General features: G+C 44.2%; 3 protein-coding genes, 1 long non-coding RNA gene and 1 other non-coding gene across 34 annotated transcripts; 2 read left to right on the forward strand and 3 right to left on the reverse strand.

The window, feature by feature from the left end:
• Nucleotides 1-16,132: 16,132 nt before the first annotated feature.
• TMEM200B (transmembrane protein 200B) lies at nucleotides 16,133-21,416 on the forward strand. Of its 2 annotated transcripts, none has more exons than XM_069578820.1 (2): nucleotides 16,133-16,481; nucleotides 19,066-21,416. In XM_069578820.1, the coding sequence occupies exon 2, from the start codon at nucleotides 19,086-19,088 to the stop codon at nucleotides 20,007-20,009; it is 924 nt and encodes a 307-aa protein (XP_069434921.1). In that variant the 5' UTR covers nucleotides 16,133-16,481; nucleotides 19,066-19,085; the 3' UTR covers nucleotides 20,010-21,416. The 2 variants fall into 2 exon arrangements, with proteins under 2 accessions (XP_069434921.1, XP_069434920.1); XM_069578819.1 differs by lacking the exon at nucleotides 16,133-16,481 and adding an exon at nucleotides 16,951-17,067.
• On the reverse strand, nucleotides 20,823-205,412 carry EPB41 (erythrocyte membrane protein band 4.1). 29 transcript variants are annotated; one of them, XM_069578793.1, is made up of 20 exons: nucleotides 205,252-205,412; nucleotides 124,523-124,983; nucleotides 121,160-121,372; nucleotides 117,225-117,329; nucleotides 114,611-114,653; nucleotides 103,860-103,935; nucleotides 102,144-102,362; nucleotides 94,381-94,468; nucleotides 91,126-91,278; nucleotides 89,072-89,169; nucleotides 81,878-82,050; nucleotides 69,034-69,227; nucleotides 64,287-64,349; nucleotides 59,498-59,674; nucleotides 37,390-37,839; nucleotides 36,133-36,261; nucleotides 28,621-28,722; nucleotides 27,404-27,484; nucleotides 24,491-24,595; nucleotides 20,823-23,851 (listed from the first exon to the last, which is right to left on the reverse strand). In XM_069578793.1, the coding sequence occupies exons 3-19, from the start codon at nucleotides 121,211-121,213 to the stop codon at nucleotides 24,497-24,499; spliced, it is 2,304 nt and encodes a 767-aa protein (XP_069434894.1). In that variant the 5' UTR covers nucleotides 121,214-121,372; nucleotides 124,523-124,983; nucleotides 205,252-205,412; the 3' UTR covers nucleotides 20,823-23,851; nucleotides 24,491-24,496. The 29 variants fall into 29 exon arrangements, with proteins under 29 accessions (XP_069434894.1, XP_069434913.1, XP_069434903.1 ...); XM_069578812.1 differs by lacking the exon at nucleotides 37,390-37,839 and adding an exon at nucleotides 57,689-57,739; XM_069578802.1 differs by having other exon boundaries at nucleotides 205,203-205,294.
• Nucleotides 205,413-207,499: 2,087 nt separating this feature from the next.
• On the forward strand, nucleotides 207,500-214,108 carry LOC138434323 (uncharacterized). Its single transcript, XR_011254739.1, has 2 exons — nucleotides 207,500-207,639; nucleotides 213,730-214,108. It is a non-coding gene; the product is annotated as an uncharacterized lncRNA (long non-coding RNA).
• Nucleotides 214,109-224,350: 10,242 nt separating this feature from the next.
• Nucleotides 224,351-264,111, reverse strand: OPRD1 (opioid receptor delta 1). The gene is made up of 3 exons (XM_069579496.1): nucleotides 263,437-264,111; nucleotides 228,333-228,682; nucleotides 224,351-225,512 (listed from the first exon to the last, which is right to left on the reverse strand). The coding sequence occupies exons 1-3, from the start codon at nucleotides 263,661-263,663 to the stop codon at nucleotides 224,971-224,973; spliced, it is 1,119 nt and encodes a 372-aa protein (XP_069435597.1). The 5' UTR covers nucleotides 263,664-264,111; the 3' UTR covers nucleotides 224,351-224,970.
• Nucleotides 264,112-286,354: 22,243 nt separating this feature from the next.
• On the reverse strand, nucleotides 286,355-286,427 carry TRNAE-UUC (transfer RNA glutamic acid (anticodon UUC)). The gene has a single exon. It is a non-coding gene; the product is annotated as a tRNA-Glu (tRNA).
• Between the last annotated feature and the right edge of the window lie 1,931 nt (nucleotides 286,428-288,358).

The raw sequence follows: 288,358 nt of genomic DNA on the forward strand, positions 1-288,358 counted from the left end.
AAACTTCTCTGTGAAGGGAACTGCTAAGGGAAAATATTTGCAAACACATATCCAACACAGGACTTGAATCCAAAACATATACGGATTTTTTTTAAATTGAAGTATAGTTGATTTATGACGTGCCAATCTCTGTCAGTGTCGGCAAAGTGACTCAGCTATACATATATATATTCTATTTTATATTTTTTTCTGTTATGATTTTTCACAAGATATTGTAGTTTCCCGTGCTATACAGTAGGACCTTGTTTATCCACTGCACACATAATCGTTTGCAACTACCAACCCCAGACTCCCAGCCCGTTCCTGTCCCTTTCCCCTCCCCCTTGTCAACCGCAAACCTCCTCTCAATGTCTATTGGTCAGTTTCTATTTTGTAGAGAACTTCCTTCGCCATGTGTGAGATTCCACATACGCGTGATGTCATACGGGGTTTGTCTTTCTCTGACTTCCTTCTCTTAGGATGATAGTCTCTGGTCACATTTTTGTTGCTGCAAATGGCATTATTTTGCTCTTTTGAGGGGCTTTCCTGGTGGCTCAGATGGTAAAGGATCTGCCTGCAATGCGGGAGACCCAGGTTCGATCCCTGGGTTGGGAAGATCCTCTGGAGAAGGGAATGGCAACCCACTCCAGTACTCTTGCCTGGAGAATTCTACAGACAGAAGAGCCTGGCAAGATGCATGCAGTCCACGGGATCACAGAGAGTCGGACATGACTGAGTCACTGACACACACACACGGCTAAGTAATATTCCAGTGTATATGTGTACCACATCTCCATCCATTCATCTCTCAATGGGCGTTCAGGTCTCCATGTTTTGGGTACTGTGAATGGTGCTGCAATGAGCATACAGGTACGTATATCTTTTTAAATTCTAGTTTTGTACAGGTCCTTCCCTGGCGGCTCAGAGGTTAAAGCATCTGCCTGCAATGCGGGAGACTCGGGTTCGATCCCTGGGTTGGGAAGATCCCCTGGAGAAGGAAACGGCAACGCATTCCAGTATTCTTGCCTGGAGAATCCCATGGAGAGAAGAGTCTGGTAGGCTACAGTCCACGGGGTCGCAAAGAGTTGGACACGACTGAGCAACTTCACTTTCACTTTCACAGGTATATTCCCAGAAGTGGGATTGCTGGGTCATAGGCTAAAAACGCAACATTCAAAAACCTCAGATGATGGCATCTGGTCTCATCACTTCATGGCAAATAGATGGGGGAAAATGGAAACAATGACAGACTTTATTTCCTTGGGCTCCAAAATCACTGTGGGACAGTGACTGCTTCCATGAAATTAAAAGACACTTGCTCCTTGAAAGAAAAGCTATGACAAATCTAGACAGCATATTAAATTGCAGATATATTACTTTGCCAACAAAGGTCTATCTAGTCAAACCTATGGTTTTTCCACTAATCATGTAGGAATGTGAGAGTTGGACCATAAAGAGGGCTGAGCGCCAAAGAATTGATGCTTCCATGCTCTGGTGTTGGAGAAGACTCTTGAGAATCACTTAGACTGTAAGGAAATCAAAGCAATCAATTCAAAAGGAAACCAACCCTGAATATTCATTCGAAGGACTGATGCTAAAACTGAAGCTCTAATTCTTTGGCCACATGATGCCAAAAGTCAACTCACAGAAAAGACCCTGATGCTGGGAGAGACTGAGGGCAGGAGGAGAAGGGTGTGACAGAGGATGAGTTGGTTGGATGGCGTCACCAACTCAATGGACATGAGTCTGAGCAGGCTCCAGGAGATGGTGAAGGACAGGGCGACCCGGCATGCTGCAGTCCGTGGGGTCGCAAAGAGTCAGAGACAACTGATGTAGGAGGGTTCCTTTTTCTCCACACCCTCTCCAGCAGTTATTGTTTGTAGACTTTTTAATGATAGCCATTCTGACCAGTGTGAAGTGATACCTCATTGTAGTTTTGATTCACATTTCCCTAATAACTAGTGATGTTGAGCATCTTTTCATGTGCCTACTGGCAATCTAATGTCTTTTTTGGAGAAAAATCTATTAAGGTCTTCTGCCATTTTTCAATTGGGTTATTTTGTTGTTGTTGTTGTTGAGTTGTAAAAGTTGTTTGTATACAAAATATACAAGAAACTTTTCAACCTCAACAATAAGAAAAATAAGCCAATGTATTCATTTACTCTTTGGCCACACTGTGCAGCATTTGGGATCTTAATTCCCAAACCAAGGATAGAACCAGTACCCCCTGTATCAGAACTTACCCCTGGACCACCAGGGAAGTCCCCATTTAAGCTGATTTTTTTAAGGAAGTTTCTGCAGGCCACCTGTTATGAAACTACAGAGCAATCATAATGTTCTTAGTGCATTAAGACTTCAGCAGAAACTTGGGAACCCTACTGGATGCTGAGTGAGCATCCAGGTAATTCAGGACAACCAGCAGCAAGTTCCAACCGGCTGGTAGAGGGGGATCGAGTTTCCACAGATTTGGCAAAGGGGCGTGGCACTGCCTCCCCAAGACGCTCTATAATGGGGATGGCTCCCCCAAAGTAGAAGGAGGAGGCTGGGAGGAGGGCGGTCAAACACCCACAAAGTTCTGCTGCTGCTAAGTCGCTTCAGTCGCGTCCGACTCTGTGCGACCCCATAGACGGCAGCCCACCAGGCTCCCCCGTCCCTGGGATTCTCCAGGCAAGAACACTGGAGTGGGTTGCCATTTCCTTCTCCAGTGCACGAAAGTGAAAAGTCAAAGTGAGGTCATTCAGTCGTGTCCGACCCTCAGCGACCTCATGGACTGCAGCCCACCAGGCTTCTCCATCCATGGGATGTTCCAGGCAAGAGTACTGGAGTGGGGTGCCATTGCCTGCTCCACAAAGTTCTGCTACCTATTCTCAAAATCTGGTGTCATGTCCTGAGGAGGATTCAAAGATGAAGCAGAGATGAACCAGGTGTGGGACTCATCTTCAAGAAGCCTCACAACCTGAGTGTCCATTAACAGATGAGTGAATAAGGAAGAGGAATGGCACACTGCAGCGGAACACTGCTCAGCCGTGAAAAGAGTGACGTCTTGCCGTTTGCTGCAACATGGATGGGCTTAGAGAGGGTTATGCTAAGTGTAATGAATCAGACAAAGACAAATACTGTCTGACATCACACAGCGAATACTGCACGATCCCACTCATATGTGCAATCTGAAAAACACAGCTAGTGAATACAGCCACAAAAAAAGGAGATTCACAGACACAGAGAATAAACTAGTGGTCACCAGTGGGCACGGGGTGGGGGGGTAAAATGAGGTAGAGAACTCAGAGGTACAAACTATTATGTATAAAATAAGCTACAGCCAATGTTTAATAATAATTATAAATGAAGTATAACCTTTAAAAATTGTGAACCAAGCATTCCCTGGTGGTCCAGTGGTTAGGACTCCACCCTTTCGCTGTCAAGAGTGTAGGTTCAATCCCTCCCCAGGGAACTAAGATCCCACAAACTATGGCAGTGAGGCCAATAACATAATAAATAATAAAAAAAATTTTAATAAAATTGTGAATCACTATATTGTATACCTGTAACTTATATAATGTTATACATCAACTATAGTTCAGGACTTCCCAGGAGGTAAAGTGCTTAAAAGTCTGCTTCCTAATGCAAGGGACACAGGTTTGATCCCTGATTCTGGAAGATTCCACATGCCTTGGAGCAACTAAGCCCGTGCGCCAAACTACTGAGCCGATGAGCTCTAGAGCCTGAGCTGCAACAAATGAGCCCACTCCGCACAACTACTGAAGTCCATGCACTCTAGAGCCCAGCACAGTCAAAACCACATAAACAAATAATTTAAAATATTGTTCAACACAAATTTCCTAAATGAGACTCAAGAGTTCAGAAAGCCTCATTTTTAATGCTAAAATCCAAATTTAAATTAATCCACGCTTGGTGCAGGAGTGCTAGCTGGATGAGGCAAAAATGCCAGGACTTGAAATGTAGAATGTTTCGTTTCAGCTAACACCCTAGGTAAATCAAAGAAAAGCAACGTCACACAAGAAAAAAAGAGAGAGAAGAAAAAATAAAAGCAAAGCCAGCACCTGCACCTTTGGTGCAGACCTGCCAGCAGTAGGCAGGTACAGGACTGTCCTTAGCAGCTTTAAAGTAAGGGCTGGAAACTAGAAACAGCCCCAAAGTCTTTTCAGTAGGAAAGTAGACAAGCCATGGTGTGTTTCTGTAACAGAGGCCCTCGTGAATGAATACGAACGCAGAGGAATTTTACAAACTAGAAAGGCCAGACACACAGGTGAACATGACCTTAACCCAATGTCCATAATACTCTTGCCTGGAGAACCCAATGGACGGAGGAGCCCAGCGAGCTGTAGTCCATGGGGTCTCAAAGAGTTGGACACGACTGAAGTGACTAAGAGCACACATACACACTTCTACAACAGCCCCAACTACACTGTAGCTGTTTGAAAAAATAAGAGAAAACTAAACTGTAACATTAGAAGTCAGAACAGTGAGTACTTTGGGGCGGAGGGAAGAGGAGGTGGTTGGAAACGGCCTCCTGGGGTGTGTCTGGTGGGAGTTAGGTGGGAATTTGATTCAGGAAAGTTTATGGACCCTCAGGTTTTATGTGCATTCCTGGATGTGTGTTATATTCACAATGAAAGAGTTTTACCAAAAGGCAAGAGGAGATTGAATCAGGTCCATGGGAATTGAAATTCCTTTTTTCCTAGATAGGATCCTTATCCTTATTTCACACTTTGCAGGAGATCCTGGTGTTTCTTAGAGAGTCTGTTAAGAACCTGAAGATAACCCTAAGAAAAGCAAATTCGAACAACCATTGGTAGTGTGTTTGCCTGTATCCACTATGAATCCCGGCTGTGATTCCAAGTGGGCACTGGGAGGGAAGCAGGAGGAAAAGCGCTGGGACCCCTGATCCCAGGCTTTCATCCTAAGGCGACAACTCAAAGAAAAGAGCTCCAAGTATTATACAAAGGGATTTATACTGGTGCCATTTATAAGAAGAAGATGCGTGAGAACCATCCACGTGGGACCACAAGGCACTCCCCACAGCCTATGTCCTAAGTCCCCTCCCAGGCCATTTCATAGCCCCCCACCCTTGGAAGGAAAGTTATGACCAACCTAGATAGCATATTCAAAAGCAGAGATATTACTTTGCCGACTAAGGTCCGTCTAGTCAACACTATGGTTTTTCCAGTAGTCATGTATGGATGTGAGAGTTGGACTGTGAAGAAGGCTGAGTGCCGAAGAATTGATGCTTTTGAACTGTGGTGTTGGAGAAGACTCTTGAGAGTCCCTTGGACTGCAAGGAGATCCAACCAGTCCATTCTGAAGGAGATCAGTCCTGGGATTTCTTTGGAAGGAATGATGCTAAAGCTGAAACTCTAGTACTTTGGCCACCTCATGTGAAGAGATGACTCATTGGAAAAGACTTTGAAGCTGGGAGAGATTGGGGGCAGGGGGAGAAGGGGACAACAGAGGATGAGATGGCTGGATGGCATCACTGACTCAATGGACGCGAGTCTGAGTGAACTCCAGGAGTTGGTGATGGACAGAGAGGCCTGGTGTGCTGCGATTCATGGGGTCAGAAAGAATCGGACACGACTGAGCTACTGAACTGAACTGAACTGAACACCCCAAATCAATGTGCAATTCCCTCCCTCAGTCCTGAGTTTATGTCTGTGAAAAATCTTACAAAGGCTTAAGAATCAAATATCATTCAGTGAATCACCTTTATTGGGAAGGCTTGAATTACTTGAAATGGACAATTCATGACCACACACATCACTGGCTCTGATATATGCTATCTTTGTTATTTAGCCACCATTCGTGTTGACTGTGGGGTCTTTCAATGACTTTTTGGCCATTTTAAAAGGTTTTCCCTCAAGCACCTCTTGGCAAGAAATCTGAGCAGTCTCTTGGAGCATCAGCAGTGGTTCTTCCAAACCAAAAACTTGTGCCAGAGCCAGCAATGTCACAGGCGAACAGCGAGTACCCCAGACAGTGGCATCTTAGCTTGATGGCCGGAGGCACCAGTGTGCCAGTAAAGAAGCTCTGCCGGGACTCGCGACTGTCTGAGGACATCGTCTCCTCCTCCTCTTGGCTATCTCTTCTTACTGGAATACGATCTGGGACATAAGGCTCCCGGGAAATAACAGTAGGGGACCAAGTGAATGCTCTAATGCCACCTGTGTGCCAGGCGCAGTGAAGGGTTAGGGGGGGAGGTTGGTTACCAGTCAAGTCACCAGCTCTGTAAGGTCGGCGTGCTGTCCAAATTCTACAAATGAGGACATGAGAGATGCTAGGAAGGTGGGGACTCTCATTACTTTCTTGCTCTGTGAGCTTGGACAAGCCACTTAAACTCTCTGGGCCATAGTGTCCTCCTCTGGGAAACACGAATAATAATTCATATCCCCTATCTCCCAACTCAGTGTGGAAAAGACTCTGAAGTCAGACAGACTTGGCCCAGAGCTCTGATCCTGCACCATACACTGTGTTACTTAGAGGATCAAAGGTCATTTCACCCGCAGAACCTGGAAACCAGAAATAATCCAGTCCCTGCTACACTGCAAGGGAATGAGGTCAGTGGCCTCCTGCAGGCCGGGTGTAGAGTGCTCAGTGAGTGAGAGGTTTCCTCCAGCCCCAGGTGCCTTTCCTGAACCTTGAGAGTTCGCCTCACATCAGCTCCTCCATGGGGGCTGCCTCCTCCGGTCCCCACCTCTCGGCTTGGAGCTTCGAGGTTGGGGGCGGGGAGGTGCGGGCATCGGGGAGGGCTCTGCAGGCCCCCACGTCCGTCCTCTTCGAATCATCTGTAAAATGGGCAGCAAAGCTACAAGGATGCGGGTGCCCCTGGGGCGAGCTGCTCTCCGCACCTCCCGAATCGGAAGTGAAGGCTGCCGGGGCAGGAGGCCTCGGATATCCCCTCTGCGATGGGAAAACGGTCACTATAAATGTCAAAGGACGTGCGGCCTGATTTTTAAAAAGCCAGGATCTGCAGGCCAGAGCTGCACGGCCGAGCCAGGGACCCGGCCAGGGACGAGAGTGGAGGTGGGCAGGGGCGCAGGCGAGCCTGGGGCAAGTAACCCAGGGCTGGAGTCTGGGCTGAGAGCAGACAGTCCTGGGGCGCCCACCCAGCCCTGTCGGTACCTTTTCGTGTCTCCGAGCCGATCGCAGGGCTGGGCTGGGCCAGTGCTGCCCTCCCTGGGCCGTTAGGACATCGCAGGGGCTCCCATTCCAGGCGAGTATGACTCCAGCCTCCATCCACCCCCACGGCCACCCCTGGCTTTGTCCCCTGCGACCCGGCCCCGTTTCCCCCGACGTCCCCGGGGGGCAATCCTTTCTGTCGTCGGCAACCTGCAGTTTGCTCCGAATTCATCCGCGAGAGCCCAAGGCCGGCTACCCCGGGTTCGCAATGACCGCCAAAGACCGACACGTGCGCGCCCAGGATCCCCGCGTGGGGAGTCTGTGGAGAGACGGGATTGGGCCGCCGCTTTTCTATTCCGAGTGTGGGGGCGCGGCGACCCCTGGCGGGCCTCGGCGGGCTGGGTGCAGTGCCAGGAACTGTCCGCCAGGCGGCGCCCGCACGGGCCCGCCGCGTCCAGGCTTCCCCGGGCAGCTGGTCCACAGGCTCCTTGGCTCCACGGCTGTCTGTGACGCGTTTCTCGCCCCCGGCCCTGCCTCCGGCCTGGGTACCAAGGTTTCTGCATGGCCCGGAGGCAGGGGACTGCTGCCTGGAACTGGAGCCCTGCCTCACTGTGATAGGAGAGGGTGAACTGGGATGACTTGACTCTTCATCTTTCAGTGTCCTGTCTGTTTGCCTTTTCATGCTGTTCATGGGGTTCTCAAGGCAAGAATACTGAAGTGGTTTGCCATTCCCTTCTCCAGTGGACCACGTTTTGTCAGAACTCTCCACCATGACCCACCCATCTTGGGTGGCCCTACACAGCTTGGCTCATAGTTTCGTTGAGCTAGACAAGGCTGTGGTCCATGTGATCCATTTGGTTAGTTTTCTGTGATTGTGGTTTTCATTCTGTCTGCCCTCTGATGGGGAAGGATAGAGGCTTGTGGAAACTTCCTGATGGGAGAGACTGACTGAGGGGGAAACTGGGTCTTGTTCTGATGGGCGGAGCCATGCTCAGTTAAATCTTTAATCCAATTTTCTGCTGATGGGTGGAGCTGTGTTCCCTCCCTAGAAAACGAAGATCATGGCATCTGGTCCCATCACTTCATGACAAATAGATGGGGAAACAGTGGCTGACTTTATTTTGGGGGGGCTCCAGAATCACTGCAGATGGTGACTGCAGCCATGAGATTAAAAGACACTTGCTCCTTGGAAGAAAAGTTATGACCAACCTAGGTAGCATATTAAAAAGCAGAGACATTACTTTGCTAACAAAGGTCTGTCTAGTCAAGGCTATGCTTTTTCCAGTGGTCATGTATGGATGTGAGAGTTGGACCATAAAGAAAATTGAGCACCAAAGAATTGATGCTTTTGAACTGTGGTGTTGGAAGACTCTTGAGAGTCCCTTGGACTGCAAGGAGACCCAATCAGTCCATCCTAAAGGAGATCAATCCTGAATATTCATTGAAGGACTGATGCTGAAGCTGAAACTCCAATACTTTAGCCACCTGATGTGAAGAACTGACTCATTTGAAAAGACCCTGATGCTGGGAAAGATTGAGGGCAGGAGGAGAAAGAGACGACAGAGGATAAGATAGTTGGATGGCATCACCAACTTGATGGACATGAGTTTGAGTAAACTCTGGGAGTTGGTGATGGACAGGGAAGCCTGGCATGCTGCAGCCCATGGGATCTCAAAAGAGTCAAACGCGATTGAACAACTGAACTGAACTGACTCTTCACTGGGCTGTGTGACCTTGGACATGTCACTCACCCTCTCTTGGCCTGTTACTTTATCTTTACAGTACAGAAAGCAGTTCATTCAAGATCTCTGGATTCTGGCACTTGACCCCATGTTGTAGACAGAACTGGCACCAGTTCAGGGTTGCAGTGTGGGGGTCGGAGAAACTGGACTGTATGATCTGAGAGTCTGAGAGCCGCTCTCTGCGGGATCAGGGTGACTGATAGGTAGATGGACAGATAGAGAGTCCCCACTGGTCCCTGGCTCTTTTGGCACAAAGGATGGGAGGATGCCTGGCTGGGCATGCTGCCAACACCAGGGCTCCCCTGACCAAGGGGCCTTGCCCACAGGATTCTCACCTTAAGAATCCCAGACTCCAGAGGGGCCAGCGCTACCCCCATCCCCAGTGCCGTGGCACTCCCTGGCTCATCTGCAGTGTGACTTGTCACCCAATGGAGGTGCCACACCCCTGCTGTTTCGGTGGCAAGGACTCCTAGCCGTCTCCCGGCATCCATTTCCCAGCCTCCCTTGGAGCTGAGTGTGGCCATATTCCTAGTTCTGACCAGTGGGAAAGAAGCATTCCATTCTCCCTGGTTGGTTTGCAGACTCAGGACAGGGGATATTGAGCATCTTCAACTATGAAGATAGGGAGGGTGCTGTACCCTAATGATGATAGAGCAAAAAGATGGACGGAGCCTGGGTCTCTAACTCTGCTGGTGGGGGGGGGGGGTCTCCTTATTGATGCTGCACAGCTAGTGCCCCAGCTGTAAAGAGAAATACATGTTTGACTTGCTTAAAATCTTTGTTCTTAACTTCTGCTCTAGCAACATCAGCAGCTTCCTTGTTCGGTCATTGAAATAAGACAATCATATGACTGCTGCTACTGCTGCTAAGTCGCTTCAGTCGTGTCCGACTCTGTGCGACCCCATAGACGGCAGCCTACCAGGCTCCCCCGTCCCTGGGATTCTCCAGGCAAGAACACTGGAATGGGTTGCCATTTCCTTCTCCAATGCATGAAAGTGAAAAGTGAAAGTGAAGTTGCTCAGTCGTGTCCAACTCTTCGCAACCCCATGGACTGCAGCCCACCAGGCTCCTCCGTCCATGGGATTTTCCAGGCAAGAGTACTGGAGTGGGGTGCCATTGCCTAGCTACTATTTAACAAATGCTTACTGCACCAGGTGTATTAGTCAGCTTTCACTAGGTTACGCTGCAGTAACAAATTAGTGGAATCCCAGTGATGTACAACAAACACACGCTTCCTGATAGTGTTACATGTTGGCGGTGTGAGTTGTCTGCAGCCCTGCTCCACTCGAAGACATGCCTCCCTGAACAGTGCTGCTGTTCCTAACTTCCAAGGGAGGAGGGAGAACATGTAGGCGTGATTTTCTTGGGTGAGGTTTCTTGCTCTGAGTTTCCTACTGTGACCTGTCTGCTGTGAGCCCTCCAGAGGGAACAGAGGGAAAAAAGATCTTCGCTGGGAACCTCCTTTGCTGAGCACACGTCATGGCTGAGGCCATGGGTGGCAAATAGGTGCCCAAGGTCACATTTCTGGCCAGCAGGAAATCTTGCTAGGAGATCACTCAACTCCCAAGGCCCCATCTCTCTCCCCTAGCCTGGCAGTCAGGACCTAGCAGCCTCCCCCAGGCTTCAGAGAGAATCTACATTTCTAGCCCCTATTCAATCCAACCTCCTGACCAGTTTCCCATTTCTAGTCCTTAGCTCATTGGACCAAAGAGACTCCTGATCCAAGCTGAGCCAATCTGAATATTCAAGAAATTGAAAAGGGACACAGAAGATGAGATAGAATATTGGAACTAAATTAATAGCAATAGAAATAGTAACAGTGAAAATAATGGCAGCTAAGGTGTATCAGGCGCTTCTGGGTAGGATCTGTGAGTGCTTGACAAGTATGAAATCCTGGTAACTGGCGGTAGTCAGATGAAGTGATCTGAGTCTCAGAGAGGGGAAAGGACTGCCCTGAGGTTATCTGGGCACGCATACCTCTGTCTCCCCTGGGATTAACTTCTTGAACAGGGCATTCCAGGATCTTCAAGACCTGGTACCAGATCCCCTTCTACCCCAACCCCCCCCCCCTTCCCCCAGCTTTCTCCAAATGACTCACAATTCCTTTCCTTCCCACCTCCACGCCTCTGCCCTTGCAGTGACTTCTGCCTGATCTTCTCCAAATACCTCCTCTTCCAGAAAGGCTCTATCATCTCTCTCCTCCACTGCAGATGCCCTGGGCCCCCAGCGCTGGACACAACCCAGAGACCACAAGCGGCGCCCCCTCTGTGTGTCCATCTGCCCTGCAGATTGGCCTCCTTAAGGGCAGGGCCCGCTTCAGGTGGGTACCGGGAGCTGAGCCCTCTTGTGCCTGTCCCACTTCATTCTCTGGGAGCGGGGGATTATGTTTATATCACAACACCACTTTACAGAGAGTGAAAGGGAAGGCTCGGGAGCACAGAGTGGCCTCCCCTGGGTCACACAGCCTGGTAAGTGGCCGAGCCACAGTTCCAGCCTCAGTCTCAGATGCCTAGGTCTGGGCCCTGATCTAAATCACTTCCTTCTCTAACTTCCTTCACTCCTGCCTCTGAAAAAGGAGGCGAGGAGGGTCCCAGGGCAGGGGTGAAGCAAGGGAACTGGGAGGGGTCTGGGTGGGCGGAGGCCAAAGCAGTTGGCTTCTAAAACAGAACCATAGGGCCTGGGAGATGGGGACTGCTGCTTCCAGACACTTTTCCCCGGGCTTCCTGGGGCCTCATCTCCTTCCGCAGGTGGTAAGTTTCCCCACCTGCTCCTGGGTCAGCCCCAGCTCCGTATCATGCCACTGCTCTTGGAGAAACAATTCAGGTTCCACACCGACAGTCTGTAAAGTCCTCTCCCAGGTACACAGGGATCCAGCCTCTCCTCTGTTTTCAGACCTCCAAGGGCTCGCAGTGCCAGGGGCTGAGCCCCAGATTTTGAGTCTCCTGTTTGAGGTGCTCTGTAGTCTGGCACTGACCCCGTTTCATGCCATGCTCTGCTCCCCTCTAGCACGTGACTCCCACCCATGCCTCCAGATTGCCTGCCTGCTCGCCTGGAATGTCTCCCCGTTCTGCAGCCAGAAAAATACTCTGACCCTGAGATCCAGCGGGAGAACTCCTCCTCCATGAAGTCCTCCCTGCTGCGTGCCCCCAACATGGGGTCAGCTGCTGCTTCCTCAACTTTTGGTGGCTGGTCTTTTTACCACCCCCACAAGAAACATCTGGATCGGGCCCAGGGTTGATGTCTCTCTGGTCCCCAACAGCCAGCCCAGAGGAGGAGGCTAAGGAGACACAATCGCTAGCCTCAGCTTCACATTTTATTGGTGTAAGAACCGCTAAAGGCCAGAAAAACTAGCATGGGGCTCCATCCTCATCGTAGCCCTTTGGGGTCATTCCAGCCATTGTCCCCACTTTGCAGAGGAGGGAAGAGAGGCAGAAAGCAAGGAGCCGATTGGGCCACAGTCACGGGACTAGTGGGAAGTTATATAACATCGTGGTTAAATCCGGTCCCCAGCTGTGCCACCAACCGCCGTGTGACCACAGGCAAGCCTGGATCTCACTGTCCCTGTCTCTGTACGTGTTGGCAAGGGGTGATGACAATGCCTCACTCTCACAGCTGCCTGGCACACTTAGGGAGGTAATGGGTATGAAGGGCCCGGCAGCAGGGAGCTCTGCGCGATGGTGGTGTTCCTGCTGTTGTCTCTCTGTCTAGGGGCTCAGGTAGGAGGCTGGCTTCATCCTGTCCTCCCAGGGAGGGGGTCTCAGCTCCCTGCCCTTCCGGTGTCACCCCTGCCCCTCTCTGGACTGCGGAGGGCAGCAGAGATGGGGAGCTGGTTCTGCCTGTGGCCCCGAGACACCTGGTGAGAAGCCCAGCTTGCCCAGCTCAGAGCTTCCCTGGGTGGGAGGAAACGGCTTTGGGGTCAATATCCCAGAGCCCTCTAAGGCCTTGAGCCCCAGTGGGACCTGTGACTCTGGGGCCTTGAAACCCAGCTCGCTATTTACCAGCCGGGTCACCCTGGTCAAGGCCCCGCCCCTCTGGGGCTGTTGGTGTCCATTCTTATAACAGGGGGCCTCGGGACTGGGCTTCTGGACTCTACTTACCCATCAGTTCTCACTGAACGGGCAGCGCAGCCCTTTCCTCCCTGGGAAGGTCATGCGACACAGGCAGGGGCTGTGACCTGGCTGAGGGCACCCAGCAAATGACTGAGCAGCGTAATCAAACCTGGGCTCAGAGCCAGGCTTCCACTCTGAACCGGGGTTCTGGATTCTTAGTTGAGGCTGTGGTTCCGGTGAGGGTTGTGGGGAGGGGGAGCCCACTGGCACAGGGCTGTGAAGGTTTTAGACACCTCTGGGGCTCGGGCAAGAAATCCAGGGCAGACTAGCCCCAGGCAGATGCACTGTTCTAGAAATGATACTGAGAGAAGATGGATTCCCAGGTCCTGCCAATGTGTGGCCCCAGGGTGGGGCTGGGACACGCAGGTGTCACAGGTCGCTTCCTCCCCATGGTGGCTTCTGGAAAGCACCTGGAGCCTCAGTTAGGCAGGGACCTCAGGGTCAACCGTGTCTGTTTCTCGGCCTTCACGAGGGTCAGTGTAGCCCGCTGAGCACTGTGGTCCCTAGGGGACAGCTCACCCAGGCCCCTCCTGGTTCAGAAGTGGAGGGGTCCAGGTGACGCAAGGCCAGGGTACAATTTGAGATCAGTGTCCCAATATTGAGACACTGGCTGTCTACACACCTGCACACCAGGGCTAAGCCATCAATGGACTTCCCTCTGTGGAGGGTCGGGGGGCACCAGTGTGACTGCGTGTCTGTGGGCATGTCTCTTTGCTCCTCTGAACCTCATCTGCAAAGTGGGCATAATATTGACCTCCCTGAGCCTTCAAGAGAATTGAAAGGGGTTGTGTCCAAGAAGAGGGGCCCTTTTCTCCCCAGCCACCCCAAATGACCAGAGAAAGTTTCTCTGACCCACAAACATTGTCTTTGGGGTCTGACGCCCACGGGCAAAGGGGGAGCAGCTATTCAGTGGATGACCGCTTTGTGCCAGGGGCTGAGGACGTGGACTCTAACCTTCAAAACAACACTGGGAGTATTACTCCCCACTTTTTTACAGATGGGGAAACAGAGTTTTATTTTGTTTTGTTTTGCTTTTTACCTCCTGTTGCCTGAAATGGGCCCCAGGGGTAGAAATTAGGAGGGGCCCAGTGGTGGGGGAGATGGGCCAGTTGAGGGCCAGTTGAGGTCCAGTGGTGGGCAGGCACTGAGCTGGGCACAGGGATGAGCAAGACAAGCCGAGTCCTGCCCCTTAGAGCTCACGGCCACAGAGGACACAGACAGGAAATAGACTCAGTTCCCAAACACTGATTCCAATTCATCCATGTGGAGTGCTGCTGCAGGGAGTCTTCTGTGTGTGTGTAGGTGGTGGGGGTGGGGAGAGGGAACAGAAGGGTAGAGCTTGGTCTGGGCTGGGCTAGGGCCCAGGGGAAGCCCAGCGAAGGTCTGAAGGATGAGTAGCAGGCAAGGGGACAACCAGGGGCGTGGGAGCTCCCAACAGAGGGCAAGGCACGTGCCAAACTCCGAAAGCCAGAACGCAGAGGATCTGGGGATGGAAACAAGCTCAGCTACCCAGGAGGCAGGCGTGAGAGGGGCAGGGCTGGTTTGTGGAAGGAAGAGGGATCTAAACTCAACTCCCGTATTCTTGCCTGGAAAATCCCATGGACAGAGTAGCCTGGCGGGCTACAGTCCATAGGGTTGCAAAGAGTCGGACACAACCGAAGCGACTCAGCACGCAGCACACAAACTACACTTGGAAAAAAACTGGGGAGCCCCCTGAGGGCTTGAAGCAGGGAGTGAGTGAGGAGTTCAGATTCACCCACCTCTGAGACCTGGATTCATCTCATCCTGAGTAGAAAGGTGCTTGGTGCCCACCTGCGGAGGAGCAAGGCCTGGCCTGCAGCAGGACAGGGGCACTGGGGCACTAATTCAAGATCCCTGGACCAGGGTCCACAGGGGCTTGATGGATTAGACAGAACTGGGAGAGGAAGGCGCCCCAGTTGACCCCTGAAGTATCTGCCCTTAGGCTGGGTGATGGGTCCATTCACAAAGTGAGAAGACGGGAAAGAGCAGGAACCGACTGCTCCCCGCGTTCCAGGCAGATGGCTGGCTGCTGGAAGCGGGGTTCCTCCTGGGGCTTAGGATGGAAGAAGCCCCAGCACTGAGGAGGGCAGAGTCCTGAGGAGGGCAGAAGGCGGGAGGAACAGGTGGTAAACGGCGGGGCAGGCGGGGCAGGCGGGGCAGCGGGACGAGGCCCTGGAGACCCCGGGTTGGCCTCCGAAGTTGGTGACCCAATGAGCCAAGAGGGGCGACGGGGTCGGATGGGCCTTGGGGAAACGCTGAGAGGGCGGAGGTGGGGTCCGTGTGTGAGGAGCGGACCGAGGGCGAGACGAAAGGTCCTCCTGCGGAGCAAGAAGCGGGAGGAGGCAAGAAGAAGGCTGCGGCCCCGGCGGAGCGCCGGCCACAGCCCAGACGCGAGCTCTGGCCGCAGCAGCCTCGCGGCCCAAGCGGGCGGCAGGAAGGCGGTCTCGGACCCGCAGGGATGTGGCTCCGGGAAGCCTCGCCCCCTTGCGGCCTCCTCGGGACCCAGGCCTCGGCGCGGTCGGCCCACCGGGGGAGGCCCCGCCCCCGGCAGTGGCCTCGGACTCTCCCGAGGATGCTCGGTCGCCGGTGGCGGGGCGAGGCGGCTTCCGGGGCGCCTACGCCACCCCTGGTCTCCTCGGCCGAGCTAGAGGACGGGAGCCTGGGTTCGAGGCCCAGTTGTGCAGTGTGGCTCCGGGACCCCGTCAACTTGGGGGCCCCGAGTTCCCCCGCCTGGCCCCCCGGCGCACAGCCGGGTCTCATTACTGCCCATCCCCCTTCACGAGCGCCCCGCGGGCCGGGGGGTCTCGGCGACCCGGGGGAGGGGCGGGTTATAATCAATCCCAGGCCGGAAATTCCTCCCGAGGGGCCCTAGCTGGGCTGCGGGAGTGGGGTTGGGGGGCGGCCGGCGCGGAGGCTGGCAATTTGCCCGTACCTCCCCGCCCCCTCCTCCTCCGCCCCCCGCATCATGGAAACTGGGCCGCCGGCCGACCCCCTGGCTCCGCGCCACATTCTTGCCTCTGGGGGCGGGCGGGACACGAAGGCCGGGCAGCCCCCTGTGGGCCGGTCCGCGCGGGGCGCCGCGGATTTCCGAACCCGCCTCCTGATTTGAGACGAGCACCGTCTCCCCACTCCCGCTAGGCAGCATCTTCTTCGGGAAGGCTAGGGAGGCCGGCGACGCTGCATCCGATTCCCTCGGCTCTGAGAATCCGGTTCTTCTCTATTTACCCTCCCCGCCAACGTGATTGGAGCAGGGCATGGCCACCGACTCCAGTATCCTGCCTGGAGAATCTCAAGGATAGAGAAGCCTGGCGGGCTAGAGTCCATGGGGGTCCCAAAGAGTCAGACACGACTTAGCAACTAAACAGCAAAGTGATTCCTCTTCCGAGCGCTCGGAGGCGTACCCCGGGCTGTGCCCCTCTAGTGTGCCCCGCCCTTGACGCCGGATTTTCGCCCCTCGGCATCTTGTGAAGCAGAGACCATCACACCCATTTTACAGGTGAAGACTGTGAGGTTCAGATGCAGGAAGGTTCAGATAGTACGGTCGGGCGGAGCGGGAACTCTGGCCGCCTCCTCGGGAAGCGCCTCGAACGGCGCTTGGCACCTGTGGGCTCTCAGTTGCCCGAGGGTCCTCTCCGGGGCGCCTGGAAGGGACGGATTGTGCGAGGCGGGGGAGGGCGTGCGGCTTCAATCCTGGGTCTGCTCGCTCCGGCTGCGGGGCGAGGCAGGGGTTTCAGTCTTCCCACGTGGGGAGGGCACCCTCCCAGGCCTTCTGAAAGACGTCAGCCGGGGACTTGGGGCCCTCGGATCCTCCGAGTCACCGAGCGCGCACACAGCTCTTACCTTCGAGCCTCAGCCTTGAGACTCGCTGCCTCCTTCCAGCCTTGGGGCCGGGCAGGACACTGGCTGGACACCGGCCGAACTGGCCCGGGGGCTCCCGGTGGGCGGGGCGGGGGCGGGGCCGGACCGGGGCGGGACCGGGCCAGGGGGCGGGACCGGGCGCCAAGAGTCCACGGAGACCGCGGCAGGGCTGCAGCCCAGGCGTGCGGACTCGGACCCGGACCCACTCCGGCGCTGAGCGCCAGGTGAGCGAAACTAGGGGCCTGGTGGGGCTCACCTCTCCACTTTCCCCAACTTTTTGTTTGGTCGCTCCCTCCAGAAAGGCCCTGGGGATGGGGAGGAGCCGGAGCGGGGTTCCCTTTTTTCCCGCGGCAGGAGTGTGGACGCGCGCAGAGGCGGGACCCCGGGCGTGTTAGGAATCCGGCCCCCAGCAACTTCCTGCGACCAGGGATCCTCGGACTGTGGCTCCAAGTTGCTGCCTCTCCCGGGGTCCCCAGCGTCGACTCACACCCTCCAAAATCTCAGTGTCTGAGCTTGTCCCCATCCCTCTCTCGGCAGGCCTCCGTTTCCTTCCCTACCCGCCAGGACCCGCGGGTGGCTCGAGAGTTGGGACGGGGGCGCCAGCTCTGGGCTGGGGCGGGGGTGGTCATTTCTCCAGTTTGGGGCTGGGGAAAGAGCTCCATACTCAGAGACCAGGCAGGGAACGGGCCTCCCCTCCTCCCAGGACGCTCCCAGGGCTGTGCCGAGAAGTGCCCGGGGTTAGGTCTTGTGTGGACCCCGCGTCCTGCGTGGCGTGCGCTGCGTGACCCCAGCAGACCCAGCCACCTCTCCGGGCCGTAGTTTCCCTCTGTGAACCCCAGGCCTTGGACGCGGAAGACGCCGGGCTCCATGCTAGGGCCTGGGCCTTCAGCGCTCCTGTCGGAGGCAGGGATGGGATGTCCTGCTTTGAGCTTTGGGGTGCGGATGGGGAGAGAGAAGGGTAACAAGCCCTCCTTCCTGGCGCCTCGGCTACGGGTTCCAGAGATGCAGCTGTTGGGAAACCAGACTGGGGCAGTCAGGACGCACCACTGGACAGCAAGGTCCTAACCCTCCTCTCCTGCGGGACCCGGAGCGCCTGGGCTGGGGCACCGTTTCCTCCCACACCCAGCCTTTCGTGGGGGCTACATCACACGTATCCCGGCTACTCCCGCCTGGCCCGGATTCAGTCCCTCAGGCCGCAGGCCGGGCCGCACCAGCAGCTGGGAAGGGCTTACACCGGGCGGCCCAGACCCTGGGGTGCAAGGGCGGTGCTGCTCTGGCCGGGACGCGGCCACTAAGGCCTCGGGCTGAGGAGGCCGGAAAGGAGGCCAGGCGGCGGGAAAGAGGGATGATTCATCCGGAGGAGCCCGAATTGGAAACGCTGCAGCCTGGGGAACAGTGTTGCCTGGGCCTACAGGAGAGCCAGGAGAGGAGCTCACCGGCAAGGCCCGGAGCCTGGCACCCACGGCCCCCTGCCTCCTGCCCGGACCGTGGATGGGCGGCTGGAGGAGGGGAAGGGGGCTCTTCGCGGAGTTTCAAAAAATCCTGTGCAAAGTCTGCCGCTGGTTTTGGTCTGAGCGGTCTTCTCGGAGTCTAGCTCAAGTCTGTCTTGCTGCAGCTTCAGTGCTGACTGAGGAGGTCTGGAAGAGGGGGCGGGCAGGAAGAGGCTGGAGTCCGTGACAACCCCCCCCCCCCACTTCCTCCGCTGCGGTACGTGTAGCGCAGTAGGGGGAAGGGGATCCGCCAGCGACCCCGGCGGACCCGGGCGGCCAAGTGCCCCCTCCCTCCTTTACTATATGGTGCAGCCACGTGCGGGGGTGAGCTCGATCGCGGGCGGGACTTACCCTGCAGACGCCGCTGCCGGGGTCCCCACGCCTCCCCGAGCCCGGGACCCGCAAGCTGGCCAAGAGGGCGCCGGCGGCCGGAGCCCCGCAGCCGAGGATGCGTCAAGGAGCTGCCCGCGACCCCCTCCCTCGTCTCCGCCCGCGGGCCCGGCCAACTCCGGCTTCTGCCGCGCGTCCCTGGCTCGGAGCTCCGCTGCGGAAAACCCGAGCGGGGGCGGCTCCCCGCCTCGCAGCCCGGGAAAATCCGTGGGTGGCCGCCAGGGATCTCCAAGCGTCCTGGGCGAGGCGGCCCCATCTTCCCTCCCGGATTGGGGCCCCCGACCTGGCGATCCGACCGTAGGCCCGTCGGTTCAGTCCCTGCCTCCCCACTTCTCTCCGCAGAGCGCCCAGACGGCGGCGAGATGACGGCCGGGAGCCCTGGAGACCGCGGGGAGGTGCGGAGGAGCCCCGAGGGCCGCGTCTCGCGCCTGGGCCGCCGCCTGGGCCGCCGCCGGCGCGCGCGCTCCCCTCCTGAACCCCTGCGGGTGCGGGCGCGGCTGCGGCTGCGCTCGCCGTCGGGGGCGTTCGCGGCGCTGGGGGCGCTCGTGGTCCTGGTGGGCATGGGCATCGCGGTGGCCGGCTACTGGCCCCACCGCGCCGGAGTCCCGGGACCCCGGGCTGCGAACGCCAGCGCGCCTCCCCTGAGCGAGCTGCGGCGCGAGGGTCGCGGCGCCGGCCGAGCTCACGGCCCGCACGAGCGGCTGAGACTCCTTGGGCCGGTGGTCATGGGCGTCGGCCTGTTCGTGTTCATCTGCGCCAACACGCTGCTCTACGAGAACCGCGACCTGGAGACGCGACGGCTTCGCCAGGGGGTGCTGCGGGCTCAGGCGCTGCGGCCCCCGGACGGCCCAGGGTGGGACTGCGCGCTCCTCCCCAGCCCCGGCCCCAGGACTCCCCGAGCCGCAGGCTGCGTGGAACCGGAAAGCTGGGACCTGTCCCCGCGTCGGGGTACCTCACCCGTCCCGTCAGTGCGGAGTCTGCGTTCAGAGCCAGCTAATCCTCGCTTGGGGTTACCTGCCCTGCTTAACAGCTACCCGCTGAAGGGCTCAGGGCTGCATCCACCTTGGGGTCCGCGGCCCCAGGCCGGTCATGTGATCATCACCGTGCAGCCCTCCGGCTCCTGCATCGAACATTCCAAGTCTTTGGATCTGGGCCTCGGAGAGCTCCTGCTGGGGGCCCCAGCGGCTCGGGACTGCGCTCACCGAAGCTGGCCACGGCTGGACCGCCTCAGTCTGGGGGGTTATGCCAAGTTGGGAGCAGGTGGGGACTTGGGGGCCCGGGTCTGAGGAGGAGGGGCACAGCCTGCTGTGAGGCTGCAGCGTGGACCGTGGCACAGCCCTAGGAGTCCTGATGTCTAGCAGAGGTTTCAGTCACATCCCAGCGCGGGGGATGGATGCTCCAGCCCCAACAGCTGCCAAGGCCTCCTGACTTGCATGTCGGCAAAGAAATGCCAACTGCACAAGGGCTCAAAAAGCTAGAGAGGATGTGTTTTAATGTGGACTCTGGAGACCATCATGACTCAGCCTCAGGAATTCCTTCAGCCTCCAAAAGTGGCCTTAGCCCTGGACAGATACCTGATAGGGCTGGAGGTCCAGGGATGCATCTGGTGGGTGTCTTGGCAGACCCCAAGTGGTGGGTGAGGATCCTCAGACCTGGAAGGTAGGTTGTGGTGTTACAGGCTGGGACAGGCTCCCTCCAAGGTGGCACTGGTGCTGGGGTTTGGGCCTCTGGGAAGATGGGCAACGCTGCAGAGTTGAGACCTTCCACTGCCATCTGGGACTGAGCCTTTAACTCCCACCACCTAAACCTCTTTCTCCCTCAGCCGTGCTGGGTACTACTGCCAATGCTTCTGTACTAGGGTCTGGCCCCTCCCCAAACAGGTCTGAGAAGCCCCCTTCCCTCCTTTGTCCTGTGGCCCATGCTGTGAAATCTTCCTCCAGGTGGCAAAAAGCATTTGCCAGTTCTCAGAAATCCTTTTATATGCTGAAGCACCCTTTTGGTCAGTGTGGACAGCCTTAGAAAATGGCTTGGATTTGGGTTTCCCTGACCCATGTAGGGGAAGAGAACTTTAAAAGTTGATCAATCTTCACAGAGTCAGGTTTTTTTTTTTTTTTCAGTTTATTGAAAAATGCAATACAAGAAGCAAGACCAAACAGTATCTAAACACTACTACCACTTCTCTTACTACAACAGGCCAAGATGGCAGACCTAAATATTGCCTATTTAATCTAAAGTTGTTGTCAATTTGATTCGGCTGCCATAGCTTCCTATTTTGTCGAGAAATGAAAACAGCTACTTGATATGATTCATAATTTTTTTTTTTTAATTTACAAAGCTCCTTCATTTTTGTCACCAAAATAAAACATTTGAGATTTGTAAAATCAGCCAGCCCGGGGACTGAGATACTGGGCAGGTATTTCCCATGAGCATTCCTTGGTGTTGGTCAGGCCGTAGCTCTGGCTCCATTTCCAAAGGTGGATTGCTGCCTCGCCACCCTTAGCTGCCCTGAAGAACACACGGCGGGGGCTGGAGGTGGGCAAAGACTCCCTGACAGGTCCCTGCAGCCAGGCTCTGTGGGCCCTCCGCTGATAAATTCAGGTCCTGCTTTGCGGGTGGGTGGGTGACAGAGACCTCACGTGGCTTGGAGGAAATCTTTATTACTCAAGTGGAATAAAAATCAAATTGCAGCGAGAGTTGGTACTGTGGTGTGTCTGAGTCACTTTAGGAAAATGGCCGCCAAGTTGTTGACCCTGGAAATGAACTCTTCTCCCCTCTTCACCGTTTCCACCTGGACAGTCTGTTTTTCTTCTCACGCACGCACGCACACAATTGCAAGAAGGAAAATAAAAAATTCAAACAACTGTCAAACCCCAAGTTCGGTAACCAGAGAGGGAGGAAGGTGAAAGAGGCTCAGAAGGACACCCCTCACGCTGGCTTGTCCATATCATGGCTTCGCAGTGCCGGCAGGGCATTGGAGATCTTCTGGTCCAGTTTATAGTCAGGGAAGCAGGGAGAAGTGGAGTGAGCTGGTAACAGACCGAGGGGAAGTTCAGGCCCCCGATGAGTGGCCCAGGACTGAGAAAGCAGCCACTCTGAGCGGGTATCATGGGATATAGGGGCATCAGATTCCTGACACACGTGCCCTGGCCTCTTCCTTTGCCCATCTCCATTCCACAGGTGTCAGCTCTGGGCTCCTGCAGCTCTTCCAAGCAGCAGAGCTGGCCACCGGCAAGCAAGCTCATCTGGCACACCTGCTTGATATGGGCTGGGTTTCCAACCTCGCCACCACTCCGGGCCACAAAGCCCTTGGCTTGGGCACTGCCCGGAAAGCCCCGTCGCTCCAGACCTATGCTCCCAGGCTGGAAGTCTGTTCCTGAGACAGGGCGCTCTCCTTCCCTCACGGCCAGTGACACATCCTACCTGAGCTCCTCCCTGTCCCTGCCCAGAGAGAGAACTACCTATGGGTTAGTAACAGTCTCAAGGAAGGACTCAGAGAAAAACGCACACATGTGAGATCAGTTCAAACCAACCGCGTCTGTCGAGACAAAGTTCAGCCAGTGCACTCCAGGCATGTGCTGCTGGGTCCCACTGTGGGGAGCCGAGGCTTGTTGCCGCCTCTGCTCCCCGCCCTGGAGCCCCCAGTGACAGGTGGGTGTGACCCACTGTCCACCTCAGGGAGCTGACCTTCTGTCCTAGACTTAGGATTCTAAGACCATGTAGGCAGATCTGTCTGTGGGAATCGAGCTGGAAGATTAGAGAAGGCCTACTGAATAAAAATGACCCCCCCCAAATCTTTACCAGGAATAGTGGAACTGGGGACATCAGTTCCTTATTTTCAAAAACAAACAAAAAGAAACCTTAAACCCACCACAAAAATCAAGTCACAAAACCGGACAGACCTCAGATGGCAGGTGGGAATGAGCAGAGCTGGTGTTTGTGCCCCTTTGTCAAGGGGGGTTTTGTGGGGAGGAAGGCCCGTGAAAGCCATTCCCCTGCTCCAGAAAGGATAATCTGAAAGCAGGTGCCGTTGGTGAGGAGTAAGGTCATGGACCACAATCGCCTGCTGGGTTACACTCCTTGTCACCCAAGGATTAGAGAGAGAGGCCCAGGGATGGTCTCCTGGAAATACGTCCGAGCAGATCCGGCTGAGGCAAACCCCACCATGCCCCCATGTCAAGTGCACGTTCCCAGAACTAGAAAACCTTGAAAAAAAAAATCTCATCAGCTTGCTTTGTCCACATCACCAGTAAAAATGTGCCGTCAGTGCTTCTGGCCCAAAGTGCCTATTTTTCCGTGAGTTCTGGTCTCCTGAGATGGGAGGTGGCAGGGGAGCGCTTAGCTGAGCCACTGCTTCTGATGAGGTAAGAGGGGAGGGAGGGTGGGAAGGTGAAGGCCACGGATATGGTCAAACATTCACAGCATCAGATATGTCTGAAGCAACGTCTTATGTCTTTGATCTAAAGAGGCTCCAAAGAGAAAGAGCAGGGGAGAGGAAGGGAAACAGCGCTGCATTCTGAGCAGAGTCTCCGCCTCAGCAAAGGGACGGGGGGGGGGGGGGGGGGGGGGGGGGCGGACACTCGCTTAGGGCCTGCGCCTTAGGGCAGCTGCCCTGCCTGACATTCTGGTAAGGGGACATCACTGGCTCTGAGGAAGGGCTGGTTCATGAAGCTTCTGCAGTCGTTTACAGACTATAGACTAGGGGAGGATCGGGGAGGCCCCAGTAAGCTGGCTCTGTCCCCCCAACAGCTGACAGTGTCACTGGAGGATTTCCAGAGTGCTATGGACCTGTCAGTCTAAGTGGGGAGAGGCTGGTCTGAAGGGGTTCCAAACCACCCCATTTAAAAAAAAAAAAAGCTCTTTAAAAACAGTCCATAGAGTGAAAAGTTGCACAATTTCTTGTATCACAATATAGAAAAAGGTATTCAAAAGGATCAGTGATGTCTAGAAGACTTTCTTGGTATAAACTCCAGATAGAAAAAGAAATTGATTTTCTGGTGGTTTAGAATCAATCATCTTAAAAGTGAAGTCTAACTATTGCTGGTTAGCTTCTTTATCATTCCGCTGGTTTTTCTCTGGGATGGCAGACGGGCAGGGGGTGGGGGGTTGAGGGGAGAGGGTGGGAGAATTCCTAGAGGAAAGAAAGAAGCAAAGTTTAAAAATCTTGCAAAGGAGACTTCCTCATCCCCCTGCCAAGTTCTTGAGGCCACAGGTGACAATCAAGGCCTGAGTGGGTTTTACAGGGCCCTGTCCTACCTGGTGGCTTCTTCAAATTATTTGTAAACTACTTTTAGGCATGGATTTATCTGGAACCCTGGCTCCCCAAAAGTCAGCTACCCTGCTTCCAACTCTCTAGTCTGGCCCCAGGGCTTCAGCCATCTCTCTCCTACCCCCGAAAAAGCCTCATTTCAGGACAACTAGTCCTGCTTTTCTTGGTTTTGTTCTCTTCCTCTGACCTCCCAGGACTAGACTCAGAGAGCCCTGTGACAGCAGAGAACACAGTAGCAGGGAGAAAGGGAGGTGGGGAAGCAAGAGGGTGAGGGATGATTCAAGAGGTGGGTGGGGTTTACATCCACGCATGGAGAATCTCTTCCAACCCATCACTGACGGGACTGCTGGGGCAGGAGGACACCTAGCAGCTTTAGTTGGGCGCCAGGGACTTAACAACCTCCCACACCCTCCTCCTCGGCCTTCCTCCGCCTTCAGTTGATCAAGTGCCGGTGTGGACCCCTCTGGAGGGATAGGTCTGCCCCCCAAGAACAGCCCCTACCTGAGATCACTCCTCAGAGATTTCGGTTTCCTGATGGACGACCACCTTGGTCACTGACATGTCTGGGTGCTGCTCCTTTGCCTCCTTGATGGCCTGTACCAGGACCTGAGGAAGACAGAAACGATGCCCATCAGACAGAAAGCAGCCTGGCTAGTGACGAAGGAAAGGGTCACGGGACCCCACTTCTCTGGCAAGTTCAACCTTGCTGTCTGTGGAACCAGGGCTGCGGGTAGGCTGAGCCACACTGACGATGGCTGAACCAATCCCGTGCTGCTTAGGGAGGGTGCTGGACTAAAACACCGACATGGGGAAAGCTAAGAGCTGTCTTCAGGAAGTCAGGGAGGACTTCAGAGGTGACAGCCTGGGTGGGTCTGGGAGGATTCACTCAAGACAGGGCGTCTAAAGAACAAAGCAGAAGCTGTGCTCAGCGCAGGGTGACCGGGAAGCTCAGGACAGGAGAAGATAATGAAGCAGGACACAAGAAGGAAGAGATGTCTCTGGCTGAAGTAGAGAAAGGAAAGGAAGCAAGAGTGGGAGGGTGTGCGACATGCCATTACTTACTATTATTTCTTGACCTTCACAACAACTCGATGAATCAAGGTAGTATCCTTAATTCCATTTGATAGAACCAAGGTTCAATGGTTAAAATGCTTAATGTTTCAGAGCTAGTAAGTAATATAAAGGGGATTTTCACTGAAGTCTATCAGACTTTCCCCTTTACCAGACTGTTTTTCAGCTTCAGCAGGAGGTGGAAGGGCATGATGACCCTATTTTAGTCTCTGGAGGAGTTTTGATCATTTTAGGAAATCAAAAGGAGCAGATGAAAAGTTAAAGAAGAGTAATGACACCACTGGGCTTCCCTGGAGGCTCAGCGGTAAAGAATCCACCTGTGATGCAGAAGACACAAGAGACCCAGGCTCAGTCCCTAAGTCAGGAAGATCCCCTGGAGGAGGGCATGGCAACCCATTCCAGTATTCTGGCCTGGAGAATCCCATGAACAGAGGAGCCTGGGCTACAGTCCACAGAGTCGCAGAGAGTCAGACACGACAGAAGTGACCAAGCATGCACGCACGCACAACGACACCGCTACTCCCCTTGGGCTGCAAGTCTCTGAGCCTCAAGCTCAGAGCACCCCAAGGTGGAAGAGCCCACTACACCCTTTGGGGGACGGCGGCATGGGATTCTCAGAGACAGCCTGTGCCCCACCCTACCGCCCACCAGAGAGGGCTCGAGCTAGATTTGACTGGCTGATTGTTGAATCTGGCTCTTAAGACTACCCGTAGGAGGGATGGGAAGAAGGGAAAGCCCTCTTTTGGTCTCCTGACTCCATGAAAGCCATTCCTGGAACTGCTACCCCTACAGAGCCCTGCTCATCCCCACTCATCCTGTTTGCTCAACCAAGGCCCCGCCCACGCCCTCTCTCTGGTTCCTCTGGTCTGCACCTGCTCTCTCTGACAGCCTGCATCTTCTTCAAGAGCCCCCTCCCCATCCAGAGCCCGCCATGTCTTATTCCTGCCACGTGTCCCCGTGTCTCAGGGACTGGAGGACAACCAAGCACCGCTCTGAGCTAGCAAGTTGCACGTGTTCCTTTGTCACAATAACCTGAAAGAAACCTACGATTATTTTTGTTTTACAGATGGCAAACTACAGAAGAGAAGTCAAAGAACTCGCTCAAAGACATATAACCAGCAAGTTACAGAGTCAGGATTCAAGCCGGGTCTGTCTCACAGCAAAGCCAAAGCTCCTTCCCAGGCCGTCTAGCACAGACTAAGTAGGTGGCAGGGGCTCAGAACACATCGGGCCGCGTGGGTGGATGCAGGCTGGTAGTGCGGCAGGATCCCCTGAGCTGGGGCAAACCGGCTGCCAGGGCTCCCACCTGGGCTTCTGCAGCCTCGCTGCTGGGACCCTCAGTCCAGTGTTCTTAGCTGTAAGTCTCAACCCTGCTACCAAGGGAACGGCCAGCACTGCAGCTCAGTGTTGTTTTTTTTTGAGGCACTCAGCATATCAGCATAAAGGCCACAGAACTATGGCTCCAGCGCTCCTGTCAATGATTCCAGAAGCATTTGCATGCAGTCTCTTCCACCCCCTCTTCTCTGCAGCTTTACTGTTCTAACTTCAGCTCCCAGAGAATTGGGAACATTAATCCTGACCTTATTACTTGCTAATTGCTTCAAGCACACAATTAGCACCTAATTAACATAAAAGCATAGAATTTTAGCACTCACAAGGGCCCAGAAATGATCTAGATCAACCTACTCTCTTTTAGGAGAAGAAACAACCAACCAAAAAAAAAAAAAAATCAGAGGGAAAGTGATTTGCCCAAGGTCACACAACAAGTTCGTGATAGGCCTGGGAAGAAAGCAGGTTCCAAGTCTCCTGAGTCCCAGCCTCTCACATGGTGTCCCTGCTCGCCGGCCCCTCCCAGTGCAGAGACCACAGGCTGGTCTGATCACCTCTACTGCCTCCAGCACAGGTTACAGGATCCCCCCTGAACAGCAGCAGTGTTTCCATTTGCTTGGAGTCCACCGCTTGCCACACGATGTACATGTGTATCTCACTCGATTCTCACAACATCCTTGAAGGAAGATCTAGCTTATAGATGAGGAAACAGAGGCTGACGGAATTAGAGCTAAAATCTGGTAAGAACTAGGATCCGAGCTCAAGTCTTTTTGAGTCTACAGCCCATGTTCCTTTCATCCCACTTTGCTGCTTCCTCAATCTGCGGCACCCCCTCCCCACCCCCCACAGGTCTCCTGATCTGATTCCCTTTGTCCTCCTTCTTAATTGAGGGCTGGAGAAGCTGAGGGGGCTCTCTGAAGATAAAGCTGTTGTCTTGTGCAAGCCAACTCTGGTATCCATCGGTCAACCCACTGGGAAACCTTCCCACATTCAGAATCTCCTTGGCATTCCCACCTGATCGTGGTCAATATCCGCATCTCCTGTGATCACAATTCTCTTTTCAATCCGGGTCTCTGAAATCCCACCTTTTACAGTCTGAAACCAAAGAGAAAAGTTATCATGTAAGAAAGAAATAAAGGAAGGAAGGGAGGAAAGAAGGAAAGGAGGAAGGAAGGAAGAAAAGAAAAATCCAAACAGCAAAACAAATAACAGCAAGCAATCAGTCTGAAAACTATACTCCAAATTTTAATCTGCTGTGGGGTACTGCATAGAATCGCATTCTCACACACTTGTTCACAATTCGGACTGGATCTGCTAAAATGAGCACACCTCTGTTCCTCTGTATTGCTAAAAATTCTTAATAAGCTAAACATAATTCTCTGTGTAAACAAAACAGGTGTTTCTTTTTGCTCTTTTCCTGTATATTTTGATTATTTTCAAGAGGAAAAAAAAATCAGAAGATTATAAACAAAAATGTCATGCAGCTTGAAACTAAGCTCTTTGTTTTAAAACAGTTTCCTATGACTAACGTCAAACGATCCTCAAATAATGCCCCCTATTTGACATCTGAGGAAACCAAGGTCTAGATACACGAAGTAACTGGCTTCCATTCATCTGTGTGTTGATAAAAGAGTTTGGTCAGGAATCTAGATTTCTTACTTACAAGAACATGCTTTCTCCTCTAGTGCCACTGCAAACATGGATCATCTCTGATTTTCTGGGAGCAGTTCCAATTTTAGATACTTTATCCCTCCTGCCCCCATAAACAATATTCTAATGATTCCAATATTTCAGCATCTGAACTATAGTTCCCATGGCCTCGATCCCCTACATGGCATAAAAATTCTTTGTGAGACCTTCTTTGTGAGACCCCAAGTTCTGATTTTTGGCTTAGAAAATACAGTTGCTTAATAATTCTAACAAAACTTGCCTTTAAACTGACCTCCCCAGCCAGACAGAGGACGCACTGACCAGGAAGACAGAGGAATGTGTAAAGAGAAAACCATGTGACTCTGAGACCTCTAAGGAGGTAGGGATGCTCAGGGTCTCCCTGGCTTTATTACTGGGGAAAAAGCAGCAGGGCCTTTCCACCTGAACATGGGGAATGGGGAATAACTTGCCTCAGTAAGGATAAAGCTGAAAATCCTTGTTTATGGACTGGGGTTCTTGCAGAGAGGCAGCAAGCCTGGCATGCCACTCGATTTCATAAGGAATTTCTAGCTGTCTGTTACCTTGGTAATTTGAGTTGTGGTGGTACTGCTGGTGGTCTCGGATGTGATGGTCTGAGCTGTCAGCAAAACTCCTGGGTCCAAGTCGCCGTTGCTGTCATCCGTCTGCAGAAGGAGACACAACGCGTCAGCATGCCTCTCAGGAAGCCTTGGGGGCAGATGCTGGAGATGCAGCTTTGCTCCGCAGCTGTACATCCTAAAGCAAACCCCCAATTCCCTTCCAGTGATCTCTTACTTAATAAATAAAAATAATCTCCTGGGAACAAAGCTCCTCCCAAAACAGCTGGACGAGTCCAGCTTCCTCAGCATTGGGTCAGGGATAGGAGTGGATCAGAGACTGGAGGAGGCTGTGTAACCACAGATTCAAAACCAGTGACAATAACTATGCATAAGTATAGAGCATGTGACAGCTCACAAATGACTTTCAAAATGACTTCAGCTTGTTTTGATGCTTACATGAGTCCTATCAATATGAGTAGAAAAGGCAGAAACTTATTAGCACTCCCAGGTGAGACGTGTGTGTGCGCACTTCAGTTGTGTCCAACTCTTTGCAACCCTATGGACTGGAGCCCGCCAGTCTCCTCTGTCCCTGGGATTCTCTAGGCAAGATCTGGGGTGGGTTGCCATGCCCTCCTCCAGGGGATCTTCCCGATCCAGTGATCTAACCCGCATCTCTTACATCTCCTGCACTGGCAGGTGGGTTTTTTGTTTGTTTGTTTGTTTGTTTACCACTAGAAGTAAGACTCAGGCTCAGAGAAAGTTGAATGGTTTGCCCAAGGATTCAAAACCAATCCTCTCTACAAATCTAGAGCTCTTTACACACCACCCAAGGTAAGAAGGAAAGGTATAAACTCTTGGTTGCTAAAGCAAGGCTAGATTCTGAGTCATATGCCAGAACTTTCCAGAAAGAACCAGGAAAGTTCCCTGCTGGGGTATAAGGAATCTTGGGCTATCTTCTTTGAAGATCAATATGGAAGACTGGAGCACGTGAGGTATGTTCTTTCAAGGCTAAGTCGGGGGAAATACAGAGAATATCTCAATGACAATTATTGAGACCAAAACTATCATTGAAATGATAAACCCCTCATTACAGGAGGGGTTTAAAAGTATTTCAAATGCTGGGCTACACAACTAATCTACATAGAGAACAAGGGCTCGGGCTACTTCTTGTTTCTCTGGAGCTCACTCTGCTAGGACCAAGATAAATATATAATGATCAGGCTGAGAAATGACATTAGCAAAAAAGGAAGAGAAATGTTTGGCAGGAGCCAGACTCGGCCTGATGAACAGTTATCAGCAAGCATTTGGGCCAGTAGCAGACTCAGAGCTGCTGACAATCCCTGACCAAGATGAAAAGAAACGAGGGGAGGAGGATGGAGGCTACCTGCAGCTACAAGCTTTTCAGACAGGCGTGGCCGGAACTGCCTGACACTGGCATCTTACACTGACTCAGCGGGGGATTTAGAGAACTGAACTGTTTTCATAAAGTATCCTGCAGCAAGCAATGTGTTGGTTACTCTCTTTCCCTGCCTCTTTACAGAAGTCATTTGTATTACAAGCAGAGGCCTCCAACCCTTTTGGGTAAGGACCACATTTCATTGAGCCAAAAATCTGAGGCACTGGGGGGAGGGCAGGAAGAGGAGAAGAGCATTAGGGAAGAGGCCCTGGCTGGGTTCCCTTCCAGGTAGGAATCTGGACAAAACAGAGGGAAGCTGATGGTGTCACCTAAGTCTTTCACTCATGCCAGCCACCCTCATGCCAGGCATATTACTGACTAGTTCACTAACACCTTCTTCAGCCCAGACCCACTGATCTACCTTAGATTCAGACTCAACTGATATTTATTGCACTCATGCTATATGATACATATAGCATATAATACAAGCATATAATACAACTGTTACCTCAATCACACCTATCGATATCTGAAGTAGGTTCTATTATTACACTACATAGAAAGTTAACTTTCTATAACTTAACTATATAGAAAGTTAAGAAAACTGAGGTCCAGAGAAGTTAAATAAACTGTCAAGGTTCTATGCTAGTAAGCGTTTCAATTAGGACTGAGGGCAAAGACATCTTGTCTGAAGATTGGGTTTCAGGTCCCAGCTCAGACAGTGGCTGGCTATGGGATCTTAGCAAGTCATTCTGACTTTTCTGAGTTTTAGTTTTTCTCACTTTTACAACAGGAAATCTTGTGTTCTGCTTCCACTGTAGCTGTGAAGATCAAAAGAGATTTGAAAAATAAAAGTATGTTGTAAGTTGTTAAGAATTTGTGTCCCAATATACACACAATGGACTATTACTCAACCATAAGAAAGAATGAAATAATTTTGCCATTTGCAGCCACACGGATCAACCTAGAGATGATCATACTAAGTGAAGTCAGAAGAAGACAAACATTACATGATATCGCTTATATGCGGAATCTTAAAAGAAGATACAAATGAACTTATTTGTATAACAGAAAAAAATAACAGACACAGCAAAAGCAAGCTTATGATTACCAAAGAGGAAAGGGTGTGTAGCAGGGAGGGGTACATTAGGAGTCTGGGATTAAAATACAAGCTATTATATATAGAATAGATAACCAACAAGGACTTACTGTTGGTTATCTATAACCAACAGGGAACTATATTCAATATTTTATAATAACCAATAATGGAACAGAATCTAAAGAATGTATGTGTGTGTGTATATATACACACACACACACACACACATATATATATATAACTGAATCACTTTGCTGTGTACCTGAAACACAACACTGTAAATCAACTATATTTCAATATTTTAAAATTTAATTTTAAATTTATTTATTTCAATTAATTTATTTTTTAATTGAAAGCCACTTGCTTTACAGAATTGTGTTGGTTTCTGCCAAACATCAACATGAATCAGCCATAGGTCAATAACATTTTTAATTAAAAAAAAAAAAAGAAAAGAATTTGCGTGCCAGGAGGGCTAAATCTTCTTGAAGAGCTCCTCCTCTACTAAACCTGAGAATCTGTTATCATCTACCTCCACCCACCCCCTTATTCCTCCTTTTCTGTCTTGAGAAGGTAGAAGAGGGAGGAGACACTGTTATGATTCCTGACTTACACTCTTCCCACATGGGGCCTCTTTTCTTGCCAGTGTTTCCTAAAAAGGGTACTGTGGCTTTCACAGTTGCTTATAAAGTTAACCATTCCCTTATCCTATGACACAGCAGTTCCACTCTTAGGTGTTTACCCAAGATAAGTGAAAACATGTGTCCACAGAAAGACTTGCACGTGAATGTTTAAAGCAGCTTTATTTATATTTCCCCCAAACTGGAATCAACTCAACTGTCCACCAAGAAATGAGAGGATAAACAAATTGCGGTATATTTGTACAACGGAATACTACTCAACGATACAAAACAGTGGACTATGGATTCATATAACATGGATGACCCTGAAAAACATCTTTAGACAGAAAAGGGTATGACTGTATACTTCCATTTATATGAAGTTCAAGAATAGGCAAAGACTGGAAAAGGCTATGAAGAAGTTTTCAGGGGTCATGGAAATGTTCTGTGTCCCCAAAATGTCTTGGTTACACAGATAGACACATCTATCAAAACCAATCAAACCGAACTCTTATCACCTGTGCATATCACTGTATGTAAATATTACCTCAAGTATGCATACATACGTATACATGCAAAAAGTAAAAAACCCTTCCCCGCCTCCTCTCACCATATCCCAAAGGGTAGGAATTATGGACCAACTGAAATAAGGTTCCCAGGTTTACTTGTCTGGCAAGATAATAAAAACAGGAGCAGAAATAACTATAGTAAATAGTAACAACAGCAAAAATTATCTGGTGCTTATCATGTGCCAGTCACTTTTTTATATATATTACTTATACCATACTGTACTGTGCTTTTTCATTTACCAATTTATCATGTAGATATTCCCATTAGAAGCTTTAAAAAAAGTAACCGTAAAGAATTACCATAATTGGATGTACTATATATAATTTATTTAACCCATTCCCTATTGAGGGGTATTTGGGTTGTTTCTATGTAGTGACAACTTAATCTGAAAGGCACATTTTATGTACATTAACTTATTCATTCCTTGCAACAACCCTATGAGGCAGAACTATTATTAGCCCCATTTTACAAATGAGGAAACTGAGGCACAAAGTGATTTAGTAACTTGACTGGATACTAGTAAGTGATGGAACAGATTCAAATCCAGTAAATCCAATTTCAAAGTCAACACTTCCCCACCATACTTCACTGTCTAGTCAGTAAGAAGTAAGACAAATTACAAATTTTTCTTAAGCCTGATTAAAGTGAAATAAAGGTAGATGTATGCAAGTGAAATTCACTCAGTTGTATCCGTCTCTTTGCCACCCTATGAACTAAAGCCTGCCAGGTTCCTCTGGCAACGGAATTCTCCAGGCAAGAATACTGGAGTGGGTAGCCTATCACTCCTCCAGGGGATCTTCCCAACCCACGAATCAAACCAGGGTCTCCTACACTGTAGGCAGATTCTTTACCAGCTGAGCTACTAGATAGCTGGTAGCTGGTTAAAGTGTCTTCAGCCTGGTTAAAATGAAATAAAGGTAGATGCATAACAATATAACAATAGCTACCATTTTGGAATAGCCACTATGCACCAGGAAAATACTATCTTTATCTCAATAACCTTATAAAGGTATTTCTCAGAAGAGAAAGCTAAGGCTTGGAGATTAAGTGACTTGCTAAAGGTCACAAAGTTACCAGGTGTTGGAATTAAGATCTAGGTTTCTTGAGGACTTCCCTGGTGGTCCAGTGGCTAAGACTCTGTACTCCCAGCACAGGGAGCCTGGGTTGCATCCCTGGTCAGGGAACTAGATCCCGCATGCTGCAACTAAAAGCTTGCATGCCACAGCTAAAGATCTCCCATGCCAAAATGAAGACCCAGTGCAGCTAAATAAATAAGTGACTATATATATATATAAATATTTAAAGAAGATCCAGGTTTCTCTAACCCCAGGGCCCACAGGCTTTACCTTGTACATCATGGGGCCTCTGTATTTCTCTTACATGCTAGCATATTTTACAATGAATTTTTGTATGGGCTACACTCAAACCATACATGGGCTTCTGTGGGCAGAATGGCGCTAACAGTTTTTTAAGTAATTTATTTTGAACCATTAAAATTTTTTTGATATGCACATGTTACAAAATTTAAAATATTGAAAATGGAGATGAAATGTCAGTGTCCCTCCCACTCCTGACCACAGACTGAAGTCCTGGGCCTCTTCATCCCAGGCCACCCAGTGGTGGGTTTTTGTTTTTGCGTTTTTGAGTACCCACTCAAGAGATAGTATATTCACATATAAGCCTTTGTATACATACCTGTACATACAACCCTTTTCCCTCACATGAACAGCATATTATTTATAGCATATTGTACTGCATTTTCTTCATTTACCAATTTATCACATAGATTATTCCCATCAGAAGTTTTTTTTAATGGTTACACATAATTACCTTAATTGGATGTACTATAAATTACAAACCTGTTCTCTATTGACAGACGGGTTGTTTCCATGGTAGTGACAGCTTAAAAGAGTTCCCTCCCATATGCAAGTGCTTCTTTTCAAAACACTCCTGGCTCACTGTGTGCACAATCTTAAAGAAACGTCCTCTGCCTTCCTCTGCAGTCCCCTCCACTGCCAAGTCCTGTTCATTCATCTCTGTCTCTCCTGACATAGCTCTTTCTTCTCGTTTCCTCAGGCTACACTTCAGTTCTTCGCGAGCATCCCCCTAAACCTGCCAGAAGCCGTATCCCTGTCTCCAGGCAGCCCCGCCTTTAATAGATTCAGCACACAGCTTTAGGAACCATCTTCCAAAACCGCTTAAATGAGGCGACTTTATCACCACTGCCAGAAAAGCTGAAGCCATGGAGCAAACCATTATTTATCAAACTCAAATTCCACAGTTTAGACCACAAGAGGGAGAAGGCGGAAGTACACAACGTTAACCGAATGTCTAGGAACACACCAAGCACTGTCCAGACATCATTTCACTTCATCCCTCCCCAAAACTTGCAGTCGTAGGTAGTACTAGCCCCATTTTACAGGCAGGAAAGAGAGGCTTAGAGATTAGTGATTTGTTTAAAGTTATCCAGCTAGTACATGGTTTAGCTAGGATATAAATTCCACTTGTCTAATTGCAAAGAATGTGCTTTTAATCGGCAAGTGACAGTGCTTCCCAAAGGTGGATGTCATCACCCAATTTATGGTGATGTGAGGATTAACCGAAAGGATTTGTGTGAAACCAGCCAGCCAGAGCTCCACACGGCCACCTCCTTCCCGTCATGCGGGCTTCAGCTAAAATGTCACCTTTTCAGAGAGGATTTCCTTGACTATTCCAGGCCCAGAATAGCAACTCTTCATGTTATCGTATATTGTCTGACTCTTGATCCTATTTTAGTTTCTTTAAAGCTCTTATCACTGTCTGAAATGTGTACATCTGTGTTTTATTGCCTGTCTCTCCAGACTAGAATGTCAGTTCCAGAGAGAAGGGCCTGTGTCCACCCTGTACATTGCTTTGGCTTAATACATAAATGCTCAAACAAATACTTGCTGCAGTAATGAATAAACAGTTCAGTTTATAGACGGGAAAGTTTTTTGCACTTTTGGCTTCTGTGAATGAAAAAGGAAATGACTCAACCTAAGCAAGACGAGTTCATTCAAATTATTAACAAGGAAGGAGAAATTTTACTAAAAGTTGGAAGTAAATAAAATTTTAAGCACTAAATTCTTATATGATTTTAATTGTAGTAAATTCATTATAATTATTTTAGCTCTTACTTACTTACTGAGACTTCCATGGTGGCTCAGACGGTAAAGCGTCTGCCTACAATGTGGGAGACTTGGGTTCAATCCCTGGATCGGGAAATCTCCTGGAGCAGGAAATGGCAATCCACTCCAGTATTCTTGCCTGGAAAATCCCATGGATGGAGGAGCCTGGTAGGCTACAGTCCATGGGATAGCAAAGAGTCGGACACGACTGAGCAACTTCACTTTCTTTCTTTTACTTACTTACACTTTCAGGTGTGGTGTTCAAGTACCGTCTTACACAAGTTTCACGACAGAATCATGAGGTAGATGCTAAAACGGTGCAGGCGGGCGTGGGGGGTGGAGCGGGGCATCAGGGTTCCCAGATGCTCATCCGCTTGTTTAAGTTAATATATGGAGAAGCTGGGATCTGAGCTCACGTTTGTTTGACCCAAAGCCCATGTTTTCAACCATCACACTGGATTGTCTTCCCTAACTGAACTGGGTGAATATAAGCCATCAGATCCAAGATAATTTTGCTTTTAATAAAGTATCTGGGGACATCTTGAGATGAGTGATCTCTTCTGAAAAGGACTGCCCCAGAAAAGCCTAGCATTATTTGCAGCAAGTGATGAGAAACCCTGTGTAGAGAGGTGATATATCATGCTTACTGGATAGTCTCTGGTTCTGAAACACTGAACCATGTCCCACCTGGGCAGCCTCGTATGTGATGGTCTTGGTCTCCGTGTGGACGATAGGGACGTCTTTGGTTGGAATTTCACTTTTCACAGCATTGGCAGTGTCTGAGATGGTGACAGTCTGAGTCTTCACCAGGGGAGGCTGTGAGGCAGTAAAGAAAGAGAGTTACCGGAGTCCTCTGAAGGCTGTGGCTAGCTAATCTGACATTGATCTGATCAAAGTGATTGCTCTGATCAAGCAAAGGGCTAGCTCAACCTCTGCCCAGGACTTGGACACTACTCCAGTGTAGCCCTGCCAAGGTGTCGAATCACCAAGGACATTAAAGGCCGGCGCTACGGTTCACTTTCGCAGGCTCAATGGAAAGCAGTAGCGTCAGACAGCTACGCGTGGTGATACAAAACACTTCAGATGGACCTTCAGAATTTGAGTATAAAACTATCTGCCAAAGAGCAGTCGCTTCTGCTTGTCCTTGTGACTGTACCATTAAAATTAAGGAAATCAGCCACATTTCCTCCCCTTAGTACAAATGGTACATGACATAGCACTGGCCTTGGAACACATTACCCTGGAATTCATTAACTTCTTTCAAATCAATGTCAGACATTCACTTTGGAGTTATTGAAAAGAAAACAGTATTGGGAAAAGTGGAGAGAAGAGAATCAGTTTTACCACCACCTGGTGATTAATCTCAGAATTTCCGAAGAATGAACTTAGGCGAAATATCATCAAAGGTTTCCTGTCCATCAGCTCGCCTTCCCCGAGACTATAAATCACCCTGAAACTAGCATATGATTGTGGTAGAGTTAAGTGGCCATCCACCTTAGCATAGGAGATTAGCGCCTACGATCACGGAAGCTCCCGTGAGCGCGGTCCGTGGGAGTGGTGGGCTGCACTGTGTGGCTGCAATACATAAGCCATTATTTGGGGCCTGACTCCTCATTTAAAAAGTCAATTACCCCTTTTAATTAATTAATTGCGTTTTGGGGGCAGGGTCTCAGAACACGGAAGGCCCCTCATCACAGAAGTCTCAGAAATTTGCCTCTTTACGAAGCCCGTTCTCAATCAAGGAAAAGAGTTTTGGGGGTAGTGTTAATGACTCTGAATACATTTCTTTGTAGTAATCAAGAACTGCGATTTTATTCTGTGATTTTGGAAAAGAGCCAAGAGGCAACTATCCTCACCACTGCCACCACCAGCTCCTCCGCAGAGTAGATCCCGGCCCTCTCCCAGAGTGAGTCGTTAGACCTGCATCACTGAATCAGTTACTACCTGGAAACTTCGAATGACGGTGGGGAATTGGTTACCCACACGAGAGTCAAGCAATGATCCGTTTTGCTTTCCCAGTGGCTCTCCTGGTGCAACACGTTGCTCACTACTCTCTGCCTTTTTGTCCCCAAGTTGCAGCTGGGAGGAAGCTGGTGAGACTGAGGCCTGTAAGGCACTGGCCTGTTCCTCCACTCCTATACACTCCCCACCGGGGCCGCTCAGCTCTTCCTTGATATCAAGAGAGCCAGCTGCCTCCAGCTCCTTCTCCTCTGTCTCCTTGCTGCTTACGGAGAGGGAGCCAAAGTCAAAGTGTTTTGGAGACTCCGGTGAAGCGGTCATTTGGCTCTTACTAGGAATTACTGAACGCTTGGGGCCCGCCCCTTCAGAGTCAGGGTTGGTAGATGGCCCCGGGGCCACGGCAGCCACCTCCTCGGTGCGAATGCCATTTATGTTCTACAAATGAATGAACACACACAAGAGCGAGAAGATTAGGAGCAGGTGGGGAACACAGCGAACTCTGAGAATCAACAATGATTTCTAAGAGGTCTCAAAAATATTAATACTAATATAAACCAGGAATCTTAGCTCCTGAAGGTGGTCAAAAGGAAGAATTACTTGCTGTTTGCTAAACACGTCAGCAGCTTAAACAATTCCAGCCTCATTTTGGTCACAGGTCTACAACATGGTTAATCTGAGAAATGATTTCGATGGGCCTCACAGAGGAACAAACAGTTTGTGTCACTATGCCCTTCTCTGTTAAAACATCCTTTTCATACTCAGAGGGGGCACTGTTCCTAAATACCTAACTCATTGCTATGCACAGGACACGGTGCAATTCATGAGTCGATAAAACATAGCTGGATGAGTCTGCTCTGATCGAAAAATGTTCCATACATCTCCAAGCCATATGTATCATCATGCTGGCCCATGATGGAGAAGCTGAAATCTAGACTTTGGTTGGCAGAGATACGGGAGGTGAGTACACCCAGCACAGACAATCCAATCATGGTCAAAGAATTAACTATCGTATCAGAAATAGTGAGACAATGCTTCTAAACAGAATAAACGTGACTTATCGGCAGTTGAGAAGTATTTCTCCACAGATGAATGACAATGTCAGCAACTCCTGAGAAAAATAAATCCTGGAAACACAGAGTTCCCTCCTGGGCTAAATGCCTCACATCAAAGGATAAACAGATCTAAAATAAGAACTTTCAAGAGAACGTGGAAGAGAGGATAACATCACAGTACGTGGACCTATTCCTAATGTTTAAAGGAAAGTGCTGTGGTTGGAAGAAGAGTAGGAGCTCACACTAGCAGGAAAAGAACATGGACCATTTGAGAAATGAAAATCTATAGAAGCCAAAGGTTAGGAAAACTGGCATGTGCTCACCAGAGAGCTATAAAGAAGCCACGCAGGCCTGAAATTTTGGTAAAATCAATTTACCATATTACATGCCATATAGGAAATTAACAGAAAAGCACTCTTTTAAAAAGGTGTTCCTGGAATAAACAACTTATGCTTGGACCAGCCTACACGTTTTAGTACTGAAATCACACTATATGTATTATATATATATATATTTTTAAATCATTAAATTGTAAACCAGTCTACACTGTGAAGAATATAAACCAGCAGTCTAGTAAGAGAAGAAAAGATCCACTGCACTTAAGAACTCCAGGCCAACTTTACTTCTAAGAACAGTCTAACTTAAGAGCATCTCAAAGCGGTACAAGTTGAACTGACATCAGGTAGGTCTTTCACTGACTGATCATGAATATTACTTAGGACATGAAAAATGGAATTGAAAGATGACAAGAGAAACTGTCTTTGTCTGAAGATGTATCAGAGATATATAAACTATTCATGCTAAGCATATATGAATTTCCTCATATTTAAAATGAGAGTAATACTTCGCTTGACTTACAGGGTTCTGAAAGATCAAATACAATAGTATATGAAAGCACTCTGTAAATTCTCAATTACCATGTAGATTCATTTAATTCAATCAACATTATCTGAGCACCAATAATAGGCTAGGGCCTGGGGGACACCAGAATGAGTTTGTTGTTATGTTACTAACACTCTGTACTACTTTCTAAGGCACTTATCTCACCATTTCTTTCGAGTCAGACAAGCTGTTATGGAGCTGCCCAAAATAGACTCGCTGGTAATAAACAGATAGGCTTTCTCAAATTGCTGTATGCTAGCTCTAATGCTGTGAACAGCAAATCCAAACCCACTCACATGGAGAGGCTTCTCCAAATAATTGTCACAACTGAGATGGTTGATTAATAACCAGGAAAATGCCTAAAATAATCAAGGGAGAGCCAATTTTATACCAGTCCGACCAACTGATAGGTAGTGGTCTGTCATCAAGAAGCCATTTGTGAATCAAACATTGCTGAGGCCAGCACCACCTGGCCCAAAGTTGCTTACTGCTGAGAAAAAATTAGATAGGTCGATCATTTTTTTTTCAAAGCAGGAATAGAGGAGACCAAGGGTAAAAGCTGTGACCACAGTAATATCAATTCAACAAATATTTACTGATCACTGAATACATATTAGTCATTGGAAATAAAAGGAAAACTGATAACAGTTGGGTTGGATTACTACTTAGAGCACTCTCACATATGGTCGAATCAGCCGCTCCAGTTGGCTCTGCTGTCGAGATCTCAGGGACAACGCAGCCAACTACTTACTGGACACTCTCCCAGGCATATGGGATACAATATGCCCCAAACTAAACTCATCAAGTCCGCTTTAGTATGTCCCTTATCTGCTCTTCTCTATTCCCACACTTCACGTCTTCATTCAGGCTTTTATAATGCCTCACCCCGCTTACTACTAATGCCCTAAACAAATTTTCTTTTCCTTCTTCCTTTCTCATCTCAATCCTTTCCTGAACACATCCTTGATTCTGCTGTGAAAGTGTTTATTTCTAAAAATGAAACATTGAAAATTCCATTTTTCAGTTTAAAGTCCTTCAGTGACTCTTCACTGACTTTTGGGTAAAGTTCCCAGGTCCTTTTCTAAGACACAGAAAATACTTTAAAATATGACTCTTATCTCTCTCTCCAGCTTCACCCTGCTATACCTCCACACACACCCTTCTCCTTACTAACTCAGGACAATTTGCAATTCTTAGAACAGAGCATGCTTCCTTAGCCTCTGTTCCTTTGTCAATATTGTATTGTTCCTTCTGCCTGCAAGTCCATACTCAACTCATGTTAGTTCTTCTGGAAGTTTTCTCCTGGATGCCTAAAGTGTGTTTAGATATCATGACTCTTTCATTCCAATTGACCCTGTCATTATTGATTTAGTCATCTGTCTTTTCCATTAGACTGAGCTCCTTGGGGGATAAGGCCTTCTATAGTTCTTAGCTCTATATCTCTCTTGCACAGTTTTTGGCACATAATAGATGTTCATTAAAAACTTGCAGAAATTATACTAGATAAATTCAGGAGCCCTGAGAACTGTTTTGCCTCGAGCTATTTAAAAACTGAAAAGGCTTGTTTAGAAAGAACACAAAAAGTGGCTCACTTGCCCAGACCAGCATTCAATGTTCTACATCAGTAAAATAAGAGGAAAACTAACATTACCGCATATTCACCATGTGACAGTTACTCTAACAAGTTTTCTCTTTTCATTTTTCACAACCTCATTACGAGGTAGTCACTATTTCTATTTTATAGATGAAAAAATGGAGACGGTAAGCAGGTGAGAGCTAGGAACTAATGGAACTAGAGTTTAACCTAACCCTAAGGTCAGGGTCTGATTCTAAAGGCCATTTCTTCCCACGGCAACGGAAAGTATTTCTGGTAGGCCCAAAGGACACGTCGTATTACATTCAAAAGAATATAAAATAAACCTGACTTTTCTTTTGGGAAGTACAAAAATTGCCCAAAGTCCTCTTAGCAGAGTCTGATTGTAGTGGCTGACACCATACTTTGAAACATAAGCAGATGGCTGGAAAGCCAGAAGAAGAGACTGGGGCAAAAAGAAGATATAAAATCCTTATGACATAAGACACCCACAATTTGGCATCTAACATGAGTAAAGAATTTTAACTGACAGTGCTGTGCCTTTGGCTATGACCATCAGCATGGACCATTGGATTATATAAGATTCTGCACAGCTCCATATACCAAACTGGCCTGGAAACTTTAAACAGATCTTCTGAAGGATAAGTCACAAGGTTGTCTAGTTGGTTTCAAGAATATGAGAAGGAAAAATGTTAGACCAGTATTTAAGTGAGCAGGAACATTGTTTGACTGAAAACTCTGTTTTACTTAAGAAGTCAATAGTTCCTGCTAAGTATGATAAATCAGTATTTTCTTTGGGGGAGAAAAAACTCTTGATTTTTTTTTGAAAAAATTTTTTCCCCTAAAGGGCTTTCTCTTGAAAATGACTTACTCAAACAGATTATGTCACAGGATCATCAAGCCCTGAGCATGTATGTGCCTTTATGAGTTATAAATAACCTCTCTCTTGACTTAGGGATTACAGCTATTATTAAAAGTGGGGTATGGGTGTTTTATATGTATTTTTCTGTTATTTCATTAAATGCAATCCAGAGTCTTCCTTTTTAGGTTATTTTTGAAGGAAGGGATTTATATATTTTATTGAATAAATACAGTTATGCTGACAAGACCCTCTTATCCTATAAGCATCACAATGAAGATAAATCCTGAAATCTTTCTAAAATTTTGCTGCATAAGCAAGAGCCATATACTCTTTTTCTTTTTTTTTTTTCCTGGAGGGTCTGTGTAGTAATTCTCTCCATTTTGTCACTTGTTCTTTGCTTAGTAAAGTCCAATTTTACCTTTAGATGGCAATGGGAAAATAGTTCCTGTCTCTGTTTAAAAAAAAAAAAAAAGAACCTGCTATTGTCTCACTTTATCTTCATATATATTAAAATCCTGGGTAGGCAGTTAAGGACCAAGTGAAGAACAGCAACTTTTTCACTGTCAACCTTGTTACACGATTCCGGGGATATACTTTGATTTCAGGACCATGATTACATTGTTGGAATGAGGGAAGAAGGCAAAAATGCGAACTTCAAAGACTAAATCTTCCTCTTGATAATATACTATGTTTTATTTCTTATCCATTTAAGAATTATACTTTCTAATATGTGTAATTATACACATGAAAAAGACCTCAAGGTATACTAAAATATCAATAGAGGTAGGACTGCAAGTAATTTAATTTCTTTCTTTATGTTTTTCTGTATTTCACAAGCTTTTTAAAATGAATATGCATTACCTTTATAATAAAAATGCTATTAAATGATTTTTCTTATGCAAGCTTTTACACTGGTTTCGTAATGAAATGATCTGTAAAACCTGAGGAGTCTGGTAAACTATATATGAAGGAAGTGATAATAAATTCTTAATATCCTCCAAGCCTTTGAAAACAGTTAAAAATAAACCTTAATGGTTTCCTAAATGAAAAAGCAGTTAATGGAAATAATAATAAGAAATGTCAGCAACTGGTAATAGTATACAAATTCTTTTATATGGAGAATATAATATACAACACTAGTAATTTAGTGTTTTGAGTGGGGTTTGAAAGTCAAAGTCAATGGTGATGGACTTAATCTATTTGAGTGGAAAATATAGCTCAAATTTAAAGTGTAGCTTCATCACATTTTGTTAGAGATGGCAGTGATATTCTCAGGCATATGAATAAAAATATGGCTGTATCTGTGAGTTGTCACAGATTTTCTGTGACTGTCTTGTTAGACATCTGAAGACACATGGAAAATGATCATTCACTTGCCAAAGTCACAAAAGCCACTGGGAATACAAAATATTAAAGTATCCCAAGACCTGATCTGAACATTAACTCTAGATTAGTGATATTGACTATGGATAAACATGTACTTCACATCAGAATGCTTTATATTTCTTTTGTGTGTGTGGGTTTTGTTTGTTTTGGCTGAGTACTCTATACCTCAGGTTGAAATCTTCTCTTACTAAAATTAAGTACAAGACATCAGAATGAACTGACCAAATTCAGTAAATAGCTGTTTAATTGTCACCTCAGAAGAGAATCCTCCTCTTTTAGGTGATTTTGAGATAAATAAAAGAAGGAAGTCATCCAATTTCCAGGGTACTTAGATTTAGCTGAATGAAGATATTAACAATGATATATACAGACAGCAGTTAAGTATGTCTGCATAATAAACTCGGAGCTATGTGGTGGTTGGGGCAATGATGGAAGCTTGGGGAGAAGGCAAACTTTTATCAGACTGGTGAGTAAGCTTAATTACAGTGTCTTGTGCGTGTGTGTGTGTGTGTGCATTTTCAGGTATTATAACATGACACTAAGCACTGAAATAAGCCAGTCAACAATGTTATTGAGTCCACCATTAGCAGAATTAGAGAGCTAACAGAACAATGTTAAAAGAAGGAAGAAAATAGAGTCACATCAATTACAAAGCTAACTTCTAAAGAGAGCCTTGGAATCAAAGGTATGTTTAAGTTTTCAGAAAAATGCTTCTCCTTCGTATTCTACTCAGTGTTTTCCAAGATCTATTTTTAGAATACCAATGAAAATTTTATCATCAAATATACACATGCATGTGCAAACAGACATTATAGACAAATTAAGAAATATTACACTTGCTGAAATTATACAGGACAAATTTTAAGAGAGGGGCAATTAACAGGATAAGGTGACATTTTATTTTATTAAATTGATTAAATTGAGAAGCAGGAAACACAAATGATGACTGCGAAAGAATTTTCTTAGTCTGGCCAGACCAAAACACAAATTCTGTCACTAAATGCATAACTATCCTGTCTTAACCCCCACTTTACCAGCGTCATCTTAAAGAGTCTCTAACACTCTCTTCCGAATCAACAAGAGTTTCACTTTTACATAAGTATACTTAGAGGCTTAAGCACAAAAAAACAGAAATACTCTTTGATGAAGAACAAATAATCATTACAGTTATAAAATGAATGTCTTTTGGTTTGATGACAACGTGTTTCTAGTTTGTTTCCTTTTGGACCCCAATCTGATTTTCCTCAGAACTGGTACTTGAAATCTGATTTAATTACTGGGAATTTGAACTACTAATCTATCTGTTAATAATATTTCCAATAAATGTGTAAATGAAACAACTATTTTCTTCCAAACAAACTATTTTCTTCTGAATGATTTCAAAACCAAGAACCAGATTACCCCCAAGGCCAAAAAGAAGCCCTGAGAGACTGTGTCTCAACAATAGGCAAGGCTGCTTTTCTTTTTTCCTTCTGTATTTTGGCCGCATCATGGCATGCATGATCTTAATTCCCCAACCACGGACCAAACCCACGCCCTCTGCAATGGAAGTGCAACGTCTTAACTGCTGGACCACCAGGGAAGTCCCAAGGCCTCATTTCTTATGCACTTCTGCTGGTTCCTACTGACTGAAAGATCCTGTTTCAGGTTCTGAGACATTCTATGAAACAACTTGAGGGATTTAAGGCAAGTTAAGGGCAGTCCAGGGTTAATAAATCAACTCATTAGTGGTTGGGGATCTTAAAGCACCATTTTTAATACAGTTTTATAAATCACTAGAGTCTCACAAATTCCAGCCTTCTTAATTTACTTTCTGCAACTTTCATCACATTTTCACTTGGGGACTAAGTGACTTAGGATATAGCTGTGGCGTAACAGAATACCATTGAACTGAAACATCAAAGACCTGCATTGCAGCTCTAGTTCTCTCACTTAAAAACTGCCTATTCTTGAGCAGTCCTTGAACTGCCCTGAGACTCAGTTTTATCATATAAAGCCAGAACACCACTATATACCTGATATGGGTATCGTGAAGGATAACTGTGTCCTGTGTTCAAAATGAAGTGCTGAGCAAACACTAGATATTATTTGTCATTGTACTGTATTTCTCAAAATACTCCTTTTTGCAAAGAAACACGAACCGGAACTAGTCCCTGTATGAGTGTTTCTTAAGTATCCAAATTAGCCAACCCTATGGATTTAACTAATAGTAAAAGAAAGCAACCCTGAATATTCACTGGAAGGACTGATGCTGAAGCTGAAGCTCCAATACTTTGGCCACCTGATGTGAAGAGCCAAGTCACTGGAAAAGACCCTGATGCTGGGAAAGACTGGAGGCAGAAGAAGAGGGTGACAGAGGATGAGACGGATGGATGGCATCACTGACTCAACGGACATGAATTTGAGAAAACTCCAGGAGATAGTGAAGGACAGGGAAGCCTGGGGTGCTGCAGTCCATGGGGTCGCAAAGAGTTGGACACTACTTACTGACTGAACAACACCACCATTGATTTAACTAGGCCGGTCTTCCTTGCAGCTTAGCACGTTCTGAGTCAGGTTCTAGTTATATATTAGAGGATATCACCGGGTAGAACTTAGAAGAAATTGTGACAGAAGATACTAACTAAAACTGATACACTCTGAAGATATTTAAGTATTTCTGAGCCAAGATTCTCATGAAGAACACTGGATAGGCTGTTTTAATAGTTTTGAGAACATTTCTGATCAGTTACAAAAATTACTACTTTAGATGCTTCATAGATTTATTGCTGTTTCTAAGCCTAAAGTATATCTTTTTGTGTTACTACCCACAGATTCTGCTTCCAGAAATTACTGAATTTTCTGTAAAGAGGGGTTCAGAGTCAGCATACTGTCTCTATAATCACTTCACCCAAAGGAACCCTAAATCTCCTACGTCTATTCAACTATCATTGGGTTTCCCATCTTCTTCCTTCTATTCTGCCATTCAATCAAGTAAAACCGAGAGTCAGAACTGACCTTGGAAATCATGCTTAATGATACGATCAAATCTGTAATGTCACCATCATCTTTGCAATGACTCTGTGGCCTGTTGAAATGCAAATATCTCAGGGAAAGTTAACACATTAAATGTTTATCAGCATTTCTGCATGTCAGAAAAAAAGGGGGTTGGGGGATTCGTTAGACTTACTTATACAATTTCAAAAAACAAGTTTTGATAAGGCAAAGGGAATGAGCAGAAGGTGGCAGTGGGATTGAGGGGGAGGGGTGTGCACAGACACACATACACCCACATAGCACATTACCCTTGCTTTGCAAACCCAGTAAGAAATGCTTTGCACTGCAAATGCCCACAGAACCAGCAGGAATCGAGGTTATCTTGCTAAAGCACAGAAGGAAGATACCCAGCAGAAGAGTCCAGCTCCTGGTTCTGAACTAAAGTAAACAATAAATATTACAGTCACTTAAATGATCAAAATGTATTTAAATAACACCCCCAAAAGGTCTACAACATGCAAACTAAAAAATGTAGACTCCAATCCTGATAAAATCAGTTAATTGCGAGTGCTTTCTTTCCACATACTTCTAACAAAATATGGCAAGTTTATGTCTTAGCAAAGAATGGCTTTAAGTGCCTTGGGAAAAAGCTCTAAAAAACAAAACATATATCTTTATACATTTACTGTATTATTAATATTTATAATCTTATCCCTATTTTGAAAAATTAATAATATCAGTATTTCCCCTGGTTGTATAACAATGCTAACCTGGTGATTTTTTTTTTTTAATTTGTTAAGTTAAAACAAATGCTTTTAAAGGGGCACTTGCAATAAGAGATAAATCAGATGTGGTAATGGCTTCTTTTGTAAAAGCCATGTGTAAACAGCACATAAAGATGACAGGTCAAGCAGCAGTAGCCCATTCTTCAGCCAAAAAAGGAAACCAATGAAGAAAGGAGAGCCAAAATCACCCAAAAGAAAAACACCCTCTGGCCCCTCCACTCCCAAAAGCTTCATAAATAATAGTTTTGATACACTTTTGGTGGAAAACTCAGATCAACTGGCAGTTTAGAAAAGGATATTAGGATCACAAGCACTCAAGATGGGGATAAACTAACAACAGAGTGGACAAGCAGCTAGCAAAAGATAGTTTTAAAATCCCATCTTTCCTCTCTAGTGGTTTGTTTGTTTTTTTTGCCACACTATACAGCGAAGAGGGATGGAACCCGGACCCCTGACAGTGAAGCACAGGGTCGTCGTAATCACTGGATTGTCAGGGATTTCCCATCTATGGTGTCATTCCTAATCATACAATATGTTTATCTTCATCCTACATTTTCTTTCTTGTCTATGTCCTCTCCTACTTTTTTTTTTTTTTTTAATAAAGCTAGTGTGCTACTGGTGGTCCTTGGCTAGAAATACATCCTTGGGGTGCTCGCTAGCTTCTCCACAAAATTTGAGTCATTTTCATGGTTCACTATTATTCTCTGTCGTATAAAAACTACATCTGGACAAAGGAGCTTATTTAGGAAGACACTGGCCTTTATTAAATTACAGTTGGTAGAACTGCCTACTGCAGGAAAATCACTCTAACGCAGGCTTTCATGAATGCCAGCAAATGGAATTTGCCAATGACAATTATCCTTCAAAAATAGTTTTTATCATTTCCTAAATAGTGCTGTTATTAGATTATCCCCAGAATAGGTGAATGCAAAAGCAAATTGCTGTAAAATATCAGTGCCTGATGCAAAATTTTAACTATTACATAATAGAAAATTTTGCCTTAACACTGCACTCACCAGCAAGGACTCCACAGATCAAATGAGGGCTCTCAAACCTAAATAGAGCTATAGAAATCAAAGTGATTGAGCATATATTAAAGGTTATACTAAACACATCTAGGAGACCAGAAGCCTTTGGTCAGCCAATTTTATTTCATTATACTAAGAAGGTTTGAGTTGAAGAGAAGAGATGGAGAGTAAGAATCTATAATCAGCAATAACAACTCTGATCACTTAGTATGGAACACAAACATATTTGGCAGGATTTCTCAGAAGTCCCAATTCCAAAAATGATTAAAGCCATAATAAGCACTTAAGAAAAACATGATACCCCGATCTGATATCTAGAAAATAGCATCTTGGTTCCACAGAACTACATACAACAGAAAACAAGGATCAGATATTAATTAGCTGTGTCTTCTTTTCCTGAAAAATCCTATAATAATGAAAATGGCTTTCCCTGTTAACATTTTCAATCAATTCCCAAAAGGAATATAGAGAAACACTACAAAATTTTGTATTACTCAGACATGGCCACAAGGTACATGCTTTGTGCTAGTAAATAGACCACTTCAAAATGTGTAATGTTGGTTTTAAGTAACCACCTGGGTAATACGATAGAACCTAGGACTGTGAGAGTAAGATAAGAGGTAAGGTTTGCCCATGGTTAAATAAGAGATTGAGCAGTGAGCCTTCTGTTAATTATAAAAGCAAGCTCTCTTCACACCCATATGTCCATACCTGTCCATCTGCTGTAGTAAAAAGAGAGAAAAGGAAAAAAAATATCTCTTTTTCCTGTAACATATCTTCATTTCTCAGTATGATCAGAGAGGTATTAATAACTACTAATTTGTAGAGTGCTTTCTTAAAAAAAAGACAAATTTAGCATATTAAAAATGCTTCTAACAGATGTGATAATTACATGTGTTGTAGTGACTGATTATGTGGGGTAGAAAAAAGTTATTTTTAAAACTTGGTATAAATAAGTCAAATCATTCCAAAGCAAATTTAAAACATTAATATTCTCAGAACTGAATGCATGTCAATAAATTATGTCTGTTTTAGGACTGAGCATAAGACAATTACTGGGCCACAGAAAAGAGTGAAAATATGGGGAAAACAAGAGAATTGTTCTAGAAAGACTGGCTGACAGTATCTCTTGCTGATTTGCTGAAGCAGAGGTTCCTCCTCACCCCGCTTTTGGGTAGTGGGTCTATGTATGTGCAGGATTGCTGACTCCTGTTTCTTTAATGATTAGTATCAACCAGAATCAGACTTGCAATAAGATTTATTCATGATCAATTTACATAATAACAGAGCAAGTAATGTGAAAAAACATCAAAGAAAATATCCCCCAAAGAGAAGTATATCTTGCTCAACTCTAATGGATAAACAATTTATTTCACTGAGTGTAGTAGCTGAAGGATCCTGGACCAGGGGACTCAAAGGAACATAGTTTTAGGAATGTATTACAGAGCACCTCCCAAAGCTAGTTATAGGTATGAAGAAATCCTTTAGAACACAACCATGTTGACTAGGGCACAAAGATGCCTCCAAAAGGACATAACTTTATTTTAACTTATTGATAAATACTGCCCAAGTAGGCCCTGAATTAGGGAATTCCTCTCAGAGAAATCTATTTTGAAAGGAGACCCTTTCAAATGTCTCCTTTAGTCCCCCAACCTTAAACTTACACACTATGGTGTACCAAAAGTTCAGAGTGAAAATCATGTCAACTTCTTACCATGTTCACTAGACATCTTTAAAACCTGGCCAAAGAGAAGGTGAATTTGGGAACCTTAAAAATCCAACAGAACAGAGGGGTTAACCGAATTTGTCACTGAATATGTTAAGAGCACAGCTAATAGAGAACAGTCTAGAAACTGACAGAGGCAGGGGTGCTGCGGTAGTGTGATATTTTAGCTTATAGTTCACATGTATCCTGACTGCCAGATAAACAGGAATGAGTGCCTCGTCTTTTGTTTTCCATTTCTAATCATAAACAAGACCAAAAATACTTCAACACTGAATGAAGATGCTAAGTGACTACAGCTCTTTGAAACAATACAAAGGCATAAAGTCTAACTAATCAGTTTTGTTTCTCTAGACCTATGTTGGGGGGTCAGCAGACTACAGCTTACACCCAAAGCCAGCCCTTTCCTTGCTTCTGTACGGCTATGAGCCAAGAATGGTTTTACGTTTTTAAATGGCTAGGAAAAACACAGAAAAAATATTTAGTGACACAAATGATAAGAAATTCAGATTTCAGTTTGATTGGGACACATTCATGTTTCTTGGTTTATTATTGTCAATGCTGTTTTTACTCTACAACAGCAACGTTGAGTAGTTTTGACAGAGACGCTATGGCCTGCAAAGCCTAAAATGTTATCTGGTCCTTTACAGAAAAAGTTTGTGATCCCCTGGCCTATCTGATACACAAAAACTCTTGACAGCTCAAGTGTTTGATACATTTGGTGTTTTTATATCATGTAAAACACAAGACAAATGTACCAAACTGCTTTTGGAAATGTATTTTAGAAAAACAAAATGTCAAACAACAGGTACTCTAAATGATATCATACCCCGGGATGAATTTACACACATAAACAAGTACCCTGGTCTCGATAATATTGACAGTCTGTAATGAAAATAGTTGATTATTACCGTGATAAATGGACAAGAGCATTTAACTGAATCAAATTATAAGACATTAACAAGAGAGACTGACAACATCATAGAAGTGTATGTAGAGTCTTTGAATAAACCAAGGACTGTACTACAGGATTAACAGGAGGGAGAGAGGCGTCTGGGCTGAACAGGGATTGTTTGGGTTACCTGCGTGGGCCTGCGGGGATCACTTGGTACAAATTTGTGCCCCAGTACAAGAGATTCTAAGTGAAAAGTTAGACTTTATCCATTATTGTAGAACTATTTAATTCAAATATTAATTATTTGTTATATATCTGAGATACAGAAGTATCTTTGGCAAAGAGATAAAACAAGGTTTCACACCTCTGAGAACCTCATGGCTTTGAGGAGACAGGTAAAACTAAAAGAGAGAGATTAACATTTCAAAATTTTAGTATCACTTTCTCTGGTGGGGCTCTACATCATCATCAGAATGTTACACAAAAAGTAAGTTTCCGTAACTATATCATATCAAAGTGGAATAAATCAAAGCACGTGGGGGTATTACAGGATGCAAATCAGAGAAGGCAAGCAAACTTAGAATGCACACTCTGGGGATATGCTTCATGAGGGTACACTAATAACATCGATACAATCTTGTCAACAGGTTCTGGGCTACAGAAAGCTTCCAAAGCCACAAATACAATCCCACACCAGCCCCAAGTCCTTCATCTAACAAACAAACAAACACCCCCTTGTGCCTTGTGATCTATGGTGAAGTTGAGATCTCCAGGAACTTCACAATGTTCTTTTAGAGAGGGAGAGTCAATGGCTAGGGACATAAAACTGAATAAACCACTGGGAATTAACCAAAGGACAATGGAGCCAGAAAGAAACAGAGCTGATTAAACAAGAAAAGCTAGAGGAAGAAAGCAGAAGGATAACCTGCTAGGGGGAAAACTGGGACAGACCTGGATATCAGATGGTAAGTTATCTGAGGGCAAGAACTGTGACTCATTCCAGGACTTACTTTTAACTCTGTGAAGAGCTGATAACGTGGGAGATGGAAGATTCTTCAGAATGCCTCCATTTAGGACCCAGACTTTTGAAAGCTACAGGGAAACAGACTTTGACTGAATACATCAGTGATTAATACCCAAAGATCTGGGATGTCCAAAGACATAAGGTGTTATATCCTGGGAGATAATTAATCACAGGCTGGGAGACCACTTGGTCTCTGAATCTCTAAATGATACAGCACAGAAGAATTGAGCACTGGAAGGGAGAGGAGTTGGACTGGGGACCTATCCCATCCTAAAATTCTGATAATGCTGCCTCTTTGCTTCCCATCCCTGCAATACACTGCCTAGAGGGCAGTGATTGAAGAATGGATATCAGTAAACAGTGCTTTGCCTTTAATTCTAATCCCCTGTGCTGCATTGAGACAGGATTCTGTATATATGGAAACTCTTCTTAAAAGAGACAGTAGAGGTGAAAATGAGGGATTTAACTGTATCCGTTATTGATTTGGGGTCCCTGAAAAGAGAGTTGGGACTCTATGCCTCTCCACCTCCTTTAATCTTTAAGAGTAGATTTAATCCTGTTATTTACCCCAAATGGGATTTTGACTATCAAAAACCGGAGAGCCCCTTCTAGGATATCAATCACACAAGATTAGAAAAGCATTCTCAGTGCAGATGTTTCCTTGGCAATTTGTCATCTGTATGTTTGGTTAGACTATTACTAAAGTTATTTAGCTTTCAACCTTTATTTCTGATCTGTGGGAGTAAAAAACCACTCTATTTTCTCTTCTTTTTATCTTTCAAGTTCTAGTATGGCAGGAATTTCATTTACAAAATGAAATACTCCATGAATTTTTAATTGCTGATCATAGCTACCCCTCTTCCTCTTCCAACCTGACTTCCTCACTTTAACAACAACTTCTTAACCATTTCAGGCATCCATTCCTAAGGTCCACATCAACTTGTTTCTTTTTGCATCACGTTCTGACGCAGTAAAAAGAAGATCCCAAGGCATGAGGGGTAAAAGCAGCAGAAATGAACCAGACTTATGGATACTCTTCCCTACGGTGTAGAGGAGGCAGATGGAGTCATCCCACAGATGAAGAGTTGTTTCTGCTTCTACTACGAAAACTACCAACAACAGGGCTCATCTGAGTGCAGTGTAAAAAAGCAGAATTTCCATATATAATAGAATCAACATAACAATAATCTCTCTCAGTGTGACAGAGAATGCTGCAAAGAACTTTGGGATTTTACAATTTCTATGAAGAAGAACAAAAGTGAAGAAAACTTGGTAGAAAAATTCTATATAGCTTTACTCTGCTCAATACTCTAGGCAAGAAAAAAAGCAACTTCCTAGTGTTTCATACTATTTTTGAATTTTCTGTCTTCCTTTCGTAATTATGTGGTCACTGGTAAAGTCTAAATATAAATTTTGATTGGTTATGCCTTCAAAAAATAACCAAACCTCTGATGCAAAAAATGTCTTATATTCTTTTCTGTAGGAAATATTACAATAGTGACTTAGGAATGTAGGAAAAGGTGAATTGTCTTACATCCACAGGAATTTAAGTAACATTTAATAGGAAGTACAGTAATATTTAATAGGAAGAAATGTACTAGGATCTGAGATGACAACAAAATCTAGTCCACAGATAATCCCTAGTCTCATGTTAGTCAACAGAGTCAGTATCTTTTCCCTTCAAAACGTTTGCTAAAGATACAAAGAAGTAATAGAACTGACCCATGAAAACTGAAGCTCCTTCATAATCCACATGTCTAATAATCCATATGTCTAGCATAAGAAGATGGCTAAAAGACAGGTCCAAAATACAGATGCTGGATTTATTTTCAAGAATGGTCCACTCTAAGTATACCACAGAGGTAAGATGAATTGCTTAAGTAAGAATTCTTAACTTTAGTTGTTTAAGTGTTTGCTCAAATATCAATAAGGAGTAGATGGAAATAAATACAGCTATTTAATTGCTTACTTTTATTTTAAAAATATCCAGGAAGCAAATGTGTCTTCGCTTTTTTTTTTTTTAAATTTCTAGTCCCCAAAAGACCAAGCATTCCATGCCCACCAGAGCTTCTGGTTCCTGGAACATTCTCAAGAGGTAGGTTTGTCTCTATATTATTAGGTGGAACTCTGGGCACCAAGGAGTTAAGTCAGCTTCTCAGAGTCACCCTAGGAATAAACCAGTAGCAAAACCAAGGCAAAAACCCAAGACTTTTTACTTAGCCCCAGCTGCTTTTTATTCATCAACCTGCTGTTAAGAAGGTTGAAGAAAAAAAAAAAAAAGGAGATTGAATCAAGCTAAAACCAACACACAGCTATTTGGATCTGTCTCTGGTATCAAGAATGAAATGAGATGTGAGAGGAAAACCAAGACTATTTACAGCTGTATGTTATACCTATGGACAGCAGTGTAAAATATTTTCCCTAAGATAACCGGACTGGCCCTTCTCTTCTCAACCATTCTTATTCTATTAACAGAAGAAAAGGCCTCTCCTTTGACCATCTGAGAACTCCTGCTGCTCTTCAGAAAACCAAAAAGTATTACTGGCTTACACTAGAATTTTAATAGACTTGAAATCAACTCCAGTACAAAGGGAAACACAACTCAAGGTGATGCTTTTACAATAATAACGAGTAAAAAGCTATGTACAAGGATGCAAACTGGAAATATAATCTGAAACAGTTTAAAAAGTATCAATAAAATCCTAAGATTATTTCCTTGTTTCTCGAAAAAAATTTAAAAGAATCTAACTGATAACTATAGCTTTGTTATTTCATAAGGAAAGTTCCCATATGTCTATTTCAGATAAAGGGGAGTATTATGATGCTCACTTTCTGTCTTACAGAACAGCTCTGCAGTATCAGATTGATTTGAGGTTTCTCTTTCCTTGTTATGAGTATAAACAAATATGCTTAATTACAAAATATTTCTTATAAACAGACATAGCCTGTGACATGAAAGATATACACTTATACCAGACTTTAAATTTTAACTTGCTTTTCACTTCTTTCCCATCTTTTTGGAGAGCCTATAATAACCTAGTCACAGTTTTCAGGAAATGCCATAGTATTATTTCTACATGTCTCCAGAAAGAATAACAGTGGTGGGTATTAAAGGACAAAAGAGTCTTGGCTCTACTGTTCTCTGTCTCTTTTTTTAAACTCTAAGAAGCTACCACCTTAAAAAGTCTTGTTTAGAAGTTTCATCAGCTGGAAAGTGTTGAGAAGTAAAGTGCAATAATCTCAGTTTGACAACTCTATGAACTCAGATTTCAAAACAAATATTTGAGACAACATTAACCAAATCATCCACATTGGTACATTCAAGTGCCATAAAAAGCAGGCTACATGCAAGATTTCATTAATACTGAGGGGAGAAAAACAGGTTAGGCATCCGAGTTGGGTTGTGAAGAGAGAGCACACGCATATTTACCACAGGGAAGCCTTAAAATCAGCATGCAAACGGAAGACACGTACTTGTCACAACAGAGCCTTAGCTCACAAGACCATGGATTAAAGACAATTAATTTCAATGCACATGTAAGAATAAACAGGTCTGAAATCTATCAGAAAAACAAAATATATCAATATATACTTTAACCTTATCATAATGGCTAAATATTGCTTTTAGCAATATAATTACTTAATTCAATAAAGAAGTAACACAGTATTCTGATTCAGAGAAGGGTATGCGTATGTCCAGATCTTCAAGAAATTTGTTATTCCAGGACTTTTGAAGATGGGCAGAGTAGTCTGGAAAATTCAGCCCTGGCTGGAGGTTAAAGGGCACCAGCACCATTTTCCTTACACCATCAACATTACATTTGTGGAAAATGCATTTAACTTTTGCAGACCTCTTCTGTACATTGGGCAGGATAAAAGTTGTTTGTCCCTGTACACCTCAGAAACATACATAAGAAGGCCACGGAAGTCAAAAGCCCCTTTCAGGAAAAGGGTTTTGTATGCACTGGCTTGATATCTCAAGAAAAGGAGTGGTTATGGATTCATAGATTAAAATGTACCATTTTAAGGCTTTGGAAAGGTTAGCAAGTTGAATTTTTTTTTTTTTTTAACTACAAAGCCCATGCCACACAAGTAACTATCATCAAACGTGTCTACAGGATACCCTGCTTTGTAAGAAGCACTGGAGAGGAGTACTGAGCAACAGTATACAATTAAGAACATGCAGGATAAAAGAATTAAAGCTTCTGGGGAAAGTACCAACCTGCTGCATGCTTAAATCCAATTTGCCTAAACTTGTTAAACTTCGGTGAGGAAAACTGGCTTTGGCAATCCATGGCTACTCCTTTGTACCCCATGATATATTGTCTACAAAGAGTAACATTGTATTGACAGAACATGATCACAAGCGCTTCCCTGGGACAGGAACTATCAAGGTCAGAAGGTAACACACAGGAGGTAACACAGTAGAAGCGAGTGACAAAGTTCAATGGTTTTAGTCTTGGCATTTCAGACGAGCCCCCTGTTTTCCGATCACAGAAAGACCAACCACCAGACAGCCAGTGCAAGAATCACGAGAAAAGACATCACGAAAGGAACACGAGGAGATGAAAAAGTACTAGAGTAGAGGTGGCACTTTTTGAGAAACTTGTGATCCTCAGGGATTGGAATAGAAACCTTGGGAAGAGTTTCTTCATTTTCTTGCTGGGGCAAGGCTCTTTCAGTAGATCTCTCTTGCCTTTTAATTTTCTCTTCGTCCTGCACTAACAGAGCACGTTCCTGTGTCTGCTTTCACGGTAGAAGATCAAGAAAGACAGAGAAAGATGAACAAAATGACAGATGGAAAATGCTCAAAAATGATACTTGGGGATGTGCAAAGGATTTGGGAAGATCTTTTGGACTCTGTATTTTACTTTGCTTTGGTAATTATCCTAGCAAAGTTTCTATAACACAGTAGGGTACTCAATAGGTAATTTTTTGAGTGAATGAATGAAGATCAGAAATCCTCAAAGTTCAAGGAATCACTGGACTTCATTAGTTACAGTATTTATTCCTCTTTTAAGGATATTCACACCAATTTTCAGTCATTTTTCATTGCTTTGGTGCTGCCAATTTTTCTTAGCTCAATTGGGCAAAGCCAATAATGAAACATTCTTCTTGCCATCAGAAAAGTTACTTTTATTACAAATAGAATGGCAGAATATAAAATGTTATCCTCGTATCTCTTCATATAGGCCTAAAAAAACTGCAATAGTTCATTCAGTATGGCAATTAGCTTTTGCTCAAGGGAATAAAAATCTTAATCCTATACATTTTAAAGATTGCAAAAAAAACACAGAAGTATAAAAGTTTATATGAGCCTCCAAGATCTACCAGAAAAAAATAAACCCTAACCCAAACCCTCACAAATCTCAATAGTTACAAACTCCCTCCCCACCCACTCAGAATCATGATTTTAAATAATAATAAGGACCATCGCAAAGGTTTATACATCACATTAAGCAAACGTTTTTGATACTTTAAGGAAAATTATTTTTTCCCAATTGAGAAATTTTTCTCCCCCAGCAATTCCTGTACTCTGCCATCCAGTCAAGACAGATGTTTTCTATGAAAGGAAAAACTTGGCTCTAAGTTCTCTCAGTTGAGCCAGCCTTCTCTGATCTGTTCGGAAGTTCGACACTGGTTCTTTGCACACCCCTAAGTGATATGTATCAGGGAGAAAATAGCTGGGGGACTGGTCAGCAAAAAAAGGAAAAAAGGAAAATAAAGGATGCAAAATTAAAATGATTTTTAAAAGAACATAAGAGGGAGAAGAAAGACAACATAAAAAGAATAGGGTACAATTAAATTCGTTTTTCTCTCTGAATACATATTTACATCTTCATGCAGCTTTTCAACCAGCCATGCGCGGAAATAAGCAAATTGAAAGCTGCAAAATGCAGCAGTGAAAATGTTATATGTGTTAGGTCCAAAGGCGGTGGATATGAATTTACTAGTATAGCCAAAAGAAAAAAAAAATCACTGAGCAGCTGCTGTTCAGTTTTGGGGGGACTATCTGCTTAGTGCCATAACAAGAGCAAATTCTGATTGAGAAGCACAAGTCATAACAGCAGCTTTACCTCTGGCCCACCAACCTTTCTTTCCGAGGGAAGGACAGAGGTTTTCTTCACCTGGTCACACACAAATTATATAAAATTCAGTTGCCTTGCAATGCAACAACAATGCTGTCAAAGGTGGAAGAGGTATCCCCAGAGAACAGAAATACTGCCCTAATTATCAAAGAAAAAGTAAGATATGCCAGAAAGTGGAATTAACCTACATAAAAGGTTATCACAGTATAGTTCTTATTTATTACATTATTCATTTAGAGGGGTAATACCATAACCCTAGAGCTAAAGTACTCCATATTGATCTAATTTAATTTGTAAAAGTCATTTCTTCAAAATCCACAGAATGAAACAGATATTCCCTAAATCAGCCCTGAGATGGTTTCTGAAGGGTTTCTATTAAGACACAAGATTATTTTCTGGAAATGGAGACTGGTTTGAATTTGCCAAACCTCATCCAAGAGGGTACTAAGTTACTTTTTCAAAGTATTTGAGCATCTTTTATTACCTGCAATGAGTCAAAAAGAAAACATATTTAGAAAATATGCAGTTATGGGTTGCAGGGTTAGCCAGGTGAGGTAGCAACAAGTGCTTTCTCATGAGGTCATGGGCTTATAGAAGGTCATGGGCACGTGCAGATTTGGGATACGGAACTAAGGACCAGGGAGTGGAGGCTGAGAGGACAGAGAATAGGAAAAATTGCATCCTATCATCCCTGGTAACTTTTTCACTGCCCACCATTCAGGAATTCTCCAGCTTCTTGGTGAAGTGGGTTCAACTCTATTTGGAGAGCTATTAGCCAATTTTAATCACAGTTTGAAAAATATAAAATGTATCCTTTGTGAACAAACTTACTATCTTCTCCAGTTCCAGAAACTAAACAGTAAGTTGGAATAGTTTACCATGAACTCTGAATATAAAAACTAAATTTTGAAAAATTATTAAGATATCACTCTACCTTTCTTAAATAGAACTGCTATTGTTTTCAGGGAAAATCAGCACATAATTTTAAAATCATTACACTGTGACTATGACTATATATATACATACACACACATACATACTTAACCTGTACAGGGTAAGATTAAGTAAAGGATTTTTTGAATATGTGCTCAAAGTAACTTTCAATATGTTCTCATTACACAGATTCATTTATTCAGGTGTCGTATTTCTAAAATGGGGAATGACAACAACAATAGAAAAAGGACAGCCTCTAAAAGGTATCACCACTTCTAACTGTGACTATCTTAAAAAAAGCAGTATATTAAATTTGATGTTACTCATAAAATAAATCATCAATAGTTCTTCTAAAACTGAAATACAATCATTAAGACTTGGTATTCCCCATTTTCTGGCTTAGAGGCCGCCTCAGTTTATTATATAATTGTGGTCAACCATTCCAGACATTTCTAAGTTGTGCAAGTGTTCAAACAAAGTTTTTAAAAAATGCTTATCCCTTTCCAATTTTGATCTTACTAAATTTAGTAAACTCTCTGGCCCTTGAAGGCACAGTTGGGACATAAAGTTCTACTGGCTTATGGTCAATTTGTAAACATACACTAGGCAGAAGCATGCAGCTGCAGAGACAGATCTCAGGGCCTAATCATCAACCAGTTGCTCTAAATGGCTCCCATGACTGGACTGGGTGGTTCACGTGACTTAAAAAGTTAAGTGTCTGATCACGAATGCTTTAAAGTAGGAATGAACTGATGAGACACCAAAGCTAGATTTCAGCTCTGAACTTTCAGATACAGATTATCAATATACAAAAGCATTTATTTCACTCATTCTCACAATTCATCACACAGACAAAGTACTCACTCCTTCTCCTGTAGGGATCTGCCCATTGATGTTAAGTGTTCGAAAGGGAGAGTGAGTGGATAAGCGTTTATCCCATTCACTAGGTCGTGGTTCTGGTACGGATTCCATGAAGTTCTTTTTCAGCTCACTGATGCTGGCATGATGTTTTTTGATCTCTTCTTGACTTTTGTCTAAATCCTATAGTTGAAAGGACAAAGATGCAAAACAATGAATACTCAGGGAAAAGCCCACATCAATGGAAGCCCACAGAATACTATGGGCACGGGTAGAAAATAACTCCACATCCAGGATAGATGTTATTAATCCATAAATTGCATTCAAATTGTAAATATACAATATGGTATATTTTCTTGTCTTTTTTTTTTTCAACATGGTGCTTTTCTTGGAAGCAGTAAAGCATCATCACCCTATATCTCTTAGCAGTTATAGAACCCATAAAAAGCTCACTCCTTAATGTTACAACTCTTCTTCCCATCATGTCACAGCACTGGATCTCCAACTCCTCATCCCAAGCAGGTAATCCTACAGCCCAATCAGCCTCAGCTTGATAGGAACTGATTAAGGCTCAGCTCAGGCAGGATGGAGATAGCGATAGATAAGGAGAAACTGTTAAACGAAGGACGTGGTGAAAGATTTGACCCCCACCACTGGCTGCCTTGCCTTAATGAACTGCAACTAACTGCACAGTATCCCTCTATCTCTACCTGGAGAGAATTTTGCTTCCTTATTACCTGGTGGCTGTTGTTGGGTTTTGGTAAATAGGAATAACCCCTTCTTAATACAAAAATGTATTATTGAAATTCCTGGCTCAAGCCTCCGGAGCAGATTGTTACTATCTCTGAGTAATTACTCGGGGATATACAGTATAATGGAATTTTTTTCTTTGTCAGTACTATCCACACCCACTAAAAGCCTTATGTTTTCTACCTTCTCACAGCTTTACTTCATCCCTTAGTACCATTCAAAATAGGAACTGTCTTCTAGTTACTGTCAATGGATGGGGAGCAATTTAATAAGAACTTGTCAAATACCTTATTATGTCTCACTGACAACTTAAAATAACTATTGGAGCAGATGCGACTACTGGACAACTAGGGAAAAACTCTCATGGGGGATATTCCAAGGAGAAATGATCAAAACTGGACAAATAAAGCTAGAAATGATATAATAAATAACATTCAAGTTTATGCAACAGGAGGCAGAAACCAACTTTCAAAAGAGAGACTAGGCCAGAAATAATCTGGGAAATACAATGTGAAGACAAAAACTCAAATGTTCTTTGTCCAACATATTTCTTCAAAAAAACTCAAAAGATCTGTGCTTGAAATCAAAACATGTGGGGGCCTGTCACTTGATGACTGCTAAAAATTCTGTGTTTATTATATATCAAGGCAGTTCTGTATCCAAGAAAAGCACAATACTAAATATATCTCTTAATATGCTCTGTGACTTTTGGGGATTAGTCTTTTTTTTTTTTCCTTTGGCTCCATGGGAAACAGCCTCATTTGGGGGGGGTGGGGGGGTGGGGAGGGTGAGGGGGGAAGGAACTTGTTTAAACAAAAATTTGCTTAAAAAGTTCCTCCTGGGGCAATAGAGGCTTCAATTAAGTAAATTTTCTTCAAAAGCAATGTCAAAGAGAATACAGTATAAGAAAAAGAATCAGTGAAGCATATGACACAATTTTGATTCAGGAGATATTCATTCAGAAAATGCATTTAGTAGCCTATTCCTTTTATTTTTGCAAGACTGAAAGAGGTTTACGTGATCTGAGATCAAAGAGAAAACTAATGCCAAAAGGGCAATCCTGTAGCTCCCCCATTGCCTGCTGGGGTGACATGTGAGTATAGCTCATGAAAATGGGCGTCACCATGGGGAAACCACAGTTTGCACTTTTGTTCCAGCTGAAAGCAAGAAAACCATGTTTACTAGCTAAAGAAAAGCAGGAACAAGCCCTGTCAACGACTCCGTAGTTGGCTGAACAACCGAGACCCACCAGACATGTATGGCTCTTGACCTAGCTTCTGACAAAAACCAAATCTGCTCGGGCCAAGAACAACTAAACAGATTTGGGAGGGTTAAAGGTGAGAATGGAGCAAAACAAAAATGATCAAGAGATGCTACGATAAAACCATAACTCTCTCGGTTATTAGCCTCTTACTTATGAGAAACTGGTGATTTGTTACTTAGCCTGCTTAGCTTTTGTTTGGCTTGGAATCTGAGAAAATAAATGTTTCAATAAAATCAGTAGCTTCTGAGGAAGCTTCCTCCAACCTTTTTAGCTGGCTCTGTTGGAAACCTGTGGGGGCACAGAGGAAAATTCAGATTTCAAAGGGACCTGTTCCAAATAGAAATTGCCATAGACGCTTGCTACAGGTTCTCTTTGGGAGATGGAGGAGGCGGCGGCAGATCTAAAAATGAACTCGACCTTATTTGTGCCAGAACAAAGCATTAGTGGGGGTGGGGTAGGAGTAGGGGGAGGAAAGAATACTTAAAAAAACCTGCTAGTATGACAGACAACTTGAGAGAACTTCCTTAAGTGGGGCTGGGGGTGTGCAGGGGAACTTTTACAATATAGAGAATGATGGTGAGCCAAACCATTTTGGCTGTCTTCAGGTGAGACACCTATCATCCTACAAGTTTAGCAGCAATCAAAGCAAACACGTCATTAAACAGAAAATATTCTGGAAAGGTGGTTAGTAGCTTTAATTTTCAAACACACACTTGTTTAGAAATCCCCTCTCATGGCTGCCAATGAAATGCTGGGAAAAACACACCACACACAGGGACTCTGTGAGTCTCAGAAGCCATAACACACCTCGTGGAACAAAGGACAAATATATGATTGGCACTGCAGGTTCCAGTTAAGAGGAGGAATCAACGGCGGGCAAGCCAGGAAACAGGCACGTTTGGAACTGGGAGACGTTACACTGCATGAGAATAAGGAGATCAGCTGACATCTGTTATTCTTCCTAATCTCAGGAGTGGAACCATTCAGGTCTAGTTTCAGTTACGTGCTAAAGCAGAGAGATCTAGTTACCAAGTTTAAAATGCCCTAGGATCCAGCCTAAGAAAACTCCATGTTACATGAGGTAAATATATATAAAGCACTTGGTATTGTGCCCATTGTGCAGGACATGGTTAATGAAAACTGGCCATAGTTTATTTTTATCAAAGTGTACTATACCTAGCAGGCACTCAAAATATATGTACTGATAAAGAATAAGATGAGGTTAACTAATTCCTGGAGGATAAGTTCCATCTAAAAAAATTTCTTCGAACTTCCACTTTAATAATACTTACTGGTACATATGTTCACCTTTCAGGTCTCAGCGAAGTGTTACCTCATCAGAGACAACTTCCCTGTCCACCTTATTTGGAGCAGATCCTTTTTATTAGCATGCCATACTATCTCCATAGCTTTTATAATAACTTATAATCATTTTATCAGTTTACTGGTTCACTGTTTCTCTCTTCCACTTGTCCCTACACTATATGCTTCCTGAAGGCAAGAACCACTTATCATCTTCCTACACAGTTACATTTCCTTTGTACTTGAGTTAAATCCATGATGTCAGAATTTATATTTGTTTATATTTATATAAACATATATATAAATTTTTATTTATATTTGTGGTTCTGTCTTGAGTGGAGTCATAATTAGGTCATCAGAGAAGAGTTCCTGATGTGTAAACATGACCTGTTTTTTCACAGAATAACTCCAATTTCCTTCATTTTTCCTCATAGAGTTCCCCTAATCTTCTAGTTAGTTTTACGTTTCCTTATCCAATGTGGAGTCTGAAACTAGATAAAGTATACTAATATAAGTTTGGTGAAAATCTGATCAATATTGACTATAATGACCTTACAATTCCTATAACAGATAGTTATGTTGCTATTTCTGAATAGGAGAAAAGTGTAGTTTAATAATTATATGGATCCTAACACAAATCCGAGCTTTACCGATTTACTAGTCTATAACTGCAAAGAAATTACTTAATTTCTCTAAACCTCAATTTTCTCTTTAAAATAAAAATTCCATACCCATAGACTTGTTTTGGGCTTCCCTTGTGGCTCAACTGGTAAAGAATCCGCCTACAATGCAGGAGACCTGGGTTCAGTCCCTGGGTTGGGAAGATGCCCTGGAGAAGGGAAAGGCTATCCACTCCAATATTCTGGCCTAGAGAATTCCATGGACTATACAGTCCATAGGGTCACAAAGAGTTGGACACGACTGAGCGACTTTCACATTCAGACTTGTTTTATAATTAAACTATCTTATATATATTATATGAACTATTCATTAAATGCCAGCCTCCCTTCCTTCCTTCCTGTATTTTACTTTTTTCCCCGACTACTCTTTCGTCATTTTCACAAGCCCATTTTGAATTGTGATCATACTTTTCCACACTCTCTAGGTTCAGAAGATTAAAGAACCATACAATTTTGATGCTTGAGACATATAGGAACTTATACTCTTGGACAATTCAATAAACTTTTAAACAGTGATACAGTTCTTTCTAAAAGTGGGTAAAACAATGGAACCATGGGATGCAGAGAGGTAGTCCCAATCATATATTTTTGGATAAGTATGAGAAATGGAAACCAGAGATTCACAAGTAGAGATGGTTGCATATCTTCATGTTTACCAGCATGCAAAAGCATCTTAAACCTAAAGTTCTCTCATGCAATGGCATGCAAAACCAAACGCAGCACAGAAAGAAGAAAGAGGATCAGCGAAGAATGCAGGTTACAGGCAACCAACTGAAATAAGCTTCAAGTTCATACAAACCTCCAACATTAAATTGCTATGTCTGATATAAATGTTTTCACCATCTAGTCTCTCTCTCTTTTTCTGTGAAAATGAAAGAGGGAAAAACAGAAAAGCATAAAAAATTAAAATGTTGTTCTTGCGGGAAAAAACTGCAAATTGGCAAACCAAAAAAATATTCAAAATTAAATGTCGACAGCGAAGCATATGCCAACATGAAATGGTCACAGAACCACAAGGACACACAGAGAACATGATTACCAGCAGAGAATGGATGGCCTTGTTCATGAATGATGCGAGAATGCGATGATGTTATTTAAACAGACAGTGCTCCTGGCTTCATTGGCTTCTTACATAACAAGCTGTTTTATGTTCCTTTTTGAAGCTAAGCTGTTTGAGGGTTATCTTAAAACACATGACTTTAAGAAGTCTTGAATCTCTGTGTTCATGGAGTAGGGAAATGCTTTAAAACATTATTTAGCTTTTTGACATTGTTTCATATTTAGTAATACCGCAGTACATACATCTCTAATACCTTCCATAAGAAAGATCTAAGGACATTTTATACAGAGTCAGTCAATATTCTATTCAGTAAAAACATTCATCCCATTCCCTGGCTAAGAAGAGTGAGACACAGAACAGCCAAACCCATAATTATTAGCAATGCTGGGAGCTGCTGCTATGACGGTTTCCATGATGCTGTTGTTTAGTTGCTAAGTCGTGTCTGACTCTTTATGATCCCATAGACAGAAGCACGCCAGGCTTCCCCGTCATTCACGGACCCCCAGAGTTTACTCAAACTCAAGTCCATTGAGGATAAATACTGGATGCATATTGTTGATTCCAAGCATATGGTGCCACTGTGAAATAATTCTTATATAGTTTAAAGGATAGATTTGGCCTTCACTTATGTCATTGTATTTAAGAAGGTGTTTTCACACTGAAAAAGTTCATTTTAATGACATTTTTCAATATATAGTACAGGATTATAATTTCTTTAGTATACATATGTGTGTATATATATATGCATATATATACATTTGTGTGCATATATGTGTGTGTGTGTGTGTATACATCTGCTACTTGAAAGTATTCCCAGCTTAAGAGAAATCAATGAAAAGAATGGATCACTGTCTTTTTAATGCAATATGAAAGTCAGCAGGGATGATGGTAATATGATTTTGTGAAAGTGAAAAATAGCTAACCTTCCTCATTCTTATCAGATCTTCAGGTTTTTCTGCAAGCTTCTGTTTTGCCATTATTAAAAAAAAAGAAAGAAAAATGATAACATATTGGCTCACTGAAGTTTGTTTGAACTTTCATTATATATATATATATAATTTTTTTTTTTTTTTAAGGAGCAGGGAAGACGGGAGAAGAAAAAATTGGGGAGGGAGGGAAAAAGCAACAAGTGGCCCGCTGGCACAAACCTGCGTTTGGTCACCGTTTGGGGTGGGTACTGTGACCTCGATGTGGGTTTTTTCCACCTACATTTAAGAAATAAAGTGGTAAAAACATTTCAGGTTAGTAGGTTTCTATGAATGGCAATATTTCCAAAACAGCCACATCCTTATGTGGTTGTGAAATAAACTGATATGATGCAATCGTACAGGGGGTGTTACAGGGAAGGACGCTGTTCTCAATCATAATCTGTCAGTTCACCAACACATTCTCAAGGCTGAAGAGGTAATATGGACAGCCAAAGGATCAAAAAAAAACTAAGGTAATTATTCTATTAATGAAGAAAACATGTTTCTACTTGTTTCGTAAAAAGTATTTACTAAAAATAATAATTTAGGCTTTAAAAAGTCATGTTTTCCTTTTTAAAAAATGATGTAGAAGTATTTTCAATGACGGTTAAAAAGAAATTTACAAAGATATCCATGTGTGACATACGTGACAGAAACAAAAAGAAAATCTTTACACTTAAAGCACACATAAAATAAACCACATATGACACCAAACAGGTAAATACAAAAAAATTCTGTTAGTTGATCAATCTACTTAAGGAAGCAGTTTAACCGTTGAGTTTATTAGACAGCAACACATCAAAATAAACTCAATGCAAATGTTACTGATGCATGCAGTTACTTTCAAGGCTGATTTATAAATAAGCACACACAGGGCTCAGCTGCAACATTCAACACACTGTACTCCCCTCTCCAGGGAGTGGGAGCCCATGTGTTCGGTGGATATGAAAGATTCATCCTTAGTAGTAGGAAGATAGTAACTAAGGCCTCCTGCTTAGCTTTGAAATACCTTTAGTAGCAGTCATTGTGTATGCCCCAAGTGGAGTAAGCATAAATTTAAAAAACAAGACTGTTAAGAGAAAGCATAATAGTAAGCAATGCCTAAAGCACTGGATATATCAAAATGAGAAAAATGTTTTTATTAAGGGTCAAATCAATCACTTTGTATCTTTACATTCTTCACAGCACTTCATTAATTTGTGATTTTGACATATTCTTTGTTTTTGGCTTCCAAGTGGCTTGCTGGATCCTAGTTCCCCAAGCAGGGGTGGAAACCTGGGCCCTCAGCAGTAAAAGTGCAGTCTTAACTGCTGGACTGTCAGGGAATTTCCTTGACATCTTCTTCTTGATCACATTTGGCAGCCTTACCTCAGAATATAATGTCATTGTGCTGTTTCCTCTGGGACTGAATATAAGGAACATAAGATGACAGCAAACTTTGTGACACTGTCAAATCATAAGCACATCTGGCTACAGCCCTTTTAACTGCTGGGGTAAGTAACAATTTGGGTTACTTCTGCTCTGAATCCCGGGAGACTTGCTGTGTGGCTGTTCACAAGTTATTTCACCTCTCTGAGTTTCAAGGTTTTTATTGATAGAATGGAGACAATATCTTCATAGAGTTGTAAGTGCTTAGCAAATGTAAGTTTTGAATTATTTGGTAAAGCTTAAATTACTTGTTTAAATGAATAATGACTTCTTGCTTGGGTCCTTAGCAATCCAACAGCAAGAAGTTGAGAGTCTCTATTTCAGTTTAAGAATGGAGACCAAGTAGTTCTGCGTATGCTCCTATAGAGAATATTAACTGAGATAAATCTGCACATGAGGAAAGGTACTGTCTCCACACCTGCAAAATAGGTCTTGTCAAATGATTCAAGATGCCAAAAAGCTCTCTCTATCTGGCACCAAATTAGTGTTAGGTAATAAGATTTCCACAATTACAGGGCTACTTTATTACTACTGCTGCTTTATATAGTAAATACAGCTTCAGGCAAATGCCATAATTAGTTTCTAGCTGCTACAAATAAAATTAACTCAAGTCTTTGTTAGCTCTGTCACTATTAGTACAGTAATAGAAGGTGATCAGAAGTGGCTTTCAGTCTGATCTCAATACAAGTATCTGAAAATGTATTTATATAGAATTAACCAGCAAGAAGGCCCCCTCCTGGCACCTAAGTGGTGAGCATATAACAGGAAGTGATCACCCCACTCTGCTGAGGTCCCAAGAGCAAAGGGAACCTATTCATGAAGATACTTTTATCTGCCAGATAGGTGAAAGAACAAGGAGGTTAGCACAAAGCCAAAGGAATCTCGGCCACCAGAAAGACTCCCTTGCCACTTCCACTAATTCAACATTTTCAGTTAGCAATATAAATGGAAAGATAGTCAAAGTGCCAGGTGAGCTACCCTAACATTAAAAACTGAAGTAGTCTAGCATCAAAAAGGCACTGTTGCTAGTGAACCTCGTGGCCAATGTCAAGCACATTTGGCTAGATACAAAAATGCACACACTTAAACCATTCACTGAAGTGTCCCCTACCTCTGGACTCAAGTTGGTCTCAAAGGACAGGGAGAACTATGTCACACTGAATACTTTTTTAATACAATCAAAGCCGAGCCAGACTGGCCACGCTTTATAGATAAACTAGAAATTGAACTGGCTCCAAAAGAACAGAAATAATCAACCTATCTGCCAAGGTGAGGGCACTTACTAAGGTCTTACCCCATTTTACATTTCTTAACAGACATATAAAAATGTAGCTTTTCTTATAAAGAGTGTTTCTATTAATTTCTGTTGTCAACAGTGAGACTTGTATTTACTTTAATAAATCTGAACTGACACCTCAACTCCATCGCTGCTTTAAATGTATTTTTTAAAGCTCATCAACATATAAAAGACTAGTTCAGGTACAGTTACTCCTGGGAAATCAACTAATGAAACTTTAGTGATTTTTCAACAAAGTTCAGTGACTGTGGTACAATCAACTCAGAACTATAAACAATTCAGTAGCATAACTTTCCTTACGGAATGGATCTTCTTTTTATAAAGTTAGTTAAGATTTGAACAACCACATATATGTGCTTCATATAATATCTGGATATTCCTTGGGCACGTTACACATATATCCATTTTAGGAAATCAAATTATATTTTAATCATACTAGCTGAGCTTACTCTTAGAAAGGAATGTGGAGATTCCTTCTGGATGAGTAAAAATTATTTTTAAAAGCAGATGATCACAGTGCTGGTGAGTTTTACAGGCTCAGTTTTTAAAATTTAAGTTGGGTAAAGCTGTGTGTCACCTGAAAACATCTGGGAGAGCTTACAGTCTTCATGACATAATTCTTTGAAAATATTTTACAGGTCTACAGGGAGTTACCTTGTTTCAGAAAGAGTGAGGAAGAAATAACTTCGTTAGGATTCAACAAAAACCAGTGCTTTGAGAACCCTCCTGGTCAAGGAGTCAACACCTCTGAACCAAAACGTGAGCAAGCTGGACCTCTGGGCTTACGATATACCTTCCACGCTTCCGTGGGCTCTGGCTCTGCTTCCTCAGGCGGCGCCTCTTCCGGCTTCACTTCCAGCTGCACTGCTTCCGTCTGCGCTTTCTGGACAGGCGCACCTGGGGCACCGCCTTCTGCGGCTTGACTCGGAGCAATGGCGGGGGCAGAGGTGGGCCGAGGACTTCGGTCTGCTGACTCAACGGCCGCTGCTGCATGAAAGAAAGTGAAAGGGAAGTGAAGGCAAGAGTCACTGTACCACCTTCACAGCCACCGGGCGAAAGAACTGTGGCTTCAGGACACATATGAGGGTTACAGTGTCCAATGGCTAACATACAGAAGCTAAAAAAATGAATTATTAGTGTTCTGGCAGGAGACCAACGGCTTTAATGGACACAAAAGTTAGAAGAACCCTGACAGAAAAGCTAAAAACTCCTGATGATGATCATATTCTATCAAGGGTGGGATCGGAGGCAGGACAGGGGGTGAATGTGAAAAGCAAAATATGAAAAAAAAAAAAATGAAAAGCTCATTTTATTAAAAAGTTGGCAAGATTGTTTAACCTTGTAATCTATTAGCTTCAAGAACTTGCAAGGTAGTCTATGAAGGAGAAAAAGGGTTAATTAAGTCTGATTTCTTTCAGGAAGACTTTTTGAAATAAAGATGCATTTATTTATAGGTGATTTCAGTAACCTAAAAATATATTCTAGAAAAGAGGATTAAGTCTGATGTTTCTGTTAAGCCTCCTTGGAATGATTACAAAATAACTTGGAATGATTACAAAATAACTTGGGATAAAGGAATCTTCTTATAAGACATGTACAATTTTTGATGGTTATTTAAGAACAAATCTTTGAACCAGACACTTTCCTTTTTAACTTTTTCATTAAAAAGTAAAATTCAATCCATTCAGCTAGTTTATGTCTTCTGGCTGTGGCATTTAATCCATTTGTGGAATACTCTCTGACATAAATTGCAGCAAGATATTTTTTGATCCACTTCCAAGAATAATGAAAATAAAAACAAAAATAAACCAACGGAACCTAATTAAACTTAAAGCTTTTGTGCAGCAAAGAAAACTATAAACAAAACAAAAAGATGATCCACAGAATGGGAGAGAATATTTGCAAACAAAGTGACCGACGAGGGATTAATTTCCAAAATACACAAACAGCTTATGCAGCTCGATATCAAAAAAACAAACAACCCAATCAAAAAAACGGGTGGAAGATCTAAATAGGCATTTCTCCAAAGAAGATAGGCAGATGACCAAGAGGCGCATGAAAAAATGCTCAACATCACTAATTATTAGAGAAATGCAATTCAAAACTACAATGAGGTATCACATCAGTCAGAAGAGCCATCATCAAAAAAGTCTACAAACAATAAATGCTACAGAGAGTGTGGAGAAAGGGAGCCCTTCTACACTGCTGGTGGGAATGTAAATTGGTATAGCCACTATGGAGAACAGTATGCATGTCCCTTAAAACACTAAAAACGGAGCTACCATATGATCCAGCCATTCCAACCCTGGGCATATATCTGGAGAAAATCATAACTCAAAAAGTTACATGCACCCTAATATTCACTGCAGCATCATTTACAACAGCCAGGGCATGGAGGCGACCTAAATGCCCATCAGTGGATGAATGAATGAATGAAGAAGATGTGGTACGTATATACAATGGAATATTACTCATCCATAGAAAAGAACAAGACAATGCCACTTGCAAGGACACAGATGGACCTAGAGACTGTCATACTGTGTGAATTAAGTCAGACAGAAAAGACCAATATCATGTGTTACCACTCATATGTGGAATATTAAGAAAAACAGTGTTATTGTGTTGGCTAAAAAGTTTGTTGAGGTTTTTCCTCAACACATGAAAAGATGTTTTTTGGCCAACCCAACACAAATGAGCTTATTTACAAAACAGAAATAGACTGACAGATGTAGAAAACAAACTTACGGCTACCAAAGGGGAAAGGGGTGGAGAGGAATAAATTGGGAGACTGGACTGACATATACATACTACTACATACAAAATAGATAACTAATAAGAACCTGCTGTATAGCACAGGGAATTCTACTCAATAGGCTGTAATGACCTATTGGGAAAGCAATCTAGAAAGAATGGAGATAGATATATATTTTATATATATATATATATATATATATATCTCAAGTATATATATGCACTTGATTCACTGTGCTGTACAGCAGAAACTAACACGTTGTAAATCAACTACACTCCAATAAAAGTTAATTTAAAAAATAAAATAAATTCAAAACCTTTGGTCTTTAGTCCTTAAAATAATCAAAACAACACTTTGAGTTCTACCCTACTCTCTTCCAGAGTCTTATCAACCTGCATCATCACTCCCACTCTCTAATATATTTAGAGCAGCAGTTCTCAATCAGGGGTGATTTTGTCCCCCAGTCCATGAACATTTGGCAATATCTGGAGACATTTTTGGTTGTCACAACTGAGGAGAGAAGTAGGAAGGTGTACTGGCTCTAGTGTGTACAGAATAAGCTTGCTGGTTCAGTTCAGTTCAGTTCAGTCCAGTCACTTAGTCGTGTCCGACTCTTTGTGACCCCATGAACCGCAGCACACCAGGCCTCCCAACTCCCGGAGTCCACCCAAACCCATTTGCATTGTGTTCGTGATGCCATCCAACCATCTCATCCTCTGTTGTACCCTTCTCCTCCTGCCTTCAATCTTTCCCAACATCAGGGTCTTTTCCAATGAGTCAGCTCTTCACATCAGGTGGCCAAAGTATTGGGACTTCAGCTTCAACATCAGTCTTCCAAAAAACACTCAGGACTGATTTCCCTTAGGAAGGACTGGTTGGATCTCCTTGCAGTAAAAGGGACTCTCAAGAGTCTTCTCCAACACCACAGTTCGAAAGCATCAATTCTTCTGTGCTCAGCTTTCTTTATAGTCCAACTCTAACATCCATACATGACCACTGGAAAAACCATAGCCCTGACTAGATGGACCTTTGTTGACAAAGTAATGTCTCTGCTTTTTAATACGCTGTGTTATTGGTCATAACTTTCCTTCCAAGGAGTAAGTGTCTTTTAATTTCATGGCTGCAATCACCAACTGCAGTGCTTTTGGAGCCCAGAAGAATAAAGTCAGCCATTGGTTCCACTGTTTCCCCATCTATTTCCCATGAAGTGATGGGACCAGATGCCATGATCTTTGTTTTCTGAATGTTGAGCTTTAAGCCGACTTTTTCACTCTCCTCTTTCACTTTCATCAAGAGGCTCTTTAGTTCTTCTTCACTTTCTGCCATAAGGGTGGTGTCATCTGCGTATCTGAGGTTATTGATATTTCTGCCGCCAGTCTTGATTCCAGCTTGTGCTTCATCCAGACCAGCATTTCTCATGATGTCTTCTGCATATAAGTTAAATAAGCAGGGTGACAATATACAGCCTTGACATACTCCTTTTCCTATTTGGAACCAGTCTGTTGTTCCATGTCCAGTTCTAACTGTTGCTTCCTTACCTGCATACAAGCTTCTCAAGAGGCAGGTCAGGTGGTCTAGTATTCCCATCTCTTTCAGAATTTTCCACAGTTGATTGTGATCCACACAGTCAAAGGCTTTGGCATAGTCAATAAAGCAGAAATAGATGTTTTTCTGGAACTCTCTTGCTTTTTTGATGGTCCAGTGGACATTGGCAATTTGATCTCTGGCTCCTCTGCCTTTTCTAAAACCAGCTTGAACATCTGGAAGTTCACGGTTCACATATTGCTGAAGCCTGGCTTGGAGAATTTTGAGCATTACTTTACCAGTGTGTGAGATGAGTACAATTGTGCGGTAGTTTGAGCATTCTATGGCCTTTCTTTGGGATTGGAATGAAAACGGACCTTTTCCAGTCCTGTGGCCACTGCTGACTTTTCCAAATTTGCTGGCATATTGAGTGCAGCACTTTCACAGCATCATCTTTCAGGATTTGAAACAGCTCAACTGGAATTCCATCACCTCCACTAGCTTTGTTCATAGTGATGCTTCCTAAGGCCCACTTGACTTCACATTCCAGGATGTCTGGCTCTAGGTGGGTGATCACACCATCATGATTATCTGGGTCCTGAAGATCTTTTCTGTACAATTCTTCTGTGTATTCTTGCCACCTCTTCTTAATATCTTCTGCTTCTGTTAGGTCCATGACATTTCTGTCCTTTATCGAGCCCATCTTTGCATGAAATGTTCCCTTGGTATCTCTAACTTTCTTGAAGAGAGCTCTAGGCTTTCCTATTGTTTTCCTCTATTTCTTTGCATTGATCGCTAGGTTAATTAACCCTAATTTAGGGCAAAGACTATATATAGATTGCTTTACAGGGAATATACAATACATGCTTATGACAAAAGCTTGATCTTCTCACAGAGTTAAGAGCTGTTTTGGTTTGGATTACTGGGCACCTAAGTTTCACATCACTCACTTAAAAACAATCACTCATACTCTTTTTATGATTTTTATCTTCATTCTTTTAGGAACTAAAAGAGGACATACACACACTTTGTAGTAAGAGCTCACTGGCAATGTTTAGAAATGCAGTGTGTTTCCATATGATTTCATAGTTCTGATCATTAACCTTCATGTGCTGAGACTTAAAATCTTAATTAAATTACATGGAAATCTGTATAATTTTTATTACATACTTTCCAGCATTCTTAAATTGAGTATACCAAATTTAACTTTTCCTAATAAATCTAGACTCATAAGCAATAAAAATTAGGTAAAATAAAAGGAATTCCATGAATCAGGACAGATTAAAAAATTGAAATTCACAAGTATGTCATACACACAACACCAAAAAAGAAATGCTTGATGTACTGTAATGAGCTCTAGAGAAAGAAATCACTCTTCAGGGGATACACAGGAAAAAAAACAACAGAAATCCAAGGATCTAATTTATCTTTCAGTAAAAACTCTGTAGCCTCTTGCAAGTCCCTGCTCCTCATGGGTGCTCTAAGCCCATCAATGCAAGAATGGCAGATGGCAGACCAAATCTAACAACACAGGGGAATGTGACAAAATATTTTGCTCACAGTTGTGTTAAAGTATCATTATACATGTGTATTCACACCTCCTCTCAAAGAATTAATTCGACTCTGTCTGGCATCAGAGAAGCATAGCCCATTCTTTCACCATGTGTTATTTTGCCACTTGCATTTGGTTTCAATCCAACACTAATATTGCAGAGCCAAATGATTTAAGTTTTCAGTATTCCTAGCCCTGGCAATCTGTGCTGTATGTGGAAAAGTAGGTATAAGTGTGGTAACTGGCAGTTAGAAACAGAGGCGGAAAGTTGTATCATTTGCAAAATACGGAAGATATTAACTCTATGGGAAGTTCAGCTCAGCTGCTCAGTCGTGTCTGACTCTGCGACCCCATGGACGGCAGCATGCCAGGCTTCCCTGTCCATCACCAACTTCTAGAGCTTGCTCAAACTCATGTCTATTGAGTTGGTGATGCCATCCAACTATTTCATCCTCTGTCCTCCCCTTCTCCTCCCACCTTCAATCGTTCTCAGCATCAGCATCTTTTCCAATGAGTCAGTTCTTCGCATACAGGTGGCTAAAGTATTGGAGTTTCAGTCCTTTCTATGAATATTCAGGATTGATTTCCTTTAGGATTGACTGGTTGGATCTCCTTGCAGTCCAAGGGACTCTCAAGAGTCTTCTCCAACATCACAGTTCAAAAGCATCAGTAGTTTGGTGCTCAGCTTTCTTTATGGTCCAACTCTCACATACATACAAGACTACTGGAAAAACCATAGCTTTGACTAGATGGAGCTTTGTTGGGAAAGTAACGTCTCTGCTTTTTAATATGCTATCTATGTTGGTCATAATTTTTCTTCCAAGGAGCAAGCATCTTTTAACTTCATGGCTGCAGTCACCAGCTGCAGTGATTTTGGAGCCCAAGAAAATAAAGTCTCTCACTGTTTCTATTGTTTCCCCATCTATTTCCCCAACTCTATGGGAAAGCTGGATATAAAAATACATTAGAAATCCTAAATATTAGTAACTTTAAAGTCATACCTAGATCTTTGTATTTTTTTCTTACAGGTTAATATTATCTCAAGAGTTGGTGCTATTGCTGCTAAGTCGCTTCAGTCGTGTCAGACTCTGTGTGACCCCATAGACGGCAGCCCACCGGGCTCCCCCGTCCCTGGGATTCTCCAGGCAAGAACACTGGAGTGGGTTGCCATTTCCTTCTCCAGTGCATGAAAGTGAAAAGTGAAAGTGAAGTCGCTCAGTCGTGTCCAACCCTCAGCGACCCCATGGACTGCAGCCTTCCAGGCTCCTCTGTCCATGGGATTTTCCAGGCAAGAGTACTGGAGTGGGGTGCCATTGCCTTCTCCGATTTCAAGAGTATGTTGAGCAAAAACTTAACTATGTACACACTGATATGCAATTCAAGCGTAAAATATCACCTGGGACCTCTGGAGAGAAGTAAACTCCTTTTCTCCATAAAAAGGCTATAAAAAGTATGGATCACAACAGAGAATCACAGTAGTGACTGTGGTTCTTGTCTTTTTATCGTTTTATTTTTCTTGTATTTTTAAGCAACTTGAGATATAAGTCACATACTATAAAATTCACCCACTTACTTAAACTGTGTAATTCAATGCTTTTTCATATATTCAGTGTTGGAGGTAGTGATTACTTTTTAAGATATTCTGGCTTTTCAGTTTTATGAGTTCACTTGTTAGCTATTAAAAGATTTTGGTGCATATATAGAGAACACTTAACTTTAAAAATTGAACTATCTCCCATTTCTGAAGCTCTAGACAAAGAAGAGTCCTGGTTGTGATCAGTGTGTGGGCCCATTAACTCCAGTATTATATTGCTCTTATCTGACAACAATAGAATCGAATTATTTATTAGAGCAGTGAAGAGTAAAACTCAAAACGATCATCCTGAGTAAACGGAGTCTTACATTCTAGTTCTAGCTCTGTTACTAGCCCAATTTCTGCTAGGATGGCACAGGTACAATGGGTATGCAATGGGTCAGTGGTTCCAGTATCAGAGGAGCGCGATTCATCTTTGGATCTTGAAGAGATGAACAAAAAAACCCAGCTGACGCTCATCTCCACCACAGACAGATGTGGTATCTAAGAGTGAAGCTTGGGCATTTGTTTTGTTTTAAAGCTCCAAAGATGACATGGATGTATTTATTCCCCTGGCAAGAATCACTGCCACCACTACTCACAGGATGGACACGGGTTGGTGTGTGAACCTAGGAAGTTATATGACTGTCTTGTGCCCCAGTTTCCTCAATAGTAAAACAAGAATTCCTAAACGTTTTTTGTCCACTGGATTGTTGGCACTAAATAGGAATATATAGAAATGGTTTAAAAAAAAAAAAAAAAAGCAACAAAAATATAAGCTGAAAAATCCTTGTCATCATTATTAAGCATATTCCTGTGACCTCCTACTCTATCATATAAATTGTGATCTGGATCAGTTTTAGTTATTTAGCTGGTGAAGCAGATGCTCTGAGCACCAGATATAACAAAACAGAAAGGGAATGTTCATTAAAATGAGGTCTCTGATAAAGTAATACTTATTAAAGTTTCCCTAATACACCATCTTGAGCTTAGAGGCTTATATTAATTTTTTTTTTTAAAAAGGAAGGCCTAATAGGGGAAAGTCTCTCTATTAAGAAGAATGGAAAAGGATCCGGGAAAAGGAGGAAAAATAGTTTTTATAGACACGTTTTCAAATTCTTATACTGAGCAGACAGTACATAGAGAAACAGAAGACATTTGAAAACAGAACTACAAAAAGTGTCCTACTCAGTTTACATGCAATTTAGATGTTTAAAAGATAATATATATAAAACATTTAGAACAGTACCTAGAGCGTACTAAGTGCTCAATGAACTGCCTAATGAAACCTCGTATCCTTCCTCTCCTACAGAAAAGAAGTTATCCTGGTGAAGGATGAAAAACATGGCTCTGGCAGAACAGGTTTAGATATTCTTAACTCCGTCACTGACCATGTGACGTTAGGCAAGGCACTTCAATTTAAGGTTTAGAATTTAATGATGATGAAAGAATAAACATCGGTGGATATTCTCTTAAGGAATTAGAAAAAGAACAGTTCAAACAAAGTAAAAAGAAAATAATAAAAATACTAGCTGGCAAAAACTAAATTAAAAATATATGACAGGAAGAAAACAAAACCCACAACTGGTTCTTTGGAAAGATGAATAAAATTAACAGATCAGTTGCAAGCTTGTTTTAAAAAAAAATAGGGATAGGTGTATAACGCCAATATGAGGAACACAAAAGGGGACACTGCTGTAGATCTTACAAATATTAAAAAGATACAACTTGAAAATTTAGATGGATTGGGCGTTTCCTAGAAAAAGCACAATTACCAATTACCAAAACTGAAACAAGAAGTAGAACATCTTCACAGTCCTTTCTAATAAAGACAATGAATCTGGGAGCAAAGACCCTGCCACAGAGGGATCTTTAGAACCAGCTGGCTAGAATTTATAGGTGCATTCTTCCCAAACATTAAGGAAGAGATAATACCAATCTTACCCAAACGCTTCCAGGGAGCAGAAAGAGGGGATACTTCTCAATTTACTTTGAGGCCAGCATGAACTTGATACTAAAACCTGACAACATTTATAAGAAAGGAAAATTACAGGTCTATCTCTCTCATGAATATCATTGCAGAAAGCCTTAAATGACATAAGAAGAACATATTATGATCAAATTGAGTTTACTTCAAGAATGCCAAGAAGGCTTAACAATGGCAAGTCAATCAGTGTAAGCCATCATGTAACATAAAGAAGGAGAAAAACCCTATTACTATATCAACTAATGAAGTGAAAAGCATTTGATAAAAGTCACCATTCATTCATGATAAAAACTCTCAGAAGTTTCCTTCTCTGATAAGAGGTAGCTACGTAAAACCCAGAGCAAACATCACACTTAATGATGAAATACTGATGCTTTCTCCCTGAGATTGAGACTAAGACAAGAGTATATAACAAATATCCACATATTAATAAGACAGGTAGCCCAATAAAAATACAAGCAAAAGATCTGAACAGGTGCTTCAAAAATAATGATATGCAAGTAGCTATAAATTATGAAAAGGTACTTAAGTTCATTAGTCATCAGGATATGAGTGAAAACTTCTTTATGGTCAAAAAAGTTCATTTGGGTTTTTCTATAATATCTTACAGATGTTCCCCCTAAGAACACAGTGTATAACTTAATAAGAACTAGCCAATATTAGTCAATAGACAGAGATATCAAGGTTTTTTAAAATCTTGAACTATGAGGTTTCTACAGCCAGAAAAACAGTCAACATGTGATTTCTACAAGTAATTGAAGAGTCTTTCTAAGTAAAACTTTCTAAATTGGTCAAAGTACCAAAGCTCAATAACCCTTGAACTGTTGGTTATTTTGCTATTAGAGAGAAAAGATACATCAGGCATAATATCTATATAACAATGAAATTTCATTAAGTGGAAAATGCCATGGAATATGGTATTGGATAGACATGGGTTTCTGTTTAAGCTATCTGTGAGATCTTGAACAAGCTGCTTAAATTTTCCAATTACAGTTTTCTCACTGAAAAATGGGGATAAAATAATGGGAATGATAGCTCTCCAAAACTAAAGTAAACTGGAAGTAGGGTGATTTATTGGACAAGAAGGCGATGCCTGATATTGTTATAAGACTATGGCAGGACTTCCCTTGTTAAGGGAAGAATCTGGTTGAGAATCCAAGTGCAATGCAGGGGACATGGGTTTCATCCCTGGTTCAGAAAGATTCCACATGCCACGGGGCAACTAAGCCATGTGCCACAATTACTGAGCCTGCATGCTACAACTACTGAAGCGTTTGAAACTAGAGCCTATGCTCAGCAACAAGAGAAGCTACTGCAATGAAAAGGCCGTGCACTGCAATGAACAGTAACCCCCACTAAACACAACCAGAGAAAGCCCGTGCAGAGCAACGAAGACCAAGCGCAACCAAAAATTAAATAAATTCAATTTTTAAAATTAAATAAATTCTTATTTTTAAATAAGAATATGGCAGACATGAGGACTGAGTCTTCATAACTTAGACTTAACATGTCCAACTCTGCTCCTCTCTCAGACTTTCCCACTGTACTAAATGATCAAGCCTAGGGAAAATCTTGATTTTCTTTTCCTTACCATCTCCAACACTTGATTTACCAGTAATCCTGTCAGGCCTGGCTTTTGAATTATATCCCTGATCAGTTTTCACTCTCTTTAATGCCAATACTCAAGTCCTAGCTGCTGCCATCTCTCAGGCAAATCCAGCAACAGACTTCACCATTATTCTGCTTTTCTACCCCTGGAGTGGAGTAGATCTTTGCACTAGCCACATGTGTCTATTTAAATTTAGTTTAAAATTATTTTCTCAGTTTCATAGCCACATTTCAGGTTCATAATGGCCACAGGTGGCTACTGGCTATCAAACTGGATGTCACAAAATAGAAGAATTTCATCAGCACAGAAAGTTCTATGGGACGGCACTGATCTAGACACCTGCCAAGCTCACTCCAACCTCCAGGGCTTCATACTCACTACTCTCTCTTCAAGAATGTTCTTCCCCCAGATTTATTTATTTAACCTCATAATTCAGGTTTCAGTTCAGATGAAGCTCCTCAGAGAAACCTTCTGAATTTAGATTGGACCACTCAGTCTGACTTATTAGAAAAGACCCCAAAGCTGGAAAAGATAGAGGGCAGGAGGAAAAGGGGACAACAGAGGATGAGATGGTCGGATGGCATCACCAACTCAATGGACATGAGTTTTAAGCAAATTCTGGGATATGGTGAAGGTCAAGGAAGCCTGGCGTGCTGCAGTCCACGGGGTCACAAAGAGTTGGACACAACTGAGCGACTGAACAACAATTTAGCCTGAAGCAGCTTCTCAACTGTCCCATCCCCAGACACTCTCCCTCCTATTACTCCGTTGTGTTTTCTTTATAGCACTTATCACTCTCCGAACTTGTTTTATTTTTTTTCTGTTTCTACCCATGAAACATAAGCCCCATGAGAGCAGGACCATGTTTGTATGTTCACACCTGTATCCCCAGTAACTAGAATAATACCTGACACACAGAAATTTACAACAAATTGTTGAACAAAGCAGTAAATGAGTTAAGTATCCAACAACCAACATGTACTCCAACCCACTTACCTGCTATCATATCTTGAGAAAAATTATTTAATCTCTGAGCTTAATTTCTGTGTGTGTGTTATTCACTCAGTGGTCTCCAACTCTTTGTGACTCCATAGACTATAGCCTGCCAGGCGCCTCTGTCCAAGGAATTCTCCAGGCAAGAATACTGGAGTGGGTTGCCATTTCCTTCTCCAGAGAATCTTCCTGACCCAGGGATCAAACTTGGGTCTCCTGCATTGCAGGTGGATTCCTTATCATCTGAGCCACCAGGGAACTTAATTCTTAGTGTTATCATGAAGAGTAAATAAATCAAAGACTACAATCTGCCTTGTAGAGAAACACCAGAAAGAAAGAAACTTGATGTGCAGTACAGAAACAAAAGTTCTACTGCTTGGATAATTTCCCAGTGTGGCTAACCCATTCCTGATTCCTCTAAAGTAAGTTAGGTGTTTCTGAAATATGTTCCCACAATGCAACAAACCAGAATTCAGGAGCATAGTTCTGGATAATAATTAACAAAATAATAATTCTGTGGCCAGAACATTAACAATATCTTAATGATACTTAATATTTTAGTATCAATTACTAAGTGCCAACCACTGTGCTAACCATATCATCTCATTTAGTTCTCATGAAAATTCAAGGTAATATTATAGTCTCATCATACCCACTTTATGCATGAGAAAACTCAGACAAACAGATTAAGTAACTCATTCAAGAAGATAGATCATAAATGTAGTGGCCGAGACTGGGAACCAGGTCTGATTCTATAACCCAAACCTTTAACTACTGTAACATGCATCTTGCTTTTACAGTGGACAGCATAGAGCTGCAATCAGCAATACTCTATTTTGCTTACTGCCTTCTGAACTTTCATTTATTAGCCACCTCTTTTTAGCGGCATAAAGAACTGAATATGGCTTGGGAATTCCCTGGATTGTCAGTGGTTAGGACTCGGCACTTTCACTGCTGGGGCCTGGGTTCAATCCCTGGTCAGGGAACTAAGATCCTGCATACCATGCGGCACAGCCAGGGAAAAAAAAAGAAGAACTGAATATGGCTTATTACCTCATTTTATTAATGCTAATGCTCTAAAATCCTTAAGACTAAGAAAAACTGAAACAGATCTTCTGTCGGTATATACAATCATGAAACATTTATTTCCTCTTCCTTTTATTTAAACAAAATTTGGAGACTCCAATAATATGATTGTTTTTTCTGTCTATAATTGACACATGACAAATATCCTAAACTTTTTCAATGATTGCCATTGAGGCAGACCCTCTCCTTCTTTTCTACTTGAAAAATAACTATTTAAGAATGTCCAAGAGAGCATTAGTGTAGTATTTTACATTAGGTTTCTCCTTGTGGCAGAGAATTTTGAATTCTAATTCTAGTGGTATTTAACCCACACCCACTGCTACTTGGCAGTGGGACCCTGATCTAGTTACTACTCCCTCTGAACCTTTTTTCTTTTTTTATTGAGGTGATTTCACTAAAGTATACAATTAGTAAGATCCTTTTCATTTTCCACTGACATTCTTTGATTCTCTTATAGATAACCGTACTTTCTTTGCACCTGATCACATCCGAAAACCACATTTCCTTTATCTCTCTCTAAAGAGTTAGGATGACAAGAAATCATTAATTCTCAGTACAAACCTCCATCAAGGCTTCGGGATGCCCGTTTGCTTGCTGTGCGCTCAAAGTGTGGGGCAGGTCTGTCAATCAGAGCACTAGCTTGCCTGGTCTGAGCTTGAGTTCGGCCACTGTATCGGAATTTGGATCCCAGGGCGAGAAATTTGCTTTTAGGAATGGTGTCTGTAGATGTCAGTCTGGAGGGGAAAAACATAATAATCATATACTATATACATTATCTCACTCTAATGAGACTGAAATTAAAGCCAAAATCAAGAATTTAAAAGTTTCATAACTCTCATCAGTTCAGTTCAGTCGCTCAGTTGCGTTCGACTCTTTGTGACCCCATGGACTGCAGCATGCCAGGCTTCCCTGTCCATCACCAACTCCCGGAGTTTACACAAACTCATGTCCATCGAGTTGGTGATGCCATCCAACCATCTCATCCTCAGTTGTCCCCTTCTCCGCTCGCCTTCAATCTTTCCCAGCATCAGGGTCTTTTCCAATGAGTCAGTTCTTCGTTATCAGGTGGCCAAAGTATTGGAGCTTCAGCTTCAGCATCAGTCCTTCCAATGAATATTCAGGACTGATTTTCTTTAGGATGCACTGGTTGGATCTCCTTGCTGTCCAAGGGACTCTCAAGAGTATTCTCCAACACCACAGTTCAAAAGCATCAATTCTTCAGCGCTCAGCTTTCTCTATAGTCTGGCTCTCACATCTATACATGACTACTGGAAAAACCATAGCTTTGACTAGATGGACCTTTGTCAGCAAAGTAATGCCTCTGCTTTTTAACATGCTATCTAGGTTGGTCATAGCTTTTCTTCCAAGGAGCAATTGTCTTTTAATTTCAAGGCTGCAATCACCTTTGGCAGTGATCTTGGAGTCCAAGAAAATAAAATCTGTCACTGTTCCCATTGTTTCCCCATCTATTTGCCATAAAGTAATAGGACCGGATACCATGATCCTGGTCGTAAAGAGTTGGACACGACTGAGCGACTGAACTGAACCATGATCTTCATTTTTTGAACTTGAGTTTTAAGCCAGATTTTTCACTCTCCTCTTTCACTGTCATCAAGAGGCTCTTTAGTTCTTCTTCGCTTTCTGCCATAATGGTGGTGTCATATGCATCCAGCCCAGGATTTCATATATAAGTAGGGTGACAATATACAGCCGTGACATACTCCTTTCCCAATTTGGAACCAGTCTGTTGTTCCATGTCTGGTTCTAACTGCTGCTTCTTGACCTGCATACAGATTTCTCAAGAGGCAGGTAAGGTGGTCTGGTATTCCCATCTCTTGAAGAATTATCACTATACCCCTGTAACATGTTCATCATTTTCTATATAAAAGAAACCAAACCTCAAAAAAGGCTACTTGCTTAAGGTCACATAGCTGTTAAGAAATAGGGTAGTCATAGAATTCAAGCCGAGAGCTCTTGTTCTACTCTCCTAGAATAATACTTCTGTCAAACACACTCCAAACTCAATGCCTGGTAATCTATCTAATAGATTTTTTTGGCGTATTTTCAACTCAGAAACCTCATCTTCTTTCTACACAGTACTCTCTGCTCTCTTTTGTCACAGCATTTACTACACTGAATTGAAACAATCTATGTTCTAGTCTCCACTATGAGACTGTGAGCTCTCTGAGGGTAAAGAGTAAAGACTGATGTATTCATCTTTGTGTTTTAACTTCTGGCATAGTGCCTGGCATGAATCTGGCATTCAGTGAATGTTTGCTGAATAAATGTATACATATATTGCTACATCAAATACTACCAGAAAGAGAGTCCTCCCCACCCCGCTTTGGGGTAGCTTATTTTAATTCAGCAAACACTTTCTTTTATGTAATGAAGCATTGTTGTTTAGTTACAAGTTATGTCCAACTTTTTTGCAAGCCCATGGATTGTAGCCCACCAGGCTCCTCTGTCTATGGGATTTCCTATGCAAGAATACTGAAGTGCATTGCTGTTTTCTTTTCCAGGGAATCTTCTCGACCCACAGATTGAACTTGAGTCTCCTCCACTGGCAGGTGGATTTTTTACCACTGAGCCATCAGGGAAGCCCAATGAAGCATCACATGTCAATATATCCTCTTATTTTGATGCAGTGGATATCAGTATGCTATCCTACAAGTAAATACACCGGATGCAACTGAAATCTATACTATAGATATTAAACATTCAAAATAACTCTTTTTTTTTTTTTGGTGGGGGGATAAACTAGGAGTTTGGCATCAACATATACACACTACTATATTAAACAGATAACCAACAAGGATCTATTATAGGCACAGGGAATGATACTCAGTATTTGGTAGTCATTATAAGGGAAAAGAACCTGAAAAAAACATATATATATATAACTGAGTCACTTTGCTGAACACCTGAAACTAATACAACATTGTAAAGCAACTATAATTCAATTTTTTTTGAAAAAAGAAAAAAAGTTCTTTTTATTCTTCCTCACCTTCATTTAAAACTATTTTCTTGGTTTTAAAGTAGATGATGGAAGCATAAAGAAATATCTTAATGTCAATAATTAAGATGTTTTAATTGAGTATAACGTGTAGCCTAGAGGAGCTATCCCACGTTGAAGGGCGGTGGTGAGGAGATAACCCTCATCCAAGGTAAGGAGCAGCGGCTGCGCTTTGCTGGAGCAGTCGTGAAGAGATACCCACGCCCAAGGTAAGAGAAACCCAAGTAAGATGGTAGGTGTTGCAAGAGGGCATCAGAGGGCAGACACACTGAAACCATACTCACAGAAAACTAGTCAATCTAATCACACTAGGACCACAGCCTTGTCTAACTCAATGAAACCAAGCCATGCCCGCGGGGCCACCCAAGACGGGCGGGTCATGGTGGAGAGGTCTGACAGAATGTGGTTCACTCGAGAAGGGAATGGCAAACCATTTCAGTATTCTTGCCTTGAGAACCCCATGAACAGTATGAAAAGGCAAAATGATAGGATACTGAAAGAGGAACTCCCCAGGTCAGTAGGTACCCAATATGCTACTGGAGATCAGTGTAGAAATAACTCCAGAAAGAATGAAGAAACGGAGCCAAAGCAAAAACAATACCCAGCTGTGGATGTGACTGGTGATAGAAGCAAGGTCCGATGCTGTAAAGAGCAATACTGCATAGGAACCTGGAATGTCAGGTCCATGAATCAAGGCAAATTGGAAGTGGTCAAACAGGAGATGGCAAGAGTGAACGTTGACATTCTAGGAATCAGTGAACTAAAATGGACTGGAATGGGTGAATTTAACTCAGATGACCATTATATCTACTACTGTGGGCAGGAATCCCTCAGAAGAAATGGAGTAGCCATCATGGTCAACAAGCGTCCAAAATGCAGTACTTGGATGCAATCTCAAAAATGACAGAATGATCTCTGTTCGTTTCCAAGGCAAACCATTCAATATCACGGTAAGCCAAGTCTATGGCCCAACCAGTATCGCTGAAGAAGCTGACGTTGAACGGTTCTGTGAAGACCTACAAGACCTTTTAGAACTAACACCCCAAAAAGATGTCCTTTTCATTATAGGGGACTGGAATGCAAAAGTAGGAAGTCAAACCACCTGGAGTAAAAGGCAAATTTGGCCTTGGAATGCAGAATGAAGCAGGGCAAAGACTAATAGTTTTGCCAAGAAAATGCACTGGTCATAGCAAACACCCTCTTTCAACAACACAAGAGAAGACTCTACACATGGACATCACCAGATGGTCAACACCGAAATCAGATTGATTATACTCTTTGCAGCCAAAGATGGAGAAGCTCTATACAGCCAACAAAAACAAGACTGGGAGCAGACTGTGGCTCAGATCATGAACTCCTTATTACCAAATTCAGACTTAAAATGAAGAAAGTAGGGAAAACCTCTAGACCATTCAGGTATGACCTAAATCAAATCCCTTATGATTATACAGTGGAACTGAGAAATAGATTTAAGGGACTAGATCTGATAGATAGAGTGCCTGATGAACTATGGAATGAGGTTCGCGACACTGTATAGGAGACAGGGATCAAGACCATCCCCATGGAAAAGAAATGCAAAAAAGCAAAATGGCTGTCTGGGGAGGCCTTACAAATAGCTGTGAAAAGAAGAGAAGCAAAAAGCAAAGGAGAAAAGGAAAGATATAAGCATCTGAATGCAGAGTTCCAGAGAATAGCAAGAAGAGATAAGAAAGCCTTCTTCAGCAATCAATGCAAAGAAATAGAGGAAAACAACAGAATGAGAAAGACTAGAGATCTCTTCAAGAAAATGAGAGATACCAAGGGAACATTTCATGCAAAGATGGGCTCAATAAAGGACAGAAATGGTATGGACCTAGCAGAAGCAGAAGATATTAAGAAGAGGTGGCAAGAATACACAGAAGAATTGTACAGAAAAGATCTTCACGACCAAGATAATCATGATGGTGTGATCACTCATCTAGAGCCAGACATCCTGGAATGTGAAGTCAAGTGGGCCTTAGAAAGCATCACTACGAACAAAGCTAGTGGAGGTGATGGAATTCCAGTAGAGCTATTTCAAATCCTGAAAGATGATGCTGTGAAAGTGCTGCACTCAATATGCCAGCAAATTTGGAAAACTCAGCAGTGGCCACAGGACTGGAAAAGGTCCATTTTCATTCCAATTCCAAAGAAAGGCAATGCCAAAGAATGCTCAAACTACCGCACAATTGCACTTATCTCACATGCTAGTAAAGTAATGCTCAAAATTCTCCAAGCCAGGCTTCAGCAATACGTGAACCGTGAACTCCCTGATGTTCAAGCTGGTTTTAGAAAAGGCAGAGGAACCAGAGATCAAATTGCCAACATCCGCTGGATCATGGAAAAAGCAAGAGAGTTCCAGAAAAACATCTATTTCTGCTTCATTGACTATGCCAAAGCCTTTGACTGTGTGGATCACAATAAATTGTGGAAAATTCTGAAAGAGATGGGAATACCAGACCACCTGACCTGCCTCCTGAGAAATCTGTATGCAGGTCAGGAAGGAACAGTTAGAACTAGACATGGAACAACAGACTGGTTCCAAATAGGAAAAGGAGTACGTCAAGGCTGTATATGGTCACCCTGCTTATTTAACTTATATGCAGAGTACATCATCAGAAACGCTGGACTGGAGGAAGCACAAGCTGGAATCAAGATTGCCGGGAGAAATATCAATAACCTCAGATATGCAGATGACCCCTATGGCAGAAAGTGAAGAGGAACTAAAAAGCCTCTTGATGAAAGTGAAAGAGGAGAGTGAAAAAGTTGGCTTAAAGCTCAACATTCAGAAAACGAAGATCATGGCATCCAGTCCCATCACTTCATGGGAAATACATGGGGAAACAGTGGAAAGAGTGTCAGACTTTATTTTGGGGGGCTCCAAAATCACTGCAGATGGTGACTGCAGCCATGAAATTAAAAGATGCTTACTCCTTGGAAGAAAAGTTATGAGCAACCTAGATAGTATATTCAAAAGCAGAGACATTACTTTGCTGACTAAGGTCCGTCTAGTCAAGGCTATGGTTTTTCCTGTGGTCATGTATGGATGTGAGAGTTGGACTGTGAAGAAGGCTGAGCACCAAACAATTGATGTGTTTTAACTGTGGTGTTGGAGAAGACTCTTGAGAGTCCCTTGGACTGCAAGGAGATCCAACCAGTCCATTTTGAAGGAGATCAACCCTGGGATTTCTTTGGAAGGAATGATGCTAAAGCTGAAACTCCAGTACTTGTCACCTCATGCGAAGAGTTGATTCATTGGAAAAGACTCATGCTGGGAGGGATTGGGGGCAGGAGGAGAAGGGGACGACCATGGATGAGATGGCTGGATGGCATCACTGACTCGATGGACGTGAGTCTGAGTGAACTCCAGGAGTTGGTGATGGACAAGGAGGCCTGGCGTGCTGCGATCCATGGGCTCGCAAAGAGTCGGACGCGACTGAGCCACTGAACTGAAACGAACGTGTAGCCTGATGGTTTATTTGAAATGAGAATTGAAATGTTATTTTCCCTGACTTTTCTTTCTGTACTCTGTTCTTTAGTGCTAAATATGACATAAAAAATACAAACAGAAGAAAAAGATATCATGGTTTTCTCTCTTGAGGACCATGTATGAAGAGTCAAGTTTATTTATGAATGACATGGCTTAAGGTCTGGCATTTGCTTCAAAATAATCTGGGAAGTAGTAGGAAAGAGTGGGTGGGGATACAGATGAAACAAGATTGGCATTGGGGTGATAATTATTGGAGCTGGGCTTTGGTACAAGGAGAGTTTATTATATTATTGTCTTCACTGTGCTATGCATGCAATTTTCATTTTCTTAAAAAGGCTAAATGACAACGACTAGTTGGCTCTCCTTTCAACACAAGGAATGATTTGTCTGCTAGATTTTAAGTTCCATTAGGAATGGGACTAGAACTGCTAGGGGTTATTCCCAATGTCTGTATGAAGGGTAAGCACACAGGAAATGCTTGGCAAATGAACAGAGGGGTTAAGTATGTGGCCTCAGGGAAAATAAAGGAGATGAAGCTTTCTTCTGTCTTCTGTTTATCTGATACAACTGGGCTTCAAAGGTGGTTCTCTGTGCTCCCTTTCTGGGGTTGATCAGAACCAAGATAACGATCAGCTTCAAATCTTTAACCTTCCATAGTAAGAGACCCAAAGCAGGTAGTTAGGCACTCCTTTCTTGCCTGGTGGCTCAGAGGTTAAAGTGTCTGCCTGGAATGTGGGAGACCCTGGTTCAATCCCTAGGTCAGAAAGATCCCCTGGAGAAGGAAATGGCAACCCACTCCATTACTCTTGCCAGGAGAATCCCATGGAGGGAGGAGCCTGGTAGGCTACAGTCCATGGGGTCGCAAAGAGTCGGACACGACTGAGTGACTTCACTTTCACTTTCTTTCTTTAGAAAAATTCCATGTGGAGGTCAGTCAGAGTACATCTTCCTAGTAGGGCTGGATTTAGCCCCCTAGGGCAATCCCACAAGCTCCTCTTCCTCACTCCCTCCTTCTTCTACCATACACAGAAAGATGCTCTGGGAATGGGGAGGCGGTGTTTTTCAACCCGAAGGAGGGGAACTAGATTCATTTTGTCTTGCTTAAGATGATCTCACCTGAGCTAAAGAAAAGACTGACAACCACACAAAGAAGGGAATTTCAACAGCAGGCTTAAAATAGAAACACGCATAAATAATTTATTCTTGAAAAATACTGAAGTGAGAACAATACCTGAAAAATGTGTGATGCTCTACACAGACTTTCCATAACTTCTTAGCTGCTCGGTAACTGGGAAGTTTGAATCCGATGGTACTTTCATACTGTTCTTGCTGTAAGGATACAAATAAACATGGAACAGAAAGTATTATTCAACTACAGTGATACAGGACCAGAGAAATACGGTGCTACAGAGGAGATCACTGCGAATAAAAATAATGTTACTAGTCTAAGGACATAAACTAGCACTTGAAATTTTTTCCTACTTAACAAAAGAAATTTATTCACTGAGGGTGGTTTTCCATCTTATACTATTTACACATCTTATTTGTTCAGAAACACACACACATACATACACTGTACATTTTCTGAGACATAAATAAGTCATGTTTTGATCATCCAGACACTGTTCTTCCTGCATTTAGGATACTAGGCTACTCAATTATCAGGGACTAGGATAACAGATGATTCTTCCAATCAACCAGTATTATTATGCAATCATTTTTAGAAATAGGAACTAAAATTGTGGTTCAAACCAGATTCTTGAATTATTAAATATCTTTTTTTTCTTTGATTGCTCATTAATTTATCTAGGTAACCTCTTTGACTGAAGCAAACCACATCCTGCAGGGCTACTGGAAACACTGTCCTGCTTCTCTTGCCTCTCTGTTTCTGCCTTAAGCATGCTTTTTACGATGGAAGGAAACTGACATTAACTTCTAGTGCCTATTATGGCCAATTATATGCCTATTATAGCACTGTGATTGGATGGTATCATCTGTATTTTTACACCCTACACCACACTACTTCTAAATCATCTATTGTAGTCATAATATTACATTACACTTCTCAAAATCCTCCTGCTGTTCTTTATTGCTTTCTAAAGTTAGACTTTTGTATTTTTAGTATATATTATATAGCTAACATTTAAAGAAACAAAGGACTTCCATGATGGGAAGTCCTTCCTATATATATATGGTGTGTTTTTTTTCCCTGCCTTCCAACATAAAAAAGGTAAGCCTGCAGAGGGAGAGACTCTTCTAGTCACTGTTCCTAGCCCCTAAAATAATGTCTGACACAAAGAAAGCTGTCAAAAAACATTTGTTGACTGAATGACTCTTGTATTTGGAACTCTTTAACTTTTGCTAGGCACAGGTAAATTATTACGGTCCTAAACAAATGCTTCAGCGATAACCCTTATCTGAAATTTTAAGGCTGCACATTCAGTATTTCCATGCTGAAACAATGAGTCATTTTTCACCAGTAGATGGTGATATACACACAGAAAAGCTTCTTTACATTAGTACGGTGCTTTTCTGTTAAGAGCTTTTACAGCTGTCATCTCATTTGATCTTCAAATCAGCCTTGACAGAAGGAGGTACTATCCCCCTTGAGTGATAAAAAAATGCCTGAGATCTGTCAAGGGTCTTTTACTTAGTAGGTGGCAGAATAGGTATTGGAACTTTTTTTTAATTTAATTCCTACGTGAACAAGTTTCTGCTATATCATGACAGTGCTTTAATATAAAAGTTAAACTTAGCCAGCATTGGTATATCCTGAAAATTGACTACCAACTAACAACTGAGTTATCTGGTACAAAGTTGAACATCCAACTCTACTACAAATCTAGAACTTGACCGTGGAACACATTTCCAGTCACTACCAGAAACTACACATACAAATAAATTTATTTATATAAAGTAAGGGATTTGTGGTGCAAAATGAAAGTAATTTAACCTCACAGGTTAAATATCTCATGCTACTGAATTTAAAAATATTTTCCATCAAGTTTTTACCTGGAGCAAACAAGGAACAAGTTTATTAATCCGAATTTCACTGCTGGCCTTGGTGTATTTGCTTACATGGAGAGAACTGTGCAGAAAACCAACAAGAATAAAGCAAGGAAGAAGCCTCATGGGACTGATTACTTTAGGAAACAAAATACCAGCGCCTAAATAGTTGGCTGTAGAGAGACCTCAGAGATGATCACATGGGAAACAGGCAGGAAGCGATGTTTCAGACATGATCTGTGTCTGATTCAGGAGGAAAGGGAATCACGAGCTCTGTACCTCTCCAGGCCGAATCTTAATGAAAAAGCTGCTACGTTTGTAAGAAATCTTCAGCACTTTGGGCCAAGGAAAGCGGTTAATTCTCAGCTTTTCTTTGTAAACCAGAAGGCCACTAGAGCAGACACCTAGGATGATATCCACGCCCTCCAAGTCCTAAGGAAAAAAAGAGTTAGAATGTCAGTCTTGAGCCAAATGCTCAACATAGCCGACTCTTATTAAACAATCTGAAGCTATCAACAACCCAAAATAGTTACAAAGTACACAATGAAATATAAAGCTTAACCTAACAACCATAACCCATGGAATTACTTGGTCTATGTCAAAATGCTGTTACTATACCATGTTTTAAAAAATCAATGTTATTACCTATCATTAGTATTTTTAAAATTTCAAATGACACTCCTTAATACTATTTCTATAATCTGCTCTAAGGAAATAACTCAAATCACAGAAAAAGCTTTATACATGATAATGTTCAGAATGTTTTAAGAGTGAAAAACGAGTATATAACCTAAATATCCAAGCATTAGGGTTAAATTTTGTCCATCCATATAGTGAAATATGATATAGCTGTTAAAATAGTTGGATTAGAATTTGGAAGATAACTGGGAAGATAACTATGTTGTTAACATTAAGTGAAATAAAGCAGGACAAAATTGCATATATAATTTGATTCCAACAATATAAAAGATTTTCAAAGATGTAGACACCAAAATGTTAATAATGCCATTCTTTGGGCAGTACAATTACGAGCAATTTATTTTATCTTTCTATACTTTAATACAATAGACGTGTATTGTCTTTTAAAAAGCATTCAAATGTCAAAAAACTAACACATGTATGTAAAAAATTCAAATAATACAGAAATGTGTAAAATTTAAAACTCTACCCTCGTCCTTCCATACTCTTTAACAGTAACCAGTACTAATTTGATAATTTCCTGAATTACCCTATTTTCTAGGCACATACAATTATGTGTGCATAATACATATGTGTGTGCTGTGCATGTGCTAAGTCACTTCAGTTGTGTCCAACTCTCTGTGACCTTGTTGACTGTAGGCTGCCAGGGTCCTCTGTCAAATGATTCTCCTGGCAAGAATACTGGAGTGGGCTGCCATTTCCTGCGCCAATGGATCTTTCCAACCCAGGGATCGAACCCATGTCTCTTATGTCTCCTGACTGGCAGGTGGTCTCTTTACGACTAGCACCACATGGGAAACCCCAATATATACATACATACATGTAAATATATTATTTATATATATGTCACCTTTATAATGAGGAAAACAACCAGAAAAAAATTAAAATTCAGTCCTCGAGGGTGGAAACTACATCTAAATCATTTCTGTATCACCTCAAATCCTGTTATTGACAATATGCTCGGTGTTTACATTGAGTTTGTTACCTGCCCATATTATTAATCACAATTGATTCAAGGAAAATAAATTTCACCTGAGTTCATCTCTACAGCTGACTATTTATTTAGATAAGTAATAAAAACCCAACATTACATGCTTCTAAACGACTCCTTTCCCCAAAATGAGTACAGAGAAACATATTAGTGTCTACATGGGCTATGTACAAGCACAATGGAGAGAAAAAGAAATAATATTCAGCTTCAACTCAATGACCACATAACATTTCCCAGAAGATGCCCCCTTAAGTTCTTAAAGAGCCTGTGGGTACAATTACATCCCTCTTTTAACTAGATGTTTTGAAGAAATCATTTGCTTTACAGTATTTGGCAAAGGAATATGCTGCCTGATTGCTCATGCATTCCTGATAACTACTGAACTGACACGAGCCTCCAGCAGAAATTGTGAAGCAAAACCTCACCAGTTCAGTTCTGGACCTGATCTGACCTTCCTACCATCTACTTTTGAGAGTCACAGAAGTTACAACACCCAGCCCCAAACAACCCAGAGCAACATCAAGAGAACTCACTAACATACAAAGGAATCTTATCAGGGTTATTAGAAATACAAATAAGGAAGAAACTTCAGATACAGATATTCGAGTTGGGAGAAGCCTGAAAGGTCACGTTAGTCCAATTACCACAAAATGTTTGAAGGTCCTTTTCTAAATTGCTACCAAGTGATTATTCTGCCTAACCTGGAATTTCTCCAGAGAACTCTGTCCCTTCTGAGGTAGCCCATCCCACCTTTGAAATAGCTCTGTTAGACAAACTGTCCACCTGAGCTGAATAGTATCTCCCTGCAGTTCCCAGTTTACCTAGTCCAGTATTACAAAACCTCTACTTCACACACAAATCCTTGAAACCCATAAAGACTGCTATTATATCTTCCCTAAACTTTCCCTTCTGTGGGTTAAGTATCCCTATTTTTTTGCCTGTTTCTCACTGGACATGGGTTTGATTCATCGTCCATCCTAGTTAAATTTCTCTGAATGAACATCCGATCATCCCTTGAGTCTTCCCCCTCACAAACTCCTCAACCTCCCCAGCCATTTCAGTAGCTGAAGGTGAGAGAAGTCAAGCGACACCCTGTCATTACTCATTGTGTTAGACTGTCTTGGGTTGAATGGGGATGAAAGCTCAAGTTTCCAATGACCTAACCCCATGGTTCTCAAGTGAGCCATTTGTGTTCCCCCTGTGTGCATCAGAATCACCTGGAGAGCTTGTTAAAACAGAGAGCTGGGCCCTACCCACAGAGTTTCTGATTCAGTAACTCTGGGATGGGAACTGAAATGAGCATTTCAAACAAGTTCCTAGACAATGCTAAATGCTGGTTCAGAGACCACACGTTGTGAACTGCCTTATACCAGTGATTCTCAGATTCAAGCATGAAGGAGAATCATGTGAGATATTCATGAAATCTGGAGACTAAGCCTCTCCTCCATAGTCAGTCGGTATATCTGGGAGGAGCTCAGGAATCTGTATATTTAACAAATACCCCAGGTGATTCTGAGGTAGGTGATTGGCTATGAAACAAGCCTCGCTGTCACTCTGCATTTGCAAATATATCTGCATTTTAGGAAGTTATAATTTCTTTTGCTCTTGGCACTTTATCTTTTGATCTTTACAGTTGCTTAGGTGTGAAACCTCGTCTGCTGGTGGAATTGCAAACAAGCAACTCAATTCATACACTTAATACACTTGACTGATTCAACTGACAGACAACATTCTAACAAGAATTACTATCTCCTCTGAATGTTTAGTAATACCCTAGGTAAAGGTTAGTATGAGGTATTATACGACACAGGTATGATACACGCATATTAATAAGTTACCATTACCTTTGCTTTATGAAGGTCAACACCATACATAGACAACTTTTTGGCATTCTCAAGAAATTCCAGGTCAGCCTGAGCTGGAGTCATGGACCTTTGATAAAAGAAAAAAAAAACTTTCAGTGTCACAGTGTAAATGTTTATAATAATAGCATTTGTATATCACTTTTACTTTACATAAACATATAAATGTATGCATACCAATTGATATGTAGATGTATTTCATGGCCCTAAAAATAGAATATTATGTATGGAAAAGGACTCTTATCCCTGTGTCTAAATAATTGAAATATGCCTTAGAAAAAGAGCTCTTGGAGAAACAAAGTTACCAAAAAGCTATTAGAAGAAAAGTTTTTTTTTAATCCTACTAAAATTCTGAAGGAGATCAGCGCTGGGATTTCTTTGGAAGGAATGATGCTAAAGCTGAAACTCTAGTACTTTGGCCACCTCATGCGAAGAGTTGACTCATTGGAAAAGACCCTGATGCTGGGAGGGATTGGGGGCAGGAGGAGAAGGGGATGACAGAGGATGAGATGGCTGGATGGCATCACTGACTCGATGGATGTGAGTCTGAGAGAACTCCGGGAGATGGTGATGGACAGGGAGGCCTGGCATGCTGCGATTCATGGGGTCGCAGAGTCGGACGCAACTGAGCGACTGAACTGAACTGAAAATTCTTTAAAACTGCCTCATCCACCATCAGTTCTGTTCCTCCCTCTCCTTAGCCCTTTTCTTCAACACACATAAACTCCTCCCACTAATTTATCTTGCCAAGGAGGTGACCAAATTAAATCTTCTGAGGGCATGATACAGTTTACAATATCCTCTTAGCTGCCCTTTTCTCTCCATATCCCTGAATTGAGTTATTATGGAAATTAAACAGGAGGGCAGCTGAAGTTGCTTAACTGGGGATTCTTAATGGGGGCAGGCTTGATGAAAAGAAAATTTCTGGTAACAGATGGTGTCCTGCCCACTGATCTAAACAAAATAAACTGGTTAATAGAAGCATGTAGATAAAAGGGCTGCTCTGTTATTAAGATGTCTTCATTACAAAGCATATAATGAATCAAATTTGTTTGAAAACAATCAGCCTCACAGTCTAAACACTCACTACGACAGTCTTTCCTTCTCCTTTATAACTTTCTTCTCTTTTGAAAAGTGCTCATGAGCTAGGTTGAGCTTTAAAGAAAAAGATATTACTCTTAGTGCTGCACAGTTCAGAACCAATCAAACAGAACTTCATAGTAACAATAATGCAGCCACACCCCCAAAGAAAAACCCCCGTAAATGCCTGTTTCCCAAAAGACTGCCTGCCTCAAGCTATAATAAAGCAGCGGTGGCCTATTCATTTAACAAGAGAAAGTCTCTTTCAAAACCATCTGTCTTTATCCTCATTAAAAAGAACAAAGGAGGACTTCCCCGGTGGTTCAGTGGTTAAGACACCATGCTTCCAATGCAGGGGGTGTGAGTTTAATTCCTGGTTGGGGACCTAAGATCCCACGTGCTGCCTGGTGCAGCCAAAAAAGAAAAGAAGAACAAAGGGTTCCTTGGAATAACAAACCCCCTCCCCAATTAAAAAAAAAAAAAAACTCAGGAAAGAAACTGCATACTTGTTAATGACTCAGCATCCCTGAATAAAAACTTCTGCAAGCGCAAAAATATCACACCTGAATGCTATTAATGACCAAAATTGAACATACACACAAAAAGAACAGGAAAATAAGCACTTGAACAAGCAATTTTGCATGTTCAAGTCATTAAGAACATCTCAGGAAAGTTTTATAGTTTTTTCTCTCACTTTAATTATACACGTTTCTAGTTAAGGTTACTCCCACTTTCCAGATTTGGGGTATTTTGTTGTTATTGTTAGTATTATTGATAGCTTGAAGTTTAGAATTTGAAGCTGGAATGGAGCTAGAAGATTATAGAGTCCAACACTTTCATTCTGCTGATAAAGAAACAGGGCTCAAGGGATTACATGATCATGGGCAAGTTATAACTCTTGGTTTAAGGCAGCAGGCTTTAGCCAGGACCCCAGTCACATCATTAGAGCTGGTTCCTGCACTCAAGAGTATGAGATCACTCTCCTGTAAAGTAAGAACTGTAATAATACCTACTTCCTGAGACTAGTATAAGAAATGATTTTTTTTTTTTTAAATCTTTGGATGTAGCTGGAGTGTGTGTGTGTACTTATTTACATCTCTATCTATCCATCCATCCATCCATCCATTGGAAACAGTTTTTGTTGAAACTTGCAGTTTTAATGCAATACCAGAGGAGTCATTTTAGTTTCCTTCTCACTGTAATTTCTATCTCCCTTTACTGACAGTCAGAAACTTGACTCCCATTATCCTTAATACACTAATTTGATCAACAACCCCTGCTCCCCCATATAGAACCAATCTCTACTTCCTGCCACTGACTCCTCCCCGACATGGATGCCCTCTTCACTGGCTTAGACTCTGAGGCTAGGCTGCTCCCCACACGTGTCCTCACTCAGATTCTGACCCATGGTGTTAGGCTACCCCTTCCATAGACATCTTCACCCCGCTCAGGACTCAACACCTGTATCAGGTACCACTCCATACGGATGTCCTCTGCAGGACTTACCCTTACATGGATGCCCCTCTCACTCTGTTCTGCCTCTGATAACCACAACCACGTGCCAACCCATGTCTCCCCTTTCATCCTATTTGAGCTCTGACTTCTCCTGCAAGCCTGGCCCCCCCGCAACAAACACTCTCCTCATCCTGCTTAGGCCCCAGTATCCCCAACCAGACTGCCTCCCAGCACAGATGACTATCTTGCTCTATCCCACCTACTGGCTTTAGAACACAATTGTTTCAGGAAGCTTTTTCTGATTATAAAAATCATACATTCAATGTATAAAACTTGGAAAATATGTTTAAGAGCATTAAAAAAAAAAAACAGAAGAAAGTTTCCCATAATCCCACCAACCGCAGATACCTGTGCATGTAAATGCAATCATATTTTACAAATAAACCACAAATTAATTATTTTTGACTTAACATTTTAAAGATTATGGTTTTTCCTATATTTTCCAAGACTCTTGAAAGTAGTAACAAACTAGCTGGGAAGAGATTAGACAGCTCTAAACTATTTAGGAGTACTGTTTTGAATTTATTCAGTACCGCTTAATAATTTACTATTTGAAATTATTGTAGCTTACAAGAAGTACCTAATCAAAGAGATTTGGCACAGGTTAATTCTTGCTCATTAAAAAGAGAAGTTATGACAAAGTTTCCCTGTATTTATTTTGAGCAAGCGGAGTCAGGATACAGAGCCACTCAGTGAGTTCCAGTGTTAAATGACAGCTTTTTTCCCTTTTTTTTTTTTAATGGGAAAAGCTGCTTTATTCAGGAAGCCAGCAACCTAGGAAGATGGTGAGCTAATGTCCAAAAATCATCTCCAAGTTGCCCGTTAGAAGACAAAGGTTTTTAAGGCATTGTGAGGGAGGAGGCTACAGATTGCGTGATCAGCTCGTGTGCAATTCTCAGGTTGGTTGGCATAAACGCAAAGTTTCAAGCATCATCCATCTTCTGGATTTCAACCAATTTGGGGTCCACATGCTTGCAAGTCAACAGTTTTCATCTGGTGGGGGATGTGACAGCCTTTTAATAACATTGTTGCATCTCCAAATTAAAGACCACGGTTTCAAATAATTAAGTAGGGGACAACTGACAACTTTACATCATCTTCCCAGTCCCCATAAATGGAGGACAATGTGAATTATAGCTTCACAGTTTCTGTCTAGGCAAACAAAGGGCCATTACTAAGGATTCCATGTATATAGGCTGTCCTCTATTTGTCTGGGGAATAGGATCAATGCATAGTAAATGCTTCTGCCTAAGCAGAAGTCTCTTTGGACTGGTTAAAATGTCATATTGTTGGAATATAATTAAAATTCCCATTTGGCTTTCTGTTTGTCAGGACTGCCAATCTTTCCAAAAAGGAGCAAGTAAATTCCAAGATGACAGACCTCCAAGTTTTCTAATCATGGAGATACATTACTGCTCAATTTCTACCCATACACCTCACAGAACATCAACTGGAACATATCCATCTGTCCTCTGAGATAGTTCCACCTATTTGGATTTAAAGTCAGTTCCCAAGAGCAGTTCTCTAAACCCAGACTCACACTCATTACTGGCAAAATGGAATAAGAATTATTATTATCCTAACAAATATTAGAAATTTTACTATATACTAATCATTGTGCAAAGCTCTTTACATGAATTTCTGATTAAACAATCACAGAATTCACAGTATCATCCTTTTGTTTCAGATGAAAAAATGGAAACTTAGCTTAAGTAACTGGCATGCATGCGTGCTACATCGCTTCAGTTGTGTCCAACTCTTTCTGATCGTGGAGACTGTAGCCCGCCAGGCTCCTCTATCCAGGGGATTCTCCAGGCAAGAGTACTGGGAGTGGGTTGCCATGCCCTCCTCCAGGGGATCTTCCCATCTCAAGGACTGAACCTGGGTCTCCTGCATTTCAGGCAGATTCTTTCCTATCTAAACCACCAGGGAAGCCTAGGAAGCACTTACGTAACTTACTAAGAATCATAAAGCTAATAAGGAATGGAGACTGAATTCAAAGTAAGACAGGCTGACTCCTGAGCCCAGGCTTTTGCCTTAGTGGTGCTCAGTGGTTCTCAAAATTTTGACCTCAGGATCCCTTCCTTCTCAATAATTACTGAGGACTCTAAAGAGCTTTTAAATGTGGGTTATTTCTATCAATATTTACTATAATAGAAGGTAAAACTAATAAAATTTGAAACTACTGATTAAATCTTTAAAGAATAACAATAAAAAACTCATATTTTAACATTTTTTTTTAAAAAAAACAGCATTTTCCCAAACTGTTGTAAAGGAGCAGCATTGTTTTCCATATCTATAAAAATTTTTTAATGTGTGACTTAGAAGACAGCTGGATTCTCCTGTCTTCTAACTACTTCTGAATTCAATCTGTTGTAATATTTGAATTTGGTTGTAGTATATGAAGAAACCTGAGCTCATACAGATATGTAGTTGGAAAATGAAGAATTGATGATTAAAAATATTCTTCTTTGATCCTTACTACACTAAAACTCAACAATGGCAGTTTTCTAAGGGGGTTTCCAATGTGAAATCTGAAGACATAATGGTGAACTTTTGTAACATGTTATATTAAAATCCATTGGCCTATCTTGCATTTTGAATGGACCTTTTATAGTTATGCAGATTTTGTAATATCATGCATTTCATATCTGAAAAATATTGGTTGACTGAATAATCCAAGTCCTTCAAATCCTGACACATTTCATTGTACAGTATTAAAAGAAGAGAATCACATGCATTAAAGTCATCACCACCTCCATCAGAAAAGTCTTTTAAGTATTTGGAGCCTGTCAAGACCATGATGGCAAATACAAGTTTTATAAAATTCTAATTTTCTCTTAAAAGCTTGAATTTTATCATTAGCAACAAATAGTCAGTTGTTTACCAACCGTTAAAGGACTGGCTCATTTCATTTTTTTGAGAACAAACAACCAAGTCTGAATAATCAAAGTCATTAATCATAGTTATTTTTTTTCAAGCGAAAAAGGTGTTGCATTTTAAAAAAGTGACTAATTCAGCTGAGAATGTAAAACAATTATACAAGTGTTTTCCCCCAAAATAACTGTTGTACCTCAGTATGCATCACAAGTGCTTTCTGGGTACTTCCTATTAAATCACACAGAATATTAAACAGAATGTATTTAAGATTTAAAATAATCAATACTTTTTACTACTTCATCATGAAAATTTTTAAGTGAACAGGCAGATTTAAAAATATCTCATCTTTTGACTGCAAGTTAAAAATAAAAGTGCATCCTAGTGAAGCATACAATGACTGGTAGCACAGTTTGGTGCCAACTGCCTTGATTTGTGCGCCACCATTTCAACAAAGGGCTTCCCAGGTGGCGCAGTGGCAAAGAATCTACCTGCCAATACAGAAGACACAGCAGACACACGTTCAATCCCTGGTCAGGAATATCCCCTGGAGTAGGAAATGGCAACCCATTCTTGTCTGGGAAATTCCAGGGACAGAGGAGCATGGCAGGCTACAGGCCATAGGGTCACAAAGAGTCAGACATGACTGAAGTGATTGAGCACACACAGCTTAATTCAAACAGTGGTTAAAAGATTGAATGTATTATACATGAAGTGCTTAGCATGGTATCTGGCACATAATAACAGACACATAATAATTAGCTGCTTATGATATGATGATGACTATGTTAACAATGCATAAAGGAGAATCAAGCATTGCATGAAATTTAGACTGCAAAGTCCTCCCAAACCTGAAATTCTATTATGATCAAATATACATCAAAATCATCAGAGACAGAAGTAAGGCATCAATCATAATCCAACACCACTATTTTCTGCTGTTGTGCTCCACAGCAGCAGTAAAATATTTTCTTTTACCATTTTATTGATTGCTCAAAGATTATACTAATAATAAAGTATCAAAGTATTGTAATGTATATACCCAAACTTGAAAAACAAACCTTGGCAATTATCTGTAGAAACAGCGTGATCTCATGAGAGTGGGGTGACTGTTACAAGACTATTGTTACACAGATGAAAGACCTTTAAGTTCTTATTATGGTTCTCATGACTGAGGGACTGGGACCTACAGCAGGAATAAGGTGACTAGAACTGGGGGACCTTGAGTTAACACTCTCTTCTCTGAAGCATCTTAATCCATGCAATCCTATTGGAACCACTCTAAGGAAAATAAGATGGTCAACAGCTAGATAGACTACTGTATGACCACTCAGGATTTCTCAGCAGTGTGACCTTCTGGGGCATCCTAGCCTAACTCATGCTAACATAATTCAAGGTGCCAACTCAAGGCCAGGATCAGACATTCTCCTTGATATGCCTAGGCAGCTGGTAAAATTTAGCTCGGAGAAGTCACTCATATAACAATGAGATATACTGTAGGAAGAAACATTTTTCTGGGACATTAATACTAGCTAATGTTTATTAAATTTTTACTATGTGTACGATGTTGTATTAAGTTTTTACACCTATGACCTTTTCTAATCCGATGGATCACTCTATTTCCTCTGAGATAATGATCTCTATCAGACATATAAGGAATCTGAAATTCAGAGAGATTAAGTGAATTACCTGAGGTCACAAGGCTAGGACCAAGCAGAACAAAAATTCAACCCAGCTCAGTCTGACTAAAGCCCTTGTTCTTGACCACTGTGTTATACCTCTCACATTACCAATTATTTTCAAGAAAAAAAAAAAATTAGTGAATTCAAGAAAGAATTTTAAAATATCTTCAGGGGCTTTATGAGCCCTCTTAAGTCTATTCTTGCACAAAGACCCCAAGTTAAGAACCTCTGCTCTAAAGATCTCAAGGCATCTAATACAGTATAATACATTAAATCTAAAAAAAAAAAAAAAGTAAAAGGCAATAGTAATAATAGCTTCCATTTATTGAGCACCTACTATGTGCCAGCCACTGTGCTTAGTGCTTTATATATATTACCTCATTTAGTCTTCATCCAACAATGTAGCACCATTACTCTGAAAACTTAGGTTCAGAAGGCTTAGAATCCCAAAGAACTGGGAGAGGTCTGAGCTCAAGCTGACTCTCTCTCTGTTATCAGTTCCCACCAAGGCAAACACTAAAATAATCCCAGGTCAAGGATTTAAACTTACTGTCAAAGTAAAGACAGCTCAAACCCTGGAGACATATTTACCTGTATGACTTATGCAGTTCCATGACCTTCTCTTCAAGTTCCTTGGTCTGATTTGGGGCCAGTTTAAAATCACTAACATAATCTGCGCCATGGAGTTCTGGGTCATAGTCTCCCAGCTCAGACTGGATAGTATAAGAACCTAGCAACGCTAAGGTTGCAAAGGAACAGGGCAGACGTCCTGAAACTATGTCCTGCCGAAGCTGAAGGCATAGGTAATACCTATAGCCAAAAGAGAAAAGACGTTACTATGTCAGCGACAGAAACAATAACAAAATATAGAGAGAGAAAAAGGAAGAAAATGGGAAAGACAGGGAGGGAGGGAGAAAGAAAAAGAGCAACTAAGTAAATATGAGTTAATATTAACAAACTGTTCAATCTAAGCAGGAGGTATATGGTTGTTCATTGCACTGTTTCAGTGTCAGATCGCCCAAACTGGGTTCTTTCCATTTAATCATATCTTCCAGGTTTCCTATTTGGTAAAAGAGTCTGAATTGGTTAACTCAATCAGAACAAGGGCTAAGGAGGTCAGGGCCATGATTAATTAGAATCATATCTTGGCTTTGACTATAATAAGATATTGAATAACATATGCATCAGTAATCATTTTTGCTGTCTATGACTAGTCACTACATACATGTTTTTTAAAAAGTCAGAACAATGCCAATCAAATCATTATGTATCTTCAACTCCTCTAAAACATAGGTAGTTAGTACAGAATTTTAGGGATTTGTTATTTGTATATATAATAAACCTTAACAAAGAAAGATGAGTAAGTAGCAACTCTAAGAGAAAGTATTACTTGTGAAACAGAAATAACCAAGATAATTTTTTCAGGCAGAGATATGGCATCTTAACTTCAAGAATGTACTAAGAATAACTAGATAACTTTTTTAATGGTATAGACACTTCACAGTACTTAACAACCAGACTTTTTAGGAGTCTTAGGTTATTCTCTTATTTGAGAGAGTATATTTGTCTGAAATCAGATGGTTGATAGCAAAATCAGAATTAGAAAGTAGTTTCTCAACAACAATTCGATTGAACAAACACTGCCAAATACCTACTATGTATATATAAGGCTCTACATAATATGCTATGAATAGAAATACGTACTGTAGTACTTTCTATTAGATATTGTTTTTCCATTTTCCTTTTTTGCTAGTATTTACATAGAATCCAATAAAAGACACTTTCTTAAAAGGAATCAGTGAGCTGTTTTAAAGAGTACAAGATTTATTTCATAAATTAAGCAGGCTCAAAAATTACTGAGAAAGATTCAGTTCATGTACCTAATCCTACAATTTAAAAGAGGAATATGAAGAAAAAATAAGAACACTGAGACTTGAGTTTTTTTGATCCCTTAAAAAAGAGCATCATGAGAGAAGAGTATTTAAAACAAAAAAACAGCAGAGCTATTTTGCCACTCTATCTGTGTCCTGTTCTTTGGAGGTTGGCATGGTTTATAGAGTCCCTGTCCACAGCATGGCATAATATCCTTGATAAGCAAGGTTAATTCCCTGCTAATCTCCTCCAGGTGAGTCACAGATATTTGAGGTTTTTAGGCTCACTTATTTGTAAGCCTGCCTTGAAGTAACTAGAAACTTTTTATATTAGGTTTAATAATTCATTGTTTTTCTTTAATTCTGAATGAAGAACTCCCTGGACCTTATGATAATGAAATTACTTATTACATATTTAACTTAATACATTATTTACCTTGTTATATCTTCTGTTAACTGTGCTGGGTCAGGTGGGTAAAACTTTACATTAAATGTGAAATTCCAGGGGACACCTGTAAAAATAAGTAAAGAGTTTTATACTTATGTCCAAGTTTCTGGTTGTTAGAATTACCTAAAAGTATTTTTTTTAATCTTTTTTCCCCCTGAGGTCTTCTAATATTGATACTTCTTTGCTCTGTGGATAAAATACTACCCTTATTTAAAAAGAAAAATAAGAAAGTTGTTTAGAGACCATCTAAGAGATTATCTCATTTTTTATTACCAGACTTAATAGTTTTGCTTATAAAACAATATAAGCAAAATAACATGAAACTACCCTCTAGGTCAACATGTTTGTAGCAATGGCTTTCAAAATGTGATCTATATACCACTGTGGGTCCTTAAAAGTCCTTCAAGTGATTCACGGGTGTTTTCTTTCGGTATTGGTATTATTTATATGTGACATCTCTCAACATTATGTCAAATAAAGAAAAAACATTCTCCCCATTCATATGGGTGAGATTAGGAGATTACTTTAGAAATAAGAAGGAAGAGGCAATATATGCGGCTCTTAGAAACTATAGCTCTAATAAAATACTTTGGGTATGAAAACTACAAGAGTTCAATCCTAAAACTCATAGAAGTGTTTTACACTTTTAATATACAATGAAAATCAGTGATTATGAGTACAAATTAAGTGGAGAATGCATTTCAATTTCTCCAGCTATGTACTACCAGTTCTAGGTTTTTTAACGTGACTGTTAGTTTGCCAAACAGTAGTGCCTGATCTTAGTATGACTGGTTAAGATGCTAAGAGCTGCATTTTGTTCAGTATTTACTGCATTACCAGGCACTAAGCTAGCTCTTTTCCTACTGTTCATGGGGTTCTCAAGGCAAGAATATTCAAGTGGCTTGCCATTCCCTTCTCCAGTGGACCACATTCTGTCAGGCCTCTCCACCATGACCCGTCCATCTTGGGTTGCCCCACAGGCATGGCTTGGTTTCATTGAGTTAGTGAAAGAGGAGAGTGAAAAAGTTGGCTTAAAGCTCAACATTCAGAAAACAAAGATCATGGCATCCGGTCCCATCACTTCATGGGAAATAGATGGGGAAACAGTGGCAACAGTGTCAGACTTTATTTTGGGGGGCTCCAAAATCACTGCAGATGGTGACTGCAGCCATGTAATTAAAAGACGCTTACTTCTTGGAAGAAAAGTGATGACCAACCTAGATAGTATATTCAAAAGCAGACATTACTTTGCCGACTAAGGTCTGTCTAGTCAAGGCTATGGTTTTTCCTGTGGTCATGTATGGATGTGAGAGTTGGACTGTGAAGAAGGCTGAGCACCGAAGAATTGATGCGTTTGAACTGTGGTGTTGAAGACTCTTGAGGGTCCCTTGGAATGCAAGGAGATCCAACCAGTCCATTTTGAAGGAGATCAACCCTGGGATTTCTTCGGAAGGAATGATGCTAAAGCTAAAGCTCCAGTACTTTGGCCACCTCATGTGAAGAGTTGACTCACTGGAAAAGACTCTGATGCTGGGAGAGATTGGGGGCAGGAGGAGAAGGGGATGACCCAGGATGAGATGGCTGGATGGCATCACAGACTCGATGGACGTGAGTCTGAGTGAACTCCGGGAGATGGTGATGGACAGGGAGGCCTGGCGTGCTGCAGTTCATGGGGTCGCAAAGAGTCGGACACGACTGAGTGACTGGACTGAACTGAACTGAACTGAAGCTAGCTCTCTTATAGTTCATTTTATTTATGAAGAAACAGAGGCTTAAGAAAATACATAGCTAATGAATCCAGGGTTCTCTTACTCCAAACTCTATGCATTGGACTTTATACCCTACAACATACAACTGTTACAAACACTGTTCTGTTTTACATCCATAGTATTTAATCTCCAAATATCATCTTTATTGCTATTGGTTACAATAACAAAATGCAAATTACAACCTGAAATAGTTTGAATGTCTTAATGAACATGTAGTTTTAAACATCTAAAACATTTAACACAACAGTCTCTTGGAAATGGTTGAAGTTTTCCTTCAAAAATTGAGCTAAAAGGCAGATTCCAGACAGTACAACAAACCTGTCTCAAATCTAGTCACTCTTAATGTCTACCATCAGCTCACTTTTAATGCTTCATATCCCCAAAACTTAAAATGGAACTTTAGATTAGAAAAGCAACCATATAACTATTTCTTATAAAAGGGGCAAATGGATAGGGGGGCAGTATTACAGTTCAAATACTGTAAAACATTATCTATTGTTTTATTTTCTGATACGATAAAAATATCAATCTAATCACTGTTAACTCATAATTCCCACATAGGCTTTTTAAAAAGGTGACTTCTATGCTACCTATTTAAAAAAACATATTGGCTAAAGGAAATCAATATGGGAAACAAGATAGCTAAAAAATGTTCAATAAATGTGAATCCAGCATTTAAGAACTTTAAACATAAATTTAGTTGTTTCATATCTGCCCCGCCCCACACCCTTTGAGCTAACTGATATAAAAAGCTTGATATCACCCACAGTCGGTAGGGAAAGTAAGTACTTTCTTCTATTGCTGATGTGAATATAAAATGGCACAACACTGCAGAGAACAACTGACAATGTCTATCAAAATATAAAATGTATATGCCCTTTCACCCAGCAGTTCCACTTCCATAAATGTATCTAAACAGACACTTGAAAGTGGTCAAGTGATACATGTGTAAGACATTGTTAACAGCAAAGGCATGGAAACAACCTAAATGTACTTACTTAGCAAGAAAAGGTTACATCAACATTACATGCTGTTGAGTGGGGAAAAAAAAATTAAGGCAAAGAACAGTACACATAGAAAGCAACTGCAAAAGTTGGGGGTAGAAAAAAACACATATTACAGGAATGATTATCTAGGCAAAGACTGCCCCTATGAGGATACACAGCAGACAGAGTATAGTAGCTGCAAAACTAGAAAGGGGAACTCCCGGGGAGAGAAACAGAGGTGAGGGGAAAGCGGCAGGAGAGACCCATTTTCACTATATACTCTTTTATACCACTTGAGCACACTGTGTGTGTGTGTATGTGTGTGTGTGCATGCACACACACTTTCTAAGGGAAAATCTTCGTCTCCCACTATAAAGGAAATTCCTGAAGGTAAGTTTTTTTTTTTTTCTGTTTTACATACGGTATATACCCCGAGCACCTGTAACAGTGCTTGGCGTATCACAGATGCTCAAGAACTATTTGTTGAGTGAACAAATGACATGAAGTAACTGTTCTCACAGCTTTGTTGTGAGGGTCATATGAGGACGCTGCTGCTGTTGGTCAGTCACTAAGTTGTCTCTGACTCTTTGTGACCCCCAAGGACTGTAGTTCACCAGGTTCCTCTGTCCTCCACTATCTCCTGCAGTTTGCTCAAATTCATGCCCATAAAGTCAGTGATGCTATCTAACCATCTCATCCTATGTCACCCTCTTCGCCTTTTGCCTTCAATTTTTCCCAGAAACAGGGTGTTTTCCAATGAGTCAGCTGTTCACATCAGGTGGCCAAAGTATTGGAGCTTCATCAGGACCTGATTTCCTCTAGGATTGACTGGTTTGATATCCTTACTGTCCAAGGGACTCTCAAGAGTCTTCTCCAGCACCACAATTTGATAGCATCAATTCTTCGGTGCTCAGCTTTCTTTATGGTCCAACTCTCACATCTGTACCTGACTACTGGAAAAACCATTGCTTTGACTATAAAGACCTTTGTTGGCAAAGTGATGTCTCTGTTTTTTAATATGCTGTCTAGGTTTGTTAAGCCTTTTCTTCCAAGGAGCATGTGTCTTTGGAGCCCCAAAAAAGAAAATCTACTGCTGTTTCTACTTTTTCTCCTTCTATTTGCCATGACATAATGGGACTGGATGCTATGATCTTAGTTTTCTGATTGTTGAGTTTCAAGCCAGCTTTTTCATTCTCCTCTTTCATCCTCATCAAGAGGCTCTTTAGTTTGTCTTTGCCTTCTGCTATTAGAATGGTGTTATCTGCATATCTGAGGTTGTTGGTATTTCTCCTGGCAGTCTTGATTGCAGCCTGTGATTCATCCAGCCTGGCATTTCACATGATATACTCTGCATATAAGTTAAATAAGCAAGGTGACAGTACACAGCCTTGTTGTACTCCTTTCCCAATTTGAACAAGAAAAAAATGGAGACTGGAAAAGCTCTAATATTCTTTAAGACTAAAATTTCTGCCTTCTACCTCAGCAAAACTTTAATGACATTCCTGACGAAAGTGCGTACCCTGAAGACTCATGTACCATTAGGAAACATCAGACAAACTCAACGTGACCACTCACAGAATAACTACTCTGGGCTCTGCAAAACTGTCAGTGTTATGAAATATTTTAAAGACTAAGGAATTGCTCCAGATTAAAGAAAACTAGAGCAATGTGACAACTGAATGCAAAGCGTCACCTTGCATTTTCACTATAAAGAATATTATTGACACAACTAACAAACAAGGTCTATAAGTTATAGTATTGTTTCAATGCTAACTTCCAGCTTTTAGTAATTGTATTATGGCTATGTGAGGAAAATCTAGCTTTTAGGATATGCAAACTGAAGTATTTAGGGGTAGAAAGCTATTGCAAAAAAAGCTAAGAGCAATTTACTCTTTTTTCTTTTTAACTGAGGTAGAATTCACATAATATTAACCATTTTCAAGTATACAATTTAGCACATTAAATGATACAATTCACTGGCATTTAGTATATTCACAATGTTGTATAACCATCACCTCTATTTCAAAATGTTTTCATCACCCACAAAGGAGACACTGTAGTCATTAAGCAATCACTACTCCCTTGCCACCCTCCTCCTAGCCCCTGGAAACCTCTAGTCTGCTTTCTGTCCCTATGGATCTATACTTCATACAAATGGAATCAAATAACATGTGGCCTTTTATGTCTGGCTTCTCTCATTTAGCATCATGTTTGAAGCTTATCTATGTTGCAGCATGTATCAGTGTTCCATTCCTTTTCGAGAATAAATAATATTCCATAGCATATATGGAATATATAGAACATATTTTTTATCCATCATCCATTGGTGGACATTTGGGTTATTTGCTCCTTTTCGCTATTGTGAATAGTGCTGCTATGATGCAACTTACTCTTAACTGGTTCAGAAAAAAGGCCATGTGTGTGTATAAGAGAAAAAAAGATAAAATGAATGTAGTGAAATACCAACATCTGAGGAATCAAATGTATTCCTGAAGGGTATCCAGGAGTTCTTTGTACTACTCTTTCAACTTATAAGTCTGAAATTATAGCCCAACATTTTTAAAATTTCTGCCTTCTAAGTACACAGGAAAACAGGAACTATCTCATACACTACTGGTGGAGATGTAAGCTATTACAATCAATTTTAAGGAAAGCAATTTGACTATATCTGATAAAACTGAAAACAAACATACTCTATAATCCAGCAATTCCACCTTAAGGTATAAAGGTTAAATCAGGGCTGTTTAAAACTGTGAACTTATGATCCATTATGAAATCAGTTTAGTGAGTCAAAATAAGCATTTTAAAAAATGAAATAGAGTATAAAACAAAAAAGTCAGAAGAGGAATTCCCTGGTGGTCCAACGGTTAGAACTTGGTGCTTCCACTGCCAGGGCCCAGGTTCAATCCCTAGTCGGGGAACTAAGACCCTGCAAGCCACATGGCACAGCCAGAAAAAAAAAAAAGTCAGAGGATATCATTTTTAGTAAAGAATAAGAACTGTTTTGTGAAATTTTCTTTGCAACTGATATGAATTTCAAAATCACGTTCATAAGAAAAGCTAGCCACTATGACTGCTATATAATTTAATTTATATACATAAGAAACGCAGGTTCGATCCCTGAAGCAGGAAGATCCCCTGGAGGAGGGCATGGCAATTCAATCCAGTATTCTTGCCTGGAGAATCCCATGGACAGAGGAGCCTGGCAGCCTCCTGTCCATGGGGTCGCAAAGAGTCTGACATGACTGAGCTACTTGAGCAAACAGCACATGATGTTCAAAAAGGTAAAGCATAAGTTTTAATATTGCAATATTTATTGTATGAAACATTCAAACATCAGGTACTAAAAAAACATTGAAAAAATATGATGGACTCATTAACATAAAATTCAGGACCTCTGCAGGGGAAGGAGAGGGGGGCGCATTTAGAAAGAGCAAACTCTGGGCTATAGAATTTCTTAAGCATAATTTGTATTCTTTTATATATCACTATTTTTCAGAGGTATAAGGATTTCTTGATTTTGCTCTGTGCTATATCAGAAAGAGATGGAAGTAGCTAGCCCAACTCAGCTCAGCAGGGGAGATTGCTCTCATTCAGAACCAAGGAAGTTAAAGAAAGCTACAATTTAAGCTGGGAGAAGGGAGAGAGACTGATAGACCATATAAGAAAGTTCAAATGGAAAAAATTAGGTTGGAGGGAAATTTCAAAAATACAGCCAAAGCAATACTGTCTATTGTATACAGGTATGTATATATGAAGGAAAAATATAACATGGACTGAATCACCCCAAATTCATTAAAATACATTTCCATGGACAGATTTTGCAAAGGAAAACAAAAGAGATAAACCTTACCTGTACTGTTCTATTTTAAATGTAAAATGTTAACCCATGTTAATTCTAGGGGATGGGTACATGGGTATATGCTACATTAACTCAATACTTCTCTATATTTTTCTGAAATACAGAAAAAAACCTTGCTGGTGAATATCTATTACAAATTTAAATATTCATACTTTTTTATTTTACTTCTAGGAATTTACTACAGATACATCTAGGTGCGTAAGTGCTAAGTCGCTTCAGTCATGTCCGACTCTTTGTGACCAAATGGACTGTAGCCCATAAGGCTCCTCTGTCCATGGGATTCTCCAGGCAAGAATACTGGAGTGGGTTGCCATGCCCTCCTCCAAGGGCGCTTCCTGACCCAGGGATCAAACCTGTACCTCCCGTGGCTTCTGCATTGCAGGCAGATTCTTTACCACTGAGCCACTGGGGCAGTCCCCACATCAAGATGCACATATACATATATATATGTTGTGCATACACATATACTATACACACACATATATATATGTACTGGAAAAATGAAAGTATTAGTCACTCAGCTGTGCCCAACTCCGTGCAACCCCATGGGACTGTAGCCCGCCAGGCTCCTCTGTCCATGGGATTTTCCAGGCAATAATACTGGAGTGGGTTGCCATTCCCTTCTCCAGATCTTCCCAACCCAGGGATCAAACATGGTCTCCTGCATTTCAGGCAGATTCTCTCCTGTCTGAGCCACCAGGGAAGACCTGCTGGAGTGGGTTTCCATTTCCTCCTCCAGGGGACCTTCCCAGCCCAGGAAGCTAACCCTAGTCTCTTGCGTCTCCTGCACTGGCTGGCAGATTCTTTACCACTGCACCACCGGGAGAGCCCTTTATATATGGTCACTGCAACCCAAAACATATATATGGTGCTAAAACTTTATAATCATTAAAAAAATTTTAACAAATGAAATGAATTTATATAGGTTAATATAAAGAGTATCCAAATTATATTAAATAAATATTGCTTGCATGTGCATATTAAACACATATAGAATATACATATTTATCTCAAAATATATTTGTAAAGTATATTATATATAAATAGAATATACACATTAAATATACATTTATATTAAAATGTATTGTCTATATACACTCAGAACATCTCTGGAAAGAACACAAGAAGTTAGTTAAAGGACAGAGGAAGACAGGAAATTTATCTTGTTTCATATTCATCTGGGTCTTTTAATTTCATGCTTCATATTTTAAAATGTTAAACTAGTAATACATATGACTTAACACATAGGATACACAATATAAAACAATGTACAACATAACTGTATTTTTGAAAAGCAAAATTTATATATGCCTAGAAAAATCTTGTAGATTACACCAATTTAATAGTGATCCTATCTGGAGGGTAGGATTTAGAGGTCTTTTACTTTCTTCATAATATATTTTCATTATGTTTCAAATTTTCACAATGAGTATACATTATTTATAGGATAAAATTATCTTTTTAAAAAACCCAAAATCTTTCCATGGACATCAACAATGGACTGGTTCCAAATTGGGAAAGGAATACATCAAGGCTGTATATTGTCACCCTGCTTATTTAACTTATATGCAGAATATATCATGTGAAATGCTTGGTGGATAAAGTGTAAGCTGGAATCAAGATTGCCAGGAGAAATATCAATAAACTCAGATATGCAGATGACACCACCCTTACAGCAGAAAGCAAAGCGGAACTAAAGAACCTCTAGATGAAAGTGAAAAAGGAGAATGAAAAAGTTGGCTTAAAACTCAACATTCAGAAAACTAAGATAATGACATCCAGTCCCACCACTGCATGGCAAATAGATGGGGAAACAATGGAAACAGTGAGAGACTTTATTTTCTTGGGCTCCAAAATGACTGCAGATGGTGACTGCAGCCATGAAATTAAAAGACGCTTACTCCTTGGAAGAAAAGCTATGACCAACCTAGGCAGCATATTAAAAGACAGAGACATTACTTTGCCAACAAAAGTTCATCTAATCAAAGCTATGGTTTTTCCAGTAGTCACGTATAGATATGAGAGTCAGACCACAAAGGAAAGCTCAGCACTGAAGAATTGATACCTTTGAACTGTGGTGTTAGAGAAGACTCTTGAGAGTCCCTTGGACAGGAAGGAGATCAAACTAGTCAGTCCTAAAGGAAATCAGTCCTGAATATTCATTGGAAGGACTGATGCTAGGGCTGAAGCTTCAATACTTGGGCCACCTGACGCAAAGAAATGACTCATTGGAAAAGACCCTGATGCTGGGAAAGATTGAAGGCAGGAGGAGAAGGGGACGACAGAGGATGAGGTGGTTGCATGGCATTACTGACTCAATGGATATGAGTTTGAGTAATCTCTAGGAGTTGGTGATGGACAGGGAAGCCTGGCGTGCTGCAGTCCATGGGGTCGCAAAGAGTCAGACATGACTGAGTGACTGAACTGAACTGAAAATCTTTGCAATAGGTAAATATCAATCTTCTCTTTGGTGCAATGAAATATTTACATTTTGATGTTAAGGTTTTTGTTACAGATATGGTTTTTCTTTCCCATATTGAAGGAAAGAGGTTTATTATTTTGTAAAGTTCTTTAAAAAAAAAATGACAAACAGGTTGTTTTTCTTAGTAAGAGTTTTTTTTCCCCAATAGCCTGGAAGATAATCTACTAGATATTCATCTCTACTCATCATAAACTCTGTTTTAACTTTTATTCCTAAAGAGTTTTCTAGTACAATCATTTACTCCTGAGTAATACTGAATATAAAAAGTATCCTCATTGAAAAGGGCTTGGAATCAAATTTTTTCTTGTCATGTCTCAAGTATTCTAAATATTTTTTACTCTGACTTTCATTTTAAAATGAGATTTTACAGGCAGGGAACAAATATGGAGAGTTGCCAGTCCAAATTAAGAAACATAAACAAACAGGGTCTAAAGGGAAACATTTTACCATAACAAAAGTGTTTTCTTTCAAAAACAAATGAAAAACAAAATTTGATTTCAGGTGGTACAGTTACAATTTACTAATCATGATTAGTAACACTTACTGCAGTTCCTACAAGTTTCCTGAAAAATAAAACTAAGGACTTCCTTGGTGGGCCAGTGGTTAAGAATCCACATTTCAACTGCAGGGGGCATGGGTTCAATCCCTGGTCAGGGAACTAAGATCCTGCATGCTGTGGTCAAAAAACAAATATAAAATAAAAGGACATCTAGTCATAAACAGGAGGGAAAAAGTCTCTACCCCTTTAGATACTGGGCCAGGGGCTACAAAATACCATGTATGGGTTTAGTCATGTCTGATTCTTTCTGACCTCATTGACTGCAGCCTGCCAGGCTCCTCTGCCCATGAAATTTTTCAGGCAAGAATACTAGAGCGGGTTTCCATTTGCTATTCCCAGGGATCTTCCCCACCCAGGGATCGAACCCATGTTTCCTGCACTGGCAGGCAGATTCTTTGCCACTAGTGCCACCTGGGAAGCTCACAAAATACTAATCTAGCCATTTTCAACCTAGAAGAATCTATCCCAAGGCACAAGTCTGAGCACGGTGTTCAGCAGTAGTTTGTGTCAACGGGCTCAGGGCAAAGAGAAAGCCACAGTGACAGAAGGGTCACTGGCAAAGGATTTCCATTCTTCGATCCCTTTTGTTCCTTCCACAGTTCCTTACATGCTTTGATTTGAAAGAAGGAACAAAAGAGAATGACAGAGAGGAAAACATGGAGAAGGTTAGGGCTCAATAGTCCAGGACAATTTAAATGGAACAGGATCGGGCAGCAAACTCCCGACTGTAGGCTGCTACAGTTTCAATCACTACCATTTTGAGAACTGACTCCATATCCTTTTCTTTTCTATTCTTTGTTCGTCTCCATCTTCTGTTTCTCTCTGTCATTCCTATCTTCCCCTACTTTGCTTAGTTGTAAAAAAAAAAATCAAGATCTGACCTACATCTCAGTAGTGTCCACCTCTGCTCTGCCTTTCTATTATGGAATCTCTACCTTTCAAAGGAAGGCTTTATCTCAATTTCAAAGCCATAGGCCATAGCCAGGATTCTAAAGTGACTCACCACTAGAAAAAGGTTGGAAATCCTCTGACCTACTTTAAAAAAAAGAGAGAGCGCCATAAAATGGCTGTATTCACTTACCACGAACTTGCTTTTTTATTTCTTTGGCAGAATCCAGCCATGTCTGTAAAAAGAAGAAAAGGCATTCACATAGAACTCCAAAATACATTAACCACAGAGTACCAGAAGCAGGGTTACTGACCATCTCCAATAGTGTCTCTAGGTCAACCCACATTTCCAACATTTTTTGCATTTGTTTCACATAGTATAGCGCTTCTGATCAGAGAAACAAGGAGTTAGACAATTGGGCTTGAATCCTAGGTCTACTACTTCCTGGCTTAGTGATGTTAAGCATCTCTGTACCTCAGTTTCCTCATCTATTAGAGGAAATAAAATGCGATATTAGAGGCAATAAAATGCGATATCAGAGGCAGTGCCTAGCTCAGAGTTATTGTGAAGATTAAAAGAGTTCATATATAAAGTTTTTAGTAAATAAGAAATGTTAAATAAGCACTTGCTATTTTTATTATTTTGTAAAGCTCTACAACCAGGATTATTGATTGATATCACCCGGACCTTAATTTTCACTCTAACTTTAACCTCCAGTATCATTCAAGTTCTCCATGTCAGCAAAGTACCTGGTACATGGTTCCTGCTCAGTTAATGTTTGCTGAATGTATAACTATTTTGCTTTCTCTGACTACTCTTGCCCACACTAATTTCTCCCTTCCCTGTTCTCCAACCACAGTTAAGTCTGCACACCACGAAGGCAGGACTCCTCAACCCATCATGGATCATGCAAAATCAACAGCACTTAAAAAGTGCCTCACCATTTCAAAGGCAACTTGAGAAATGTTTAAAAACAGAAATTTCTAAATTGAATTGCCTAAGAGATTTTTTATTGACATAAGACATATACAAAAAAGTACATAAAACATATGTACAGATCAATAAATTATCAAAGTGATCATACACCATTATAGGCACCCTAGAAGCCCATTCGTGCCTCCTCCCAATCCCTGCCCTCTCACTATTCCCTCTTCCAAAAGTTTAGAATGGAATTTCAGTTGTATTTAGAAGAATAAGGTATCTCTTCCTCACCCTGTACCACCCAGGGCAAAGTCCAAGGTGGCCATCCCTGCTCTACCCAAGGAGTGGGCTTGATCACCACAATCTTACATTTGATTACATATGACATTACTTTGAGGGCTCCTCTAGTGGCTCAGATGGTAAAGAATCTGCCTGCAATGCAGGGGACCCAGGTTCAATTATTCAATTCAGAGCATTTTCTTTAGCCAAAAGGTATTTGTAGAATACCTCCATGTGCTAGGCACCAAAGTTACAAACAAGGATTTAAAATTAGTGCTTGTCCTCAAGGAGCTATCAGTCTAATGGAAGAGGTGCGTGTGTGTTAGCCACTCAGTCATGTCTCACTCTTTATGACCCCATGGACAGTAGCCTGCCAGGCTCCTCTGTCCATGGGATCTCCAGACAAGAATACTGGAGTGGGTTGCCATTTCCTTCTCCAGGGGATCTTCCCAACCCAGGGATCAAACCCGGGTCTCCTGCATTGCAGGTAGATTCTTTACCATTTGAGCCACCAGGGAAGCCCATTGAAAAGGTTAATAGGGAACAATCAATACGTCTTTAATTCTTAGAGACAGTTAGAAAATGTTTCTCAAAAGAACGTTTAGTGGGGAAAGGCCCTGTGTTTCCCAGGATTCACTAGTCCACTGGCTTTCCCAGAAGGGGTTTTTGCAAACATGAGAGAAGCTGAAACTATGATTCCGAGACATCAACTTTTTTGCCCAGAAATAATTTTATCTAAGGAAGGGGGACAATAAGCCCTTTTTTACACTGCCAGGTTTGTACTTTGCTGTATAAACAAACAAATTCAGCTTTTATATTGGACACTTTTAACATCATACATAAATATATCAATGAATATAAATAAAGAAATTTAATGTTTTCTCATTAAAAAATAAATAGGCTAGTAAGAGCTACTATAAGCAAATAAAACTTGCTGATACAACAGAGGGCAGATGACACTAACAAAGGCGAAAAGTTGTCAATGCAACTAACAGTTTTGTACCAATGTAAGCCCTGGAAGTTCAACTGCAAACTGAAAGAATTTTCACTGGCTGAATGCTGAGCCAGTTCCCAGCAATTTAAGAATATTTGGTTCATAGAAAAATTATAAGTGATATTAAAAAAAAAAGTAGGTGCCGGTACTTAATGACTTTGTTTATATGCCAAATTCAAGTGTTCTCAGATACTGTAACATAAACCTGAATGGGGTACACACACATAATATAAAAACATCTGATTTTATCTCCCTGAGACTGTATAACACAAAATACTTCTCAGAATATTTTTCTCAGTTCATGGAAGAATTTGCTAATTCACAGCTGCAGAAAACTTTTTGCTGTGGTTTTAGAGACATTGAATTACCTTCGATCTTCCCTTACTAAGTTACACTATATCTTGGAAAGGTAGGCAGGCATAAATACATTCCTAACAACAACAAATGAATTAAAACAATTTTGGCAATGGGGACCAACCTAGTTGTTGTAGTTATCTGCTTCAAAATCAGCATAGGAAGAAATACAAATATATGTTTAATAAATACTTTCTGATAATAAAAAAAAAGCAATTTGGGGAGGTCAGTTTCTTATATTACAAGCAGTCTTCTCACCTTTGAGGTTGCATTATCCCAAATGGCCAGACCAAAGTAGTCTTCTTCCAAAAGATTGAGGTGTTCACATACTCGTTTAAGTAAATCTTGTCCCTTAGCATGTTTCTGCAAAGATATACATATTCTGGTTGGTTTCCACTTATTCTTTTATTTATTATAAAATAATATAAAATGTCAGGTTCCAATTTCCTCTTTTCTCCTTGGTTACTAACACTTTCAGATGGCTACCCAGTGTAAATAGAACAATGTAATGAAAGTCCTGTCTCTTGTCAGTTTAAATATGCATCACAGAGATGGTTGCTTGGAAATGGTGCTACAATTCAAAGCAAAATCCCACATTCCCTGCATCGAGCATCCCCCACCCTCCATCTTACATTCTTTATTTTTGTGCGATATTTCCTGAAGATTGCTATGGGCTGCTGTCAGTCACTGTGAGCACCTGAAATAGCTAAATCACCTGTTGACTCTGATAGTTAACAGTAGCTATGGAAATCATCAGACTATCATTCCCAGATCAAAAGTCTCAAGTCAATGAGCTGTGTCTCAACTTACTTGCCATCTCCTTCAGAAAAATGCATAAAGTATAAGATTTTAGCTGCTCTATAGACATTACTCCTACAATTGCGCTCCAAATAATTTCTTAACATTCTTCTACCTAGAAAATCAAACCACCACCAATTTGAGACGCTTGTATTAACGCAGGTGGATTCTTCACCAGCTGAGCTACCAGGGAAGCCCTACACAGCACAGACATTACTCTTATAATTGTGCTACAACAGGACTGGAAAAGGTCAGTTTTCATTCCAATCCCAAAGAAAGGCAAGGCCAAAGAATGCTCAAACTACCGCACAATTGCACTCATCTCACATGCTAGTAAAGTAATGCTCAAAATTCTCCAAGCCAGGCTTCAGCAATACGTGAACCGTGAACTCCCTGATGGTCTAGCTGGTTTTAGAAAAGGCAGAGGAACCAGAGATCAAATTGCCAACATCCACTGGATCATGGAAAAAGCATGAGAGTTCCAGAAAAACATCTATTTCTGCTTCATTGACTATGCCAAAGCCTTTGACTGGGTGGATCACAATAAACTGTGGGAAATTCTGAAAGAGATGGGAATACCAGACCACCTAACCTGCCTCTTGAGAAATCTGTATGCAGGTCAGGAAGCAACAGTTAGAACTGGACATGGAACAACAGACTGGTTCCAAATAGGAAAAGGAGTGTGTCAAGGCTGTATATTGTCATCCTGCTTATTTAACTTATATGCAGAGTACATCATGAGAAACGCTGGACTGGAAGAAACACAAGCTGGAATCAAGATTGCCGGGAGAAATATCAATAACCTCAGATATGCAGATGACACCACCCTTATGGCAGAAAGTGAAGAGGAGCTAAAAAGCCTCTTGATGAAAGTGAAAGAGGAGAGCAAAAAAGTTGGCTTAAAGCTCAACATTCAGAAAACGAAGATCATGGCATCCAGTCCCATCACTTCATGGGAAATAGATGGGGAAACAGTGGAAACAGTGTCAGACTTTATTTTTGGGGGCTCCAAAATCACTGCAGATGGTGACTGCAGCCATGAAATTAAAAGACGCTTACTCCTTGGAAGAAAAGTGATGACCAACCTAGATAGCATATTCAAAAGCAGAGACATTACTTTGCCGACTAAGGTCCGTCTAGTCAAGGCTATGGTTTTTCCTGTGGTCATGTATGGATGTGAGAGTTGGACTGTGAAGAAGGCTGAGCACCGAAGAACTGATGCTTTTGAACTGTGGTGTTGGAGAAGACTTTTGAGAGTCCCTTGGACTGCAAGGAGATCCAACCAGTCCATTCTGAAGGAGATCAACCCTGGGATTTCTTTGAAAGGAATGATGCTAAAGCTGAAATTCCAGTACTTTGGCCACCTCATGAGAAGAGTTGACTCATTGGAAAAGACTCTGATGCTGGGAGGAATTGGGGGCAGGAGAAGAAGGGAACGACTGAGGATGAGATGGCTGGATGGCATCACAGACTCGATGGACGTGAGTCTGAGTGAACTCCGGGAGATGGTGATGAACAGGGAGGCCTGGCGTGCTGCAATTCATGGGGTCACAAAGAGTCAGACACGACTGAGCGACTGAACTGAACTGACAAGTAATTTCTTAACATTCCTCTACCTAGAAAATCAAACCACCACCAGTCTGAGATACTTATATTCTTGTTTATAGGGAGGAAATGCCATAACTTAGGGACTGAGAGTTAGAGTCAAAAAATCCCAGCCTTTTCATTTACTAGCTAAACAACGTGAGTTGATTCAATTAATATTTCAGAACATTACTTTCTCATCTGAAAGATGGTAAGAATATTTATATCTGTTCTACCTAACAACTGGAAATGTTGAAAAAATTAAACATGGTAATACCCTCTGATAAATATAGTTTAAACATTTCAAAAAATTAGAAATCATTGGCACATCTACATGACACATACCCTTCTCTCAATGAGCTGTTATTTTTAATGACTATTAGTAATTCACATAGTTGCTAATTCATTTTTAGACTTATCCCATATTATCACATCATTTTCTTCATTTTCTCCCTTCTATGTTTCTAAAGGACAGAGATGATTTGAGAATTCTTCACATACAGGTCCCTACTCTCTTCTTTATACTTTCAAAATTCAGAAGTCCTAAAAAGTAAAAGGTGACGTTTATTTTTTGTTCAAAGCTCATCTGAAGGCAAATTCTAACCTGATCCTTTATGGGCTATTTTTCATTTTTATTTATCCAACTTAGAGTTTTCATATATTTTACCATAGAAATAACATGCTTGGTCATGTGCCTACTGCTATACACTTGAGTGGGTATATTATAAAATTTCCACAGTATGTACTGATTGCTTTTCTAAAGCCCCAAATATTTTGAATACCGAAACACATCTGCCCCCACATGCTTCAGATAAAGGGATTCCTATCTAGATTTTGATCTGAGTGTGAAGAATGAATGTGGAATAGCTTTCTCCATCTCTAGACTAGTTAGTAGTGAGAAGCAGAAAGAGCAGACCCTAGATCTCTAGTTACCAGGAATAGTAAAGCCATTTTCAAAATGCAATAGTGTATTTTTCTTGTTTTTCAAAACTTCAAAGGGGAATTTCTATTAATAAATACAATATTTTAGACACAATATAATATTTGTGCTTATTTGCATATAAATAAATTAAATTCAAAATAATGTTATATACCTAAGATACAAGTATATATGAGTTATATATAATGGAAATAATCTTAATAATTGCTTTTTATCAGGCATATTATAATTGATAATTATTGCTCTAATTTTAAAAATAGCTATAGGTTTTCAAGGATTTTAACTTGTCTTGAAGCAAAAGAATAATTGAAATATTAATAACTCTGACATTTCTATTCTTGATTCAATTATTTATTCTTCCTGGAAATAATAGAGAATTTTAACAAATGGCATTACTTTATGTAAGCTTTTTATATCCTATCTCATGGAGCTAAAGAAACACATTCAATAAACTAAAGCTTATTAAAGACAGCAAAAATGAACAGGTAGTAATTTTTTTTTTTTTTGACAAATACAATTATGGGGACTGCTAGACCTAGAAACTGAGGCTATCCTGGGAAATCTAGTCATGGAAGGTCACTCTATAAATAACCTTTTTTTTTTTTTTCTTAAAATTATTTTGGGTTATAAAAGTAACACATGCTCAATTCACAATACATATATTTGGCAGATATAGAAAAAACTGGAGATGAAAATAAGACTCACTCATAATCCTTCCACACCTCCACCCCTAGAAAATCACTATTAACATTTCAGTCCATAGAAACAGTCATTATACAGGGTCTTACCTCAGACCACGGCACTGCTTTATCCAATCCTACATGAAACAATCTGTAAGCGTTCTAACTACTGGAAATCAAAATGCACTCACCTCCACCACACATTCGTAAACTGTGTCATCCAACAGAGAAACCTTGCAATGCATGCTTCCGTGCCTTCTGATGGATTTCTGGGAAGCTTTTAATTCTCTCTCTGCTTTTGATTCAGGACTTTCTTCTTTTACTTCTATTTTAGAGCACTCCTCAAGTCCTCCTTCTTCCTTAGTCTCAAAATCTGGATCTTCTCTGTGTTCTTCCTGAGCAGGCTACATAGCCATGACATCACCAAGTCAGTAATAAAGACACTTCACACAACATGCTGTACACAAGTTTGCTTATAATATGGCTAGCAGTAAAAGCATTAACTGAAGAAGAAAACCGTTAAAACAAATAAAAGCGATGAGTAAATAATTTTTTTCTATAAAAGATATGATCTCCCCAAAGATCCACAGACTGCTAGTCTCAAAACTTTATAATATAAGGTAAAATTTGCTCTTTTTTTCCCCTAAAACTGAAGTGGGTAACCATTCCCTTCTCCAGGGGATCTTCCCGACCCAGGGATCAAATCTGGATCTCCTGCATTGCAGGCAGATTCTTTACCAGCTGAGCCACCACGGAAGGCCCCTATAATATAAGGTAAAATTCTATCTTCAGGTGGAGTGTCATTTTTCAAATCAATAAATGAAGGTTTCAGGTAAACTAGAGCATACCAATCTGTTGCTCTCAGCATTATACATTTTTACTGGCTATACCATTATCTATTCTTAAATTCTATCAAAATTTAAACATCTTTGCCCCTTGCTCCTCAATTCTAATGAGGTAGCCTTATGAATTGCAAAACAGGCTGTTATTTGTCATGCGGTCTAAATTTTATGAATGGCTAAGAGGGGTTCTTAACCAATTTAGACCAAAAGGCAACAGATGTAGTAGGCTAACAACTGCAAATACCAGTGATCTAATTTTTACCAGGTATCACCCATGACAAATGCAAAGGAGATTCAAAGAAGCAAGAGACGGACTGAGATCTGGATCCCCTAGGGCAATCATTAAGTCATCCCAAAGTAATGCAGGTAAGTGAGACGACGTTTTGGCATACCCCTACTTACTTTTTACACAATAAAACTGCTGAAAGATTCTTAACTAAACCTCACTAATCCTTTTCTTGCAAAAGAAAACATAGTTGACATTTGAGAAGGAAGATTTAATTATTTGGCTGCTGCTCCTCCTGCAATAGATACTAGTGAAGTCGCTCAGTCGAGTCCGACTCTTTGAGACCCCATGGACTGTAGCCCGCCAGGCTCCTCTGTCCGTGGAATATCCTATCTGGCCCATCCCCACTCTGCTAGTATTCTTCACGTCAGTACCCTGTTTGCTGCCTTCGTAACATTTACGACGATAAATAATTATTTTGTATTTACTACTTTTTTTTGTCTCTTCCATTAGACAATAAAGTTATCATGAGTAGGGATCATGTTTGTTCAATAATAACAACAACAAACATTTATATAGAAATTACAATGGGTAATTATTGTTCTAAAAGCATTATTTATATGAACTCATCTAACCCTATGGGGAGTGTACTATTGTTATCTCCCCTTGACAAATAAAAAATGGAAGGCAGAGAAGTTAATTAGGTAGGATCATACAGTCAGCAAGTCACATACCAGTCAGACTCCAGAATTCATGATCTCTTTGCCGTATTGCAGTTTTTTATTTACCAATGTCTGTCCAGCTTAGGGCCTGGCACACACAGTAGGTTTTCAGTAAATTTGTTGAGTGAATAAATTAAAAAGTATTAAAAAATGACACATGGTTTCCAAAAAACTCAAAGTACCCTAGATGAAGGCCAGTGCAATCCTACAATACAAACTCAATTTTAAAAAATCCTGTATAGAAAAGGACCATTCAAATGAAATTCTATGAAATCAATGAATGAGATTTTAGTTAAATCTAAAATTTGTCATCTGTTTTAACGTTAGTACAAATGTTATGATCTTTAGACCAAACAGACTAATCCTGATTCAAATGCTAACTAAAACAAGATAGAGATTTTTCAGTACATAAAGCAAAGGGGGAAAAAAGCATCTAAAAACCTCTTGAAACTACCAGGCTTCCTGAAACATAACATAATTTAACTCCTTTGGTATTCCTAAAATTAAATTAAATTAATGACACTAAAATATGTGGTTTCTCTGCCTTTACTGTTTATATATTTTATTAACTAAGTAATAATAACTAACATTTATTCAGTGCTTATAGTATGTCAGGCAATGAAGCAAAAGTGTCACTTGTCAGTGACTGAATCTTCTAGTCACACACTATAAATAAAACTTTGTCTTCAGCCTGCTTTCACTAATAACAAATACATAACAACTTTATCCTAAATTTTACTTAGAACTTTAAATATGCAAGCAATATTTTCATAAATACATATATTATTTTTTAAATCTAATAAAACTATATAGCCCAAGTCTGAAACCTATAATAGAAACATATAGGACTTACACATTTTACAAGGTACATAATGCCCACGTTTCAAAAATAAAATACTTTGAAAACAACTCTTAATTTGTAATTTATTAAGCCTGAAAACAAATGACATGCCTAGAAAATAGTTTGAGTTGCAGTACTAATATTTTCCCAAGATTTTTGGACTGATGACCAGACTCACAACTCATTCTCAGTTTAACTACACTAACAATCAAGCCTCCCCGCAACTACTATATATTACAAAGGTGATATAAAAGAGCTAAATTTCTGCATCTATATCTTACACTCTGTGGAAATATGATCTAGTTGTAGAAAACAACACGGATAAGGTAGACATTGTTCAAACTTATTACCTACTTCTGGGTATCTTGGAATCTACCCCAAGGCTTTTATAAAGATTTCCATAAAAGAACTATGTTTGTTGATAAATTATCCCATTTCTAATAATTCCACCAAAATGAACTCTAAACCACTTCATTTCCTTCCCCCTCACCATTAAAACTCCTGGACTTGTTCCATTATTGTAGCAAAATATAAATTCATTTGATACATCTCTTTCATTTTCTCTTTTTTGATTTAGACAGTATAAGTATCTTTTTTTAAGTCTTTATTGAATTTGTTAAAGTACTGCTTCTGTTTCTTGCTTTCCTTTTTTGGCCAGGAGGCACCTGGGATCTTAGTTTCCCCACCAGGGATTGAACCTGCAACCCCAGCACTGAAGGTGAAGTCTTAACCACTGGACTGCCAGGGAAGTCCCCAACGTAAGTATCTTGACTGTGTGAATTTCTTTAGAGCAGAAACTCCAAAGCATTATGTTACTTATTACTAATACCTAAGTCAACTAGCTGGTAAGAAATAAAACCAAATGTTCTTGAAGGAAAATTGTTTAACCTGCCTTCACCTCCCACTCAATTGCATACCCTTACCTGTGTTTCTGCACTGCTTAATGAATGGAGATCCAAGGATGGGTCTGTTTTGAGCTCAGGTTCAGGAGCTGCAATTGGGGCCTTTAAAATGATTTCTTCATCAAGACTGGCTCCAAATTCTATCTCCTTCTGGCCTCCTTCACCTTTCTCTTTAGCTGACTCTACTTCTTTGCCTTCCTCCTCAGACACCTGAGATTTAGGCCTTTTGAGGAATGAGGAGAACAGCCGTGACAGGCCCCTGTTTTCTGATGCCCGCTCCTTGTTCCTGCTCAGGTCTTCATGTGTCGGTGTGTCTCCATTAGATGTCTTCAGCTTCTGCTCACACTGATTATCTCCCTCAGCTGCTGCTTGAGAAGCCTCTTCCAACTGAGTTTCCTGTTGACCGGAGCTCGTGGCTCCCTCACCCTCTTCCTTCTGTGGTCGGTGCTGTGGATTTTCAGCCTCAGCCACTAAACTCTTCTCTGTTGTCATGATGTTGCTATTAAAAAGAAGATGGCAAAGGGGGTCTCTTAGAAACAGAATGCATTACTGAAGGCAAAACCCTCAATCAGGTCAAGTGTGACAGAGTTAGTATCTTCAGGTATTTAACCACCAACAGACAGTGCTCTTATCCATTAAACATGAGACTTTCCATTAAAGCACAAAAATAACTTACCTATACATCCTGGATAAATTATTAATGCTTGGCTTGCTAAAGTTATGACATAAAGAAATTAGCTTAAAATAGGACTCCCTGAAAGCCAGCTTAGTGAAATGCATATTTTAAATTCAAAGCTCAAAACTATGTATAGCACAGTTTTATCCTTCCTAAAAAAAGATCTTATTTATACACTGTTCTTTGACAGCATCAATCTGCGGGTACAAGGTTTGTAGAAATTATCTGCAAAATTCTCTACATCCCAAGAGATGATGGGATTAAGATTCCCCAGCTCTTCACTCTTGTTGTTTATATTTCTCAGAATGCATATTAAGAACAGAAATGTAGAATTCTGATCATTTGTTATCAGGCTTGACAACAGCAATGACAAGTATACAGTTAAAATAATCACAAAATAAATCCTTAGGATTTCGTGTTACAACATTAAATTGCCGAAGTCTCTGACTTAAAGTTTTTAAAGATCTTTTTTCCTCTGACAAATATGATTTAGAATACTCATCATTTTTAAGAGCAGCAGGTAACTATTACAAGAGAGGAAAATAGATAATAGAGAAAAATAAAGATGCAAAATAGAGAAGAAAAATATTGATTAGAAAGCAAACACTGATTCAACTGTAAGAGAAGAGAAAGCAAGCTGTAGGCCTCACATATTCAAAAACTTGTTGATTTCTAGTTTCTTTCTCTCAAATCTCCCAGTACTATTAGTTAAGTCACATAATAATGCCAAAGAGTAGTGTCACTAAAGGGTAACCACCATACCAGGGAACCACTGAGTAATGAAGTTGACTAATTACTTTGCCAACAAAGGTCCATCCAGTCAAGGCTATGGTCTTTCCAGTAGTCATGTATGGATGTGAGAGTTGGACTGTGAAGAAAGCTGAGCACCGAAGAATTGATGCTTTTGAACTGTGGTGTTGGAGAAGACTCTTGAGAGTCCCTTGGACTGCAAGGAGATCCAACCAGTCCATTCTAAGATCAGTCCTGGGTGTTCTTTGAAAGGAATGATGCTAAAGCTGAAACTCCAATACTCTGGCCACCTCATGCGAAGAGCTGACTCATTGGAAAAGACCCTGATGCTGGGAGGGACTAGGGGCAGGAGGAGAAGGGGACGACAGAGGATGAGATGGCTGCATGGCATCACCGACTGGATGGACGTGACTCTGAGTGAACTCCGGGAGTTGGTGATGGACAGGGAGGCCTGGCATGCTGCAATTCATGGGGTCGCAAAGAGTCAGACACGACTGAGCGACTGAACTCAACTGAACTGAATAATGACCTTACGTTTTGACTCACTGCTATACCTAACAGTACTCCACTCAAAAAGCAGTGTTTACATTGTCTTTGCTTCTGCTCCATGCTGTTTAGATGAAGTAATTTAATTTGGATGCCAAAAATCTGAACTGATGAACTATATTTGGCCCATTCCATCCTCAGACCCTTTACACTTGCTGTTCTCTCTATGATTTTCCACTCCTGGATATTTGAAAGCAGATCCCTCCTCATCATTACTGCCTCTGCTCAGATGTCACCTCTTTACAAAGGCTTCCCAATCACATCCTATCTAAAATAATGGCCCTCTAGATGGTCTCATAGCATTTATTACTATTTACAATTATTCTGTTAACTTGTTTACTGGTTTTTGTCTTCTTTCCCCCCAGCTAAAATTTAAGTTCCATGAGGACAGAATAGTACCTGGCACATTACAGGTATTAAAAAAGTCTGTTGAATAAATTAATTTCAATTGTATATACCTGACAAAAACTGCAAAGGTCTTCTCTAAATTATTCAAGTAAATCTACTTCAAAAGCACAGGTACTATGCTAGCGATACAACAGTAAACAAAACAAGTAGGTCTATGTCATCATGGAGTTTATAGTCTTGATTCAACTTTAATCAGTATAATGAAAGAATATTGAAGAGAATTCTTATTTACAATATACTGCTGCTGCTAAGTCACTTCAGTTGTGTCCGACTCTGTGCAACCCCATAGACAGCAGCCCACCAGGCTCCCCCATCCCTGGGATTCTCCAGGCAAGAACACTGGAGTGGGTTGCCATTTTCTTCTCCAATGCATGAAAGTGGAAAGTGAGCGTGAAGTCACTCAGTTGTGTCCGACTCTTAGCGACCCCATGGACTGCAGCCTTCCAGGCTCCTCCATCCATGGGATTTTCCAGGCAAGAGTACTGGAGTGGGGTGTCATAAATCTAAATAATTGTGTATAAGTGGAACAAAGTAGTGAAAAGGGAAGGAAGCTAATGGCATCAAGCACTATTTCTGCGTCAGGCCCCGGGGCCAGGGACATTATCTACAATATTTAAAGTAAGCCTTTCAATAACCCTGAAAGGGAAAGTGGAACCACTTAATCTCATCGTTGAAGAAACAAACTCAGAGTAAAACTGGCCCAAGGTCACACTGATAGTAGGTGACAAACCACTGTAAGTGAAACTGAAATAAATAAAGTTACATTAATAAAAAGAAAAGCCTTTATATGAGTTCTTACTGCTGATCTACTCAAATTATTCTATTTTGAGCACTAAAAATATTTTTAAATAATCAAAATATTCACAGAAGCATATTCTCCAGTTTGATCTACTAAGTCATCAAAACTACTCTGTGCTAATAAAAAACACACTAAGGTCTTTATAAACACTACTTAAACATTTACCAACCAATGTATATTCTGAATTTGCTACCCTTGAGTGAGGTAGGTACACTTGTCTTAATTCCTCCTTATATTAGGAGTAAGCAATTGATTTTTCCAAGGTTCTTTTTCTTTAATCTCTAAATAATCAAACTTGACCCAGAAAGAAAAAACATGAATATCAAACCACCAGTTACTCTTAAAGAGTTATGATTCAAGAGCACCAATTTACTTCAAACTTCCTTCACAAAAATAAACAAGAGGACAGGCTGAGGATTGAGCACTATTTTCCACGGATTTTGGATATGACTTTATCACTCATCTTACTGAAAAGACACAGAAACTACTTCTACATTGAAATGTTCCTGCACAACAGACTTTACAATAAGGTCTCTCACAAAGATCCATAAAAAATTATAAATCTTTCGTGACCATTTTAACAGATGTGAAAATCACTTAAAGTGAATTCTAACAATCTTTTACTTGTATTTTTCAATAAATAGAGAGTATTTTTCTTGTGTTTTCAATTTTTTATCATTAAAAAAACAGAAAAGATCTTCTAAGGATATTCCTATAATTTCTTTCCCATGAAAAGATGTCATCTCAAAGTAGCTGAATGAGTATGAGCACTCAATAGTTAAAAATACACACATGGTTACAATTTGTGTGCTATATGTGTGCTTGTTAAATTTTAATGTGTGCTGAATCACCCAGTAATCTTAAAATACAGATTCTGATTCAGCAGGTCTGGAACAGGGCCTAAGACTCTACATTTTTAACGAGCTCCCAGATATTGCCAATGCTGCTGGCCCACTGACCACACTTTGAGTAGCAAGGCAGAGAAAACTATTATTTCTTTGGAAACATACTCAAAATGTCTGAGAAACAAAGATGGGAGAAAGCTACCTTCAGAAAGTAGTATGTGAACAAGCGAGAAATAGTTGACACAATAAATGCCCAAAAAATGCTTGCTGAATTAAGGAATGAATCAGCAAAGAATGCAGTATACTATTAAATGCATGGTGCTATTAACCTTTATTAATGGAATAAAATTAATTATTAATGACAGTTTTCATATATGTCCTTTCCAGCCATGCACATATGGATAGCAATGCATTTACTAAGAGTCACAAGAGCAAAAGGAGGTAGGGAGGATGGGGAATATAACAAGTGAAACCAATAAATCAGCCAAGTATCTCCAGATAACTCTGAAAAATAAATCGCAAAAGCAAAAGTCCTACAGGCCATTTCCTAAAAGCTCAAATAAAGTCATCCTGACAAATCTGTTATACATGCAGCCAGGTTCTTCACATTACAATAGGTAGGATGGGTAACCAGGAAAAGAGATACAAAAAGTCAAGCAGCAAAGACAGGATAAATGCTCTACAAACAGGCTCTTCCTGTGTAAATGATACTATTTTTATTCTGGATACAAAACCAAAAGGAGTTATCTATTTATTTAATGTCAGAAAAACATCTTCTGATTTTAAAAAAGGGACAAAAAGATCAGCATAGCCGAGAGGACAGTGATGAGTGGTCCCATTCCATCGTGATCCTAATCCTTCAAACCCGAGGAATTATACTCCATCTGCTCTCAAAGATACACTTACTTTAATAGTGTACATCTGTTGACTTCAGGCAAATCAGATCTTCACAAACCTGATCCTGAGCAGATTGCAAGTGCCGGACGACATCTTTCATTTTTTTGGTATCTCTTTCTAACAGTACAGTCAGTGCTCCACTAATGTTTTTTAGGTGGAAAACTTGGTAAAAAACACTACAGTTTGGAATGACTAAGAAAATTTCCCTTACAGTCACCATTTAATGATAAATTTTAATTATTGGTAATACTCCTCAAATTAGTTCACTGAACATCTATCAGTGTTTACTGGGTGCTAATCATATATAAGGTTTTGGCTCAGCTCTTTGAGAGGGAAACAAAAAGGATAATATACAGTTCTCAAGGAGATAAAACATATACACAAATAACCAAAGTACTACCTTGTGGTAGTACTTGGCGCTTAATCAGGCAAGGCTTCGTGAGTGGAACCAATTAAGCACCAGAGAAGTACGAAGTACTTTCAACTAGAGTGATCACAAAAAGTCTCGTAGAAATCGTTTTTTAAGCTGTGCTATGGAGGATGAGTACAAGATGTCAATAGAAAGCAACCTGAAGTGCAAAGAACAGATCAAATTCCAGACAAGGAACTGAACTAGCATTAGTAGAATACTGTAGCTATTCAGGAACTAGTTAAGCAGTCCAAACTAGGTGATATGGGGCTACAAGGACATAAGGTTAAAATAGGTACAATTTAAAACGAATTCTAACTGAAATACTAGTAATAGTAGGTCCCATTATTGAGTACCTATGAAATACCATACATTACACAATTTACCGTGGTATTCTAGAATCACTCTAAACGGTAGGTGTTTTCATTTCCCAGATAAATAGAAGCTGGTTCTGGGAGGTTAAATTTTTTGTCACAGAATTAAACCATGTTTTAATGAAACTATTAATATACTACAAGCTGGTGATTCTATTGTAAATTCCCAGAATAGTGTCTATCTTTCCAAATCTGGGTACTTCTATCCCACTGTTCTCTGCTAAAGAAACCCCCCTCTGGAACCCTCCTACGCTGTTGGTGGGAATGTAAATTGGCACAGTCACTATAGAACACAGTATGGATGTTCCTGAAAAAACTAAAAATACAGCTACCATATGATCCAGCAATCCTACTCTTGGGCATCTATCCAGAAAAGACAAAAACTAATTCGAAAAGATACATGTACCTCAATGTTCACAGCAGCACTATTTACAACAGCCAAGACATAGAAATGACACAAGCGCCCATCAACAGACAACTGGTTTAAGGAAACATGGGGGGTTGTGTGTGTGTGTATAATGGAATATTACTCGGCCATTAAAAGAATAAAACATTGCCATTTGTACAACATGGATGGCCCTAGAGAATATCACACTAAGTGAAGTAAATCAGAAAAAGACAAATATTATATCACCTTTATATGGAATAAAAAACTAATACAAATAAATCCATACACAAAATAGAAACAGACTTAGACATAGAAAACACACTTGTTAGCAAAGGAGAAAAGGAAAGTGTGGGGAGGGATAAATTAGGAGTACTGGATTAGCCAGAAGCAGAAGATATTAGGAAGAGGGGGCAAGAATACACACTAGAACTATACAAAAAATATTTTCATGATACAGACAACATGATGGTGTGATCACTAACCTAGAGCTAGACATCCTGGAATGTGAAGTCAAGTGGGCCTTAGGAAGCATAACTACGAACAAAGCTAGTGGAGGTGATGGAATTCCAGTTGAGATATTTCAAATCCTAAAAGGTGATGCTGTGAAAGTGCTGCACTCAACATGCCAGCAAATTTGGAAAACTCAGCAGTGGCCACAGGACTGGAAAAGGTCAGTTTTTATTCCAACCCCAAAGAAAGACAATGCAAAGAATGTTCAAACTACCACACAACTGCACTCATCTCACATGCTAGCAAAGTAATGCTCAAAATCCTCCAAGCCAGGCTTCAACAGTATGTGAACCATGAACTTCCAAATGTTCAAGCTGGTTTTAGAAAAGGCAGGGGAACTAGAGATCAAATTGCCAACATCCACTGGATCATCAAAAAAGCAACAGAGTTCCAGAAAAACATCTACTTCTGCTTTAGTGACTATACCAAAGCCTTTGACTGTGTGGATCACAACAAACTGTGGAAAATTCTGAAAGAGATGGGAGATCACCTGACATGCCTCCTGAGAAATCTGTATGCAGGTCAAGAAGCAATAGTTAGAACTGGACATGGAACAACAGACTGGTTCCAAATCAGGAAAGGAGTACATCAAGGCTGTATATTGCTACCCTGCTTATTTAATGTATATGCAGAGTACATCATGAGAAATGCTGGGCTGGATGAAGCACAAGCTGGAATCAAGATTGCTGGGAGAAATATCAATAACCTCAGATATGCAGATGACACCACCCTTATGGCAGAAAGTGAAGAAGAACTGAAGAGCCTCTTGATGAAAGCGAGAGGAGAGTGAAAAAGTTGGCTTAAAACTCAACATTCAGAAAACTAAAATCATGGCATCCAGTCCCATCATTTCATGGCAAATAGATGGGCAAACAATGGAAACAGTGAAGGTGAAGTCGCTCAGTCGTGTCCGACTCTTTGCGACCCCGTGGACTGTAGCCTACCAGGCTCCTCCGTCCATGGGATTCTCCAGGCAAGAATACTGGAGTGGGTTGCCATTTCCTTCTCCAGGGCACCTTCCCAACCCAGGGATCGAACCCAGGTCTCCCACATTGGAGGCAGACGCTTTAACCTCTGAGCCACCAGGGACTCCAAAACCACTACAGATGGTGACTGAAGCCACGAAATTAAAAGATGCTTGCTCCTTGGAAGAAAAGTTATGACTAACATACCCAGCATATTAAAAAAACAGAGACATTACTTTGCCAACAAAGATCCATCTAGTCAAGGCTATGGTTTTTCCAGTGATCATGTATGGATGTGAGAGTTGGACTATAAAGAAAGCTGAGCACAGAAGAATTGATGCTTTTAAACTGTGGTATTGGAGAAGATTTTTGAGAGTCCCTTGGACTACAAGGAGATCTAACCAGTCCATCCTAAAGGAAATCAGCCCTGAACATTCATTGGAAGGACTTATGCTGAAGCTGAAACTCCAATACTTTGGCCACCTGATACAAAGAATTGACTCATTTGAAAAGACCCTGATGCTGGGAAAGATTGAAGGCAAGAGGAGAAGGGGGCGACAGAGGATGAGATGGTTGGATGGCGTCACCGACTCAATGGACATGAGTTTGAATAAGCTCCAGGAGTTATCGATGGACAGGGAAGCCTGAAGTGCTGCAGTCTGTGTGGTGGCAAAGAGGCAGACATGACTGTGTGACTGAACTGAACTGGATTAAAAGATACAAACTCCTATGCAAAAAATTAGAGAAGCAACTATATAACACTGGGAACTATATTCAGTTCCTTTTAATGATCCAAAATGGAAAATAAGCTGAAGAAAAATATATATATAACTGAATCACGTTGCTGTATACCTGAAATTAACACAATATTGTAATTCAAGTATACTTCAAGGAGGAGGAGGAGGAAGAAGAAAGGAGGAAATTCCTATCTGTTAAGAATTTATGGACAGGCTTTCAATCTGGCCAAGACTACCTCTATTGCCACCAATTTCAAGTTCACAATTTACGTACATATTTCTCTTCCCATGGAGTGTATGTGAAGGTGGAATGGGGAGACAAGGAAAAACAGATTATGAAAGGACTTGAATATCCGGCTAAATAGTTCAGATTTTATTCTGAAAACAGTGGAGAACCACTGGACATTTTTAAACAGGAAAGCGGGTAAACAAAGCGGAAGCAGGACAGGCCTAGACGCAGAGAGAAGCTCAGCAAATGACTGGGTAGATTCAGGTTATCAGTGAATAAATTCACAATGGGTGTCCCTGGGGAAGCTGAAACCAATCCTGAGCAGATACACTTGAAAAGCCTTGCAACTGCCCTTAGTTTCTCTAGCTTGTTCTCATTAGCAGGTTTCTCAATAACACGGGCAATTTCATGTCTGAGCCTGAAGGCATTTTTATAACACTTCATTAACCCACTCTGATAAATGGCTTAACAGAAGAGGTCTAGCATTAGAACCAAAATAGAAAAGAGAAAAGAAGTGAGATGGATATCTCACAGGCATCTTCAATACATGTCTAAAATTAAACTCTTGGATTCTTTTTCCTATACCGGGTTCAAACATACCATCCAGACGCTCTAACCAGAAAACCTAAGTGCCATCCTTGGCTCAGCCTCCTCCATTTCCCTTCCCAATCAAGTCCATCTGTTAGCCCTATAACCTCCCAAGTAGATTCAGAATCAGTCCATTTTCCACCTTCTGCACCACTGTCCCATTTGTGCAGGCCTCCTTCACTTCTCCTTGTATGATCTCAACAACCTCACCTTGTTCTGTTTTCCTCCTGGCCTCTACTGTATGGTCATACTGTTGCTGCTGCTGCTAAGTCACTTCAGCCAAGTGCTTTCCTGGCTAAAGTCATTCATGCATGCCACTTCCTTGGACTGGAATACACCCCACCCCCTGCAATAAATCTGGTTTCTTCTTACACCTTGCAATTCAGCTTGAATAATTCCTCCTCAAAGAAATCTGCCTTGACAACCCTAATGTCTACATAAGTCTGTCCATAAGTCCCTTCCCTAGTTCTCTATCCTAGTACCTACTTACTTCCTTCACAGTATCCTCTTCTCAATGTATACAGTCATACTTGTCATTTACCTGTTTAACGTCTGTCTGCCCCACTCCAGCACCTACAGCCACTCTGTAATAGCCCTGAGAGAAGGGCGGTTTTCTCTTCCATGGTATACTTAGTACCTAAAACAGAACTGGTGCTGCTACTCAGCACCGAACCTAGGACTTTGAACAGAACCTAATACCTAGCACAGAACACTGCAGATACTCAATAAATATTTGTTCAGCAAATGGACAAATAAATAGGAAAAATAATAACTTAGGTTTGTTGTTGTTCAGTTGCTAAGTCATGTCCGATTCTTTGTGACCCCATGGACCACAGGATGCCAGGCTTCCCTGTCCTTTACTATCTCCTGGAGTTTGCTCAGATTCACGTTCACTGAGTCAGTAATGCTAGCTAACCATCTCATACTCTGGCACCTCCTCCTCCTTTTGCCTTCAATCTTTTCAAGCATGAGGATCTTTTCCAGTGAGTCGGCTCTTCTCACCAGGTGGCCATGGCGTTGGAGCTTCAGCATCAGGTTAAACTTAGGTTTAACCATATTCACTATACATATACAGGATGGAGGTTGTCCTTTAACAATGAAAGCGAAAGTCGCTCAGTCATGGCAGACTCTTTTCAACCTCATGCACTACAGTCCATGGAATTCTCCAGGTCAGAATTCTGGAGTGGGTAGCCTTTCCCATCTCCAGGAGATCTTCCCAGCCCAGGGATCGAACCCAGGTCTCCTGCATTGCAGGCAGATTCTTTACTAGCTGAGCCATAAGGGAAGCCCACTCGAGTGGGTAGCCATTCCCTTCTCCAGGGCATCTTCCCAACCCAGGGATCGGACCCAGGTCTCCCACATTGCAGGTGGATTCGTTACCAGCTGAGCCACCAGGGAAGCCCAATTTAACAATAGTTCATAAGAATTTTAAGGTTTTGATTGTACACACTCCAACAGAGATAAAATCCCAAAGGAGCTACCAATCTTTAGCTGCATTTCTAGATTTACACTGGCCAAAGCACTCATTTGATTCTTCAACATAGATTTTCTGAGAGTGGTACAGTATTCTAGGCAATATGGTAAGCAGTGGGCTACAATAGTGAGGAAGACAAACATAATTACTGACCTCCTGGCTCACATTCTCCAATCACAAGGTCATGGAAAGTAACAAGGTCTCAGTTCTTGTTATACATTTTGCATCTTAAATCTTACATTCAGCTCTGGGCAGTTTAAAGAAGCCAGAGTCTGTTCAAAGAAGAGATATAAAATGATGATGGAATTTGAAAACATGTCGTAAGGTAAATAATTCAAAGAAACTGGGATACTTAGCCTAGAAAAAAAGAACAGAGAAAAGGAAAGTGGTTGCAGCCCTCACAAATTTCCAGAGTTGCCAAATTTTATGTGATTCCTAAAAGAAAACTCAAATTAGTCAGTGGAAATTACAAAGACACAGTTTTCACCTCAATATAAAAGGAAGAGATTCCTAATAATTAGAGATACCTAGTAAGTAAATGACCTGCTTGGGAATAGTGAGCTTATTATCACTGGAAATATTCACTTAAAAGCTGAATGACCATCTATCATGGATGCCAGAGAAAGGATTCTTCCACTAAAGTGGGTTCTTGCATTAAATGACCTCTAAGGGACCCCTGATACTGGGAAAGACTGAGGGAAGGAGAAGAGGCAACAGAGGATGAGATGGTTGGATGGCTCACCAATTCAATGGACATGAGTTTGAGCAAACTCTGGGAGATAGTGAAGGGCAGGGAAGCCTGGTGTGCCACAGTCCATGGGATTGCAAAGAGTGAGACATAAATTAGCAACGGAAAAACAAGGTTCCATTCAATGCTAAGATTTTACAGATAGGAAGAAAGGTAAGGAAAAAAACTAAAGGGACACTAGAATAGTGATGCAATTGGGTTATTTTTTAAAAGACTGTATTATAAAGTGAGAGTTACTATTTGGGTTAAAATAAGAGGGAAAAACCAAAAGTAAAAAAATGATAAAAGGCCATTTTACTTCTCTAATCAGAAAACAGAATTCAGTAACATTCCTTGACACAGAAAGAAAACAATGTTCAAGTACTGAAGTCTCAAAAAATCTGCTAGAAAATAGTTTGTTTCCCAATAAGGTCAATCTCCTCAAAACCATAGGGAAAGAGTCTTTCCTTTGTAACTCAATTTAAGTATGCTAATTAGCACTTTTAGAAAAATAGGAAAACTATCTATGTAAAATATTAAAATCGTAGCTTAAAATATACTAAAGAACTTCTTTGTGATTCTTCTTTCATCCTCCCCAAATTATTTGGACCTTAAAGTACTCCTTATGTGAACCTATCTTGCCATATTGAGTGAATCAGGAATGTCACTCAGCATGAACATGCTGTTTTCAACAACTTTATTTTTAATTTAAGTCATTTCCATGGTGACTAACACCATTGAACCAACTCATTCAAAGATATTTTTAAATAAACAAACTCTTACTCATCTCCTTCTAAGAAGACCAAAATATGCTCTTTACTTCCCCACAGAATTCAAGTTTGTACTTAGATGATGTCTAGACATATTCTAAAAGTATAACACCTGGGCCCTCCCAGAAGAGTGCACCACCCTCACGATAGTGCAGTCATGATAGGAATCACTTTAGATGTGACACCAAACCATTGATTTCTCACAGAACTGAGTTTTACTCCCTTTAATTGTCAAAATGTGTTAGCCATTCTGAATGTAGATCTTTATTAAATGGATTATATGTCCCTTGTTTCATTTAAAAAAAAACACAACCCAGAGAACATATTAAATCTTTATTGACTTAGTCATCATTATGAACCTCAATTACTATGCAGAGCTAATGTCCTCAAGGACTAGTTGGGTTTATAGGGATGGTGAACTCTGCCATATGGATACCTGAGGACTGGGGTGGGGGGGGGGGCGGGCGGCTTATGTATGTATCTGCCTTTAACAGTTTTCCTGTTTGTTCATTTGCAGAATTAACTTGTATTTCTTGCTGACGTCAAGATAGTCTGCCAATGAGTTGTTGTTGTTCAGTCACTTAGTTGTATCCGATTCTTTGCGACCCCATGGACTGCAGCACACCAGGCTTCCCTGTCCATCACCATCTCCAGGAGCCTGCTCAAACTCACGTCCATTGAGTCCATGATGCTATCCAACCATCTCATCCCTCTGTCTTCTCCTTCTCCTGCCTTCAATCTTTCCCAGCATCAGGGTCTTTTCCAATGAGTCAGGTCCTCACATCAGGTGGCCAAAGTATTGAAGCTTCAGCATCAGTCTTTCCAATGAATATTCAGGACTGACTGATCTCCTTTAGGATTGACTGGTTGGATCTCCTTGCAGTCCAAGGGACTCTCAAGAGTCTTCTCCAACACCACTGTTCAAAAGCATCAATTCTTCGGCACTCTGCCTTCCTCATGGTCCAGCTCTCACATTCATACACGACTACTGGAAAAACCATAGCTTTGAGCAGCTTCCAACATTTCCCTTTCTAATCTGCTGTTTGTTAGTCTACCATTGAATAGGAGATCAAATTGACAAATGTGTTAAAATTGTGTAAAAAATAAAAGAAGTGCAAAGGAAGAGTAAGATTAATGTTTCACATTATTCACTGAAATAATTTAGTCCCATGGATTTTGTGGTATCTACTTCAGCCCTTCAAATATAAACCTACTTTGAGGTTCCCATTATACTGTGACTAGTTGAGACTGTTGGATGACTTTCTGATAAATCACTCCAATATAATGACATTCTCTTTCTTTACAAGTAGAGATCAAGAGTCTTTAATACTGTTATTTATATACAGTGTTACATTTCATATAAACTCTTTTGGAAAACCAAAAACAAAGTAACAGTTTAGCCTGAAAATGTAACAGAAAAGGAGGAGAACTACTTAATAGCATCAAAAATCTCAAGGCAGATACAAACAAAACATGAAAATTTCTAGCTGCAAACGGGGTTTGGCTAAGACTATGGAACTTTTCTTACACTCTTGTTTTTATTTTATTATCTTAGAGAATTCGATCTAGTAATACTTACTAACTTTAAACTCAAGAAATTCCCTAAGATTTATTATACTGGCAAACTTCACTTTAGCCAGAACACTACAGTAAAATAATTAAATATCAAATGTCATCTGATTAGAGTGTATGTATGAATAAAACATTGGATCATAGCTCGCATTAGCAGATATTGTGAAGATTGTAAAATGTGCTGTGGCTGTCATTCAGTATTGTTAAATGTGAAAAATATACCACAGTCTATCAGAAGATAAAACGCTTTCTCATACAGTGCTAACACTGGCACAGAAACAAGATTCAATAATGATGGAGTATTTCAAACAACCCACTATTTGCTAAAAGCATTCAGTGAAATTATTGACTAAGCTTGATGACATTTTTCTCTCTCTAAAAGGAGATGTCCTATTATTATGTTCTTAATTCTGAGCAATACAGAATAATTTGTTGGTGACACGAATATATCAGGAAACTTGGCAGAAAAAAAATAATTTGATAAAGTTAGGGGGTTTTTTTGGCCACCCCAAGTGGCTTGTAGGACGCTAGTTCCCCTACCCGGGATAGAACTCAGGCCCCCTGCAGTGGAAGCATGGCGTCCTAAACATCAGACTGCCAGGGAATTCCTCACAAAGTTTTTATACTGAGAAAAGAGGTAGGTCATAGTCAAATATGTGAGTTTATTATAAACAAATTTTTATTTTTAAATTTTTTTTAAACTTATTTTATTTAGCTGCATCGGCTCTTAGTTGTGGCTGGCTGGCTTAACTGCCCCACAGCATGTGGGATCTTAGTTCCCCCACCAGGGATCGAACCTGTCTCCCTGCATTGGAGGGCAGATTCTTAACCACTGGACCACCAGGGAAGTCCCCATAAACCAATCTGTAAACACTTAAAGAAGAGTAAGGCATGACTGCATGGCCAAGGAATCTACAAGCATATGGAATCTGGATGGATAAGGCAATTCTGGAAAGCAAAGTTCATTCATTACATTTCACAGATATACATTAAGTGCCAGATTCTTTTCTAGGCCCTGGGGATACGGCAGTGAAATTTTCTCTACACGATCAGAAATTTCTAGAAAACATGAGGAAAGTATTAGAGCCCCAGTCGTAAACAGCAGGGAGATTGTAGAAATATATAATGAAGGTTTTAAAATAGCATTCCAAAGGACTGCTTACAAAAATGATCAAAAGTCTGAACCCTAACAAATGCTGGTGCAATCCCCCCACACCCGAAGGGAAAAAAAAAAGAACAAACAAAACAAAACTTCTAAAAATGGCAAAAAAGAAAGGAGAGGGGAGGAAAGAGAAGAAAAAAGGAAGGTCAAATTCAGACTATAGCTTTGAGAGAAAAACAGTGTTAACATGTGCCAGAGACAAAATTAACTGTGTTCTTTGAAACAAAACAACATAAAGGAGGGTTTATAATCAAAGATAATTTAGGCTATTACATGTAACCTTATATGTTAAAATGCGTTTAGGTCTCCAATCCCAGAAAAACCTTATTTCAAAGTTCAGAAGTGACTTGCAAAATTTGATCTAAGATTACTAATAAACCTGAGTCTTTACCAAATTCACAGTTAGTATGACTGAATCAGAGTTCAAAAATATCTCAAGCTGGAAAGATCCATCAAAACCAACAAGGAGGAATTTAAAAACAACGTAAGGTTTCTACATTGAAGCTTGAAAAATAATGACAAAGAAAAAAAGTGGAAACAAATGTCCATCAATCAGGGAACAGATGGGGACTTCCTTGGTGGTCCAGCAGTTAAGACTCTGTACTTTTAATCCAGGGGACACGAGTTTGATCCCTGGCCAAGGGATTAAGGTTCCACATGCTGTGTGGTACACCCCCAAAAATTTTTTTAAGAAAAAAAAAATCAGAAAACAGATGAAGTTATTAATAATAAATTCATAGGATGGAAACTATAGCAGCAAAATGGACTATAACCATACATATGAACATAGTGGAATGTCATGTTTGAGGGAAAAAGCATATTGAAGGATATATTTTGTGTAATACTATCTATACAGACTTGAAAAACATGCAATATCATATAAACTGCTTAGAAACACATAGGTAACAAAATTATGAGAAAAATGCACAATCACAAGATGTAAAAGAGTGGTTATTTTCGAAGAGAGGGAGAGTAATGAGAATGGAGAGAGGTACCACAGGAACTCAGCTTTATCAATTATGTTCTATTTTGTAAACTGGGTAATATTCATCTCCTTTTATTTCTTAAATATTTTACAAAAAGATTTTTAAGAATTACATAATTATATTATGGGAAAGACAACTTGGTAGCATTATTTTTAAAAGATTTCTTATGAGCCAAAAATGCAGTGTGGTTTCTAGAAAGATTAACATAATCTTGATGAAAGTGTGGTATCCAGATTATGGAATTAACTAAACTGTTGCATTCCTTATAGTTAACCACAGAGTATTATTTCATTCTGAGCACTACAATTTAAGCAGGACATTAACCAAACCGAGTATATCCAATGACCAGAATAATGAGTAGTCTCGAAACCATAACTGCAGATAATCCATCAAGAGGTGAGGATTTTTTTCTCATTTTTTTTTCCAGGAGGCTAACGAGACTGAAGGGAGAAACTATAGTTATCTAAATATAAAAGCAAGAGTAAGATGAATGGATAAAATATGATGTATATATGCAATGGAACCCTACTCAGTCTTAAAAAAAGAGAATGAAATTCTAACATATACTAGGAGAAGGCGATGACACCCCACTCCAGTACTCTTGCCTGGAAAATCCCATGGACGGAGGAGCCTGGTAGGCTACAGTCCATGGGGTTGCTAAGAGTCGGACACGACTGAGCAACTTCATTTTCACTTTTCACTTTCATGCATTGGAGAAGGAAATGGCAACCCACTCCAGTGTTCTTGCCTGGAGAATCCCAGGGACGGGGGAGCCTGGTGGGCTGCCATCTATGGGGTCACACAGAGTCGGACACAACTGAAACGACTTAGCAGCAGCAGCAACATATACTAGTATCAAATGGCTGAGCCTTGAAAACATTATTCTAAGTAAAATAAGGCAGACACAAAGGGACAAATATTACATGATTCCACCTATATAAGGCACCCATAGTAGTTAAATTCATGGAGAGGGCAAGTAGAATAGTGGTTACCAGGACCTGGGGGAAGGGAGGAATGGAAAGTTATGGTTTAATGGGTAGAGTTTCAGCTTGGGATAAAGAAGTTCTGGAGATGGACAGTGGTAATGACTGTGCAACGATGTCAGTATATTTAATGCCACTGAACTGGACACTTAAGATGGTAAACTTTATGTGTGCTTTCCCTTTTTTTTTCCCAAAAAAAAAGGGGACAGTACATCCTTGCTAACTTTTCAAATCCTCACTCGCAAGTGCCTTTGCAGTTCTAATAATTTCATATATATTACACTGTCCTATACAGCAATCACTTAATGAAAAAGATTCAGTTCATTCATGTCTTCAAGGAATTTATGATCCAGTAGAGGAATATATTTTTTGTTTTCTGGCTGGTAACCCAGTGTTGAAATGGCTATCCCTTCATTTTAGTTAGTTTGATATCACTATTAAAATCATGTATTAATAAATGTATAACTGAAAAATACCTTAATCATCAACTATCTCTCATTGAAATACAAGGTCACTATGGTTCAAAAAAAGATAAGCAAAGTCATTTACCTAAGGTCACTCAGCTCATAGCGACTTAAATAACAAATAACTTAGTAACTGTTAACTCAGCTAATAACTAAGTCTGGGTGGTAGGAATGCAGGCCTTAAAACCTTCAGACCAATGCTACTTTCATTACTTCAACATAAGGCTTTATCCCTATGAACTAAATGAGAGTTCCACTGGAACTCAGGGTAACAATGCACAAGACAAGAGTTAAGGAAAATGTATCGCCTTCTTAGCTACAATGATCTCAAGTTAACACCAAATATCCTGAATGATGCTTTTAATTCAAACACCACAGTCCACCCAAATGGAATGGGAAATCCTACCTACTGTCCCCAAACCCTCCAGGACATTTCATATTGTTCAGAAAAACAGCCAGTCTTTCCCACCACCTCCCCTGCTCCATCCACACTGGTCTTCCCACTGTTCCTGAAACATGCTAGGCACTCTGCATGCAGCCTTTGAATGTGCTGCTCTCTCTGCCTGGAAAGTTGCTTCCCAGGCAGCCACAAGGCTTGCTTCCTCTGGGTTTTTACGCAAATACCACTTTCTCAGTGAGGCTCTACTCAACCAGCCTACCTAAACTGGAGTCCCCACTATACTTCTTCTCCTTTTTCTACTTTAGTTTTCTCCACAGCAATTACTACTCCTTAAGGACATACTATATAGTCTTTACTAGTTTGTTTTTTGTCTGTCTACCCCACTAGAATATACAAAATAAAAGTCAAAGTCACTCAGCCATGTCTGACTCTTTGCGACCCCATGGACTATGCAGTCCATGGAATTCTCCAGGCCAGAATACTAGAGTGGGTAGCCTTTCCCTTCTCCAGGGGATCTTGCCAACCCAGGGATTGAACCATGGTCTTCCGCATTGCAGGCGGATTCTTTACCAGCTGAAACTTCACTGAAAAAAGAATTTTGCCTGTTTTGTTCATTATTACATCCCTGGTACCTAGAATGTGGAGCCAATAAATATCAGTTGAAGAAATAAATGAGCAAATGAAAGAAACTGACACTGATATGCTTAAAGGCCAGAAACTATCTTCCTCATGATAAGAGATATAAGTACATCATTTGGTGAAGGATAAATGCTGGACTGGATGAAGCACAAGCTGGAATCAAGATTGCCGGGAGAAATATCAATAACCTCAGATATGCAGATGACACCACCCTTATGGCAGAAAGTGAAGAGGAACTCAAAAGCTTCTTGATGAAAGTGAAAGAGGAGAGTGAAAAAATTGGCTTAAAGCTCAACATTCAGAAAACGAAGATCATGGCATCCGGTCCCATCACTTCATGGGAAATAGGCGGGGAAACAGTGGAAACAATGTCAGACTTTATTTCTGGGGGCTCCAGAATCACTGCAGATGGTGACTGCAGCCATGAAATTAAGAGACGCTTACTCCTTGGAAGAAAAGTTATGACCAACCTAGATAGCATATTCAAAAGCAGAGACATTACTTTGCCAACAAAGGTCTGTCTAGTCAAGGCTATGGTTTTTCCAGTAGTCACGTATGAATGTGAGAGTTGGACTGTGAAGAAGGCTGAGCGCCGAAGAATTGATGCTTTTGAACTGTGGTGTTGGAGAAGACTCTGGAGAGTCCCTTGGACTGCAAGGAGATCCAACCAGTCCATTCTGAAGATCAACCCTGGGATTTCTTTGGAAGGAATGATGCTGAAGCTGAAACTCCAGTACTTTGGCCACCTCATGCGAAGAGTTGACTCACTGGAAAAGGCTTTGATGCTGGGAGGGATTGGGGGCAGGAGGAGAAGGGGATGACAGAGGATGAGATGGCTGGATGGCATCACAGACTCGATGGACGTGAATCTGAGTAAGCTCCGGGAGTTGGTGATGGACAGGGAGGCCTGGCGTGCTGCGATTCATGGGGGTCGCAAAGAGTCGGACACGACTGAGCGACTGAACTGAACTGAGCTGAAAGAAATTAAGATACTCCAGACACTCAAGAAGAATACAAAAGGTTTATTTACATTTCCAAGATACTCAGATACTACAGATGTGGACGTGTTAACTCCTTCTTTTAGGATAAATTGAGGATGAGCAATAATCAATATTAGAAACTTTGTGTTACTCTCCTAAAGTTGTTTTTTTTTTTTAACTTACAAACACTATCTGAAAGAAAAACATTTGCTCATAGGAAAATGTTTTTGTTATTTAATTACAAAACAATCAGCTAAATTACTGTGTTGCCTAGCAGCAAAATGAAATTAATGTGCCAAAACCTTGAAAATGCTCATTCATTCTAAATATTTCTTGGGTCATCCAGATAGTCGCTAACAAAGGTAGCACGTAAAGGAAATCAGAGTGAGGAGGGTCAACACGAGTGGTGATGACCTCAGATTCCCTAAGGGTATACAGTTCTGGGTCAGCTCCCCGGAGTCTGAGTCCAAAAAGAAGCAGGTCTAGCCATTCCTAACTAACCTCTAGGTCATTCTTCATTCATACGTGTTCTAAAAAAAAAGAAAAAAAAATGAGGTTGTGTTTCAGCGCTGCTGAGAGAATTGTGAACCAACCTAGATACCCAGAAACACTGATAACTCATCCTATATCTGTTCTGATTCATTCATCTTCTTCTCTTGAATACAGTCTCAGAACTAAAATCTAGTCTTTTAAGTAATTACCCTATAAGAAACCCTATCAGGAAATCACTTTCAAAAATTCTCTAAAAAGTAATTATATATATAAGAAAATAAGTAACTATAAAGTGCTTCCCTGCATTATTTAGATTCTATGAAAATTTTTAAGCAATATCATAAAATTCTCATTGGTTGCCAAGAAAATTATAGTATCGAAAACAGGATTTTTCCCCTTCCTTGAGTAACTAACTACTATTGTAGGCACCAAGCTAAAAGCTCCTAGATGTGGCTCCTATCCTCAAACAATGCACAATCTATTTTTAAAAAGACAGGCAAGAATAAGCACTAATGTACTAATATATGCAGAAACTAAGTAGGGCAGAAAAAAGTCATTTAAACCAGCTATCAGGGAAGTCCTTTTAGAGACGATCTGTGCTGAGTCTTAAAGGATGAGTAGGAAGAGGTGATGAAAAGAGGAAAATGCACAGTCATCTGGATGAGCACCTAGAAAGGGCATGAACACCTGAATGGGAAACAATCAGCGGTTTCCTACAACTGGAGTGTAAAATACAGGATGACAGAAAATAGTACAGCAGTCCTCCCTTATCCTCAGGGATACCTTTCAAGACCTCGATGGATGCCTGAAACTGTAGACAGTACCAAAACCAGACAGAACCCAAACCTATATATACATATAAACCTACACGTACATACACATACACACACATACACACCAGATTTTCCCTATACAAACCTACCCATGATAAAGATTAATTTATAAATTAGGCACAGTAAGAGATGAACAGCAATAACTAATAATAAAGTAGATAATTATAAAATAAAAATTAGGTGAATGTGATCTCTCTGTCTCAAAATACCTATGCAGGTATTTTCAGGAAGCAGTTGACTGCAGATAATTGAACCCACAGAAAGCAAATGGTAGAGAAAGGGAGACTACCATAGAGGATATCACAAGCTTGCAACTATTAGAAAGGGGTAGATTAGGGTAGACCTTCCTTTGCAACTTCAAAAATCTATACTTTACTCTCTGTAATACAGGGAGCCATTAAAGATTTTAAACATGGAAGTACCACAGTAAAAACTGCTTTAAGAGAATTTTCTTTGGTGAGTCAGTACAGAAGATGGGAGAAAACAGAAACAAGGAGACTGATTGGAAACTCTCAAAACAAGCCAAGATTGAGCCAAGATTGCTGAGACAGAAAAAGAAGATGGACTCTAAAACTACTGGGAAAAAAAGATGGTATGACAGAGTGGGCTACAACCAGCTGAGAGTCAGAAAAACTACTCACTGTCAACATGGCCTCTGGCAAATTAACTTTTCTAAGCCTCAGTTTCTCCATATATAAAAGCTTCACAGTGTTTTACAAGGATTAAATGAGAAACCATAAATCACTTAGTTCAGTAATTGCTCTTGGTAAACACTAACTTCATAGTAGCAATTATTATTCATAAAGTAATGTGACCAGGCCTTGATGACTAAATATAAGTCATGAGAGACAGGAAATTAGGTAGGGTTGATGCACAGGTTTTTACCAAAGCAATAGATGAGAAAAGTACAAATTTAAAAGAAGAAACAGGTTTAAAGTGAAAGATGGTTATTCTGTTTTCAGACATGTTAAGGAGTCTATAGGACATCCAAAATAGTTAAAGCTGTTCCGAGTTTTCAAAAACAATCCTGAGTGTAAACACGATGAGTATACACACTTAGCCTTGGGTATGTTAAGCTGATCTAACCAGGATTATAATGAAACATCAGAGAATGCTAAATCTCAATCAGAACTTATAAATCATCTAGTTGAGTGATTCTTAATCTTTCTGTTGTCATGAGAATCTGATGAAAGCTAAAGACCTTCTCCTCAGAAATTTTCAAAAATAAAACTTCCCAATAATTGGTTAAGAACCTCCTGGTCTATCCTCCTCAAGGAACATGGAAATACAATTTGGCTGTGTTCACTTTCACTGCAAACAAAAGCAAAGTCCAAACCCAAACCCAGGTTCTCAATTCCATGTTTTTTCTCCACTATTCCAGCAAACTGACATGATCCTTTCAAGCTATGACAAACCTACACAGCATATTAAAAAGCAGAGACATCACTTTGCTGACAAAGGTGTATACAGGCAAAGCTATGGTTTTTCTAGTAGTCATGTATGTGAGAGCTGAATGTGACAGTTGGACCTTAAAGAAGGCTGAGCGCCAAAGAATTGATGCTTTTGAACTGTGGTGCTGGAGAAGATCTTGATAGTCCCTTGGACAGAAAGGAGATCAAACCAGTCAGTCCTAAAGAAAATCAACCCTGAATATTCAGTGGAAGGACTGATGCTGAAGCTCCAATACTTTGGCCACCTGATGCAAAGAACCGACTCATTGGAAAAGACCCTGATGCTGGGAAAGATTGAGGAAGAGGAGAAGGGGGCAACAGAGGATGACATAGTTGGATGGCATCACTGACTCAATGGACATGAGTTTGAGCAAACTGAAGAACAGGGAAGCCTGGCGTGCTGCAGTTCATGGAGTCGCAAAGAATCAAACATGACTTAGCAACTGAACAACAACAAATCAGTTATGCAAAGTTAAAATCACACACACACACACACAAATTTAGATTTTACTGACTACAGCTTGTAGCCCTCATCAGGCTTTCTAGATCCATCAGCATTTCCCAATAGTCAATTGTTTCCCATTTGTGCTAAGAGAATAGGCATTAGCACATCGAAAGAAGTAGAAACATTGGTTGTAGGTTGTTTTTGCTAGTTCCCTTTTCTAAAAAGATGAAAAGCTGTTTTACTTCTGAAATTTTTCTTCCTAATGAGAACTGATTATTTCCATGTAAGAGAATCCTATTACAATTTAATTCAATAAATGCTACTACCACCTACCAAGAAGGTACTAAGAACACAAAGATATATAAAAATCCCAAGGTCATCCATTAAAAGCAGAATAAATAAATGGCTAAAACTTTAGGTGAAGGAATAGAAAACACCTTTATTTGTGCCAACATTTATTTAATCTTGCCTAATTAAAAAAAAATAAGATATGTGGCAAAAGAGAATCCCATACTCAGCCACTGACAGTTCAAGATGGCCTGTGAGCTCAGTCATAAAGACCTTGACTGAGACGCAATGGCTCTGAATTTTGACAGACCTGAGATCTAATCCCAGTTCTGTTTCCTCTAACCTGGGAACTTGAGAAAATTACCTAACTTCTCTAAACTGTTGTCTCATTTGAAAACCATTAATGAACTCAGAGGACTGTTGTTAGGACTAAATGAGAAAATACACATTATAGTCAGCTATCATTCTGATAGAAAATTAGATTAACTTTTATATATTACATTTGTAAGTTATATAAATGACAGGTGTCTATATTAGCTAATAAATTCATTCTGCTTCATTAAAGTGGAATCTGCTTTTGTATCTATACTATATTATCCACTTTATATGTATACACCTTAATGTATCTACAGTAGATAGGTTTTATGATATTGTCAAAAGTATGAGTGAGTGAAATCGCTCAGTCATATCTAACTCTTTGCAACCCCATGGATTGTAGCCTACCAGGCTCCTCCGCCCATGGAATTTTCCAGGCAAGAGTACTGGAGTGGGGTACCATTTCCTTCTCCAGGAGATCTTCCCGACCCAGGGATCTAACCCAGTTCTCCCACGTTGTAGGCAGACACTTTACTGTCTGAGCTACCAGGGAAGCCCAAAAGTATAAAGTCAAAAGTATACTTTCTCTTAAAAAATACTGCTTCAGAATTCAGTACACTTTAATACAGGCTAGCATGAACAGGAAATGGCAACCCACTCCAGTGTTCTTGCCTGGAGAATCCCAGGGATGGGGGAGCCTGGTGGGCTGCCATCTGTGGGGTCCCACAGAGTCGGACACGACTGAAGTGACTTAGAAGCAGCAGCAGCAGCAGCAGCAGCAACATGAACAGATTAAGCAGATATCAAAATAACATAAAAACATATAATACCAAATAAGAGATAAGATTTCAAAAGATTATCAATTGCAGTTACTGATAGCATAATATTTATATTTGGAGTTAAACAATGACAGGCCAGTGGAACAGCATGGGCCTAATTCTCTCAGGACTAGTCAATATATTTTATTATGTATCAGTATGGATGTGAGAGTTGGACTGTGAAGAAGGCTGAGCGCCAAAGAATTGATGCTTTTGAACTGTGGTGTTGGAGAAGACTCTTGAGAGTCCCTTGGACTGCAAGGAGATCCAACCAGTCCATTCTGAAGGAGATCAGCCCTGGGATTTCTTCGGAAGGAATGATGCTAAAGCTGAAACTCCAGTACTTTGGCCACCTCATGCAAAGAGTTGACTCATTGGAAAAGACTTTGATGCTGGGAGGGATTGGAGGCAGGAGGAGAAGGGGACGACCAAGGATGAGATGGTTGGATGGCATCTCTGACTCGATGGATGTGAATCTGAGTGAACTCCGGGAGTTGGTGATGGACAGGGAGGCCTGGCGTGCTGCGATTCATGGGGTTGCAAAGAGTTGGACATGACTGAGCGACTGAACTGAACACACCATTCTTTCCTTTACATGAGAATACAACATAGAGACTTCTGATTTGCCTTTGGCTAATCATTTATGTCAAATAAAACACTGAATTTTTAAATATATCAGTATCGTTAACAGAGAAAAGCTGAATAGAAGTTAATGGCATGCAAAAGCGAATAGCCATTTCCCTTACAGCACATTTCTGGTGGTGGTTTAGTTGTTAAGTTGTGTCCGACTCTTGCAACCCCACAGACTGTAGCTTGCCAGGCTCCTCTGTCCATGGGATTTTCCAGGCAAGAATACTGGAGTGTGTTGTCATTTCCTTTTCCAGGGGATCTTCCTGACCCAGGGACTGAACCCAGGTCTCCTGCAGTGCAGGCAGTTTCTTTACCAACTGAGGTATTAGGAGATTCCCTAAGAATATATAAAGAACTCTTACAACTCAACAATGAAAAGAAAAATAAACCAATTTTAATATGGGCAAAGGATTTGAATAGACAAGTCTCCAAAGAAGGTATACAAATGACCACCAAGTACTTGAAAAGATGTTCAACATCACTAACCAGTAAGGCAATGCACCTCAAAACCACAATGAGATAACACTTCATACCCATGGGGACAGCTACAATAAAAATAATAAACAGAAAACAACAAGTGTTGTTGAAGATGTGGAGAAACTGGTACCCTCATACTTTGCTGGCGGGGATGTAAAATGGTATAGCCACTGTGGAAAACGGTCTAAAATGTAAAGTGGTGGGGCTACTGCAGAAAACAGCGTGGAAGTTCCCTATAAACACCATTACCATAACTCAGCACTTCCACGTACAAACCCAAGAGAATAAAAACATGTTCACACAAAAACCTGCACAGGAATGTTCACAGCAGCATTATTCATAACAGCCAAAAAGTAGAAGCATTCCAAATGTGCATCAACTGAGGAACGGACAAACAAAACATGGTATGTATATATCTATACAGTGAAATATTATTCAGCAATACAAAGAAATGAAGTATTGATACATGCTATCACATGGGTGAACCTTGAAACATTATGTTAAGTGAAAGAAGTGAAGTGAAAGTTGCTCAGTCATGTCCGACTCTTTGCGAGCCCCATGGACTGTAGCCCCCAAGCTCCTCTGCCCATGGGGATTCTCCAGACAAGGATACTAGAGTGGGTTGCCATGCACTCCTCCAGGGGATCTTCCCAACCCAGGGATCGAACCCAGGTCTCCTGCATTGCAGGTGGATTCTTTACCAACTGAGCCACCAGTGAAAGAAGCCAGACACAAAGGCAACACATTGATGATTCAATTTACATCAATGTCCAGACCAGCAAATTAGTAGAGAAAGAAAGTAGACTAATGGTTGCCAGGGGCCTGGGGCATGGGGGGAGAATAGGAAGTGACCACTAATATGTTAAGATGTTTCTTGAGGTGATGAAAATATGCTGGGACTAGATGGTAGTGATGGTTGTACAAATTTTGACCATATTAAAACCCACAAATTATAATACTTTAAGAGCAAAAACCATAAAGAAAATGTGTGTGTATATCTATATATATATATGACACAGATAAATGTGTGTGTATATTACATTTAACCATAAAGAATACACACACACACTGGAATACTACTCAGCCATAAGACAGAATTAAATAAAGACACTTGCAGCAACATGGATGGACCTAGAGATTATCAGTGAAGTAAATCAGAAAGAGAAATACAAATGCCACAGGATATCATTTACATGTGGAATCTAACATATAACACAAATGAATCTCTCTACAAAACAGAAACAGGTTCACAGACATAGAGAACAGACTTATGATTGCCAAGGTAGGAGGTGGAGGAAGGAAGGATTGGGAGTTTGGGATTAGCAGATGTAAACTATTATATACAGGCATAGCATATATGCTAGGTCAGGTCTGACTCTTTGCAGCCCTGTGGACTGTAGCCCGCCAGGCTCCTCTGTCTGTGGAATTTTCCAGGTAAGAATACTGGAATGGGTTGCCAGTTCCTACTCCAGGGGGTCTTTTCAACCCAGGGACTGAACCCACGCTTCTTGCATCTCCTGCATTGGCAGGCAGATTCTTTACCACTGTACCACCTGGGAAGCCCATTATACATAGGATTGATAAATAAAAAGGGCCTATTGTATAGCACAGAGAACTATATTCAATATCCTGTGATAATCCATAAAATGGAAAAGAATACGAAAAATATATATATGTAACTGAGTCACTTTGTTGTACAGGAGAAAGTCACACATTATAAATCAAATATATTTCAATAAAATTATATTTTTTCTTCAATAGTTTTTATTTGAGGTAAAGTAAGCTTTCCTCGCTAAAAATAATGTGTAATCAGAGAATTTAAAACAATGAAAAGCATGAGAGACAATGATTTAAATTATATAAACCCTCACCACATATAACCATCGCTAACATTTTGGTGTATTTCTTCCTATTCTTTTTTATTCTGTGGTATTCTAGTCTACTGATATGTGTCTGTATTGTTGTAAAAGCATCATGTTGTTACAATAAACTTTAAGTATTAATAGAGCAGAAGTTCCCATTTATTATTTCGCAGTTTCTAACCTTTCCTGGCTAGTCTGTTTATTCTTTTAGATGAACCCTAAAAGTTTTTCAAGTTATCAAAATTCCACTGATATATTTCTCATAATGTTAAATTTGTAAATCAATGTTTGGAAAATGACACTTTTACACTATTGGGCCTTCTAACTAAAGTATGATGTATCTCTCTGTTAATGAAAGACACTGTATATCTTCTTTTGTATAAGAAGAGCAAATTGATAACAGTTTCCTCTAAAAATGTAAAAGCACTCTCAAGACATACGGAACTCCTGGATCTGGATCTGGAAAGGAAGACTCAAACTTGAGTTATGACAGTAATTTGCATGAGTATAAAGCTGAATTTTTTATTTTTCCTTCATGAAAGTATGAGTTGAGATAAACATTCATATACATATCTTTGAAAATTGTATTACACATTAACACACACACGGAAGTACACAACTTCAGCAGTCAACAGTGTTACCTCACTTCATCCTACGAAGTAGACAGAGCAGATATTATCCCCATTTTATCAAAAAATATAATCTTAGAGTGTAACACAATCTATTCAAGATCCTAGGATGTTAAAGCTGGGACTGTAAACCAGGTGCTCAGATTCCTAGCCTGGTTTACATTCATTAGGGCTTCCCTGGTGCCTCAGCTGATAAAGAATCCACCTGCAATGTGGGAGACCTAGGTTCAACCCCTGGGTTGGGAAGATCCCCTGGAGAAGGGAATGGCTACCCATTCCAGTATTCTGGCCTGAAGAATTCAATGGACTGTATAGTCCATGGGGGTCGCAGAGAGTCGGACACGACTGAGAAACCTTCACTTACATTCATTAAACTAATGCTCTTTAGCTTTAGTGTGCTGCTCTCTCCTTCATTAAACAAACCACTCAACCAATCTAATACATTGTTTATGGGGAAACGGAACTAATCTCCAAATTCCTTTCTTCATTTTGGCTGCGCTGGATCTTCACTGCTGTGCACACAGGTGTTTCTCTAGTGGCGGGAGCTACTTGCTCTAGTTGTCCTGGGCAGGCTTCTCATTGCAGTGGCCTCTGCTTATGCAGCACAGGCTCTCGGGCCCATGGGCTTCCGTAGTTGCAGCTCCCAGGCTCTAGAGCACAGGCTCAATAGCTGTGCACAGGCTAAGTTGCTCCACGGCATATGGGATCTCCCTGAATCAGGGATCGAATCTGTGTCTCCTGCACCGGCAGGTGGATTCTTTACCACTGAGCCACCAGGGAAGCTCCAGCTCGTTGTTTTTAATAACTGCACAGTACTCCACTGTATAAATGTCACAGGTTTTACTCAAAAGCAACACACTTTCTTAAAAGCAAGGATGCATGTTCAGTCGCTCAGTCATCTCTAACTCTTAGAGACCCCATGGACTGCAGCCCACCAGGCTCCTCTGTCCATGGGACTTCCCAGGCAAGAATTACTAGAGTGAGCTGCCATTTCCTATTCCAGAGGATCTTCCCGACCCAGGGATCGAACCCATGTCTCTTGCGTCTCCTGCATCAGCAGGCGGATTCTTTACCACTGTGCCACCTGGAAAGCCCTTTTTTTAAAGCATTATTTTTTTTATATGAAGAAAAAATTTCTATAATCCCACTGGCTGGATAATACCTGTTGATCCTTAAAAAAAAAAAAAGTAATACTCGAAAACTCAAACAGCACAGAAAGAAATTTGCTAGAACTATAATGGTTACTTCCACTATATAAAGGGTTAAGGTAATCAAACTAGAGAAAGAAAAGGGTATGAAGAATTGAGGGAATAGCTCAGGTTCACTAACTGTTCACTGAAATTGATTCTTTTTTCCCCATAGTGAAACTGGCTACTTTTAAAGACCCATTCTTAAAACCAACAGCCTGTCGTAAAAATGTTCTTGCTATGTTTCTGTCAGGCAGACTGAGCATTCTTTTCTTCTTTTGCTTTTTTTTTTTTTTTGACAGTCTCTCCATATGCCATGATGACGTCTAAAACTACTTCAAATGTTCTCTAACGTCCCCTGCACAGCATCCCTCATGGGAAAGGCTTCGACTACATAGTGTGGTTCTATCCCATCAAACCAGGTATGCCAGACCTAAGGCGCACCTACAGGGCACATTGCTCACACCAACTCAAGCTTCAGTGCACAAGTCTCCTAACAGGGCTGACATTTCAGATTCAACCACACTCCAATCCATTCTTCACACTACATATGATCTAGTCTTTCTTAAGCAAAGCTATCTTCATGTCTTGCTGATAGAATTCTCACTGCTTATTTCAAGGCCAAACTCAAGTTGCAGCTCTTCCAGGAAGCTTTCCCTAAACTCTAGCCCTCTGTAATTGCTCTTCCTCTTTTTGGAATTTAGAGAGCTTGTTTATGTCACATTATCCAGCATTTTATTAAATTCTGCTTTGTCCTCTTTATTTCATGAATATTACTAGACTGCAAACTCCTTGATGGTGGGGTTTATATCCTAAATGTCATTACATCCCACAGTACCTAATCAGAGGAACTGTACAGTAGGTGCTCAGTATTTTTAGATGATTCTTACTGTGAATTACCTTATAGTCACATAAATAGTAAACCTTTACATATAATTCTCTAATCGTGGAATTCCTAAAGGATATTTGTAGTTATGTGTTGCATAAAGGCCGCAGTAGCAATACTGATTGCAACCCAACACAAAGATTAATGTCAAGCAGCTTCCCAAGAGACAAAGAGATCAATCTGTGACAGTTCTATAGTTTCAAGGAAAAGTTCTTGTTCTTAGATCTGCTGAATAAGCCAGCAGCTATTTACTTTCAATTCCTCAAAACTAATTTTTCCATACAGCTGTGTTTACTCACACCATGGCTCATTTATGCGAGAGGTGTAAAACAGCAAAGCCCAGATCGTTCCCTCTTTTCTCTTCATATTTTCCCTCGCCTTTGTTATTTGCTTTTCTGCGGCTTGCTAGCCAAAGCTGTAATTAGTACCCCACAGGGATCTATACTTTTCTAATAAAGAACAGCCTACAGCACAATGACATTGTATACACACACAGCCATGTGTGTTCCTAACAAATTAGGAATATTTTGCACATGCAAGACTTCAATAGCTGAATGGGAACGTTTTACACAGCAGCTGCAACTGACTCACAACACTGACAGCAGATTGATTCATCCCTTTCTCTTACCCTATACACATCTAATTTCAAGGAGGGACTTATTTCACTTGAGACAAAGCAAAATTATGAATACAGGTCCTAAAGCAATCCTTAATAAAGTTAACTAAGATTCGTTGAGAAAATTGCTTCTCAAGTTACAACAAAAGTTATAGTATTTGTTACTTACCAGTTTTCTGTGATTTTCCTGTAAAGTCATAGTTTTCAGTCAATCTGATTGATCAGTGCTTAAGACAGTAACACAGACAACATATATAAGCAGGATCTCTGGACCTTGCTTACAGTCCCATCACTGCCCAGTCTCCTCTGAGTCCCACCCAGCATCACTGTTCAGTCATTAACCTTGTCAAATTCCGAGCCACACCCATTGAGAAAATGGAGGAGAGCCAAGCAGTAGAATAAATCATCAGATTTTAAAGAACAAAACAACAACAACTTACTTCTTAACATTTAATTTACAAGTAGAAATAGGAAGAAAAGATTTGCCCCTTTCTCCCTTATGGCAATAGGAATGAAAATTCCTTCATTCTCGTACAAACTCCCATTTTAACTGGTCTGTGAGGTTTCACTAGCAAGTGCTGTTAATAATAAAAATAATAACCAATTTTATTGAAAGTAAAGGCCCTATGGGCTGTTGGAGGCTTTGAAGTTTACAAGATATTCAAAAAGCCACTATTGCCTGTAGACTAAATAATGACTCCCACATATACTTGGTAGTTGCTCACTTGTGTCTGACTCTTTATGACCCATGGGCTGTAAGCTCACCAGGCTCCTCTGCCTACAGAATTCTTCAGGCAAGAATACTGGAGTGGGTTTCCATTTCCTTCTCCAGGGGATCTTTCCCAATCAGGGATCAAACGCAGGTCCCTGCATCTGAGGCACCTGGGAAGCCCTGATATATATTACTGTTTCTCAAATGTATACAGATGTTGTTACGCTTAATAAAATCAAAATATACTTAAAAGATGTACTGATTTATAATAACTTTGTCATGTATTTTGTTAATCAAGAATTACTAAAATTATAGCTACAATCCCATGAAGATCTACTAAAATGTTTTATCTAAAGAGGAGTCTACATAATTAATGGTTATTGAGGTTGAAAATACGAGTTGAATATCTTAACCTTAGGTAGAAAATCACTTCATGAGACTGGGCTCCTTGAATTAGAACTGTGCATAAGTCATTTTTGTTGCTGGTGACACATAGGAGTTATTTAATAAATTAGTTAGTTCTTGAACTAAACTGACCATGGCCTTAAATATGTGAACTCTGAAATCACCCTCCTGCATGTTTTTTCAAGTTGGTGAAAGATTTTTCAGCCCTAAAAGTGGGAGATCTGTGAAATGTAAAATAGAAATATTAGGGTATCATATGAAGCTAGAGCCTTTCCTTAGAAAAATGTTACTCAGGAACTGAAATTTTCTTACCACACTAACTGGCATGTCTAATCTGTTAAGATTCTACTGCAAATGTGATTGATATGACATCACTCACCACTGGCTCACACACACACACACACACACTCAACACACACTGGTTAATGAAAGTTCAGGATCTAAAGCTTTCTAAAGTGGGGTTATCTCTAAAGAAAAACCAAATTATTACATATAAAATTATATGTCTTGGATTTGCTTCACAATAACACGGGGAAGAGAAGCAGGTGGATGATAGAGATGAAATAAGATTGCCCGTGAGTTGATAGCTGTTGAAGCTGGGTGATGAGTACTTGGGGTTCATTACAGTACACTGTCAACTATTCTATTATATATGTTTAAAATCATTCAAAAATTTTATATAAGTTTTTAACTAAATCAAGTTTAAAGAGATCGGCAAAGCTATGACAGTAACGTTTGTCCCACGTATTACCTGAAATACTGCAATCAGGAAAAGACTCAACATTTAAGTCTATTTAAGACTTTTAGAACTTAAAAACACAAATCTGAGCACTGTACTTTGCAATTTAAGGGAAGAAATGGCTAAAGTATGTTCTTGTGACGAGGTCAGGCTTCTGAAGTCTTCGTAATTCTCTAAGAAACAACAATACGACCTGTATTTTACCATCCCAGTGTCTAGGTCCACACAGATAATTACGCTGATGACCTCAGCGGCCCAAGGCGTTATTAAGCGGGTGCCGTGTGTATGCATATGCTGGTTCTTCCCTTGAGCCACTCTATCAACTTCTCCCCAAATGTGGAGATGGAGGAACCACAGCTGAGGCCCTGCATCTGTCACACTGTTTCCAGGAAAAGACAAGCTAAACCTTTATCTTTAGTCTAATTTATACAAGTAATTCATTAACAAAAAGAAATGGGCAAAAAGAGAGAGAGAAACTTCTAGAGAGCAGCCACTATCTATAAATGTTTTTTTTGAAATGTGCATAGTATACAAAATTGATAACCTAACACCAACATTATGGATATATCATATTTTAAAATGTTCTCTTGAATAAATGGTGCTTATCTTTCTATAAAGGGATGTTTTTCCTTTCCCCTTTCTTGTATCTTCCAGATTTATAATGATAAATATTATCACGTTGATAACTAGGGGGAAAAAAGGGTCCCTACAGTTCAGGAACAGAAGAAAACTTATATTACCACATTATGTAGTGAATTATAAGTCCCATTGCACAACTCAGTTTGGCCCAGTTTAATACATAGGCTACAATTTGGTTTTTCTTTTAGTCCTACCCTTGCTCATAGTCCCAGTGTGAACTAGACATCTTTTTCTTCATTCTCCTCATGAGTAAGAAGACAAAGTCATCTCTGTTTCTCCATAGGTTGATTTCAAAGGGTAGGTAACATTAATCTTCAAATAATTTCCGAATTTGAAATCTCCTGGTTTCAAGAAATATTCAGAAGCTAGAATCTTTTTCTAGACCAATTCTGGGCCATATAGCTATCCCTCTCACTTCAAGGCTTTTCTAACTGATTTGCTTCTGCTCTATTATTGTTCTCCTTTCAGTCTCTTGCTTCACAGTCTCCAAAATATATCAGATCACTTCATTTTTCGGTATCTTTTTTGCTTAAAACCTGCCCTACTTCTAAGCACTAATATATAATGGGATAATGCAAAAATAAACTAAAATTTCATGAGTCTACCTACAGTGTTCAACCTGATGCTGGGTTCAATCTGATTATCTGATTCAATCTGATTATTAATCACATGTAGAAGTAGGTTTTTAAAAGTACTTTTTTCTCAATAATTAAAAAGCAACAACTATAAAACCATCCTTAGTAAATGGAAGAGGGTTGTATTTCTTCACTTGGCTTTGATATGCATGTGTGGAAACTGCTGGGTGCCTATCCTATATGTTACTCTTTTTTCTTATTAACAAAATCCTCACATAATTAAGGGCAGAATGTGCTCGACTAAAAGGCTACATTTCCCAGCTCTCCTCACAGACACAGGTGACCCGTAGGATATAAATGGAAGTTATTGCCCTTTGGCCTTCTACCCCTCCCCCCACTGCCTTCTAGCCTAGAACACAGATGGCTGGCTACAGTATAAGTAATCATCTCACGACCTTCAGAACAGAAGCCATATGTTAAGGCTGCTAGAGCATAAATTTAGAAGAAGACTAGGTCTCTAATTTCATGGGACCGAGAAAGCTTTTTTTTTTAATATACACATAGGCAAAAGATGAACAGGGCAGCAGAGGATGAGATGATTCGATAGAATCACCAACTCAATGGACACAAATTTGAGCAAACTCCAGGAGATAGTGAAGGACAGGGGAGCCTGGCGTGCTGCAGTCCATGGGGTTGCGAAAGTCAGACATGACTTAGCGACGGAACAACAACAATACACATAGGTTTTTCTCTCTAAAATAGATCCATGACTTAAACACTCTCACGAAAAAGCATTCTGATACACCATATCAAAAATCTGGCTATGGATACTTACCATAGACAGGCAAAACAATTGACTGATTTTAAGAGTCTGGTTCTAAATTAGACAAACGTGAATCTGAACCTCTTCAGCCAACTGGCTACCCGTGTGGCTTCTTGGACACTTAACATCTCTAAGCCACTGTTTCTTTATTAAACTGTTGCTAAGTCATGAGTTATTCTGATTATTAAATGCTAGTTCTTAGTGCCATGCCTGGTATAATCTCGTAGAGCCAAACATGTACGCTCTCTCTCGTGTGCTGTCGTGTCTGACTCTCTGCCACCTCATGGACTATAGCCCGCCAGGCTCCTCTGCCCATGAAATTTTTCCAGGCAGCAGTTCTACTCCTAAGTATCTACCCTAGAGAAACGCGGAGGTGCTCATCCACAGCTACTCATCCAACACACACAAATACAAGCAGATACGTAGAAGAATCTTTACAGCAATGTCTATCATCGGGAAAATGAGCACATTAATTGAGGAGTAGTTACACAGTGGAATACTATACCATGGTAAAAGTGAGTCAACTACAGTCACAGGAAGTAACATAAACGGACCTCTTAGAAACAACGTAGAGTGAAAAAACCAAATAGCAGAAGAATTCAAAACACACCATTTTCTTAAATCTCCAAACAAGCAAAACTAAATGCTAGAATTGTAAGGATATATATTAATAGATTATTTTTTTAATTACTGTAAAATACAAAACGCACAGCAGCAGTTACCTCTGAGGGGAAGACAGGAGAATGGATAGGAGAGAGGGGTAGTATTGGTAATGTTCTTGTTCTTAAGTTGATAGTAGGTTCACAAGCATTCCTTTTATTATTATACTTTCTAAATTACATTTTATGTTTCATATATTCTTTTAATGTATCAAATATCACATGTTAGGCACATAAAAGTAGTGTGATGAAAGAATACTGAGTGCTGATTTAAATCATTAAAAAAAGATACTTCAGGGAAAAAAAACAAGATATTCCATTCTTGTTCCACTCACATAGTTGCCATTTCAGAGCCTCCATAGCCAATTTTTTCCACTTAAGACAAGTAAATATAGTATTGTCCTTCCCAGCTTTCCAAGAACTGTTGATATGCTTTGTTTTCTCTCAAAGTTATGACAAATTTCACTTGAAGAAACACAGTTTCTGGGCTTCCCCAGTGGCTCAGTGGTAAAGAATCCACCTGCCATTGCAGGAGACACGGGTTCGATTCCTGGTCCGGGAAGATCCCGCATGCCACAGAGCAACTAAGCTCCTGAACCACAATGACTGAGCCTGTGCTCCAGAGCCCAGGAACCGCACCTACCGAAACCCGTGCCCTCTAGAGCCTGCGCTCCGCAGCGAGAGGCCACCACAGGGAGAAGCCCAAGCACGACCACACAGAGCAGCCCCCTCTTGCAGCAACTAGAGAAGAGCCAGGGCAGCACTGAGTTACTTAATTAAAAGAAACAAGATTTCCATGTGATCTGAGACAGATAAAGTATAGCCTCTACAGTATGAATAGGATAAAAGCTAGGATGGGACCATCTCCACAACCATGTTTTATAAGGAATCAGGGGAATGTTTAACGAGAACATGCAAAACACACATTTGTAATTAAGTAACTTCAATTTGTGGCAAACCAAAATGCTCTCTAGTCAATATACTAAAATAATTTAAGCAGTTTAGTTAACCAGAATTAATACAAAATACCCTAATAATAAACATTAAGATCTCCAACCTATTCTGTAGAATATCTAAAATTAGCTGCATTTTTAATAGCATCTAAACACTGGAAGGATCCCTAGCTGTACCTAACAAAAAGAAAGCCATTCATCCTCCAGGGATTAAGAGGCCTCTTTAGAATTCATAATTAAGCAAAGAATTTAAAGTTACACTCATCCATTAATTTGGCCTCCCCTTTTGCACATGCCCACAGCTGCTGCATGCCCACTTCTGAATAAGCATGCATTCTCCCTTGTCTCACTTTTTTTTGTTTTGCCTCACTCTGCCTATCCTTGCCATACACAGGAGCTCTCTTCAGCCCTGATGTAGGCTTCTCCACCTCTCTCATTTTGTGTGCGTTACTTCGTTCCACATTAAAAGCATAAACCACCTGAGGCATTCACTGAGCCCCAACTTGCCCTTACAAATGTCTTTAATAGATCAAGAGCACAAGTGAGGCCAGTGAACCCTCAGTGAGCCCTTTGAGAGTTGAACCAGCTAGCCATCTTCTTCCATCACTTGATTTTTATTGGTCAGAGCTTTACGCTGAGTATTGAGGAGAGGAAGGAGTACAGGAGGAGGCATGAAACGAAACACAGTCGCTACGGAATGAAAGAAAAGTCTAATCAGCTGTTAACAGATCGAATGATGACTCGGAATACACATCAACACAATATGTACAGCTCATCTTTTACCTTAAAGAAAATAAAAGAAAAAGAACATTAAACACCTACACCTAGTACATTCTACTGGTGCACACTGCTTTCTTCTTTTAGAGTTATAAAACTCCTTTTGTTTCCTTTAGAGTTGTCACTATGTTACAGTATAAAATATTCTTCTATCTATTCTCGTTTCCAATATTCTGGGTGGGGAAACAACTCCTTTAAAAACCATCAGTTTAAAAACTGCCAAGCAGTCCTTATCATAAACAAACATTAACGGAACTCATATTATGTAACAGGTACATCCTTAAAGATGTATACACCATTTTTATCAACATGAAGAAGGAGAAGAGGGAGGAGGAGGGGGAGAGGGAGCAAAGGAGGAAGAAGGACAAAGGGAGGAAGAAGGAGAAAAAAGAGAAGAAGGAAAAGATGACAACTTATATCCTAGGTGAGGTTCTCCTCAGCAATATATATTATACAAAGAACGGTCTGCATGTAATTATCGCCTGATAACTACCCAAGTAACAATAGGGGTTGCATGGACATACAGCCAATTATAGCATAATCAGAGACAATTCAGTTCATATCATCACTATTAAAAACTACTTTTATTACTCCCAAATTTATAGATGTTATAAATAGAATTATATTCTGCTTCTACAAATTCATTTTTAAATCTTGATTTTCTCGCTTAGAACCAAATGAACTGTTATCTTCAAAGGCTTTTACCAAACTAACATTAGATTTTCTTTGTTTGCTCCATAGACCAGGGTTGAAAGCTATACTCCTAGCATGTATGTAGGGAAGGAATTTTTCTTTTCTCTTTTTTCTAATAAACTGAGTTTCCTATTATTATTCCTATTATAATTAAAAGAACAAAGTAAGACTTCCCAAAGAAATCACAACGAGAGGGGTTGGAGGGATGAAATCCATAAGGCTCCATATTATCTCAAAAAATGAAAATATAAAAGGCCAGAGAGAAATGCCATCAATATGTTTACAGTGCTACTGATATTTGATGATTATGGGTAATTTTCTAATTTTGCATTCATACTTTTCTTTTTTGCTCCAAATTTCTAAAATTCCAGTTATTACTTTTAAAATTTACACAGACAAGACATTTTAAGTCATTGATTTCTATGGATCTTCTTTGCAGAAAACTATCTCTGCTGATAAATTAATACCATAGTATAGGTAATTTTTGACAAATATGTCTTAAAACTTGGTGTAGACTCAATAAAAAAAGCTCTTCCTCCAAAGACTATTCATTTAATAAAACTTGCCTACAACTACCTACAACTCACTCTTCCTCATCATTTGTCTCCATAATAAAAGTTATTATAACCTGGTATACTCTCAAATACTAAGAAACATGTCTCAAAGACAAAATCACCATCTAGTGATTTTCCGTGAGGCCTTCTGTGTGCTTTTCATATCCCATACCTCTGGGTAATGGGTAATTCATTCATTAAGACCTTGAGGCGTGAAAAGTCACCAGTAAAAAAAAAAAAAAAGTAAATGTCATGCTTCCATTTTCTTATCAAGCAACACATTGAATATCCTAATACATACTTCCTGCCACATCACAGGTCAGATAGTTGTAAACATTTTCTTTTAGTCACACAACATACAACCAATCTCTGAGTATTTTGGTTTCCCTACTTAGGACTCATCTCATAGTTTAATGTAATTTAAACCAGACTAGAACAGTTTCCCCAACAGACTTGATTTCAAAACCAAGCTTTGAACCCACCAAACATAACATCAAAACTAGTTATTTCAATCATTTCCCAAGAAATATTTTGCTATCTGATTTCAGGTGACATATTTTAATGTTAGTTAACTAAGTTTCATCAGAGCATTTCCAAGAATTATTTTGAAAGTAGTGTACAGAAAAGGAAAGAACAGTTACAAGATTTAAGCTCTTAACCCAATTTAACATTTGTTTAAGAGCTATGGTAGTCTGCTTACGAAGACAGCCACCAACTCTTCCTATCAAGTATTAGAGTCACAGTATTAGGCCCTGTTTTCCAGCCAGCCTCCAGATGATGGACCACCCTTGGCTGAAGCATCAGACATGAACCTGAGGCCACCTTGTGCCCTCCAGCTCCAGCCCCGCCACTGGGGCTTACTCCGCACGAGACAGAGACAAGCTGCCCAAGCTCACACCACACGGAGCAGAAACGAGCCACTTTCACAAAGCCCTGCCCAAAGCCTGTCAGGCTCATCCGTCCCTGGAAGTTTTCAGGCAAGAACACTGTAGTAGGCCTTTAAAATTTTTAAATATCAAGTGCTTTCAGTGATGGACAGATCAACTAGACAGAAGACCAGCAAGGCAAAAGAAGACTTTCAGAACAGAATAAACCAACTTACTATGCCTCACAGACATCTTATAAGAGCATTCTCCAAAAAAGACATAAATTAGACCATAAAACAAGCTTCGATACATTTGAAATGATTGAATTCATACAAAGAATATTCTCTGATCACATGGAATAAAATTAGAAATCAATAATGGGATGAAATTTGGAGAATTCACAAACGTGAAAATAAAACAATACACTCCTAAATAATTAATGGATCAAATAAGAAATCACAAAGGAAATTAGAAAAGACTTTGAAATGAATGAAAATGAAAACACAACATACTTATGGTATGCAGAGAAACCAGTGCTCTGAGGGAAACTTACTGCTATAGACAATCACACTAAAAAAGAAAAAAGGTACCAAATCAATAACCTAAACTTCCACCTTAAGAAACTGGAAAAAAGAAGAGCAAGCTAACTAAAACAAAAAGAAAAAAAAAATTTAAGAGTGGGGAGAAAAGGTAGAAATAAACAACATGGAGAACAGAAAACCAATAGAGAAAACCAGTGAAATTACATTTTTTTCTTTGAAAGTTTGGATCAATATATAAAAATCAATCAGTGTAATACACCATATCAATAAAATGAAAGTTCTTCATGATCATCTCAATAGATGCAGAAAAAGCATCTGACAAAACCCAACACCCTTTCATGATTTAAAAAAAAAACACAAACAAGGAATAGATGGAAACTTCCTCAATCTGATGAAGAGTACAAAAAACTTACACCTAACATCAATACATACCACACACAGGGAAAAAGCTTTCTCCCTAATATCAGGAACAAAACCAGGATGTTTGCTCTTACCACTCCTATTTGACATTGTACTTAAGGTTCTAGCCAGGGCCATTAAACAAGAAAAAAATATAAAAGTGATACAGATTAGAAAGGGAGACGTAAGATTATATCAATTTACAGATGACACGATCTTGTACATTGAAAATTCTATGGAATTCATACAAACACACACACACACAAACCTACTACAAGAAGCAAGTTCAGCAAGATTGCAGGATACAAGATCAACATTCAAAAATCAATTGTATTTCAGACTTCCGTGGTGGTCCAGTGGTTAGCCAATGAAGGGGACACAGGTTTGATCCCTGCTCTTGGAAGATTCCACATGCCGTGGGGCAACGAAGCCCATGGGCCACAATGAGCGCACATTCTAGAGCCTGGGAGCTACTGAGCCCACACACTCTAGAACCCATACTCTGCAACCAGAGAAGCCACCGAAATGAGCAGCTCATGCGCTGCAACTAGAGAGTCGCTCCCGCTTGCCACAACTACAAAAAGCTTATGTACAGCAACGAAGACCCAGTGCAGCCAAAAATAAATAAATACATGTTTTTTCAAAAATGAATTGCATTTCTATACATAAGCAATAAACAATTCAAAAATGAAATTAGGAAAACAATTCCACTTATAATAGAATCAGAACAACGCTATTTTCATGTGTCCTTCAAGAATTTACTCAGTCACTTCTTGGAAGGCCTTCGCTTGGCCACTCCCCTTGTGCCTAGTAGAATTTTCTTTTCTTCCTTGGTTTTCCTCCTCTGTAATCCCATAATGTCCTGTGTATATCTCCTTATGGAGCTATTCCCACTTTTACTGGTAGTATCCTTGAAGGTAGCAACTGTGCCATTTTCATCTCTGAAATTCTTATTTCTAGTACAGTGGCTAGCAAAGAATAAAATATTGGATAGATGAATGGTGGAGAGAGGTGACGGCACAAAACATCCAAACGGAGTTATCCCAGAGACAGTGAAAAGACAGAAATGGAATATGGAATATGGGTGTCAAGATTAGAAAATACAGATCTTAGAGTCAACTGCTTCAGCCAAGAATCGTACCCTCATCTCTTGCATCTCCTGCATTAGCAGGTGGATTCTTTGCCACTAGCGCCACCTGGGAAGCCCCAATAGAACCTCTAAGAATACATAAAATCTTAGAAAAATAGATGATGAAACATGGAGAAAAAGGCAAAGCTTTGCAATGTGTGAAGGGTTACTTTTATACACTAAAGTAAAACCAGTCCGTCTTGGTCATAGAACATGGTCTCTAATGAGAGTCAATGATCTATCATCTGTCATACCTGTTTTTCTAGATAATTTAAAATGAAGTAGAAGGGAAATCTAAATGAGAAATCATTTGCTATTTTAAAGTTTAGTAAAAAGGGAGCGAGGGAAACAAAAAAAGACTTTAAAAAATCAATATGGACTTCCTTGGCAGTCCAGTAGTTAGGACTCTGCATTTGCAACACGAGGGGCGTGGGTTTTAATCCTGGTGGGGGAGCTGAGATCCCTCACATGCCAGGTGGCATGGCCAAAAAAGAGAATATGTACTGACCATGTCTAAGATTTCTAGATGCCACAGGGAATGTGACAAAGGACAAGACTAAGCCCCCCACTTACAATCTTGTCACACACAGGAAAAATGATACAAGGCAGTATATGTCACATATATCTGCAAGTTTTCAGAAGAAAATGAAAGAAATCCTTCTTTGATGAGAATCAATTCTCCCTGGGGCTTGCCTGGTGGTCCAGTGGTTAAGAATCTGCCTTGCAATGCAGAGGACACCGGTTTGACCCCTGGTCTGGGTTCCACATGCTGTGGAGCAACTAAGATCATGTGCTACAACTACTAAGCCCGTGCTCTAGAGACCGAGAGCGGAGACCACGGAGCCCACAGGCTGCACCTACTGAAGCCCGAGCGCCTAGGGCCTGCGCTCGGCAACAAGAGAAGCCCCCTCAAAAAGCCCACGTGCCGCAAGTCAAGACTGGCCCCTGCTCATCAAAACTAAAGAAAGCCCCTGTGCAGCAAAGGAGACCCAGCACAGCCAATAAAGAAATAATAATAACAAATCTAACAATCAACTCTCCCTAATTTACCTTTTTTTTAAAATGTGGATTTTCATCAATTGAGCTTTCCTAAAGAGATTCACTGTGTTTAGAATGTAACTACATAAAAATCAGAACAGAGACTGCCGCCTAAAGGGAGGCAGGGATTAGCTGGGAAGGGAACTTGCTGAGATTATGATAATGCTTTCTATTAGTGATTCTCAGATTCCCAGACCAGCATCAATTTGTCACTGGGGACTTGTCACTGAGAAATGCAAATTCTCAGGCCCTACTCAGACATATTGAATCAGAAACTTTCAGGATAGGGCCCTGCAATTAGTTTTTAGAAGCCCTCCCAGAATGGAAAATCACCATTAGAATACCACAGCAACAGTGGCTGCAGGCAACATCCCTGATGAAGACTAAAAGCAGTCAGCAAAACTTTACAGAGAAACACGATGCTTGCAGGGCCTCCCCCAGGGCTCAGCTGGTAAAGAATCCACCTGCCAATGCAGGAGATGCAAGTGGCGCAGGTCGGAAGGACCCCCTGAAGAAGGAAAGGGCAGCCCGCTCCAGTACTCTTGCCTGGAGAATTCCATGGACAGAGGAGCCTGGAGAGCTGCAGTTCATGGGGTTGCAAAGAATTGGACATGACTGAGCGCACACACACACACATGATATTTGCATAGCTTCAAAGGATCTCCCCCAAAATATTTATTAATTCCTGTGGCAGTTTTAACATACACCCATAAATTTTTTCAGATTCTCCCCTTCAGGAGATGGGGCTTGATTCCCGCCACCTTGAACCTAGGCTGGACTTAGGGACTCACTTTTGAGGAAAAGGAGATAGTTAGAAAAGACACAAAAAAATTAGTAACTTTACAGTGGAGAAACCTAGCAGACTTTACCTTAGTGAAACTGAAGGTCACTCAGTCATGTCTGACTCTTTGCGACCCCATGGACTATACAGTCCATAGAATTCTCCAGGCCAGCATACTGGAGTGGGCAGCCATTCCCTTCCCCAGGGGATCTTCCCAACCTGGGGACTGAACCCATGTCTCCCACATTGCAGGCGTATTCTTTAGCAGCTGAGCTACCAGGGAAGCCCAAGAATACTGGAGTGGGTATCCTATCTCTTCTCCAGGAGATCTTTCTGACCCAGGAGTTGAACCGGGATCTCCTGCATTGCAGGTGGATTCTTTACCAGCTGAGCTACCAGGGAAGCCAAGAATTTACCTTAACCAGGAATAATAACTACTGATACCATATATCTCCTGACATGATGTGATGAGGACGCATTACCTCTGTGGTATTCTCCCCAAAAATGCACAACCATCTAACCATGAAAAAAAAAAAAAACTGGCAAACTTAAAATAAAGGGCATTCAACAAAATACCCAGCTAGTATCTGCATCTGGGATGGGCGAAGAAGTTAAAAAAATACCCTTTACAGTTTAGGATGATTCATTTGTACTGTACACTCCTGAAAGAAAAGATATTATAAAAATTTACAAAGATAAATGGATAATTAAACATTAAATCCAAGAACGATTCACAGGAAGTATCTTTTAACAAATAATTGTAATCAATGACTAGAACACAGAATAAGCATTTTACAATCTCCTAGATAATATCTTAAGCTTATTTACTATGCAGATGTAGGCTTACTATAAAGCTAAAGAAGCTTAAGCTTCAAGGTCCTCGTTTGTGTTGGTCCCTGCCAAGGCCAAGTGGTAGAAAGAAGACTGAATTATCTTTCTATGGTCCCTATAAAAATGATATTACAAAGTCATAATATGAAAATCTTTAGCAGCATGAATATAGGGGAAATTATAGCAGTGTATCAGGTAGTTAAAAAATATTATGCTGTTTTTCTGAATCTTGTGATATTTGGGTTTTTCAGCTTTTAAAATATATAGTTTAGGGAATTCCCTGGTGGTCCAGTGATTAGGATTCAGCACTCTCACTGCTGGGCTTGGTTCAATCTCTGGTTGGGGAACTAACATCTTACAAGCCACTTGGCACAACCAACAGAAAAATAAAGAAAATATATAATTTGTTGTGGTTTATTTTCTCATTCTGAATAAACATTTGTTTTTATCTCTAATTTTGTGTTCTTTTTCTTTTAAAAGCCCCTGTTATTAAGCATTTTGAATATGGATGGAATAATTTAGCCTGCCTCATACGTTTAGTACCAAATATTCATTTAAGTATCTCTCCTCCTATCATAGATCTTCAGTATTATTCATAACCAGGTAAAGTAAACCAAAGTATGGATCAAATTTCTATAGAACTTATTTAGAACTTTTATTTCTAAACCCATCTTCAGCCAGGGAGAGACTACAAGTAACAAGGGTGACGAAACAGAAAAGAACATTTCATGGATAGGTAGTATAATCTATTTTTAAAAAACACAAGAGATTCATTTGCAGTGACTATCGATTTGAGCAAAACAGGGTACAGCTGAACAGTAAGAAGATAATAAAAAGAAATTCAGTAAGCTGTTGGTAACTAACAGTGAAGATGGCTATGGCTGTCAGCCACAGCAAAAAAACAGAAAACCATGCAGTCAAAGAGGAAAACATGATTAAAACCAATCAAGGACAGTTCTACAAAATGTTAACTTAGAATTACCATAAGGCCTGGAATTCCATTCCTATGTACATCCTCAGGAAAAATGAAAACATATGTTCACACAAAAACCTGCACATGAATGGTCACAGCAGCATTATTCATAACAGTCAAAAAGTGAAAACACCCCAAATGTCCATCAGCTGATAACATGAATAAATAAAATGTAGCATGACCATACAATGGAATATTACTCAGCAATTAAAAGGTATGAGCTACTGATACACTACTGCACAGACAGACCCTAAAAACACTCTGCTAACTGAAAGATGCTAACCACGAAAGGCCAGATGTTGTATGATTCCATTTATAAGAAAAGTTCAGAACAGACCAATTTACAGAGACACCAAGTAATGGTGCCTAGTACTAGGATTATTACAGGTTGGGGAATGGGTGCTGACTGCCAGTGGGTATGCAGTTCTTTCTTGGGGGAGAAAAATGACCTAAAGTTAGACTGAGATGACAGCTGCACACACTAGAAAACACTGAATTGTATATTTAAACGAGTATATTGTTAATTGTATCTCAGTAAAGCTATCAAAAATGACAAGGTCAGAATATGTATAAATCAGAGAAGATGGATTTTATAGAAATGTTACTGAAAATAATAATTATTTTTTATTCATTAAGTGTCCACTGTGTCCTGGCACCAGGCGTGTGTGTGTGTGCACGCTCAGTTGTGTCCAACTCTTTGCCGCGCCGTAGACTATAGCCCACCAGGCTCCTCTGTCCACAGAATTTTCCAGGCAAGAATGCTAGAGTGGGTTACCATTTCCTACTCCAGGGGGTCTTCTCGACTCAAGGATTGAACCCGTGTCTCTTGTGTCTCCTGTATCGGCAGGTGGATTCTTTACCACCAGGAGAAGGCAATGGCACCCCACTCCAGTACTCTTGCCTGGAAAATCCCATGGACGGAGGAGCCTGGTGGGCAGCAGTCCATGGGGTCACTAAGAGTCAGACACGACTGAGCGACTTCACTTTCACTTTTCACTTTCATGCACTGGAGAAGGCAATGGCAACCCACTCCAGTGTTCTTGCCTGGAGAATCCCAGGGATGGGGGAGCCTGGTGGGCTGTGGTCTATGGGGTCTCACAGAGTTGGACACAACTGAAGTGACTTAGCAGCAGCAGTGCCACCCTATTACGTATTATTTCATCTTTTCAACAGTTCTAAAAGGTAGGTCATGTTAAACTTTATATAAATTTAACAAAGAGAGACTAAAAAATAGGGAGCTAAGTTACTTACACACAGCGAAACAGTATCAGAGCCAGGATTATAAAGCAAGTCTGTGACTCCAAAGGTCTTTGACTCTGTTGTACTTTCTCTATATTTAAAACAAGCCAGAAACCTTATATCAATAGCCTAGTTATATGTCCCCCTCTGGAAATAATAGTCTGTGATACAAGAGACACTTCCTTTAACATTTAAACTGAGACTGCTCAGAGCACCAGGGGTTCCATCTTGATCACAACAAGTTACATTTATCGCCACTGTCCTCAGCCCAACTCTGGACCTGATTAAGGACTAGGATCTCTTCAAGCAAACCCTGAGATAAAATTACAACAAACTCAAAGAATAGCTCCTTAGGCATCCAACGATGTTAAGAATCAAAATATGGGGAGGGAATATTTACTGAGAGCTATTTTGTGTCAAATTTCTGAGTTACAATCAGAGATTATATTATCTGAGATAAATGGTCAAAAAGAAGCTCCCCCTCCCACCTCTATTCCCAAATTCCTCTACCAATTTTTTTTTCCTGCGAATGCTAATTAATAAGCTATGAGTAACAGTGGTCTCCCTTAAGGGTTGTATATACCCAGTGTTGATCACAAGCAAAAAGTGGCTCCTCTCTCAAATATAACCAAAGGCTGGCAAAACAGAGAACCCCTTTTCACCTCTTGGCCTTCTCTGGGTAGAGCACTCTGTATACGCTGTAGGCACTCCCAGGCAGAAATATTAGTGAAGACAGCTTCTGCCATGGGAAGGCAGACATGTGCGTTGCAGTTAAAACGGGAGGCATCCCAAAAGAAAACCACCAATTAAAGAGGAGTTTTATCTTGTGAAACAGATTATACAGAAACATTCCAATAACTCAGTGCTCATTTCTCTTTCGTATCTCCTAGCCTTTAGCATAAGCAGAGACATTACTTTGCCGATTAAGGTCCGTCTAGTCAACGCTATGGTTTTTCCTGTGGTCGTGTATGGATGTGAGAATTGGACTGTGAAGAAGGCTGAGCGCCGAAGAATTGATGCTTTTGAACTGTGGTGTTGGAGAAGACTCTTGAGAGTCCCTTGGACTGCAAGGAGATCCAACCAGTCCATTCTGAAGGAGATCAACCCTGGGATTTCTTTGGAAGGAATGATGCTAAAGCTGAAGCTCCAGTACTTTGGACACCTCATGAGAAGAGTTGACTCATTGGAAAAGACTCTGATGCTGGGAGGGATTGGCGGCAGGAGGAGAAGGGGAAGACCCAGGATGAGATGGCTGGATGGCATCACGGACTCAATGGACGTGAGTCTGAGTGAACTCCAGAAGATGGTGATGGACAGGGAGGCCTGGTGTGCTGCGATTCATGGGGTCGCAAAGAGTCGGACACAACTGAGCGACTGAACTGAACTGAACTGAACTGAAATGTTCCAGCCTGGTCTCATCTGTGTACTACAGGAGTATTAAGAGAAGACTCACCTCTGGGGCCAAAAATTAAAAAGAAAGCAACATTTCCTGAGACCAGCAAAGGATTCCCCAGGGAAAGGTGAATCTTTAGGAACAAAAGTTCTTGCTAGGAGCTCCAATTATCCCACCCCGTGTGCAGAATCTCCTTCAAAAGCCAACTCTGGAGGAGCCTGGCTCTTATTTACTAAGAGAGAAAGTATTTTTTTCTATCAAAACAGCCCAACTGTAAACTCAGGTCTATCTGATTCCAAAATCCATATTGTTACTGGCTGCTACATCACATTGCCTCCAAAATAATATTAACAGAAAACTGTTCAGCAAAAATATGGGAGAGAATGATTTAGGAGGAGGAAAAAGGGAGACAGAGAGGAAAGGGAAGGAGGAGAAAAAGGGAAAGAGAGAGAGATTTCTCCAAAGCAATGAAAACAACTCATTGCAGACTGAATGTCAAAAATGGAAATAGTTAATAGTAATGTATGCACTTAGTTAGCATATATGAAGAGCAGTACCTACTACACAGCTAACATTTAACATGTGTTAACTCCTTTCCCTAAGAACAAAGACAAGAGCCTAGTAGAAAAATGCTGTTTTAAGTTTTGGCTTTTAAAGAAGTTAAAGTGTAATGACATTAGAACAGATACCCAACAACAACGACAAAAACTCTATATTTCCTTATTGAAAAAATACTCCGCAAGTGAAAAAAAAACAGAATGGGGCTGACTATAAAGTCATTCATCAGTCCTCTGTTTCAAACAAAAAGAGGAACACAATCTCACTTCTCCAATATGCTTCAACACAGAAACACAAAATTCATGAATTCGTTAACTGCAAAATCATTTACTTTTTTATTAGTCTATGGCAATAAGGTATAACATCTTTTGTACCTTCTAAAAGTCAGAAAGATTCAAGGCACTTCAAATTTCAGGTGGCTTGTGTACAGTTCCCCTGCAAAAACACCCTCCCAACGAACATCAGCCAAACCTCTTCCTGTTTTTCAACCTTGTCTGTTTACTTTCACATCTGCTGTGAAAGATAAAAGCAACAATGGGGACATCAAGCACATGATCGTGTCCTACCAACCCGGAAATGAAGCTCTGAAGCCAGAGTGGCTGTGAAATGGGTCTTTAAGAATACTCACATGCAGGCTTAAAAATCCTACAGTGTAGGTCTGAATCAAATCCAAAGGCAGACAAAACCATATATGTTTCTAAAGAGCTATACTGTATTTGAAAGAAAGTGGAAGTGTTAATTGCTCAGTCATGTCCGACTCTTTCCAACCCCATGAACTGTAGCCCACCAGCCTCCTCTGTCCAGGGGATTCTCCAGGCAAGAATATTGGAGTGGGTTACCATTTCCTCCTCCAGGGGATCTTCCTGACCCAGGGATCAAACCCAGGTCTCCAGCATTGCAGGCAGATTCTTTACCAACTGAGCACCACAGATGCCCAATTGAAGTATGGAAAACGTATGGGGCAAGATATAAAAATTCTTCTTCTTAACCAAAGATCATTTTCCCCATGTTCACAAGTCAGGTTTTATCAAAGGTAAAAGGGAACTAACATTCACTGATTATCTGTAGATGACGGGCACACTGTGAGGTTTGTTTCTGTCAATATTATGTATTCTGTGTAATGTATTATCCTTATTTTACAGAAGAGTCAACTGAGGCATAGTAAAGTACTTTCACAAGATCACATCATTAAGAAATCATCTCAGACAGAAAGCCTGCATCTCTCCTAACAAGTTTGTGGTTATACTAAGTAAAGGTGCAACAGTAAGGAATCTGGGGGTCTTCCCTTGGAGGTCCAGTGGTCTTAACCACTGCATGGGGCATAGGTTTGATCCCTGCTCAGGGAGCTAAGAATTCGACTGTGAGGCCAATTTTCACTTGCTAATTATAAAACTTTGGACAAGTTACTTAACTTTTAACCTGCTACTTAAAATATAAAATGGGATGACTCACACCTACTTCACAGGGCTGTGGTGAGGCTTAAATGTAAAAATAATGGCTAACATTTATCTGGTGCCAGACACTGTCCCACATACCTCGCATATATTAACTCATTTAATCAGCATAACAACCTTAAAAAGTATTTTTTATCATCCACATGTTATACAATGAGTAAACGGAGGTACAGAAGTAACTTGCCCAAGGTCACCACCAGTTTAAAAGTGACACACCAAGAATTTAAAACCAGGCATTCAAGCCCTCAGGCTCAAACCTTCAATACCTATGTCATCCCTATAAAGAACACAGTCCAGAGCACGGCTCATAATAAGTCATCATTAAATACTAGCATTATTACTTTACCAAGCACATACAATGCCCCAGTAAATTGTGGCTGAAGGTGTTAAAACAAAGAGCCAGAACTTTAACCCAGGTTATACTCCATGCTCTTCCCATAACCATGTGTCTTTTGGACCTAAATGCCTCTATTCCTAAGCTTTATGTATATATTCAGTCATTTTTAAAATTAATTAATTAATTTGACTGCGCCAGGTCTTAGCTGCAGCATGCAGGATTTTTGCTTGAGGCATGAGAACTCTTAGTTGTGGCATATGGGATCTAGTTCCCAGACCAGGGATCGAACCCAGGCCTCCTGGATTGGGAGCACAGTCTTAGCTGCCGGACTACCAGTGAAGACCTGCCCAGGCATTTCTAGAGGCCTGGCATGCTGCGATTCATGGGGTCGCAAAGAGTCGGACACGACTGAGTGACTGAACTAAACTGAAACTTCCTTAGGAGAGAAGTCATGTCTTCTACATTTTTGTGACCACATATACCCACAAGGTCCTGCTCATTGTAGATAATCAATTGTGTGTGTGTGCCCAATCGCTCAGTCATGTCCGACTCTTTGTGACCCCATGGACTATAGCCTGCCAGGCTCCTCTGTCTATGGGATTTTCCACCAAGAATACTGGAGTAGGTTGCCACTTCCTTCTCCAGGGGATCTTCCAGACCCAGGGATTGAACCCACATCTCCTGCATCTCCTGCACTGGCAGACAGATTCTTTACCACTGAGACACCTGGGAAGCCCAGACAACCAATTAATACATATTAATTAAATGATCATGCCACTCCTCTGCTCAAAACCCTCACAAAAATTCTCATCTCAGAAAAAAGTGCAAAGTCTGTAGCATACCTAACAGGGCACCACACCAACTGTTCCTCCCGCTTGCAGCCTCTCTGAACTCAGCTCCTACCACTTGCCCCTAGATGATCTTGATCTTGCCATGCTGGCTTACTTAATGCTTCTCAAACACACCAAACATCCTTCACCTTTGCACCTGTTTTTCTGGAATGCTCTTCTCCTGATACCATTCAGGACTCTGCTCAAAAGTCACCTTACCAGAAAGGTTGTTTCTGACCACTCTACCTCAAATATCCACCCCACTCCCCTCCGTCTTTGCTCCCTTGTCCTGCTTTCTCTGATCCTCACTAAAACCTTACATTTTATCCCTGATTTGTATACTTTGTTATTTGTCCTCTCCCACTAAAGGTAAACTCCAAAGAACAGATATTTCTAATCTACTTTCTTCACTGTTACGTCCCAGTGTGCTTAGGATAGGACCTGGTAAATAGCAGATGATTCATAAATGTTTATTAAATTAATAAATGGTAGATGTATTGGGGCTTCCCCAAGGCTCAGCAGGTAAGGAATTCACCTGCAATGCAGGAAACGTAGGAGATACAGGTTCGATTCCTGGGTCAGGAAGATCCCCTGGAGGAGGAGGCGGCAACCCACTCTAGTATTCTTGCCTGGGAAATCCCATGGATAGAGGAGCCTGGCGGGTTACATTCCTCGGGGTTGCAAAGAGTTGGACATGACTGAGCGCGCACAGATGTATTAGTTGTCTCTTGTCATATAACAAATTACCTCTGAAACTTGCTGATTTAAAACAACAAACATTTATTATCTCCGTTTCTATGGGTCAAGAACTCAAGCGCATGGCTTAGCTCGACACCTTTGATTCAGAGTCTCTGGTGAAGTTGCAGTCAAGCTGTCAACCAGGTTTCCGCTCCTCTCAAAGCTCACCTCTGCCGGAAGAAACTGCTTCCAAGCTCACTGTCATGGTAGTTACTAACAGACTTGGTTTCTCACCATGTGGGCCTCTCCATAGGCTGCCTGAATGTTCTTAGGATATAGCAGCTGGTGATCCGAGTGACAGGCAGAGAGCCAGAGATGAGAGATGAGAGAGCCCGAGGGAGAAACCACAGCCTTTTGTAACCTAATCTTGGAAGTGACATCCCACCACTGTGCTATATTCTATTCATCAGAAGTAAGTCACCAGGTCCAGGGCACACTCAAAGGGAAGGGATTACGCAAGGCACGAATACCAGGAGACAGGAATCACTGGGCCATCTTAAAGGCTGCTTACCATAGTACACATAAGAAAAATCCAAAAACACCCTGCCCTTTGGAAGACCAGCTTTTATCCTCATCAGTGGAAAACTGTGCAGTAGAATCTCAAAGCAGACCAGATGTGAACCTCAGGAGGGCTGGGAGTTTGTTCACTGCTGTATCCCCAGGAAACAGAGGCACACTAAATCTTTGTTGCATGAATGAAAACAAAACAAAAAAACACCTTGACCTTTGGAAACCCAGTATATCCTTTAAGATATGTATTTAAATATGATGCTATGATCATTATGCAATCATCGCCTCAATGCTAGTCTTTTCAATCTTACGAAAGACCAAAGGGAGTACATTAACTATTAAACATTTCTAGTTAACCAGTGTACCTTAACAGTCATGTTAGAGATAATACAACTACCAAAGAGAAGTCAACAAAAATAGCATCTGGAGAAAAAGAATACTATTGGATGACTCTTTCTGAGCAGATGACATACATCTTTTAAAAAATGGACTGGATATTGATTTTTATTATGTAAATACTGTTCATTTTCTTAGGTACAATAATGGTACTGTGATTATGTAGAATAAAGTCTTTATTCTTAGAAGACGCATAATGAAGTCTTTTAGGGGTAAATTTTCATATCTGCAACTTACTTTCCAAGAAAACACACATACAGAAAGGCAATCAGAAGCAGTCAGATTCGTAACCCGGTCTTAAATCTTAATTATCCTAGAATTCACATTCTCACTATACTTCTACATGTCTAGGATGTCCCCAGTGTTACGTATCTAACTACTGTTCTAAGCAGTATCTGTGTCTGGGGGGATGAAGAGGGCAATGAAAGACAGGCTATTGACCCTCTGCTCTCCAGAAGCTGACAGTCTTACTGGGAAGCATCAGTTTCATGTGCAATACAAAGCAACACGTGACAAATTCGGTTTGTAACAAACAAACGCTGCAAGAGCTCAGAAAAGGATATCAATAAACTTTCAGAGAACGAAATATCTTTGAAACCTCTTTCTTCTAACAGTTCTCTTATTCTTGGCATCTTTTCCTTTAACCGCTTCTCCTTTACTTATCTACTTGGCAACAACTGAGTGATTATTTCCTACTAACAAAACTATCTTGAGATGATCTAAACATAAAGCACATATTTTGCCTGTTTGGAATGCAAGATATGATTTTTAAAAATAAAATACTATTCACATTTTCACTGGGAAAAAAGCACTAAATATACTGTGTGAATTTTCTTGCCTTCAAAAGCAATTGTGTTATTTCAAGTGTTGAGGATGCCAGAAAGCTTGAAGATTTAAAAATAACCTCACAAAGAGCTCGTTTCCAACACCAGATGGAAAGAAATTACTCTAAAGACTCACGTGTGGGAGGACATATATACAATACAACATCATATGACACCATGCAAAAGGTTTATATAATTATGTAATACCATCAAGATTCGCAGGACTCTGCAGGTAGTAAGTTAGCAACGGTGTTGATTCTCTGAATCATTAAAAATCATAAAAGGGCAAGAAATTGCCAAGTGGGTGGTAGCAAAAAAAAAAAACAAAGAGCCTTCACTTTAAGCTGCCTTCCATGTGTCTCCACTACATGATGAAATGGTTGGCAGGTAAAATTTGAGAGCTTAAATCCTTGGAGCTCTTGACAGTTCTGCCTGTGTCCATATGGTCAAAACAAGCAGGGGAAATGAATTTCAAAAATCTGTACCAAGTGTATTATCAAGGTGAAACACTTTTAACTTGAATATATGTGGAATTTCAAACTGGTTAACTGAAATACATGCCTGACATATAAATTAAAATAGCATTTCTTTATAAGATGATGTACTGTTAAGATCCCATTGTGTTAAAATGATTATAGTAGTGTTATTAATTTACATAAGTATTAATAGCTGAAACACAATCACAACTGAACTTTGGCATAGTACTCCCTAGTCACAAATTAGCAAAAGTATACATTTTGTTACACTTATGGGTAACAGGCTTAAATGCAACCAATTCAAAAAACTGCTATGCTCTATTGTTGTTAAATCACAGAATTTCTCACTCAAAACTTTTATAATTTTATATGGTAATGCTATCAGAATATAATAGTCTGAGTGACTATTAAGGCAGAAAGTAACTAAACCTTAGCCTATACTGTGTCCAATGTCACAATTCAGACATATAAAGGGCCTACCAAAAAGTTTATTTGGATTTTTATAGGGGATGGAAGACACAAGGAGCAGACAGATTGCATTTATAAATCACAATAAACTACAGGAATATATACTATACCCAATTTTTTATCTTATTATTTCCACCTAGTTCCAAAAGAAATTGAGGTGTTCCTGTCCCTATTAATAGATAATATTTCTAGATAATACAGTTAACCCTTGAATAACAGGGGTTTGAACTGTGTGAGTTCACTTAGACTTAGATTTTTTTCATGCGTAAACTCTACAGTACTACAGCATCCAAGGTTAGTTGAATCCTCAGAGGCAGAATCACATACATGGAAGAACCACACATAGAGAGGTCCAACTATAAGTTACACATGGATTTCCAACTGTGCAGAACGTTAGCACCCCTAACCCCTGCATTAAGGATCAACTACAATGCAGAATTAGGGACATACATTGAATGTACATAGAACAGAATTAGATAATATTAATAGAGCATCTGTTGTTTCTTCCAATTTTATCATTATATTTAATCATAGTTTCTATTTTATCAGATAACCTTGCCTCTTCCTCCCCACTCTTCGAAGATTACACTAACCCTATCCAAGCTCTACTCTACATAGTTCAGAAACAATGTTAATTTCTATAAGCAGACATTGCCCTGAGAGTTGAAAAAGAAGACAGCCCAGATTAATTGGGAGGAAATGACCCAAAGAGCCCTCAACCATGGAAGGAAGAGAACGGCAATTCAATACACAAATCACCATTTAATCCACATGGATTTAGGGTGGAGATAATCAACAGATACCTGCAGAATCAGGACTGGTCTTAATAAATATAATAATAAAACAACAAAGAATGAAATAAACAATAAAATAAACATGATACCAGAATGGCTCTGGAATTTCTCTTTGGAAAGGACTTTTTTAGGGGGGCATATTTACTTAGGGTGACTTGGGGGAAACTGATGAAAATTAGGAGGTAGGGTATATTAAAGTCTCTCCAAGTCATTCCTTGAATTGTTCTGGCCACAAACATGGAATGTTGCTTTTCTTTAAAGTTCAAAAAGTAATCAATTTCTTTTCAAATACTTCAAGGTGGGTACAATCCCACTTAAATAAAAATAATTAGCAAAAATAAGTGTAAACAGACTTTTATCATAATCAGATTTTCCCACTATAACTTCCCTAAAACCAACATTTGAAGTAGTGTCAGTGAGGAAGTTAATTCCAAGACCAGCACTCAAAACATCAAAGTTCTCTTTTCCAACACCTCCAATTTCTGAATAGTGTTAACTACTATACCTCTTTTATCCTTCTCCCTGTGTATTCATTAAATAACAGCACAGTAAATCAAAAAACAGTGTAGTAAATCAAAATACTAATCTAATCCAGTGTGCATACCTGGTAGATTGTCACAGGGCATTTTACTGTGCACATTATGAATCCACTCATAAAAAGGACACAGAGTAAGTCACCAGTGACGCACCAACAAACTTAAACAATAAGAATTAACATATCTATTTTAGAATCTGGCTCTTCTCTAACTAAAAGCTATTACAAACACAATGAACCAATTCCCTTCCAGTAATTCTAGATTCTCTACATAAATAAGACTCGTAACTTATCAATTCAGAGGGCCCTTTTAAAAGTTTTTAAAAATCTAATCTTTGAGGGCTTTATTGCAGAGAAAGAAAGCAAAGTTGTTCATAAGAAAAAAAAGTTGCTAGAATTATTCTTGTTTAGCTCACAAATAAAATTAGATGATTCTACGCTTAAGCAGTAGGTGGGAAAAAAAAAAAATCCTTTAGAGGTAGCAATGAATCTGTATCTGAATAGGCATGTGACCAATCACGAATTTGATGGGACTCTTGGAAAAATACACTGGCAGCATTTGCTCTGACCTTCTTAGATAATAAGGAAACAGACTGTGATCTAACGTATGCACCTCTTGATTTCAGAACCACGTTCACCCCCCTGATAGCTACCAACATTCCCAAGTTATAAAATCGGATCACCAATATTAAATTAGATTTGGGCATTCAGAAAACAATATAAGCAATCCCTATCACTCGCATCACAAATCAGACTTCGTATTTTAAATCACAATCTACTGATAAGCATTTCAAAGTACCTACAGAGAATTCAAGAATCCTGTGACTTGTAGGGAACTCTTCTGACAAGCTTAACTCTGAAGCTTTCTTTAGGAAACCAAACAGCACTGTAAGCACACTATCTCCCATAAAATGAATCTGTTTAAAATTAAGTCCATAAGCTGAGGAACGAAATGGACGGCTGGCTCTGTAATTTCCAAAAATATCAAAGTCAAGCTGCATACAAAACAACACACTGCTGAATTCTAAATGTGAGGTGTAAACCTGGCAACAGAGAAAAACAGGAAAAATGCATAGGTCATATCTCAACAAAATGCTACAACTATTTTTTTTTAGAGTCAGGAATCATTTAAAATCATTTTTTAATTTAAATATTAGCTTCGAAATGTTTCTAAAAAGAAAAAGAAAGAAGATACAGGTACCTTTAAAATGAAAAGAAGAAGATTTATGTTCTATTCTGTTAATATATAAATTATCATATCACATTATTTAATATATTATATTGATAAGCCTACTTTATAAGTCCCTTGGACTGCAAGGAGATCTAACCAGTCCATTCTAAAGGAAATCAGTCCTGAATATTCATTGGAAGGACTGGCGTTGAAACTGAAACTCCAATACTTTCTCTGCCCACCTGATGCAAAGGACTCATTTGAAAAGACTCTGATGCTGGGAAAGATTGAAGGCAGGAGGAGAAGGGGACAACAGAGCATGAGGTGGTTGGATGGCATCACCGACTCAATGGACATGAGTTTCAGTAAACTCCAGGAATTGGTGATGGACAGGGAGGCCTGGCGTGCTGCAGTCCATGGGGTCACAAAGAGTCAAGACACGACTGAGTGACTAAACGGAACTACTTTACAAAGGCTTTTCAGGTGGCGTTAGTGGTAAAGAACCCACCTGCCAAAGCAAGAGACAATCCCTGGGTCAGAAAGGTCCCCTGGAGAAGAAGGAAATAGCAACCTTCTCTAGTATTCTGGAGAAACCCCATAGAAAGAGGAGCCTGGTGGGCTCCATGGGGTTGCAAAGAGGCTGACACAACTGAAGCGACTGAGCAGGCACAAAAGCCTACTTTAAAATGCAGGCTTGTTTACCACATCTACTACTACGACACAATAAATACGATGTGAGTGTTTAACAAACATTAAGGAAATGTCAGCTCTTAGACCACCAAGAAACGGAAGAGATGTAGATAAAACTTTCTTCTATTAGTTTAGTCTCTCTGTTGACAGACAGAGTTTTCAAGTGTCCAACTGGTCAACTGGTGGAGTCCTTAGCTCTGAGCAGAATGGAACCCTAAGAGGTTTTCTTAATCTACCACCAGCCATCTTCTACCACAAGGGTTGCGCATACTGATGGGGCATTTAGGACCTAATCCTTTTGACAAACACCACTCCAAATTCAACCAGCTGGCCATACTAATGAAGCTCAAAGAAAACTCAAAACAAAACAAAAAGTTCCATCAAGTTCCTTTCACAAAGGGACATTTCCCCCACACTTCAAATTATTAATAAGGAACATTCTTTAAGAGAACTGAAAACAGAAGGAATATACTGATAAATGACAAGCACAGATGGAAGCTCATGGCCAAAGGTACAAATGAGAAAGCATGGGTTATTACTGAGTAGTTAGTTCTTTTTGACTGGAAAATAAAGAGAACAAAGGTAGAAAGGTAGACCGGGGCCACACTATGTACTGCTGCTACTGCTAAGTCACTTCAGTCGTGTCTGACTCTGTGCGACACCATAGATGGCAGCCCACCGGGCTCCCCCATCTCTGGGATTCTCCAGGCAAGAACACTGGAGTGGGTTGCCATTTCCTTCTCCAACGCATGAAAGTGAAAAGTCAAAGTGAAGTCGCTCAGTCGTGTCCAACTATTCGCCACCCCATGGACTGCAGCCTACCAGGCTCCTCCGTCCATGGGATTTTCCAGGCAAGAGTACTGGAGTGGGGTGTTATAAAACACTGGTATCAATGATAGGAGAATTTTGGTGAGGTCTAAAGAGTCAGATCATTTATTGATATTTCTAAGCCTGAATTCAATTATACAAGGGGAAAAAGTGTAGTTTTGTTCTAGAAGAAAGAGGAATCAGAAGGTTAGCATGCTGCAGGTAAGTTCACTTTTAATAGTAACAAAGATATACCATACTTCAGTTTCCCCAGGGATATAAATAATGCTTATCTTTACCTTAATTATATGCGTTCTACCTTGCTGTAGAACGCATTCTGAATTAGCACCTTGATACCAAGGCAATGTGATGCTCAGTGTTTATATTCACTTTTTAATCTGAGAGCTTATTGTGTGCCATATATTGTTATGTACTCCATATAGATTATATTAATAACACCTCAAGAAACTATTTTATATAACCAAAATTGGTCAGCTGGCAAAGAACTTATTGTTTCCAACTTACAGAACAGGAAAACAAAGAGTATGTCAAGTTTCCCTAAAAAGTAAGATTTAATAACAAAACTGAGATGAGAATTATATAAAGATGTATATATTTTATTTAAAGGATCAAAAATATTGTCAAGACTGAGAATACAGAAAACAGTAATGATTAACAGCACTGGGTACAGTGTGCATCCTCCAGAGAGTATAAATTCACTATAATAATATCCAAGACAGAAGACATCATCATTTCTTCCAATCTTCCCTAAAAACAGAACAGAATAGCAGCTGTGAAATCACACAGGCTACTAAAAAAAAAAAAAAAAAAAGCTTGGCATTTCATGAAAAAAACTAACTCCTAATCAGCAATACATGCCAAAAAACGACAAGTCTCCACAGACTAGTCATTTACGGTTGGGTACAGTTAGAGAAAAAAACAGGATGAGAGTCGCTATTCATGTGGCCAGAAATCAATCCCTCGGCAATTTGTTTCACGTGAGATCACTTTCACTCTCAAGAGAACGCCGGTTTCTGGGAAGAACAAACCTGTTTTGGCAAACCCCCACCAGGAATAACAGCCTGGCGATACATCTCAGTGGACGAGCCTAGACCCTACCCTCTCCACAGGTAAAGGCAGCCCAGCGGGCGGAGGAAATACTTCCAAGCCGACAGATGCACAAACTGAAAAAGGAGGTCACGAAGCTGGGAGAATCGGTTTAACCCCTTGGTCTCTGGGACCTGGGAAGACTCAGTGGGAGAGCATGGAGACCCAGGGGGTGGGGGTGGGGGGCGGGGTGGATTTTTTTTTTTTTTTTTAATGATATGGGTGTCTGTGGCGGGAAGGCCTTCAAGCCCTTGCAGGCTCCCTCCACCCCTCACAACTGAGCCTGACTTCAGACCGCCCAGCTACCTCGTCACCGAGAAACCACTCTGCGGCTGCACCCCACGCCTTCACCACCCGAAACCTGCAACTCGCTCTCCACCTGCCTTCCTCCAAGGGCTCCTGCCCACTGTACCATGACTGCCTGACCAGACGGTACCGATCGCCCCCTCGTCAAAAACGCACCCGGAGCCTAACTTTTAAACGCTCCCCTCCAGCGCCACCCCGGCCTTATTTCCCCCTCAGGCCGACTGCGTCCCGGCTCCAAGCCTTCGGTCGCCGGGTTGCAGAGAGGGCTTTGCGGAGGCCGTGCAGCCCGCGCCCCCCGGCCGGGGCCTGCAGAGGGGCTGGAGACAAAGAGGCGGCGGCGCCGCCGCGGCCTCCAGGACCGTCCCCTCGGGGACAGCTCCGCGCCCCCCACCTCCCTCCACCCCAGCTCCGCTCGCGCGCCACCACAGCCTAGCCTCACCGGTGGTTCTGGGGCCCGGGCTTCTCGCGCCCGCCGCCGCAGCCGCCAGACGAACAATGGCAGGAGAAGGCGCGGGCGTCCGAGGCTCGGCCCTCTGCGGCTCGCTGGCCCCGCGGGCTGCAGGCGGACTGACTGACTGACTGACTACTAACCCGCCGGCCGGAGGGAGGGAACGAGCGAACGAGCAAAGGGAGCGAGCGGGCGGCTCCGGCGCGCACCCTCCCGCCTTCCCTCCGCGAGGCAAGGGCTGGCCCGGCCCGCTGCCAGCCCGCCCCGCGAGCCCCTCCCCCTCTGTTCGCCACAACATTGTAGTAAATTTCTATTGGACGGCGCCGGAGGGAAGGAGGGGGCCGGGCCCGCGGCCCGCCAGCCCATTGGCTAAGGCCCAGTTCTCGCTCCTCACGTTTCCCCCCGCCCTCCCCTAGGCGGGTAAAGAGAGTGGAGCGGAAGGGAAAAGAAGGGGAAAAGGCCAGGGGCTAGCCGCGTGTGCGCAAGCGCAGGTCGAACCCGCTCTCAGGTCCTTAAGTTCCCCGGGGCCCCGCGCTACCCACGTGGGGAACAGAGTAGCTAGTGCCCGAGACGAAGGTGACGCCCTTTCCCCCCTCCTCTCCCCACCCCTCTACCCCCCAGGGTAAGGGTGTGAGATTTGGAAGTTGCTCCCAAGCTAACCACGCTCGCTGGCTGTCCCCCAAATGCACCTACTGACCTTAGTTGAGTCAGTTTTTCCGGGCCTCGGTTTCCCCATCTACTAACTTGACATCTCTAGGCGCCATCCGAACCCTGACAATCGATGAGACTTTACCTCTCCTGGTAGCTATGTAAGACCTGAAATGGATGCTGAGTGTTGCGGCCACGCCAAGATTTTAGCTGTCTTCTGCATTTACCGGTTAATTCTGCTGTGGCACCCTCAAAATCGTGAGAACTTAGCTTCGGAAATCTGGTCTCCAGCTGAGCTTAGAATAGCTCTCACAATTGCCTGATGTGCCCGTTATTTCCTTTCATTAGCTTCAGAGGCCACTTGAACCTTCCACACTCCCTGCCAGACTGGTGCCTAAACCAGTGAGCCGAAAGAAGGCTCAGTTTTAAGCATAGTCCCTATAAGGTAAGATAGTTCTGGTATTCCCATTTTAGAGATGAAGAAACCCAAGCAGAGAGGCTTAGACCTGCCAAGATAAGAAGCCAGGCAATCTGACATGGGAGCCTGTATATGCCAGCTAGGCTGTCCCCTTGTATCTAATCCTAGACCCCTCACAACTCAGCTTGGCCTCTAGAAACAGACTGCTGCTGCTGCTGCTGCTGCTAAGTCGCTTCAGTCGTGTCCGACTCTGTGCGACCCCATAGACGGCACCCCACCAGGCTCCCCCGTCCCTGGGATTCTCCAGGCAAGAACACTAGAGTGGGTTGCCATTTCCTTCTCCAATGCAAGAAAGTGAAAAGTGAAAGTGAAGTCACTCAGTCGCAGTCCCATGGACTGAAGCCTTCCAGGCTCCTCTGTCCATGGGATTTTCCAGGCAAGAGTACTGGCGTAGGGTGCCATCGCCTTCTCCAGAAATAGACTACTTGAGTTCAATTCTGAGTCTCCCTGATTGTTTGGTCTACTCTGTGCTTGTTTCCAACACATAAAAGGGGATAGTAACAAACTCCTACCTACCTCATAAGAGTTACTGTAAAAATTAAATGAGTTACAATATGTAAATGACTTAGCTCACAGTAAGATCTACCTAAGTGTTAATTATTCCTGCTATTTGGAGACTAAAATATGGACTGAGAGGTGTGGGGCTCGCTGACATAACAATAATATATTTGGTAAGCACTAAATTGTTAGCACTGAGCAGAGCACTTTACATGGTTATCTGTTTGAAACATCCTAAGAGACCCTTTAGGATCACCTGACTATCCTATCTAAAACAGCCTCCACTAACACACCCTTATTGGAAAAGGAAATGGCAACCCACTCCAGTATTCTTGCCTGAAGAATCCCAGGGACAGAGGAGCCTGGTGGGCTGCCGTCTGTGGGGTTGCACAGAGTCGGACACAACTGATGTGACTTACTAGCAGCAGCAACACACCCTTGCCATGCTTTAATTTTGCTTCATGGCACTTCTACCTGACTTTCTACTATATACTTATCTATTTGTCCCTCTCAATAAATTGCTGCAGTTTAGACTCACTAGATCACAAGCCCTGGGAGGGCAGGGACTCTGTCTTTTGGTTCATCTCCCAGAACAGTGCATACTCAATAAATATTTGCTGAATGAGTGAATGAGTTATCCCCATGTTATATAAAAGGAAGCTGAGGCTTAGGTGGCTTGACCAAGGTCATTCTGTGTACTAGGGTGAAGCACCTGTGCTTGAATATTCTGGTCTCCTGCCTCAGGTCCTCAGGTTCAGGGAGCTCTAGCTCTACCACCTATGTGCCTCAGAGGTTCCCTTAACCTATCAGACCTAGAAATCTGGTGCCATGAAGGATAAATCCTGAAGATCAATCACAAGACAGCTCACCACTACCATCACCGTGTTATCCAGCAAATACAGATTCATGAAAACCAATATTCTCTATGCTGTGAACTGCTAGGCAAGGATAATAGCTTCTATTTAAAGAGGCTTGGTTGGAGTGGGTAATATTTAATAATCATCCCCTGAAAAAAGAAGTGGGGGTCTCAGACTAGAAGAAAACAGCTGAACATAAGGCAGATATAAACCACTCAAATTTAGACTGCCGTGTGACACCACATCAAAAACTGTTGGCGCAGGCTTTAGAATCTTAAAATATTTAAAATCCAGTCCCGGCTTTTAATTCTTAGACTGGAGATGAAAGGGCTTTGTAAACTGTAAAGTACTATCCACACATGAGAGATTTTTTAGTTAGGTATACACCATAGCTTGTTAGGCTAAGTGCCAGATCCTTGGGCATAACTGGGCCTAACACATAGTAGAAAGTGAGAGGAAAAAGAAAAGGCAGAGAAACTACCCTAACTCCTGTGCCTATCTGCCCTCTCAGAAGAGGCCTCTGCAAACCAGACATCTGGTCCCAGCTCACCCCACAGAGGCTGCCTTTGAGTACAGGGTTAAAGGTCCCAAGCACCATCTCCGAAGCTAATTTCCTAGGAAGAAACTCAGCTCCCTCTCTCCCTCCCTGTCCTATGCTCACAACTGGGTGGCGGCTGTGCCACGCTCCAAGCCCCAAGACAGGGTCTCTAGGGGCCATCTCTATGCCGCCTGCCAGCTGAGCCCATTGCTGCCTCCCCCACCACCCCTCCTGTTTCTTCCTAGGGAATACAGGCCCTGCAAGCTGCCTCTCAGCCCCTGAGCGGTCAAGGGCACTAAGGAGAAAAAAGAAAAAAAGAAAAAAGATGGCATGAAAGGGTCCTAATCCTTCCCCATTACAAACTGAGCTCCAGCAAAAAAGCAACACCAGCTGCACAGAAGAGGGTGAAATTAGGTGGTGACCACTGAGGAAGGCCAGGGAGGAGAGATGGGGCCTCCGATGACCTGGAAGAGATGAGATTGGAAGAAAGCAGGGGTAGGTGGGGGAACAGTTGGAGAATGAACCATTCCCAAATCTGGGACGTGGGTGGATTAGGGACACAGCTGGCCTGAAGCCCCAGTGATAGGGCTCATGGAAAGCATTTGTTGGTTGTGGGGGTAGCAAGAGATGAAGAGGGCTTTGAAAAGCTGGGCCCACCAAAGTGTTCTGAACAGTCACTACTGAATGAAAACCAACCCTGGTACCAAAAGTACATGAAGAGTAGAGCTTTCCATACGGCCCCTGGTAATAGAATTTAAGTCATTTTACAGCTTTTAAACACAAATGATAAACAAGCTATAACAGGGCAGAAAAATTGCTATTTTTACAATGGTATGCCTTTCTAAGGGATTACTTTTAGTAGTACTTGCATTGTTCACAAAAAAATAGTGAAATAATTTTAATCAGCATAAAGCCATCAATCAGAAATAACTACCATCAATATTTTGGTGAGAGATTTCCCTTCTAGTACCTCTCCTATCATATACATACATATATATATGTATATATATATATATAAAGTCACATGAAATCGCTGATTTTATAAGTTATTAGCAATTGCATATGGTTCAGCCTAATGCTTTTTTAAAATTTAGATCGTATTGTTTCAGAATCAACTTTTTTTTCTCCTAACAATATATTATGACACCCACAGTGCCCTCAAGTGGATGTACCATAATTTAATTAAATTTAAATGTTAATCATTTAGGTTATTTCCCCTTTTTCTCTCTTTTTACTTTTTTCTCTTTTATCTTTCCTTGTTTTTTTCTTCTTTGTCTTTTTCTGTTTTCCCATTTTTCTCTCTTAATACTTGACAAATATCCTTTTTATATCTAAATTATACCCATGATTATTTTTTAGAATGCATTGACTGCAACATATGTATATATATTTTTTAATTACAGCATACAAGGCTGCCTGTGCTAGACTTTTTCAAGATAAAAGCAACAGAAATCAGCAGATGCAATGAAAGACAATATCTTAAATGAATACTCTTTCATATTTGAAAACAAAGAGCATGTTTTGACCTCTGATAGAATGCACTTTGCTTACAAAAACTGAGTTAAGCTCTGTTTTAGAGAGTTCTCTGTGCATAGTAAAAGCAAAAAAAAAAAAAAAGGAACAGTAAATATGATTAAAATACATATACTGGAGTTGGCAATTTATGCCCTTTCTTCTATGAAGACACTCCAAGAAACAAGGGGCAAAAGGGAAGGAAGTTGAAATTGTAAAAGAGATTCCAGTGGACAGTCACTGAAGTATTCTTTAGGCCTCCAGATTCACAAAATGTAGAACTAGATAGGCCCTCAGAGATCAGCAAGCCCAAGCTACATTTAAACAATTTGGAAAAGGAGTCCAGAAACTGGAAGAGGCTTGCCTGAGGTCACACAGCACAGGGGTGGCAGAGTCCAAACCTGAACTCAAGTTTTCTGACCCCTACTACAGATTCTGTTCACTTCCTTCTTCTAAGTCCAGCTCATTTCTCTTCTGAAGTTGGAGGCCACAATAAATTGTACAGCCATAAAACCTAGGACTATCTGAGCCAGAAGGGAAATAACTTATTATTAAAAATAATGACCATTACATTTATTAGATATTTACTATGTGCCAGGTATATACTGAGTACTTTATATGCATTAATGCACTTAGCCTCATAGCACCCCTGCAAAGTGTTATTATCCTCAATTATAGTCTAAGAAACTACAGTCTAGAAACATTAGATGATTTGCCCAATGTCACACAGCTTAAAACTAAATCTGTCTTCTACCACTGTCCTCGGCCACACACGGCTTTCATGTCACTCTCAAGAAAGCACTTTGGAAATTAGATGAAGGAGCAACATCAACGTCTGTCCCAAAACCCCAGGGAATGGCTGCTGTGGCTGCTTCTGACTGGAACCCTGGGACATTCAAGGAGGGACCTAAGGATCTGACCTCCCACGACCCTTCCAACCCCCTTCTCTTACCAGCTGGACTGAGCTTAATGGCCCTGATCCAGCCAAGCTTCCAGCTCACTCAAGCTTAACCCACTAATTCTCTCTCCCTCAGGCAGGGAAACCTCCAGGCCCAGAGGGCTTCCCAAGAAACATGGGGACAGGCTCAGTGCCACCAGCTAGCTGAGCCCCTTCTAAACCTGCTGAAGTCAGCCTACCCCAACCCTCCCTTGGGAGAGGGCAGAGGAGGAGCTATGACAAAGCAGGCAGGGACTGGGGGCCAGGCTTGACTTGCCCTAAGATCGTCCAAAGTTGCTGAAGCAGGACAGTTCCTGAACTGTCTGTCCTGCATTTAGCTAGTCTCCATTTCTAAGCCTTCCAGTGACTGAAGTTTCTCCATGGGGGAAAAAAGAGAGAAATCACTACAAATAAGCTCCAGCCTTAGCTCTGCAATAAGCTCACTGTGTGGCTCTGGGCAAGTCACTTACCCTCTCTCTTAGCTCAGGCTGCCTTAACAAAATGCCATAGACTGGGTGGCTTAAGCAATAGAAATTTATATTCTCACAGTTCTGGAGTCTGAAGTCCAAGATCAGGGTGCCACCCTGGTTAGATTCCAGTAAGAGTTCTCTTCCTGGTTCGTAGAGAGCCACCTCTTCTCAGCCCCCCACATGGCAGAGAGAGGGGGAGCTTGCTGGTGTCTCTTCTCACAGGGACACTAATCTCATCATGAGGGCCCCTCCCCATGACCTCATCTAACCCTAATCACCTCCCAAAGGCCCCGTCGCCAAATACCATCACATTGGGATTAAGGCTTCAATGTGAATTTTGGACAGAACACAAATATTCATCCATTACACCCTCTCTGGGCTCCCATTTCCACACCAATCAAATGGAGGTGCCTATCCAGGATGTCACAGGGTAGCAAGAAGGATCAATTATGTAGGAGGTGCAAAGGGTTTTTCAGATGACAGGCCCACATCTGCACTGAGTATGAGTTATATTGTTTATTTTTATTTTATTCTGCTGTCAACAAAGCAGGAAAAAAACCTCTCAATCCCAAGGCAAAAGCCTCCCTGGAACTGAGGACACACTGGTCCCCCTTTCTTCAGCCAGCAGACATTTATTGAGCACCTCCTGTGTGTGGGCACTGGGGACCATGGAATGAATGAGATGAGTCCAGCAGCCCCAAGAACAAACATCCTCCTCCTCATCCCATATTCGGGTGACGGCAAGAAGAGGTAAAAGGATCGGGGGCTTTTGAGGTAGGCAGACCTGGGTTTAAATCAAGGCTCCAGCAGGGACTTCCCTGGTGGCCCAGTGGCTAGGACTCCACACTCCCAGTACAAGGGGCCAAGTTTGATCCCTGGTCAGGGAATTAAATCCCACATACTGCAACTACAGATCCCACATGCCATAACTAAGATCCGGTGCAGCCAAATTTAAATATATATATTTAATCCTTATTTAAAAAAAAACAATAGTTCTACCACTAAGATGCTACGTGAGTTCAGGCGAGTCACCACTCCTCTTCCTTATCTATAAAATGGGGATGATATGTGCCAACCATTGTACCAAGTACTTTTTATGCAATGTGTCACTGAACCTTTACAACAGCCCCTTGAGGAAGGTATGACTATAATGCCCATTTTACAGATAAGGAAATAAGAGTCTCAGAAGTGAAAAACTTCCCCAAGATCACCCAGATAGTAAGGGTCAGAATTAGGATTCAAACCCACATCTGCCTGGCTTTATTGCTGGTGCTCTTGCAGCTTACAGATTGTTTGCATTTCTGTAATGGTTACTACAATAATACCAGTGTACAGAGCACTCTCTGTGTGCCTAGAGCCTTTACCTGCATTCTCTTATTTAGTTCTCACAGCCCTACAGAGTGGGTACTATTTTAACTCCATTCTTTCGCTTTGGGAACTGAAGTCAGAGAGGTGAAGCAATTTGCCTAGTGTCACCCAAGCTTCCCTGATAGCTCAGTTCATAAAGAACCTGCCTGCAATGCAGGAGACCCCAGTTCGATTCCTGGGTGGTTTGATTCCTCGGTTGGGGAGACCCCTGGAGAAGGGATAGGCTACCCACTTCAGTATTCTTGGGCTTCCCTTGTGTCTCAGCTGGTAGAGAACCTGCCCACAATGTGGGAAACCTGGGTTTGATCCCTGGGTTGGGAAGATCCCCTGGAGAAGGGATAGGCTATCCACTCCAGTATTCTGGCCTGGAGAATTCCATGGACTCTATAGTCCATGGGGTCACAAAGAGTCGGACATGACTGAGCCACCTTCACTTTCACACAGCTAAGAAGGGGTATAGTGAGAAAGCCAAGTATGTCTGATTCTAGAACCCTATCCTTGCCTACTACTCTGTCCTGCCTCTCTTCCCCAGTGAAGCCACATAGGTGTCTTTATCTGTTTATCTCTGTCTGGATGAGAAAGCTGAAGCCCAGCAAAAGTTAACAAAAAGCCTACGGGGACCCAACAACTCAGCAGCTAAGCAGGGACTTGAACCCAGGCTCCTGAGTCTTAAACACTGGGTTATTTCCTTCATCCATAATACCTGAATCCTGGGCATCAGAAAATGCCTCTGTGGGACTTCCCTGGTGGCCCAGTGGTTAGGAATCTACCTGCCAATGCAGGGGATATGGGTTTGATCTGTGGTCCAGGAAGATTCCACATACTTCAGGGCAACTAAGTCTGTGTGCCACAACTACTGAGCCCACATGCCCCGGAACCCATGCTCTACAACAAGAGAAGCCGCTGCAATGAGAAGCCCATGCACCGAAACCAGAGCATAGCCCCAGGTTGCCATAACTAGAGAAAGCCCATGTGTAGCAACAAAGACCCAGAGCAGTCAAAAAGAAATTAAAAAAAAAATTTTTTTAATTTTTTTTTAAGAAAGAAAAAGCCCCTATGAGCTAGACCTTTGGAAAACACACCTAGCTCTTCCAGGGGCATGAGGATCCCTTCTAAACCAAGCCAGGCATGGAGAACCAAGGGTTTAAGGGAGAAGAAACTTTCCAGAACACTGTCTGGGAAAGACAGCTGTTAAACTGGTTATGCAGATGCCCTTAGCTTTGGGCATCTCTGCGTTGGTCTCTGTAAGCCATGGACCCATAGCTGGAAGTGGAGAGAGGAAGCAGCTCCAGGCCTGGGGCCCCACTGTCCAGCACAGCTGTCTGCTGTGATTTCTGCTGAGAAACAAAAAGCTCAATCCTCTGGGCCTAAGTGCTAATTACCAATAATGACATAATAACCATGTGGGCCCAACAGCCAAACAGTCCCAACTAGAAATTCTGCATAGCTCAGACTTAGGAACAAAAGATCTGGGCACTCCAACGGAAACTGATGCCCTGGCAGAAACTGTCAGAAGCTAAAGGGCTTCAGGATTGACCAACCAAAGTATTATCTGGCAAATGGAGAGAATGATGACCACTCACACAATTATTTATTAATTTGTTGTGTATGTGTGCATGCTCAGATTAGTGCTAGAGAAGAAAGCTTCATTTATTCATTAATTCACTCCACAAGGACTTCCCTGGTGGGCTAGTGGTTGAGCGTCCACATTCCAGCGCAGGCATTTGATCCCTGATCTGGGAAGAGTCCATATACCACAGACGAACTAAGCTCATGTGCCACAGCTACTGAGCCCGTGTTCTCGGCCCCGTGCTCCGCTACAAGAGAAGCCGTCACAAAGAGAAACCCGTGCACCGCATCCAGCCCCTGCTTGCTGCAACTAGAGAAAGCCTGTGAACAGCAACAAGGACCCAGCACAGTCAAAAATAACTTAATTAATTTAAAAAAAATTTGCTCCACAAATATTTGTTGAGCACCTACTATGTACCACAGACTCTTCTAGGTACAAGAGATATGACATTGAACCAGACAGACAAATATCACCGTCATCTCTGAGCTTACATGCCAGTGAGGGGAGTCAAACAATAAGCAGATACTCCATGAAATATTGTAGGTTAAACAATGGTAAGAGATGTGGAGAAAAATAAGCCGGGAGGGAGGAGAGGGAGTGTCACACTGTTAAACAGAGCTGTCTGGAAAGGCCTTACTGAGCAGGTGACATTTAAACAAAAAAAATTAAGAAGATGAGAGAACAAGTTATGGAAGGATCTGGGGTAGGTGTTCCAGGTTGAAGGACCAGCAAGTGCAAAGGCCCTGGGGTTGGCGGTATGGCTGGTAGATTCAAGGACTTGCCACCTGAGACAAACCTCCAAGTCGTTAACAGAAATAGGAAAGAAAAGGCATCGGCTAGACTGATCACCCACTGATACCTGAGCTCTCTTACATCTTAGGGCAGTTCTGGGGGTAAGGATAATGCTCACTTGTCTCGCTGCTTTATGGTTGAGGAAACAAGAGAGGTAATGATCCCACAGAGGCTTCCCAGGCGGTGCAGTGGTAAAGGGTGCAGCAGCCAGCGCAGGAGACGCAAGAGACGTGGGTTTGATCTCCGGGTTGGGAAGATCCCCTGGAATAGGAAATGGCAACCCACTCCAGTATTCTTGCCTGGAAAATTCCATGGTCAGAGGAGCCTGGCCGGCTGCAGTCCATGGGGTCCCAAAGAGTCAGACCCGACTGAGCACATAGGCACACAGTGAGCCCACGTCACACCGCTAGAACAGGCAGATCTGCTTGCCTCCGCTTTTCTCCAGCCTCCCTGCTCCTCTTCTCTGGGCCCTGTCTGTGCGAATCTAAATATGTCTGTGTTGAGTGAATGAACGGAAGGGTGAATCCTGCACATTCTCAAGCCCTGCCTTCTTCATGAACTGCTCCCTAACTGGCCTTGGCTGATTTCTTCTTGCCTCTGCTAATCTCAGAATGACAATAACAGTAATTTCAGTGTGCCTGCTATGGAAGGAGTACTCTACCTGAATTATCTAATTTAGCCCTGAAGTACCAATGAGAAGCTGCTAATATTTTCCCCATTTTATAGGTGAGAAAACTGAGGGAGAACACCTTGCTAGGGGGCCCATGGCTGGTCAGTGGTGAAGCTGCGATCTAAATGGAGCTCTCTCTTGGCCCCCAAATCCCTCCTTTTAATCCTGTAGTGTTAGTAGAAACCTCTGACATCAATCCATCCCCTTCCTTTTATAAATCAGAAAAAAGGCTCCAAGAGGGCATGGGGAAGGGATACTGCCCTCCAGCCCGCACTGTAGCAGGCCTTCTACTCCACCAGATTTGGGGCCTGGACCAGGTTTGCCCTTCGAGACCTATCTCACAGCCTCTGCGAAAGTCTTAGTGTTGCCTTAGCTCCCTGAGGACAGTGCCAGAGAGCTCAGAAGCCACCTCTGCCCCTGAGCCTTCAACTGTCCCCACAGTAAGAAAACCAGCCAAGGCCTGGGTGACGCAAGACCCTCCCGACTCTGCTTTTCCCAAGCACTTTCAGTGGCAATGGAGCAGAGGAGGCTGCAGAAGGGCAACTCTGTCCTCGTGTGACTCCTGGAAGAGAGGCCGTGCAGGCGTGGTGCCAGGAGGGCAGAGACGGGCCAGGGGCAGAAGCCAAAATCAGGCCAAGGGTGAGGCTAGAGTGTTCCAGCCAACCAGGAAGGTGGAAGTCGGGGGTGGTGGTGGGGGAATGCTGAGCCTCTGACTTTGAAACCAGTCTACTGGATGTCATCTGTTCAACAAGAAACTATCGAATACTCCAAGCCCCTAGACTGAGATGTTCTCAGAGGCAGCAGTTATCACAGTTGCTATAACAGCTATCACAGCAGCAGTCACAGTTGCTCCCTACCACTGGGAATTCCCAGGTGGTTCAGTGGCAAAGAATCCACCTGCCGATGCAGGGGATGCGGGTTCAATCCCCTGGTGGGGAAGATCCCCTGGAGAAGGAAATGGCAACCCACTCCAGTGTTCTTGCCTAGGAAATCCCATGGACAGAGGAGCCCTGGGGACTATAGTCCATGGGGTCGCAAGAGTCAGACATGACTAAGCAACTGAGCACGCACGCGCGCACACACACACACACACACACACACAACACATATACAATGATCCCGTATCACTGAGTGACTAAACAACAACCTACCATTGAGCCCTCACTGTGCTGAGCCCCAGACTAAGTGCTCTATTCACCTTACTGCCAATCCTCACAGTAAAGTCACCCATTCCACAGCAGAGGAAAGCGAGGCTCAGGGAGGTGCCATGATAGCCAGCATCACAAGCATTCACAGGACCGTGCAAAACGTGTCCGGAGACCTACGTTCCTGCTCTGTGACCTTGCGCCATCAGCCACCTACTCTGATCTGAATTTCCCACATCTGCACCAAAAGAGACTTGGTCACCAGCCTTTGCTGTAAAATCCAAGAGGCTCAGGGATCCAGTGCCACCCACAAATACAGGGCATGACATTTGCTCCTCTCCCAATCACCCAGAAAAACAAGGGCCTGATTATCAGCTTGCAGGGGAAAAAAATTAAGCTACATATTTTCAAAATTTTTGTCCCTTTTTCAGGGCTGCCGCTGGTTTTGGCCTCTAGTCTGGGAGGGGCTTCCTGGGTGGGGAGCTGGGGAGAGTCCAAGCCTTAAGACCACATGTCCTTGAGCCTGAGGCCAAGGGGGGCAAGGGACAGGAGGGAACAAGCTTGGCAGTGGGCCAGGACCCCTCTGGAGATATGGGACTGTTTCTTAATCCTTTCCTTCCTTTGTTGACCAGCCCTGGCTGCCAGGAGAGGGAGGGGAAGCAGTGGGTGGGACCAGGGAGACCAAGAAGTCCAAATCATGATGATTTCAGTAGAGCTGCCTTTGACGGGTGCCTATGACATTCAGACACCATACAAGGCCATTTGTGGGGCTTACTTCATTGAAGTCTCCACCCTTCCCTGTGAGGAAGGCCACTGTCGCCATTTCACTGAGGTGGAAACTGATGTTCAGGGAGGGCAAAACGACCGAAGGCCACAAAACCCGTAAGTGGCAGAGCCAGCAGGGACCCCAGTTTGTTGACTCCTAAGAGAGACAGCCACTGGGTGTGACTAGAGTTGGGGTGAGAGGAACAAGGAGGGAAGCGGGAGGGTGGGTGGGGAGAGGAGCACGGTGGAAAGGGCCCTGGCAGTCTCACTGGGGGCGGGGGGCAGCAGTTACGAAGGCGCAGGAAGAAAAGGGTACCAAGTGTGGGATCTGGGCCTGCCTCCCTGTCCAGCCTCATCGAAATCAGCACCGACCTCTCCCTTCCTGCTTCGGCCATACCAAACTAGGTACTTAGGACCTGAGCACGTGGGGTAGGTTCGACCCTTCACACATGCTGTTCCCTATGCCTAGGAGTCTGTTCCCTCCACTGCCTACCTAGAGAGCTCTTACTCATCCTTCAAATCCCAGCTGAGCTATCTCTCCCCCTGATGCCCAGTGTTAACCACCTGCTGGTCTGGGCTCAGTCACTTCAAGCTTCCTGAAGGGGAGGAACATCCTCTCTGCGCCATCTTTGTGCCTCCCCAGAACCTGGTACACAGTCTGCTCGATAGATGTTTGTTGTCTCTGCTTGTATTTTCTCATTGAAACGTTGAGGCAAGCAAAACAGGTTTTCTTTTCTTAAAAAAGTTTATTACTTTTCACCTTTTTTCCCCCTTTGGCCTCACCTCACAGCATATGGAACTTCCCCAACCAACTGACCGGGGATCAAACCATGCCCTCTGCAGTGGAAGCACAGATTCTTAACTGCTGGACCAAAGGGAAGCCCCCAAAACAGATTTTCTCATCCACACTTCCAAGGCGAGGACAACAGGGCAAGAGAGGGGGTGATTTCCAGGGGCCACACAGACATCAGTGGCATTGGCAGGGCAAGACTCAAGGCTTGTCTGCATCTCACAGCCCCACCCGGCCTCCACCCCCAAAGAGCTCTCACCCCTGCCAAAGTCACCACGAGGGACCCCTAAGGCAGGAGGAGGGGCATGGGCCCTGGGGGAACTGAGGCAGAAGGTGCAAGGAGCAGACAAGGGGCTCTTACCCCCTGACCCAGCTGTGTCCCTCAGCAGAGACTCCAGCAGGTCCCATCACCCCCATACCTAAGACATCACTCTCACCTCTGTCCCCTCCTGCCTGCCCACAGGGGTCCCTTGGCACGCCCTGGAGGCTCTGGCTCTGCCTCCTGGGCAGAGCTCACAACCACCCATGGTGCGTGTTCCCCCCTCCCCAGCTCAGTCCTAGGTCCCATATCTCAGCACCGCTCACCTGCACAGTTGCCCTGCCCCTTCCCTCCTGTCTGTGTCCGCACCAAGTGATCCAAGTGCAATACAAGCCTGACCACCCCCTTCCCCAGCTTCATGCCCAATGGCCCCCATGGCCTCCACATCAAGTCCCCTAACTCCCCTGAACCTGTCTCGCCAGCCGTGTTCCCCCAAGTGCAGGTCACGGCTCTGTACGTGGCCAAGCAATTCCTTCCACTAGGATGGCTCTTTCTCCTAGTCTTTGCCTGAAGAGACAGTCGCAGGCCACACTTTGCATCCATCAGAGGTGGAGCTGATAGTTCCCGTGTCCTCCTCCCCAGCCAGACTCCGAGATCCGCGGGGCAGGAGACGGCAGGGGCAGAGATTACACAGTCTCACCTCTGTGCCCCATGCCCAGCACGGGGCTGGGCACAGAGTGGGTGTGAGTGAAAGCAGACAGATAGGAAAGGGAGGGACATTCTTACTTCTAAGAGGCCTCCTCCTTTCCCACGTGTGGGCCCCTTTCAGAACCTGTTAGATTGGTGACTACCCACCCATCCCCAGCGGGTTCCTCCCAGGCCTGGTCTCCACTGTCTCAAGAGGGATGTTTTTGTAATCCCAAAATAATACTCATAATTATAATAACAATAATTGCTATCACTGAGTACTCACCGTGTGCCTTACGTGCATTATTTAATCCTCGTAAGAATTCTTAAGAGGTAGGCAGTTTCTTTCTTTATTCCCATTTTACAGATAAGGACAGTATGGTTCTAAAAGGTTAAATGTCTTGCCCAAGGTCACACAACTAGAAAGCAACAGATCTAGGATTCAAAGCCAGGTCTATCTGACTCTCAACTACAACGCTATCAGGCCTTTGGCTTTCTGTTCTCTCCTTTCAATACTTTTGGAGCACCAGAGTGGGCGGGGTGACATGCGCGCGCGCGCGTGTGTGTGTGTGTGTGTGTGTGTGTGTGTGTGTGTGTGTGTGTGCGCGCGTAGCAAAGAGTCCAGCAGCCCCCACCAACCCTGTGCTGGGTGATGCAGACAGACAGAAAGGACTCAGACCCAGCCTCTACCTTCGTGGGGCAGGTGAGTCTCACATGAAGAACTGTGGCCGTGGGGTGAGCAGCCTTGGATCTGAGCCCCATCTCCACCCCCAAATAACTCTGTGACTCTGTAACTCACTTGATTTACTCAGCACCAATTACATCATCCATAAAGTAGGGGCCATAATGCCTACCTCATAGGGTCACTGGGAGGACTAGATAAAATAATGTGTCTAGAATAACATAAAACAACCAGCCCAGCATATAAAAAAATCCAATAACCGGCAACAGTACATATGAGGACTCGAATCTGTACTATCCCCAGGCCAAGGTAGGATGCAATTCTCCGGGCTCCCTCACTGCAGCCTCCTCAGCCAGGGCCAAAGACTAACATTGAGAATAGTCCCTGCTCCACCCATTTGCTCACTGAATAATCCTTTGAGGGGAGTATGTTTCACTCACCCTGTTTTAACAGGTGAGGTAACCGAGGCCCAGAGATGGTGGGTTATTGAATCAAGTCACACAACAACAAAAAAATGGCAGAGCTGAGTCCTCCGCTCAGCCACTCCCACACTGGGCAGAAGCCAGCCCTTATCCCTGGACCCTGGCCAGCCTACTGGGGAGGCTGGGGCTCCTGACTCCTAGATTCTAGTTCCTCCTGGGTGGGAAGTTTAAAGTAGGAGAAAAGAGCCAAAAAGAGGAACCCTTTACTTTGTCCCCTCCCAGAATGAGCCCAGGGCGGGGAGGAAACCAACAGTTACCAAGCAGGGCCCTGTGCCCAGCACTTCTCACTAGCTCCTCCCACTGCCCACGTGGGGCAGGTGTTAGGATATGCATGTCTCTGATGAGGTCTCCAGGACTCAGAGAGGGTTGTGTCTTGTCTGAGGTCACACAGCTAGGAAACTGGCAGTCTTGGGAGGCAGAGTCCCTCCTCATCCCTCCCGCCTTCAGCCCTAGATCTCCCCAGCAAGCAGCTCCACCCTTCTGATGAAATCCAGAAGCTCCACCATTCATTCCCCAGACCTAAGCAGAGGCCCTGAGTCTAGCTGCCTATAGGCCACTCGCTCTGCTCCCTGATGCCTGCTTGGTACTTGACCCCACACTCAGTTCAGAGGACTCAGGGCTCACAGAGACCTGACCCCAAGGAATTCACCATCTTGGGAGCAAAGCGAGGACTCACGTTCACTGAGCCCCTATAATGCTGGGCACTTCACATGTGTTAGCCTTTTAATCCAATACAAAGCACATTGATGGGTGCACCGTGACTCCGAATTCATATGTGCTTTCATTCAGAAATATTCACTGCACATCTACTACGGGCCATTCTATCCTCAGTGCTGGGGGACAGCAGTGAGCAGGAGAACAAACATCCCGGCCGCTTGTGGGGTTCACACAAATAAAACAACAAACATGCTTGTATCAGGCAGGCGTTAATATTCCCACCTCACAGAGGCAAAACCGAGACGCAAAGAGCCGCCTAGCTTGCACACGGCAGAGTAAGGATTCTAGTCCAGGCCAGTCTGCCCCGGAGACCTTTGCATTGTGTCACGTGACCCAAAAATCACCACATCAGCATGCCAGGCATCCCGTGAGAAGTCAGCTGGTTGCGACAGGGTCCTAACTTCAGAGTTAGGACCCTCCCTCGTCTCTTCCTCTCCCACCCCAGGCTTCCCTTTATACCTCCCAGTGGCCGTTCCTTAGCAGAACCAGTACTCACCCAGATCGGGATCCCGCAGCCATCAGGGAGAAGCCGTGGAGCCATCGCCATGGTGACACATGGAAGGAAAAGACAGCAGTGAGACACAGCACAGCCAGCAAACACTTCTTCGGGGTCCCTCTTCGGCCTGAGCGTGGGCCCAGGGAAACCCTGCCCTCCCTCTGACTCGGGCTCTTTGGGACAGATACTCCCTTAGTCAGCAATCTGATAATCTACCCTGAGCTCATGAGGTCTCCCAGGGCCCAGCCCACTGGAAGCAGCAGGATCCCTATGCACAAACATTAGCTGGGCACCTACTGTGTGCCAGGTGTCAGTCCTTGCCCTCATGGAACCTACAGTCAATGAGGAGGCAATCTTACAATAACTGAATTGCAATTGTGATGAGCGCTTCAAGGTGGAGACTCGAGAACTTGGCTCCACACCCTGGCTCTACGACATACTAGCTTTGTGATACCAGGCCTATTTCTTCATTTCTCTGCACCTCAGTTATTCTTCTGTAAAATGGGGAAGGTATTAGTACCCACCTCCAGGGTTGTTGTGAAGATTGAGTTAATAGATGTAAAACATTTTTTACATTCTTCAGAATGTTTGGCACACAGTAACAGAGTAAACTCTTCAGAAATGTTAGCTACTGTTACCATAGGGAGCTGTAGGCATGGGTTTCAGAGACCTCTAGTGTGGGTCAGGCCACCATTGGCCTGAGAAGGTAGAGATGAAAGGAGATGAGAAGTGAAGCTCTGAGCCCAGTGCCTGGTGTCTGGTAACTAATTACTCAATAAATAGTGGTGACATTTATTGGTGACATAAATAGGACTGTTCTCCAGTGCAACCTCAGGATAGAGCATCTCGGCAGAGTTGCTGTCAGAAACGCTCCCTCGCCACAAACATACACCTAGAACTGCAGCTTTGAACTGAAAAATAACCAGCCCCCACCTTCTCACCTGATTCCACAAACATCTCTTCTCCTTTGACCTTTCCAGTAACCAAGAAAGTGGACAAAGACAGAATTATTACTATTCCCATTTTATAGATGAAGACAGTAAGGTGATGGGACTCTACTCTGCGTGTTCTTGGGCCCTCATTTCACATCTCCAAACCAAGTTAAGTGGTTGAGCCAAGATTCTAGCTGGCACCTGCCTGGATTTTGCTCTCCCTTCCATTTTTCCCTTCAGTCTCTGCAATACTATGTGTCCAGTCCTAGACAAGCCTTTGAACATCTCCAGCTTCAGTCCCTTCATCTGAAATCTCTAATCATAATTAGAACTGCAGCCTCCTGAGCACTTACTGTGCATGGCACTTTGTGCCAAGCCTTTCAAATGTCAAACAGCCAGCCCAGGATCCAAGCTTTCCCTCCACAGGCTCAGTCACTGCTACCTGACCCCTCCTCTAACCCTTGACCCTATCGCCAACTTCAGCCACTCACCCACAGGCCAAGGAATGTCTGTACTCAACGACTCCAAACCCGTGCTTTACTGATGGAGAAACTGAGGTCCAAATTGGCCACATGCCCCAGGGTGCCTTTCATGCCCAGCTCTTGCACTGAGCATAGTCAGGTGGGGCTGGCCCTTTGGAGAAGCTCCCTGTGAGGCCCTGACCTACAGGTTGCTCCTCCTGTTCCTTACCCCACCCCTGCTCACTGGGCCCAGAGCGTACCCACACAGCCTGTCCCCCACCTCCCTAGCCTGAACATCACAGAGCTTGCTTTGAGCTCACCCAGCAGGGGTCAGGCAGGTTCTACAAGTAAGGGTTAAGTAATGTGGGTGCCTCAGTACCTACTGGGTGGAGTCACCCTCTTGTAGCTGAACCTGAGCTTTGGAGTCAGACAGACCTGGCTTAGAATCCCCAATCACTTCCTAGTTATGTGACTCTGCTCAAGTCAATTCACCTCCCTGAATAGGGATAATACCTAGTCCCTCAGGAGGATGCTGGGATTATGAGAAATACGTAATGTCGCATATGAAAGGCTTGGCACAATGCACCCTGCACAAGTGCTCAAGAGGCTACAGTTCTATGATTCGAGAACATAGGCCAAGAACAGGACTTGAGTGCCCGTTACACTCAACTTTGCCCTTTATCCCCATTCTCTCCCCTCCCCTCACGTGGGGTGAGGATTGTCCCAAACTAGGTCCTGGGGGCTGCAGTAATGAGTGCTGGAAGATCTTAGAGACTCTCTGTTCCTTCCCAGAAAGAGAAAACTGAGACCCTGGAGAGAAAAGTGACTGCCCACAGATGATCAGGGAGTAGACTCCTGCCCCATTAACCAACATCAGAATCTCAGGCCCTGGAGAAACTCCGAGTGACCCATGCCCCAGGGGACTGTCATAAAGGTCTACTCCGCAAACCCCCAACAAATCTCAGGCCACCATGGCCTCCACGGTGAGCCTTTCATGGGTATCCTATTCGGCCCTGGTGGCTCAGACAGTAAAGAATCCGCCTGCAATGGGGGAGACCTGGGTTCAATCCCTGGCTTGGGAAGATCCCCTGGAGAAGGACATGACAACCCACTCCAATATTCTTGCCTGGAGAATCCCAATGAGGATTCTGGTCGGCTATTGACCATGGGGTTGCAAAGAGTCAGATACGACTGAGTGACTAAGCACAGCACAGCACATTCAGCCCTTTGGCTAGCAGAGCCATACACGTCACACAGGAGGTGCTCTGGGAAGGCTTGGGGAATAACCACATGAAATTCCTCTCTGGTTCCACAGCTCCACTCAGGCTCCCCCTCCAGGGGGTCTCTCTTTGCATCTCCCTTCCTTGCTCCCACCCTGGCCAGCCTCTGTCTCAGATCCTATCAGCAGCACCCAACTCCAGCCAGCAGTGCTCTGGGCCTCCAGAGGCCTCTATAGTGTCAGCATCTTTCCAGCCAGGCTGGGATGTTCCTGTCTGGCACAGCCAGCCAGGCTCCCGGCCAGTGTCCATTTTGCAAACAGGGTGCTGGCTTTGCCCTGCCACGGCCCCATTCCCACTGGCCTAAGGACTGGGGCAGCTGGGAGCTTCTGTTGGTACCTGGGGCCTTCAGGAGGGAGACTAGCCTGGTCTAGGCAGTTCAGGGATGGGCTGATCAGAAAATAGATGGGTGTCACCCACACAAGACACTCCACCCGTATCCCACATTGCCAGGGACCTGGCAGGTCCTGCCTGACTCTTCTGTATACACAGAGGAAACCTCAGGGCTTCCTCACCCCATTCCCTTCTTAATGCACCCCTGCTGGCCTGTTCCCAGACCAGCTACCATTCCAGTCACTGCACACTCAGTGCTCATTTGATTCTGCTAATGCCTGTAAGATCTGGATTATTGATAAAGGAGGAACCTGGGGCTCAGAGAGGTGAAATGACTCATGCAAGGTCACATAGCAAGGAAATGGCAGGGCCAGGCTTCAAACCCAGCTCTGCTGCACGAAAAGCCTATAGGATCCCCGAAGTCCCCTTCTGTCCCTCCTCTCCGCGCTCCCTACAGCTTCGGAATGCCCTTCTTCCCCTAACTCCCACCTCCTCTGCCAAGTTTCTCCTCCCCACCCCTGGTCAGAATGAACAACTCCCACCTCACCGGTGCTCTTAACACCTTGTTTACATACACTGGACAGCTGCGGTGCAGGAGTTATTTCTGAGGTGTCTGTTTCTCTGACACTCAGAAGGACCCTGAAGGCAGAGAGTGACCCCACTAAGTGCCCCCTTAGACCTGAGAGTCTGTCACTTATACCTCCACCCTCCCTCACGCCCCCTCCATGAAAAGTCTTCTGGTGGCCTCCTGTTGATCCCCTCCCCACCCCCAGCCTTCTGCCAAGGCCAGTCCCCAGCTTGTAACTGGGGTGAAGGTGGGAGCATGCAGTAAGTAGCCTCTGGGGCTCTGCTGCCAGAGCTCTGGGTGCCCCGGGGCCCCACCCTCATCCTTCAGTAGCTGAGCAGTTCTTCCAGGGACTTCCAGCTGCCCGAAGCCCCAACCCAGGTCAGGCTCTCCCCAAACATCCTCCTGGAGAAAGGGCTCAGAAGCAAAGGGGGGGTGGGGAGCTGCCTTCAGTCCTAATCTGGGAATTTAAGGGGTCACATTCAGTCACTCCTCTCCCAGAAGAATCTGTGGGCCTCCGGAGTAACCTCCCCTAATCCTACCAGGTAGTCCTCCCCGCCCTCCTTCTGGGGCAAGCTTGGGCTGAGGTTGGTCTGGACACGTCCTGGCCTCCAATTTGCTGGAAGGAAGAAGTCCTATCCCAACCCACAGAGGTGGGGTCTGCTAGAAAGTGTAGATGAGGGCAGGACAGGGAGAGGCCGGGCCACACACAGAGGAGACGAGAGACACAGGGAACCGGGAGATGAGATCTAGCCGGAATCAGAGCACGACTGGGAGACCCGGCCGACCGGAGGCAGAGAGAAGTCCCCTAAACCCAGCCTGGAAAGGGAGCGTGTGCGGCCGGGGCGGCGGCAGCAGAGCCACCCTGGCCGGCAGAGCCGGCGCCCCAGCTCGCGGGTCCCTCAGTCCGGAAACTCAAAGTCAGTTACGTAAGGGCCGGAGCGGGGCGCGGGGGCCGGGACCGGGCTGCCAGCTCCCGGCGCGCGCCGCCCTCCCACCCGCTCCAGCCGCGCTGCAGCCCGCCCGGCAGGAGCACGCAGGGCCCACAGGGCGGGGTTCAGGGGGTGGTAGTGGGGGAAGCCTGGGCTGCAGCCCTCCGCAGAGACCCGCCCGCCCGCGCCTCACCCCGGACCCCCGCCCCGGCCAGGCCCGGAACCGGCTGGGACCGCGCGCCCAGCGCCCAGCTCCGGACGCGAGCTCTCGGACCCCTTTCCTGCCTCCCCTGCCCCTCCCCGCACCCTGAACTTCGGGAATCCCAGACCCCCCCCCACTGGACCCCCAGTTCGAAACTGGGGACCTGGGACCTCTATAGCGCCCCCGACCCTGAGAACCAGACCTTTCCCCGCTCCCCGCGGGACGCCCCGGCCCTTGGGGAGTGCGTCCGTCTGTCTCTCACCCCGTCCCTCCCGGGACCCGGGCTCGTCCCTCAGGAGGTCCAGGCTCACCTGGGCTGGACAGGGCGGGGACCTGGCCGGGCCGGGCCGGGCCGCGTTCTCGCCCTCCCCCGCTCTCGCCCTTTAAGAGGTTCCTGCCACTTTGCCCCTTCGGGGGCCTCCACCTGCACTGACAGGGCAACTCTGGCGTGAGGCCCCGCCCCCGACCCGGGGTGCCTTAGGATTGGTGCAGGCAACTGCCAGTCAGCAGAGCGGCGGGGAGGAGGGGGGAGGAACTGGGCGGGGCAAAGAGAGCGTCGCAACCGGGAAGGGGCAAGGGCTGCAGGTGCGGCCTGACGGGACGCCCAGCGCTGGCCGGTAGGGTTGCTGACCCGCTGGGTCTGCGGAGGTTCGAACTGGGAGCGCCTGAATTGGCTGGTGCGGTGTCTAACGTCGTATGGCAAAAGTATGATGCAATTTGCCACGTGGTGCTACCCCCTAAGTCTGGAAGGGAGACACGGACTTGGTCACAGGGGACTAGGGAAGTAATCCTGAAGAGGACCCCTGGATGCCCTGTGCCGTCTGTGTCAGAGTCACTACTCTGAAGCTGAGTTTCCTCAACTATAAATCTTGAAGAATATTTTCCTGAGAATTAGCAATATATGTTAAGTACCAAGCTCCGGGCTGGCGCACGGTTGGGTGGTCTTCAGTAAATGTGGACTCTGGTCCCCTTTATTCGCATCTTCCCACTAAGAGACTTTCCCTTCCTTATTGTCTGTCCTATCAGCGCTGGAAGGGGCTTACATAGTCACTGGTCCAAATCCCCTCCCCTCTGTACCGCATTTCAGAGCTGTGCTCACAGACTTCCAGGTGGTTCAGTGGTAAAAGCATCCGCTTGCCAATGCAGGAGATACGGGTTCAATCCCTGGGACGGGAAGATACCCTGGGAGAAGGAAATAGCAACCCACTCCAGTATTCTTACTGGGAAATCCCATGGACAGAGGAGCCTGGTGGAGTACAGTCCATACGCACACACTTTCAGTGATGGGAAGCTCATCACTTCCCAGTCAGGCCTCCTTCACTTTAAACCCGTCCAGAGACTTCAAAAGCTCTGCCTATTAAGGCCAACTCTGCCCTTTAGGAGTCCTGCCCACAAAGAACAAACCTAATCCCTCTTCCGAGCTGAGGAATGGCAGAATCACAAAATCATACGCTACTTCATGTTGGAGACCCATGAATCCCTTTTGGGGGCAAATCGGACATACAGAAGCTCACTGGCAAGTGACTTCCTGTGACTTCAATGGTCTTTCTATTAGATGGACTCAGGAATCAGATTGTCGAGAGTCAGAACCTGCTACTACTTACAAGCTGCGGACCGTTAAGTGAAATAACCCATGTAAAGTACTAATAAGAACAGTGCCAGTCTCAGGGTAAGCATTCCAGAAGTGCCAGCCTTTATTATAGAAATTCATGTTTTGCCCTCCAAATTCACCGAAGCCCCCTTTGGGTCAAGTCTTAGTCTTTAGTTTTCAGGGCCCAGGTCCCTGCCTTCAAGAAGCTCACAGTCTAGCAGAGGAAGGTCTGAGCTTCTACATCTTCTGATAAAGGTGCACAGTCTCCAATGCACCACAGGAGCTATAGTTTCTTTAACCAGAAATCTGGACCCTTGAGACCCTTTCAGTCCCTCCCACAGTGGACCCCATAGGGAAAGCTGACACGCATCCAGGTTCCCAAGCCTACTGACACACCTTTCACTTGTCCACATTCTCACCTGCCCACCAGGTGGTATGGCTCAGCACAGTGGTTAAGAGTTGGGAATCTGCAGATGATGGAGTCTAGGCTCTTCCACTTAGCCGCTCCGTACCTCTGGGTAAATCCCTTTCCCTCTGGATTAATATTAGCCCCAAATTCACATAGAGCTGTTGGGAAAATTAAATGAGCATGTGAAAATACATATGTAAATACCCGGTAATGGTTCCAGTGTTATTTTTTTAATTGCTCCCACGTGTATTCGCGCACCCTGGAGAGAGCAGGCTGTGAATGCCTTGATTTAGCCTCGGCAAAAGGGGTTTCCTTCCCCTTTTCTGACTCTCCTCCTCTATCGAAAGGGCGGGGCGCGGAGAATCCCGCAGCGGCCCAGACGCGGCTATTCTAAGGAACTGCCGCAGGCCCCACCCCCTCCTGATGGGGGCGAGCACTTGGCTCCTCCTCTCTTAGGCTGGAGCTGCCTGTGGGTGACTCAGCAGCGCCTGCGCCTGCCCCGGCCTGATAAGTGTGTGTGCCTGGGAATGTGTGTGTGTGTGGTGGGGGTGGCCAGGGAGGGCTCTGTATTTCTGAGTTTGTGCGTGGGATGTCCACGTGGGAGTGTGCTTGTGATCTTGACCTGGTGTGTGTCTCTCATCTCTGTGTATCACAGAGCGGGGCAGATGCATTTATGGGTGTGACAGTGTGCCCTTGATGGTGAGTTTGCACAGAGGGTGTGCCTCTGTTTGTGTCTCTCTGTGTTGTCATATAAATTGGTGCTGCCCCCACCTCCCGCCAGGCCCTGGGGCCTGGAGCCCTGCCCAGGACCCTCTCTCAGGACACAGCCTGGGTTTCTTGTTGAAGTGACATGGGCACTTGTATGGGTGAAAGTCACTGGGTTGGGGGGGAGGGGGCTGTGGAATGGGTGGATGCTGTCCCTGGGCGGACTTCAAGCCCCCTGCCCCCCTGCCTCTGCCAGTGAAGTCTCCACCTCCCTCCCCAGACTTGGTGTTATTTGCCTCCTGAGATGCTCCCTCTGGGGGAGTCCTCCAGAGGAGGTGATCACTGTTATTTTACCTGTGTTCTTTCATTTGATTCCTTTGAATCCTTATAGCCAAAAGTGTTCTAAAGAGGGTCTGAGAGCAGAAGACAGCCAAAGTCACACAGCTTCTAAGGGTTATAAGCAGGCAGCAGATCTCTGCCCGCCCCCCCACCCCCGGGCTGAGCACCAAGTTTGCCTGGGGGGGACTGATAAGCTTGGGGGGCAGGGAAGGAACCTGTTTGTGTCTCCCCCTCCTTCTCTGAGTTGCCTGGGCCGCCAGCCAGCTCCTTATCCTGCCAGAGCCTGGGCTCTGCCATCAGCCTCCACTGGGTGATTGGGTCTTGAGTTGGGTGATAAAGAGGCCAAGGGACGGGGTAGGGGCTTAGAGGGTAGAGGGTGGGAGGCAGGGCCAATATGTGAGCATCTGTCCTGTCAACAAAACTTAATTGAGCTCTTTATTCAAAACTGACCAATGCCCAGTCTAAGTGGGGAAGGGTGTCACAAGACTGAGCCACAAGAAACAGTGGAGATAGCATGGGAAGCTCAGGCAGGAGTCAGGGGCTGGAATCTGTTGCAGGTTTGAATCCTGATCTCACCATTCTCAGGGGTGGGTGTAGGACCCAGCCAGTCATATTTCTCTCCTAGCCTGACTGTCTCCTCACCAGTCAAATGAGGTCATGGCGCTCATCCTGTCATCCTTTCTTGACTCTAGGACATTAAGACTCTAAGATAATTAGATGGAAAGCCATTTGTAAATTGAAAGTTGCTCTGCATACATAATGGACATTCATTCCTGTTGAGATTCACGGCCTCCTGTGATGAAGGCCCTAAAGCAGCTGTGTACCCAGAGCCCAGGGAAGGGAAAGGGATTCCATCTGCAGGATTAGGGAAGATGGCCCAGAGAAGTGACCTTCCAGCTAGACTTTTAAGGATGACTTTACTGCATGGAAATGGAAGAGGGCCTTCCAGAGGAGGACAGCCTACACAAAGGCCTGGAAGTAGAATAGTGAAGGTGTGCTCTGGGAACAGAAAATGGTCCAGTATATGTGCAGCACAGAGTGCATCGTGTGACCGGATAGTGGAAGGCCTTGAATGCCAGGTTAAGAGCAGGTCAGGTGGTGGGGGAGAAGAGATACTGACATTTGGGTCAGCCAGGGAGTCTCGGAGGTAGAGGCAGCCATGTGCTGGCTGGGCTGTGGCAGTCACTTGGGGGCACCTGAAGTGGAGAGAGAGAAAATTGATGAGCAGTGGTTCAGGGACCCCCTTCCTAAGGAGGATCCAACTGAGCCCCACAGCTGATCCCCAGGATAACATTAAGATGGGCAAGAGGCTGCAGAGCCCCCTCCAAGGGAGAGATGGGGGTTGGCAGGGATGGAGAAAAAGCCGAGTCAGATGCCCCAGTCTGGGGAAAGATGCATGCAGGGGCAGAGAGGGTGCCCACCAATAAACACGGAAGGTCTCTGAAGGCCCCGCTGCCCCCAGAGGGCCTCTGCTTTGCTAAGGTGTGGGGAGGGGGCCAATCCCACCAGGAGAACCCCTTCCCAAGGAAGGCGCCATCTCCAGAAGCCCCTTTTCAAACAGCAGTGGTTGCCAGCGATTGGTTTATTGTATATCTGCCAGGTACGTCACTAACCCATTCCCATGAGTTCCCCCTATTTTATGGCTGAGGATGGGAGAGGTGAAATGATCTACTTGCAATCACACAACTAGTCAATGACAAGGCCAGGACTTGAAAGCAGCATTTCCTGTTTCCTGAGAGGGAAGGAAAGAGCTGATGGGGTATTTGTGCGGAAAGCTAAGATTTGGCTAGTTGGGGCCAGGAAGCTGGGAGGAGCGAGGAGGAAAGATGGTGTCTGCTGCCACCTTGTGGTCCATAGAGCTGCTGTAGTGGAAGTGTGGAGCCCGGCCCCTCAGGCTGCCAGAGGGAGCTCAGCCTGGGATTGAGGCTGCTTTGGGTGCCTGAGGGTCAGCTCCAAGGCAGGGGTTGTCATGAGAGGGTGGGCATTCAAGTGAGAGTCTCCCAGATTGCAAGCCCGACTCACTGTGACGTGTGAGGCCCTTGACACGTCTCTTACCCTCATTCCTCAGTTTCTCTCCCCGCCTTTGAGAGGATGAAAAGGGATCTTCTTTACTCCTGTGAAGACCTGCACAGCCTTTACTCATCTTTGAAGCTGGAAAAACTCAGGACCTAATGGGCAGGTCCAGGACTGTGGGGCTTCTTTGGGGGCTTCTCTGGGGGGGTCTCTCTTTTTTTTTTTAAGTGAATGTAAAGAATAAATAATGCAAAGGGATAGAGGAAAACAACAGAATGGGAAAGACTAGAGATCTCTTCAAGAAAATTGGAGGTATCAAGGAAACATTTCATGCAAGGATGGACACGATAAAGGAGAGAAACGGTAGCGACCTAACAGAAGCAGAAGAGATTAAGAAGAGGTGGCAAGGATACACAGAGGAACTACATGAAAAAACTCTTAATGACCCAGATAACCACAATGGTGTGATCATTCACCTAGAGCCAGACACCCTGAATTGTGAAATCAAGTCGGCTTTAGGAAGTATTACTAGGAACAAAGCTAGTGGAGGTGACAGAATTCCAGCTGAGCTATTTAAAATTCTAAAAGATGATGCTGTTAAAGTACTATACTCAATATGCCAGCAAACTTGGAAAACTCAGCAGTGGCCACAGGACTGGAAAAGGTCAGTTTTCATTCCAATGCCAAAGAAGGGCAATTAAACTAAGGTACAACTGCACTCATTTAACATACTAGCAAGGTAATGCTCAAAATCCTTTAAGCTAGGCTTCAGCAGTATATGAACTGAGAAATTCCAGATTCATAAGCTGGATTTCAAAGAGGAAGAGGAAGCAGAGATCAAACTGCTAACATTAGTTGGATCATGGAGTAAGCAGAGGAGTTCCAGAAAGGCATCAACTTCTGCTTCATTGACTACACTAAAGCCTTTGACTGTATGGATCACAAAAAATCGGAAAATTCTTACAGAGATGGGAATACCAGACCCCCTTACCTGTCTCCTGAGAAGCCTGTATGTGGGTCAAGAAGCAACATTTAGAACCAGACATGGAACAACTGACTTATTCAAAATTGGGAAAGGAGTACGACAAGGCTATATATTGTCACCCTGCTTAGTTAACTTATACGCAGAGTGTGTGCTGTTGCTCAGTAATGTCTGACTCTTTGCAACCCCATGGACTGTAGCACACCAGGCTCCTCTGTCCATGGGATATCCTGGCAAGAATACTGGAGTAGTTTGCCATTTCCTACTCCAGGGGATCTTCTTGACCGAGGGATCGAACCCCAGTCTATATGCAGAGTACATCATGTGAAATGCAGGGCTGAATGAATCACAAGCTATAATCAAGTTTGCTGGGAGAAATACCACCAACCTAACATATGCAGATGATACCACTCTATAGCAGAAAGTGAAGAGGAACTAAAGAGCCTCTTGATGAAGGTGAAAGAGAGAAGTGAAAAACCTGACTTGAAACTCAACGTTAAAAAACTAAGATCATGGCATCTGGTCCCATCACTTCATGGCAAATAGAAGGGAAAAAAAGTGGAAGCAGTGACAGATTTTATTTTCTTGGGCTCCAAAATCACTGTAGACAGTGACTGAAGCCATGAAATTAAAAGATGCTTCCTCCTTGGAAAGAAAACTATGACAAACCTAGACAGTGTATTAAAAAGCAGGGACATTACATTGCCGACAAAGGTGCATAGAGTCAAAGCTATGGTTCTTCCAATAGTCATGTACAGATATGAGAGTTGGTTCATAAAGAAGCCTAAGTGATAAAGAATTGATGCTCTCGAACAGTGGTGCTGGAGAAAGACTCTTGAGAGCGCCTTGAACAGCAAGAAGATCAAATCAGTCAGTCCTAAAGGAAATTAACACTGAACAATCATTGGAAGGTCTGTTGTTGAAGCTCCAATACTTTGGCCACGTGAGGCAAAGAGCAGACTCATTGGAAAAGACCCTGATGATGGGCAAGATTGAGGGCAGGTGGAGAAGGGGGCGACAGAGGATGAGATGGTTAGATAGCATCAGCGACTCAGTGGACATGAATTTGAGGAAGCTCTAACCTGGCATGATACAGTCCATGAGTTCACATAGAGTCTGACAGAACTTAGTGACTGAACAGCAAAGAAATAAAAAATGCCTGTAGCCACTCAGGGCTTCCCAGGTGGCGCTAGTGGTAAAGAACCAGTCTGCCAATACAAGAGACATAAGAGACATGGGTTCGATCCCTGGGCCGGGAAGATCCCCTGGAAGAGTGCACGACAACCTACTCCTGTATTCTTGCCTGGAGATCCCATGGACAGAGGAGCCTGGCGGGCTACGGTCCATAGGGTTGCAAAGAGTCGAACACAACTGAAGTGACTTAGTACGCATGCATGTAGCCACTCAAGGCTGCAGGACACATGTGGGAAGAAGGGAAAGTCAGAATGAAAAGAGACGGTGCTCTTAACCAACTGAAGTTAATGTATTTCACTTTGCAAATTTTATGGATATTTACGACCTTGTGAACATAAGGCCGGGGTCCTTCCTAGGGAAGGACCTATGCAAGTGTGAAGCCTTGACTGACACATAAACCTCATGGTGAGTCCACCCCTAGGCTTGACAGGGTCAAGTATTAGGCACACATGGGAGATGTGGGAATTCTGAAGCCAGAGCAGGAGCTGGGTTCATGTCTCCCAACCAATCCCCTTTACCCCAGGCCCACTGCCATACCCCACAGGCAGGCTGTTTACCCACGTCCTCCAGAGCTACTGACCTGGACCTTGTGTGTGGCACATCCTAACAGCTAGGTTGCTCCAGCCAGGACTGCTCAGGGATCTTCTGTTCCATCCAGTCCAACCCTCATTTGCTTTCCAGACTTGGAGGTCCCAGGCCACAAGCCCCAGGAAGCCTTCTCTGCCTGCCCTCGCCTCCCCAGGCAGTGCCAGCACTGTGCTTGGCACTGAGGCCTTTGGTCTGTACAGAGTTGTTGTCTGAATCCCTGCTCTGCTGTCCATAGGGTGTCGTCACGTGTGGTCAGCCTAGATGGACATCCTAAGGCTCTCCTCTTCAGCGAGGCCTGGGGGGTGGAGGGTGAGGACAAAGAAAGGACTCAGACCCAGTCCCAGCCCTCCTCTAGCTCATAATCTGGTGGTCAGGTAAGACGGAGACTGAGTCTTAAAATTTTCAGGCCTGGCAGTAACCTTGAGATTGACAGGTCCAAGTGATTATCAAACTCATTTAGCTACAGACGCCCAGTGTAAGAAACAGAGAGAAGCAGGACTGTGCTGAGTGAAGCGATGGATGTAAGAGGATATGGAAATTCTGTTTGCTTGGCCTCCCCCAGCTCTTCTAAGAAACTAAGAGTTGAAACCACTAAGATCAAGTTCTTTGTTTTAACAGAGGCCTAGCAAGGATAACGGATGTGACCAAGGTCACAGAACAAGTTAGTAGCCAAAGAGCCAAGGATGTATTCAAACCTAGTGAAACTGTACCCCATAGGATTAAAAAATCCTGAAACCAGGCCGCATAGGGTTAACAGAAACTGGTAACTAATAGAAATTCTTGGGCTTGTCTTACAGAACAGCAGTTAAGGGAATGGTTTGGAAAAAAAAAAAAACCAACCCTCTGCTTGTAACCTGCCTCCACTGACCAAGCTCACTTAATTATTTTCTGACTCCTTAATCACCCCTATAGATAACACCTCTGACATATGGGTCACTACAGTAACAGGAGCTTATGTTGTTTTCCAGGAGCTTGGAGTCAGCTCCCGTCCAGTTCAAGCTGGCTAGGACTGGATCAGACCACTCACCCTAAAACTGGGCCTGCACAGAAGTCAGATGAATGACCTTTGGACAACAGAGGCCAAAAACTCCACCCTCAGATCATGCTAAGCACCTCCATTGTTGAGCATACATCCTAGAAAGAAGCCATGCCACTCAGATGCACCTGCACAGAACCCTGACTACCTCACCCTTCCCCCACCTCCAATCACCTTTCCCAATGCCAAGACCTTGCTTCTTTATCCCATAAATATCCCCAGCCCTTCACCTTCAGGGAGGCAGATCTGAGATTTCTTCTCCTGTCTCCTCACTTGGCTGCCTTGTGAATAAACCCTTTCTCTGCTGCAAATAGTGGCAGATTTTGTATTTTTTGAGCTCCAGACTCACTATGGATGGTGACTGTGCCATGAAATTAAAAGATCTTGCTCCTTGGAAGAAAAGCTATGACAAACAGCATATTAAAAAGCAGAGACATTACTTTGCTGAAAAAGGTCCATAAAAGCTATGGTTTTTCCAGTGGTCATGTATGGATGTGAGGGTTGAACCATAAAGAAGACTGAGCGCCAAAGAATTGATGCTTTCGAACTGTGGTGCTGGAGAAGACTCTTGAGAGTCCCTTGGACAGCAAGGAGATCCAACCAGTCCATCCTAAAGGAAATCCTGAATATTCATTGGAAGGACTGATGCTGAAGCTGAAGTTCCAATAGTTTGGCTACTTGATGCGAAGAACTGACTCACTGGAAAAGACCCTGATGCTGGGAAAGACTGAGGACAGGAGGAGAAGGGGATGACAGGGGACAAGATGGTTGGATGGCATCACCGACTCAATGAACCAGTTTGAGCAAACTCCAGGAGATAGTGAAGGACAAGGAAACCTGATGTGCTGCAGTCCATGGTGTTGCAAAGATTCAGACATGACTTAGCAACTGAACAGCAATAACTGCTGCAAACTTCTGCATCTCAGCATCTGATGTGCTGCATGTTAAGCAGATGAACCTGGTTCAGTAGCATCAAGTCTGTCTGCCCAGGTTTCAGGCTATCTTTGCTCAGCCTCAGTACTGGACAGTCAGGGCTGAACCATCCTTCCCACCCCTGACTCACATCTCCCTCCAGTCTCATTCTGGATTCTGTATCCACTCAGCACAGCCAGGATGGTGAAGAGCTCAAAGTGGTCCCAGGGGCCATGGGAGTGGGACAGCAAGGAAGAGGGGCCCTTTTGGAACCCATGCTGAATAAGAGGAAAGACTGGACTTTTGTCTGTTTGCTCACTGCTTATCCTCTGTCTTAGCACAGAGCCTGGCACTCTGTTGGCATTATTAGTTGAATGAATGGATATGAGTTAGCAGCCCAGGGGATTCTTCTTGGGTGGGGAAATCATCCCTCCAGGTTGACCTCATCCATCTCTGGGTGTTTCTGGTCCTCTGGGGGTCGGAATCTGGGCTGGACTTCCTGTAGGTCTTAGTAAATATTTCAGCTTCGTTGTGTCTTCCTTCTCTTTCTCTCTGGAGCAATGTCCTATCAGAGGAAGCTGTTGTGTGACTTTGGGCAAGTCACTTCCACTCTCTGAGCCTCCAGCTCCTCATTTGTCAAAAATACTCACTTTAAGGTGTTTTTAATTATTAATTTTAAATATTTATTATGACCTTCCATGTGCCAGGCACTGCATAAGGCCCATGGGGTAGAAAGAATAAAAGATGTAATAACTTGCAAGGATAAGAGTGCCTGGTACATGGTCAGTCAGTGATAGTTCTCCATGCTCATCCAATATTCCCAACAGAATGCCCCCCCTCATTCAAGATCCTCTTTCAGGAACCAGTTCCAGTCTACAGCTTCCAGGCATGAGAAAACTTGCCAGGGGGATCAGCTGTGGACAGCAGAACAGGGGAAAGTGGGGACCAAATAAGGGTGCTAATGCCACACGAGACCAGTAGGTGGCAGAAGCGTCCCGGAAGTGAGCGTGTCTCCTTGTTCAGTTCAGTCCATTAGCCCTGTCCAGTGTATCCGATTCTTTGCCACCCCATGGACTGCAGCAGGCCAGGCCTCCCTGTCCATCACCATTTCCCGGAGTTCACTCAAATTCATGTCCATTGAGTGGGTGATGCCATCCAACCATCTCATCCTCTGTCATCCCCTTCTCCTCCTGCCCTCAATCTTTCCCACATCAGGGTCTTTTCAAATGAGTCAGCTCTTCACATCAGGTGGCCAAAGTATTGGAGTTTCAGCTTCAACATCAGTCCTTCCAATGAACACCCAGGACTGATCTCCTTTAGGATGGACTGGTTGGATCTCCTTGCAGTCCAAGGGACTCTCAAGAGTCTTCTCCAACACCACAGCTCAAAAGCATTAATTCTTCGGCATTCAGCTTTCTTTATAGTCCAACTCTCACATCCATACACGACTGCTGGATAAACCATAGCTTTGACTATACACACCTTTGTCGGCAAAGCAATGTCTCTGCTTTTTAATACGGTGTCTAGGTTTGTCATAGCTTTTCTTCCAAGGAGCAAGTGTCTTTTAATGACACAGAGTGCAGACCCTATTTCAGAGGGTTCTAGAATCATGGTGTCCACCACCTCAAACGCCCTTGGAGAGAGAAGGGGACCCTCTACAGGGACGGGGCTCCCCTGGGTAAAGGGAGTACTTTCAAATGTTAACAGAATGGGGAACTATGGGTGATGTTTCCTCCTTTTTAAGCTTATTCTCAGTCTCTATAATGAGCATTCTATAATGACTGCAAACATCACTGAAGAAAAAAAAAACAAAAAACCCTGTGTTCCCCTTCCACCATATTTCCTTCCCCCTCCCCACACCCCCTTAGGAAACAGCTAGGTTCCGGAGTCTGGGCAGTGTTGTGGGGGCCCAACCGCCTTCTGAGAAAGGGCAGTCTTGCTTAGCATGGGGGTGGGGTGGGGGTCTGATAGCAGCTACAAGATATCCCAGCAGGGCCAAGGATCAGCACAGAGCAATCCAGGAAGGCTTTCTGGAGGCAGTGGAAGCGGCGCTGACCTGGAAGTGTGATGACGCTGGCACCTGAGAGGAGCCTGCACCACCTGCCCCATTTCTCTGAGAACTGCCCGCCCTTGGGCTGGGCCTCGGCAGCCCCGTCCCTGTAGAGGGTCCCCTTCTCTCTCCAAGGGCGTTTGAGGTGGTGGACAGGCAAGACTGAACTCAGGCTCCTAGCATCCTCCACTGGGAAGGAGCACGGAGAAGTCATCTGGACTTTTCAGGCAACTGGAAGCTATTGAAGGTGAAAAGCAGAGTATGTTTCCCCATCAATAATAACGTGGCCTCGTTACACGACAGCTGCTGTCTTGTTGAGTCCTGAAGAGAATCCTGGTTACAGTAACTGCTCTCCTATTTTACAAATAAGGAAAGAGATGCCCTGAGTGGTCCCGCAGACATGCTTTTCCCCGGGGCATTCATACAGCGGTGAAGAAAGAAAATCTCTAGCGTGCACAGACTCAAACGCCTAAAGCTCTGGAGCGCGCTTCCCTCTCCCCTTCCCTACCCACCGCCCCCATCCCCACCCCCACCCCCCGCCCCCCACCCCTCCACACATCCTCAGAGCTGTTCTTTCCAGCCTCAGGGAGGACTGGCTCTAGGCAGAGCTGTAGGGCCTCTGGGAGGTTCTCTGAGGAGATAGAGGCCAAGCAGTCAAGCCCCCTTCCTCCCCGGAGCAGCCTGGCAGCCCCGCCGCCGTCGCCGCCCACACTGCCGCTGGGGGGCGCGGTTGAGCTCCGAGTCTCCCCCGTGTTGGACCTCACCGCCTCGACACAGCAGGCCCCAGGTGGGCAGCCCAGGACTAGGGCTCCGGGCTCAGAAGGAGGCTGTCTCGAGGGGAAGAGGGGCTCTGTGCCCTGATGCTTTCTTCAGGACCTGGTCTCACACAGCGGGGAGGCAGGTCCTGGGACAGGAAGTCCACCTTCCAGAGTTACGGAGTAACCTCGGGGCCAGCATCTGTCTGGGGAGAACCCTGAGGAGGTGGGGACGCTCTCCGAGGCTTCAGGCTCTGACTCCCGCTCCCACCGCTGCCTTGAACGCGCACAGAAGAGATTCGGGTCTTCTATCACCAAAGTCTTCCCTGGTGGCTCAGCTGGTAAAGATATCCGCCTGCAATGCGGGAGACCTGGGTTCGATCCCTGGGTTGGGAAGGTTCCCCTGGAGAAAGGAAAGGCTACCCACTCCAGTATTCTGGCCTGGAGAATTTGATGGACTATGTAGTCCATGGGGTCGCAAAGAGTCGGACACGACTGAGAGACTTTCACTTTCATGACCAAAGGCAAGGCCATTGTAGGGCAGGTGGGAGGGGAGGGAGGGAGAGGGCATTAGTGGGAGCCCCAACACGCTTGTGAGCATGTGGGCCTTAGATTAGGGGGGTGGGCCACAGGGAAGAAGGCGGAGTCAATCTGGAGGGAAGGGGTGGGGCACATGCCAGGAAGTGGCTACAGCTGTCTCTTGTGTCGCCTTCTCCCATCAGATCAGGTTTTGACACTGGCTCAGTAGTTGCAGTGGGCTTAGTTGCCCTGAGTTATGTGGGATCTTAGTTCCCTGACCAGGGATCAAACCCATGTCCCCTGCATTCTTCACCTCTGGACCACCAGGGAAGTCCCAGATGGGGTCCTTCAGGACAGTGTCACGTCACCCTCTGAGTCAGGTCCTGAGGGTGGGGCTATACTTTTCTCTCTGTGAGCGGGCAGGTCTAGGTCATCCCCCTACAAACTGGGCTCCCCTCATGAGAGGACCACAGTGGGTGAGCAAAAGAAACAGCCAGAGATTGCAGACACTGAGAACAGGGCTCACTTTATTGGGAAAACAGAAAGTTGGTTCCTTGGTCCCCAAATGGAACCTGGGAGAGGCAAAAGCCAGGAGTCTGAGTCAAGCTTCGTTTCTGGCACGCCTGCCTCCCTCACCCACAAAGGGGGCCAACTCCAGTGACACACACTGGACCCCTAGAGGGACTCTGGTTCTCCCAGTTTCTGGCAAATGCCCAGGGCATTTTATCAATAGATGTCTGTTTCTGGGATCGAAGAACATGAGGGAAACATTTCTTTCTCTCCCAGGAAGGCAGTGCCCTCAGAATCCATCAACCCATGTCCCTCAGAGAGGGACAGAGCCCTGCTCAGGGGCACACAGCAAGTGGGAGATGGAGAGTCAAACCCACGTTCCCTGTCTACTGGCTTGAGACTCGTTTCAAGAGGAGATTATAGAAGACGAGCCCATTGGATGGATGTCGCCTGCACTGACACCTGCCCGGGGACTCCATCCCCGTGACTCAACCATGCAAGCCAGGAGGCCCAGGCCAGTGCCACCTGGGGACATATCTTTCCTCCCAGGCTGTGCCCCAATCTAGGGTCTTGGAGACCCGGCGAGGACCCAGGGAGACAGCTCTGTAGAAGGTACTTGGGGAGAAGACAGCCTCTCGAAGTTTGCTTCTCCAGTGTGTGCTGTCCCACCTTCTGAAACTCAAACTCAAGCAGATGGCTAAAAAGGAAAGTTCTTTGCTCCTGACCAACCTACAGCATTCAGAGACGGGGTCGGAGCAGGGATCAACAGGAACATTAGATACTGTTAAAAAGCTCCATTTGTTGAGCACTCACTGCATGCCAAGCACCTCTCTCCTCCACTCAGTAGAACTACTGTGTGTCATTGCAGTTCAGTTGCCAAGACAGACAGGTGTGTGACCAAGACAGACAGGTCCTTCACTCATAGCTTCTTTGTAAATCCCCACAACTTCTTACCAGGGGCGCATCATCATCCACGATGGGCAAAATGGGCTCAAGGAGTGAAGTGACTTCCCGAGGTCACACAGCACAGACATGGTAGGCAGTCCACAAATTCACAGGGCAAAGCAGTCTTCTGAGGCAGGGGGGGACTGGACGGGAGAGAGGCCACTGCCGAAGTCAGAGCAGTTTCTCGGGTGGCCGGCTGATGCCCCTGCCGCCCAGGTGATGAGACACAGAGCCTGCCAGGGAGGGTGCTCCGTTCACACTTGTGAGCTGGACTTGAGGGTCTCCCTAGTACCCCTTCGTGTGATCACAGAGTGTCCGTTTGGGAGTCAAGCAAGCAGAGGAAGTGGACTTGACAGACCCAAGACAGCATTCTAGCTGGACCAGCCATGGACCAGCTGTGTGGCCTTAGGCAAGTCATTGCCCTCTCTGAGCCTCAGCTTTCTCACCTGTAAAATAGGGGTAACAGTAATGCCTATTCATAGTTATAATGTGAAGATGAAGTGTTACCCCATGTCTAGTGCCTGGAACAACAAAGGGCCCTACGTGCTGTCTGTATTCCCTGTTGTGATGACACTGGCCTCTCACCGAGATGGGGATGCGAAGGCACTCCGTGTCCCGGAAGAGCTGCACACAGGTGGGGCTCGTGGCAGGTGCCGCTGATGAACCAGAGACTGAGCAAGCCCCAAGCCTAGCGCTCTGCTCCATCAGGAGGTCCATCCTGACCGCATCAGCTCCCCTCCGGCTACCATTCTGAATTTCCAAGCTGCCCGCCCCGAGAACCACCCAGCCTGCAATTTGAGCCCCTGCTAGAGACTCCTCACCCATCACCTGCCCTGACTCTGTACTATGTGCGCAGTGCCCAGAAATGAAATAAAGGAAGAGATGATGGTGAGTAAATAAATTATAAGAGGAAAGGGTGTGTGTGTGTGTGTGTGTGTGTGTGTGTGTGTGTGTGTGTGTGTGAGTGCTGGAGTCAGGATCCGGGGCGACCACTTCCTAGGGGTTTTGGAGCCCCTGAGCTGACTCCCAGCCTGGATCTGCGGTAGTTGCCAGACGAGAAGGCAGGCAGAGGCCAGGCTGAGGATCTGCTGCTGACGACCAAGGGGCTGGTCTTGGGCCAGGGGCCCAGCAGAGGCCCAACCTGGACTGTTGCTCCTCCCCTCTTAGGACATGGTGACCCCTCTTCATCTTGGGGAACATCTCAAATTCCAAGCCAAGCAAACCTCCCTAGACAGCAGCCTCTGGCACCCCCATTCTTATTACAGGAGAACCCTGGCTTGGAGGCCTACTATACGCCCTGGTGGCTCAGTCGGTAAAGAATCTGCCTGCAGTGCAGGAGACCCAGGTTTGATCCCTGGGTCGGGAAGATCCCCTGGAGAGGGAAATGGCAACCCACTTCAGTATCCTTGCCTGGAAAACCCCATGAACAGAGGAGCCTCGTGGGCTGCAGTCCATGGGGTCGAAAAGAGTCGGGCACGACTGAGCGACTAACACTTTCACTTTTTGTGTGCCCTGTCTTTCCTTCAGAGAGGGCACTTGGAAGTGAAGCGACTTGCTTAAGATCCTAATGCTAGAAGTGGTCATGAATCCGTCAAAATCAGGACACTTATTAGAAAGTGAGCATCGTATTAGAGGCTGACTCATTCCCTTGTCTAGGAGGAAGCAGAAGCACAGAGGGGGCAAATTCTTTACAGAGGTCACACAGCCAGGCAGCTAACGTCAGAGCTGACTTCTGAATCCATTGTCGAGGCTTCCAGGCCACACCAAAGACTGAACCTGTAGCCTCCAGTTTACTCCCTTCACTCTCCTGCCCTCCCCACCCAACCTCTCTTACATGACACTTGACATTATCCATCACTCCCTCCCCCTGGGAACGCCCTCCTCCTCCGGTTTCCATGGTAGCACATTCAACCCATCCTCCTCCTGCCTCTCTGGCAGCTTCTCACTCTCCATAGTGGCGCCTGAGCCTAAAAAGCAGGGGATCCCCAGGCTGGGTCCCCCATCTCTTCTCTCTTCATCACTACCCCTGAAAGCTCACCTCCTTTTCCATCTGGGTCTCCAGCTCTGACCTCGCACAGCAACTCTACTTTTGAGTAATAATGGATACTTTCTACATGTTAATAGCTCATGTGCTGGGCCCTATACATATATTAATTCATTAAATCCTCACAACACTCCCATGAAGGAAGTCCATTCTACAGATGAGGAAACTGAGACACAGAGAAGGGAAACCAAGCTCTGACTCCAGCTTTAACCACTACTTCTATTACAAGAAGAGATATGAAATTGTAGGACATTTTGAAACCAGAAGTGAAAACTTTCCTCCCACCTCTTGAAAAGAGAGGAGTGGAAATTTTGTAGGAAATCAGACCTACTCCACCGCTTTGAAAGCCCGGTGATGATCTAGAATTACATTGTCAATTTGCAGCTTTAAAAGGCACCATGCACAATACACTTTGAAACTTGAAGATTTGGAGAGCTTCAGGAGGAACAAAAGTTCACGGAAAATTGCCCTTTTCCCTCAGATTTTTTCATTTAGTTTTAAGATTTCAAAAACTTCACCCCAGGATACCGGCTACTAAGGCTCTTCTACTTCAATGATGCTTGGAATTCACTGAAAACTTGGACCCTGGAGTTCCACTGACTTGAGTTCTGCTACCACGTACGGGCTCTGTGAATTAGGGGTAAGTGGTTGACTTCTCTGAGCCTGACTTCTTGTTTAAAATAAAGGCAGTATTACTCCCTCCACCGGGCTGTCATGGACCAGAGAAATGATGGGCATCAAGCTCATGGCATGGGGGCTAGCACACAGAAGCATTTGACTGAGCCCCACGCTTCCGCTGCACACAACTTCTTGGGTTTACCAAGTGCTTGATCATTCTGTGCTTTTGCACACTGCTCTCTTCTTGGTGGCTAACTCCTAGTCATCCTTTAAGGCCCTCTGACCCTTTCCACCCTTCTCAGAATTGCTACAAATATGGGTTTCAGTAAAAAGCTAGAAAAGGCACTTCCCTGTGACACCCTCGCCCATCCTGGGGCTCCCTATCACCCCGCATGCATCACACTGAGATGCAAAGATTCATTTATGCTTTGGTCCAAGCATAGGCTCAGACCTTCTGAGGATGGGGCCATACTGGACTCACTTCTGAGTCTCAGTGCCCAGTGTGCACAGGAAGCAGATTTCAACACGTTTGCTTTACCTTAAATGCACGTGGTCAGGACCCAGCCCCTGCTGATGCCAAGACAAAATTATATACCAGGACTGGTAACAAGCAGGCAGATCCAGACAGCTGCAAGAAATGGCAGTGACTGGGTCCAGAGCAGCCTCAAGACAGACCTGTCCCGGAGGGGTTGAAGGGGACCCAGTCTTTGCAAGGAGAATAAACAGCCCTGGCTCCAATGTCGCCTCCTTCAAGAGTCTTCCCTGGTTCCTAAATTGTCCCCTTTCTATGACATCTCCAGAAGGCACTAGCAGGAGGGGTCCCAAGTGATGATAACAAGTGTCCTGTAGTGTGTCCCCTGCCTTGCTGAACCCCCCACCCCATTCAGACACAGAGATCTTTATAGTCACAAGCTCCATTTGATCCAGGTGGACGGGGACCCCAGGCCTTGGTGGCTTAGCAGTCTGATTGGAGTGCTGGCTACGATCCAACATCTTCCAGGGCACTAGTGGAGCCACTTCCTGAAGGAAGGACATTCCCAGGTCTGGGGCTTCTCATCCTGAGAAGGTGACTATGTTTTGCCCACTAAGGGCATCCCTGTCCCTCTTGTTCCCAAGCCCACCTTGGTGCCTGAGCCCCAACCCCCAGAATGCTAGTTCAGCCCCTGCTGGAGTGACAGCCTCCCAGAAAAGAGAAAGGCTTTTGTTCCAAGGAAATGACTGTCAAAGAGAGAGGAGGTATATCTTTTTTTTTTTTCCCCTGTTTGAGACAAAGACGTCAATTTCTTTCCATCTGTCCCAAAAAGGGAAGAAAATTAAATTTGTTTTTACAAAGATGTCAGCACACAGCTTCAATAGGGAGTCAGGGTGTATGTGACCGAGGTAGTGTTGTGGAGAGAGGGGAGAGGTTGGGGGGATGGTGGAGACGAAGTTTGAGGTGGGGGACACAGAGAACAGACCAGACCCTGATAGAGGGGGAAGCAAAGATCTGGGGATGCCGGAATAAAATGCCAAACGAAAAGGAAAACTTCTATGCCTAACTCTGGTGGACCCGACCCTCAGCAGCTTGAATGGGGCAAGCGCAGGGGGTGGGGACCTGGGGACACAGCCTGATGCCTGCACTGCAGTTAGAAAAGCCTTCTTCTCCCCAGTCCCTTCCAAGTCAGGTCCCAGGGCCCGGATGCAATTCATCAGACATACTGGGTGTAGTAGGCAGATGTTGGGAGAAGGAAGAGAGGATTTCTTGGAGGTTCTTATCAGGGTGCCAGTGTCTGAGAGGAGGAAAATGCCACCCTGGTGCTTTAGAAACCATCTCCCCACACACACACCCAGAGCCAGGGGCCTCCTACACTCTGGGAGCTATTAGCGTGGCCCTCTGTCCTCCAGCGCCTGGGCCAGAGAAGCCACAGCCGTGGGGACCCCCAAAGTGTCCTCCCTGTGGCTTAAGGACCTAACTTCAAAGTAGAAGCCCCCTCCCTCTGCCTCAGCCCCCCTCACCAGCCTTTGGCACAGAGGCCGACTGGCAGCTCTGGTTTGGGATCCGCAAGCCCTCCTGACTCCTCCCCGTGGGGACCCCGCCCCAGCTGAGGCCCTCTTGCTTGCTACCCTGTCCCGCAACTCCACTGTCCCATCTCAAGCTCCACTTCGATGCTGTGCCTCCCTGCCCCTTCCAGGGAAACGACTGTCGAGGAGAGAAAAGGTGTATCGTTTCTAGTTTATTTTCTCTTCGTTCATAAAAATGGCAAATTGGGCCTGGACCTCGGCGAGCCCCGCCCCTTTCTGGAACTTTGGGCTGGGACTCGACTCCAAGCTGCGGCCCCCTTGTTTGCACACGGGCCCTCTCTCCCAGCCCCGTCCGGAGCTGGAGCGCCAGCCTCACGGTCTCGTCCTTCAACTCACCCCCACAGGAGGCCCCTCCCCATCACACCGGGGCCGATCTTGAAGCTCGATTCTACCGTCCTCAGCACCGGCCCTCCTCGGTCCTGGGCCGGGTCTCAGACCAGACTCTCACTGCCGCCGACCCAGCTCCAACTAGAACTCGTGGAAGGGGCCCCCATTTAGCCGCCCAATCCCAGAGCCACAGGTCCACTCCCCTGGGCTAGCGAGCTCCCCCTGCCCCAACCCAAAGCCTTTGACCTTGAGCTCGGCCTAGAGGCATCGCCCCGCCGTCCGGCCCACTCCCAGCCCGTCCCAGACCAGCGATCCACCCCACGGCAGGGACCCCGCCCGCCCCACCCAGCGTCGTGGCCCCCGCCCCCACTAGGACTCCGCCTAACCGCCGGGTCCCTCCGGAGGGGCGAGTGGCGGGCCGGCCGGCCCGGGTCAGGCGGCTGCGCCGCCGCCGGGGCCGTCAGACGGGGTGCAGGCGGTGACCCGTTCGCGGGCCGTGGCTTCGCGGGCGCGGCTGAAGCTGCTGGGCTCCCGGCGGCCGCAGGGCATGCGGCAGAGCTGGCGGAAGCAGCGCTTGAAGTTCTCGTCGAGGAAGGCGTAGAGCACGGGGTTGAGGCTGCTGTTGGCGTAGCCAAGCGCGATGCACAGGTGCAGCGCGGCCACCACGAGCGGGTCGCGGCGGTCGATGTCCACCAGCGTCCAGACGATGACGAAGATGTGGATGGGGGCCCAGCACACCACGAAGGCGCCCACCACCACCAGCACCATGCGGGTGATGCGCCGCAGACTGCGGTCCTTCTCCTTGGAGCCCGACAGCAGGCGCACGCTGCGCAGGCGCAGCAGCATGAGGCCGTAGCACACGGTGATGACCAGGATGGGCACGACGAAGGCGAAGAGGAACACGCAGATCTTGGTCACCGTGTCCCAGTACCAGCTGGGGTTGGGGAACTGGAGCATGCACACCACTGCTCCTTCTGAGCCAGGGAAAAAGGAAAGACACTGGGTGAGGGGCTAGTGGGCCTAAGGACTTCGTCTCCCTGCTCACCCACCCTTCTCGGCTTAGCCAAGCCCTGCTTGCCTCTTCCTGGCCTTTTCGATTCTTCTCCCTGCAATGTCCTCCATCACTTCTGCACTTGGTGAACTCCTACTCATCCTTCAAGACCCCAGCAAACTGGCCCTAACCAAGGAGGTCTGTTTTCTATAGTTTCTCCCAGTCCCTTTATCAGCTTCTGTGCCGTGGGGAGCCATGATATAATGATAGAACTTAGCTCAAGCCCACTAAATGTCTATCATGATGATAACTGAAAACTCTGCACACATTTGCAAAGTAGCTCCAGTGGGGATGGTACTGCTAAGATTGACTTAGAGAGCATGTGTTAAGAGTGGGACTCAGGCCGTGCTGTGTGATGTGGCCTGGGAAGATTGTTCAACCTCTACCAGAGTTTCCATAAAGTGGGACTAACAACAGTACCTAAACTCATAGGGTTGTTGTGAGGATCAAATGGGCCATGGTGTGGAAAGCATTTAGCACAGAATGGTTCAAACACTTGGGGCACTCACAGGGCAGAAACGTGGGACCCAGGGGTCAGAGCTAGGACGCAGATCTGCCAAGGACGCAGATCTCAGCTTCATGTCAAGAACGTTCTGACTGCCACTCTTGTCCACAGATAAGAGGGGATGGAATAAGCTCCCTTCTCCTGGAGTGTGGGCTCAGGCTGCATGAGCACCTTGGGGATGTTATGGGACTCAGACACAGGGCTGAGGCTGGCCCAGGGGGCTCCCAGGACCTCGTGGGATCCCGGAATCTGAGGACCCATCCAGGGGACTTGGAGCCTGAGATCTGTAAGAAAGGGGCTGGGGTCCACAGACAGAGTGGGTCCACAGGATATCAGGCTGGCAGGACCACCAGCCACAACTGGACCCAAGGACTTTCATGGTACAGATGGCAGAAGCAGGCCCAGAGAGGAATAGCACTTGTCCAAGGTCACACAGCAAGAAGCTTATAGAACTGAGTGCCAATGGCACACACTTAGGGAGTGAGTGTATGTGTGTGAATGTGTGTGTGTGTATGAGAGAGAAAGAGAGTAGGGGGCGGGGGATGAGGAGGCCCATCTGGCCCAGCCCCCAGAAGGGCTGAAGTTAATGGCCTGTAAACTGAAGGCTGACAGTGAGGAATGAGGTCCAGCTGCTCAGTCAAGACAAATCACTCAGAGACTATATAAGGGCAGGAGAACTCTACCCTTGTGAGGGTCGAGGTGGCCGAGAAACTCCCCACCAAGCCTGTCCCTCTCCTATGACACTGCAAACCTTCACCCTGGTGGCAAAAAGGAGCAACAGTTATGGGGACAGGAAACTTGGGTTCTAGCCCAGATTCTACCAAATATCTGCTAAATAAATCACCTGACCTCTCTGATTCTCAGTTTGCTTTCAGTCCAATGGAAGTAGGAGTCCCTGCCTTGTCTATCTCACAGGCTCAAATATTCTAATAGCTGCTATTTATTGGACCTTGACAATGAGCCAGGCCTTGTCCTAAGTGTTTCACAACCTATCATCTCATTTAATCTTTTCAACACCCCATGACAGAGCGTGGGTCAAGAGAGGTTAGTGACCAGTGTCTTTGCTGCTGCTAAATTACTTTTCCCATTTATATCAAATTGGGGTCATGTAACCAGCTATCACTGGACTTCCCATGTGGCTCACTGGTAATTCACCTGCCAATGCAGGATCCCCTGGAGAAGAAAATAGCCACCTACTCCGGTATTATTGCCTGGGAAATCCCATGGGCAGAGGAGCCTGGCAGGACTACAGCCCATGGGATCACAAAAGAGTCGGACATGACTAAAACAACAACAACTAACCAGCTATCACTAGGAAGTAATGGGCCCTGCATTTACACCACTCCCTCATTCATCTGCTGGCCAGAGGCTAGTGCGTGCGTGTGTGCTAAGTCGCTTCAGTCGTGTCTGACTCTTTGTGACCCCATGGACTGTAGCCTGCCAGGCTCCTCTGTCCATGGGATTCTCCAAGCAAGAATACTGGAGTGGGTTGCCATGCCCACCTCCAGGGGATCTGCCTGACCCCGGGATCAAACCCTCGTCTCCTGCGTTGCAGGTGGATTCTTTATTCTTTGAGCCACCATGGAAACCCAAATGCCAGCACATTGTAGCCCAAACCATCATTTGGAGGCTGGATCCCTGATTGACTGTGTGGAGTAGAGCCCCTCCTCCACTTACACTGGACTGTGATGTGAGTGAGAAATAGACTTCTATTGCGTTACGCTATGGCTGTTGTTACAGCAGCCACCTGACTGATACAGGTAGTTACTATACTACACTAATTAGTACAGCATTTTACTCTGAGGAAATGCGCCTGTCATTCTATGCAGGCCATTCTCTAGGCCTTGCTTTGGTCATCTGGGCCAGTGGGGTGGAAGGGAGTTTGGGATGGGATTGCAGATCTTATGGCCCCCACTGCTCACTGGTCACCCTCTCCCCACTGGCTATCCAGCCACACATCTGGCCATCCATAATCCCATTCATAAAATTTTTTTGGCCAACCAGCCATATGACCACTGACCAGTCATTCATTCTCCCATCAGTCCACCACTCACATTCCCATTGGTTGATTATTCACACTCCCACTGGCCAGCCATCCACCCTTTCATTGATCAGCAACCCACACTCCATTCGTGATCCACCTACACCCACCCTGGTAAAAGGTCTACAAACCCACAGCAGCCTGTGTGCTGCCTCCTGTGGTTAGTGATCCGTACCAAGGCTCCCCTCCTCACTCACCCCGGGGGCGGGTCACAGCCATGACCATGATGGGTACACCGACACCGGAGGCCAGGACCCAGATGCAGATGTTGATCAGCTTGGCCTTGGCAGGGGTGCGGAAGTCCAGGGCCTTGACGGGGTGGCAGACGGCAATGTAGCGGTCAACGCTCATCATGGTGAGCGTGAAGATGCTGGTGAACATGTTGTAGTAGTCAATGGACAGCACGAGCTTGCAGAGCAGTTCCCCAAAGGGCCATGTCTCCATCAGGTACTTGGCACTCTGGAAGGGCAGTGTGCTGGTGGCCAGGGCGTCTGCCAAGGCCAGGTTGAAAATGTAGATGTTGGTGGCTGTCTTCATCTTAGTGTACCTTAAAAGGAAGTGCATATATAATTGTTCCATTTCACGGATTTCAGTTTCACATTACGGAGGGGAATGACTGACCCAAAGTGACAGGAAAGGTCAGGGGCAGAGGTGGGACTAGAACCCTATCTGATTCAGCATCACTCCTTTCCACTATAACAGATTCAAAAGGAGTTCTCCAGCAGGGAGTAATTTTAGTAAGAAGTTACTCAAGGAAAAGCCCTTATCTTCTCAGGGGTTCTACGCAATATGCTTACATATAAAACTGGGCTCCAGAGGAACACAGGTCTCAATTCTAATACTGCCTCTACTATTTATTAGCTGAGTGACTCTGGGCTAGTAACTTGACCTCTCTAAGCCCTGGTGTCCATATTGTTAAGAAAAAAAAAAAGAGCGATACTTTTACCAACCTTATTAGGGCTGTTATAAAATTTAATAACAGATGATAGAGCATTTAGCCCTGAGCTCAGAGCACGGTAAGTGCTCAGTATATGACAGCTGTTATTATTCTCCATATATACAAATGAAGCTGGGGGCTAGGCCAGAGTGACCTGACCCTCTGGCCTCTGCCACTGATCTGGCCTTTGGGGAATATAATTAACCAACTCTGAAGAAGCCGAGACAAACTGGCTGGGGCCTCAGACTGCCTGGGTGTTCTCCAGGGTTGACCAGGGCTCCCAGTCGGTAGGCCTATCAAGGCCACCTTAGCCCCAGGTGGCTGGACTTCCTCAGCTGCAGGCAAGGGAAGCAGCTGACAGAGTCACACACCTGACCCAGGCCACGAGTCCAGCTGCCCAAACCAGATGTCTGCAGCCACGCCGGGCACCCAGAACTCAGCAGCATCCTTCCTTGGTCTACTTGCTGCCAAGCTGCCAGCCCTACAGCTGGCCTCTTGTTGGGCCAACATTTACAGTCATGACCTCTCTTGTACTGAGGCCCAGGCTGGGCACCAGGTAGCCTGGAGGAGGCTAAATACACTGAAACAGACCATCCCTGTGCAGCGTGATCATCACAGGAACACACAGACACCAAGGCAGGGGTAAGGATACCTTCCATGATCCTGGAATGATCTGAGAAACCCAGGGGAGGGTTGCATGAGCAACTCTTCAAATTTCAGAGCAAGAAGAGCCCAGAGAGATTGAGGGAAAGTTTTTACTACCCTGTGGACCAGGGACTCTGGAGGGAATTACCAGAAGAGTCTGTGAGAAGTGCAGATTCTTAGACCGCACCCCACCCCAGATTTTCTGTCTTAATCTCTGGAAATCGGGCCTGGGGAATCTTCATCTTCAGCCACACACCACACACACCACACACACCACACACACCACACACACACACACACACACACACAGGCGTGCTTCTCATGGACTTTATTGCTTGGGAAGCCCTTAGGGGCTTCCCTGGTGGCTCAGTGGTAAAGAGTACCTGTCAATGCAGGAGACATAGGTTTGATCCCTGCTTCGGAAAATTTCCTTGGAGGAAAAAATGACAACCCACTCCAATATTCTTGCCTGGGAAACCCCACGGACAGAGGAGCCTGGTGGGCTACAGTCCGTGAGATCTGAAAGAGGCGGACACAACTGAAAGACTAAGCAACCACAATGCAGCCTAAAGCCCACACTGGGGGGAGGTGAGAAACTGATCCGAGGCCACAGAGTGACCGTGGCGGACCAAGCTGAGAACTTGGCCCTCCTGGCGTCCAGATAGTGCTCTCTCCCCGCTCCACCAAAGCTGGAGCCACACCGCGCACCTCTGCTCCTCTGGGCCGAACCTGCCTGACAGCGGCCTGACAGCGGCCGAGTCTGGTGACCCCAGGATGAGCGCGCCCAGTGTTTTGAATGACTGAAGGAACTCACATCACCTAAGGCTGCTCCTTCACAAAGTGATTGATATTCTTTTTTTTCTTTTTTGGTTTAAAATAAAAAAAGGACTCTTTCATTGTCCTCCAGGGCCAGCAGCTGTCTCACTTCCTCCCAAAATAGCTGTCATTTGCCCTGGGGCTGGAGAAGCAAAGTTTTGCTCGGAGACAGCAGAATTGCAAGTCTTGGGAAGTCTGCCTTCAGCGGTGCGGGATCACAGCTGTGTGGGAGGCGGTCTCAACCCCACAGCTGACTCGTCTAATTTCACTTCTTTTACGCAGAACAATTAGAGGCTGTTCTCTGCCTGCTATTTTGATTTGTGAAGGATCCTTCAATTCCCAGAGGGGGCTGGGATAAGGGGAGTGGGTGATGGAGCTGCTGTAGCTGGCCCAGACAGGGCTGAGGCGCAGCCGACTCTGGGGGTCGGTGGGGCCCCGGTAGAGGGAGGGGGAACCTCACTGGCCACCAAGCCGGGTCCTCCTTGCCTCCTCAGTACCAGTCCTGCCACTTGATGGCTCTCAGCCCCCTAGGGATGGAGGTTTAGCCGCTAAGTCTTGTCCGACTCTTGAGACCACATGGACTGTAGCCCGCCAGGCTCCTCTGTCCATGGGATTCTCAGTCCCCTAGGAGCTCCTCAAAGCCCTCTCCCGTACCACCTCTCAGGCCTCAGCTCCCAGAACCTTCCTCCTGGTGGATGTCCCTTCTCTGCCCTCCCGGCCCCCGTCCCACAACAGCCTCTTTGCTGTACCTTGGCCACATCAAGCCCATCCCACCTCAGGGCCACCAGACTGCAGTCCACTCAGCCCAGAACCCTCATCCTCCATATTTTGCATGCCTTGTTCCTTCTTCTCCTTTTTTTTTTCCTGTGGCTGTGTTGGGTCTTAGTTGCAGCATGCAGAATCTTTATTTTTGGTTGCAGCAAGTGAGGTCTTAGTTGCAGCACCAGGGATCCCTGACCAGGGATGGAACCCAGGCCCCTGCACTGGAAGCTCAGAGTCTTAACCACTGGACCACCAGGGAAGTCCCCCATTCTTTCACTTAATCCAGGACTCTACTCAAATATCTCCTCAGAGCTGCTGCCCAATATCGTGGTACCCTCTTTCCCCTCCATCGCCTTGCGTGCGTGCATGCTAAGTCACTTGGCTGTGTCTGACTCTTTGCGACTCCATAGACTGTAGCCCACCAGGTTCCTCTGTCCATGGGATTTCCCAGGCAAGAATACTGGAGTGGGTTGCCATGCCCTCCTCCAGGGGATCTTCCCAACCCAGGGATCAAACCCGCGACTCCTTTACTGCTGACCCACCAGGGAAACCCCTCTATCTCCTTACACTGCTTCAGTCTTCTTTACGAAGACTGAAGTACAAACCACTGCCTGACTTTGTGAACAGCAGCTTCTCCATCAGCATCTGTGGTACAGATGTCTTAGTCCAGGCCTCCTCCGCTTTCACGGGGACCATCACAGCAGCCTCCTGCCCCACCATTCATCCTCCACTTGAGTCAGGATGCTCACAGTAAAGGTGAGTTTGCTCAGGCAGATTCGACTCTATCCCTTATGATCCTTCCATGGCTTCCCATTGCCATCTGGGTAAAAACCAAACTCCTCACACTGGCATTTCATCTGGGTGGCCTCCCTCCCCACTGCACCCGCCCACCTGTCCAATCCCATCTGTGGTTCCCTCAGACGTTTGTTCGTTCTAGCGTGCCCTCCCTCCGAAGAGCCAGCCACTGTGTTGGTTTGGCAGGAATCCTCCCGACTGCATACACGTGGTTTCTGCCAGTGTAATACAATGCCCTAGTGCCAAAGCACTATAATGAAAACAGCTGCCCTTCTGCCCCACCTTATCTTTACTTCTCAGCCCTGCTCCCCAGAGCAACCACTTTTAATGTTTTTATTCTTCTAGTGATGATCTCCATAATTCTAAATAATATGTTTAAATGTCTATTTCTTGATGTATCTATTTTAGACAGTAGCTGTTGAAGTTTGTATTCAGTTAAGTCAAGTTATGGGCTGGCTCAGTGGTAAAGAATCCGCCTGCCAGAGCAGGAGACATGGGTTCGATCCCTGGGTGGGAAGATCCCCTGGAGAAGGAAACGGCTACCCAGTCCAGTGTTCTTGCCTGAGAAATCCCATGGACAGGGAAGCCTAGGGGGACTACAGTCCATAGAGCTTTAAGAGTTGGACATGACCTAGTGACTAAACAATGATAACAAAGTCAGGGTATGCACCAGTAACAGACAATCCCAACATCTCAATGGCTTCACACATGAAAAAGCTTTATTTCTCACCCTTGCAGAATCCATTCAGTGTCTCCAGGACATCCATATTCCATGAGGCAGTTCCAGCCTGCTTCAATCTTGCGGCTCTGCTATCTTAACCCAAGGCTGCCCTGGCCACCACAGAGGGAGAGGGGACAGACACAGAGTCATCTAAGCTTCAGTCTAGCTGCAACACAGCACTTTCTCTTGAAGCTGACTCTCCAGAAGTAGTTATATTGGCCCCATCCAATTGCAAGGGACTGAAAAGTAATCTTTTGTGTGCCCAGAAGGAGGGAGAACCAAGTATTAGTGAATACTACTAAGTTCCTCCTTTTGTTGTTTAGTTGCTGAATCGTGTCAGACCCTTTTGCAACCCCAAGGACTGTAGACGCCTCTGTCCGTGGGATTTCCCATGCAAGAACACTGGAGTGGGTTGCCATTTCCTTCTCCAGGGGATCTTCCCAACCCAGGGATCGAACCTGCATCTCCTGCATTGCAGGTGGATTCTTTACTACTGAGCCACCAGGGAAAGCCCCCACTAAGGTCCTCCCCAACTCTTTAATATGGTAAATAAGGATCACCTCTCTTCATCTACCCAGCTTCCTCTCCATCCTCCCAATATAGTTCTACCACAATTTAAAATTGCTTAGTCAAGTTTATATCCAGAGTTATTTTTTTCCCAGGGTTTACATTCGTGGTTTTTTAAAAAATTATTCACTTATTTTATCTCTTTGGCTGTGCCAAGGTCTTAGCTGTGGCACACAGGATCTTCAGTCTTCATCATGGCATGTGAGTTCTTTAGTTGTGGCATATGGGATCTAGTTCCTTCACCAGGGATTGAACCTGGGCTCTCTGTGTTGGGAGCACAGAGTCAGAGCCGCCAGACCACCAGGGAAGTCCCCAGGGCTTACATTCTTCTGCCTTTGTAGGTACTGTCCACGCTGAGCCAAATGGTATACTATAGTTGTATTTGTTTTTTAGTACTAATTTTTGTTCTTCGTGGAGTTAATAACTGCCTCTTTTTGAAAACCGAGTATCATATATTAATGCACATATATGGGAAAATGGTACAGATGAACCTATCTGCAAGGCAGGAATAGAGACACAGACACAGAGTACAGACGTGTGGACACGCTGGGGGGAAGGGGGTGGGATGAACTGGGAGATGAGGCCTGACATCTATACACCCCCATGTGTGAAACATAGCGGGAACCTGCTGTATAACGCAAGGAGCTCGGCTCGGCGCTCTGTGATGACCGAGATGGGTGGGATACGGGGAGACGGGAGGCAGGGACAAGAGGGAATATAGGTATACTCGAAGCTGGTTGTACAGCAGAAACCAATACAACACTGTAAAACAACTGTACCTCGATGAAAAAACAATTGCTTCTTTTTTAAATTTGCTTAGTTCTGTGTACACATTGATAAATCTCTTCAAACACTCCAGCAGACGCACAAAAATGCCTTTTCCATGCACTCACATAATCTATCAAGTTCCTTTTGTTTCTCTAGTGAATCCACTTCCTGGAGCTTCCCTCCTCCTCTCTCAATCTGCAACTGGTTGCTTTTCAGAGCACTGAACACCTGTCCTCCTGCGTTAGAGCACCTGTTTCCTGGATTACAAGTCTTGTTTATCATGGTTTATCCCCTTGTTTTGGTGGGGCACATCCTGTAGTCACTTCCTAAAGAAAGGGTACATAGGAAGGAAAAATTTTACACCCTGGCAAGCCAGCAAATGTCCTTCTTCTATCCTCACGTCTGATTTCTTTGACTCTACATAAAATAGTAGATTGGAAATCATCTTCCATCAGAAAATCGATGGCACGGCTCCCTCATCTTCTAGTTTCCAGTGTTGGCACTGAGGTGTCTGAAACCATTTTAATTTCTGATGTTTTGTAGTAGTGTGTTCTTCCCACCTCTGAAACTTTTAGGAGCTTTTCTCTCTCTCTTTTTAAAATTTAATTCTTTTTAATGCTGTAGGCCACACCGCGTGGCATGGGGGCATCTTAGTTCCCTGACCAGGGATCGAACCCCAGGGTTCCCTGCATTGGGAGCACGGAATCTTAACCTCTGGACCACCAGGGAAGTCCTAGGACCTTCTCTTTCCTCCTAGATTTCTGACATTTGTGATGATATGCCGTAAGATGGCTCTTTTTCATTTTTACTGGGTCCTCTCAGTCCAAAGGTTTATGCCCTCCAGTATAAAACGTCCTCTCATCATTTCTTCAGTGATTTCCTCCCCACCGCTTTCTCTGGAATCCCTGGACAATCTGGTAGCCAGATATCGGGCCTCCTAGATTGATTGTCTCCTTTACTTCTCTTTTTTATTTTCTGCCTTTGTGGTACATCTTCTGGGAAATTTCCTTTTCATTACCTCTCAACCTTTCTATTGACTTTTTAAAAACGTTATTTTATCTCCCATTTTTATTTCCCAGTGTCTCTTCTTATTATCCCTTTTTATATAGCATTTATAGCATCTTATTTCAAGAACATAATATCTTCTCTTTTGTCTCTGAGGATACTGATAATTTTTGTCTTGTATTTTCTTCTCTCTGCACGGTCTATCTGCTTCACACATTTTTGTTTATTTGTCTGCTTTGGCCTCCTTCTTTTATCCCGGAGACTTGGATATCTGGTGATATGTGATCAAAGGTTGGCCTTCTCTTTTTTAGTGTTTATTTATTTATGTGGCTGTCTCAAGTCTTAGTTGTAGCATGCAGGATCCTCAATCTTCATTGCAGTATGCCAGCTCTTTGGTTGCAGCATGTGGAGTTTAATTCTCTGACCAGGGATTAAATCTGGGCCCCCTGCATTGGGAGTGTGAAGTCTTAGCCACCGGACCACCAGGGAAGTCCCTAAAGCTTGGCATTTGAGTGAAGCACTAATTAATTAATTGACAACACTGGGGGCTGGGGAGTGGCTGTCAGCTGGTGTGCGTCATTCTAGGTGGACTGAACGGAGATCTGGCTTTTATTCTAGGAACACTTACATATCAGTGACTGTAGCTCCCTTCTTTGGGGGCTTCAGAAAAGAATCCTGCCATTTCCTCCCTGGAGAGCACACTTCTGGCTGTTAGGATTCTGGTAGCAGAGCTACCCCTGGTAGCAGAAGGGGTCTGGAAAACCATTTTTTTCCCTTTGGTATCTCGCTGTGACCCTTCCTGTGTCTGCAGCTGCAAATTCAGTCCCCCTAGGTTAACTTCTCCAAGGAAAAAACCCTCCTGCAGAGTGGAGGGGTGGCCACCTGGCTGTGCAGGGTACAAAGGCTGGGGAACTAAGGGTCTCACTGTTCAGTCTATAGGTAATTGATTGCCTACCACTGTTTTCAGCCCCACACCTCACCCTCGCTCAGCCTGTCCCTCCTGTTCAAATTGCTTTTCATCATCCAAATAGGTGTTGCCATCGCTTAACCTGAGACCTAAGAGGTGAAGCCATTTGCCAAGGTCACATGGCCATGAAGTGGCAGGGCTGGTATTTAAATCAGGAAGTCTAGTGCCAACAGCTGGTAATGACTTTGCTGTTCTGCCCCTCAGTACTTGTTACCTTCCTTCCTCCTCCACTTCCTTCCTCCCCCACATTCCTTGAAAAAGTCAAAGAATGTGAGATTATTATACGCTGAGGTTTGTTCACTCATCCAACAGGTATCAATGGAGCAGCTGGTATGTGCTGGCACTGAGGAAGGGCTATAGAAGTGAAGATGGCAGTCTGACTTCTTGAAACTTATGATCTTAGGGAGGGGGCAGACACTGAACAAATTGCTGCACTTTTTAAGCAGGGGAGTGATGGGGTTTGACTTATGCGTTTTCTCAAAAGATCATTCTGACTGCCGTGTGGGGGCTAGTTGGAGGGCAGAGCAAGAGTGGTTGAGAGCATGAACTTCCTAGGAAGATAAATTTTATCTCCCCACATCTCAAAATCCTACTGTTGGTTTCTAATTCTTTTTTTTTTCCTATTTCAAAAAGTTGTAGATATGACATTGGACCCTTATATCATACCATATTTAAAAATTGACTCAAAATGGTTGAAAGACCTAGATGTAAGAGCTAAAACTATAAAACTCTTAGAAGAGAACAGGGGGAAAGTTACATGACACCAGATTTGGTGACAAAGTCTGGGACACGAAACCAAAAGCAACAAATTAAAAAATAGATAAACTGGACTACATAGAAATTCAAAGCTTTTATGCATCAAAGGACATGATCAACAGAGTGAAAAGGCCACCACAGAATGGGAGAAATATTTGCAAATCACATATCTGACAAGGGGTTAATATCCAGAATATATAAAGAATTCCTACAACTCAACAGTAAAAAAGCAAACAACCAGATTTAAAATATGGTTAAAGGACTCAAACAGACATTTCTCTGAAGATATACAAAGGACCCATAAGCTCATGAAGAGATGATCAACATCATTAATCCTTCAGTTCAGTTCAGTCGCTCAGTCGTGTCCAACTCTTTGCGACCCCATGAATTGCAGCACGCCAGGCTTCCCTGTCCGTCACCAACTCCCGGAGTTCACACAGACTCACATCCATCGAGTCAGTGATGCCGTCTAGCCATCTCATCCTCGGTCGTCCCCTTCTCCTCCTGCCCCCAATCCCTCCCAGCATCAGAGTCTTTTCCAATGAGTCAACTCTTCGCATGAGGTGGCTAAAGTACTGCAGTTTCAGCTTTAGCATCATTCCCTCCAAAGAAATCCCAGGGCTGATCTCCTTCAGAATGGACTGGTTGGATCTCCTTGCAGTCCAAGGGACTCTCAAGAGTCTTCTCCAACACCACAGTTCAAAAGCATTAATTCTTCGGTGCTCAGCCTTCTTCACAGTCCAACTCTCACATCCATACATGACCACTGGAAAAACCATAGCCTTGACTAGGCGGACCTTAGTCGGCAAAGTAATGTCTCTGCTTTTGAATATGCTATCTAGGTTGGTCATGGAGAAGGCAATGGCACCCCACTCCAGTACTCATGCCTGGAAAATCCCATGGGCGGAGGAGCCTGGTAGGCTGCAGTCCATGGGGTCGCTAAGAGTCAGACATGACTGAGCAACTTCACTTTCTCTTTTCACCTTCATGCATTGGAGAAGGAAATGGCAACCCACTCCAGTGTTCTTGCCTGGAGAATCCCAGGGATGGGGGAGCCTGGTAGGCTGCCATCTATGGGGTCGCACAGAGTCGGACACGACTGAAGCAACTTAGCAGCAGCAGCAGCAGCAGGTTGGTCATAACTTTTCTTCCAAGGAGTAAGTGTCATTTAATTTCATGGCTGCAGTCACCATCTGCAGTGATTTTAGAGTCCCCCAAAATAAAGTCTGACACTGTTTCCACTGTTTCCCCATCTATTTCCCATGAAGTGATGGGACCAGATGCCATGATCTTCGTTTTCTGAATGTTGAGCTTTAAGCCAACTTTTTCACTCTCCTCTTTCACTTTCAGAAAACCATTCTAAAAGATACATGTACCCCAATGTTCATTGCAGCACTATTTACAATAGCCAGGACATGGAAGCAATCTAGATGTCCATTATAGATGAATGGATAAAGAAGTTGTGGTACATATATATTATGGAATATTTCTCAGCCATAAAAAGGAATGCATTTGAGTTAGTTCTAATGAGGTAGATGAAGCTGGAGCCTGTTTTACAGACTGAAGTAAGTCAGAAAGAGAAAACTATCATATATTAACACATATATATGGAATCTAGGAAAATGGTACTGATGAACCTATTTGTAGGACAGAAATAGACATGCAGACATAGAGAACAGAGTTGTGGACACAGCGGGGGAAGGAAAGGGTGGGATGAACTAAGATAGCCTCATTGAAACATATACATTCCCAAGTGTGAAATAGACAGCCTGTGGGAATTTGCTGTATGACCCAGGGAGCTCAGCCTGGGGCTCTGTGACAACCTAGAGGAGTGGGATGGGGTAGGAGGTGGGAGAGAGGGTCAAGACGGAAGGTACATATGTATACCTGTATGGCAGAAACCAACACGACATTGTAAAGCAATTATCTTCCAATTAAAAATAAACTATACTAAAAAGACAAAAAATAAACTCAGGGTCATGAATGCTCATAGTAGCATCATCCACAACAGCCGAAGGTGCCCACAGATGAACGAATGGATAAACAAAATGGGGTCTATACATACAATGGAACATTATCAAGCCTTAAGAGAGGAAATTCTGACACATGCTTCCACATAGATGAGCCTTGAGGACGTGCACCAAGTGAAATAAGCTAGTCACAAGAAGACAAAGACCTCTGTGATTCCACTCATATGAGGTACTTAGAGTAGTCAGGTTCACAGAGGCAGAAAGTAGAAAGGTGCTTTCCAGGGACAGAAGCAAGAGAGAACTGAGGGGTTATTATTTAATGGGTACAAAGTGTCAGTTTGGGAAGATGAAAAAAAGTTCTAGAGATGGATGCTGGTGATGGCTGCATGACAATGTGAATATACATAACGTCAGAGAACCGTGCACTTAGGAATGGTTAAATTTTATATGTATTTTACTGCAATAAATAAGTTGTGGCTAATCAAGTGTTCTCACTGTGCCTGTTTTCTGAGCTAGAGAGTCTGATGAGGAAGTTCTGTAGTGCCATTCATATCCTAGCTCGTCAACACACTTAGCTGTGCAATCTTGAATAAATTACTTCACCTCTCTGAAGCCGTTTCCTCATTGGTAATTTCAGAGTAATCACGCTTTCGGAGCCAACACATGTGAAAGCCTCTCGCTTACTAGCCAGCACAGAGATAACAATTAGCAGGCTTTTAAGGGTTTATTTCCCCTGATATTTTTATGCTTATTTTTCTCATAGAATTCAATCCTCTCTGAATTGGGCCCAACCCTGGGGGTGAATTCTATTGACTCTGAGATGCCTTGGGAAACTCATTGCTTTTCTTTTTTTCTAGGTCAAAATCCCTTTTAGCGCATCTTGAATTGCACAGCTGCTGGGGAATTTGCTCCCAACCATCCTCCCTCAGGGGCTTCCTTGGCGGTTCAGTGGTAAAGAATCCGCCTGCCAATGCAGGAGACGTGAGTTCGATCCCTGGGTGGGGAAGATCCCTGAAGAAGGAAATGGCACTCCAGTGTTCTTGCCTGGGAAACCTCATGGACAGAGTAGCCTGGTGGGCTACAGTGCATGGGGTCACAAGAGTCAGATATGACTGACTAAACAACAACAATCCTTCTCAGACCTCAGGGAGGCTTCCCTTACAGGAAGTACTGAGTGGCTGACCATGTTGATTTCAGAGCCCTAAACCCATTCCACCATCTGTCAGACAAGCCCTGCTCCCTGCCGTCCCCAGGCAGGGAAGAACAGGCACCATCTCTGTCCATTTCCCTTTAACTTGATAGAGACTGGCCTTGCTCAGTGGCTAACACACAGCCAGAGCCACAGGAAATCCATACACACTCCTGGGTCTCTGGAGAGCTGGCCTTCTTGATGACAAGTAAGCTCCTGGTAAGAATTTCCTTCCCCAGGCAAACCCAGGGTGGTTGGTTAGACTGGTTGACATCTTAATACCCAGTGCCCAGAAGAAGGCTAAAACATTCCCTCCTGTTTACAAGGCCCTAAGGGAACGCTTCTGACAGCTTTGGATGGCTCTTTTTTTTTTTTTTTTTAAGCAATATTCTCTAAGTGTCTTTTCTCTCCTGTACCAGTGAAAGTGAAAGTCACTTAGTCATACCCGACTCTTTGTGACCCCATATACAGTCCACAGAATTCTCCAGGCCAGAATACTGGAGTGGGTAGCCTTTCCCTTCTCCAAGGGGATCTTCCCAACCCAGGAATCAAACTGGGGTCTCCCGCATCGCAGGCAGACTGTTTACCAACTGAGCTAGAAGCCCACATTTACCAGGCGGTATGCCAAATGCACCAAACGCATGATTTCATTTCGACCTCATTGCAACCCTGAGTGTTAAGACCTAGCTTATCATACATCAGCCATGGCAGAGGGGCCAAGTCTGGAGGCCGGGACCAAAGGGAGGGAACTGGTCCGGAGGTGGGCTGGTTCCAGAGCCTTTACCTGCCCTCACCCATTCCTCAACTCTGCTGTGATCTGGAGTTTGGAGACCATCTGTTCACAGTCCAGGTAGGGTCGGGGAGAGAGACTTATACACATCAGAACAATGGCACAGACGTCATGATGGGGCCCGGTAGGGCAAGAAAGAGAGGTGAGTTCAGAACAATATGTCCACTTCTTGTCAAAAGGGTGGCAGCCAGAATTTGTGGCACTACAGCTACATGCCAGGTGTTTCTCAGGCATGATTTTAGGTACTTCTTACACCTGTGCTTTGTTTTATTCTTTAATAGATAATAAGCGTTTGTTGGACACTGACTCTGTGCCAGGCGCTGGGAAAGCATTTTACATCATTTAATTTTCCCAGTACCCTATGGGGTGGATAGGATTTATCATTCCTGATTTATGGGGAGCAATAAAGGAACTTGCCCAAGGCTGCAGAGGCAGAAAGAGGCTGAGCAGAGATTCCACCCCTGTGGGCATCTCCAAGTCCTTGGTGCCTTCCTCTGGACTTCCATTTCAGCTTCTCCCCTGCAAACCCAGAGTGCGCACCCTTCACGCACTCTCTTTGACAAGGAAAACATTAAGTCCCAAAGGCATGGCATTGTCTCAGTCACCACTAAGCCTGGGACTTCCCAGCTCCAAGCAGGTGCTCAAAGCACATCTGTTGAATGAATGAATGTTGCTGCATCTGTCCGCCACACTAGACAGTGCAGCCTTTAGGCAGGAACCATGTCATAAACACAGCATTTACTGGGGGATTCCCGGGAGGACGGAGGGTCAGGCACCCTGATCCTTGGAAATAACCAACCACAGACCCAAGAGCTCTGAGCTAGACCACACTGCTCCCTTTGTCCCTTCTATCCTCCACCCAGGCCAACCCAGGGCCCCTGAAGGACATCTGGGCCTGACCCTGCCTGCCCTGAGTCTGCGGTGACTCAGCTAGGCCTCGGCAACGGGAAACCTTGTCAGATCATCTACCGAAAGGAGCGAATTTGTTTTTAACTGAGCTGAGGGGTATTTATTTTTTACCTCTCATGCATAAGAGCTCCTGGGGCAAGAGACCTAAAAACAATAACAGCAACAAAGTAAAGGCACCAATCAGGCTGATCGACCTTACAGCACCTTAGGAACCAAATCAAACAAAATGCTTCAGCCTAGATCAAAACTCACTGGGTCCCAAACAGCATGGACTGTTGGGAGTATTCAGAGTTACTTTTCTTCCCCAGTGCTTTGTCAGATCACAGAAATAACAGCTGCTCACTATAAAAGGTCCAAATAATGCAGAATCATTTCATAAAGAAAATTTAAAAACCATCAGTAGGACAGACTATCATTGACAGATAACAGGCAAATATACAGGCCCTGTTTTAAATAAATGGGATCTGGCTCTAATACTATTATATAACCTGTTTCTTTCTTCTCAAAAATATGCTGTAATCATCTTTCCATATCCACAGACACAAATTAATATAATTTGGGGTGACTGATTGTTATTCAAATCCAGAGGTCAACAGACTTTTTTCTGTAAAGAGCCAAAAAGTAATTATTTTAGGCTCGGTAAGCCCCTTAAGGTCTCTGATGCATATTCTTCTGCTTTTTGTTTAATGTGTGTGTGTTTCGTTTTGGTGTTTTTGGCCTCGGGGCTTGTGGAGGTCTTAGTTTCCTGAACAAGGATTGAACTCCAGCCCTTAACAGTAAAAGTGTGGAGTCCTAACAACTAGACTACCAGGGAATTCCTGTTTTTGTCCCTTACAAGCTTTTAAAAGTGTAAAAAAAACATTTTTGGCTCAAGGACTATACAAGAATAGACTATAGGCTGGAGCTAGTCTCACTTACAGACACTAATGCTCCCAAATATAGTTACTTAATAAATCTCAGATTAAATGACACATAGGTTGCTTCTGCTCTTTTGGTATTATAAACAGTATTGTGATAAATGTCTTTGTGCACAAAGATATCTGATGGTCCTTAGGAAAATTCCTAGGATCTCAGAGCTAGAAGGAAACTTCACATTGAGGGCATTTCCTCTGTGGCACTCCAGACAAATGACCACGCAGTTTCTGCTTGTATATATCCAGAGATGGGGAACTCGCCACCTGCAGCACAGTCTATCCCACTGGGGACAACTCACAGGAAAACAAGTCATTAATGTGGACATGGGCCACACCAGGAAGGGTGGCCTCTGTGGATAAGTTTTCAGGTTTCTGCCCCATGACTGGCTGCATCCACCGTACACAGATGCGGTGGGGTCTCTCCTTTTATTTATTTTTTTACTTTTTATTGTTTCCCCCAGATGTGTTTTTTGTGTATTTCTTACTTCACTGACATCACTGCTGGTGGAACATCAGCTTAAGCCATGCTCCCATCACTCATGCACCCGAGACTGGCAACCTTGTTCCAACTCACAACTTTGTTCCTCTCCTTCTACTTCTAAGCTGTTCCAGAGAGTCCCTGAGCTCCTTGCACCTCCAGCAGATAGTGTCACTACCAAAGTTTCAATAATAACTATAGTGGGTTAAATGGCAGCCCCTAAAAGACAAGTCCACATCCCAACACCCAGAACTTGTGAAAGTGGCCTTATTTAGAAAACGGGTCTTTACACATATAATTTTTTTTAATTTATCCCTTTTTTGGGGGGTTGTGCAAGTAGGATCTTAGTTCCCTGACTAGGGATAGAACCCCCTGCATTGGGAGTGCAGAATCTTAACCACTGGACCACCATGGAAATCCCTAAGTTAAGGATCCTGAGACCATCCTGGATTATTGGGGCGGGCCCCTAGCTCTAATGACAAGTGTCCTTGCAAGAGACACACAGCACACAGGAAGAATGAAGGCCATGTGAAGATGGGGGCAGAGATTACAGTGATGTGGCCACAAGCCACTGACTGTTGGAGCCACCAGAAGCTGAAGAGGAAAGGAAGATTTTCCCCAAAAGCCTTCAGAGGGAACGCAGTCTTAGAGATACTTTCTGGACCTCTGGCCTCCAAGAATGTAAAAGACTACATTTCTGTTGTCTTAAGCCGTTGGGTTTGCAGCAACGCCTTACAGCAGCTCTGGGAAATGATACAGTAAAAGTGCAGCCAAGGAGAAGCATGGACTCTGGCACCAGAAACACCTAGATTTAAGCCCCAGCTCTGCTTCTGACCAGTCAATCCTAAAGGAAATCAACCCTGAAGATTCACTGGAAGGATTGATGCTGAAGCTGAAGCTCCAATACTTTGTCCATCTGATGCGAAGAGCTGACTCATTAGAAAAGACCCGGATTCTGGGGAAGATTGAGGGCAGGAGGAGAAGGGGACGACAGAGGATGAGACAGTTGGATGGCATCACCGACTCAATGGATATGAGTTTGAGCAAGCTCCAGGAGATGATGAAGGACAGGGAAGCCTGGTATGCTGTAATCCATGGGGTCACCAAGAATCAGACACAACTGAGAGACTGAACAACAACAGCTGCTTCTAACCGTATGACCTGGGGCAAGTTCTCTGAGCATCAATTTGCTCCTCTGTGAACTGGGAATAACCATCCTCCCTTTTGAGGGTGTGATGAGTGTGGGATGAGTTCATGCCTATGATCTCCCTAGAACATTCCTGGCACATTCGTATCATATGGCTTCTCTTCTTGTCCAGATGAGGAAAATGGGCCCAGAATGATCCCTAGTGAGCAGTCCTGGGGTCCCAGGCTCCTGACTCCTTTTCTGGCCCTTTGGTAATCTACCACCATTGAGATGAAACACAGAGCCCTGTGCTGGAACTTCCTCCCTAGAAGAGGCTCTGATCTGGAACACTGAGTTCAAACTTCCTCACCCACTTTGCAGATGGGAAAACTGAGGCCTGGAGAGGGAAAGACAATTGTGCAAGGTCACACAGAGTAGCAGTTCCCCTAACTTCTAGGAGCCCAAGTTCTTTCTACTTCTTGAATCTGCCCACCCAGAAGCTAAATCTCAGATGAGGGTTCAAGGTAAGAGGCCAAAGGGAAACGGGCTCCTGTCCAAGGCTTCAGAGTTCCTGACAAGATTGCTGCCTACATTGTATGTCCCTGTGTCCAGTGGGTAACCAGTGTAGGGTGGGTCCATGGATGCAACGGTCCCCATCACTGTCAGCATCTTTGCCACCATCTCCAACACAGCAGCTACACAGACTCAGTACTTAACACGAGTCTGATGTATCATATTGCATCCTACCATGACATTTATATAGATTATCTCATTCAATCACTCCAAAAACCCTATGAAATTGCTACTATTATCATCCTCATACAGAGGAGGAAAGGGAGCCTTGGAGAGCATACCAGGTTGAATAGTTGCCCTCAAAATTCACATCTAAGGAGTTCCCTGGTGGTTCAGTGGTTAAAAATCCACTTTCCAATGCAGGGGACACGGGTTCAATCCCTGGTCCAGAAAGATCTCACATGCCGTGGAGCAATTCTATCCATTCGCCACAACTGTTGAGCCCACGTGCTGCAACTACTGAGCCTGTACCCGAGAGCTGTGCTACACAACAGGAGAAGCCACTGTGATGAGCAAAATAAACAAATAAAGGTTTTGTTTTGTTTTGTTTTTTAACGAAGTGGTTGACTTCCCTGGTGGTTCAGATGGTAAAGCGTCTGTCTACAATGCGGAAGACCTGGGTTCAATCCCTGGGTTGGGAAGATCCCCTGGAGATGGAAATGGCAATCCACTCCAGTACTATTGCCTGGAAAATCCCGTGGACAGAGGAGCCTGGTAGGCTACAGTCCATGGGGTCACAAAGAGTCGGACACGACTGAGCGACTTCACTATTCACTCACTCACTGTACTATCGAATAGATTAAGGTGGGCCCTAAATCCAATATGACTGGAGTCCTTGTAAGAGGAGAACAGAGACACACACAGAGCGGACACAGTCATGTGAAAACACAGTCAAGAACTGGAGGGACACAGCTACAAGCCCAAAGTATAACAGCCAGTGCCAGCCACCCCCAGAAGCTCAGGGACAAAGGACTCTTCCCCAGAGCCTTCAGAGGGAGTGGAGTCCTGTTGATTTCAGACTTCGAGCCTCCTGAACTACAAAGAAAGTATTTCTCTTGTTTTAAACCACCCAGTTTATGGACTGCCTGGTGGTCCAGTGGCTAAGACTCCACGTTCCCCAAACAGGGGGACTGGATTCGATCCCTGGTCAGGGAACTAGAGTCCACAGGCCGAAACTAAAGATCCCGAATGCCACGTGGAATATCTAAGATCCTGCCTGCTGCAACCCAGCACAGCCAAATAAAAATAAATATTTTTTAGAAAATAAAAATAAACTACCCTATTTATGATGATTTGTTACGGCAGCCCTAGGGAATGAATACATAAAGATAACCGTCTTGCCAGCAGTGGCCTAGAACACAGAAGCAATGTCTGTTAAAACTGCTCCACTCCCCTGCAAGCCCGGCAAAAAGACTTTTTCATCAGAAATATAGAATGCTAGCACTGGAAAGAAAGACAGCTGATAAGAGTATTTACTGGGCATTTACTATGTGCCAGTTGTCTTGCTAAGGACCATATGTGTGTTCACCATCCCACTGAAGGGGCATAACCACCACAGGAGGTGACCATTATTCTCCCCATTTTACAGGTGAGAAACGTTGAGGTTCAGAGGGCTGAAGTGACTCACCCAAAATCCTGGAGCTAGGAGTGGCAGGGCCTGGGTAAGTCTTGGGCTAATCCCAGAACCCAGAGTACTGACCTCTACCCCATCTTCTCTCAGTTGGTCAAGTTCAATCCCTTTGTTTTACAAATGAGGAAACCAAGGCATAGCTACAGCAGTGATCCCAAAGGCTCTGCCCACGCTGGGGGATGAACAGCTTAAATAAAGCAACTGCCAGCCAGCGGTCCAACTGAGGCTCCCTGTATTTGTAAACAAAGGGTGCTTGCTCTTCCCACTGGCAAAACAAGTAGGGCTGGGCAGCGAGGGCAGCGAGCTACGACTCTGCCCACCATCTGAGTGGCAAGTAGCCAGAAACTAATTAGCTATCTCAGTTTTGGCAAAGCCTGAGGAAGGAAAGTGGTTAATGACAACGAGGCCCAGCAAGCGTGTTGAAAGAGAAGATTAAAGGCTGGAACGTAGAAATACAAGGCTCTTGAGTTGCACATGACTGAGGGGGGTGGGGTGGCCTCCAGGGCGCACTCAGCAATATACAGGGCAGGCACCTTGTCCAGTTCAGTTCAAGAACCACAACACACCCATGGGAGGCAGGGAAGAGAAACTCTTCTCCACCCTGGCTCTGCTTCTGGCGTAAGGATGACTGGACCAGCCGATGAAGCAGCTGGACGCTACAGGAGCCCCAGAGGCAGATTTCCTTAGATGTGACCTATCAGCCCATGGGTCTCTGGAAATAGAACATGTCCCTCCTGCAAACACCTACTGATATGCTACCTGAGTATCAGACCCTAGACTGGGGCTCCAAAGGATGCTCACCCCACCCCCTCATCTGGGGAGAGAGGAATGAGTGATCAGGGCTTTGAAAAGTGTATGGGCCTCTGATGCGGCAGGCACTGGACCCTGTGGCAACACGGAGGAGGCATCAGAGAAGGCTCCCTGGAGGAAAGACTTACTAAGTTGAAAGTGAAAAGGGGAAGCCACTCAGTCATGTCCGATTCTTTTAGACCCCAAGGACTATACAGTCCGTGGAATTCTCCAGGTCAGAATACAGGAGCGGGTAGCCGTTCCCTTCTCCAGCAGATCTTCCCAACCCAGGGATCAAACCCAGGTCTCCTGCACTGCAGGCGGATTCTTTACCAGCTGAGCCACAAGGGAAGCCCTACTAAGCTGAAAAGGAAGGGGTGTTACTGTAGAGCAAACAGAAGTCTGAGGTTCCTGCACATCTTCTTTCCCTCTTGTCTTGTCGTTGGGAGAGTTTTCTTATACATCCCGGCCCCTCAGAGGGAATCTCATTAACAAAGTGTCAGCTAGATATTTAAGAAACACTCAGTGCAGCCTCCTCAGAGCCAGGGATTGAGCTAGGAAACAGGATAGAAGATGAATGGGATGCAGTCCCTGCCCTCCAAGAGCCACCGGTGTAAAAGGGAAGACAAGCACCGAACGTGCGATTACACCACAGCCAGAAAATGCCCATTTCAAGACCACTGATGTTTGTGTGTGTCTCCCCTCTTCCTATATGACAGGCACTGAATGAAGGTACTTGATTTCCATCATCGCACTTAATCCTCATGACAACTGACTCTGGTGAGCATTATCACTGCATTTAGCAGACAAGCGGACTCTGAGGCTCAAAGAGGCAGAGAAACTTGCCCAAGATCATAGAGCCAGTAGGTTATATGACCAGGACTCAGTCCCAGGTCTGTTTGACCTGGTGATGGTCATTAATTTTATGTGTCTATGTGGCTAGGCTACAGTACCCAGTTACTTAATCAACATTGTGGAGGAAACAGAGATCAAATTGCCAACATCCGTTGGATCATAGGAAAAGCAAGTGAATTCCAGAAAAACATCTACTTGTGCTTCACTGACTACAGTAAACACTTTGACTGTGTGGATCACAACAAACTGAAAAATTCTTAGAGAGGAATACCAGACCACTTTACCTGCCTCCTAAGAAATCTGTATGCAGGTCAAGAAGCAACAGTTAGAACTGGACATGGAAAAACAGACTGGTTCAAAATCGGAAAAGGAGTACAACAAGACTGTATATTGTCACCCTGCTTATTTAACTTATATGCACATCATGCAAAATCCTGGGTTGGATGAATCACAAGCTGGAATCAAGATTGCCAGGAGAAATATTAACAGCCTCAGATATGCAGATGACACTACCCTAATGGCAGAAACCAAAGAGGAACTGAAGAGCCTTTAGATGAAGATGAAAGAGGAGAGTGAAAAAGCTGGCTTAAAACTCAACATTCAAAAAACTAAGATCATGGCTTCTGGCCCCATCTCTTCATGGCAAATAGATGGGAGAGAAATGAAAACAGTGACAGATTTTATTTTCTTGGGATCCAAAATCACTGCAGACTGGTGACTGTAGCCATGAAACTAAAAGATGTTTGCAACTTGGAAGAAAAGCTATGACAAACCTAGACAGCATATCTAGGCAGAGACATCATTTTGCTGACAAAGGTCCATAGAGCCAAAGCTATAGTTTTTCCAGTAATCATGTGTGGGTGTGAGAGTTGGACCATAAAGAAAGCTGAGCAGTGAAGAATTGATGCTTTCGAACTGTGGTGTTGGAGAAGATTCTTGAGAGTCCCTTGGACTGCAAGAAGATTGAACCAGTCAATACTAAAGGAAATCAACCCTGAAGATTCATTGGAAGGACTGATGCTGAAGTTGAAGTTCCAATTCTTTGACCACCTGATGCAAAGAGCCAACTCATTGGAAAAGACCCTGATGCTGGGAAAGGTTGAGGGGAGGAGGAGTAGGGGGTGACAGAGGATGAGATGGTTGGATGGCATCACCAACTCAATGGACAGGAGTTTAAGCATATTCTGGGAAATAGTGAAGGACAGGGAAGCCTGGCATGCTGCAGTCCATGGGGTCGCAAAGAGTCAGACACTACTTAGTGACTAAACAACAAATTTAATCAAACCCTAATCCAGTTGTTGCTGTGAAGGGATTTTGTAGATATGATTAACATCTATAATCAGCTGACTTTAAGGAGATTATCCATGATAATGAGTTTTGCCTGAAGAGCAAAACTGAGGCTTCCTAGAGGAAGAATAAATTCTGCCTGCGGACCACAGCATCAGCTCTTGCCTGAGAGCTGCCAGCCTGCCAACCTGCCCACAAATTTCAGACTTGCCTAGCCAGACCCCACAGTCGCATAAGCCAATTCCTTGAACTATATCTCACTGGTCTTTTTTTTCTGGTAGGATTCTGACTGACACAGACCTGAAAATCATGCTCTAGGCTAAGGCTGGTGCCAGGAAGCCACCATCTCTTCAGCCCGAAAAGGACAATGACAACCACCAGCGCGCTAGGTTGTTTAGCGGGTCGAGTGTGATGAAGGGCAGTGATCAGTGGAGAGAGGGCAGGCCTGGCCAGGAGAACACTTACTAACCTTGGAGTCCTCAGGCAAAAGTCTTACATCTCTGAGCCTTAGCTTCATCATCTGTAAAGGCATATTCAGTGGTTCCTCTCTCATAAAAGTGCTATGAAGATTAAGTGAGATTTTGCATGGAAGGTTTCCAGCATGGCGCCTTGTGATATGGCCAAAGCACAGGCTCGTTTTTGCCACAGTTGTAACTGGCTGGATTCTTAATTATTTTGAGTCGTTACCATTGCCCAGTGAATGTTCCCATCTCATAATTCAGTGTAAAAAATGCCCACAACTTTATAATCCTTAGTGATCTTATATGAATGCTACACAGCTTGCCTGATCTGTCCCTCCCCCTGACCTCACACCCCAGGGCCACTCCTTGAGGATGATGGACAAGGCAGGCCTCATGCAGAGCACTTCACACTCAGGCTCCTCTGACACACACCCACCCTGGGAAGTGCGTATCAATACATTTCATTCACAGAAGGAACCTGTAGCACAAAGAGGTGCTTGTCAAGAAGCTCAGAGGGAACAGAACCAGGGTCTAAAGTCACATGTTCTGAAAAGCCCAGGTTTCCCCACTCCAGGCCCTCGGCCATGCTGAGCATTCCTTATTACATATACCTCCTTCTGTCTGATACACAGCAGTCTCACTTTTGTTTTATTTATTAACAATTCAGTATTTTATTTTATTCCTATTGTTTTTAATATTTATTTTTATTTATTTCTTTATTTGACTGTGCCAGGTCTTAGTTGTGGGATCTTTAGTTGCAGAACTCTTAGTTGTGGCCTATGGGATCTAGTTCCCTGACCAGGGCTCACACTCAGGTCCCCTGCATTGGGAGAGCAGTGTCTTAGCCACTGGACCACCGGAAAAGTCCCCATCAATTCAGTATTTTCATAACTATAAATCAACCTGCCCCACTCCACAGCCTCTTGTAATCCCTTGCTGTATAAAAGAGTCATTTTTCCACAATTGGGACCAGAGAGTATCCTGAATTCGACCTTTTTCACGGACATTCCTTCATGGGCACTGCATGACTGAGCTTCAGGAATCTCAGGGCCTCAGTTCAAAGGCTGACTTTGTCATTTACCCACTGATGCCCTCAGCAAGCAAATTACCACCTCTGAGCCTCAGTGGCCTCATCTGTCAAATGGACAGAAACAAGGGACCATGCATGTCAAAGAGTTGGGAGAATTAAAAGAGTTCATATATGTGAGGCACTCAGTACAGAGCTGCCCTCGAGAAAGGTCAGCAGTGGTATCTTTGATGTTAAGTCCAACAAGTCCATATGCCATGCTTTGCTGTAAACCTCTCTCTTATCCAGGATGACCAGGCCTGAGCCCATGGAGGAAATGTCTTGGGGCCACTTGCCCCTCCCAATAGGGCAGCCCTCTGACCATGTGCAAGCTCCTGCCCTCCTCACCGAGAGGAATGGAAAATCACTAAATGCGGGGCATTTCCCAGCACTTCAGGAGGATGAGTTTTTGTAACCAAGGGAAACAGATTACCTCCATCTGTCCTGCAGGGGCATCTGGCCTGGCTGGGAGAAGCAGCTTCTTTCCCTTGGCGTAATCCCTACCCCTGCTCCCAAGTCCTAGGCAACCAGCCAAAGGCATCATTCTCACCAACAACCTCCTGACATGGGCAGGCCCTGCGCTAGGCCCTGCATCATCTCCCCTAACGCTTGCCCTCACTGTTGTCTCTGCCAAAACACCTCCTCCCAGCAACTGGCCTCTACTCGATGGTCTCCTCCCCCCGGCCACCACCATGCTCCCCATCTTTACCAGCAGCCCCGCCATTCTCTCTCCCTGAGTCTGCTTGAGTTGACTTCACTGCCTATACCATTGGCCTTACATCTATTTTTTTTATCATCTAACTTTTCCCCACTAGAATGTCAGCTCCATGAGGACAGGGACTGTGTCTTAAACCCTGCCTGGTACTTAGGACGAGCTGCCGAATATATGTTTACCTGCATTGCAGGTGTTTTTCTCTCATCCCCATTTCTCAGAGGAGAAAACAGACCCAGTGAGGTGAGCCCAAGGGTGGAAGGCCAACAAGAAGCAGACCTGGATTTGAATCCTGTCTCTGAAGGATATGGCTGCTTCACCAGCTGCTGGCCTTGCCCCTGGGGGAATTGGGTTCTTTGGGCCCGTTTTGTGTTGTCAGTGGCCCCCCGGCTGGGCTGCCCTGTGCAGGAACTCACGTTTAATGTTCCCAGCTACTCCTGTGTCCAGACACCCTTTGGCTCAGATAATCCCAAGCATGGAAAGAGATGTAAGTGAGAGCAAGGGGTTAGGAAAGCAAAGTTCCAGTCCTGCACTGGCCACTGATTCAAAAGACACAGAACCTCTCCAGGCTCCAGTTTACTCACTGGTAAATCAGAGGGGCTGAACTTGACATACAAGATGGCAGAGGACAGGGCAATGGCTAAGCATGTAGCTCTACTGTTCACAATAGCCAAGACAAGGAAACATCCAGATGTTCATCGACAGATGAATGGATAAAGAAGATGTGGTTCATATATACAACGGAATGTTACTCAACCATAAAAAAGGAATGAAATAATGCCACCTGAAGCAACTCAAATGGACCTAGAGACCATGATACTACGTGCAACAAATCAGAAAGAGAAAGACAAATACCACAGGATATCACTCCTCTGTGGAATCTAAAATATGAAACAAATGAACACATCTACAAAGCAGAAACAGACTCGCAGACAAACAGACTTGTGACTGCCGCAGCTGAAGGATGGATTGGGAATTTGAGATTAGCATATGCAAATTATTAACATTATAAATAGGATGGATAAACAACAAGGTCCTACTGTACTGTATAGTACAGGGAGCTACATTCAATATCCTAAAATAAACCACAATGGAAAAGAATATTAAAAAGAACATATGTATATATTCAGTTACATATATATAACTAAATCACTTTACTGAATAGCTGAAATTAACACAACATTGTAAGTCAACTAATCTTCAATTAAAAAAAAGAGTGTGGGCTCTGCAATCAAAATGACCTGACTCCAATCCAACTCTAGGACTTTGAGGATGTTTTTATATCAAACATTCTCTGAGCCTTGAGTTTCCCCATCTAGAAAATGGGGTAAACAGTACTCACTAATAGGGTGAGGATTAAACAGGATAATATATATACATCTCTAAGCAGAGTGCTTGGCACAAAATAAATGTTCAATTAAGAGAATCATCATCGTGATTCAAAATCCTATGCCCTGGTGAAAAGGTTACTTCTGCAGGGGAGGGCAGTGAGGCCATTTCCACCTCTTCCCGTGTCATGTTTGTTGAATGGGGCCTACCTGGGCCTGCTGCATTGGGAACATGGAGTCTTAGCCACTGGACCACCAGGCAAGTCCCCTGAATGGGACTTTTTGACCTCCCAGGACTCTGAAGTTTGAGTTCCTTCCACTTCTCAAGAAAGACTTGGGAAGCTACAGAAGAAAAAATTCTTGCTGCACACGCCCACCCGGCCAGAGACAAAGCTGCTGATTTCTGCAGCTGCACTGGGAGCTCTAAATCAATAGAACACAACCCAGACACCCCGTCCTACTCCGTGCCCCTCAGCTGGTAATGGGGCCGCTGCAGCCTGCATGATGGTAAATTGCTAATTTAAGCCTGGCTCCTGCTCTACCCCTCGATTATCCCTCTTCCTGTGCATGTTATGATGTTCCGGGTAGCCAATTAGATTTAGAGGTCCCAGGACTCTGACGTTAATGAAATCATGTCTTGCCCTTGCACAGCCCTCTTCCTCTAAAGTTCAGGCATCATCCTCCAGGAAGGGGAGAAGGGAAATCTGAGAAGCATTCTTCCTCCAGTCCCAGCTGCGGGAAGAGGAGCCTGAAATTATGTCTGTCTATCTTTTCTCTACCTGAATCTCCAGTGCCAAACCTCCACACAGTGGTTTGCCAGAACCCTCTTGCACAACTTCATGGACAGGAAACTCCCTGTATTACACAGTGGCCCATACCTCCCTGAAGAGCTCTATCAGAAAATTCCTTAAGGAAATAATATGAGATGTGTACAAACATATGAGTTTAAGAACATTCAGACACATTATTTAGATTGGCGTAATATGGGAAATAACGTAAGTCCCCCCATATAAGAGACATTCATACAATGCAGCTATCAAAAATCATGTCTTTAGGGACTTCCCTGGTGGTCAAGGGGCTGAGGGTCCGCTATCCCGCTGCAGGGGGCCCGGGTTCCATCCCTGGTCAAGGAACTAGATCCCACATGCTGCAACTAGGAATTTGAGTGCTAAAAAAAAAAAAGAAAGAAAGAAAAAGAAAAGGAATTTGAGTGCTGCAACTAAAGATGCCACCTGCCCCATGAAAATGGGAGACCCCACGTACTGCAGCTAAGACCCAGCACAGCCAAATAAAATCATGTCTTCACAGAAGCAAATCTGGAAAACTCAGCAGTGGCCACAGGACTGGAAAAGGTCAGTTTTCATTCCAATCCCAAAGAAAGGCAATGCCAAAGAACATTCAAACTACTGCACAATTGCACTCACCTCACATGCTAGCAAAATAATGCTCAAAATTCTCCAAGCCAGGCTTCAACAGTATGTGAACCATGAACTTCCAGATGTTCAAGCTGGATTTAGGAAAGGCAGAGGAACCAGAGATCAAATTGCCAACATCCACTGAATCATAGAAAAAGCAAGAAAGTTCCAGAAAAACATCTACTTCTACATTATTGACTATACCAAAGCCTTTGACTGTGTGGATCACAACAAACTGTGGAAAGTTCTTCAAGAGATGGGAACACCGGCCCACCTGACCTGCCTCCTGAGAAACTTGTATGCAGGTCAGGAAGCAACAGTTAGAACTGGACATGGAACAACAGACTGGTTCCAAATCAGGAAAGGAGTATGTCAAGGTTGTCACCCTGTTTATTAAACTTATATGCAGAGTACATCATGCGAAACGCTGGGCTGGATGAAGCACAAACTGGAATCAAGATTGCCAGGAGAAATATCAGTAACCTCAGATATGCAGATGACACCACCCTTAAGGTAAGAAGTGAACAAGAATTAAAGAGCCCCCTGATGAAAGTGAAAGAGGAGAGTGAAAAAGTTGGCTTAAAACTCAACATTCAGAAAACTAAGATCATGGCATCCGGTCCCAACACTTCATGGCAAATAGATGGGGAAACAGTGGAAACAGTGAGACTTTGTTTTTTGGGGGGGCTCCAAAATCACTGCAGATAGTGACTACAACCATGAAATTAAAAGATGCTTGCTCCTTGGGAGAGAAGCTATGACCAACCTGGACAGCATATTAAAAAGCAGACATATTACTTTGCCGACAAAGGTCTCTCTAGTCAAAGCTACGGTTTTTCCAGTAGTCATGTAGAGATGTGAGAGTTGGACTATAAAGAAAGCTGAGCAGTGAAGAACTGATGCTTTGAACTGTGGTGTTGGAGAAGACTCTTGAGAGTCCCTTGGACTGCAAGGAGATCCAACCAATCCATCCTAAAGGAAATCAGTCCTGAATATTCATTGGAAGGACTGATGCTGAAACTCCAATACTTTGACCACCTGATGCGAAGAACTGACTCATTGGAAAAGACCCTGACGCTGGGAAAGATTGAAGGCAGGAGGAGAAGGGGAAAACAGAAGACGAGATGGTTGGATGGCATCACTGAAACGACGGACATAAGTTTGAGTAAGCTCCGGGAGTTGGTGATGGACAGGGAAGCCTGGCGTGCTGCAGTCCAGCGGGTGGCAAAGAGTCAGACATGACTGAGCGACTGAACTGAACGATGTGAGAAGGCTGCTAGCAAAATATTATATATGATGTGACTATTATTTCAATACAGTATGCCTCCAATGTCATTAAAACACACACACAGTGAGAGACACAGAAAGAGATGGGAAGCAAATACATCAAAATGACAAAGCATTTCTCTTTATGGTAGGATCATGGGTAACATTTGTCTCTGCTTAATTGCCTCAGTATTTTCTGAAATAACTAGTGTTACTCATAGCAACATGTGTTACTGTGTTTATTGTAAAAGAAAATGTTTAGTATTGAGCTGATCGTTTCCCTGTAGTATCCACCCCAAAATTCTAGTTCCTCTGGGGCTCAAGAAATGTCAATCAAAAAAAAAAAAAAAACAGAGAGAAATGTCAATCAAATGAATGAGATGCAAGTCTCTCTTCTTCTCAATAGATAAAATCATGGAAAATGTATATAGCATACTTACCAAGTTCCTGGTTCTGTACTGAATTCCTTCACGTCCAGCCTCATGAGCTTCTCATAACCACCCTGTGAGGGTAGGGGTCTCACAGGGGTCTATTTATACTCCCATTTTACAGATGAGAAGACTGAGGCCAAGAAAGGTCATACATGTATCTCCCAAGGTCCCTCTCTTAGTAAATGCAATTCCCAGGTCAGTCTGGCCCTGACATCCAGGCTCTCAAGTGCTGTTACCTCATGCAGAGGCCTGAGAAGTTTGCAGACAGCAATCTGCCTTCCTCCCCAGCCCTGGTCCTCCCTCCTCTAACTAGGCAGGCCCAGCCTTCGCCTCCACTGCCAATGTGTCTCACAGACAGCAGTGGTAGAGTGGGTCTGGAGGGGTTTGGGAGCCAGGAAGATCTGGGTTTGCCCCTTTCTGGCTGTGAGAGGCACCTGCTCCATCTGAGCCTTCTGGTCCTCATGTCTCACTCCCTTGCAGGCCCATCGTGGCTCGGAGGAGCCTCTGGCCCATGGCAGGAATGCGGGAGTGACTCCTCTGGCTTCTCCCTGGTGTGCCTGTGAGTCATACACACTCCGCAGAAAGTAAACCCAACAGGCTGGGAAGCCAGGCCCTGGGGCAGGGCCAGGAGGCACAGGGACACTGAGCAGGACTGCAGCTGCCCTCCCTGCTCAGCCTCACCAGGGCTCATCGGCCCAGCCTCCTGCCTTCTACAGGTCCCACAACACTGCAGTTTGAAAGGGACAACCAAAGCTAGGATTTCCGGGGCCTGCCCAAGGTCATCCAGTTCTCCATTGCCCTGATCCAACCCCTTCCAATCTGCCCCATGTCCCCCTACACCAAATTCATCCTCTTGAACTCCATTCTGCACAGACTGCTCCAAAGTCCTCTTCCCCATGGCCCATGACTCCAAGTTCCCTCATTTCCCAGCATGGCTGCCTTACCGTGGGCCCAAGAACCCGTCCAGTCTCGCAACTCAAGCCTCAGCACAGCCTCCAGCCCCTCATACAGCCATGCTGGGCCTGAATCCAGGCTTCTCTTAAGTCCTCCCTCCCCTCTCCCCCAAGAATAGTAGTAACAGTGTTAGTTGCTCACTTGTGTAAGACTCTTTGCGACCCACCCTGGACTGCAGCCCACCAGGCTTCTCTGTCCATGGAATTCTCCAGGCAAGAAAACCAGAATGCGCTGCAATTTCCTACTCCAGGGTATCTTTCTGACCTAGGGATTGACCCCAGAGAGGTGAAAGAGGAGAATGAAAAATCTGGCTTGAAACTCAACATTCAGAAAACTGAGATCATGACTTCCAGTCCCATCACTTCATGGCAAATAGATGGGGGAAAAAAATGGGGCTCCAAAATCATTGTAGACGGTGACTGCAGCCTTGAAAGTAGAAGATGCTAGCTTCTTGGAAGGAAAGCTAAGACAAACCTAGACAGTGTATTAAAAAGCAGAGGCATCACCTTGACAACAAAGGTCTGTCTAGTCAAAGCTATGGTCTTTCCAATAGTCATGTATGGATGTGAGAGTTGGACCATAAAGAAAGCTGAGTGCTGAAGAATTGATGCTTTCAAACTGTGGTGCTAGAGAATACTCTTGAGAGTCCTTTGGATGGCAAGGAGATCAAACCAGTCAATCCTAAAGGAAATCAACTTTGAAGATTCATTGGAAGGACTGATGCTGGAGCAGAAGCTCCAATTCCTTGGCCACCTGATGCAAAGAGTTGACTCATTGGAAAAGACTCTGATGCTGAGAAAAATTGAAGGCAGGAAGAGAAGGGGGTGACAGAGGATGAGATGGTTGGATGGCATCACCAATTCAATGGACATGAGTTTGAGCAACTCTGGGAGATGGTGAAGGACAGGGAAGCTGGCGTGCTGCAGCCCAAACAGTCAGACATGAATGAGCGACTTAACAGCTCCAGTATTGCAGGCAGATTCTTTACCATCTGAGCCACCAGCAAAGCCCCCACCAGAATGACTCCCTCCAATTCCCGGGGGCTGGCTCATGGAGCTCCTCTAATATGTGCAGCCCTCTTCCCCAGGAATTTTGGAAGGCAGAGACTGTAGTTGGTGGTTCATCACCAGCCCCAGGGCCTGGCTGCAGTTCAGCACTCAGCAGGCGTGCCTGACAACCCTGTTGAGGCGGACACCTGCTTGCAAGACCTTTCCCGCTTTGGCCCCTGGCGGCCAGCCCTGCCCCCTAGCACTCCTCCTTCAGCCACAGTGGACTTCCCCGCCCTCTGCAGTGCTGCCTTCTGATCATCTGAAGATTTCTTTGCTCGTGCTGTTCCCCCTGCCTGGAAGGCTCCATCCTCATCTCTCTGTGGAGCCAACCCACTGCTCCCGCCCGCATCACGACTCAGCATAGACACCACCTGCCCTGGCTGGGTGCCTCCAGACTCTGTCAGCTCTGAAAATTTGCAATTGTCCCTGGAGCTTTAACTTACTAGGGGGTCCAGGGCGCATGGCTGCGTCAGAAGCCAGGGCCCATGATGCAGCTTCAGCTGAGCATCTGGGCCGTGGGGGCTGCAGCTGGACAGGCCCGGCAGGGTCCGTATCAGCAAATACTTGTGAATGAGTAAACGTGCAGATGATGCAGGAAGCAGGAAAGGACCCAAGGTGGAAAGCGTAGGCAGTCTCTTGGCCACCAGCTCTGCCTGCCCGGAACAGCCACTGGGCTGCCAGTTAATCTCAGCATCTGGCACGTGCTGAAGGCCTACTCCGTGCCCAGTGCTGTGCTGTGACCTTTACATGCATGATCTCACATAGTCCTCCCAAGAGCTATCCTGATCACCGCAATTCTGCAAATGCAGAAAGGGGGCTCAGGGGAGTTAAGCCGTTTGCCCAAAGCCATGCAACCAGACATGGTAGAGCAGGGATGGTAGACCAGCACCACCTGACCTCCTGGTGTGACCTTCTCCACTGCACTGTCTCACCTCACTGGGATCTCTCCTGGCCCAAGGGCCCCGGGGTCTGCAAGACCTCAATCCAGGCAAGAGAGGGGAGAGAGACCAGAAGGCAAGAGGTTCACGCTGGGTCTCCAAGAGCAAGACAGGAGCTCAGGGCTCCCCTGCTGCACTCATTCCAGCCACCCCTGGCACCTGGGCAGTAGACAGAGGGGACAACCAGAATGCCTCGCTCATCTGTCGTGACCCGCCCCACACCAGGCTGCCAGGCCCAACCTCCGCTCCCTGCTTGCTCTATGCTGCAGCTCCCTGGGATGGGAGGCAAAACACAATGCTCTACCAACACCACCGTGCCATCTTTAGGACAAGGTGCCTCTTAGGCAGGGGCTACGATCCACATTTTATAAATGAAGAAACCGTGGGACAGAGCAGCCATCCAGCCTGCCCAAGATCTGGGCAGGTGGCAGAGCTGGTATCCGATACAAGAAGAGTCAGAAGAGACACCAGCCCAGGAAGAGCTCAAGGGGCAGAGTCATGAAGAGACAGGGAGGCCTGGGGGGGTGGGGGTGGGGGCTGGTGAGAGACACAGCAAGGTGTAAACACGCCCAAACCAGGGTCAGGGAGAGGGGAGGCAGCAGACAGGGCAGGCGGACGAGCGGCCACACCGGAGAAGCATCGACTCCGTTCTCCTCCCTGGATTCGGGGCAGGCAAACCAGGAAGTTCTGGGCCACGTACAGGGAAGATGGCATCATCACTGATGACTTCTGAAGACGGAGTCATCAGAGATGCGGGGATCCTTAAGCCCTTCACACTCCACCTAGCTGGGAAGGGAACTCTGAGATGCCAGCCCTGCTCAGGGCATGACTCCACCCGGAAGGAGGGTTTGTCGAGCATCTGCTATAAAAACTCCCCAAGTCCCCACACTGGCTGAACTCACCCAGCAAGGGGAGGGAGGGAGCATCTGCCTGGGGACCACACATCCCCAAACTCCTGCTCACACTTCCTGGAAGCCTCAGAAATCACAGGCTGTTGGCTAAGAATGCAATTCCCAGAGGCCCCTCTTGTGTATCCAGAAGGGTGAACGGGCTTCCCAAGCATATCCTTGGAAGATGGGGTTGGGGAACAAGGAGTGCTTTGTGCTCTGGGATTCTGAGATTCCTGTGATCTTTTTTTTTTTTTTCACCCCTCATGTATGTCAGCCTTGTTCCTCACCTTTTTACTTAGTTACCCTCTCCTTACCTTTCAGCTCCTCAGAGCCCTTCCTGGAATTTCCAGATCAGGTGAGACCCTCCCTGATCCTGGGTCTCACAGCTCACTCTTCCATGGCCCTCAGCACAGCTGCAAACTTATCTCTGTTGGATGACTAGTGGATGAATGTCTATTTCTCCCAGACCTAAGCTCCACGAGGGCAGGGATGGTGGATTTTCTTCCCCACCATCACATCTCAGCATCTAGCATGGATTTTTATTGAATGAGTTTATTCTTTTCATTCCTTCACATAGAAAAGGCTCAGACACAACATGTCTCCTTTAATCCTCACCACCACCCCAGATGTCCTGCTGTTATTTCACTTTATACGCAAAGAAATGAGCTTCGGAAAGGTGAAGTCACGAGTCCAAATAGACAGCAAGTAAGTGACTTTGAACTCTGGATTTGCACATTGATGTGTCTGGCTTCAGAGCCCCAGCTCTGCCGCTCATCTCCCTCCTTCTTTGTCCCAACGGCCCTCTGGATCGCTTTTGCAAACCCTCCGTAGGCTGAGCTCAGGACTGACAGGCAGAATTCATCCATTCAACCACTCACTCATTCAGCCAATCAACTGACTCACTTACTGGTGGGGCTGGGCTCTGCATGGTCAGAGAACCATGGATACACCGGAGGTTTCCTTTATCCTGGATCCCCTCTGTCCACACACTGCTCTTGAGTCGAGCCCCAGACAGCTGCCCTGTCCCTAGCCTCCCTTTCAGTGGGGGAGGACCAAGTGCCAGGACCTGCATTCCCCTTCCCAAGGACGGCAGCCTAAAGCACATGTGCTGAATAACACGTGTAGAGTCGCCGTGCTTTTGTCTCCATCATTCTATGAGAATCCTAGGACAAGAGGAGGAATAGGATTCCGCCCCCTCCTTCTGTGCAATTCTTTGTCCCCTACCCCAGGCAGCTCTGGAAAAAGTTCTGGACCTAGAGGAACAAGCCTCCTTGCCTCCCTCTGAATTGCAGCTTCTTCACCTGTATACTGGAGGTGACAATGATGGGGATGCTAATGCCTATCCCACTGGGCTGCAGACGAGGATGCAATCAGTCAGGCCCAGTGATCACATAGATGGCTGCCCCGGGAAATGCCTGCACAACACAGGGACCTAAGGGGCCCGCTATGCTGCTTGCAAGATGCACTTGACACAGGGTGATTTGGGGAAGGTTGATGGGCAGCACCCTAGCACATGGAGCCCAGAGCCTGCCCTCAGTGGACCCTCAGAAGGGAGAGGCCCTCCCCTGGCTCAGCAGGGCTGGGGGTTCACTCATCAGCTGACCAGCCAGAGGCCCCAGGAAAGAGACTGGAGGTGGAAGTGAGCACACTGACGCTTGGCTTTCCCCAGATCAGAGCACTGAGACCTCCCCCCAGCCCCGAGAGCGCGAGTGCAGGAACCTGGGCTCCTGGAATCAGAGCTACTCCCAGGCCCACCTTAGGAAAAGCACCCCCTCACTCTCCTTCTGAGGAATCTTGCTCCTCCCTCCTCACACTGACTGGGTCCAGACACCTTGCCAGCTGCACTTATAATGCTCTCTGAGTGCCACCTCACAAAAACCCTGTCAAAGAAGAATCTATTACTTCCGCATTCTATAGATGAAGAAACTGAGGCTCAAAGAGGTCAAGCGGTTTACCCCAGCGGCAGAGCCAGTTCGTGGATAGAATTAACACTCAGATTGACTTGAGTCTGCAGGACTACTTCCCAAGGTAAAGTGGGGAGAACCACTGACAAAGCAAAGATCGCTCCTGCCTGTGCTTGGGGGAATTTTCCCACTGGAGCTGGTGATGAGTCACTAAAAGAACAGGAAATTCTTGTGCCCTCCACTCCTCCTGGGGGAGCAAAGCTTCCCCCGGAATCATCCAAGCCAAAGCTCCCACAACACCCCCACACCACACAACACTCCAGTGTACCGTGCTCTGTCCAACAGAGATCTCCCATTCTGGAACTCATGGTCCCAGCTGCAGAGACTGGGTCTCTATCTCCTAGACGGGGAAACTGAGGCAGGTGGGACAGATGGTGGGTGACAGGAAAGGGCCCCCAGTGTGACAGGCATCAGCAATTGGGCCAAGACCACAGTTCACATCTCCAGCCTCTGAATCCACAATCTGCCCCCTGCCTTCTGCCCTGTCTGGTGGCACCAGGCCCCAGAGAGGTTCAGGATTGTCCCTTGGTCAGCCAGCACAGATGACCCATTTCCAGTTAACCAGGATGGGAGTTTCCTTTCAAGCCCTTTTGCCCGTGTCTGCATTGGCAGGGCTGGATCAGGACTGCTTCTGGGCAAGCCCATGATGCTTTAGACTATCTGAGAAGGTCCCTGCACCACAGAGACACATAAAAGAGAACTTTACTTTCTGAGATGAAAGCATAAACTCCACTCCAGCCCAACCACATCACTTTTGCTTTTGCCAGAAAAAAAAAAAAAAGTGTTGGAGAAGAGAAGGTGAGAGAGGGGACATTTGTGAGGAGGATCCGCAGCCTCTCGGAATCCCGGAATCCCGTCCAGAGCTCAGAACCAGATGGCCCCAGGGAAGGAAGCAGAGAGCGACTGGGCTGGCCCACTGTACCCAGGAACCATGGCGACCCCTCAGCAGATGCACACACAAGTGTCCAGAGCCACTAAAGAACAGTCACGTTGTCACTCTGACAGAGAGAATTACCAACAGATAGTGTGAGACAAGCACACACACCAACACTGGAGCCCCAGCAGATGGTCCCCAAATGTGACTTGGTGAGCGCCCGTCAGCACCATGCAGACACACAAGCGCTCCTGCGCCCCCACCTGCAACCTCAGCCCACACACCGCTGTCTCGCCGGAGGCCCAGCGCACCTCGGGCATCTCTGCCCACCACCACCAGGAGGTCCAAACACGCATCGGTACTGTCACAAACAGAATCACGCACTCGCAAACTGTGACAGACACACAACTGTCACCAAACTGTCCCACACAGTCTGACACAGAAGTAGGGGGAGGCCAACAGATTACCCAATGTTAGTTAAACGAGCGCGCACGCACACACACACACACACACACACACACACACACACGCACGCCAGGGTCGCCCTTGCCATGGAAGCGCTCTTTCCGCTGGGCCCTCGCACGCCCCCTTCAGGAAGCCCAGAGGCCCCGGGTGTGCGGAGTCCGAGGTCAGGGTCCCAGGTCCGCGGTCCCCACCCTCACCCTTGGGGCCCTGCCGGGCACTCCAACCCGCAGCGGACTCACCGGACGATCCCGAACATGACGAGCACGTTGCCCAGGAGCCCCACGGCGCACACCGCCGAGTAGAGCGCGGTGATGGCGATAGCCAGGGCAAGGGACGAGGCGCTCCGTGCTCCTGGCGGCCCCGACGCGTTGGCACCCGCGCTGGGGAACGCGCTGGGGAAGGCGTCCGACGCGTTGGCGAGAAGCTGGGGCTGCAGCTCGGGGTCGCCGGAGGGGGTCGGCTCCATGGCGGCCAAGAGGCCGGGCTGCGTCCCTGCCCGCCGTGCGCCCTGGGCGCAGAGACCCGGTGCCAGCAACGCGCCAAGGGAAGAGGCTGCGGCCGGGACGAGGCCGCGGCCCCGACGCCGCTGGACGCTAAGCCCCAGCCTCCCTGCTACCCCCGCGCCTCCTCAGCCGCCTCACCGCCCGCACCGGCCCAGCCCCCGGCTCCCGCCCGCTCTCCAAGCCGGGAGAGCTCTGAGCCCGGAGCCGCTGCGGGCTCCTCGGACGCGCCCGCCGCGCGCACCACGTGGCCCGGAGGCGGCCTCCAGTCTGCGCCCGCGACCGGGGGCGGGCGCTGCACCACCGGCTCGGAGTGGAGCCGGGGGAAACTGCCCACTCCCTCCCTAGGGACGCTCCGCAGGCTCGGGTGAGTCCGCGCGGACCGCAGCCGGGACTCACCACCGCGTCTTTCGCTGCTTTGGGGGTGGGAAGGACCTGTATGTGAATCCCGCCCCTCACCCCTGCGCTAACAAGCAGAGTGACCTTGAGCAAGTCATTTAACATCCCTCGACTTCATTTTCCTTTTCTGTAAAGTGATAATAATCACACCACCTCCTTCAGAGGGTTGTTGGGGAGATTAACATGATGTGGTTAAAGAATTTAGCTCAGTGCTGGGTACCTAGTAAACGCTTCATAAATAACCATTATTATCTTTTTTTTTTTTTTGCAGCCCATTCATTTGCTCAACAGATCTTTTTTGGGTGCGGAATATAAGAGCCAGGTACTATTGAGGTGAATTCTCCAGGCAAGAATACTGGAGTGAATTGCCATTCCCTCCAAGGGCTCTTCCAGACCAGACCCGGGGATCGAACCTAGGCCTCCTGCACTGCAGGCAGATTCTTTACCATCTGAGCCACCAGGGAAGCTCAACTGAGGGGTCGCTAGTGCATAAAGCCCTGCCTCCTTACAGCCCAGTGGAGGAGAGAGACCTCAATCCCAAGATCACACTGAGGAAGATCTGGTCACACACGGAGGAGAGTGAAGGAAAGCAGGGCACTCCTTTGGCGGGACCTACAAAAGCCAGGGGTCAGGACAGCTTCCCTGAGGAAATGACGCTTAAGGTAAGATGTGAAGTGTGAGGAGGAACTGACTTAGGAAAGAGACTGGGGAGGAGCATTTCAGTCAAAGAAGTCACACATGAGGGCTTTCTGGTAGCTCAGTGGTGAAGAATTCGGCTACCAATGCAGGAGACACAGGTTTGAACCATCCCTGATCCAGGAAGATCCAACCTGCCACAGAGCAACTAAACCTGAGCGCCACAATTACCGAGCCAACACCTAGAGTCAGTACTCAGCAACAAGAAAAACCACCGCAGTAAGTCCATGCACCGCAAGTACAGAGTAGCCGCGCAGCAACAAAGATCCAGCACAGTCAAAAATTAAAATACAGTGTTTTTAAATATATATTTTTAAATCACATGTGCAAAGACCCTATGTTCAGAGGGATAAAAGGCCAGGAAGAGGAGAGGACAGAAAGGGAGTGTGGGGAGAAGGTAGGATCTCAAAGAGCATCTTAAGGATCTCTGTGGCTGCTGTAGGTGCAGGTGGAAAGAGGCCGTTTCTGACACCTTCTCTCTGACCTGACCAGCCCCAACCCAGAGCCATCCTCGTTTTGGGGGGCCCTGTCCTTCCCAGAACATTCTCCCTATTGTTCCAGCACTGTGCTGAGCCCTTTATCCAAAGCAACACTTTGACATAGACTCCCCAGTTTACAGACAAGAAGACTAATATTCTCATATGGTAATTTTTATTTGGCCTCAGTTAGTTCCCCAACCAGGCATCAAACCCATGCCCCCTGCAGTGGAAGCAAGAAGTCTTAAATCACTGGATCCCCATATAGTAATTATTTCTAGCCAAGTTTGTTTCCTCCTTGGGAAGACCAGGCTTGATTGATCCCTGGACCCAATGGAGGGCTGTGGTCACAGTGGGGGCTCAGGAAATACTTGTTGGATGAATAAAGGACCCGGGTTGGGGTGGGGGGAGGATTTGAATGGGACAATACTGGAGTTCTTGAGCTCTGGACTCTGTGGTGACACTCTTGGCCCTGTGAGTGGCTGGCTGAGGACCCCTCACTCTCTGGCTTGAGTCATCCATCTATGCACAAGATTCCTACCCTTTCCCAGAAAGAACAAAGCTGGAATTCCCAAGATCATCCTCCTCTCCATTCTTTTCTTTTTTAAGAATGGTTTTTTTGTTTGTTTGTTTGTTTATGGCTGTGCTGGGTCTTTGTTGCTGCATAGAGGCTCTCTCTAGTTCTGCTGAGTGGGGGCTACTCTGTTGCAACTCACAGGCTTCTGATTGCGGTGTCTTCTCTTATTGCGGAGCACGGACTGTAGGTGCATGGGTTTCAGTAGTTGCGGCTTTCAGGCTCAGCTGCTCCGTCGCATGATCCTCCCGGACCAGGGATCAAACTTGTGTCCCCTGCATTGGCAGGCAAATTCTTAACCACTGGAAGGGGAACCACGGAAGCTCTCCTCTCCATTCTCTTTATCCCTCTCAGCTGCTGTCCAAGCCCCGCTACTAGCTACAGCAGACTCCCCACCCCGCAAGGCTTTCCCACCCAACCATCTAAGGACTCATCAGACAGGTGATTTTTTTACTCTGTGGTCACATGTGCTGCCAGAACTCTCTCCCTTGTCCCAAAAGGCCTGGTATACTCAGAGACTTTTCTGGTGCCAGAGGAAAGAAATTGGAACAGGACGCAGGAGGGCTGTTTCACTAGAGTACCAGCCCCCTCCCAACTCCTCCAACAAGCCAAATTTTTTCCCACTTCAGGACATTTGCATATTCTATTTCTTCCACTGGGAAGGGCTCCGCCACCTCCTTAGGCTAAATGCTATTCATCCTTCAAGTTTCAGCTTAAATATCACTTCCTCCACGAAACCTTCACTGACTGCCCTCCTCCACTGTCCCATACAATTAGATCAAGCTGTCCTTATCGTTTGTTCTCACAGCATCATGCACCTCTTCCGCACAGAAATTTATCTGGGTAATCACTGGATTTGTGTGCATCACCTCTACAATAGATCTTGTGCACTTCTGCACCTCCTCCTTAGTGCTTGATGCGTGATTGACTAGAAAGCTCAATTCCACCTTTGGTGAGCTCCCCCTTTGATGAAGGAGACAGAGCATTTACAGCTTAATACAGGACCTACAAATTCTCTTAAGCAACTCAAAACCCTTTGCATAAACTCTGCAGTCACATCTTATTTGGAACTGAAGTATAGATCTCCCCCTTACAATGGGATTGTTGTTGTTCAGTCACTCAGTCATGTCCAGCTCTTTGCGATTCCATGGACTACAGCACGCCAGGCTTCCCTGTCCTTCACTATTTCCCAGAGTTTGCTCAAACTCATATCCAGTGAGTCGATGATGCCATCCGACCATCTCATCCTCTGTCGCCCCCTTCTCTTGCCCTCAATCTTTCCCAGCGGCAGGGTCTTTTCCAGTGAGTCAGCTCTTTCCATCAGGTGCCCAAAGTATTGGCCCTGAACTCCCAGCACATCCCAGGACCTCCAGGGCTTTAATTGCAGCCCTGAACTAAGGCTCACAATGGGATTATGTCCCAATAAGTCTATTGTCAGTTAAAAATATCATGGTAACTAAAAAATGTATTTAAGAGCTTCCCTGGTGGCTCAATGGTAGAGAATCTGCCAGCCAATGCAAGAGACACAGGTTCAATCCCTGGTCCGAGAGGATCCCACATGCCACAAGCAGCTAAGCCCGTGCACCATGACTACTGAGCCAGTGCTCTAGAGCCCGTGAGCCGCAGCTACTGAGTCCACGCACCACAACGACTGAAGCCCTTGCGTCCCGGAGTCTGTGCTCTGTGATCAGAGAAGCCACTGCAATGAGAAGCCTGTGTGCCACAGCCAAGAGTAGCCCTTGCTCGCTGCAACTAGAGAAGAGCCCACATGGCAACCAAGATCCAGCACAGCCAAAAAATAAATAAATAAAAATGTATTTAATACACCCAACCTACTGAACATTATAGCTTAGCCTAACCTACCTTAAACATGCTCAGAACACTTACATTAGCTTCAGTTCTATTCGGTCGCTCAGTCGTGTCTGACTCTGCGACCCCATGAACCGCAGCACGCCAGGCCTCCCTATCCATCACCAACTCCCAGAGTCCACCTAAACCCATGTCCATCGAGTCAATGATGCCATCCAGCCATCTCATCCTCTGTCGTCCCCTTCTCCTCCTGCCCTCAATCTTTCCCAGCATCAGGGTCTTTTCCAATGAGTCAGCTCTTCGCATCAGGTGGCCAAAGTATTGGAGTTTCAGCTTCAACATCAGTCCTTCCAATGAACACCCAGGACTGATCTCCTTTAGGATGGACTGGTTGGATCTCCTTGCAATCCAAGGGACTCTCAAGAGTCTTCTCTAACACCACGGTTCTTCGGCGCTCAGTTTTCTTCACAGTCCAACTCTCACATGCATACATGACCACTGGAAAAACCATAGCCTTGACTAGATGGACCTTTGTTGGCAAAGTAATGTCTCTGCTTTTTAATATGCTATCTAGGTTGGTCATAACTTTCCTTCCAAGGAGTAAGTGTCTTTTAATTTCATTGCTGCAATCATCATCTGCAGTGATTTTGAAGCCCAGAAAAATAAAGTCAGCCACTGTTTCTCCATCTATCTGCCATGAAGTGATGGGACCAGATGCCATGATCTTCGTTTTCTGAATGTTGAGCTTTAAGCCAACTTTTTCACTCTCCTCTTTCACTTTCATCAAGAGGCTCTTCAGTTCTTCTTCACTTTCTGCCATAAGGGTGGTGTCATCTGCATATCTGAGGTTACTGATATTTCTCCCAGCAATCTTAATTCCAGCTTGTGCTTCCTCCAGCCCAGCGTTTCTCATGATGTACTCTGCATAGAAGTTAAATAAGCAGGGTGACAATATACAGCCTTGACATACTCCTTACAGTCAGGCAAAGCCAACTAACATAAAGCCTATTGGATAATAAACTGTTGACTATCTCACTAATTTATTGGATACTCTGCTGAAAGCAAATGGCTGTGTGGGCACAGGATGTGGTAAGTATACCAGCTGTTTTTCATGATCTCCTGGCTGAGTGGGAGCTGTGGTTCACTGATGCTGTCCACACCACATAGCATAGGCCTGGACAGGATCAAAATTCAAAATCCAAACCACAGTTTTTACTGAATGTGTAGCAGTTTTGCACTACTGTGAAGTCAAAAAATCATAAATCAAACCATTGTAAATAAGAGAACATCTGTCCTAGTTCCCAACTCCGTCGCCTCCTTGGCTTTTGACTGTCACCAAGCAGGTCTACCCTCACCCCTCGGCATTGCATTTGAGACCCTTCCCAGTCAGGTGGCTCAGGGGGTAAAGAATCCGCCTGCAATGCAGAAGACACAGGAGATGTGGGTTTGATCCCTGGGTCGGGAAGCTCCCTTGGAGGAGGACATGGCAACTCATTCCACTATTCTTGCCTGGAAAATCCCAGGGACAGAGAAGCCTGGTGGGCTTCAATCCAAAAGGGTTGCAAAAGAATCTGACATGAGTGAACGACACAGGGACCAGTCTGGTCCTACCCAGGGTTTACTGTTCCCCTCTTCTGACTCCACCCCCTCTCCATACTGGGCTGGAGGGAATTTTTAAACACTGCATTCCACCATGTTTTTTTTGAGTCCCTCTTGGGTAAGGAAATGCTATGGTGGAAAGTCACAGCTATGGTGGAGCCAAAAGACAGAAAGTTTCCCTTCACTTCTCTGAGCCTTAGTTTTCTCATCCAGAAAGCAGAGAGAGGCAGGATTGGTGTGAGGATCTGGTGAAACAACAGATGCTGTGCCAACTGAGAAAGGGCTGCATGAAAACAAGTTATGAAACCAAGAGCATGAGTCAGACCATCGCCCTCTTAAAGGAGCTCGCAGTCAAGAAGCCGTGACAGACAAGTGAATGACCAGGCACGTGAGGGACGTGATTGCTGAGACGCCACATGTGCTGTCATGGGCTGTGCCTTTGCAGAGTTTGCTTGCCATCTCTGTTTTCTCATGGGAGGATATGATGAGACGGCAACAGTCTGCAAGCTGGAAGAGGTTTCTCATCAGAACTCAATCCTGTTTGCACCGAGACTTTCAACCTCCAGAACTATGAGACATGAATGTCTGTTGCTGATAGGCCACTGCGTTATGGTACTTTGTTACAGCAGCCTCAGATGACTCAGGCTCAATGCCAGTGCATGTGAACTGGCACCCCACCCCCCACCCCAAGGACACTGGAAGGACACATGGAAACTTGAATGACATCTAAACGGAGTTTCCCCAATGAACTCCCAAAGTGAACACTTTGAAGAGATCAATTTTTACTCGGATGTGAGCATTCTAGTCTACTTATCTTTAAAAGACAGTCTCATTCCTGTGGTCACAACTCATAAATGATCCCATTGGCTCCCATTTAGAGAGAGTCTGCTGTGTGCCAGGCGCCGGAGCCAAGTGCTCCATGGATTATCTCATTTAATTCTCGGCAGCCCTAGAAATGTGAGAGCTTTCTACTGTGGTTCCATCTGGCAGAGCTTAGGTGATATGCTGATGCCAGAGCAGGGACGTCAAGCCAGGTCTGTGTGACCCCAAAAGCCACTCCTAACGGACCTCGCTCCTGCTGCCCCTCACTCCTGCGCTCAGAGCGAAACCTAGAAAGTCAGTCCCCCCAAAACACAAGAACCAGTGGCTGCTGTCTCTGTTCAGCAGGCTTTCCGCGGCTGTGAAGGGCGATGAGTCATTGAACATCGGGGATTCTTAAGTCCGTCCCTGCTCTTGGTGGAGCACAGAATACACAGCCCTCCATGCCTGGACAGCCAAACAATTCAATTTTGCTTGACCCCGTCCTTGACTTCAGGTCAGAACAAAGACACAAACCAAAATGGATGGGGAATCCTGGGCCAACCCAGGGCATCAGAAGGCGTCAGCAGTAGAGAAACAGAAATTACTGAAGGAGTCAGAGCAGAAAGGAACTCCCCAGGGAAGCTATTAACAATTTAGTACGTAGGACTGTGGCTCCCACCTGCCAAAGAGGCACTGCCTGCTAGGAATGCTGAGACTGCCTCCAAGTGAGAGAGGGAGTGAGTGAGAGAGCCAGCGGGCAGTTCCCCTGGGTTGCCTTGAGTCTGGCTCCATCTGCAAGCCCCAGGAGAGGCAGGAGCTTAGCGATAACCATAAAATAATAACCACTTGCATTTGCAAAGTACTTCTGACTTTCCCGAAGCACTTCCAAATTGATGACTTCATGTTATCTTGACACCATCTGGATAATGGGGAGGTCAGGTTTCATTATCTTCATTTTAGAGCTAGGAAGACAGACAGCTAGAGAGCCTGGGAGAGATGCTTTCAAAGCAAGCCAGCGAATAGGATCAGGACATCCATTTAGTTTCCCAACCCAGAAATCTGAGGGTCACTCTTGACTCCTGCCTCTTCCCCCACCCCAAATCCCCTTCCACTACGTAATCACCAAGGGCTGTCCATTCTTCCTAATAACCCACAAATCCTGCCATTTCTTTTTAATTTTAACTTTTGGGCCATGCCTGGCAGCATGCGGGATCTTAGTTCCCTGACCAGGGATCAAAGCCATGCCCCCTGCATTGGGAGCACGCAGTGAACCACTGGGCCACCAGGGAAGTCCTTTACCTTTTTTTTTTTAACTATTTTTATTACCATCTGCTTAGACTGACCCACCATCATTTCCTGCTAAAGTTATTGAAATAGCCTCTGAAATGCTTCTAGGCTGGGTGCCTCCGAGCGGTAATGTGGCAGCAAGAGTCACCACACTGGCATCTCTCTCTACCTCCATAACCTCTTGTACCACCTTCCCCTTCATACACTATGTTCCAGCCAAAATAAACTCCCTTTGGTTCTCCAAACAACCTTCTCCTCTCATGTCTGGGTTCATCTAAGTAATTAAGAGTAGGGCTTCAGCATCAAACTGGTTGGACTGAAAATCCCAGCTCAGCACCTTACTAGCTGCACGTCCTTGGGCCAGTTCTTAACTTCTTCTGTAAGTTGCGTGAAGTGGGGACAACAGAAGCATCTGCTTCACGGAACCTGGCATGTAGGCAGTGCTCAGTATGTTGGCTCTTGCAGTAAGGATGGCACCTCTGCCTGGAACACTCTACTGCAGGCTTCCCAGTCCCTTGGTCACCTAACCCTCTCCTCCCCTCCTGCCCATCTCAGCTGAGATGTGTCTTCCTTCCCTGATCCCTCAGCCTCGTTTCTATCACGTACTGTCTGCTCTCTCGGGGTGCTTTTTCTTCCAGGAAGCACAGTCAGGTCTTGGGTTCCTGGAAAACAACCCCACCCAGACATTGTTGGGGAGGGCTGGGTCTGTTAGGAAAAAGGAGTGGAGTTGAACAGGGAGGCAGGAGAGAGCTGCATTCTTTGAGAAAAGGAGGGCAGAGGAGGTTTGTAAGTTCCTTTTGCGAAGATTTGGATGGACAGTTAAGAGCCTGGAGGTCTTTTTTTTTTTTTTGGTCACACTGTGAGGTTTGGGGGAATCTTTGTTCCCCAACAAAGGGTCAAACCTAGGCCCCTGGCAATGGAAGTGTGGGATCACAACCCCTGGACTGCCAGGGAACTTTCACGAACCTGGAAATTTTCTACAACAAGATCAAGAAGCAGAGATAGAGTCTCTTGCTTTTGAATGGACACCTGGGTGGGGTGTGGACAAAAGCACCTCACAAGAAACTTGAATGGACCAAATACCAAAGGCTTTGCCTCATGTTTCCTAATTCATGCAAACCTCAGGGAGCAGAACTAGACAACCCCCTGGCCTGTCCTCGGTGACGGACACTGGATTTTCCCACAACTAGTGGATGGTGGCAGAGTTCATTTTATTTAGTTTTGTAAATTGTTTTTTGCATCTGAGGGTCGAGGAAATGCATATGCCTGTTAGTGCAAGCATCATGAGGCCCAGACCAAGCATCAGCAAAAGACAGATGAAAATTACCCTCTTCAGAAGAAGGAAGGTGACCTGGAGAAACTGAAGCTGCAAAATCTCCCTTCCCCACCTTGTGCCTGGGATTGACCCCTGTCTAGACGCAGTCTACCCACAAGCCATGTCCTCCTTTTATTTCCTGCACCTGTGCCCTGATCAGGAGGTAGGGGTATTCCCTTGATTTGGGGGAAAGGAGCCCTTCCCACCCTTAGGGGATGAACTGGCCTAAATGAACCTGGTGGCTCAACAGTAAAGAATCTGCCAGTCAATGCAGGAGACACCAGTTCGATCCCTGGATTGGGAAGATCCCCTGGAGAAAGAAATGGCAGCCCATGCCAGTATTCTTGCCTGGGAAATCCCATGGACAGAGGAGCCTGGTGGGCTACAGTCCAGGGGGTCACAAAAGAGTTGGACTTGAGCAACTAAACGAAACAACAAATCTGTGGTAGGCTGCAGAACAGTCACAGTTCTTCATCACTCTCTGCATTTGAGCCCTTTACCACGTGACCTTGCAGCTCGCCCATCAAACAGTGGAATCCATTTCCCCACCCCCGCACCTGACCTGGCTTGTGACTTGCTTTGCCCAAAAGAATGCGATGGAAATGAGCATGCCAGTCCAGAGTCCAGGCCACAGGAGACCTGGCCTTCTTCTACTCAATCTCTTGGAACCCTACCGCTGCCATGGAAACAAGCTTGGGCCAACCTGCTGGATGAAAGACCTAGTCACTCCATCACCCCAGCTGGCAAACAGCCAGCACCAGACATGTGAGTAAGTAAGGGTGTCCTAGACCAGGCAATTCCCAGCTGACCTATCAACTTTCACAGGCACAGAAGGAAACCCAACCAAGATGAGTCTGGCCTGACTCAAATCAGCAGAACCATTCAGCTATCCACAGATTCATAGCACTAGTGAATGCTTGTTAAGTTTGGGGATGATCTGTTAAGCAGGAGCCATCATGATGTATAGGTACATACATACCTTCCTACATCAGTGATTGGTCTAAGGATGGATATGAAACCAATGAGATGTGTAGAGAAATCTGCTGACATCCTTTTTTTCAGGATAAAAAGCAAAGCTGCATCAGAAGAAATCTGTTTGCTGGTGTGATGCCTGGAGCTATAGCAGCCATCTTGCAATTACAAAGCAATAAGCATGAGGATAAAAAGCCAAAACGATGAGGTTGTCAATCGAAAGAAAGGATAAGCCTGGATAGTTGATGATGTTGTTGAACTCTAAGTATACTGGCTCTGGACTTCAAGATCTTTTGTTTAAGACATTCTTAATGATGGTTTTTTCTTTACTTGTAGCTTAAAGCATTAGGATAACATCCAAGGGTAACATCCAAGAAGAATGACACCAGAATAAGTAGACATGGCTTACTGGCATGACTACAGCTTTGTTTGGAGACTGGGGGAGGTAGAATTCTCGAAGAGTATGGACTCTGGGTTTGAACACTGGGTTGGTCACATGCTAATTATATGATTTTGGATAAGTTTCTCAACTTCACCAAGTCTCAGTGTCCTCATCTAAGAAGAGGAAATGATAATAATACATATTTGATAGGATTATGAAGGAGATAAATGAGGTAATGCAAATACAGAACTTGTGTGCCTGACACAGAAAACATTCAATAAGTTCTTAACTAGTACTATTGTTACAATAATCATACCCAATACTAATAACAAGAAGACCATGTTTATATCAAGCTTCCTTTCTCAATCTTGTGAGGCAAAGTGATCCCAGATCTAGATGGGCCCACCCCCACAAGTAGCCAGTGCTGGGTACATGTGCTGAGTTCATTCCCAAGTGTCAAACTGTAGGATGTGTTTGTTTAGGGTGGAGGAGAGGAAGGGATTAGAAGGGACTTCCGAGTCCCACTCAGGGACTTCCCCTGGGCAGCAGCAGGGGTGGGATGGTGGCTGGGAAGAGAGTGCAAGACAGGCTCAGAGGCCCCCAGCTCATCTGTGATTAGAAGCCTGGTGCTACATGCAGAAGGTGAGGACCCTCAGAGGCCTGGGGCCCCAACAGGCCAGCCCATCAAGGGCAGCCCAGAGGGGAAGAAGGGCCATCGGACTTCCCCTCCGAGGACAGTGCTCAATGCCTCCCCGCCTGCCTCCTGGCAGCAGTGAGCAAACACTGTGTTGGGAGTGAACGTGCTCTATCTCCGGTTTTTTCTATCAAGCTATCATTTTCCTTCGACAAAAAGCAGTTCTTCCCTTTCCTGTCTCTACTTCTTCTCCATCCATTGCCTCCAGCTCCCCATCCCACTGCTCACCTCCTCCTCCCCCGAATTTGGATTCCTGTTTCCTCGCTGGATCCCTGATGCCACCCCCTCCCGTCTCTCCTTCTCCTCTTTCCTCAGTCCTTGTTGCTATCTGAGCGGAGCTTCTTCGACACTACCCACCTCTCATCTCCACCCACTAATGCTGACAGTATTTAAAACTGCTTTCAGCTGACCTCATCAGATGGGTTTCCCTCACCAGCAAGTCCCCAACCTCCTTCTTCTCCCTTCCACTCAGCCCTGTCCTCCCCATAAAGCCTGGGCAGGACTCTGAACCGGAGGAGGATGCTGGAGTCAGAAGGAGTGCAGCCCTGGCCCTCATGGAGAGTTCTTACCTTTAGGAGCATCCCTTCCTCTCCCACCAAAGACTCTGGGGCTCTTGACTGGATCCCTGGGCCACTTTGCTGGTGAGGCAGGGTGGTGCGGTGAACAAGCACAGCCTTAGGAGCCCTGGGAACTAGCATTCTGTCACCAGATGCACACACCTGTAGGGCTGGGGAAATGAAAACTGAGGCATCATCTCATCCAACCCACCTTTCACTTACAGAAAAAGTTGCTGAGGTTCAAGGTGGTGAAGGGACTTACACACAGCAAGTTAGCAGCAAAGTCAAGACCAGAATCTATATCTCCTGAATCATGTAACAACATACTTTCCCCCACTCCCGGCAGGCTGACCTTGGGCAATTGCATCTATTCACATACCAGGCCCTTGGGAAGCACTTTTATGTATATATGAAAAAATATGATTTAGCCCTTCCCCTAACTCATTCAGAGAAGGAGTGTCATGAGCCCCAGTTTATGGATGAGGAGTGCAGGGCTCAGAATCGTTCAGGAGCTTGCCCAGTGTCAGGCAGAGGCTAGATTGGAACCCAGGTCTCTCTAACTCCAGAGACCTCCTGGCCATGGCACAAAATCTCTGTGAAACACTAAGCCCCTGGGCCTCAGTTTCCTCACCTGTGAAATGGAGGAATTGGATTTCATGGCCCTAAAAACCCACCTGCAAGGCATCAAAAGGAATTCCAAGGAGAGGCAGGCTGTTTGCTAGTTGCCCACATTCATGGGAGAATTTCTGTTTTCACCCCTATTTGCTGCAAAACAGCTCGCCCCCAGGTTTACACTGAGAGGAGCCCAGGGAAGGTGCCATGGCAACCATAGCGGCTCCAGGGAGCCGAATTCGCCTGACTTGGCCAGACTGGCAAGCTGAGTGACCTGAGACCTGCTCTTCTGGAAAACGTCAAGGCAGAGCCGGGGCCAGCCCGAAGGATTTGAGTCAGAGGGTCCAGGGAAGGGATCAGCAGCCTGCACTCTGCCCCAGGATCCTGGCGGGGCAGAGAGAGCATGGGTTTATAGCCTGAAAATAACGTTCTATGGCCAAATCTGTGACACATAAATTCAGAGATCTTGGGCAAATCACGTATCCTCTCTAAGTCTCAAGTTCCCCCCCACACACACACACCTAGCACATAGAGTATGCACAAAATAAACAGCAGCTGCTATTATTAATGCTAATATTCAAATTTTTGAAGAGTTGGATGCACATCAGATAATGAACTTGAAAATGCTTTGTAGGGAATCCCCTTGCAGTCCAGCAGCTAAGACTCTGTGCCCTCACTGCTGAGAGCCCAGATTCAATCCCTGGTGGAGGAACAAAGATCCCACAAGCCACACTGCTTGGCCAAAACAACAACAACAACAACAACTGCTTTACATATGCAGCATTGCAAAAGTACAAGATATTAGCCACATAAGACACTATGTTTGGAAGAAAGTACAAAGATTTTTCACACATGAGTCTTTACAGGCTAGAAGGTGACAGAAGATATAAGGGAGGAATGAGTGTTATGAGTGAGGGTCAGATGAGGCTGTTGGGAGGTGACAGAGACCATAGATTGAGCTGGGGAAGGCTTCCCTGGGGATGTAGCCAAGCAGGCAGGCCGCATCCTCAGTGCACCCCAGGCTGCGGACACCTCTATCAAGCATACACCTCCTGGGTTATAGTTATTTATAGTCATTGTCTCTATCAGTTAGAAGTCTGCGGATGCAAGGAACAGAAACCCACTGCAACTGACTCCAGCAGACATTGGAGATTTTCTGTAGGGGAACAAGGGTGTCTGAGAATCCATAGTCACGGAAGTAGATGGCCCCTGGAAAGACCCTGGTACCAAGAATAGAATCCCAGGAACTCGATCTCTGCTTCTCATCGCTCCTCCGTTCTCCTCTCTCTACAGACGAGCATCCTCTGCTGCTCCAGCCACAGTGACGGGTCTGACACCACCCCCCTCTCAGCAGCTCCTAAATTCTCAGGTTTAACAGTCAACCCGGCACACTGAAGATAGGATGACGGACCATCTTGGGACTCTCTTAGTTTTTCCACAGCAACCTCTCAGTCTTGGGAAAGTCAGGAGGCTGAGTCACCCTGGCAATACCTGCTCAAGACATAACAAATGCCAGCTAGCACTACCCTGCAAGCAAGGGTAGTGCCTGACCCCCCGGTTCAGTGATCCTAAGGGAAAGAAATCTGATTGGTCCTGCTTAAGTCAGGTGAACGCCCTTCGCAACCAATCAGCTGTTTCCACAGAGTACAAATACGGCTGCCAGGGACGTGGTCATTGGTTCATGGCGAGGGTAGATCACTCAAAGGGTAGTAGCTGTCATGTTTGTCTTTCCCCCAATAATGAACTCTTTAGGGGAAAGGACTATGCCCTACCTTTTCGGGTTTTTTTTATTTTTGGCCCTGCCGTAGGGGATCTTAGTTCCCCAACCAGGGATTGAACCTGTGTTTCCTGCATTGAGAGCTCAGAGTCTTAACCACTAGACCACCAGGAAGTCCCCTCCCCCGCCCCCAGTGACCATGCCCTATTTATCTTTGTATTCCAGAGCCTAGCACATGTCTAACAGAAACTGTGTAATAGGTATGAGTTTTTTCTCTCTTTTCTAATACATCAAATTTGTTCTGCCTTATACCTTGGCACATCCTGTTCCTTCCACTTAGAGTGTTCTTCCCCCACTCCACACGTGTTTCGGGTCTCACCTCAAACACCAGCCCTAAGCTCCATCTAAATTACATTCCTAGCACCATCTTTCACATCAGCCTGTTCGTCACCTGTTATTACTTCCCGGTTTTCTTCCCGGCACTGATGACCACCTGAAATTATCTTGTTCGCTTCCTCAATTGAGTTGTGTCTGTTTTCCCAGTACTAGCATGTAAGTGCTCCAGAAAGGCAGGCACTTTATCTCTCTATTCATCTCTGTGTTACCAGTGCTAAGTCCTACTACCCACCTTGTTGTAGATGCTAAAGAAATTTTTGTTGAATGAATAAATAAATGGATAAAATATAGAGGAGGGGAAGATACATTCCAGATAACAGCACCAGGTGAAACACAACAGCAGAGAGAATTAACTGCAGGGCGTGTACCTCACACAGGGAGTAGTTTATTTTGACTGGAGAGGAGAGAAAGTCTTGTATGCCCTGACAAGCAGTCCTGGGAACCACACAAGGCTGGCTCTGGTCAGCATTCCTAGACGCCCTGTGGTAGGATGGAAAGAACAGCTGCCTGCACTGAGTTCTGAAAACCTGGGCCTTCTTTTTTACCAGCTGTGTGAACCTGGGAAGACTCTCACTCTCCTTAAGTTCATTCATTCATTCATTGTCACTCATTCAACAAATAGTTATCATGTGCCTATTGTGACACATAAAATGTGTCAGCTTGGCTGGGCACTGTGCAAAGATATTTGGTCAAACATTATTCTGAATGTTTCTCTGAGGGCGTTTTTGGATGATATTAACATGTAAGTCGGTAGACTTCACGTAACGTCGATTGCCCTCCATAATGTGAGTGTGCATACATGCTTAGTCGCTCAGTTGTGTCTGACTCTTTGCCACCCCATGGACTGTAGCCCTCCAGGCTCCTCTGTCCATGGGACTTTCCAAGCAAGAATACTGGAGTAGGTTGCCATTAACTACTCCAAGGGATCTTCCTGACCCAGGGATCGAGACTATCTCTTGCATCTCCTGCATTGGCAGGGAGATTTTTTACCACTGTGCCACCTGGAAGCACTATAATGCTGGGGGCGTGGGTGGGGGAGGGGGGAGGGTCTCATCCAATCAGCTGAAGGACTGAATTGAACAGTCTAAACTCCCTCAAGCAAGAAGAAATTCCCCAGCTTGAATTCCCCAGTTCAGACTTGAACTGCTCTTCCCTGGGCCCCCAGTCTGCCAGCCCACCCTACAGGTTTCACCTTGCCAGCTTTCATAATTACCTGAGCGAATTCCGTAAAAATAACTGAGTCTCTCTACATATATACATCCTATTGACTCCATTTCTCTGAAGAAACAATCTACTATGTGATTAATTCTGAAGACAGAGCAGTGAACAGAATGGACAGTCTGCGGCCTCAGTGAGTTTACCTTCTGGAGGAAGGAGGAAAAAGAAACACAATATTAAACACACTAATGAGAGATGTTTTCAGAAGTGTGTGCAACCCCAGGGATAGAGCTGCCTGACCCAGAGTCCTGGGCACATGAAGAGCTGGGCAGAGCAGCCTTTAGGCAAGAGCCAAGATTCATTTCAGTTTCCTCTTTTGTAAAATGGAGGGGGGGGAAATATCAGTTTCGTTGTCATAGAGGATGAGTAGAATGAGCTCATTTGAGAAAAAAAGATATGTCTAGCAGGATGGAAAGAACTGTCATCTTAACAGATGGCAGTGGGCTCCTTGGAGAGAGAATTGTCGCTCTATAAGATAACACTTTGATAAACCACTTGAGGAGGAAGCGTGTTCCCAAGTGCATTCACTCTCAGACCAGCCTATGAGAGAGATGCATTAAGAAGAACATGAACTGGGGCGGAAGGAACAAGAAAAGGAAGGAGGGCGGAATGGGCACCAAGGACTTAACAGCATGTCAACCTTCAATCTTCAAGGGCTTCTGCTCCCCGCCATTATCCCTCCCACCTTGGAAATGTTTGCAACATGTATACACGTGGCTTCTTGTGAAGGGAACTTTTCTGGAAGTGGAGTAAAGGAGCTAGATTCCAAGCCTCAGCGGCCACCTGGGTGTGTTACACATGCGCCGTGTGTGCTCAGTCACTTCAGCGTGTCTGATTCTTTGCGATCGCATAGACTGTAGCCCGCCAGGCTCCCCTGTCCATGGGATTCTCCAGGCAAGAACACTGGAGTGGGTTGCCATGCCCTCCTCCAGGGGATCTTTCTGACCCAGGGATCAAACCTGGGTCTCCTGTGTCTTTTGCATTATAGGCAGATTCTTTACCACTAAACCACCAAGGAAGCCATCTGGGGGAGCTGGGAAGGTAGAGACAGAGGTGACTGAGCTCATGTTTCTCCCTGGGGAAACTCTGCTTTGAGGAGGGAATCAGATTTCCAGTGGGCATGGGATGAAGGGTTCAAGCCCGCCTTTTCTTCATCTTAAGACCCCAACAGACTTCTGGGTGACCTGCATATGAATGCATAAGAAAACAAAGTGTGGAAAGCTTGCCACCAAAATGCTAATGGGAGCTAAGTCTGGAGGGTTGAGGGACCACGTGATTTTGTTCACTTATAGATAGATGGATAAATAGGTAGGTAGAAAGGAAGGAAGGAAGGAAGGAGGGAATGCAGGAAAGAAAGATATCTTTATGTCACTGTCTAAATCTTTTATAATAAACAGAAAAAAAATCGAACAAAGTTATTTTCCTCTTCTTAGAAATCAGTAAATCTCCTCCTGCTGCCAGTCTGGCTGAAGGGGCAGAGACAGCAGGCGGGGTAGGGGGGGCACGTGAGGAGGGGCCTGGAGACAGAAGCTGGGTGTCCTGCCTTCACTGAACTTGGCAACGTGACTCAGACTGCTCTTCAAGCATCTGTGAAATGAGCACAGAGATCCCAAGGACTCACAAGTTGCCCATCTCTCCCTTGTCTCCTTCCACAGGGATAGTGAGGGGAACCCAAGTGTCCGGCTCTCCCTAGAGAGCCAGCTCCTGGCCCTTTGCCCACCAGCCCCAGAGACACCTCCCACCCGCCCTCGAGGCCAGGCTGGGGGCGGGGGGTGTTCATTTCCATCTTTTCCCCTCCCAGCTTCATACCCAGGTCTGTGTTCTGGAGAAGGCCCCCTTTCTCTGCAGCTTCTAGCACCCTCCTGAAGGCCCCAGCCCTTCCTGCCCGCAGACCCTGCTGTCAGAACATGCTGCCCAGGGGGGGCCAGGCCTCCCCCACATCCCTCCTCCTGGAGACCCCCTCACCAACCCTGCCCTCCCATCCCCCCCAACCCCCGCTTCCTCTCTGCAGCCCAGGCTCTGCCTCACCTGCTTCCATAGGACCAGCCTCCCCTCCAGTTATGGTCCAGGGACCTCCTGACATACACCTGCCAGTGCAGGGGGACACGTCTTCAGTCCCTGGTCCAGGAAGATCCCACATGCCTCAGAGCAACTAAGCCCGGTGCCACAACTACTGACCCCAAGATCTAGAGCCCACAGGCCGGAACAAGAGAAGCCACAGCAAGGAGAAGCCCGTGCACCTCAACAAAGAGTAGCCCCTGCTGATCACGACTAGGGAAAGCCCAAGTGCAGCCAAGTAAGAGAAGTTCTTTTCAAGAGGGTAACAGTTGTCACCTGAGAGTCCCCTGTTTTCTGAGTTCCCTGGCTCCCCCTTCCCTTTACTACCAGAACCAAACCACTCCAGTTCCCCTCTGAACAACTGCAGGGAGTCCAGTCTTCTTGCCAATATTTCTGAGGGTTCCCAGAGAGGAGATACTTAATAATATCAACAACAATAAAAATAATGTCCTGTGCTTGTTGGGTCCTTATTGTGTAGTTGCTCTGCCATGCCTGACTCTTTGTGACCCCATGGACCCAATGGACCCACCAGGCTCCTCTGTCCATGGGATTCTCCAGGCAAGAATACTGGAGTAGGTTGCCATTTCCTTCTCCAGGGGATCTTCCCAAACCAGGGGTTGAAACTTCGTCTGCTGCACAGGCGGATTCTTTACCACTGACCCACCTGGGATGCCCCTCAGGTCCTTGTGAGGCCTAACAATATGAATTTGCCTCTTAACCCCATTTGAACACAAAAAAAGGGATTTCATATGTGTAAAGGGATTTCACAAAAAAAGGGAGGTCTACGTGACATGAATTATACATACAGCATAGCAGTCCCCACCTTGTCCTCGGAGGAATATGTTCCAAGACACTCAGTGGATTTCTGAAACAGGATAGTACAAACCAGATATACGCTATGATATTTTTTTCCCTTATATATACTTACCTATGATAAATTTTAATTTATAAATTATGCATCGTAAATATAAATAAATAAGGCATAGGAAGAAATTAACAAAATAATAAAATAGAACAATTATAATGATATACTATAATAAAAGTTACGTGAATGCACATAACTCACACTCTCAAAATATCTTACCGTACAAATTTAACACTTTTCTCATCTTACTTAAGTACTTATCACACACTGCGGCCACAGCCTTGGCTATTTGAGCTGTGACACCAAATGTAGCTCAGATTTCTTCTTCCTTCTTCACAGCTTCCTAGACAGAAGGCTTGTTCCTCCTGTAGGTTTTAGCCACCTCAGCATATGATCTTTTTCCTTATTAAGTTTAGAACTTTCACTTAAAAGCAGCATGTCATGGCTTCTCTTTGGCATATCTGAATTGCCAGCATTGCTACTCTTGGGCTTTGGGGCCATTATTAAGTAAAATAAAGGTTACTTAACACAAGCACTAAGATGCCTCAACAGTCAGTCTGATAACGGAGGCAGTTACTGAGCGAGAAACAGGCAGGATATGCTGGACAAAGGGATGATTCACAACTGGATAGGCTGAGCTAGACCACATGAGATCTCATCTCAATCTCAAAACATGGCACAATTTCCGTCTGTATTGTTTATTTCTGGAACTTTCCATTTAATATTTTCAGACTGTGATTGACCATGGGTAACTGAAATTTCAGAAAGCAAAACCAGGGATGAGGCGGGGACTGCTGTATCTCATTTCAGGCTCATGACAGCCCTATGAGGTCGGGATTGTTATTCCCATTTAACAGAGGGTACAGTGGAGGCTCGGGGAGGTTAGTTAACTTGCTCAAGGTCACACAGCTTGTAAGGTACAACCATGAATCAAAACCAGCTGCCTGAATCCAAAAGTCATAGGTTGGGAATTCCCTGGCGGCCCAGTGGTTAGGACTCGGTGCTCTCACTGTGAGAGGGCGACCCCAGGTTCGATCCCTCGTTGGGGAACTAAGATCCCACAAGACATGCGGTATGGCAAAAAAACACTCATAGATTATAGTTATGTCTTGTTGCCGTGTAACCTGCAAAGCTGCTCTCGCTGCTTCCCGATCACTCCAGGCTGCCTTGTAATCACTTTTTCAGGTTGCTGCCACCCTCCCAATCACCTTCACCCAGAGAGAGCCTCGGTTCTTCCTTTCATTCCCCAAGACAGCGCCAGCCCCAGGCTAGTTGTGGCACTCACAAGCCCTGCTGACAGCTTGGGTACCTCGTGAAGAAACTGCAATTTTAATGAAAGCTGGAAACCGATGCTCTACTAGATAAACGGCCATCACCAGGCCCCTCGGCCACGCCCCTCTGGTCCTTCAGCCCACCCCCTCCAGCCTCTGCCACAGGAGAGGGGACTTCCCTGCTCGAATCAAGACCTTCTTCGGTTCCTGCCCCTACGCTACTGTGTCCAAACTGTGCCGCACACCCATTTCTTGGGTCCTCCAGAGAAAGAACCAGAACAGCATCTATAATCAAACAAAAACAAACAACAGTAACAACGAAACGATCAGCCAGAGGCTGACTGTTTATCTCCTGGTGGGACGTGTTTTGCTGTTTTGGTCTCAGCTTCTTTCTGCACTTTCATCCTTGGCATCAAGGAAGGCAGAGGAGGAATATTGTCCCCCAAAAGGCAGTCTTCTGCAGACAATGCTTTCTTTTCCAGTGATCTTTCAGAACAAAGGAAAAGATCTTCAGATGCAGTGGTTTTGTGTAGCATCTTGTCTATCATGTTTTGTAAATACTGGAGAAGCTTTGACTAATTTGACATAAAGATGGAATGTAACTTTGCTTACAAAAATTGCTGTTAAACTGCTTAAGGTGTCCCAATTTTCTGTGAGTATACTAAAAGCGAAAAAGCAAATGTGAATAAAACATTAAAAAAAATTTTTTAAGGTCGTCTTACACCAAGATGAGATGAAACCTGGCAGATTCTTTTCTTGTTGGATACTGTCATAGTTGTTCAGTCGCTAAGTTGTGTCCAACTCTTTGCAACCCCATGGACTGCAGAAGGCCAGGCCTCCCTGGCCCTCACTATCTCCCAGAGTTTGCCAAAGTTCATGTCCATTGAGTCGGTGATACCATCCAACCATCTTATCCTCTGTTGACCCCTTCTCCTCCTGCCCACAGTCTTTCCCAGCATCAAGGTCTTTTCCAATGAGTTGGCTCTTTGCATCATGTGGCCAAAGTATTGGAGTTTCAGCTTCAGCACCAGTCCTTCCAGTGAATATTCAGGGTTGATTTCCTTTAGGATTGACTGGTTTGATCTCCTTGCAGTCCAAGGGACTCTCAAGAGTCTTCTCCAGCACCACAGTTCGAAAGCATCCATTCTTTGGTGCCCAGCCTTCTTTATGGTCCAACTCTCATATCCATACATGACTACTGGAAAGACCATAGCTTTGACTAGAGGGACCTTTGTTGGCAAAGTGCTGTCTTTGCTTTTTAACATGCTGTCTAGGTTTGTCATAAGCTTTTCTTCAAAGAAGCAAGCATCTTCTAATTTCATGGCTGCAGTTGTCATCCGCAATGATTTTGGAGCTGAAGAAAAGAAAATCTGTCACTGCTTCCACTTTTCCCCTTTCTATTTCCCCCACTATTTCCCTTGTTGAATATACATAACATAAAATTTACCATTTGGGGCAGCTTTTTTAAAATAGCATTTTTTCTCATCCCTTCTCTGTTATGAATAAAACAGGCACAAGAAGTCCCAGGAGAATGTGAGTGACAGAGAAGGGGGCATCGTTGTGCCAGGCAAGGGCCAGCAGGTGGCAGGCACTTCTCCCTGATACCCGCTGGGCTACTGCTCTGCCTGCCCGGTGGCCTCTCTGCTGGGAGTCGCTGGTGATGAGAGGTCTGAAACGCTACTTAGTTAATGATGTGCTACGTTTCTAATCCATGGGGAGCCGCTGAAGGTTCTTGAGCATGATCACAGCCATGCTGAGATTCCTCCAGGGTGAAGTTGAGGAGAAGCAGGGGAAGATTGTCAGGGTAGGAAATTTAGCGGAGAGATAACAAGGGGTAGCTGAGCCCAGGTTCTAATGATACAGGATGAGGAGTTAGAACTGAGACAGGACCCTCCCAGGACTACTTTCTTGGCAGAAGAGGAGATTAAGAAAAAAATCTCTCGTCCGGCACAGGGAAAAACAAGGAAATGTGTATGTGTTGGCCTGAGTTAGAGTGGAGGGTGGGTATTTCCCTGGGAATTTCTAATCCAAGCTCAGGCTTGTTTTTTGGTCTTTTGTTTGTTTGTTTGTTTTTTGGACACACCTGTGGCTGGACTGGAAGAAGCACAAGCTGGAATCAAGATTGCTGGGAGAAATATCAATAACCTCAGATATGCAGATGACACCACCCGTATGGCAGAGAGTGAAGAGGAACTAAAAAGCCTCTTGATGAAAGTGAACGAGGAGAGTGAAAAAGTTGGCTTAAAGCTCAACATTCAGAAAACGAAGATCATGGCATCTGGTCCCATCACTTCATGGGAAATAGATGGGGAAACAGTAGAAACAGCGTCAGACTTTATCTTTTTGGGCTCCAAAATCACTGCAGATGATGACTGCAGCCATGAAATTAAAAGATGCTTACTCCTTGGAAGAAAAGTTAGGACCAACCTAGATAGTATATTCAAAAGCAGAGACATTACTTTGCCGACTAAGGTCTGTCTAGTCAAGGCTATGGTTTTTCCTGTGGTCATGTATGGATGTGAGAGTTGGACTGTGAAGAAGGCTGAGCGCCAAAGAATTGATGCTTTTGAACTGTGGTGTTGGAGAAGACTCTTGAGGGTCCCTTGGACTGCAAGGAGATCCAACCAGTCCATTCTGAAGGAGATCAACCCTGGGATTTCTTTGGAAGGAATGATGCTAAAGCTGAAACTCCAGTACTTTGGACACCTCATGAGAAGAGTTGACTCATTGGAAAAGACTCTGATGCTGGGAGGGATTGGGGGCAGGAGGAGAAGGGGACGACCGAGGATGAGATGGCTGGATGGCATCACGGACTCGATGGACGTGAGTCTGAGTGAACTCCAGGAGATGGTGATGGACAGGGAGGCCTGGCGTGCTGCGATTCATGGGGTCGCAAAGAGTCGGACACGACTGAGCGACTGAACTGAACTAAACTGAATTGTGGCTTGTGGGATCTTTGTTCCCCAGCTAGGAATTGAACCCAGGCCCTTGGCAGTGAAAGTGACAAGTCCTAACCACTGGACCACCGGGAAACTCCTCAGGGTCAGGTGTGTAACTTGACTTGACACTCCTCACATGATCTTGGAAGCACAAGCTGAGGGATGAACATAAAATGTGTCCTGGGCCCCTAAGGATACTCTAGAAAGACATAGCATACCAGGCCTGTACAGCCTGGGGGTGGTGCTAGACTATTCCCTGGAAGGTGAAGCGGTCTCTAGAGGGATTTCCAAGGAGCAGAAGGCTGGCTCAAGCCTTCTACCAGGGCACCTCCTAGCTTCGTGTTCTCTCATGGGGCACTGCCTTTGGGAATCAGTCTGAAGGCTGCAGGGTCTGTGCTAAGAAATCTCCCCAGGTTGAGATGGAAAGCCAGCCTCAACACCAGGCCCAAGAGCTCCCCGTGAAGAAGAGCCCTGGACTCTAGTTCTGGAGGGAACATCAAGGACGAAGAAATAGGCCTCTGCCGCGTCTCATTGGAAGACACATCAAATCAGGAATTTTCAGTTGCCCACGGAATATGCAATCAAACTGAATGCACGCCACCACGACACTATGATCTAACCCAGTGACAGGGCTCAGTCGGGGACAGTGTCTCAGAAGAGACGTGTCTAGTCAGGGCCCTGAACGGGGCAGAAGAGACGAAGCTTCACTCTTGGCTCTGCCTTTCCCTGGCTGTGTCCTTGGCTAGTCCTGTCCCTTCCCCAAGCCTCCGCTGGTCCATCTAAGGTCTTTAGATGGCCCAGATGCTAAGATTCTCCATCAAGCTGGGGAAACAGGATGAAAGAGCAAAATCCAGAAGGACTCAGCCCTGAGGCAGGGGAAGAGTGTGGGGTCGGGGGAGATACGGGGAGCCCAGAAGGAGCTGAAGACAGTGGTGGGCTGGGGGGGGGGGTAGTTGGTGGAAAGCTTGGACTTAGGGCCTGTGTTCTCATCTGCCTGAAACCCTGCATCCTCACCCCAACTCAGCCTCTAACATTGCACACTGGCCTCAGTGCACTCCTGAAACTGCTTTCTCGTGGTTCCAGTGACCCAGGCACCAAAGCCCTCTAGGGTCCTCAGCCTCAGCATCTCAGGAGGAGGTGAGAGTGTCACTTCCTATGTCAGCAGGCCCAGGTCCAGACTCTTCCTGCTTCACACAGTCCTCTTGTGGGTACCAGGTTATTCCTCCTAAAGTGGAATACAAAATCTTATTCCCTTGTTCAAAAACCTCCAAGGGAGAACTTCCCGGGTGGTCCAGTGGTTAAGAATCCACCTTCTAATGCAGGGGATGTGGGTTCGATCCCTGATTGGGGAACTCAGATCCCACATGCCACGGGGCAACCAAGCCCACACACTGCAGATAAGACCCCTGTGTGCGTGCGTCCATGTTCAGTCGTGTTTGACTCTTCATGACCCCAAGAAGTATAGCCCACCAGAGTCCTCTGTCCATGGGATTTTCCAGGCAAGGATGCTGGAGTGGGATGCCATTTCCTCCTCCAGGGGATCTTCCCAGAGATCAAACCCACACCTCCTACATTGGCTGCTGCTGCTGCTAAGTCACTTCAGTCGTGTCCGACCCTGTGCAACCCCATAGACGGCAGCCCACCAGGCTCTGCTGTCCCTGGGATTCTCCAGGCAAGAACACTGGAGTGGGTTGCCATTTCCTTCTCCAATGCACGAAAGTGAAAAGTGAAAGTAAAGTTGCTCAGTCGTGTCCAACCCTCAGCAACCCCATGGACTGCAGCCTGCCAGGCTCCTCCATCCATGGGATTTTCCAGGCAAGAGTACTGGAGCAGGGTGCCATTGCCTTCTCCGTCCTGCACTGCCAGGTGGGTTCTTTACCAGCTGAGCCAATGGGGAAAGGGAAATGGAAGTCACTCAGTGGTGTCCGACTCTTTGTGACCCCATGGACTGTAGCCTACCAGGCTCCTCTGTCATGGGATTTTCCAGGCAAGAGCACTGGAGTGGGTTGCCATTGCCTTCTCCA

The sequence above is a fragment of the Ovis canadensis genome, chromosome 2, assembly GCF_042477335.2.
Source record: "Ovis canadensis isolate MfBH-ARS-UI-01 breed Bighorn chromosome 2, ARS-UI_OviCan_v2, whole genome shotgun sequence".
NCBI lineage: Eukaryota > Metazoa > Chordata > Mammalia > Artiodactyla > Bovidae > Ovis > Ovis canadensis.

Excerpts from the sequence above, each read along its gene's own strand:
- EPB41 (XM_069578784.1), bottom strand. The coding sequence starts at position 200,261 with ATGGCTGCGGGATCCCGATCTGG. Across the intron at positions 117,330-121,159 it reads TTTACGAATGTGTGGTGGAG|AAACATGCTAAGGGACAAGA; the intron begins GTGAGTGCATTT and ends ATATCTTTGCAG. Across the intron at positions 91,279-94,380 it reads TTGACCTTCATAAAGCAAAG|GACTTGGAGGGCGTGGATAT; the intron begins GTAATGGTAACT and ends TTTTTTCCTTAG.
- TMEM200B (XM_069578820.1), top strand. The coding sequence starts at position 19,086 with ATGACGGCCGGGAGCCCTGGAGACCGCGGGGAGGTGCGGAGGAGCCCC.
- OPRD1 (XM_069579496.1), bottom strand. The coding sequence starts at position 263,663 with ATGGAGCCGACCCCCTCCGGCGACCCCGAGCTGCAGCCCCAGCTTCTC. Across the intron at positions 228,683-263,436 it reads GTCATGTTCGGGATCGTCCG|GTACACTAAGATGAAGACAG; the intron begins GTGAGTCCGCTG and ends CTTCCTTTTAAG. Across the intron at positions 225,513-228,332 it reads GGCTGTGACCCGCCCCCGGG|AAGGAGCAGTGGTGTGCATG; the intron begins GTGAGTGAGGAG and ends TCCCTGGCTCAG.